Source organism: Scyliorhinus torazame, chromosome 20 (genome assembly GCF_047496885.1).
Source record: "Scyliorhinus torazame isolate Kashiwa2021f chromosome 20, sScyTor2.1, whole genome shotgun sequence".
NCBI lineage: Eukaryota > Metazoa > Chordata > Chondrichthyes > Carcharhiniformes > Scyliorhinidae > Scyliorhinus > Scyliorhinus torazame.
This window is the reverse complement of record NC_092726.1, coordinates 28,325,366-28,613,723: the sequence shown is the minus strand read 5'-3', so window position 1 is coordinate 28,613,723 and position 288,358 is coordinate 28,325,366. Positions and strand designations below refer to the sequence as shown.

At 49.8% G+C, this 288,358-nt stretch overlaps 1 protein-coding gene across 1 annotated transcript; it reads left to right on the top strand.

Moving 5' to 3' along the window:
• Positions 1–113,427: 113,427 nt before the first annotated feature.
• Positions 113,428–249,335, top strand: LOC140397023 (uncharacterized). Its single transcript, XM_072486066.1, has 16 exons — positions 113,428–113,729; positions 121,471–122,579; positions 153,337–153,445; positions 153,601–154,024; positions 169,245–169,436; positions 175,411–175,491; positions 175,587–175,699; positions 178,751–178,809; positions 179,630–179,719; positions 180,747–180,790; positions 207,431–207,606; positions 211,447–211,517; positions 228,715–228,860; positions 229,495–229,639; positions 235,908–236,051; positions 242,663–249,335. The coding sequence occupies exons 2-16, from the start codon at positions 121,572–121,574 to the stop codon at positions 242,906–242,908; spliced, it is 3,048 nt and encodes a 1,015-aa protein (XP_072342167.1). The 5' UTR covers positions 113,428–113,729; positions 121,471–121,571; the 3' UTR covers positions 242,909–249,335.
• Positions 249,336–288,358: the final 39,023 nt, after the last annotated feature.

Sequence of the window (288,358 nt, the reverse complement as noted above, 5' to 3'; positions counted from 1 at the left end):
GACGATACGGAGAGCTCTGACTATACTGAGAGCTCTGACTATACAGAGAGCTCTGACTATACAGAGAGCTCTGACTATACAGAGAGCTCTGACTATATAGAGAGCTCTGACTATACAGAGAGCTCTGACGATACAGAGAGCTCTGACTATACAGAGAGCTCTGACGATACAGAGAGCTCTGACTATACAGAGAGCTCTGACTATACAGAGAGCTCTGACGATACAGGGAGCTCTGACTATACAGAGAGCGCTGACTATACAGAGAGCTCTGACTATACAGAGAGCTCTGACTATACAGAGAGTTCTGACGATACAGAGAGCTCTGACTATACAGAGAGCTCTGACTATACAGAGAGCGCTGACTATACAGAGAGCTCTGACTATACAGAGAGCTCTGACTATACAGAGAGCTCTGACTATACAGAGAGCGCTGACTATACAGAGAGCTCTGACTGTACAGAGAGCTCTGACTATACAGAGAGCTCTGACTATACAGAGAGCGCTGACTATACAGAGAGTTCTGACTATACAGAGAGCTCTGACTATACAGAGAGCTCTGAGAATACAGAGAGCTCTGACTATACAGAGAGCTCTGACGATACAGAGAGTTCTGACTATACAGAGAGCTCTGACTATACAGAGAGCTCTGACTATACAGAGAGCTCTGACTATACAGAGAGTTCTGACTATACAGAGAGCTCTGACGATACAGAGAGCTCTGACGATACAGAGAGCTCTGACTATACAGAGAGCTCTGACTATACAGAGAGTTCTGACTATACAGAGAGCTCTGACTATCTCGAGAGCTCTGACTATACAGAGAGCTCTGACGATACAGAGAGCTCTGACGATACAGAGAGCTCTGACGATACAGAGAGCTCTGACTATACAGAGAGCTATGACAATACAGACAGCTCTGACTATACAGAGAGCTCTGACTACACAGAGAGCTCTGACGATACAGAGAGCTCTGACTATACAGAGAGCTCTGACGATACAGAGAGCTCTGACTATACAGAGAGCTCTGACTATACAGAGAGCTCTGACTATACAGAGAGCTCTGATTATACAGAGAGCTCTGACTATACAGAGAGCTCTGACTATACAGAGAGCTCTGACTATACAGAGAGCTCTGACTATACAGAGAGCTCTGACTATACAGAGAGCTATGACGATACGGAGAGCTCTGACTATACAGAGAGCTCTGACTATACAGAGAGCTCTGACTATAAAGAGAGCTCTGACTATACAGAGAGCTCTGACTATATAGAGAGCTCTGACTATACAGAGAGCTCTGACGATACAGAGAGCTCTGACTATACAGAGAGCTCTGACTATACAGAGAGCTCTGACTATACAGAGAGCTCTGACAATACAGAGAGCTCTGACTATACAGAGAGTTCTGACTATACAGAGAGCTCTGACTATACAGAGAGCTCTGACTATACAGATAGCTCTGACTTTACAGAGAGTTCTGACTATACAGAGAGCTCTGACTATACAGAGAGCTCTGACTATACAGAGAGCTCTGACTATACAGAGAGTTCTGACTATACAGAGAGCTCTGACTATACAGAGAGCTCTGACAATACAGAGAGCTCTGACTATACAGAGAGTTCTGACTATACAGAGAGCTCTGACTATACAGAGAGCTCTGACTATACAGATAGCTCTGACTTTACAGAGAGTTCTGACGATACAGAGAGCTCTGACTATACAGAGAGTTCTGACTATACAGAGAGCTCTGACTATACAGAGAGTTCTGACTATACAGAGAGCTCTGACTATACAGAGAGCTCTGACGATACAGAGAGCTCTGACTATACAGAGAGCTCTGACTATACAGAGAGCTCTGACTATACAGAGAGCTCTGACTATACAGAGAGCTCTGACTATACAGAGAGTTCTGACTATACAGAGAGCTCTGACGATACAGAGAGCTCTGACTATACAGAGAGCTCTGACTATACAGAGAGCTCTGACTATACAGAGAGCTCTGACTATACAGAGAGTTCTGACTATACAGAGAGCTCTGACGATACAGAGAGCTCTGACTGTACAGAGAGCTCTGACTATACAGAGAGCTCTGACTATACAGAGAGCTCGGACTATACAGAGAGCTCTGACGATACAGAGAGCTCTGACTATACAGAGAGCTCTGACTATACAGAGAGCTCTGACTATACAGAGAGCTCTGACTATACAGAGAGCTCTGACTATACAGAGAGTTCTGTCTATACAGAGAGCTCTGACTATACAGAGAGCTCTGACGATACAGAGAGCTCTGACTATACAGAGAGCGCTGACTATACAGAGAGTTCTGACTATACAGAGAGCTCTGACTATACAGAGAGCGCTGACTATACAGAGAGCTCTGACTGTACAGAGAGCTCTGACTATACAGAGAGCTCTGACTATACAGAGAGCGCTGACTATACAGAGAGTTCTGACTATACAGAGAGCTCTGACTATACAGAGAGCTCTGAGAATACAGAGAGCTCTGACTATACAGAGAGCTCTGACGATACAGAGAGTTCTGACTATACAGAGAGCTCTGACTATACAGAGAGCTCTGACTATACAGAGAGCTCTGACTATACAGAGAGTTCTGACTATACAGAGAGCTCTGACGATACAGAGAGCTCTGACGATACAGAGAGCTCTGACTATACAGAGAGCTCTGACTATACAGAGAGTTCTGACTATACAGAGAGCTCTGACTATCTCGAGAGCTCTGACTATACAGAGAGCTCTGACGATACAGAGAGCTCTGACGATACAGAGAGCTCTGACGATACAGAGAGCTCTGACTATACAGAGAGCTATGACAATACAGACAGCTCTGACTATACAGAGAGCTCTGACTACACAGAGAGCTCTGACGATACAGAGAGCTCTGACTATACAGAGAGCTCTGACGATACAGAGAGCTCTGACTATACAGAGAGCTCTGACTATACAGAGAGCTCTGACTATACAGAGAGCTCTGATTATACAGAGAGCTCTGACTATACAGAGAGCTCTGACTATACAGAGAGCTCTGACTATACAGAGAGCTCTGACTATACAGAGAGCTCTGACTATACAGAGAGCTATGACGATACGGAGAGCTCTGACTATACAGAGAGCTCTGACTATACAGAGAGCTCTGACTATACAGAGAGCTCTGACTATACAGAGAGCTCTGACTATATAGAGAGCTCTGACTATACAGAGAGCTCTGACGATACAGAGAGCTCTGACTATACAGAGAGCTCTGACGATACAGAGAGCTCTGACTATACAGAGAGCTCTGACTATACAGAGAGCTCTGACGATACAGAGAGCTCTGACTATACAGAGAGTTCTGACTATACAGAGAGCTCTGACTATACAGAGAGCTCTGACTATACAGATAGCTCTGACTTTACAGAGAGTTCTGACTATACAGAGAGCTCTGACGATACAGAGAGCTCTGACTATACAGAGAGCTCTGACTATACAGAGAGCTCTGACTATACAGAGAGCTCTGACTATACAGAGAGCTCTGACTATACAGAGAGTTCTGACTATACAGAGAGCTCTGACGATACAGAGAGCTCTGACTATACAGAGAGCTCTGACTATACAGAGAGCTCTGACTATATAGAGAGCTCTGACTATACAGAGAGCTCTGACGATACAGAGAGCTCTGACTATACAGAGAGCTCTGACGATACATAGAGCTCTGACTATACAGAGAGCTCTGACTATACAGAGAGCTCTGACGATACAGAGAGCTCTGACTATACAGAGAGCGCTTACTATACAGAGAGCTCTGACTATACAGAGAGCTCTGACTATACAGAGAGTTCTGACGATACAGAGAGCTCTGACTATACAGAGAGCTCTGACTATACAGAGAGCGCTGACTATACAGAGAGCTCTGACTATACAGAGAGCTCTGACTATACAGAGAGCTCTGACTATACAGAGAGCGCTGACTATACAGAGAGCTCTGACTGTACAGAGAGCTCTGACTATACAGAGAGCTCTGACTATACAGAGAGCGCTGACTATACAGAGAGTTCTGACTATACAGAGAGCTCTGACTATACAGAGAGCTCTGAGAATACAGAGAGCTCTGACTATACAGAGAGCTCTGACGATACAGAGAGTTCTGACTATACAGAGAGCTCTGACTATACAGAGAGCTCTGACTATACAGAGAGCTCTGACTATACAGAGAGTTCTGACTATACAGAGAGCTCTGACGATACAGAGAGCTCTGACGATACAGAGAGCTCTGACTATACAGAGAGCTCTGACTATACAGAGAGTTCTGACTATACAGAGAGCTCTGACTATCTCGAGAGCTCTGACTATACAGAGAGCTCTGACGATAGAGAGAGCTCTGACTATACAGAGAGCTATGACAATACAGACAGCTCTGACTATACAGAGAGCTCTGACTACACAGAGAGCTCTGACGATACAGAGAGCTCTGACTATACAGAGAGCTCTGACGATACAGAGAGCTCTGACTATACAGAGAGCTCTGACTATACAGAGAGCTCTGACTATACAGAGAGCTCTGATTATACAGAGAGCTCTGACTATACAGAGAGTTCTGACTATACAGAGAGCTCTGACTATACAGAGAGCTATGACGATACGGAGAGCTCTGACTATACAGAGAGCTCTGACTATACAGAGAGCTCTGACTATACAGAGAGCTCTGACTATACAGAGAGCTCTGACTATATAGAGAGCTCTGACTATACAGAGAGCTCTGACGATACAGAGAGCTCTGACTATACAGAGAGCTCTGACGATACAGAGAGCTCTGACTATACAGAGAGCTCTGACTATACAGAGAGCTCTGACGATACAGAGAGCTCTGACTATACAGAGAGTTCTGACTATACAGAGAGCTCTGACTATACAGAGAGCTCTGACTATACAGATAGCTCTGACTTTACAGAGAGTTCTGACTATACAGAGAGCTCTGACGATACAGAGAGCTCTGACGATACAGAGAGCTCTGACTATACAGAGAGCTCTGACGATACAGAGAGCTCTGACTATACAGAGAGCTCTGACTATACAGAGAGCTCTGACTATACAGAGAGCTCTGACTATACAGAGAGTTCTGACGATACAGAGAGCTCTGACTATACAGAGAGCTCTGACTATACAGAGAGCTCTGACTATACAGAGAGCTCTGACTATACAGAGAGTTCTGACTATACAGAGAGCTCTGACGATACAGAGAGCTCTGACTGTACAGAGAGCTCTGACTATACAGAGAGCTCTGACTATACAGAGAGCTCGGACTATACAGAGAGCTCTGACGATACAGAGAGCTCTGACTATACAGAGAGCTCTGACTATACAGAGAGCTCTGACTATACAGAGAGCTCTGACTATACAGAGAGCTCTGACTATACAGAGAGCTCTGACTATACAGAGAGCTCTGACTATACAGAGAGCTCTGACTATACAGAGAGTTCTGACTATACAGAGAGCTCTGACTATACAGAGAGCTCTGACTATACAGAGAGCTCTGTCTATACAGAGAGCTCTGACTATACAGAGATCTCTGACTATACAGAGAGCTCTGACTATACAGAGAGCTCTGACTGTACAGAGAGTTCTGACTATACAGAGAGTTCTGACGATACAGAGAGCTCTGACTATACAGAGAGCTCTGACTATACAGAGAGCTCTGTCTATACAGAGAGATCTGACTATACAGAGAGCTCTGACGATACAGAGAGCTCTGACGATACAAAGAGTTCTGACTATACAGAGAGTTCTGACTATACAGAGAGTTCTGACTATACAGAGAGTTCTGACTATACAGAGAGTTCTGACTATACAGAGAGCTCTGACTGTACAGAGAGCTCTGACTATACAGAGAGCTCTGACTATACAGAGAGCTCGGACTATACAGAGAGCTCTGACTATACAGAGAGTTCTGACTATACAGAGAGCTCTGACTATACAGAGAGCTCTGACTATACAGAGAGCTCTGACTATACAGAGAGTTCTGACTATACAGAGAGCTCTGACTATACAGAGAGCTCTGACTATACAGAGAGCTCTGACTATACAGAGAGCTCGGACTATACAGAGAGCTCTGACGATACAGAGAGCTCTGACTATACAGAGAGCTCTGACTATACAGAGAGCTCTGACTATACAGAGAGCTCTGACTATACAGAGAGCTCTGACTATACAGAGAGCTCTGACTATACAGAGAGCTCTGACTGTACAGAGAGCTCTGACTATACAGAGAGCTCTGACTATACAGAGAGCTCGGACTATACAGAGAGCTCTGACGATACAGAGAGCTCTGACTATACAGAGAGCTCTGACTATACAGAGAGCTCTGACTATACAGAGAGCTCTGACTATACAGAGAGCTCTGACTATACAGAGAGCTCTGACTATACAGAGAGCTCTGACTATACAGAGAGCTCTGACTATACAGAGAGTTCTGACTATACAGAGAGCTCTGACTATACAGAGAGCTCTGACTATACAGAGAGCTCTGTCTATACAGAGAGCTCTGACTATACAGAGATCTCTGACTATACAGAGAGCTCTGACTATACAGAGAGCTCTGACTGTACAGAGAGTTCTGACTATACAGAGAGTTCTGACGATACAGAGAGCTCTGACTATACAGAGAGCTCTGACTATACAGAGAGCTCTGTCTATACAGAGAGATCTGACTATACAGAGAGCTCTGACGATACAGAGAGCTCTGACGATACAAAGAGTTCTGACTATACAGAGAGTTCTGACTATACAGAGAGTTCTGACTATACAGAGAGTTCTGACTATACAGAGAGTTCTGACTATACAGAGAGCTCTGACTGTACAGAGAGCTCTGACTATACAGAGAGCTCTGACTATACAGAGAGCTCTGACTATACAGAGAGCTCTGACTATACAGAGAGTTCTGACTATACAGAGAGCTCTGACTATACAGAGAGCTCTGACTATACAGAGAGCTCTGACTATACAGAGAGTTCTGACTATACAGAGAGCTCTGACTATACAGAGAGCTCTGACTATACAGAGAGCTCGGACTATACAGAGAGCTCTGACGATACAGAGAGCTCTGACTATACAGAGAGCTCTGACTATACAGAGAGCTCTGACTATACAGAGAGCTCTGACTATACAGAGAGCTCTGACTATACAGAGAGCGCTGACTATACAGAGAGCTCGGACTATACAGAGAGCTCTGACTATACAGAGAGCTCTGACTATACAGAGAGCTCTGACTATACAGAGAGCTCTGACGATACAGAGAGCTCTGACTATACAGAGAGCTCTGACTATACAGAGAGCTCTGACTATACAGAGAGCTCTGACTATACAGAGAGCTCGGACTATACAGAGAGCTCTGACGATACAGAGAGCTCTGACTATACAGAGAGCTCTGACTATACAGAGAGCTCTGACTATACAGAGAGCTCTGACTATACAGAGAGCTCTGACTATACAGAGAGCTCTGACTATACAGAGAGCTCTGACTATACAGAGAGCTCTGACGATACAGAGAGCTCTGACTATACAGAGAGCTCTGACGATACAGAGAGCTCGGACTATACAGACAGCTCTGACTATACAGGGAGCTCTGACTATACAGAGAGCTCTGACTATACAGAGAGTTCTGACTATACAGAGAGTTCTGACTATACAGAGAGCTCGGACTATACAGAGAGCTCTGACTATACAGAGAGCTCTGACTATACAGAGAGTTCTGACTATACAGAGAGCTCTGACTATACAGAGAGCTCTGACTATACAGAGATCTCTGACTATACAGAGAGCTCTGACGATACAGAGAGCTCGGACTATACAGACAGCTCTGACTATACAGAGAGCTCTGACTATACAGAGAGCTCTGAATATACAGAGAGTTCTGACTAGACAGAGAGTTCTGACTATACAGAGAGTTCTGACTATACAGAGAGCTCTGACTATACAGAGAGCGCTGACTATACAGAGAGCTCTGACTATACAGAGAGCTCTGACTATACAGAGAGCGCTGACTGTATAGAGAGCGCTGACTAGACAGAGAGTTCTGACTATACAGAGAGTTCTGACTATACAGAGAGCTCTGACTATACAGAGAGCGCTGACTATACAGAGAGTTCTGACTATACAGAGAGCTCTGATTATACAGAGAGCTCTGACTATACAGAGAGCTCTGACTATACAGAGAGCGCTGACTATACAGAGGGTTCTGACTATACAGAGAGCTCTGACTATACAGAGAGCGCTGACTATATAGAGAGTTCTGACTATACAGAGAGCGCTGACTGTACAGAGAGCGCTGACTAGACAGAGAGTTCTGACTATACAGAGAGTTCTGACTATACAGAGAGCTCTGACTATACAGAGAGCGCTGACTATACAGAGAGTTCTGACTATACAGAGAGCTCTGACTATACAGAGAGCGCTGACTATACAGAGGGTTCTGACTATACAGAGAGCTCTGACTATACAGAGAGCGCTGACTATATAGAGAGTTCTGACTATACAGAGAGCGCTGACTGTACAGAGAGCGCTGACTATACAGAGAGTTCTGACTATACAGAGAGCTCTGACTATACAGAGAGTTCTGACTATACAGAGAGCTCTGACTATACAGAGAGCGCTGACTAGACAGAGAGCGCTGACTATACAGAGAGTTCTGACTATACAGAGAGCTCTGACTATACAGAGAGCGCTGACGATACAGAGAGCTCTGTCTATACAGAGAGCTCTGACTATACAGAGAGCTCTGACTATACAGAGAGCGCTGACTATACAGAGAGCTCTGACTATACAGAGAGCTCTGACTATACAGACAGCTCTGACTATACAGAGAGCTCTGACTACAGAGAGCTCTGACTATACAGAGAGCTCTGACTATACAGAGAGCTCTGACTATACAGAGAGCGCTGACTATACAGAGAGCTCTGACTGTACAGAGAGCTCTGACTATACAGAGAGCTCTGACTATACAGAGAGCGCTGACTATACAGAGATTTCTGACTATACAGAGAGCTCTGACTGTACAGAGAGCTCTGACTATACAGAGAGCTCTGACTATACAGAGAGCTCTGACTGTACAGAGAGCTCTGACTATACAGAGAGCTCTGACTATACAGAGAGCTCTGACTATACAGAGAGCTCGGACTATACAGACAGCTCTGACTATACAGAGAGCTATGACGATACGGAGAGCTCTGACTATACAGAGAGCTCTGACTATACAGAGAGCTCTGACTATACAGAGAGCTCTGACTATACAGAGAGTTCTGACTATACAGAGAGATCTGACTATACAGAGAGCTCTGACGATACAGAGAGCTCTGACTATACAGAGAGCGCTGACTATACAGAGAGCTCTGAATATACAGAGAGCTCTGAATATACAGAGAGTTCTGACTATACAGAGAGCTCTGACTATACAGAGAGCTCTGACGATACAGAGAGCTCTGACTATACAGAGAGCGCTGACTATACAGAGAGCTCTGAATATACAGAGAGCTCTGAATATACAGAGAGTTCTGACTATACAGAGAGCTCTGACTATACAGAGAGCTCTGACTATACAGAGAGCTCTGACTATACAGAGAGCTCTGACTATACAGAGAGTTCTGACTATACAGAGAGCTCTGACTATACAGAGAGCTCTGACTATACAGAGAGCTCTGACTGTACAGAGAGCTCTGACTATACAGAGAGCTCTGACTATACAGAGAGTTCTGACTATACAGAGAGCTCTGACTATACAGAGAGCTCTGACTATACAGAGATCTCTGACTATACAGAGAGCTCTGACGATACAGAGAGCTCGGACTATACAGACAGCTCTGACTATACAGAGAGCTCTGACTATACAGAGAGCTCTGAATATACAGAGAGTTCTGACTAGACAGAGAGTTCTGACTATACAGAGAGTTCTGACTATACAGAGAGCTCTGACTATACAGAGAGCGCTGACTATACAGAGAGCTCTGACTATACAGAGAGCTCTGACTATACAGAGAGCGCTGACTGTATAGAGAGCGCTGACTAGACAGAGAGTTCTGACTATACAGAGAGTTCTGACTATACAGAGAGCTCTGACTATACAGAGAGCGCTGACTATACAGAGAGTTCTGACTATACAGAGAGCTCTGATTATACAGAGAGCTCTGACTATACAGAGAGCTCTGACTATACAGAGAGCGCTGACTATACAGAGGGTTCTGACTATACAGAGAGCTCTGACTATACAGAGAGCGCTGACTATATAGAGAGTTCTGACTATACAGAGAGCGCTGACTGTACAGAGAGCGCTGACTAGACAGAGAGTTCTGACTATACAGAGAGTTCTGACTATACAGAGAGCTCTGACTATACAGAGAGCGCTGACTATACAGAGAGTTCTGACTATACAGAGAGCTCTGACTATACAGAGAGCGCTGACTATACAGAGGGTTCTGACTATACAGAGAGCTCTGACTATACAGAGAGCGCTGACTATATAGAGAGTTCTGACTATACAGAGAGCGCTGACTGTACAGAGAGCGCTGACTATACAGAGAGTTCTGACTATACAGAGAGCTCTGACTATACAGAGAGTTCTGACTATACAGAGAGCTCTGACTATACAGAGAGCGCTGACTAGACAGAGAGCGCTGACTATACAGAGAGTTCTGACTATACAGAGAGCTCTGACTATACAGAGAGCGCTGACGATACAGAGAGCTCTGTCTATACAGAGAGCTCTGACTATACAGAGAGCTCTGACTATACAGAGAGCGCTGACTATACAGAGAGCTCTGACTATACAGAGAGCTCTGACTATACAGACAGCTCTGACTATACAGAGAGCTCTGACTACAGAGAGCTCTGACTATACAGAGAGCTCTGACTATACAGAGAGCTCTGACTATACAGAGAGCGCTGACTATACAGAGAGCTCTGACTGTACAGAGAGCTCTGACTATACAGAGAGCTCTGACTATACAGAGAGCGCTGACTATACAGAGATTTCTGACTATACAGAGAGCTCTGACTGTACAGAGAGCTCTGACTATACAGAGAGCTCTGACTATACAGAGAGCTCTGACTGTACAGAGAGCTCTGACTATACAGAGAGCTCTGACTATACAGAGAGCTCTGACTATACAGAGAGCTCGGACTATACAGACAGCTCTGACTATACAGAGAGCTATGACGATACGGAGAGCTCTGACTATACAGAGAGCTCTGACTATACAGAGAGCTCTGACTATACAGAGAGCTCTGACTATACAGAGAGTTCTGACTATACAGAGAGATCTGACTATACAGAGAGCTCTGACGATACAGAGAGCTCTGACTATACAGAGAGCGCTGACTATACAGAGAGCTCTGAATATACAGAGAGCTCTGAATATACAGAGAGTTCTGACTATACAGAGAGCTCTGACTATACAGAGAGCTCTGACGATACAGAGAGCTCTGACTATACAGAGAGCGCTGACTATACAGAGAGCTCTGAATATACAGAGAGCTCTGAATATACAGAGAGTTCTGACTATACAGAGAGCTCTGACTATACAGAGAGCTCTGACTATACAGAGAGCTCTGACTATACAGAGAGCTCTGACTATACAGAGAGTTCTGACTATACAGAGAGCTCTGACTATACAGAGAGCTCTGACTATACAGAGAGCTCTGACTGTACAGAGAGCTCTGACTATACAGAGAGCTCTGACTATACAGAGAGTGCTGACTATACAGAGAGTTCTGACTATACAGAGAGCTCTGACGATACAGAGAGCGCTGACTATACAGAGAGTTCTGACTATACAGAGAGCGCTGACTATACAGAGAATTCTGACTATACAGAGAGTTCTGACTATACAGAGAGCTCTGACTATACAGAGAGCGCTGACTATACAGAGAGCTCTGACTATACAGAGAGCTCTGACTATACAGAGAGCGCTGACTGTATAGAGAGCGCTGACTAGACAGAGAGTTCTGACTATACAGAGAGTTCTGACTATACAGAGAGCTCTGACTATACAGAGAGCGCTGACTATACAGAGAGTTCTGACTATACAGAGAGCTCTGATTATACAGAGAGCTCTGACTATACAGAGAGCTCTGACTATACAGAGAGCGCTGACTATACAGAGGGTTCTGACTATACAGAGAGCTCTGACTATACAGAGAGCGCTGACTATATAGAGAGTTCTGACTATACAGAGAGCGCTGACTGTACAGAGAGCGCTGACTAGACAGAGAGTTCTGACTATACAGAGAGTTCTGACTATACAGAGAGCTCTGACTATACAGAGAGCGCTGACTATACAGAGAGTTCTGACTATACAGAGAGCTCTGACTATACAGAGAGCGCTGACTATACAGAGGGTTCTGACTATACAGAGAGCTCTGACTATACAGAGAGCGCTGACTATATAGAGAGTTCTGACTATACAGAGAGCGCTGACTGTACAGAGAGCGCTGACTATACAGAGAGTTCTGACTATACAGAGAGCTCTGACTATACAGAGAGTTCTGACTATACAGAGAGCTCTGACTATACAGAGAGCGCTGACTAGACAGAGAGCGCTGACTATACAGAGAGTTCTGACTATACAGAGAGCTCTGACTATACAGAGAGCGCTGACGATACAGAGAGCTCTGTCTATACAGAGAGCTCTGACTATACAGAGAGCTCTGACTATACAGAGAGCGCTGACTATACAGAGAGCTCTGACTATACAGAGAGCTCTGACTATACAGACAGCTCTGACTATACAGAGAGCTCTGACTACAGAGAGCTCTGACTATACAGAGAGCTCTGACTATACAGAGAGCTCTGACTATACAGAGAGCGCTGACTATACAGAGAGCTCTGACTGTACAGAGAGCTCTGACTATACAGAGAGCTCTGACTATACAGAGAGCGCTGACTATACAGAGATTTCTGACTATACAGAGAGCTCTGACTGTACAGAGAGCTCTGACTATACAGAGAGCTCTGACTATACAGAGAGCTCTGACTGTACAGAGAGCTCTGACTATACAGAGAGCTCTGACTATACAGAGAGCTCTGACTATACAGAGAGCTCGGACTATACAGACAGCTCTGACTATACAGAGAGCTATGACGATACGGAGAGCTCTGACTATACAGAGAGCTCTGACTATACAGAGAGCTCTGACTATACAGAGAGCTCTGACTATACAGAGAGTTCTGACTATACAGAGAGATCTGACTATACAGAGAGCTCTGACGATACAGAGAGCTCTGACTATACAGAGAGCGCTGACTATACAGAGAGCTCTGAATATACAGAGAGCTCTGAATATACAGAGAGCTCTGACTATACAGAGAGCTCTGACGATACAGAGAGCTCTGACTATACAGAGAGCGCTGACTATACAGAGAGCTCTGAATATACAGAGAGCTCTGAATATACAGAGAGTTCTGACTATACAGAGAGCTCTGACTATACAGAGAGCTCTGACTATACAGAGAGCTCTGACTATACAGAGAGCTCTGACTATACAGAGAGTTCTGACTATACAGAGAGCTCTGACTATACAGAGAGCTCTGACTATACAGAGAGCTCTGACTGTACAGAGAGCTCTGACTATACAGAGAGCTCTGACTATACAGAGAGTGCTGACTATACAGAGAGTTCTGACTATACAGAGAGCTCTGACGATACAGAGAGCGCTGACTATACAGAGAGTTCTGACTATACAGAGAGCGCTGACTATACAGAGAATTCTGACTATACAGAGAGCTCTGACTATACAGAGAGCTCTGACTATACAGAGATCTCTGACTATACAGAGAGCTCTGACGATACAGAGAGCTCGGACTATACAGACAGCTCTGACTATACAGAGAGCTCTGACTATACAGAGAGCTCTGAATATACAGAGAGTTCTGACTAGACAGAGAGTTCTGACTATACAGAGAGTTCTGACTATACAGAGAGCTCTGACTATACAGAGAGCGCTGACTATACAGAGAGCTCTGACTATACAGAGAGCTCTGACTATACAGAGAGCGCTGACTGTACAGAGAGCGCTGACTAGACAGAGAGTTCTGACTATACAGAGAGTTCTGACTATACAGAGAGCTCTGACTATACAGAGAGCGCTGACTATACAGAGAGTTCTGACTATACAGAGAGCTCTGATTATACAGAGAGCTCTGACTATACAGAGAGCTCTGACTATACAGAGAGCGCTGACTATACAGAGGGTTCTGACTATACAGAGAGCTCTGACTATACAGAGAGCGCTGACTATATAGAGAGTTCTGACTATACAGAGAGCGCTGACTATACAGAGAGTTCTGACTATACAGAGAGCTCTGACGATACAGAGAGCGCTGACTATACAGAGAGTTCTGACTATACAGAGAGCTCTGACTATACAGAGAGTTCTGACTATACAGAGAGCTCTGACTATACAGAGAGCTCTGACTATACAGAGATCTCTGACTATACAGAGAGCTCTGACGATACAGAGAGCTCGGACTATACAGACAGCTCTGACTATACAGAGAGCTCTGACTATACAGAGAGCTCTGAATATACAGAGAGTTCTGACTAGACAGAGAGTTCTGACTATACAGAGAGTTCTGACTATACAGAGAGCTCTGACTATACAGAGAGCGCTGACTATACAGAGAGCTCTGACTATACAGAGAGCTCTGACTATACAGAGAGCGCTGACTGTACAGAGAGCGCTGACTAGACAGAGAGTTCTGACTATACAGAGAGTTCTGACTATACAGAGAGCTCTGACTATACAGAGAGCGCTGACTATACAGAGAGTTCTGACTATACAGAGAGCTCTGATTATACAGAGAGCTCTGACTATACAGAGAGCTCTGACTATACAGAGAGCGCTGACTATACAGAGGGTTCTGACTATACAGAGAGCTCTGACTATACAGAGAGCGCTGACTATATAGAGAGTTCTAACTATACAGAGAGCGCTGACTGTACAGAGAGCGCTGACTAGACAGAGAGTTCTGACTATACAGAGAGTTCTGACTATACAGAGAGCTCTGAATATACAGAGAGCGCTGACTATACAGAGAGTTCTGACTATACAGAGAGCTCTGACTATACAGAGAGCGCTGACTATACAGAGGGTTCTGACTATACAGAGAGCTCTGACTATACAGAGAGCGCTGACTATATAGAGAGTTCTGACTATACAGAGAGCGCTGACTGTACAGAGAGCGCTGACTATACAGAGAGTTCTGACTATACAGAGAGCTCTGACTATACAGAGAGTTCTGACTATACAGAGAGCTCTGACTATACAGAGAGCGCTGACTAGACAGAGAGCGCTGACTATACAGAGAGTTCTGACTATACAGAGAGCTCTGACTATACAGAGAGCGCTGACGATACAGAGAGCTCTGTCTATACAGAGAGCTCTGACTATACAGAGAGCTCTGACTATACAGAGAGCGCTGACTATACAGAGAGCTCTGACTATACAGAGAGCTCTGACTATACAGACAGCTCTGACTATACAGAGAGCTCTGACTACAGAGAGCTCTGACTATACAGAGAGCTCTGACTATACAGAGAGCTCTGACTATACAGAGAGCGCTGACTATACAGAGAGCTCTGACTGTACAGAGAGCTCTGACTATACAGAGAGCTCTGACTATACAGAGAGCGCTGACTATACAGAGATTTCTGACTATACAGAGAGCTCTGACTGTACAGAGAGCTCTGACGATACAGAGAGCTCTGACTGTACAGAGAGCTCTGACTATACAGAGAGCTCTGACTATACAGAGAGCTCTGACTGTACAGAGAGCTCTGACTATACAGAGAGCTCTGACTATACAGAGAGCTCTGACTATACAGAGAGCTCGGACTATACAGACAGCTCTGACTATACAGAGAGCTATGACGATACGGAGAGCTCTGACTATACAGAGAGCTCTGACTATACAGAGAGCTCTGACTATACAGAGAGCTCTGACTATACAGAGAGTTCTGACTATACAGAGAGATCTGACTATACAGAGAGCTCTGACGATACAGAGAGCTCTGACTATACAGAGAGCGCTGACTATACAGAGAGCTCTGAATATACAGAGAGCTCTGAATATACAGAGAGTTCTGACTATACAGAGAGCTCTGACTATACAGAGAGCTCTGACGATACAGAGAGCTCTGACTATACAGAGAGCGCTGACTATACAGAGAGCTCTGAATATACAGAGAGCTCTGAATATACAGAGAGTTCTGACTATACAGAGAGCTCTGACTATACAGAGAGCTCTGACTATACAGAGAGCTCTGACTATACAGAGAGCTCTGACTATACAGAGAGTTCTGACTATACAGAGAGCTCTGACTATACAGAGAGCTCTGACTATACAGAGAGCTCTGACTGTACAGAGAGCTCTGACTATACAGAGAGCTCTGACTATACAGAGAGTGCTGACTATACAGAGAGTTCTGACTATACAGAGAGCTCTGACGATACAGAGAGCGCTGACTATACAGAGAGTTCTGACTATACAGAGAGCGCTGACTATACAGAGAATTCTGACTATACAGAGAGTTCTGACTATACAGAGAGTTCTGACTATACAGAGAGCTCTGACTATACAGAGAGCTCTGACTATACAGAGAGCTCTGACTATACAGAGAGCTCTGACTATACAGAGAGCTCTGACGATACAGAGACCTCTGACGATACAGAGACCTCTGACTATACAGAGAGCTCTGACTATACAGAGAGCTCGGACTATACAGACAGCTCTGACTATACAGAGAGCTCTGAGTATACAGAGAGCTCTGACTATACAGAGAGGTCGGACTATACAGAGAGCTCTGACTACACAGAGAGCTCTGACTATACAGAGAGCTCTGACTATACAGAGAGCTCTGACTTTACAGAGAGTTCTGACGATACAGAGAGCTCTGACAATACAGAGAGCTCTGACTATACAGAGAGCTCTGACTATATAGAGAGCTCGGACTATACAGGGAGCTCTGACTATACAGAGAGCTCTGATTATACAGAGAGCTCTGACTATACAGAGAGCTCGGACTATACAGAGAGCTCTGACTATACAGAGAGCTCTGACTATACAGAGAGCTCTGACTATACAGAGAGCTCGGACTATACAGAGAGCTCTGACTATACAGAGAGCTCTGACTATACAGAGAGCTCTGACTATACAGAGAGCTCGGACTATACAGAGAGCTTGGACTATACAGAGAGCTCGGACTATACAGAGAGCTCTGACTATACAGAGAGCTCTGATTATACAGAGAGCTCTGACTATACAGAGAGCTCTGACTATACAGAGAGCTCGGACTATACAGAGAGCGCTGACTATACAGAGAGCTCTGACTATACAGAGAGCTCGGACTATACAGAGAGCTCGGACTATACAGAGAGCTCTGACTATACAGAGAGCTCTGACTATACAGAGAGCTCTGACTATACAGAGAGCTCGGACTATACAGAGAGCTCTGACTATACAGAGAGCTCTGACTATACAGAGAGCTCTGACTTTACAGAGAGTTCTGACTATACAGAGAGCTCTGACGATACAGAGAGCTCTGACGATACAGAGAGCTCTGACGATACAGAGAGCTCTGACTATACAGAGAGCTCTGACTATACAGAGAGCTCTGACTATACAGAGAGCTCTGACTATACAGAGAGTTCTGACTATACAGAGAGCTCTGACGATACAGAGAGCTCTGACTATACAGAGAGCTCTGACTATACAGAGAGCTCTGACTATACAGAGAGCTCTGACTATACAGAGAGCTCTGACTATACAGAGAGTTCTGACTATACAGAGAGCTCTGACGATACAGAGAGCTCTGACTGTACAGAGAGCTCTGACTATACAGAGAGCTCGGACTATACAGAGAGCTCGGACTATACAGAGAGCTCTGACGATACAGAGAGTTCTGACTATACAGAGAGCTCTGACTATACAGAGAGCTCTGACTATACAGAGAGCTCTGACTGTACAGAGAGCTCTGACTATACAGAGAACTCTGAATATACAGAGAGTGCTGACTATACAGAGAGTTCTGACTATACAGAGAGCTCTGACGATACAGAGAGCGCTGACTATACAGAGAGTTCTGACTATACAGAGAGCGCTGACTATACAGAGAATTCTGACTATACAGAGAGTTCTGACTATACAGAGAGTTCTGACTATACAGAGAGCTCTGACTATACAGAGAGCTCTGACTATACAGAGAGCTCTGACTATACAGAGAGCTCTGACGATACAGAGAGCTCTGACTATACAGAGACCTCTGAATATACAGAGAGCTCTGACTATACAGAGAGCTCGGACTATACAGACAGCTCTGACTATACAGAGAGCTCTGACTATACAGAGAGCTCTGACTATACAGAGAGCTCGGACTATACAGAGAGCTCTGACTACACAGAGAGCTCTGACTATACAGAGAGCTCTGACTATACAGAGAGCTCTGACTTTACAGAGAGTTCTGACGATACAGAGAGCTCTGACAATACAGAGAGCTCTGACTATACAGAGAGCTCTGACTATATAGAGAGCTCGGACTATACAGGGAGCTCTGACTATACAGAGAGCTCTGATTATACAGAGAGCTCTGACTATACAGAGAGCTCGGACTATACAGAGAGCTCTGACTATACAGAGAGCTCTGACTATACAGAGAGCTCTGACTATACAGAGAGCTCGGACTATACAGAGAGCTCTGACTATACAGAGAGCTCTGACTATACAGAGAGCTCTGACTATACAGAGAGCTCGGACTATACAGAGAGCTCGGACTATACAGAGAGCTCTGACTATACAGAGAGCTCTGATTATACAGAGAGCTCTGACTATACAGAGAGCTCTGACTATACAGAGAGCTCGGACTATACAGAGAGCGCTGACTATACAGAGAGCTCTGACTATACAGAGAGCTCGGACTATACAGAGAGCTCTGACTATACAGAGAGCTCTGACTATACAGAGAGCTCTGACTATACAGAGAGCTCGGACTATACAGAGAGCTCTGACTATACAGAGAGCTCTGACTATACAGAGAGCTCTGACTATACAGAGAGCTCTGACTATACAGAGAGCTCTGACTATACAGAGAGCTCTGACGATACAGAGACCTCTGACTATACAGAGACCTCTGACTATACAGAGAGCTCTGACTATACAGAGAGCTCGGACTATACAGACAGCTCTGACTATACAGAGAGCTCTGAGTATACAGAGAGCTCTGACTATACAGAGAGCTCGGACTATACAGAGAGCTCTGACTACACAGAGAGCTCTGACTATACAGAGAGCTCTGACTATACAGAGAGCTCTGACTTTACAGAGAGTTCTGACGATACAGAGAGCTCTGACAATACAGAGAGCTCTGACTATACAGAGAGCTCTGACTATATAGAGAGCTCGGACTATACAGGGAGCTCTGACTATACAGAGAGCTCTGATTATACAGAGAGCTCTGACTATACAGAGAGCTCGGACTATACAGAGAGCTCTGACTATACAGAGAGCTCTGACTATACAGAGAGCTCTGACTATACAGAGAGCTCGGACTATACAGAGAGCTCTGACTATACAGAGAGCTCTGACTATACAGAGAGCTCTGACTATACAGAGAGCTCGGACTATACAGAGAGCTCGGACTATACAGAGAGCTCGGACTAAACAGAGAGCTCTGCCTATACAGAGAGCTCTGATTATACAGAGAGCTCTGACTATACAGAGAGCTCTGACTATACAGAGAGCTCGGACTATACAGAGAGCGCTGACTATACAGAGAGCTCTGACTATACAGAGAGCTCGGACTATACAGAGAGCTCGGACTATACAGAGAGCTCTGACTATACAGAGAGCTCTGACTATACAGAGAGCTCTGACTATACAGAGAGCTCGGACTATACAGAGAGCTCTGACTATACAGAGAGCTCTGACTATACAGAGAGCTCTGACTATACAGATAGCTCTGACTTTACAGAGAGTTCTGACTATACAGAGAGCTCTGACGATACAGAGAGCTCTGACGATACAGAGAGCTCTGAATATACAGAGAGCTCTGACGATACAGAGAGCTCTGACTATACAGAGAGCTCTGACTATACAGAGAGCTCTGACTATACAGAGAGCTCTGACTATACAGAGAGTTCTGACTATACAGAGAGCTCTGACGATACAGAGAGCTCTGACTATACAGAGAGCTCTGACTATACAGAGAGCTCTGACTATACAGAGAGCTCTGACTATACAGAGAGCTCTGACTATACAGAGAGTTCTGACTATACAGAGAGCTCTGACGATACAGAGAGCTCTGACTGTACAGAGAGCTCTGACTATACAGAGAGCTCGGACTATACAGAGAGCTCGGACTATACAGAGAGCTCTGACGATACAGAGAGTTCTGACTATACAGAGAGCTCTGACTATACAGAGAGCTCTGACTATACAGAGAGCTCTGACTGTACAGAGAGCTCTGACTATACAGAGAGCTCTGACTATACAGAGAGCTCGGACTATACAGACAGCTCTGACTATACAGAGAGCTCTGACTATACAGAGAGCTCTGACTATACAGAGAGCTCGGACTATACAGAGAGCTCTGACTACACAGAGAGCTCTGACTATACAGAGAGCTCTGACTATACAGAGAGCTCTGACTTTACAGAGAGTTCTGACGATACAGAGAGCTCTGACAATACAGAGAGCTCTGATTATACAGAGAGCTCTGACTATATAGAGAGCTCGGACTATACAGGGAGCTCTGACTATACAGAGAGCTCTGATTATACAGAGAGCTCTGACTATACAGAGAGCTCGGACTATACAGAGAGCTCTGACTATACAGAGAGCTCTGACTATACAGAGAGCTCTGACTATACAGAGAGCTCTGACTATACAGAGAGCTCTGACTATACAGAGAGCTCTGACTATACAGAGAGCTCTGACTATACAGAGAGCTCGGACTATACAGAGAGCTCGGACTATACAGAGAGCTCGGACTATACAGAGAGCTCTGACTATACAGAGAGCTCTGATTATACAGAGAGCTCTGACTATACAGAGAGCTCTGACTATACAGAGAGCTCGGACTATACAGAGAGCGCTGACTATACAGAGAGCTCTGACTATACAGAGAGCTCGGACTATACAGAGAGCTCGGACTATACAGAGAGCTCTGACTATACAGAGAGCTCTGACTATACAGAGAGCTCTGACTATACAGAGAGCTCGGACTATACAGAGAGCTCTGACTATACAGAGAGCTCTGACTATACAGAGAGCTCTGACTATACAGAGAGCTCTGACTATACAGAGAGCTCTGACGATACAGAGACCTCTGACTATACAGAGACCTCTGACTATACAGAGAGCTCTGACTATACAGAGAGCTCGGACTATACAGACAGCTCTGACTATACAGAGAGCTCTGAGTATACAGAGAGCTCTGACTATACAGAGAGCTCGGACTATACAGAGAGCTCTGACTACACAGAGAGCTCTGACTATACAGAGAGCTCTGACTATACAGAGAGCTCTGACTTTACAGAGAGTTCTGACGATACAGAGAGCTCTGACAATACAGAGAGCTCTGACTATACAGAGAGCTCTGACTATATAGAGAGCTCGGACTATACAGGGAGATCTGACTATACAGAGAGCTCTGATTATACAGAGAGCTCTGACTAAACAGAGAGCTCGGACTATACAGAGAGCTCTGACTATACAGAGAGCTCTGACTATACAGAGAGCTCTGACTATACAGAGAGCTCGGACTATACAGAGAGCTCTGACTATACAGAGAGCTCTGACTATACAGAGAGCTCTGACTATACAGAGAGCTCGGACTATACAGAGAGCTCGGACTATACAGAGAGCTCGGACTATACAGAGAGCTCTGACTATACAGAGAGCTCTGATTATACAGAGAGCTCTGACTATACAGAGAGCTCTGACTATACAGAGAGCTCGGACTATACAGAGAGCGCTGACTATACAGAGAGCTCTGACTATACAGAGAGCTCGGACTATACAGAGAGCTCGGACTATACAGAGAGCTCTGACTATACAGAGAGCTCTGACTATACAGAGAGCTCGGACTATACAGAGAGCTCTGACTATACAGAGAGCTCTGACTATACAGAGAGCTCTGACTATACAGATAGCTCTGACTTTACAGAGAGTTCTGACTATACAGAGAGCTCTGACGATACAGAGAGCTCTGACGATACAGAGAGCTCTGACTATACAGAGAGCTCTGACGATACAGAGAGCTCTGACTATACAGAGAGCTCTGACTATACAGAGAGCTCTGACTATACAGAGAGCTCTGACTATACAGAGAGTTCTGACTATACAGAGAGCTCTGACGATACAGAGAGCTCTGACTATACAGAGAGCTCTGACTATACAGAGAGCTCTGACTATACAGAGAGTTCTGACTATACAGAGAGCTCTGACGATACAGAGAGCTCTGACTGTACAGAGAGCTCTGACTATACAGAGAGCTCGGACTATACAGAGAGCTCGGACTATACAGAGAGCTCTGACGATACAGAGAGTTCTGACTATACAGAGAGCTCTGACTATACAGAGAGCTCTGACTGTACAGAGAGCTCTGACTATACAGAGAGCTCTGACTATACAGAGAGTGCTGACTATACAGAGAGTTCTGACTATACAGAGAGCTCTGACGATACAGAGAGCGCTGACTATACAGAGAGTTCTGACTATACAGAGAGCGCTGACTATACAGAGAATTCTGACTATACAGAGAGTTCTGACTATACAGAGAGTTCTGACTATACAGAGAGCTCTGACTATACAGAGAGCTCTGACTATACAGAGAGCTCTGACTATACAGAGAGCTCTGACTATACAGAGAGCTCTGACGATACAGAGAGCTCTGACTATACAGAGACCTCTGACTATACAGAGAGCTCTGACTATACAGAGAGCTCGGACTATACAGACAGCTCTGACTTTCCAGAGAGCTCTGACTATACAGAGAGCTCTGACTATACAGAGAGCTCGGACTATACAGAGAGCTCTGACTACACAGAGAGCTCTGACTATACAGAGAGCTCTGACTATACAGAGAGCTCTGACTTTACAGAGAGTTCTGACGATACAGAGAGCTCTGACAATACAGAGAGCTCTGACTATACAGAGAGCTCTGACTATATAGAGAGCTCGGACTATACAGGGAGCTCTGACTATACAGAGAGCTCTGATTATACAGAGAGCTCTGACTATACAGAGAGCTCTGACTATACAGAGAGCTCTGACTATACAGAGAGCTCTGACTATACAGAGAGCTCTGACTATACAGAGAGCTCTGACTATACAGAGAGCTCGGACTATACAGAGAGCTCGGACTATACAGAGAGCTCGGACTATACAGAGAGCTCTGACTATACAGAGAGCTCTGATTATACAGAGAGCTCTGACTATACAGAGAGCTCTGACTATACAGAGAGCTCGGACTATACAGAGAGCGCTGACTATACAGAGAGCTCTGACTATACAGAGAGCTCGGACTATACAGAGAGCTCGGACTATACAGAGAGCTCTGACTATACAGAGAGCTCTGACTATACAGAGAGCTCGGACTATACAGAGAGCTCGGACTATACAGAGAGCTCTGACTATGCAGAGAGCTCTGACTATACAGAGAGCTCTGACTATACAGAGAGCTCTGACTATACAGAGAGCTCTGACTATACAGAGAGCTCTGACTATACAGAGAGCTCTGACTATACAGAGAGCTCTGACGATACAGAGAGCTCTGACTATACAGAGAGTTCTGACTATACAGAGAGCTCTGACTATACAGAGAGCTCTGACTATACAGATAGCTCTGACTTTACAGAGAGTTCTGACTATACAGAGAGCTCTGACGATACAGAGAGCTCTGACGATACAGAGAGCTCTGACTATACAGAGAGCTCTGACGATACAGAGAGCTCTGACTATACAGAGAGCTCTGACTATACAGAGAGCTCTGACTATACAGAGAGTTCTGACTATACAGAGAGCTCTGACGATACAGAGAGCTCTGACTATACAGAGAGCTCTGACTATACAGAGAGCTCTGACTATACAGAGAGCTCTGACTATACAGAGAGCTCTGACTATACAGAGAGTTCTGACTATACAGAGAGCTCTGACGATACAGAGAGCTCTGACTGTACAGAGAGCTCTGACTATACAGAGAGCTCGGACTATACAGAGAGCTCGGACTATACAGAGAGCTCTGACGATACAGAGAGCTCTGACTATACAGAGAGCTCTGACTATACAGAGAGCTCTGACTATACAGAGAGCTCTGACTATACAGAGAGCTCTGACTATACAGAGAGTTCTGACTATACAGAGAGCTCTGACTATACAGAGAGCTCTGACTATACAGAGAGCTCTGTCTATACAGAGAGCTCTGACTATACAGAGAGCTCTGACTATACAGAGAGCTCTGACTGTACAGAGAGTTCTGACTATACAGAGAGTTCTGACGATACAGAGAGCTCTGACTATACAGAGAGCTCTGACTATACAGAGAGCTCTGTCCATACAGAGAGCTCTGACTATACAGAGAGCTCTGACGATACAGAGAGCTCTGACGATACAGAGAGTTCTGACTATACAGAGAGTTCTGACTATACAGAGAGCTCTGACTATACAGAGAGCTCTGACGATACAGAGAGCTCTGACTATACAGAGAGCTCTGACTATACAGAGAGCGCTGACTATACAGAGAGCTCTGACTATACAGAGAGCTCTGACTATACAGAGAGATCTGACTATACAGAGAGCTCTGACTATACAGAGAGCTCGGACTATACAGAGAGCTCTGACGATACAGAGAGCTCTGACTATACAGAGAGCTCTGACTATACAGAGAGCTCTGACTATACAGAGAGTTCTGACTATACAGAGAGCTCTGACGATACAGAGAGCTCTGACTATACAGAGAGCTCGGACTATACAGAGAGTTCTGACTATACAGAGAGCTCTGACTATACAGAGAGCTCTGACTATACAGAGAGTTCTGACTATACAGAGAGCTCTGACGATACAGAGAGCTCTGACTATACAGAGAGCTCGGACTATACAGAGAGTTCTGACTATACAGAGAGCTCTGACTATACAGAGAGCTCTGACTATACAGAGAGCTCTGACTATACAGAGAGTTCTGACTATACAGAGAGCTCTGACGATACAGAGAGCTCTGACTATACAGAGAGCTCTGACTATACAGAGAGTTCTGACTATACAGAGAGCTCTGACTATACAGAGAGCTCTGACTATACAGAGAGCTCGGACTATACAGAGAGCTCTGACGATACAGAGAGCTCTGACTATACAGAGAGCTCTGACTATACAGAGAGCTCTGACTATACAGAGAGTTCTGACTATACAGAGAGCTCTGACTATACAGAGAGCTCTGACTATACAGAGAGCTCTGACGATACAGAGAGCTCGGACTATACAGACAGCTCTGACTATACAGAGAGCTCTGACTATACAGAGAGCTCTGACTATACAGAGAGTTCTGACTATACAGAGAGTTCTGACTATACAGAGAGCTCGGACTATACAGAGAGCTCTGACTATACAGAGAGCTCTGACTATACAGAGAGTTCTGACTATACAGAGAGCTCTGACTATACAGAGAGCTCTGACTATACAGAGAGCTCTGACTATACAGAGAGCTCTGACGATACAGAGAGCTCGGACTATACAGACAGCTCTGACTATACAGAGAGCTCTGACTATACAGAGAGCTCTGAATATACAGAGAGTTCTGACTAGACAGAGAGTTCTGACTATACAGAGAGTTCTGACTATACAGAGAGCTCTGACTATACAGAGAGCGCTGACTATACAGAAAGCTCTGACTATGCAGAGAGCTCTGACTATACAGAGAGCGCTGACTGTACAGAGAGCGCTGACTAGACAGCGAGTTCTGACTATACAGAGAGTTCTGACTATACAGAGAGCTCTGACTATACAGAGAGCGCTGACTATACAGAGAGTTCTGACTATACAGAGAGCTCTGACTATACAGAGAGCTCTGACTATACAGAGAGCTCTGACTATACAGAGAGCGCTGACTATACAGAGAGTTCTGACTATACAGAGAGCTCTGACTATACAGAGAGCGCTGACTATACAGAGAGTTCTGACTATACAGAGAGCTCTGACTATACAGAGAGCGCTGACTGTACAGAGAGCGCTGACTAGACAGAGAGTTCTGACTATACAGAGAGTTCTGACTATACAGAGAGCTCTGACTATACAGAGAGCGCTGACTATACAGAGAGTTCTGACTATACAGAGAGCTCTGACTATACAGAGAGCGCTGACTATACAGAGAGTTCTGACTATACAGAGAGCTCTGACTATACAGAGAGTTCTGACTATACAGAGAGCTCTGACTATACAGAGAGCGCTGACTAGACAGAGAGCGCTGACTATACAGAGAGTTCTGACTATACAGAGAGCTCTGACTATACAGAGAGCGCTGACGATACAGAGAGCTCTGACTATACAGAGAGCTCTGTCTATACAGAGAGCTCTGACTATACAGAGAGCTCTGACTATACAGAGAGCGCTGACTATACAGAGAGCTCTGACTATACAGAGAGCTCTGACTATACAGAGAGCTCGGACTATACAGACAGCTCTGACTATACAGAGAGCTCTGACTACAGAGAGCTCTGACTATACAGAGAGCTCTGACTATACAGAGAGCTCTGATTATACAGAGAGCGCTGACTATACAGAGAGCTCTGACTGTACAGAGAGCTCTGACTATACAGAGAGCTCTGACTATACAGAGAGCGCTGACTATACAGAGAGTTCTGACTATACAGAGAGCTCTGACTATACAGAGAGTGCTGACTATACAGAGAGCTCTGACTATACAGAGAGCTCTGATTATACAGAGAGCGCTGACTATACAGAGAGCTCTGACGATACAGAGAGCTCTGACTATACAGAGAGCTCTGACTATACAGAGAGCTCTGACTGTACAGAGAGCTCTGACTATACAGAGAGCTCTGACTATACAGAGAGCTCGGACTATACAGACAGCTCTGACTATACAGAGAGCTATGACGATACGGAGAGCTCTGACTATACAGAGAGCTCTGACTATACAGAGAGCTCTGACTATACAGAGAGCTCTGACTATACAGAGAGTTCTGACTATACAGAGAGCTCTGACTATACAGAGAGCTCTGACGATACAGAGAGCTCTGACTATACAGAGAGCGCTGACTATACAGAGAGCTCTGACTATACAGAGAGCTCTGACTATACAGACAGCTCTGACTATACAGAGAGCTATGACGATACGGAGAGCTCTGACTATACAGAGAGCTCTGACTATACAGAGAGCTCTGACTATACAGAGAGCTCTGACTATACAGAGAGTTCTGACTATACAGAGAGCTCTGACTATACAGAGAGCTCTGACGATACAGAGAGCTCTGACTATACAGAGAGCTCTGATTATACAGAGAGCTCTGACTATACAGAGAGCTCGGACTATACAGAGAGCTCTGACTATACAGAGAGCTCTGACTATACAGTGAGCTCTGACTATACAGAGAGCTCGGACTATACAGAGAGCTCTGACTATACAGAGAGCTCTGACTATACAGAGAGCTCTGACTATACAGAGAGCTCGGACTATACAGAGAGCTCGGACTATACAGAGAGCTCGGACTATACAGAGAGCTCTGACTATACAGAGAGCTCTGATTATACAGAGAGCTCTGACTATACAGAGAGCTCTGACTATACAGAGAGCTCGGACTATACAGAGAGCGCTGACTATACAGAGAGCTCTGACTATACAGAGAGCTCGGACTATACAGAGAGCTCGGACTATACAGAGAGCTCTGACTATACAGAGAGCTCTGACTATACAGAGAGCTCTGACTATACAGAGAGCTCTGACTATACAGAGAGCTCTGACTATACAGAGAGCTCTGACTATACAGAGAGCTCTGACTATACAGAGAGCTCTGACTATACAGAGAGCTCTGACGATACAGAGAGCTCTGACTATACAGAGAGCTCTGACTATACAGAGAGCTCTGACTATACAGAGAGCTCTGACTATACAGAGAGCTCTGACTATACAGAGAGCTCGGACTATACAGAGAGCGCTGACTATACAGAGAGCTCTGACTATACAGAGAGCTCGGACTATACAGAGAGCTCGGACTATACAGAGAGCTCTGACTATACAGAGAGCTCTGACTATACAGAGAGCTCTGACTATACAGAGAGCTCTGACTATACAGAGAGCTCTGACTATACAGAGAGCTCTGACTATACAGAGAGCTCTGACTATACAGAGAGCTCTGACTATACAGAGAGCTCTGACTATACAGAGAGTTCTGACTATACAGAGAGTTCTGACTATACAGAGAGCGCTGACTATACAGAGAGCTCTGACTATACAGAGAGCTCTGACTATACAGAGAGTTCTGACTATACAGAGAGCGCTGACTATACAGAGAGTTCTGACTATACAGAGAGTTCTGACTATACAGAGAGCTCTGACTATACAGAGAGTTCTGACTATACAGAGAGTTCTGACTATACAGAGAGCTCTGACTATACAGAGAGCTCTGACTATACAGAGAGTTCTGACTATACAGAGAGCTCTGACTATACAGAGAGCTCTGACTATACAGAGAGCTCTGACTATACAGAGAGTTCTGACTATACAGAGAGTTCTGACTATACAGAGAGCTCTGACTATACAGAGAGCTCTGACTATACAGAGAGTTCTGACTATACAGAGAGCTCTGACTATACAGAGAGCTCTGACTATACAGAGAGTTCTGACGATACAGAGAGCTCTGACGATACAGAGAGCTCTGACTATACAGAGAGCTCTGACTATACAGAGAGTTCTGACTATACAGAGAGTTCTGACTATACAGAGAGCTCTGACTATACAGAGAGCTCTGACTGTACAGAGAGTTCTGACTATACAGAGAGCTCTGACTATACAGAGAGTTCTGACTATACAGAGAGTTCTGACTATACAGAGAGTTCTGACTATACAGAGAGCTCTGACTATACAGAGAGCTCTGACTATACAGAGAGCGCTGACTATACAGAGAGCTCTGACTATACAGAGAGCTCTGACTATACAGAGAGCTCTGACTATACAGAGAGCTCTGACTATACAGTGAGCTCTGACTATACAGAGAGCTCTGACTATACAGAGAGCTCTGACTATACAGAGAGCTCTGACTATACAGAGAGCTCTGATTATACAGAGAGCTCTTACTATACAGAGAGCTCTGACTATACAGAGAGCGCTGACTATACAGAGAGCTCTGACTATACAGAGAGCTCTGACGATACAGAGAGCTCTGACGATACAGAGAGTTCTGACTATACAGAGAGCTCTGACTATACAGAGAGCGCTGACTATACAGAGAGTTCTGACTATACAGAGAGTTCTGACTATACAGAGAGCTCTGACTATACAGAGAGCTCTGACTATACAGAGAGCGCTGACTATACAGAGAGCTCTGACTATACAGAGAGCTCTGACTATACAGAGAGTTCTGACTATACAGAGAGCTCTGACTATACAGAGAGTTCTGACTATACAGAGAGTTCTGACGATACAGAGAGCTCTGACTATACAGAGAGCTCTGACTATACAGAGAGTTCTGACTATACAGAGAGTTCTGACTATACAGAGAGCTCTGACTATACAGAGAGCTCTGACTGTACAGAGAGTTCTGACTATACAGAGAGCTCTGACTGTACAGAGAGTTCTGACTATACAGAGAGTTCTGACTATACAGAGAGTTCTGACTATACAGAGAGCTCTGACTATACAGAGAGCTCTGACTATACAGAGAGCTCTGTCTATACAGAGAGCTCTGTCTATACAGAGAGCTCTGACTATACAGAGAGCTCTGACTATACAGAGAGCTCTGACTATACAGAGAGCTCTGACTATACAGTGAGCTCTGACTATACAGAGAGCTCTGACTATACAGAGAGCTCTGACTATACAGAGAGCTCTGACTATACAGAGAGCTCTGACTATACAGAGAGCTCTGATTATACAGAGAGCTCTGACTATACAGAGAGCTCTGACTATACAGAGAGCGCTGACTATACAGAGAGCTCTGACTATACAGAGAGCTCTGACGATACAGAGAGCTCTGACGATACAGAGAGTTCTGACTATACAGAGAGCTCTGACTATACAGAGAGCGCTGACTATACAGAGAGTTCTGACTATACAGAGAGTTCTCACTATACAGAGAGCTCTGACTATACAGAGAGCGCTGACTATACAGAGAGCGCTGACTATACAGAGAGCTCTGACTATACAGAGAGTTCTGACTATACAGAGAGTTCTGACTATACAGAGAGTTCTGACTATACAGAGAGCTCTGACGATACAGAGAGCTCTGACTATACAGAGAGCTCTGACTATACAGAGAGCTCTGACTATACAGAGAGCGCTGACTATACAGAGAGCTCTGACTATACAGAGAGCTCTGACTATACAGAGAGCTCCGACTATACAGAGAGCTCTGACTATACAGAGAGTTCTGACTATACAGACAGCTCTGACTGTACAGAGAGCTCTGACTATACAGAGAGTTCTGACTATACAGAGAGCTCTGACTATACAGAGAGCTCTGACTATACAGAGAGCTCTGACTATACAGAGAGCTCTGACTATACAGAGAGCGCTGACTATACAGAGAGCTCTGACTATACAGAGAGCTCTGACTATACAGAGAGCTCTGACTATACAGAGAGCGCTGACTATACAGAGAGCTCTGACTATACAGAGAGCTCTGACTATACAGAGAGCTCTGACTGCACTGAGAGCTCTGACTATACAGAGAGTTCTGACTATACAGAGAGCTCTGACTATACAGAGAGCTCTGACTATACAGAGAGCTCTGACTATACAGAGAGCGCTGACTATACAGAGAGCTCTGACTATACAGAGAGCTCTGACTATACAGAGAGCTCTGACTATACAGAGAGCTCTGACTATACAGAGAGCTCTGACTATACAGAGAGCTCTGACTATACAGAGAGCGCTGACTATACAGAGAGCTCTGACTATACAGAGAGCTCTGACTATACAGAGAGCTCTGACGATACAGAGAGCTCTGACTATACAGAGAGCTCTGACTATACAGAGAGCTCTGACTATACAGAGAGCTCTGACTATACAGAGAGCCCTGACTATACAGAGAGCTCTGACTATACAGAGAGCTCTGACTGCACTGAGAGCTCCGACTATACAGAGAGTTCTGACTATACAGAGAGCTCTGACTATACAGAGAGCTCTGACTATACAGAGAGCTCTGACTATACAGAGAGCGCTGACTATACAGAGAGCTCTGACTATACAGAGAGCTCGGACTATACAGAGAGCTCGGACTATACAGAGAGCTCGGACTATACAGAGAGCTCTGACTATACAGAGAGCTCTGACTATACAGAGAGCTCTGACTATACAGAGAGCTCTGACTATACAGAGAGCTCTGACTATACAGAGAGCTCGGACTATACAGTGAGCTCTGACTATACAGAGAGCTCTGACTATACAGAGAGCTCGGACTACAGAGAGCTCGGACTATACAGAGAGCTCGGACTATACAGAGAGCTCTGACTATACAAAGAGCTCTGACTATACAGAGAGCTCTGACTATACAGAGAGCTCTGACTATATTGCCTCTGAACATTCCTTGATTTTTTTTCTTGGAATTCAGATGTTTCATTAACGATTGGCGAAGCGGAGAATTCTATTTCTTCCCAGATCAGGGGGTATAGAATAGGTTGGGCAAAGGGAGGTGAGTAGGGTTGAAAACCACTGGGCTAGAGTCTCCACATAACCAGAATACTGAGAAGCAGAAAGTGAATTTTCAGTTTCAATTCCAGTAACTCACAGGAAGTGGTTTCTTGTAGACGATTTGGAGTTGGGGACCAAGTGCAATGTGTCAAAATTTGCAGACGACACTAAGATGAGTGGTAAAGCAAAACGTGCAGAGGGTACCGGAAGTCTGCAGAAGGATTTGGATAGGTTCGATGAATGGGCTAGGGTCTGGCAGATGGAATTCAATGTTGCCCAGTGTGAGGCTGTCCATTTTGGGAGGAATAACAGCAGAATGGATTATTATTTAAACGGTAAGATGTTAAAACATGCTGCTGTGCAGAGAGACCTGGGTGTGCTAGTGCACGAGTCGCAAAAAGTTGGTGTGCAGGTGCAACAGGTGATTAAGAAGGCTAATCGAATTTTGTCTTTCATTGCCAGAGGGATGGAGTTCAAGACTAGGGAGGTTATGCTGCAATTGTATAAGGAGTTAGTGAGGCCACACCTGGAGTATTGTGTTCAGTTTTGGTCTCCTTACCTGAGAAAGGACATTTTGGCACTGGAGGGAGTGCAGAGGAGATTCACTTGGTTGATCCCAGAGTTGAGGGGATTAGATTATGACGAGAGGTTGAGTAGACAGGGACTGTACTCATTGGAGTTTAGAAGGATGCGGGGGGATCTTATTGAGACATATAAAATTACGAAGGGAATAGATAGGATAGATGCGGGCAGGTTGTTTCCACTGGTCGGGGAAAGCAGAACTAGGGGGCATAGCCTCAAAATAAGGGGAGGTAGATTTAGGACGGAGTGTAGGAGGAACTTCTTCACCCAAAGGGTTGTGAATCTCTGGAATTCCTTGCCCAGTGAAGCAGTTGAGGCTCCTTCTTTAAACGTTTTTAAGAAAAAGATAGATGCCTTTCTAAAGAATGAAGGGATTAAGGGTTATGGTGTTCGGGCCGGAAAGTGGCGCTGAGTCCACAAAGATCAGCCATGATCTCATTGAATGGCGGAGCAGGCTCGTGGGGCCAGATGGCCGACTCCTATTCCTAGTTCTTATGTTCTTATGTTCTTATGTAACAGCCGCACAGATTTCTCTGTCTTTCAACGGTTGTTCCACATTTCTACCTTGTTTCCATTCATTGTTAACTCTTTTGTTTAAGCCCCTATTGAGGTGTCTAAATCTGAAGGCCTCTTAAGATTTGGGACACCCCCCCCACCCCGCCCTCACCCTTCAGGGATCTTGGAGCTCTGACCCTGCCCCTCTTCTCCCCTCTCCCAGCTTACCCCCTCCCAACCACGAGGTTGTCCCGCTTCCCGACCCCCCCTCTAAGCCATCCCCTACCCCCCCCCCCCTGCCCCCTGGGACCCTGGATGTAGCTGAAGTGTGGACCCGGGACTTAGCGTCACAGTACCTCAAGTAGATTGGCCAACAGCTCTCCAAGGCGGGACTTCCCACCCATGGGCGGCCGGGAGTCTCGCCCGCTGCCAATCATCGCTCAGTTGAGTTGACGGGGGCGCGTTCCTTGCCCACCCTCAGGATGGTGGGCGCCGGGCGCTGGCGATCCTGAAAACCCAGGCCCTGGTCTCTACAATTGGTGTAGCAGCGTTCGAAGCACCTGAACCCCTACTGCAATGCCACTCCACCCAAAGGACTCAAAGCCGGAAGGTGCTATGTAAACTATCGTGGCTTCCTTTCGGAGCCAAGAGGGATGTTCGAAAATCTACCCCTGCACCTGAATCCTGCACGTTGGGGATAAAGTTGGGATGAGAGTCGAGACTGAGAGTTGTAGTCTGACAGTATTTGTATCCTCGGTTTGAACAATATTAAGCAGGGCCTTCTCAGTTAGGCCTTTACCCAAGACTGCTGAAGGCCAGTGTGGTCGCAACTGACCTTCTATGCAACCTTGGAGCACATCATTACTGAAATAGAATCAAGAGTTTTCTCCTCTTTGTTCTTTTATAGAGGGATACCGCACAAGGAAGTGCTGAGGGTTTTGGCCAAGGTTGGTATCATGCCCGGTACAGGCTTGGAGGGCCGAAGGGCCTGTTCCTGCGCTGTATTGCTCTTTGTCCTGTGTTCTGATGAGCGAACTTGGAATAGATTTGAGATGGGAAGCATGGTAGCACAGTGGTTAGCACCGTTGCTTCACAGCGGCAGGGTCCCAGGTTCGATTCCCGGCTTGGGTCACTGTCTGTGCGGAGTCTGCACGTTCTCCCCGTGTCTGCGTGGGTTTCCTCTGGGTGCTCCGGTTTCCTCCCACAAGTCCCGAAAGACGTGCTTGTTAGGTGAATTGGACATTCTGAATTCTCCCCGTGTACCCGAACAGGCGCCGGAATGTGGCGACGAGGGGATTTTCACAGTAACTTCATTGCAGTGTTAATGTAAGCCTACTTGTGACAATAATAATAATAAAGCTCTGGAAAAGGTGCAAAGGAGATTTACCAGGATGTTGCCTGGAATGGAGAGTAGGTCTTACGAGGAAAGGTTGAGGGTGCTAGGCCTTTTCTCATTAGAGCGGAGAAGGATGAGGGGTGACTTGATAGAGGTTTATAAGATGATCAGGGGAATAGATAGAGTAGACAGTCAGAGACTTTTTCCCCAGGTGGAACACACCATTACAAGGGGACATAAATTTAAGGTGAAAGGTGGAAGATATAGGAGGGATATCAGAGGTAGGTTCTTTACCCAGAGAGTAGTGGGGGCATGGAATGCACTGCCTGTGGAAGTAGTTGAGTCGGAAACATTAGGGACCTTCAAGCAGCTGTTGGTTAGGTACATGGATTACGGGAAAATGATATAGTGTAGATTTATTTGTTCTTAAGGGCAGCACGGTAGCATTGTGGATAGCACAATTGCTTCACAGCTCCATGGTCCCAGGTTCGATTCCGGCTTGGGTCATTGTCTGTGCGGAGTCTGCACGTCCTCCCCGTGTCTGCGTGGGTTTCCTCCGGGTGCTCCGGTTTCCTCCCACAGTCCAAAGATGTGCGGGTTAGGTGAATTGGCCAATGATAAATTGCCCTTAATGTCCAAATTGCCCTTGGTGTTGGGTGGAGGTGTTGAGTTTGGGTAGGGTGCTCTTTCCAAGAGCTGGTGCAGACTCGGGGGGCCGAATGGCCTCCTTCTGCACTGTAAATTCAATGATAATCTATGATTAATCTAGGACAAAGGTTCGGCACAACATCGTGGGCCGAAGGGCCTGTTCTGTGCTGTATTTTCTATGTTCTATGTTCTATTATTATATATTATTATAGTAAAGAAGGCAAATGGTACGTTGGCCTTCATTGCGAGAGGTTTCGAGTATAGAAGCAGGGATGTGTTGCTGCAATTGTACAGGGCCTTGGTGAGGCCACACCTGGAGTATTGTGTGCAGTTTTGGTCTCCTTCTCTGAGGAAGGATGTTCTTGCTCTCGAGGGAGTGCAGCGAAGGTTTACCAGACTGATTCCAGGATGGCGGGACTGTCATATGAGGAGAGATTGACTAGGTTGGGATTGTTCTCGCTGGAGTTCAGAAGAATGAGGGGGGAATCTCATAGAGACGTATAAAATTCTAACAGGAATAGACAGGGTAGATGCAGGGAAGATGTTACCAAGAACCAGGGGTCACAGCCTGAGGATTCAGGGTAAACCATTTCGGACAGAGATAAGGAGACATTTCTTCACACAAAGAGTGGTGAGCCTGTGGAATTCATTCCCACAGGAAGTAGTTGATGCTAAAACATTGAATGTATTCAAGAGGCGGCTGGATATAGCACTTAGGGAGACTGGGATCAAAGGCTATGGGGGGGGGGGAGCAGGATTAGGCTCTTGAGTTGGATGATCAGCCATGATGGTGATGAATGGCGGAGCAGGCTCGAAGGGCCCAAAGGCCTCCTCCTGCTCCTATCTTCTATGTATCTATGAATCTGAAGCCTGCACATTTGCTCAGCCTGATTAGTTGGGTCACATTCAACCGAATCAGCATTTAAACTCAAGAGGACTGCGGTTCATGGGCTCATGTTGAAAAACAATATCTGTTCTTGTGGTGAGCACGACGGTGTTGAGATAAACCTCATCTCTGGCTGGGCTGAGAGCATTGTGGGAATGGAACTCTTTAGCCATTTGCAACCGGAATAACCCAGAATAACCCCTCAAGCCCCGCCCCCCCCCCCCGCACCCCCCCCCCCCCCCCCCGCCCTCCCTCCCCCCACACACTCTCATTTTATGATTTAAATATCACCGTTCTGAATAACCCATTCTGTAACCACAGCCCTCTTGTGCAATGGCTGGGATTTCCATCATCAGTGTGCAGTGTTAATCCCTGCCTTTTTTCATATCCTCTGGAAAGTACAGGACACCACCCAGCTGCCTCTGGATGCCTGCCAGAGGACGCTCCCGTCGGCAACTTCTTCCATTTGTGTTTAAGCGTGCGGAGGAGAGAGAGAGAGAGAGGGAGAGAGAGAGACAGAGACAGGTAGCAGGTTATCTGTGTTGATGGGTGAAGAGGTCATTGTGGTATTCACCACTGTTGTATTATATTGTATATACTGCACTGCATACGAAGGTATTACGGTAAGGCCGCTGTACTACAGGTACGGGGGTAGATCCCTGCCTGCTGGCCCCGCCCAGTATGCGGAGTATAAATGTGTGTGCTCTCCGAACTGCAGCCATTTCGGCAGCAGCTGTAGGAGGCCACACATCGCTGTGTAATAAAGCCTCGATTACTCTCTCGTCTCGTCTCGTCGTAATTGATAGTGCCTCAGTCATTCTGTGCAATGGATGGATGGATGGGGACCCCTGGGCTTCTTGCCCCGCTGTAGCCTCCCTATGCAGACTGTCTAATGTGCAGGAGCAGCATTGAAATCGAGCTGGATCTTCCAAGGTTGAAAGTTTCATTTCTGACGAGCTGACGATGGGGTGGTGGAGGGGGGGGGGGGGGGTGCGGGTACAAAGACAGGTCTGGGGATCTTTAAGAGGGGCACCAAAGGCCGTTACCCTCTTCAGAGGTGGCCGTCAATCTCTGCCCTCTACCGGCATGTTCCCAGTCACGTCCCCATCAACCATCAAGTCAGTCAACCCTCAAGCACTCGAGGACCATCAACCCGCTGGTCTCCCCCGGCAGGGAGCTGTCGATGAATGAGTGCAGCAGGCTGGCACATTCCAAGATCCTGGACAATGTGCTGAGGGATTGCGTGAAAGCTTGAAGCCGTCAACGTCAAAGTTCACTCATAGATCCTGGAGGTTTACAGCATGGCCCAACTTGTCCATGCCGCTAAGCTAGTCCCACTTGCCCACATTTGGCCCATATCCCTCTATACCCGCCCTGCCCATGTATCTGTCTAACTGCTTTATAAAGGACAAAATTGTACCCGCCTCTGCCACTGCCTCTGGCTGCTCGTTCCAGATGCCCACCACCCTCTGTGTGAAGAGGGCGGCCGTTGACGCCGGAGTCGTTGGCGTCGGTTTTCCCGCTGGCTTGGGGACAGAGCCCCATTTTCAGAGAATCCCGCCCACTATGTCGGCAAAATGAGGCCTGCACAGGATTCAGTGTCTTGAGATCTCGTGGGAAGGAAGTTGTCAAGAGAGATACTTGAGCCACGATTACAGTGTGACATGGAAGCAGAGAGTTTAAGAAGGGCAGAATTATTGCAATACCGTGGGCGCGATTCTCCGCTCCCGCGGCGGTTTGGAGAATCGCCTGGGTCGCCAAATTTTCCCGCGACGCCGGTCCGAACCCCTCCCGCGATTCACGGAAGCGGCCAGATCGGCGCAATCGCATTTTGCGCGGTCCAGTGAATCGCCCGGGACAGCCAAAATGCCGATTCGCGGGAACGCTGGGGGGGTGGGGGGGGGGGGGGGGGGTGGGGATCCTGCACCGGGGGGGGGGCCTCAAATGGGGTCTGGCCCGCGATCGGTGCCCACCGATCGTCGGGCTGGCCTCTCTGAAGGAGGACCTCCTTTCTCCCGCAAGCCCTTCTTGCGGGGCGGCCTCGGAGAGGACGGCATCCACGCATGCGCGGGTGACGCCAGTTATGCGGCGTCGGCCGCGTCATGTATGCGGCGCCGCCTTTACGCGGCGCCAAGGCCTGGCGCGCGTAAATGGCGCGGCGCCGCTCCTAGCCCATTATCGGGCCCTGAGTCGGGCGGGATAGGGGCCGTTTCGCGCCATCGTGAACCTCGACGGCGTTGACGACGGCGCGAAGACCCTGCCTCCATTTCGGCGAATCCCGCCCCATAAGTTCGATCTGTTATGTTGGGAAACATAAGTAGGAAGAGTAAGATATTGAAACCATGTGGTTCGTTGAACCTAGTTTAGTGCAGAGGCAGTGCTGAATCCGAGGACATTCCTCTGTAGCTAGGCTAGAACACTCCCAGTTTGTGAAATCCTACGTTGAATAAAATGCAGTAGCAGAACAGTACACATCTTCATCACAATGTCTCATTCGTTCTTTCAGGAACAGCTTCCTGAGATTCGAACACCCCACGTCACAGAAGCACAGAATAATACGGCCCAGGAGAAGCTCTTCGCCCCATCGATTCTGTACCGACCCATGGAGTTGTTGCTGGGGTTCGGAACATGGATTAATTTAGAGGCCTACGGAGATAGGGCTGGGGAATGGGGCGAGCTAGGTTGCTCTTTTGGAAGCCAGCCAGATGGGCCGAACGGCCTCCACTTGTGCTGTAAATAACAAACAAACAAAGAAGGCACTTTTGAAAGGATGTGAGCATAAACGACAGATTCTAAATGCTAAACGTTCAACTGCGTTGTAAGTGGCTTTCGCACTTACCCCTCTGATAATCCATTTTCTGTCATGAGCGAATGCATTTCTGTATCAACAGAATTCAACTGGACCTGTCTAAACAAGGCAAGGAGTTTCGTAGCATGAGGGAAATATTACGTATCGTTTCAGCACAGCCGACTTGCATGTTGACTAATATTATATAGCAGCCAACACAGGATGGAGAACACAGACCACGAACACAGAACTCAAATACAGAATGCAGAGTTCAAACACAGATCATTAAATTCGTCGATCAATGTTACCATTGAATCCCTACAAAGAACAAAGAAAAGTACAGCACAGGAACAGGCCCTTCGGCCCTCCAAGCCCGTGCCGACCATGCTGCCCGACTGAACTACAATATTCTACACTTCCTGGGTCCGTATCCCTCTATTCCTATCCTATTCATGTATTTGTCAAGATGCCCCTTAAACGTCACGATCGTCCCTGCTTCCACCACCTCCTCCGGCAGCGAGTTCCAGGCACCCACTACCTTCTGTGTAAAAAACTTGCCTCGTACATCTCTAAACCTTGCCCCTCTCACCTTAAACCTATACCCCCAAGTAATTGACCCCTCTACGCTGGGAAAAAGTCTCTGACTATTCACTCTGTCTATGCCCCTCATAATTTTGTAGTCCTTTATCGGGTCACCCCTCAACCTCCTTCGTTCCAGTGAGAACAAACCGAGTTTATCCAACCTCTCCTCACAGCTAATGCCCTCCATACCAGGCAACATTCTGGTAAACCTCCTCGTCACCCTCTCTAAAGCCTCCACATCCTTCTGGTAGTGTGGCGACCAGAATTGAACACTATACTCCAAGTGTGGCCTAACTAAGGTTCTATACAGCTGCAACATGACTTGCCAATTCTTGTACTCAATGCCCTGGCCAATGAAGGCAAGCATGCCGTATGCCTTCTTGACTACCTTCTCCACCTGTGTCGCCCCTTTCAGTGACCTATGGACCTGTACTCCTAGATCTCTCTGACTGTCAATACTCTTGAGGGTTCTACCATTCACTGTATATTCCCTACCTGCATTAGACCTTCCAAAATGCATTGCCTCACTACACTGCCACTACACTGGCTTTACACTGCTGAAGGAGACCATTTGGCCCATCGAGTCTGCACCGACATTCCGAAAGCAGTGCTAACCACTGTGCCAGCGAGCCACCCCAGTTTGTATGCCTGGGTGGTAAATTAGACATCTAAGAGATTGTGGCATTTGGGATACAGGACTGTTAAATGTTTGTGACATTAATTCTGCCATATTAACAAGGCTGAGACCCAGAGGGAGTGTTTAGATAGGTGCCCAGATTTTGAGAGTCAGTGAACAGCACTCCTGGAAGTAGTCGGTCAGTGCCTGGAGAGCCAGGTGCATGGGGAAGAACATGCAGCCAAAGTGTGGTTGTTAGCTCTGAGGAGATGAGTAACAGGTTCAAGGAAACGCTCAGCGGGGTGCCCTGGTCATTGAAGAGGGCTCAGAGGAAGCCCTGGGAGCTTTTTATAACTGGATACAGCCTGGAGGTGTTCAAAGAAACACTGGTGCAATGACAGCTCAGTGGAGTTATTGTAAGGACCCTTCCTGACGATCCCCTTATTTCCCATTTCTTTTACCTTGTGGTTCTAATTTTTGATCCATGGATGTTTAATGGACATGAACCTTTAAGTCGAGCAGAGGAAGTAAGGGACCCAAAAGTTGCCATACCGTACATTGTGCTACGGAGATTTAGATTTGTAACAAAAAACTCAGACTTTCTGGCACCTGAGAGATCTGAGGGATTCAGTTCGATTGGTTGGCTGGTGGTCAATGGGTTAGCTAAAGACCGTATTCTGCCCGGCAACAGACAGTAGTTGGCTTCAGCCAGGTGGGAGGTTTTCAGAGGATCCGGGAAAGAACAAGGGGCGGGATTCTCTAATCCCGCGGCAGAGTGTCCATGCCGTTGTAAACGCCGTCGCGTTTAACGACGGCGTGAACGGGCCGCTGCCTGGACTAATTCTGTCCCCTACAGGGGGCCAGCACGGCGCTGGAGCGGTTCACGCCGCTCCCGGCGCAGACAGTGCGCCGCGGGATCCGCGCAATGCGCAGTGGCGCCGACACCAACGTGCGCACTCGCAGTGGCCTCCTTCAACGCACCGGCCCCGGCGCAACATGGCGCAGGACTACGACGGGTAGGAAAGGAGGCCCCCAGCTAGAGAGGTCGGTCCACCGATCGGTGGGCCCCGATCGCGGGCCAGGCCATATCGGAGCCCCCCCTTCCCCCCCACGGTCGGGCCCATCTCCCCACCCCCCCCCACAGGCCGCCACCCGACCCTTCAACACCGAGAGAAACTGTGTGTTACTCTCTCTATCTCTCGCCAAAAATGCTTTCTGCCTGCTGGTTTCTGAAACTGATGAATCTACAGGGCAAACCATTACAGACAGAAAGTGAAAAAGCCCGACCCCCAACTGAAGGCCTCGACACAAAATAATCAAACTGGGAAAACATACAACTGATACAAAGAATTTTACTCTTTGTATTATTTTTTTCCACCCCTCTATACCCTCTGTGTTTGTCTGTCCTGTGTGTGTGTGTGTGTGTGTGTGTGTGTGTGCGTGTGTGCGTGTGTGTGTGTGTGTTGAGGGTGGGGCGAGTTAAAGAGGGGATTAGGATTTAGGCAAAAAATACAATTGGTTAACTATTATCTATTTAATTATAGTTATCGTTATTAATAAAATTAGTTGTGTTTAAATTGACAAACCTGGTGACTGTACTTATTGGGCAGGGAAAGACAAAATACTTCAGCTATTTTCTCAGAATTAATTGTTAATTTCACTTGTGTTGTGACTCTGGGTCAAGTGGGGCTGGACTTGACTGCACCCTAGCCCAGGGTGTCATAACACTATTTAGGGTTAGGGTTAGGGTTAGGGTTAGGGTTAGGAATCCAGGAAGACAGCAAGATCAGAACCTCGTGAGGTGGGCAATTGGTAAAGCCTTCCTAGTGGGAGTGACCTTTGAAAGGATTCCGTGGAGAGATCTTCAAAGGTGGAGGTTGGAAGCCCACGTGAAAAAGGCAAAGTTTCAGTCTGATCGGTTTGCTCACAGTGGGACTAATGTCTTTTGAGAAATCCATGGAATCAGTTTTGGTTGCATTTGTCATTTTGTCTGAAGTGTGGTATGTCTGACCATAGTTTGTCTCTTAATTCAAAAATACCTCACACATACCCTTATTGTTAGAGTGTAAGACAGATTTGTAAATTGCTTTCTCTTTCTGAACTTGTATAGTCAAGTTAGTTTTTGTTTGATCGAAACCGGAGGTTTCATCTGGCTTAAATCTCAACCATTCCCTACTTTAAACAAGATGCTATTGATCCCTAGCCGGAGCCCCGGGTCAGGCAAGAGACCGTAACATAACATAAAGTAAACAGCAAACACAAAGACAAACAGTAAACTTACCACAGAAAACATAGAACAAAGAACACAACTAATACAGGTTTTCAAACACAAACAGAAAACCCCGAGGAGGCAGCAGATAGCGAAGGCAGAATCCAGAACAGTAAACACACATCACAAACAATAAACAGAGCAGCAAATACGTGCGGTAGGACAGAAACACAAAATGTAAACAGAGGATGGGACTTTCCGGCTATGAAGGCCGCTGGGATGGACAGGTCAGAAAAAACAAAACGCAGAACAGAAAATACAAAGTCAAACACGCTGAGGTCGACACATGCACTACAGAATCGCAAACACACAATGTAGGACAACCAGTACAGAGCTGCAAACAGAGAGCTGCAAACAGAGAGCAGCAAATACAGAGCAAAAAACACAGAGCAACAAACACAGAGCAACAAACACAGAGCAAAAAATACAGAGCAACAAAATACAGCAACAAACACAGAGCAAAAAACACAGAGCAACAAATACAGAGCAACAAACACAGAGCAACACATACAGAGCAAAAAATATAGAGCAACAAACACAGAGCAACAAATAGAGAGCAACAATTACAGAGCAACAAACACACAGCAACAAATACAGAGCAACAAATAGAGAGCAACAAATACTGAGCAACAAACACAGAGCAACACAGAGCAACAAACACAGAGTAACACATACAGTTCAACAAATAGAGTCACAAATGCAGAGCAACAAATACACAGCAACACATACAGAGCAACAAATACAGAGCAACAAACACAGAGCAACAAACACAGAGTAACACATACAGTTCAACAAATAGAGTCACAAATGCAGAGCAACAATTACAGAGCAACACATACAGATTAACAAATACAGAGCAACAAATACAGTGCAACAAATACAGAGCAACACAGAGCAACAAACACAGATCAACAAAAAGAGGCATTAATACAGAGCAACAAATCAGAGCAACAAATACAGAGCAACACATACAGATCAACAAAAAGAGACATAAATACAGAGCAACAAATACAGAGCAATAATTACAGAGCAACAAATACAGAGCAACAGGTACAGAGCAGCAAATACAGAGCAACAAACACAGAGCAATAAATACAGCAACAAATACAGACCAACAAATACAGAGCAGCAAATACAGAGCCACAAATACAGAGCAACAAATAAAGAGCAACAAACACAGAGCATCCAATATAGAGGAACAAACACAGAGCAACAAATATAGAGCAACAAATACAGAGCAACAAATGCAGGGCAGCAAATACAGAGCAACATACACAGAGCAACAGGTACAGAGCAGCAAATACAGAGCAACAAACACAGAGCAATAAATACAGCAACAAATACAGACCAACAAATACAGAGCAGCAAATACAGAGCCACAAATACAGAGCAACAAATAAAGAGCAACAAACACAGAGCATCCAATATAGAGGAACAAACACAGAACAACAAATATAGAGCAACAAATACAGAGCAACAAATGCAGGGCAGCAAATACAGAGCAACATACACAGAGCAACAAACACAGAGCAACAAACACAGAGCAACAAATATAGAGCAACAAATACAGAGCAACAACACAGAGCAATAAATACAGAGCAACAAATAGAGAGCAACAAATACAGAGCAACAAACACAGAGCAACACAGAGCAACAAACACAGAGTAACACATACAGTTCAACAAATAGAGTCACAAATGCAGAGCAACAAATACACAGCAACACATACAGAGCAACAAATACAGAGCAACAAACACAGAGCAACAAACACAGAGTAACACTAACAGTTCAACAAATAGAGTCACAAATGCAGAGCAACAAATACAGAGCAACACATACAGATTAACAAATACAGAGCAACAAATACAGTGCAACAAATACAGAGCAACACAGAGCAACAAACACAGAGTAACACATACAGATCAACAAAAAGAGGCATTAATACAGGGCAACAAATCAGAGCAACAAATACAGAGCAACACATACAGATCAACAAAAAGAGACATAAATACAGAGCAACAAATACAGAGCAATAATTACAGAGCAACAAATACAGAGCAACAGGTACAGAGCAGCAAATACAGAGCAACAAACACAGAGCAATAAATACAGCAACAAATACAGACCAACAAATACAGAGCAGCAAATACAGAGCCACAAATACAGAGCAACAAATAAAGAGCAACAAACACAGAGCATCCAATATAGAGGAACAAACACAGAGCAACAAATATAGAGCAACAAATACAGAGCAACAAATGCAGGGCAGCAAATACAGAGCAACATACACAGAGCAACAAACACAGAGCAACAAACACAGAGCAACAAATATAGAGCAACAAATACAGAGCAACAACACAGAGCAATAAATACAGAGCAACAAATACAGAGCAACATATACAGAGCAACAAATACAGAGCAACAACACAGAGCAACAAATACAGAGCAACAAATACAGAGCAACATATACAGAGCAACAAACACAGAGCAACAAACACAGAGCAGTAAATACAGAGCAAGAAACACAGAGCAACAAGTACAGAGCAACAAACGTAGAGCAACAAACACAGAGCAACAAACGTAGAGCAACAAATACAGAGCAAAAACACAAAGCAACAAACACAGAGCAGTAAATACAGAGCAACAAACACAGATCAACCAATACAGAGCAACAAATATAGAGCAACAAATACAGAGCAACAAATACAGAGCAAGAAACACAGAGCAACACACACAGAACAATAAACACAGAGCAACAAACACAGAGCAACAAATACAGAGCAACAAAGATAGAGCAACAATTACAGAGCAACAAACGTAGAGCAACAAATACAGAGCAAAAACACAAAGCAACAAACACAGAGCAGTAAATACAGAGCAACAAACACAGATCAACCAATACAGAGCAACAAATATAGAGCAACAAATACAGAGCAACAAATACAGAGCAAGAAACACAGAGCAACACACACAGAACAATAAACACAGAGCAACAAACACAGAGCAACAAATACAGAGCAACAAAGATAGAGCAACAATTACAGAGCAACAAATACAGAGCAACATATACAGAGCAACAAATACTGAGCAACAACACAGAGCAACATATACAGAGCAAGAAACACAGAGCAAGAAACACAGAGCAGTAAATACAGAGCAAGAAACACAGAGCAACAAGTACAGAGCAACAAACGTAGAGCAACAAACACAGAGCAACAAACGTAGAGCAACAAATACAGAGCAAAAACACAAAGCAACAAACACAGAGCAGTAAATACAGAGCAACAAACACAGAGCAACCAATACAGAGCAACAAATATAGAGCAACAAATACAGAGCAACAAATACAGAGCAAGAAACACAGAGCAACACACACAGAACAATAAATACAGAGCAACAACACAGAGCAACAAATACAGAGCAACAAAGATAGAGCAACAATGACAGAGCAACAAAGATAGAGCAACAAATATAGAGCAACAAACACAGATCAACAAATACAGAGCAACAAACACAGATCAACAAATACAGAGCAACAAACACAGATCAACAAATACAGAGCAACAAACACAGAGCAACAAAGAGAGAGCAACAAATACAGAGCAAGAAACACAGAGCAACACACACAGAACAATAAATACAGAGCAACAAACACAGAGCAACAAATACAGAGCAACACAGATAGAGCAACAATTACAGAGCAACAAAGATAGAGCAACAAATATAGAGCAACAAACACAGATCAACAAATACAGAGCAACATATACAGAGCAACAAATACTGAGCAACAACACAGAGCAACATATACAGAGCAACAAACACAGAGCAACAAACACAGAGCAGTAAATACAGAGCAAGAAACACAGAGCAACAAGTACAGAGCAACAAACGTAGAGCAACAAACACAGAGCAACAAACGTAGAGCAACAAATACAGAGCAAAAACACAAAGCAACAAACACAGAGCAGTAAATACAGAGCAACAAACACAGAGCAACCAATACAGAGCAACAAATATAGAGCAACAAATACAGAGCAACAAATACAGAGCAAGAAACACAGAGCAACACACACAGAACAATAAATACAGAGCAACAAACACAGAGCAACAAATACAGAGCAACAAAGATAGACCAACAATTACAGAGCAACAAAGATAGAGCAACAAATGTAGAGCAACAAACACAGATCAACAAATACAGAGCAACAAACACAGATCAACAAATACAGAGCAACAAACACAGATCAACAAACACAGAGCAACAAACACAGAGCAACAAAGAGAGAGCAACTAATGCAGAGCAAGAAACACAGAGCAACACACACAGAACAATAAATACAGAGCAACAAACACAGAGCAACAAATACAGAGCAACAAAGATAGAGCAACAATTACAGAGCAACAAAGATAGAGCAACAAATATAGAGCAACAAACACAGATCAACAAATACAGAGCAACAAACACAGATCAACAAATACAGAGCAACAAACACAGATCAACAAATACTGAGCAACAAATACAGAGCAACAAATTCTGAGCAACAAATACAGAGCAAGAAACACAGAGCAACAAACACAGAGCAGTAAATACAGAGCAACAAACATAGAACAACAAATACAGAGCAACAAATCCAGAGCTACCGTTGCTAACTTTTGGTTTGTTCAATTGGCTCTGTTTTATTACCTTTGCTCTCGAGTCGCCAGGTATCTTTATGATACCGCCACGAGGTTCAAGTCCAAGTAATGATCAATAACTCAATGCACCGATTAGTAAGATTCAAATCAAAGCACATTTATTGTACACAATAAATCACCACTCATGCACACATTCTACGTCTAAGCTACTTCTACGACTAACAGGCCTATACTTAGCTTCGGACTGGCCCACCAGGTCAGGGAAACAAATGGCCTTTCGTTCGGGTTCTGAGCCTGCGGGATTCGAAGTTGGTACGGATTGGTAACTAGGAGCGCCTATCTCGTAGCGAGACTTAAGACTTACTGAATCTCGGCAGCAGCTGAACCGGTCACTGTCAAGGGATGATTCGCGTTGCTGAGTGACCAGGTCAAGAAGGACGATTTGAACTTGGGGGCATAAGTTTATAGTCCCCAGGGGCTTCTCGCCTTTCGGGGCGGACCCTGTACCTGGTTCTAGGTGATTGGACTTTGTTCCAATCGCTTGGTTTGATTTCTCCAATACTGGAGCTGTTCCCTGATCGATAGGCGGTCTTGAGGTGTCCGTTAATTTCTTTTATGTTGGCTCCTGCTGGCGCCAGGGAGTCTGGCTTAGCTTTGTTTATCTCAAATGTTGCGATTGTTCCCGGGGATTACTCATTAGTATGTAGATGGCTGCTACATTATTATGCCGATGGCCGCTGGTATCGATGCTGTCTGGGCTTTTGCAGAGTTTAATGCACAGTAACTTGCACCTGCTAGTTTCTGCCTGTGTTGGCTGAATTTCCCTTCAGCCTTTGCTGTTCTCCATTTTAAATCGGGACTTGACCAACCCAGGTGGCTACACTACAAAGAGAGAGCAACAAATACAGAGCAACAAACACAGAGCAACAAATACAGAGCAACAAATATAGAGCAACAAACACAGAGCAACAAATACAGAGCAACAAATACAGAGCAATAATTACAGAGCAACAAATACAGAGCAACAAACACAGATTAACAAACACAGGGGAAAAATACAGAGCAACAAATACAAAGCAACAAATCATAGCAACATATACAGAGCAACATATACAGAGCAACAAACACAGAGCAACACATACAGATCAACAAATAGAGCCACAAATACAGAGCAACACATACAGATGAACAAAACAGAGTCACAAATACAGAGCAACAAATACAGAGCAACACATACAGATCAACAAATAGAGCCACAAATACAGAGCAACACATACAGATGAACAAAACAGAGTCACAAATACAGAGCAACAAATACAGAGCAACAAATACAGAGCAACAAATACAGATCAAGAAATAGAGTCACAAATACAGAGCAACAAATACAGAGCAACAAATCAGAGCAACAAATACAGAGCAACACATACAGATCAACAAAAAGAGGCATAAATACAGAGCAAAAAAACAGAGCAATAATTACAGAGCAACAAATACAGAGCAACAGGTACAGAGCAGCAAATGCAGAGCAACAAACACAGAGCAACAAATACAGCAACAAATTCTCCACCAATGGGCAGCACGGTAGCACAGTGGTTAGCACGATTGCTTCACAGCTCCAGGGTCCCAGGTTCGATTCCAGTTTGGGTCACTGTCTGTGTGGAGTCTGCACATCCTCCCCGTGTGTGCGTGGGTTTCCTCCGGGTGTTCCGGTTTCCTCCCACAGTCCAAAGATGCGCAGGTTAGGTGGATTGGCCGTGATAAATTGCCCTCAGTGTCCAAAATTGCCCTTAGTGTTGGGTGGGGTTACTGGGTTATGGGGATAGGGTGGCGGTGTTGACCTTGGGTAGGGTGCTCTTTCCAAGAGCCGGTGCAGACTCGATGGGCCGAATGGCCTCCTTCTGCACTGTAAATTCTATGATAATCTATGAAATACAGACCAACAAACACAGAGCAACAAATACAGAGCAACAAATACTGTGCCACAAATACAGAGCAATAAATATACAGCAACAAACACAGAGCATCCAATATAGAGCAACAAACACAGAGCAACAAATGTAGAGCAACAAATACAGAGCAACAAATGCAGGGCAACAAACACAGAGCAACAAATACAGAGCAACAAACACAGAGCAACAAATACAGAGCAACAAACACAGAGCAACAAATACAGAGCAACAACACAGAGCAACAAATACAGAGCAACAAACACAGAGCAACAAACACAGAGCAACAAATACAGAGCAACATATACAGAGCAACAAACACAGAGCAACAAATACAGAGCAACAAACACAGAGCAACAAATACAGAGCAACAAATACAGAGCAACAAATACAGAGCAGTAAATACAGAGCAACAAATACAGAGCAAGAAACACAGAGCAACAAATACAGAGCAAAAAACACAAAGCAACAAACACAGAGCAGTAAATACAGAGCAACAAACACAGAGCAACCAATACAGAGCAACAAATATAGAGCAACAAATACAGAGCAAAAATATAGAGCAACAAATACAGAGCAACAAATACAGAGCAAGAAACACAGAGCAACACACACAGAACAATAAATACAGAGCAACAAATACAGAGCAACAAACACAGAGCAACAAATACAGAGCAACAAACACAGAGCAACAAACACAGAACAATAAATACAGAGCAACAAACACAGAGCAACAAAGACAGAGCAACAAACACAAAGCAACAAACACAGAGCAACAAATACAGAGCAACAAATATAGAGAAACAAACACAGAGCAACAATCAGAGCAACAAATACAGAGCAACAAATACAGAGCGTCAAATACTGAGCAACAAAGAGAGAGCCACAAATATAGAGCAACAAATCCAGAGCTACCGTTGCTAACTTTTGGTTTGTTCAATTGGCTCTGTTTTATAACCTTTGCTCTCGAGTCGCCAGGTATCTTTATGATACCGCCACGAGGTTCAAGTTCAAGTAATGATCAATAATTCAATACACCAATTAGTAAGATTTAAATCAAAGCACATTTATTGTACACAATAAATCACCACTCATGCATAAATTCTACGTCTAAGCTACTTCTACGACTAACAGGCCAATACTTAGCTTCGGACTGGCCCACCAGGTCAGGGGAACAAATGGCCTTTCGTTCGGGTTCTGAGCCTGCGGGATTCGAAGTTGGTACGGATTGGTAGCTAGGAGCGCCTATCTCGTAGCGAGACTTAAGACTTACTGAATCTCGGCAGCAGCTGAACCGGTCACTGTCAAGGGATGATTCGCGTTGCTGAGTGACCAGGTCAAGAAGGACGATTTGAACTTGGGGGCTTAACTTTATAGTCCCCAGGGGCTTCCTGCCTTTCGGGGCGGACCCTGTACCTGGTTCTAGGTGATTGGACTTTGTTCCAATCGCTTGGTTTGATTTCTCCAATACTGGAGCGGTTCCCTGATCGATGGGCGGTCTTGAGGTGTCCGTTAACCTCTTTTGTGTTGGCTCCTGCTGGCGCCGGGGAGTCTGGCTTAGCTTTGTTTGTCCCAAATGTTGCGATTGTTCCCGGGGATCGCTCATCAGTATGTAGATGGCTGCTACATTATTATGCCGATGGTCGCTGGTATCGATGCTGTCTGGGCTTTTGCAGAGTTTAATGCACAGTAACTTGCACCTGCTAGTTTCTGCCTGTGTTGGCTGAATTTCCCTTCAGCCTTTGCTGTTCTCCATTTTAAATCGGGACTTGACCAACCCAGGTGGCTACACTACAAAGAGAGAGCAACAAACACAGAGCAACAAACACAGAGCAACAAATACAGAACGACAAATACAGAGCAGTAAATACAGAACCACAAATACAGAGCAACAAATAAAGAACATGCGCGCAGGGAACATTCCCATTCATCCCGACTGGCTGCTCATTTCAGTGATTTTAACATCCAGCTGGATGTATCTGCAAAGAGTCAATATTGTGAGGGATTAGCACCAGACAACTGTTTCGACCCTCTGGGCTAGAGCATGATTACTTCCAGCCTCAAGTGACGGAGCCACAACACAGTTAAAATGAACTCTTATCGTTTAAACATTCCCAACGTCTTTGGTCTTTACCTGCCCAATAAGTACAGTCACCAGGTTGGTAAATTTAAATTTAACACAAATAACTTTTATTAATAACAATAACTACAATGAAATAGGCAGCAAATACGACTGGTTATTATCTAATTTCGAACTCCCCCCCCTCCTTAATTTGCCCACCCTCTAAACGCACGCAAGACAGACAAACACAGACGGGGAAAGAGGGGTGCGAAAATAATACTGAAAGTAAAAGGAGAAAAGTCTATGTTTCAGATGGGCGTCATCCAGTTCGATTCTTTTTGTCTAGGCCTCTAGTTGGATGTCTTTGATTTAAGTTTGTGAATTTACTGTAAATTCGTCAGGTTCTCGATACTTCTCTGGCACCTGTTATGGGAGAGGTATTTTCAGAACCCCAAAAGGTATCATGGAGTTCAACCAACCTCCCCCTTTAATGTATTTGTTGCTTTTCCGAGCACACGGCTTGTTCTCCAGGTGTGGGATTATATGTATGGACACGTGGGTTTTTAAACACAAAACAATGTTTATTCCATGAACTCAACTTAACCTCTTAAATAAACATTGGATCTCTTAACACCCCTTACTTCAAAGATAACCCCGAAAATATTACAACACTAAATAATCCTTCAGTTATTCCTTTCAACATCTAAGAGAGACTTAACACCTTTAAACAGAAACACATCAGGTTAAAGGCTTTACTTCTATGAGTTTAAATCACCCAAATGATCTGTCTTTCATGGCAGAGATCACAGCAGATCCAGCTCACTGCAAATACAGACACACACCCAAGCTCTTTTCCTCAAAACTGAAACTAAAAAACTGCAAAATGGCTGATCTAAAACCAAGCTCCACCCGCACTCTGACATCACTGCATTTTTTAAAGGTACATTGCTTAAACATCCATTTCTTAAAGGTACTCTCACATGCCACACCTCAGAATCAACAGGCAGGAAACATTTGAAAGAGAGAGAAAGCTTCTCCCCTCGCCTCCAGGAGCTTTCTGCTGGAGTCTCTGAAAAGGTCCCACCTGGCAAGACCCAATCACCGCCTGTTGCCGGGTAGAACATGGTCCCCGGCCACTCTAGCTCACCAGCTAACCAATGAAATCAAATTCTTCCAATCTCTCGGGTGCCATAAAGTCTGAGCGTTTCTGTTCATAATCTAAATCTTCAGAGCACAGAGTACTAATTTGCAACTTTTGAGTTCCTCACTCTCCCTACTCGACATAATGGTCTGTCTCCATCGAAGGTCCAGAGATCAAAAACAATAACAACAAAGTAAATAAAATAGAAAAATAAGGGAAGCAACAGGAAGGGTCCTCACTCAAAGCTAATCTGAGCCTTTCAGAGGTGTGTTGCATTATGGGTAGAGCAGGTGCTGGTCGTCATCCATTGATTCTGACCTGGGAAACATTGACCAGATGCTGATCTGGAAGTCTTGGCGGAGGAGTGGAATGGACAAGAGATGTCCGGACACATCCGCAGAAAGCACTGGGAGCAGATAGCTGTGGAGATCCTCAGGAACTGTGCGTCAAAACGTTCAAAGACCTCGCAAGAGTGGTCAAGGTCACTGAATGCATCACCAAATGGCATATCCAACTAACAGCACCACCAGCCTCGGGGAGAAGGTGCAAACTCTACACAGACAAGGCCAGAATTGAACCCGGGTCCCTGGCGCTGTGAGGCAGCAGTGCTAACCGCTGTGCCTTAGCACCGCCCCATCGGGTCCAATCGAGCAGGACTCAAAACCGATGGTCAGCTGCTCCATCCCATCCTCACATACTTAGCGCTGCTGCAAACCTTTGGGCAGCACGGTAGCATTGTGGTTAGCACAAATGCTTCACAGCTCCAGGGTCCCAGGTTCGATTCCGGCTTGGGTCACTGTCTGTGCGGAGTCTGCACATCCTCCCCGTGTGTGCGTGGGTTTCCTCCGGGTGCTCCGGTTTCCTCCCACAGTCCAAAGATGTGCGGGTTAGGTGGATAGGCCACGCTAAATTGCCCATAGTGTCCAAAATTGCCCTTAGTGTTGGGTGGGGTTGCTGGGTTATGGGGATAGGGTGGAGGTGTGAACCTTGGGTAGGTGCTCTTTCCAAGAGCCGGTGCAGACTCGATGGGCCGAATGGCACTGTAAATTCTATGACTATAAACCTCTAAGCCGCGCCTCAGAGCTCCCACACACTGCCAGCTATTCAACCATGACAGCCACATCACCCAACCCGTTCCTGACCAGGATAGCATGGAGACACGATGGGCATATCGTGGGCCACAGGGCAAAAGAGGCTGCAGCCAGGGCAGGGAGCAAGGATGGTGCAGGTGCCAGCTCAACACAGGCCAAGCATACGCAACGTTTGATGCATTGGAAAGCCTGCCAGAAAGGAGGGGGGGTGAAACTCAAGACGCATGGAGGAAGCTGGCACCAAAATGGCATTGGGCTTTGGGCAGGGCTCAGGGGCCGTCCTTTCCCTCCTTCCTCTTCCAGCCACGTGCCCTGCTCGACTTGCCCTTCATTAATACTCCACCTCATGCTGTATCCTAAAGGGAACAGCAACCCGTGTCTGAAAGCAATGGGGCTGTGCAGAGGTCAACACTGATGGAGGTGGCCATGATTGTGAGGGGCGTGGTCAGGGTGGGTAGGGAGCAGCTGGGCCCCTGAGTTGAAGGGTCAGTTACGAGGGGTCACAAGTTCAAGGTCAGGGGTGGGAGGTTTAGAGGGGATTTGAGGAAAATGTTTTTTCCCCAGAGGGTGGTGAGGGTCTGGAACGCACGGCCTGGGAGGGTGGTACAGGCGGGTTGCCTCATATCCTTTCAAAAGTTCCTGGATGAGCACTTGGCAGGTCATAACATAATAATAATCTAATATTGTCACAAGTAGGCTTACATTAACACTGCAATGAAGTTACTGTGAAAATCCCCTCGTCGCCACATTCCGCCGCCTGTTCGGGTGCACAGAGGGAGAATTCAGAATGTCCGATTCACCCAACAAGCACGTCTTTCGGGACTTGTGGGAGGAAACCGGAGCACCCGGAGGAAACCCACGCAGACACGGGGAGGACGTGCAGACTCCACACAGGCAGTGACCCAAGCCGGGAATCGAACCCGGGGCCCTGGGGCTGTGAAGCGACAGTGATAACCACTGTGCTACCGTGCCACCCATTCAAGGCTACGGGTCCATCGCTGGCAAATGGGATTTGGGAGGTGTGGTAGTATGTATTGGGGGTCATGTGGGACTGGAAGCCCTAATGTCATTGGCTGACAGATCTCGGGTCCTGGTTGGCCGTTGACCTCAAGCTCCGCCCTGAAGGCGGAGTATAAGAAGCCGGAGTCTTCCCCCACAGGCCAGTTTACTATCGAGCTGCTGGGGAACAGACACGCTTAATAAAGCCTCATCGACTTCACTCTATTCGTCTCATGGAGTCTTCGTGCGCTACAATTTATTAAGCGTGTCTGTTCCCCAGCAGCTCGTCTCATGGAGTCTTTGTGCGCTACTGGAGGCAGGTCAGGTGTTTTTCATGCGTTGGTGAGGATTTGATGGCTTCCGATTCTGTGGACCCTAGGGGCTGGGGGCTATACCACTTCCTGCGAACATCCACAATGTCAGACAGCTGTGGAAAGCACCAAACGCTTGGAGAAGCGAAGGAACACCCAGAGGAAATCAGCCAACAATGAATCTGTCAGTGGCTGGCAGAGGAACCGCTCTCGCTCAGCACGTGTCCAGTACTGCACGGTTAAGCTGGGCTGACCTGGGACCTGGAGCTCTGTAATGAATGCTGGCATCAAATCAGCATCACACACTAATTGTGGGATGTGACTGCTACACTTCCAATGGTCAGTCATTGCAAGGTAACACCCTCAGCAATACAGTGTGCCACAACCTGCCCCAGAATTATGCGCACACACTGAGGATGCCTTTTAGGTGCTCAAGGGTATTCAACGTTCCCAAACACAGGTTTGATTGATCCTAATTTCTGTCCAGTCTTTAAATGGGCACAGCCTGCCCAGCCCAGATGGAGATTCGGTCAACTCAAGATGAAGGGTCATCATTAGCAGGCATCCAAGGGCTCCTGTATGCTTCAGAGGCAACGCCTCGAAACGTCCCACCAGAGCTGCCGTCGCAAGATCCTTCACACGGCGTCCTCTGCGCTACTCAAATTCAGCCTGGCAGGAAAATCGAGAACGGGAGGGGGAGCACTTTGGGGACGTGAAAGAGTTCTGCATCCATACCCGACTCACGGGAGCCCCTGGCTTGAGATGAGCCAAAATGGAGAAGGGTCCTTCTGGGAAGGCTACGAGCACATCGCACGATTTTGTCAGGAATGTGCAGAGGCATTGGAGAGAGCTCACAAAGCTGCAAACAACCCATCGACCTGACATTCCAAGCACCAACTGCCCAACCTGCGACAGGATCACGGCACAGTGGTTAGCACTGCTGCCTCATCGCGCCAGAGACCCGGGTTCAATTCTGGCCTTGGGGTCACTGTCTGTGCGGAGTCTGCACGTTCTCCCCCGGGTCTGCGTGGGTTTCCTCCGGGTGCTCCGGTTTCCTCCCACAGTCCAAGGATGTGCAGGTGAGGTGGGGCTACGGGGATAGGGCGGGAGAGTGGGCCGAGGTAGGGGGCTCTTTCGGAGTGTTGGTTACGACGCTAAAATCGCAATTCCCCGTCGCCTCGACAGCGGACAGTCAACGGCGGTTGTACATGATCAGGGGCCCTGACCCGGTACTCCCAGGGGCCTCCGCGATGCGCCGCGTCCGATGGCCCGGGTTCCTGACGGCGAGGTTCACGTGCGTGACACTGTCGACGTGGCTGCTAAGGGAGAGGGGGGTCAGAAAGTAATGGCACCTGGGCCGGGGGGGGGGGGGGGTCTCCCAGGCCATCGGAGGCCCCAGGTGGTCAGGCTCCGGGCAGGCTCGTACCCTGGCATTCCCACTGCCACCCAGGCACCTTGGCACTATCGGCCTGGCACCTTGGCACTTCCACTGGGCACCTTGGCAGAGCCACCAGGGTGCTCAGATGACACTGCCAGGTTGGCACAGGCACTGCCAGGGTGCCCGGGTGACACTGCCAGGGTGCCCAGGTGACACTGCCAGGTTGCCCAGGTGACACTGCCAGGGTGCCCAGGTGACACTACCAGGTTGGTAAGGGCACTGCCAGGGTACCAGGCTGGCAGTGACAAGGTGCCCGGGCCAGGGATCGGGCCCAGGGGAGGCCTGCCCTTATGAGGTGGGGCTCGGGGACACCCAAAGAAGTGAGTTGGGGCATCGGGGACGTCTGGAGTCCTTGGTGGGGGTGGGGGGTGGGGGGTGGGGGGTGGGGGGGGGGGGGGTGAGAGATCGGGCTGGCATTTAAAAATGGCGCCCCAATATCTTCCTGTTCTAATGAGCTGAGGAACTGAAGGCCCTAAAAAAAAACACAGGCAGGGAGAAATATCTCGCCCAACGCAGCCAAACCGGGGTCCTCATTACGTCGGACAGTTAGTGTCCGAAGCAGAGCTCAAATTGAGCCAAATAGCGAGATACAAGAGCGATTTTGATTCTCGGTCTCCTCCTAGCAGTGCCTGTCGGAGTGAGTGTAATTCTCAGAGTCCTGGCTCTGCCCAGGGAGAAATGGCAGCGTTTAGGCTCTGCATGAGGCCTTCTGCTCGGTGATAGGACCGATTCTGGAGCGGGTCTAGAACAAAGAACAAAGAAATGTACAGCACAGGAACAGGCCCTTCGGCCCTCCAAGCCCGTGCCGACCATGCTGCCCGTCTAAACTAAAATCTTCTACACTTCCTGGGTCCGTATCCCTCTATTCCCATCCTATTCATGTATTGGTCAAGATGCCCCTTAAACGACACTATCGTCTAACTTTTCTAACATACGCTAATTGATGGCATCAACAGGAGTAATCATGTCACCCAGGGCTGGCAGTCTTACATCACAAGTCGTGAGTTCCAAACTCACTCGGGAGATTTCAGTGCAGGCAATTTTGTTTTTCAAGACCCCTCTTCCAGTGCAGTGCGGTGGGAGTGACGCATTGCCGGGGGTGTCCTATCTCGAACGAAACATCAAACTGCATCTCGTATTGAACGCAATGCATCCTGTGGAATAGCAGGGCAATCGACCCCTGTGTCCTGGACCAATGTAAATCCCTCAACCAACTTCACTGGCAGCACGGTAGCACAGTGGTTGGCACTATTGCTTCACAGCGCCATGGTCCCCGGTTCGATTCCCGCTTGGGTCACTGTCTGTGCGGAGTCTGCACGCTCTCCCCGTGTCTGCGTGGGTTTCCTCCGGGTGCTCCGGTTTCCTGCCACAAGTCCCGAAAGACGTGTTAGACAAATTGGACATTTTGAATTCTCCCTCTGTGACCCGAACAGGCGCCGGAGTGTGGCGACGAGGGGCTTTTCACAGTAACTTCATTGCAGTGTTAATGTCAGCCTACTTGTGACAATAATATTATGGTCCACTGTGACAGTGGTGTTTGTAAGAGTTTCCTCGGCATTAAGCTGTTCCTGTGTCTCACTCCGTTACAAGAGTAACTCAAATTCCAAAGTACTTCTTTGGCTGTGAAGCAGTTTGGGATTTTGTGAGGTTGCGGTGGACTGTGTCAAGGGAAGGTAAATTTTAACCATGTCCCTTCATGTCTACCTGCAGCCAACAAGAGAGTGTTGGCATGTAGCAATGGAGACACCTGTAGGCTGGGCCAGGTAAGTGTAAGGACGTGAGTGAACCTGTTGGATAGAATTCTGTTCTATTCCTCTATGTCGGAGCAAACACAGATGTAGGGCTGCTGGCGGATGAGAATTTTTCTGTAAAGATTGGGAAGGTTGATGACTATGTGAGCTTTACCAGTGTAAAGTAAAATGGGAAAGATGCCATTTGAAACGTGAAAGTCTGACAAAACCTGAAGGAATATGAGAAAAAGCAAGCAAAAGTCCCACCAACGGTTAACAGCATTCAGACAAGAGGGTTTGAAAATAGCCTTTATCAGCTTGAAAACCAGCTCGAGGTAGCTAATCCTGTAATCTTTTTTTAAATATAAATTTAGAGTACTCAATTCATTTTTTTCCAAATAAGGGGCAATTTAGCGCGGCCAATCCACCTACCTTGCACATCTTTGGGTTGTGGGGGCGAAACCCACGCAAACACGGGGAGAATGTGCAAACTCCACACGGACAGTGACCCAGAGCCGGGATCGAACCTGGGACCTCGGCGCCGTGAGGCTGCAGTGGCTAATCCTGTAACCTGATGTCCTTTCAAGTTAACGAAATACTAGCGAATTAAGTTTTCAGTTCCATAGAGGAAACAATAGTTCACACTTTCAGAACAGTTAATTATTTTAGCAAGCAGTTGAATAAGAATTGCCAGAATCTTAAGTGAATTCGGTGAAATAATGTGCATTTGTGAATAATAGAAATTTCACGACATTAGTTAGAAGTGGAAGTCGGGAGATAACGGTTGAGTAACTAAGACATAAATTAACACCAAGCAGGAATCAGTTTAAACATGACAAGAACCGAATGTATCACTCTTCTCAGATTTGACAAGCATCAAAGCATTTTTAGTAATGCTTATCGTTAAAACATCCTCTTGTTAGACATAGAACATAGAACATAGAACATAGAACGATACGGCGCAGTACAGGCCCTTCGGCCCACGATGTTGCACCGACATGGGAAGTCAAAAAACAAAAGCCATCTAACCTACACTATGCCGTTATCATCCATATGCTTATCCAATAAACTTTTAAATGCCCTCAATGTTGGCGAGTTCACTACTGTTGCAGGTAGGGCATTCCACGGCCTCACTACTCTTTGCGTAAAGAACCTACCTCTGACCTCTGTCCTATATCTATTACCCCTCAGTTTAAAGTTATGTCCCCTCGTGCCAGCCATTTCCATCCGCGGGAGAAGGCTCTCACTGTCCACCCTATCCAACCCCCTGATCATTTTGTATGCCTCTATTAAGTCTCCTCTTAACCTTCTTCTCTCCAACGAAAACAACCTCAAGTCCATCAGCCTTTCCTCATAAGATTTTCCCTCCATACCAGGCAACACCCTGGTAAATCTCCTCTGCACCTGCTCCAAAGCCTCCACGTCCTTCCTATAATGCGGTGACCAGAACTGTACGCAATACTCCAAATGCGGCCGTACCAGAGTTCTGTACAGCTGCAACATGACCTCTTGACTCCGGAACTCAATCCCTCTACCAATAAAGGCCAACACTCCATAGGCCTTCTTCACAACCCTATCAACCTGGGTGGCAACTTTCAGGGATCTATGTACATGGACACCTAGATCCCTCTGCTCATCCACACTTCCAAGAACTTTACCATTAGCCAAATATTCCGCGTTCCTGTTATTCCTTCCAAAGTGAATCACCTCACACTTCTCTACATTAAACTCCATTTGCCACCTCTCAGCCCAGCTCTGCAGCTTATCTATATCCCTCTGTAACCTGCTACATCCTTCCACACTATCGACAACACCACCGACTTTAGCATCGTCTGCAAATTTACTTACCCACCCTTCTGCGCCTTCCTCTAAGTCATTGATAAAAATGACAAACAGCAACGGCCCCAGAACAGATCCTTGTGGTACTCCACTTGTGACTGTACTCCATTCTGAACATTCCCCATCAACCACCACCCTCTGTCTTCTTTCAGCTAGCCAATTTCTGATCCACATCTCTAAATCACCCTCAATCCCCAGCCTCCGTATTTTCTGCAATAGCCTACCGAGGGGAACCTTATCAAACGCTTTGCTAAAATCCATATACACCACATCAACTGCTCTACCCTCGTCTACCTGTTCAGTCACCTTCTCAAAGAACTCAATAAGGGTTGTGAGGCATGACCTACCATTCACAAAGCCATGCTGACTATCCCTGATCATATTATTCCTATCTAGATGATTATAAATCTTGTCTCTTATAATCCCCTCCAAGACTTTACCCACTACAGACGTGAGGCTCACCGGTTTATAGTTGCCGGGGTTGTCTCTGCTCCCCTTTTTGAACAAAGGCACCACATTTGCTGTCCTCCAGTCCTCTGGCACTATTCCTGTAGCCAATGATGACATAAAAATCAAAGCCAAAGGTCCAGCAATCTCTTCCCTCTCAGAGAATCCTAGGATAAATCCCATCAGGTCCCGGGGACTTATCTATTTTCAGCCTGTCCAGAATTGCCAACACCTCTTCCCTACGTACCTCAATGCCATCTATTCTATTAGCCTGGGGCTCAGCATTCTCCTCCACAACATTATCTTTTTCCTGAGTGAATACTGACGAAAAATATTCATTTAGTATCTCACATATCTCTTCAGACTCCACACACAACTTCCCATCCCTGTCCTTGACTGGTCCTACTCTTTCCCTAGTCATTCGTTTATTCCTGACATACCTATAGAAAGCTTTTGGGTTTTCCTTGATCCTTCCTGCCAAATACTTCTCATGTCCCCTCCTTGCTCGTCTTAGCTCTCTCTTTAGATCTTTCCTCGCTACCTTGTAACTTTCCATCGCCCCAACTGAAACTTCACACCTCATCTTCACATAGGCCTCCTTCTTCCTCTTAACAAGAGATTCCACTTCCTTGGTAAACCACGGTTCCCTCGCTCGACGCCTTCCTCCCTGCCTGACCGGTACATACTTATCAAGAACACGCAGTAGCTGATCCTTGAACAAGCCCCACTTATCCAGTGTGCCCAACACTTGCAGCCTACTTCTCCACCTTATCCCCCCCAAGTCACGTCTAATGGCATCATAATTGCCCTTCCCCCAGCTATAACTCTTGCCCTGCGGTGTATACTTATCCCTTTCCATCATTAACGTAAACGTCACCGAATTGTGGTCACTGTCCCCAAAGTGACAATTTTTGGGAGGGAAGGGGGGAGAGGAGCAGAGCATTAGTAATTGGGGACTCTTTAGTCAGGGGCACAGATAGGAGATTTTGTGGGAGCGTGAGAAATCCAACACCTGGCCTGGTTCATTACCCAAAACCAAATCCAACGTGGCCTCGCCTCTTGTTGGCCTGTCAACATATTGTTTCAGGAAACCCTCCTGCACACACTGTACAAAAAACGACCCATCTATTGTACTCGAACTATATCTTTTCCAGTCAATATTTGGAAAGTTAAAGTCTCCCATAATAACTACCCTGTTACTTTCGCTCATATCCAGAATCATCTTCGCCATCCTTTCCTCTACGTCCCTAGAACTATTAGGAGGCCTATAAAAAACTCCCAACAGGGTGACCTCTCCTTTCCTGTTTCTAACCTCAGCCCATACTACCTCGGAAGAAGAGTTCCCATCTAGCATCCTCTCCGCCACCGTAATACTGCTCTTGACTAGCAGCGCCACATCTCCCCCTCTTTTGCCTCCTTCTCTGAGCTTACTAAAACACCTAAACCCCGGAACCTGCAACATCCATTCCTGTCCCTGCTCTATCCATGTCTCCGAAATGGCCACAACATCGAAGTCCCAGGTACCAACCCATGCTGCCAGTTCCCCTACCTTGTTTCGTATACTCCTGGCATTGAAGTAGACACACTTCAAACCACCTACCTGAACACTGGCCCCCTCCTGCGAAGTCAAATCTGTGCTCCTGACCTCTATACTCTCATTCTCCCTTACCCTAAAACTACAATCCAGGTTCCCATGCCCCTGCTGCATTAGTTTAAACCCCCCCAAAGAGCACTAACAAATCACCCCCCCAGGATATTTGTGCCCCTCAGGTTCAGATGTAGACCATCCTGTCTGTAGAGGTCCCACCTTCCCCAGAAAGAGCCCCAGTTATCCAGAAATCTGAATCCCTCCCGCCTGCACCATCCCTGTAGCCATGTGTTTAAATGCTCTCTCTCCCTATTCCTCATCTCACTATCACGTGGCACGGGAAACAACCCAGAGATAACAACTGTTTGTTCTAGTTCTGAGCTTCCATCCTAGCTCCCTGAAAGCCTGCCTGACATCCTTGTCCCCTTTCCTACCTATGTCGTTAGTGCCAATGTGGACCACGACTTGGGGCTGCTCCCCCTCCCCCTAAGGACCCGGAAAACACGATCCAAGACATCACGTACCCTTGCACCTGGGAGGCAACATACCAAACGTGAGTCTCTCACGCTCCCACAAAATCTCCTATCTGTGCCCCTGACTATAGAGTCCCCAATTACTAATGCTCTGCTCCTCTCCCCCCTTCCCTTCTGAGCAACAGGGACAGACTCCGTGCCAGAGGCCCGTACCCCATGGCTTACCCCTGGTAAGTCGGCCCCCCCCCAAGCATCCAAAGCGGTATACTTGTTTCTCAGGGGAACGACCGCAGGGGATCCCTGCACTGACTGCTTTTTCCCAGTCCCTCTTACAGTTACCCACCTATCTCCAATCTTTGGTGTAACTAATTCCCTGAAGCTGCTATCTATGACCCCCTCTGCCTCCCGAATGATCCGAAGTTCTTCCAACTCCAGCTCCAGTTCCCTAACTCGGTCTTGGAGGAGCTGGAGACGGCAGCACTTCCTGCAGGTAAAATCAGCAGGGACACTAACTGCATCCCTCACCTCAAACATCCTGCAGGAGGAACATTGCACTCCCTTCCCTGCCATTCCTCTAACTTTCTACCAAGATCTGGCTAACAACTAAATTAAATTTTTTATAAAAAATAATAATATAATAAAATATGGTACTTACCTCAGGCCAATGGGTTTTATTATTAGGTTAGAGGAGGAGGGCGGGTGGGAGACACTACACGTGTAGTGTCTCGGGTTTCCTCTCCACCAGAATACTTCTCTACATTAAACTCTATTTGCCACCTCTCAGCCCAGCTCTGCAGCTTATCTATGTCCCTCTGTAACCTGCAACATCCTTCCGCACTGTCGACAACACCACCGACTTTAGTGTCGTCTGCAAATTTACTCACCCACCCTTCTACGCCCTCCTCTAGGTCATTTATAAAAATGACAAACAGCAACGGCCCCAGAACAGATCCTTGTGGTAGGCCACTTGTAACTGAGCTCCATTCTGAACATTTCCCATCAACCACCACCCTCTGTCTTCTTTCAGCAAGCCAATTTCTGATCCACATCTCTAAATCACCCTCAATCCCCAGCCTCCGTATTTTCTGCAATAGCCTACCGTGGGGAACCTTATCAAACGCTTTACTGAAATCCATATACACCACATCGACTGCTCTACCCTCGTCTACCTGTTCCGCCACCTTCTCAAAGAACTCGATAAGGTTTGTGAGGCATGACCTACCCTTCACAAAGCCATGCTGACTATCCCTAATCATATTATTCCTATCTAGATGATTATAAATCTTGCCTCTTATAATCCCCTCCAAGACTTTACCCACAACAGACGTGAGGCTCACCGGTCTATAGTTGCCGGGGTTGTCTCTACTCCCCTTCTTGAACAAAGGGACCACATTTGCTATCCTCCAGTCCTCTGGCACTATTCCTGTAGCCAATGATGACATAAAAATCAAAGCCAAAAGCTCAGCAATCTCTTCCCTGGCTTCCCAGAGAATCCTTGGATAAATCCCATCAGGCCCCGGGGACTTATCTATTTTCAACCTGTCCAGAATTGCCAACACCTCTTCCCTACGTACCTCAATGCCATCTATTCTAATAGCCTGGGTCTCAGCATTCTCCTCCACAACATTCTCTTTTTCCTGAGTGAATGCTGATGAAAAATATTCATTTAGTATCTCGCCTATCTCTTCAGACTCCACACACAATTTCCCATCCCTGTCCTTGACTGGTCCTACTCTTTCCCTAGTCATTCGCTTATTCCTGACATACCTATAGAAAGCTTTTGGGTTTTCCTTGATCCTTCCTGCCAAATACTTCTCATGTCCCCTCCTTGCTCGTCTTAGCTCTCTCTTTAGATCCTTCCTCGCTACCTTGTAACTATCAAGCGCCCTAACTGAAACTTCACACCTCATCTTCACATAGGCCTCCTTCTTCCTCTTAACAAGAGATTCCACTTCTTTGGTAAACCACGGTTCCCTCGCTCGACGCCTTCCTCCCTGCCTGACCGGTACGTACTTATCAAGAACACGCAGTAGCTGTTCCTTGAACAAGCTCCACATATCCAGTGTGCCCAACACTTGCAGCCTACTTCTCCAACCTACCCCTCCCAAGTCATGTCTAATGGCATCATAATTGCCCTTCCCCAAGCTATAACTCTTGCCCTGCGGGGTATACTTATCCCTTTCCATCACTAACGTAAACGTCACCGAATTGTGGTCACTGTCCCCAAAGTGCTCTCCTACCTCCAAATCTAACACCTGGCCTGGTTCATTACCCAAAACCAAATCCAATGTGGCCTCGCCTCTTGTTGGCCTGTCAACATATTGTGTCAGGAAACCCTCCTGCACACATTGTACAAAAAACGACCCATCTAATGTACTCGAACTATATCTTTTCCAGTCAATATTTGGAAAGTTAAAGTCTCCCATAATAACTACCCTGTTACTTTCGCTCTTATCCAGAATCATCTTCGCCATCCTTTCCTCTACATCCCTAGAACTATTAGGAGGCCTATAGAAAACTCCCAACAGGGTGACCTCTCCTTTCCTGTTTCTAACCTCAGCCCATACTACCTCGGAAGAAGAGTCCCCATCTAGCATCCTCTCCGCCACCGTAATACTGTTCTTGACTAGCAGCGCCACACCTCCCCCTCTTTTGCCTCCTTCTCTGAGCTTACTAAAACATGATGGAAACTAGATGAATACAATGGACAAATGAAATTAAATAAATAAGCAGAAGATATTACTTGAAGATATTAAAATGTAACCAGCACGGCTGTGAGAAGGGTAATAAATGTTTTGAATCGCTAACTGTCATCACCATTCCCAGCTCTCCGAGCTGTTCCGGTAGATGGGAAGAGCTGAATGCAGGAGCTGAACAGGGCATCGAAGTTGCTGAGAACACCCACAGATAAGAAGAGAGATTGTCAAGGGGGCCACAATGGTCCGGACAACCGGAACGGAAAATCCCGAAGCAAGATCTTTTTTACTTGTTGTAAAGACAGTGATGTTATCTTTTGAAGCAAAATAAAGTCATTTAAAAATGAACCGTAACCTGAAACAGGGGTTATTACAAAAATATCGATAATTTGTTATGGGCCAGGGTTTAGAGAACCCCAAAGTGTATCATGGAGTTCACCTGACCCACAACTTTTACTAGATTGTGGTGTGGGGAGCACACGGCCCACTCTACAGGTGTGGGACAGCAGAAATGGAAAAGTATTTTTTAAAGCAAAACAATGTTTATTCTATGAACTCAAGTTAACCTTTTCAAAACAAACAGTGAACATCTTAGCAATCATCAATTCAAATACAACCCCCAAAGAATACAACACGAAGTAATCCTTAATAACTTCCCAAACAACATCCAGAAGACAAAAGAAACACCTTTCAACAGAAGCACATCAGGTTAAAGTCACTACTGAGAACATTTATAATTCTGAATTCACCAAATGGTCAAGAGATAGTCTTTTCATGGCAGGGAGATCAACAGTACAGCTGCTCTGTCTGGCCTCAGCTCCAACATTGAAAACTGAACTAAAACACGCCCTGCAGCAAACAGCCTAAAACAAAAGTAAAAAGCTGACAGACAGCCCAGCTCCACCCACTCTCTGACATCACTGCAGTATTTCTGAAAGGTACTCTCACTACAGATATTTATATACACACCCATTTATAAACGCCCATTTCTTAAAGGTACTCTCACTACAGATATTTATATACACACCCATTTATAAACGCCCATTTCTTAAAGGTACTCTCACTGCAGATATTTATATACACACCCATTTATAAACACCCATTTCTTAAAGGTGCTCTCACTACAGATATTTATATACACACCCATTTATAAACACCCATTTCTTAAAGGTACTCTCACTGCAGATATTTATATACACACCCATTTATAAACACCCATTTCTTAAAGGTACTCTCACTGCAGATATTTATATACACACCCATTTCTTAAAGGTACTCTCAATACAGATATTTATATACACACCCATTTATAAACACCCATTTCTTAAAGGTACTCTCACTGCAGATATTTATATACACACCCATTTCTTAAAGGTACTCTCACTACAGATATTTATATACACACCCATTTATAAACACCCATTTCTTAAAGGTACTCTCACTGCAGATATTTATATGCACACCCATTTATAAACACCCATTTCTTAAAGGTACTCTCACTACAGATATTTATATACACACCCATTTATAAACACCCATTTATTACAGGTACTCTCACTGCCGATATTTAGATACACACCCATTTATAAACGCCCATTTCTTAAACGTACACTCACTACAGATATTTATATACACCCCCATTTATAAACACCCATTTCTTAAAGGTACTCTCACTACAGATATTTATATACACATCCATTTATAAACACCCATTTCTTAAAGGTACTCTCACTGCAGATATTTATATACACACCCATTTATAAACGCCCATTTCTTAAAGGTACACTCACTACAGATATTTATATACACACCCATTTATAAACACCCATTTCTTAAAGGTACTCTCACTGCAGATATTTATATACACACCCATTTATAAACACCCATTTCTTAAAGGTACACTCACTACAGATATTTATATACACACCCATTTATAAACGCCCATTTCTTAAAGGTACACTCACTACAGATATTTATATACACACCCATTTATAATCACCCATTTCTTAAAGGTACACTCACTACAGATATTTATATACACACCCATTTATAAACACACATTTCTTCAAGGTACTCTCACTGCAGATATTTATATACACACCCATTTCTTAAAGGTACTCTCACTACAGATATTTATATACACACCCATTTATAAACACCCATTTCTTAAAGGTACTCTCACATGGCAAAATCTACTATACTTTCTCAGCAAGGCGGGACCCAGGATCGAAGCTACTGAGTGGCCAGTAGATAAAACCTTCTTTGTAGATATAGTTATACCGGGAATAATTTGAAATATTAGTTTGACCCGAATCGCACCTACTTAAGTCTGCAAAGGAGTCAAGGAGTGAAAAGCCTTGTGCACCATTTAGAACATCATATTTGACCCTTTTTGGTTTAGCGGGAGATTTCTAAGAATAGTGGTGGTTTAACTTCAACGGGGAGATCTCGCAGTCAGTGGTCCGGGAGGCACGGGAGGCGGTGGCGAGGGGCTAGATCATCCCGATTAAGGCTCAGGTGGACAAGGAGGCAAGAGTGGAGAAGCAGCGACGGGTGGAGGAAATTGTGGAAGTGGATGGGAACAATGTGGAGGATCCCACGCCAGAACTCCTGGTGGGGAGGAGGAGGAATCCAGGTGATTATATGGAAAGCCATCCAAAGAACAAAGAACAAAGAAATGTACAGCACAGGAACAGGCCCTTCGGCCCTCCAAGCCCGTGCCGACCATACTGCCCGACTAAACTACAATCTTCTACACTTCCTGGGTCCGTATCCTTCTATTCCCATCCTATTCATATATTTGTCAAGATGCCCCTTAAATGTCCCTATCGTCCCTGCTTCCACTACCTCCTCCGGTAGCGAGTTCCAGGCACCCACTACCCTCTGCGTAAAAAACTTGCCTCGTACATCTACTCTAAACCTTGCCCCTCTCACCTTAAACCTATGCTCCCTAGTAATTGACCCCTCTACCCTGGGGAAAAGCCTCTGACTATCCACTCTGTCTATGCCCCTCATAATTTTGTATACCTCTATCAGGTCGCCCCTCAACCTCCTTCGTTCCAATGAGAACAAACCGAGTTTATTCAATCGCTCCTCATAGCTTATGCCCTCCATACCAGGCAACATTCTGGTAAATCTCTTCTGCACCCTCTCTAAAGCCTCCACATCCTTCTGGTAGTGTGGCGACCAGAATTGAACACTATACTCCAAGTGTGGCCTAACTAAGGTTCTATACAGCTGCAACATGACTTGCCAATTCTTATACTCAATGCCCCGGCCAACGAAGGCAAGCATGCCGTATGCCTTCTTGACTACCTTCTCCACCTGTGTTGCCCCTTTCAATGACCTGTGGACCTGTACACCTAGATCTCTTTGACTTTCAATACTCTTGAGGGTTCTACCATTCACTGTATATTCCCTACCTGCATTAGCCCTTCCAAAATTCATTACCTCACATTTGTCCGGATTAAACTCCATCTGCCATCTCTCCGCCCAAGTCTCCAGACAATCTAAATCCTGCTGTATCCTCAGACAGTCCTCATCGCTATCCGCAATTCCACCAACCTTTGTGTCGTCTGCAAACTTACTAATCAGACCAGTTACATTTTCCTCCAAATCATTTATATATACTACAAACAGCAAAGGTCCCAACACTGATCCCTGTGGAACACCACTGGTCACAGCCCTCCAATTAGAAAAGCATCCCTCCATTGCTACCCTCTGCCTTCTATGGCCTAGCCAGTTCTGTATCCACCTTGCCAGTTCACCCCTGATCCCGTGTGACTTCACCTTTTGTACTAGTCTACCATGAGGGACCTTGTCAAAGGCCTTACTGAAGTCCATATAGACAACATCTACTGCCCTACCTGCATCAATCATCTTAGTGACCTCCTCGAAAAACTCTATCAAGTTAGTGAGACACGACCTCCCCTTCACAAAACCGTGCTGCCTCTCACTAATACGTCCATTTGCTTCCAAATGGGAGTAGATCCTGTCTCGAAGAATTCTCTCCAGTAATTTCCCTACCACTGAAGTAAGGCTCACCAGCCTGTAGTTCCCGGGATTATCCTTGCTACCCTTCTTAAACAGAGGAACAACATTGGCTATTCTCCAGTCCTCCGGGACATCCCCTGAAGACAGCGAGGATCCAAAGATTTCTGTCAAGGCCTCAGCAATTTCCTCTCCAGCCTCCTTCAGTATTCTGGGGTAGATCCCATCAGGCCCTGGGGACTTATCTACCTTAATATTTTTTAAGACACCCAACACCTCGTCTTTTTGGATCACAATGTGACCCAGGCTATCTACACCCCCTTCTCCAGACTCAACATCTACCAATTCCTTCTCTTTGGTGAATACTGATGCAAAGTATTCATTTAGTACCTCGCCCATTTCCTCTGGCTCCGCACATAGATTCCCTTGCCTATCCTTCAGTGGGCCAACCCTTTCCCTGGCTACCCTCTTGCTTTTTATGTACGTGTAAAAAGCCTTGGGATTTTCCTTAACCCTATTTGCCAATGACTTTTCATGACCCCTTCTAGCCCTCCTGACTCCTTTCTTAAGTTCCTTCCTACTTTCCTTATATGCCACACAGGCTTCGTCTGTTCCCAGCCTTTTAGCCCTGACAAATGCCTCCTTTTTCTTTTTGACGAGGCCTACAATATCACTCGTCATCCAAGGTTCCCGAAAATTGCCGTATTTATCTTTCTTCCTCACAGGAACATGGCTGTCCTGTATTCCTTTCAACTGACACTTGAAAGCCTCCCACATGTCAGATGTTGATTTGCCCTCAAACATCCGCCCCCAATCTATGTTCTTCAGTTCTCGCCTAATATTGTTATAATTAGCCTTCCCCCAATTTAGCACATTCATCCTCGGACCACTCTTATCCTTGTCCACCAGTACTTTAAAACTTACTGAATTGTGGTCACTGTTACCAAAATGCTCCCCTACTGAAACATCTACCACCTGGCCGGGCTCATTCCCCAATACCAGGTCCAGTACCGCCCCTTCCCTAGTTGGACTGTTTACATATTGTTTTAAGAAGCCCTCCTGGATGTTCCTTACAAACTCCGCCCCGTCTAAGCCCCTGGCACTAAGTGAGTCCCAGTCAATATTGGGGAAGTTGAAGTCTCCCATCACCACAACCCTGTTGTTTTTACTCTTTTCCAAAATCTGTCTACCTATCTGCTCCTCTATCTCCCGCTGGCTGTTGGGAGGCCTGTAGTATACCCCCAACATTGTGACTGCACCCTTCTTATTCCTGATCTCTACCCATATAGCCTCACTGCCCTCTGAGGTGTCCTCTCGCAGTATAGCTGTGATATTCTCCCGAACAAGTAGCGCAACTCCGCCTCCCCTTTTACATCCCCCTCTATCCCGCCTGAAACATCTAAATCCTGGAACGTTTAGCTGCCAATCCTGCCCTTCCCTCAACCAGGTCTCTGTAATGGCAACAACATCATAGTTCCAAGTAGTAATCCAAGCTCTAAGTTCATCTGCCTTACCCGTAATGCTCCTTGCATTAAAACATATGCACTTCAGGCCACCAGACCCGCTGTGTTCAGCAACTTCTCCCCGTCTGCTCTGCCTCAGAGCCACACTGTCCCTATTCCCTAGTTCTCCCTCAATGCTCTCACCTTCTGACCTATTGCTCCCGTGCCCACCCCCCTGCCATACTAGTTTAAACCCTCCCGTGTGACACTAGCAAACCTCGCGGCCAGGATATTTATGCCTCTCCGGTTTAGATGCAACCCGTCCATCTTATATAGGTCACACCTGCCCCGGAAGAGCTCCCAGTGGTCCAGATAACGGAAACCCTCCCTCCTACACCAGCTGTTTAGCCACGTGTTTGTCTGCTCTATCTTCCTATTTCTAGCTTCACTGGCACGTGGCACAGGGAGTAATCCCGAGATTACAACCCTCGAGGTCCTGTCTTTTAACTTTCTGCCTAGCTCCCTGAACTCCTGCTGCAGGACCTCATGCCCCTTCCTGCCTATGTCGTTAGTACCAATATGTACAACGACCTCTGCCTGTTTGCCCTCCCCCTTCAGGATTCCCTCTACCCGTTCGGAGACATCCTGGACCCTGGCACCAGGGAGGCAACATACCATCCTGGAGTCTCTTTCACGTCCACAGAAGCGCCTATCTGTGCCCCTGACTATAGAGTCCCCTATCACTATTACTCTTCTGCGCTTTGACCCTCCCTTCTGAACATCAGAGCCAGCCGTGGTGCCACTGCTCTGGCTGCTGCTGTTTTCCCCTGATAAGCTATCCCCCCCGACAGTATCCAAAGGGGTATATCTGTTCGAGAGGGGGACAACCACAGGGGATTCCTGCACTGACTGCCTGCCCTTTCTGGTGGTCACCCATTTCTCTGCCTGCACCTTGGGTGTGACCACATTTACATAACTGCGATCTATGACGCTTTCCGCCACCTGCATGCTCCTAAGTGCATCCAATTGCTGCTCCAACCGAACCATGCGGTCTGTGAGGAGCTGCAGTTGGGTACACTTTCTGCAGATGAATCCATCCGGGACGCTGGAAGCCTCCCGGACCTGCCACATCTCACAGTCAGAGCACAGCACCCCTCTAACTGACATTGCGTCAATTAATTAAAATTAAAATTTGTCTTTTTTTTTTAAATACTTTTTTTTAAAATTGCAAAGTTACTGTCAACTATCTGTTTCCTAGCACTAGATTTCTAATAGAAATGCGATAGCTAACTATAATACTCTCCGATCTCTGGCTTAGATATCCTCTAAATTATAATTAAGTTACTATGTTTAATTAGTTCCCAAATACTCAAATTTTTTTAAAATTTAGGTTAGAATCCCAACCAGCCACTCAGGTCACAGCTTTTCTGTGATGTCACTTCAGTTTCCCCCCGACACACAATTTGAAAAAAGGTATAAAAGTAAAAATCACTTACTTACCTTCTTACCTTCTGAGTGTCTGAGATGTTCTCAGGTTCTCTCGCTGACAGAGACTGCTCCTCCACCTCCGATCCTTGACCTGCACAATGCTAATAATATAATAATATAATATGGCACTTACCTTACACCAATGGGTCCGGGATGCAAAAAAGAGAATACCGCATCAAACTAGAGTCCCAGTCCAACAACACTAACCCACGACGACTATGGCAGGGCCTACACAAGATCACGGGGCAGCACGGTAGCATTGCGGATAGCACAATTGCTTCACAGCTCCAGGGTCCCAGGTTCGATTCCGGCTTGGGTCACTGTCTGTGCGGAGTCTGCACATCCTCCCAGTGTGTGCGTGGGTTTCCTCCGGGTGCTCCGGTTTCCACCCACAGTCTAAAGATGTGCAGGTTAGGTGGATTGGCCGAGATAAATTGCCCTCAGTGTCCAAAATTGCCCTTAGTGTTGGGTGGGGTAACTGGGTTACGGGGATAGGGTGGAGGTGTGGACCTTGGGTGGGGTGCTCTCTCCAAGAGCCGGTGCAGACTTGATGGGCCGAATGGCCTCCTTCTGCACTGTAAATTCTACGATAATCTATGAAATCACAGACTAGAAAGCAAGGTCAGGCAGAATATCTGGGGCTGGAGCATCCTGACCCGATGATCTGAACAAGTTCTATGCCCGTTTTGAGCAGTCAGCCAACGTATCAGTGCCACTCACCCCAACAACGCTGGACACACCCATACCCACTATTACAGCCTCAGAGGTAAGAGCTGCCTTCTTATAATAATAATAATAATTGCTTATTGTCATAAGTAGGCTTCGATGAAGTTACTGTAAAAAGCCTCTAGTCGCCACATTCCGGTGCCTGCTCGGGGAGGCCGGTACGGGAATTGGACCCGGGTCTTGTTCTGCATTACAGGCCAGCTATTTAGCCCACTGTGCTAAACCAGCCCCTTGAAATTGAATCGGCGGAAAGCGACGGGCCCCGACGGAGTCCCTGGGCGAGCACTCAGAGCCTGCGCTGACCAGCTGGCGAGTGTATTCGCAGATGTCTTCACCGCCTCACTCCTCCGCTCTGAGGTCCCCACCTCCTTCAAGAAGACCACCACAATACCAGCCCCAAAGAAGACAAGGTAGCCTGTCTCAACGACTACCGACCGGTAGCCCTGACGCCTGTTATCATGAAATGTTTCGAGCGGCTAGTCATGAGACGGATCAACGCCAGCCTCCCAGACGGTCTCGATCCACCGCAGCTCGCTTATCACCGCAACCGGTCCACAGTAGATGCTATCTCCCTGGCCCTACAATCAACACTCGAACACCTCGACAACAAGGACACCTATGTAAGACTGCTGTTCATAGAGTACAGCTCCGCCTTCAACACCATTATCCCGACAAGACTAATAAACAAATTCCGCAATCTTGGACTTGTCCCTTCCCTGTGCAGCTGGATCCTCGACTTCCTCACCAACAGACCGCAATCTGTCAGGATAGGTAACAGCACCTCCTCCACAATAGTCCTCAACACCGGGGCTCCGTAAGGATGTGTGCTCAGTCCTCTACCGCACTCCCTATACACACATGACTGTGTGGCAAGATTTAACTCCAACTCAATCTATCAGTTTGCGGATGATACAACTGTGGTGGGCCGCATCTCAAACAACGACGAATCAGACTACAGGAGGGAGATAAATCACTTGGTTGCATGATGCACCAAAAACAACCTCTCTCTAAATGTCGGAAAGACCAAAGAACTGATCATCGACTCCAGGAAGCGTAGCACGACACACACTCCCGTCTGCATCAATGGCACCGAAGTGGAGATGGTCGATAGCTTTAAGTTCCTGGGGGTCACCATCACCAACAGTCTGTCCTCGTCCACTCACGTTGATGCAACAGTCAAGAAAGCCCCACAACGTCTCTACTTCCTACCGAAGCTAAAATAAATTTGGCATGTCTGCATCGACTCTCACAAGTCGACGTGCGATAGAGCATCCTATCCGGCTGCATCACAGCTTGGTATGGCAACTGCTCGGCCCAAGATCGCAAGAAGCTGCAGAGTGTGGTGAACCCAGCCCAACGCATCACACAAGTTTGCCACCCTCACATTGATTCTGTCTGCACCTCCCGCTGCCTCAGGAAGGCAGACAGCGTTATCAGAGACCCCTCCCACCCAGGCACTGCCTTCTTCCAGACCCTTCCATCAGGCAGAAGGTACAGAAGTCTGAAGACCCGCACATCCAGACATAGGAACAGCTTCTTCCCCACAGCTACTAGACTCCTCAACGGCTCCCCCTCGGCTGATCAGTTCCCTGTAAGAACACTATTCACGGCGCCCTATGCTGCTCTTGCTCCTGTATTTGCTTTGTTTGGCCCCTTGTTCTGCACTGTAACCAATCACTGTTTGTCGATGTACTCTGTTGATTATTCTCCTTGTCTACTATGTACGTACTGTGTACGTTACCCCGGCCGCAGAAAAATACTTTTCACTGTACTTCGGTACATGTGACAATAAACCAAATCAAATCAAATTGCAGGCACAGTTTGACCTTGGGTCCACGGGGAAGGCGTTTGGTAGTTAAGGCGGGCGAAGGGGCATCCGAATGTTTATTGGATAAACATATGGATGATAATGGCATAGTGTAGGTTAGATGGCTTTTGTTTCGGTGCAACATCGTGGGCCGAAGGGCCTGTACTGCTCTATGTTCTATGAAGGGGTATATGTGAGATGGGGAGAAGGTCTGTTGCTTGTTGATAGGCCAGTTCCGCCAGCACTTGGCCGTGCAACAGATTGTTCGGGTCCTGAATGGTCAGGGGAGTCGGTGGTGATGCCAGAGCAGGCGAACAAGGCATTCGAGGAGTTTTATTTATTTTTTAATTTTAGAGTACCCAATTATTTCTTTTGTCAATTAAGGGGCAATTTAGCGTGGCCAATCCACCTACCCCGCACATCTTTGGGTTGTGGGGGTGAGACCCACGCAGACACGGGGAGAATGTGCAAACTCCACACGGACAGCGACCCAGGGCCGGGATTCGAACCCGGGTCCTCAGCGCCGCAGTCCCAGTGCTATCCACTGCGCCACAAGCCGCCCTTTTCGAGGAGTTTAACAAAAGGCTGTATAGGTCGGAGCCTTCAGGGCACGAGTCGGATATGAGGGATTTTTTTGGTGGGGGGGCAGGGGTCTTACGGTAGGAGAGGAGGAGAAGGCAGGGCTGGAGGAGCCGGTGGGGTGTGAGGGGGTTTGGCCGGAGATTGGGAAGATGCAAACGGGTCAGGAATCAGGGCCGGATGGGTTCCCAGTGGAGTTTTAGAAAAGGTTTCTGGTCAAGCTGGCGCCGCTGTTGTGGAGATGCTTGAAGGTGGGGTGGCTAAAGGGCTACTCCATCTCGCTTTTGTCGAAAAGAGGATAAGGACCGGAGTGTGGGCCGTTGAGGCCAAATGTGGATGGCAAGATCCCGGCCAAGGTGCCTCCCGCAGGCGATTGGGGAAGATCAGGGGGGGTTCATAAAGGGTACGCAGCTGTCTTGAAACGTGAGGCGTTTGTTAAATGTGGCGCTCTCCCTATCAGAGAGGAGGGGGCCGGAGGTGGTGGTGTCAAGCGGCACGGAGAAGGCATTTGACCGCGTGGAGGGGAGCCATCTGTTTGCGGTATTGGAGAGGTTTGGGATTGGGCCTAGGTTTGTGGGACAGATCAAATCGTTATCCAAGGAACCAAAGGCCAGCATGCGCACAAACTAGGTGAATTCGGGATATTGTCGGTTCCATTGGAGAACGTGGTGTCCCATGTCCCCCCCCCCCTTCTGTTTACGCTGGTGATAGAACCCTTGGCCATTGCGCTGAGGTGACTGGATAAGTGGGAGGGGATAGTGTATACATTGAATCTAGAAAAGAGTGAATGTTTTCTGGTGTCTTCTTCGGGAGCAGGAGCCAGTTTTGGGGGGGGCGGGTTGTTGTTTCGGGTGGCGACTGCCCACTTTAGGTATCTGGGAGTGGAGGTGGCTCAAGACTGGGCCTGGTTCCGTAAGTTGAATACACGAGCCTGGTGGGTAGGGTCAAGACGGATTTAATCAGGTGGGACAGCCTTCCCCTACCATTGGCAGGCCGGGTGCAGGCAGTAAAGATGAATATTTTACCACGAGTTTTATTCTTTTTTCAGTGCTTGCCGATCTTTTTGACAAAAGGGCTCTTCGTGGGGTGGAACGATTGACTTTGGTGTTTATTTGTGCAGGTACGGTGGTAAAGATTAGGAAGACAGTGCTTCAGAGGGGTCAGTCATGGGGTCAGGCCTTCCCAAACCGGTTGTATTATTATTGGGCGGCCAACGCCGAGACGTTGCGGGTTTGGGGTAAGGAACCGGAGGCTTTGTGGGTGAAGGTGGAGGCAGGCGCTTGTAGGGGTTGCGGGCGCCAGCAGTGGCGCCACTTCCGTTCGCCCCAGGGAAATATTCAGGAGTCCGGTGGTGGTGGTGGCCATGTTGAAGACGTGGAGGCAATTTCGGCAGGGCCGCGGGTGAGAAGCGGGGTCGATGTTGACGGCAATCCGAGGGAATCATGGGTTGGAGATAGCGAGGAGGGATGCTAGGTTTCGGGGCTGGGAGGCGCGGGGCATGGCTGAAATGGAGGACTTATTTGGCGTGGGTTTGGAGGAGTTGACGTGGAAGTTTAGGATTCCGCGGGGTGGGGGAGGAGGACGCCTTTAGGAAATGCCGGTGCGGGACTTTGCGGAGATGGTTTCCCCGACTCTTCCCATGACGCCCCCCTTCCTCGCTGTTGGAGGAGATGTCGTCAGTGGTGGGGCTGGATGGGGGTGGTTTATGGCAGGATGATGGAGGCGGAAAGGGTGTCGTTGGAGGGACCAAGGTCAAGTGAGGGGAGGAGTTGGGGATGCCACTGGAGGAGGGGCTGAGGTGTGAGGTGCTGCCGAGGGCGAATACCTCAACCTCGTGCGTGAGGCTGGGGCTGATACAGGTAAAGGTGGTACACGTGGTGATATGCATCACTGTAAATACACAAGGGGTTAATGTAAATACACTACGACTAAGTAAACACTAGAGGGAGCACCAGAGACGTCATGACATGCAGACATACAGCTAATGAACACATAGAATAGGATACGACCAATGGGCAGTCAAGACACCCAGAAGTGACACTACCACAAGGGGGCAGTACACAACCCATATATAAGGACAGGGCAACACATGCTCTGTCTCTTTCCACAGGCGACACTTAGAGAGTAGGACAGGGGCAGATCAAAAGCATCACACCCACCACGTGGCTTAGAGCATACTGGTTAGTTAGACTGAGTTACTACAGCAAGATTAGCAGGAGAGTCGAACTCATAGAGAACTGTGCTAATGGTTCAATAAATCACATCGAACTTACTTCAAAGTCTGGAGTATCTTTTGGTCAAAGCTGCATCGGGTTGCAGCCTGTGTTATCCCAGAGTACATAACACATCACTTGGGAGCCTGCGTTCCCAAGGATTCTTTAATCAACCCCAATTGTGTAGCCAATCTATAATTAGGGAACCTTATCATCGGGGAAGTGCGTAACACAGCAAAAGGTTAAACTTCTGCCTGAATAGCTGGCTTGTTTAATACGTTCCAGAATCAGGAATCTTTAAAGAGCAAGGTGGCATGGGTTAAACTCTGAGCTTGCTGCCTTACCCTCGCTATTTATACATTTGAAGAAATGGGTGGCTTACCGTATTAGTGTTGGGAAATATTTAAAATAGATGCATTGTCCACTGCACTAAAAATAGCGTGCAGAGAAATCACAGCCCCAAGGCCTTCCAGTTAATGAATATATTTATTAAAGAGCTTGGGAAATAAAATTTACACCGTTTTCCACTTGACGAGCCCTTTACATCAAAGGGCTTAAGGCAAAGTACTTCATGAGGGGGTGAAGGGTGGGTATTCAAAGTGCTCCCTTTCTGTCACTTCCCGCATTCGGAATCGTGCAGAGAAACTCGATATTAAGCCACTGTTTAGAAAGACAAACGCACCTGTTTTTCTCTGCCGCCTGCTGAAATTTGATACGTTTTGACATTGAGAGAGTTCACCTTTGCCAGTCCAGTCAAGCGGCTGTGTTGAGATTCCTGTGAGTTGGGCCTGGAAACAGTAGGCCGCGTGGAAGGCCCAACAGGAGACAGGAGCGACCTGTCAGTGTGTCTCCCAAGGTCAAGGTAACTCGATCCTCCTCTTTAGGGAGTCTGTTGGAACGATCACGTAAATATCAGGGGCTGGATTCTCCGTATTTGGGACTATGCCCGCACACCGTCGGGAAAACTGCGGTCTTTTCCGCCAGGAAAACTGGCGTCCAAAGGCCACAGATTCACCGCCTTGCTGAGGGTTAGCGGGCAGCTATCGTCCGCAGCTGACACGTGACGTTCCCGTACGGCAGGACCATGTTAGACCCACGCCGTCGGGAATTCGGACGGTCGGGGACGGTGAATAGCGGGGTGGGCCGCAGGCCTGAGGCGGTAGTACTCCCCGAGTACGTTGCTTTTTGGTGAGGCAGAGAATAGCAGAACCGGCGCCCATCCCGATTTTCGTGCGGGAAAACAGATTCCCCGCCCCGTCGCCGAACCCAATTCCGCCATCTCGGTGCGCAGATTCCAGCCCCAGTTATCCCATTGTAACCCCCTTCAAGGGTACAAAAATGCAAATGGAGGATGGCGAATTTCGGAAAGAGAGGGATGTCTCTGAGCTATGAGAGGGTAAACGTCTTTGCTCTGCGATTAAACTCATTCTTTCAATTTGGCCTAGTGACACAGGAGGCCTCCAAGCAAAGGCAGGTCTTCCCCAGCACAGGCGGACAGAGTCCAACTCTTTGTACGCCCACCATCTTCAGTTATCTTGCATATTTTTTCTTGTGTGGAAAAGGTCAAATCAGCTTAGATTCAGTTTGAATGGGAAGTCCTGGAATAAGATCCTCATGCAGCACATGTACCTTCTCCCCTCCCGTCTCCATCTTACTCTATCAATGTGACCCTCCCTTCTCCCTCTTCCATTTATCTAACTTCCCTTTGCAAGCTTCTCATTCTTGGATCGTTTGGTGACTATTTTATAATTGTGTCCTTCGATTCAGAAGTGGAAACGTCTTCGCTGTGCCTCAGCAAAACCTTTTCAGAATTGATGCCTCCAACTTTCGGCCGATTGTAGAAGGTCGCATGAGGTAGCGCCCCCCCACCCCCGCCAGGGAGCCTTCTTTTTTTGCCCGGCTCCCAGGGGGATTTAGTGGACAAACCCCGACCCATCCAATCGTGTAAGGCACTGGTGAACGAAAGGGTGTTGAACGATACAAAAAAGCTGCTGGAAAGGAGGGTGCGAGTGGTCGTACTTCGGCCGAGGCTGAGAGAGTGCGCAGGTCATTGGGGGAAAAGGTAGGGGAGGCGACGTCGGCGGGTGTGGAAACACTGACTGGGGGAATGGCGCACAAATTCGGAAAACAATTCGATAAACATTTTGAAAGGCAAGGAAGGGAGGTGGTGGAGCGTCTCTGCGACAAAACCCCAAGGAGGTGACGGGCTGAGGACCAACCGGTTCCCCGTGACCTCCACGGGATACAAACGTTCCCGGTAACAGAGCGGGTTCCCCCTTTAATCGTTGGAAGCCGAGATGGTGGCCGGTGGAGGAGAGCAACGTAAGCCTGAGGGCGAAGGCCCGCGGGCCTGGAGAACAGGCTCAGGGGACAGAACTTCAGGATCGTGGGGCTGCCCGAGGAAGGTGGAGGGCCTGAAGCCGACTGCGTATTTTTCACAGATGTTTGCGAAGCTGGGGGGAGGGGGGGGGCTGCGTATTTTTCACAGATGTTTGCGAAGCTGGGGGGGGGGGGGGGTGGGGCGGGTAGGGATGAACAGATATCTCCTCTGTCGTGTTGGGTGTTCCGATACACAAACGAACCAACACGGTTGTAGATGGTACAACTCTGTTTTATTATTCTGTACAATAATAACTGTTAACTTCTGGCTGTGGTTCGTATTTCCCCAGCTAACCTGTGGACCCAGCCCTAGCACTATCTTAGTGAGGTACTCAGCACATGGTCTATGTCTGAGTGGCGCGCTGTGAGCTCCGTGCTCTGAGCTAGCTCCTGGTAGAATGAGCAGGAACTGTGGTGTTCCCCGTTTTATAGTGCGTGTGCTCTCACTGGTGATTGGCTGTGATGTTGTGTGTGTGTTGATTGGTCCGTTGACCTGTCCATCAGTGCGTGTGTGTGATTGCACCATGATATGTTAATATGGCTATCATGACATCCTCCTGAGCTGGATAGGGCCCACCAAACACTTCAGCAGAGGCCTCGGGTGAATGAGACATCGCTGATGGTTCGTTTTCATAGCTTTCAGAAGAAATGAGCAGGTCCTGAAACAGGCCAAAGAGAACGAGGACGTGGGGCGGGAAGGAAGCAATGTACAGATTTACCAGGACGTCGGGGCAGAGCTGGCCAAGTGGAGTGCAGCCCTTAACAAGTTGAAGTCAGCGCTATATGAGAGCGAAGTGCGTTTTGGAGTGGTGTACCTGGTGAGGTACTTGAAAGATAATTTTTTTCGATACATCGGAGGAGGCCGAGGCTTTTAAAGTTCACAAGACATAGGAGCAGAATTAGGCCACTCGGCCCATCGAGTCTGCTCCGCCATTCAATCAAGGCTGATATTTTCTCATCCCCATTCTCCTGCCTTCTCCCCATAACCTCTGATCCCCTTATTAATCAAGAACCTATCTATCTCGGTCTTAAAGACACTCAGTGATTTGGCCTCCACAGCCTTCTGCGGCAAAGAGTTCCACAGATTCACCACCCTCTGGCTGAAGAAATTCCTCCTCCTCTCTGTTTTAAAGGATCGTCCCTTCAGTCTGAGGCTGTGTCCTCTGGTTCTAGTTTTTCCTACAAGTGGAAACATCCTCTCCACGTCCACTCTATCCAGGCCTCGCAGTATCCTGTCAATCAACAAGGACTTGGGCTGAACTGAAAGGGTTTGGACGGGACTTTCGTGGGTGTGGATGGGAAGGGTTTGCTTCGGAACGTTTCAGGGTTCTGTATTTCTGGTTGTTTGGGGTTTCTTGTTCTGTGTGGGAAGGGACGGGAAGTGTCCAGTGTATAGGGTGTTTTGTGGGGGGGGGGGGGGGGGGGGGCAATTTTAATTATCAAGGGTGCCTGTTTTCCAGCAGGAAGGGTTGTGGTGGATCAGGGAGGCAGCTATGTGATAGTCACTGGACGGTCAGTTGGTGGAGCTGGTGAACGTATAGGCCCCGAATAGGTTACGATGTAACATTTATGAGGCGATTGTTGGCCGCAATATCGGATTTGGACATGCATCAGTTGTTTCTGAGGGAGATTTAAGTTGTGCTTTGAACCCGAAACTTGAGCGGCCTAGGCTGAAGGCGTTGGCCACTTTGGGGGTAGCGAAGGCGTTAATGCTGATTTAGTGGGTTCGGTATCAGAGGTAGGCCCGGCTTGGCGCCCGGCATGGAGGCTGGATGTGGGGGTTATCAGCGAACGAAGTTCTGTGGACGGATATTGAAGACTAGAGATGAGTATGTGGGGCTTAATGGGAAGGGGTCGGACTCACCCTTCGTTCTGTGGGAGATCTTGAAAGCAGTGATTAGAGGGGAGTTCATCTCTTACAAAGCACATGTGGGGGAGGAGTGGCAGACATTCGTGAATGACATCCCTACAGATGCTGCCAGACCCGCTGAGATTTTCCAGCATTTTCCCTTTGGCTTCAGATTCCAGCATCCGCAGTAATTTGCGGATAAGGTGTTGGGTTGCTGCACTGATCCAGGAGTTACGTGGAGGATCAGAGCGATCTTGGGGTTCATGTCCACAGATCTCTGAAGGTTGCCACTCAAGTGGATGGAGCCATGAAGAAGGCTTATAGTGTGTTAGCGTTAATTAACGGGGGGCTTGAGTTAAGAGCCGCGGGGTTATGCTGCAACTGTACATGACCCTGGTGAGACCACATTTGGAGTATTGTGTGCAGTTCTGGTCACCTCATTATAGGAAGGATGTGGAAACATTGGAAAGGGTGCAAAGGAGATTTACCAGGATGCTGCCTGGTTTGCAGGATAGGTCTTATGAGGAAAGGCTGAGGGAGCTAGGGCTTTTCTCTTTGGAGCGGAGGAGGATGAGAGGCGACTTAATAGAGGTTTATAAGATAATGAGGGGGGTAGATAGAGTGGACGTTCAGAGACTATTTCCTCGGGTGGATGTAGCTGTTACAAGGGGGCATAACTATAAGATTCAGGGTGGGAGATATAGGAGGGATGTCCGAGGTAGGTTCTTTACTCAGAGAGTGGTTAGGGTGTGGAATGGACTGCCTGCTGTGATAGTGGAGTCGGACACTTTAGGAACTTTCAAACGGTTATTGGATAGGCACATGGAGCACACCAGAATGACAGGGAGCGGGATAGCTTGGTCTTGGTTTCGGACAATGCTCGGCACAACATCGAGGGCCGAAGGGCCTGTTCTGTGCTGTACTGTTCTCTGTTCTATGTTCCATAACTTGATTGAAATGTCTGTCCATCAAATTTTGATATGGTGTGACTGAGATAGTGCTTTGCCACCAAGCTTTCTCTGTTGCCATGAAAACTGGAGTAGGAACGCTGCCCAGATTTTCTTTTTAAAAAAAAATATATTTTTATTAAGGTATTTGAACATTTTTATAATAATATCATTAACAATGACATCAACATGGTATAATAAACATTTCCCCCCCCATCCCAATCTTCACACACCCCAACCAGAAACCACCAATCCGCACCCCCCCGCCTCCCCCCGCCCCCCCCCCCCCCCCCCCGGAATACTGCATCTGCCGACATTTTAATTTTCCCCGCGAAAGTCGACGAACGGCTGCCACCTCCGGGTGAACCCGACCATTGACCCTCTTAAGGCGAACTTTATCTTCTCGAGACTGGGAAACCCAGCCATGTCACTAATCCAGGTCGCTACACTCGGGGGGGCCTCGAGCCCCTCCCCATCAACAAGATCCGTCTCCGGGGCTACCAGGGAGGCAAAGGCCAAGACGTCGGCCTCTTTCGCCCCCTGAACTCTTCCGACACTCCAAAGATCGCCACCTCCGACTCGGCACCACCCGCGTTTTGAGCACCGTCGACATTGCCTTCGCGAAACCCTGCCAAAACCCTCTAAGCTCCTGGCATGCCCAAAACAGGTGGACATGATTTGCTGGGCTTCCCGCACACCTGTCCTCTACCCGGAAAAACTTACTCACCCTAGCTACCATCATGTGTGCCCGGTGGACCACCTTAAATTGTATCAGGCTAAGCCTGGCGCATGATGAGGAGATATGAACCCTGCTTAGGGCATCCGACCACAGACCCGCCTCTATCTCTCCTCCTAGCTCGTCCTCCCATTTGCTCTTAAGCTCCTCCACCGGAGTTTCCTCTGCCTCCGAAAGTTCCTGGTAAATATCTGAAACCTTCCCCTCTCCCACCCAGGTACTGGAAACTACTCTATCCTGTATCCCGCGTGGCGGCAGCAGCGGAAAGGCCGGCACCTGTTATCTCAGGAAGTCGCGCACCTGCAAATACCTAAAACCATTCCCTGCTGGCAATTCAAATTTATCCTCCAATGCTTTCAAGCTGGGAAAGCTCCCGTCTATAAATAGATCCCCCATCCTTCTAATTCCTGCCCTCTGCCATCTCCGGAACCCACCATCCAGCCTACTCGGTACAAACCTGTGGTTGTTATAAATCGGGGTCCAAATCGATGCTCCCTCCACTCTCTTATATCTCCTCCATTGCCCCCAGATCCTCAGAGCCGCCACCACCACCGGACTTGTGGAGTATCGGGCCGGCAAGAACGGCAGAGGTGCCATTACCAGCGCTCCCAGACTGGTGTCTTTACATGTCGCCGCCTCCATCCGCCCCCATGCCGACTCCTCCCCCACTACCCACTTCTTAATCATGGCTATATTAGCCGCCCAGTAGTAATTGCAGAAGTTTGGCAGCGCCAACCCACCCTCCCCCCGACTGCGCTCCAGCAACACCTTCTTCACTCGCGGGGTTTTACCCGCCCACACAAAGCCCGAAATAACCTTATTCACCCGCTTGAAAAAGGCCTTCGGGATGAAGATGGGGAGGCACTGAAAGACAAACAGAAATTTGGGGAGGACCGTCATTTTCACGGTCTGTACCCTCCCCGCCAGTGATAGCGGGAGCATGTCCCATCTCTTAAAGTCCTCTTCCATTTGATCTACCAACCGGGATAGGTTTAACTTGAGTAGTACCTCCCATTCCCGGGTCACCTGGATTCCCAGATACCGAAAGCTCTTTCCTACAATTCTAAGCGGCAGCTCTCCCAGTCTCTTCTCCTGTCCTCCTGCCCGGATCGCGACCATTTCGCTTTTCCCCATGTTCAATTTATACCCCGAAAAATTGCCAAATTCCCCCAGGATTCGCTTTTCTTTCCCCCATCCCCTCCAATGGGTCCGAAATGTACAAGAGCAGGTCATCTGTGTAAAGCGAGACCTGATGCTCCACCCCCCCACCCCGAACCAGCCCTGTCCAGTTCCTAGATGCTCTTAACACCATGGCCGATGGCTCTATGGCCAGAGCAAACAGTAACGGGGAGAGGGGGCACCCTTGCCTCGTCCCTCGGTGCAGTTTAAAATACCCCCACCTCAGCCGGTTCGGGGACACACCCACTCCTGGTGCCTCATAGAGCAATCGCACCCAGTCAATGAAGCCCTCACCAAACCCAAACTTTCCCAGTGCCTCGCACAGGTAATCCCACTCCACCCAATTAAAAGCCTTCTCCGCATCCATCGCTACCACCACCTCCACCTCCTCTCCTTCTGAGGTCATCATAATAACATTCAAAAGCCTTCGAACGTTGGCCTTGAGTTGCCTGCCCTTTACAAATCCCGTCTGGTCGTCCCCTATCACCCCCGGGACACAGTCCTCTATCCTTGTGGCCAGTATCTTAGCCAGCAGTTTGGCGTCTACATTCAGTCGAGAAATCGGCCTATATGACCCGCATTGCTCCGGATCCTTCTCCCGTTTCAGGATCAATGAAATCGAGGCCTGCGACATTGTTGGGGGGAGGACTCCCTTCTCTCTTGCTTCATTAAATGTCCTCACCAGCAGAGACTTCCGGTGACGGCGGGCGGGAGGCAGCCGCACACTCGAGGGCCCCCGCTCGGGAATAGGAATTTAGGAGTTTTAACGCCCGGTCCCGGGGGGCAACGGAGGCTGGAACGGCTGTAAGAAGGCACGGGGAGGTGAAATGTCCAAGTTTGGGAGAAAAACGGCTGTGAGAAAGGGGGTTAATGAAAGTCCGCCAGGGACTGGCAAGGTCAGCGCGGGGACTGCAAGGAAAGCGGAGGCTGGGGCACCAGGGAAGGCCGCATCGCTCACAGCAGAAGAAATGACCAAGGTGTTGGCCGTGGAACTTGAAAAACAGTTCACAAAGCACATGGAAGCGATGAAGAAGGCGATGGGGGCGGTATTGAGAGTGCTGGTGGAGGAGGCGATTGCCCCGGTGAGGGCGGCGGTATCGACGCAGCGGCGGAGGTGCGGGAGCAAGGTGAGACACTGAAGGAAGTGGAAGAGGCATTATCGCAGCACAGGTGACCAACTCACCTCAATGGGGAAGGAGTTGCGGAGGGTGATAGAGACCAACAAGGGTCTGCGAGCAAAAATGGAAGACCCGGAAAACAGATTCAGGCGACGGAATCTGAGGATTGTGGGTCTGCCCGAAGGGGTGGAAGGCCCGAGGCCGACGGAGTATTTTGCCACGATGTTGGCGGAGCTACTGGGGGAGGGGGACGATCCCTCCCGATATGAACTGGATCGGGCTCATCGGTCGTGGAGGCCTGTACCAAAGGCGAGTGAGCCGCCAAGAGCAGTGACTCTGTGTTTGCGTAGGTACAGCGTGAAGGAGAAAGTCCTGTGTTGGGCTAAGCAGAAGCGGGTGGTGCAGTGGGCTGGAGCTGGTATACGTGTATACCAGGACTTTACGGTGGAGCTGGCGAGGAGGCGGGGGGCCTTCAGCTGGGTGAAGAGGGCACTGTACATCAACAAGGTGCGGTGCGGCATTGTATATCCAGCTAGGTTGCGGGTGATCTACAAATCCAAGGACTTTTATTTTGGGACAGCGGAAGCAGCGGAGGAGTTTGTGAAGGCAGGACTCTGGCAGAATTGAGAATTGTTCGTGTAGCGATGTAGCCTCATGTAACTTTATTTTCTCACTGTGTGTTGGTGTATGTACTAAATGAGTCGACGCTGTCTATTTGGACAAGGGAAGAGTTGGGACTTTCACTTGCAATGATGGTTCTTTGGGGCTTGGGTGTGTATGCTGGGGTTGTGTGCTAAAGGGGATTTCTTGGTTTTCCTGGGACCGGGCAAGGGGGAAGGACACCCGGGCGGGGGCCTCCACGCTGGCCGGTTTAAGCCGGCCAGTGAACGGGAGTGAGGTCGGAGGGGGGGGCCTGCGGCCATCGGAGCCTGGTAGAACAGGTTTCGGTGAGTCTAGCCGGGGTGAAAAGTTGGGGGAAGGAGCTGAGGTTGGGGGGAGGAGTTTACAAGAGGAAGTGGAGGGGAGGAGTCTGGGGGGGGGCGGTGTCTACAATTCATGGGTGTCATTCACGGTACTCTTTCGGGGATTGGGTGGAGTTGAATATTAGGTGGGGGGTGGGGGGAGTTGGGGGGTGGACTCTAATATGTCAACGGTGACCATAGGCGATTCCGGATTCCTTTTTCTTTTTTCCATTTTTTTTCCCACCTTGGGAGGGTTGGTTGTATTTGATGCTTATATTGTCAGGTGGGCCGTTGTTTGGGGTGGTGGGAGGATGGGATCGTTGCTGTTGATAAGGGGATTGACATTGTATTCGTTACCGTTTACTGTTTGTTGGTGGGGGTTAAACTCTGAAGAAAATGTGAAAATGAAGAATAAAAATATTAAAAAAAAAAAAAATGTCCTCAATATCTCTGAAAACGTCTTGTAGAATTCGACTTGGAGTATCTCCTCCACTAACCAATCCCTCTCAGCCCGTTCCGCCTTTCCTCTGTCGGCCCGTATCGAGATTAATTCCCCTCTGACCAAACAAAACAAAGAACAAAGAAATGTACAGCACAGGAACAGGCCCTTTGGCCCTCCAAGCCCGTGCCGACCACTGCCTTCAAAGCTTCCCACTGCCCAGATTTTCAAGCGAACAAAACGTGTCCTTGTCTCTGTCTGGCCTCTTTCAATCTGATCATTCCCATGCTAGTCAGCAATTTTCACTGTCATGTTTGAAAGGTGTGACTTCAATAAACCATTTTAATAAACCGTTTTGCTTCTAAACAATTTCTTCCTTTGAACTCATTACATGTTCGATTTCTATCAGATGGGTGTGAAATGAAAAGGGCTTCTTGTCACAAGTCGGCTTCAAATGAAGTTACTGTGAAGAGCCCCTAGTCGCCACATTCCGGCGCCTGTTCGGGGAGGCCGGTACGGGAATTGAACCGTGCTGCTGGTCTGCCTTGGTCTGCTTTCAAAGCCAGCGATTTAGCCCAGTGCTAAACAGCCCCGAGTCAGGAGGAAGTGATGAGGGTTTTGGCAAAGGTTGGTATCATCACCGGCAGAGGCTTGGAAGGCCGAAGGGCCTGTTCCTGTGCTGTATTGAGCACCAGGGATGCTCAATGTGCAATATTATTTACAATATAATACTCAATATGATAATAAAACAAAACGAGAAGATCACAGTGTGCCTCTGGCCGTTAGGGCTGCCATTGCCAGAAAGTGGCACGATCGCCAAGAAAAACGCGGCTGAGGTGCCAGAAAATCTCGCCCCAAATGTTTAAAATAGATTCCTAAATACGTGCTCAGATTCACGTGCGGAATCGCAAACTGTTTCAAAAAAGCTGGACGGTGCTTTTTGATAAATCTGGATCGAACCCAACGAGGAATTCACTTTATTACATTATCCTGGGCTCCGTTCTGATTTCTGAAACTCCCTCTGGTTGACTCATGCGGTTATTTTCGACGGAAGGCCGTTTCCCCGCCTGACGTGTCCAGTCAGTTCAGAGAGTGACAGGACGTGGAGATGAATCTGTCAACGGCGACAGCTCACATGATCTCAGCGATTTCGTCACTCCACAGGCACCCAGCTACACACAGTCACTGTTCAAACACGGCAGAAGGCTGCGACAGATATATCTGACTGTACAAATGTACGAATGAGGATAATAATTAAAAAAAAATTTTTTTCCAATTAAGGGGCAATTTAGCGCGGCCAATCCACCTACCCTGCACATCTATGGGTTGTGGGGGCAAACATGAGGAGAATATGCAAACTCCACACGGACAGTGACCCGGGGCCGGGATCGAACCCGGGTCCTCGGCGCCGTGAGGCAGCAGTGCTAACCACTGCGCCACCGTGCTGCTCTATGAAGATAATAATCTTGATTATTGTCACAAGTAGGCGTACATTGACGCTGCAATTAAGTTAATGTGAAAAGCCCCTAGTCGCCACACTCCGGCGCCTGTTCGGGTACGCAGAGGGAGAATTCAGAATGTCCAATTCACCCTAACAAGCACGTCTTTCGGGACTTGTGGGAGGAAACCGGAGCACCCGGAGGAAACCCACGTAGACACAGGGAGAACGTGCAGACTCCGCACAGGCAGTGACCCAAGCCGGGAATCGAACCTGGGACCCTGGCGCTGTGAGGCAGCAGTGCTCACCACTGTGCTACCGGGCCACCCCCACTGTACTCTGTGCTGCTCTGAGCAGGAGTAGGAGCCTTGGGCCTGCTCTGCAGTTCAATACGGTCGTGCCTGGCCTGAATGTAAAACTTCAACCCCACATTCCTGTTGACCCCCGATTACCTTTCACCCCGGATAACCTTTCACCCCCCACCATGTTCGCCAAAGAAACATTCTCAAGGAGAATGTGCAAACTCCACACGGACCGTGACCCGGGGCTGGGATCAAACCGGGGTCCTTGGCGCCGTGAGGCGGCAGTGCTAACCACTGCGCCACCGTGCTGCTTAGCGGGGTTGATGTTTGGATGTGGGGGTGATGTTTGAAAGGGGGGGGCGCGTGTTTCTCCAATTGAGCTGCCATTTCTCGAGAGCATGGAGGCCGTGGCTGCCATTGTACGAACACCTTTCTCCATTAAACAATCCCAATTGCACCGAATGTTCAGACTGAACATTGCATCACCTTCCTCAGTAATGTAACAACCCAACACTTCCTGTTACAATCCAATTGAGTGGAGCTCTCATTACGTAGAAACAGGCATAGAAAATAGAACCAGGAGGAGGCCATTCGGCCCTTCGAGCCTGCTCCACCATTCATTATGATCGTGGCTGACCATCAAGTTCAATACCCTGATCCCACCTTCCCCCCCATATCCCTCGATTCCTTTAGCCCCAAGAGCTAAATCTAATTCCTTCTTGAAATCACACAATGTTTTGGCCTCAACTATTTCCTGTGGTAGCGAATTCCACAGAGTCACCGCTCTCTGGGTGAAGAAATTTCTCCTCACCTCAGTCCTAAAAGGTTTACCCCTTATCCTCAAACTCTGACCCCTAGTTCTGGACTCCCCCACCATCCGCTTGGGCCGCTGTCTGTGAGGAGTCTGCACGTTCTCCCCGTGTCTGCGTGGGTTTCCTCCGGGTGCTCCGGTTTCCTCCCACAAGTCCCTGAAAGACGTGCTTGTTGGGTGAATTGGACATTCTGAATTCTCCCTCGGTGTACCCGAACAGGTGCCGGAGTGTGGCGACGAGGGGATTTTCACCGTAACTTCATTGCGGTGTTAATGTAAGCCTACTTGTGACAATAATAAATATTATTATTATTAGATAATCGGGAACATTCTTTCTGAATCTACCCTGTCCAATCCTGTTAGAATTTTATCAGTTTCCATGAGATCCCCTCTCACTCTCTGAACTCCAATGAATATAATCCTATAAGACTTAGGGCAGCACGGTAGCATTGTGGATAGCACAATTGCTTCATAGCTCCAGGGTCCCAGGTTCGATTCCGGCTTGGGTCACTGTCTGTGCGGAGTCTGCACATCCTCCCCGTGTGTGCGTGAGTTTCCTCCGGGTGCTCCGGTTTTCTCCCACAGTCCAAAGATGCGCAGGTTAGGTGGATTGACCGCGATAAATTGCCCTTAGTGTCCAAAATTGCCCTTTGTGTTGAGTGGGGTTACTGGGTTATGGGGATAGGGTGGAGGTGTTGACCTTGGGTAGGGTGCTCTTTCCAAGAGCTGGTGCAGACTCGATGGGCCGAATGGCCTCCTTCTGCACTGTAAATTCTATGATAATCTATGACTTAGTCTCTCCTCATATGACAGTCCCACCATCCCAGGGATCAGTCTGGTAAACCTTTGCTGCACTCCCTCGAGAGCAAGAACATCCTTCCTCAGATAAGGACCCCAAAACTGCACACAATACTCCAGGTGTGGCCTCACCAATGCCCGATACAATTGCAGTAAAACATCTCTTTTCCGATACTCAAATCCTCTCGCTGTGAAGGCCAACATACCGATGCATTCTTTACTGCCTGCTGTACCTGCGCGCTTACTTTCAGCGACTGATGCACGAGGACACCAAGGTCTCGCAGAGTATCCACCTCTCTCAATTTACACCCCTTCAAATGGGCGTAAATCGCTCACAAAATGTGACTGGAATGCATTGAGCTACAGTACAAACACTGACCACCAGAGGGCTCTGTTGTACGGGGCCCCACGAAGAGGAGGGTTGATTGATGGTCCTCGGTTGGTTTCCTGTCAAGAGCTTCTAAACGTTGTTTCGCTGGTGTGCACCTTCCCACATGGTCATTTGTCCGTGGAGGATTCTGGGTAAGCATTTCACATCGTGTCCGGACGCGCATCAGCAATATCTCCCTCAACTCCAGCAACTCCAGAGACATCGATGTTACACTGTAACCCTCTCCCCTCGGATAACAGACCCATCTGTACCCCTGCAGGAGCCAATCACAGATTCTACAACCCCGTCGTAACAAAAATGGGACAAATTAAAGAAAATGCTCAAGAACCTATAAGACCATAAAACATAGGAGCAGAATTAGGCCATTCGGCCCATCGAGTCTGCTCCATTCGATCATGGCTGATATTTTCTCATCCCCATTCTCCTGCCTTCTCCCCATAACCCCGGGCCCCCTTATTAATCAAGAACCTATCTATCTCTGTCTTAAAGACACTCAGTGATTTGGCCTCCACAGCCTTCTGCGGCAAAGAGTTCCGCAGATTCACCACCCTCTGGCTGAAGAGATTCCTCCTCCTCTCTGTTTTAAAGGATCGTCCCTTCAGTCTGAGGCTGTCCCCTCTGGTTCTAGTTTTTCCTACAAGTGGAAACATCCTCTCCATGTCCACTCTATCCAGGCCTCGCAGTGTCCTGTAAGTTTCAATCTGATCCCCCCTCATCCTTCTAAACTCCAACGAGTACAGACCCAGAGTCCTCAACCACGGGCGGCACGGTAGCACAGTGGTTAGCACAGTTGCTTCACAGCTCCAGGGTCCCAGATTCGATCCCCGGCTTGGGTCACTGTCTGTACAGAGTTTGCACGTTCTCCCCGTGTGTGCGAGGGTTTCCTCCGGGTGCTCCGGTTTCCTCCCACAGTCCAAAGATGTGCAGGTTAGGTGGATTGGCCGTGCTAAATTACCCTTAATGTCCAAAAAAGGTTGGTGGGGTTGCTGGGTTACGGGGGTGGGTGGAGGTGTGGGCTTGGGTAGGGTGCTCTTTCCAAGGGCCGGTGCAGACTCGATGGGCCGAATGGCCTCCTTCTGCACTGTAAGTTCAATGATTCTATGACTCCTCATACGACAAGCTCTTCATTCCGGGGATCATTCTTGTGAACCTCCTCTGGACCCTTTCCAAGGCCAACACATCCTTCCTTAGATACGGGGCCCCAAACTGCTCACAATATTCCAAATGGGGCCTGACCAGAGCTTTATACAGCCTCAGAAGTACATCCCTGGTCTTGTATTCTAGACCTCTCGACATGAATGCTAACATTTGCCTTCCTAACTGCCGACTGAACCTGCACGTTAACCTTAAGAGAATCGTGAACAAGGACTCCCAAGTCCCTTTGTGCTTCTGATTTCCCAAGCCAATAAATGAAAATCACTTATTGTCACAAGTGGGCTTCAAATGAAGTTACTGTGAAAAGCCCCGAGTCACCACATTCCGGCGCCTGTTCGGGGAGGCCGGTACGGGAATTGAACCATGCTGCTGGCCTGCCTTGCTCTGCTTTCAAAGCCAGCGATTTAGCCCTGTGCTAAACAGGGTGCTAAACACCCACACCCCAGGCGATGAGCGAGGTTGAGAAGGCCGGGCCTTCATGGATAACCTCAGCCGGGACGGGGATTGAACCCCTCTGACTATCCACTCTGTCTATGTCCCTCATAATTTTGTAGACCTCTATCAGGTCGCCCCTCAACCTCCTTCGTTCCAGTGAGAACAAACCGAGTTTATTCAACCGCCCCTCATAGCTAATGCCCTCCATACCAGGCAACATTCTGGTAAATCTTTTCTGCACCCTCTCTAAAGCCTCCACATCCTTCTGGTAGTGTGGCGACCAGAATTGAACACTATACTCCAAGTGTGGCCTAACGAAGGTTCTATACAGCTGCAACGTGACTTGCCAATTCTTATACTCAATGCCCCGGTCAATGAAGGCAAGCATGCCGTATGCCTTCTTGACTACCTTCTCCACCTGTGTTGCCCCTTTCAGTGACCTGTGGACCTGTACACCTAGATCTCTTTGACTTTCAATACTCTTGAGGGTTCTACCATTCACTGTATATTCCCTACCTGCATTAGACCTTCCAAAATGCATTACCTCACATTTGTCCGGATTAAACTCCATCTGCCATCTCTCCGCCCAAGTCTCCAGACAATCTAAATCCTGCTGTATCCTCTGACAGTCCTCATCGCTATCCGCAATTCCACCAACCTTTGTGTCGTCCGCCAACTTACTAATCAGAACACGGGGAAAGGCCCCCCGTTCCGCCAGCACGCACCCCCATCAGCTACTGATGAAGAAGAGATAAAGCTGCTCGTTCAGACAAGGGAGTGTCCCAACCAGAAGTGGAGGGGGAGGGAAAGTGGGGGGCAAAAGGACATCAACAGGACCCCCCACCCCCTCTTCCCCAGGCCCTCGAGCGCACAGGAGTCAGAGAACCAAGGGTTTGCCAGCACATCGGAAACCTTGGCCCGAGTTTTTAAGCCCCTTCCACCGCGAGGCGAGGGTGGTTGGCAGAGAGAGTTGGCAGCAAAACAGCCGGGGCATTGCTGGGGCCATCGCCCCGTTGGCATCTCAACCGTAAGAGGAGTGGGGCGGGAGGTGGGGGGGGGGGGGAAGGCTGCCAGTCCTCTCCTCTCCCGAGTCAAGAGGTACCCCTCCCTTACCCATGAGACTTGTGGCTGGTGAATATTACTCCTGGCGATGGGCGAGGGGTTCAACGAGAGAGTGCATTAGACCGGGGAAGGCTCAAAATGTTGAGGCAACGCAGAGTGTCGTGACATGATCATTTTTAATCGGTGGGAGGGAGCCCCAGGCTTGCAGAGGCTCAAGGGGGCAATGCAAGCTGTCACCAGGAGGGGCACAATTGAGCTGTGTGGCTGAGTGGGAGCTGCACTGCAGAGATTGGTGAACGGTGTAAAACAGTCGGTGAGGTGGGGAGGAGAGGCCACTGAGCTCTGCAAGGAATGGGACAGAACCACTTTACAAAACGAGAAGGGAATGATCATTCTTGTCAGGAGAGTGTGGGTCATCAGACCAGCTGTGGCATTTGTACCCACCCTGCTCACCAATGCTGGCGTCGCCTAGACAGCACCTGACGTTGCTGGTACAGTCTTGGTTTGCTGCCTGACAGTGCCCTTGCCAGCCTTGTAGTTCCACCCGGGCACTGTGCCATTGCCAGGTGCCAGCGGGCATGCCAGGGTACCCACCCTGTCAGAGCCCGACCGCCTAGGGGGTCTCTAATGGCCGAGGAGACCCCCCCCCCCACGAGGAGAATCCCCGCCTGGCCCACGATTGGCGAGGTCTCCCGGGCGAGGTCGTCAGTTCGCAGCGAGGGCGAGATCGAGATCGTGGCGTCTCGCTGCGATCCCGGTAAATCTTGCGAGGCGTTTCAAGCCTGGTGTGACGCCTCGCGTGAGGTTCAGCAGTCTCGTCGTGACATCGGGCAGCGCGGTCGCTGAATCGTCGTGACATCGGGCAGCAAGGTCACTGAATCGTCGTGACATCGGGCAACACGGTCACTGAATCGTCGTGACATCGGGCAACAAGGTCACTGAATCGTCGTGACATCGGGCAACAAGGTCACTGAATCGTCGTGACATCGGGCAACACGGTCACTGAATCGTCGTGACATCGGGCAACAGGGTCGCTGAATCGTCGTGACATCGGGCAACACGGTCACTGAATTGTCGTGACATCGGGCAACACGGTCGCTGAATCGTCGTGACATCGGGCAACAGGGTCGCTGAATCGTCGTGACATCGGGCAACACGGTCACTGAATTGTCGTGACATCGGGCAACAAGGTCACTGAATCGTCGTGACACCGGGCAACAAGGTCACTGAATCGTCGTGACATCGGGCAGCAAGGTCACTGAATCGTCGTGACATCGAGTAACAAGGTCACTGAATCGTCGTGACATCGGGGAACAAGGTCACTGAATCGTCGTGACATCGGGTAACAAGGTCACTGAATCGTCGTGACATCGGGGAACAAGGTCACTGAATCGTCGTGACATCGGGCAACAAGGTCACTGAATCGTCGTGACATCGCGCAACAAGGTCGCTGAATCGTTGTGACATCGGGCAACACGGTCACTGAATCGCCGTGACATCGGGCAACAAGGTCGCTGAATCGTCGTGACATCGGGCAACAAGGTCACTGAATCGTCGTGACATCGGGCAACAAGGTCACTGAATCGTCGTGACATCGGGCAACAAGGTCACTGAATCGTCGTGACATCGGGCAACACGGTCACTGAATCGTCGTGACATCGGGCAACAAGGTCACTGAATCGTCGTGACATCGGGCAACAAGGTCACTGAATCGTCGTGACATCGGGCAACAAGGTCACTGAATCGTCGTGACATCGGGCAACAAGGTCACTGAATCGTTGTGACATCGGGCAACAAGGTCACTGAATCGTCGTGACATCGGGCAACACGGTCACTGAATCGTCGTGACATCGGGCAACACGGTCACTGAATCGTCGTGACATCGGGCAACAAGGTCACTGAATCGTCGTGACATCGGGCAACAAGGTCACTGAATCGTCGTGACATCGGGCAACAAGGTCACTGAATCGTCGTGACATCGGACAGCCAGGTCACTGAATCGTCGTGACATCGGGCAACACGGTCACTGAATCGTCGTGACATCGGGCAACAAGGTCTCTGAATCGTCGTGACATCGGGCAACAAGGTCACTGAATCGTCGTGACATCGGGCAACAAGGTCACTGAATCGTCGTGACATCGGGCAACAAGGTCACTGAATCGTCGTGACATCGAGCAACAAGGTCACTGAATCGTCGTGACATCGGGCAACAAGGTCACTGAATCATCGTGACATCGGGCAACAAGGTCACTGAATCGTCGTGACATCGGGTAACAAGGTCACTGAATCGTCGTGACATCGGGCAGCAAGGTCACTGAATCGTCGTGACATCGGGCAACAAGGTCACTGAATCGTCGTGACATCGGGCAACAAGGTCACTGAATCGTCGTGACATCGGGCAACAAGGTCACTGAATCGTCGTGACATCGGGCAACACGGTCACTGAATCGTCGTGACATCGGGTAACAAGGTCACTGAATCGTCGTGACATCGGGCAACAAGGTCACTGAATCGTCGTGACATCGTGCAACACGGTCACTGAATCGTCGTGACATCGGGCAACAAGGTCACTGAATCGTCGTGACATCGGGCAACAAGGTCACTGAATCGTCGTGACATCGGACAGCCAGGTCACTGAATCGTCGTGACATCGGGCAACACGGTCACTGAATCGTCGTGACATCGGGCAACAAGGTCTCTGAATCGTCGTGACATCGGGCAACAAGGTCACTGAATCGTCGTGACATCGGGCAACAAGGTCACTGAATCGTCGTGACATCGGGCAACAAGGTCACTGAATTGTCGTGACATCGGGCAGCAAGGTCACTGAATCGTCGTGACATCGGGCAACAAGGTCTCTGAATCGTCGTGACATCGGGCAACAAGGTCACTGAATCGTCGTGACATCGGGCAACAAGGCCGCTGAATCGTCGTGACATCGGGCAACAAGGTCACTGAATCGTCGTGACATCGGGCAACAAGGTCACTGAATCGTCGTGACATCGGGCAACAAGGTCACTGAATCGTCGTGACATCGGGCAACAAGGTCACTGAATCGTTGTCACATCGGACAGCAAGGTCACTGAATCGTCGTGACATCGTGCAACACGGTCACTGAATCGTCGTGACATCGGGCAACAAGGTCACTGAATCGTCGTGACATCGTGCAACACGGTCACTGAATCGTCGTGACATCGGGCAACAAGGTCACTGAATCGTCGTGACATCGGGCAACACGGTCACTGAATCGTCGTGACATCGGGTAACAAGGTCGCTGAATCGTCGTGACATCGGGTAACAAGGTCACTGAATCGTCGTGACATCAGGCAACAAGGTCACTGAATCGTCGTGACATCGGGCAGCAAGGTCACTGAATCGTCGTGACATCGGGCAACAAGGTCACTGAATCGTCGTGACATCGGGCAACAAGGTCACTGAATCGTCGTGACATCGGGCAACAAGGTCACTGAATCGTCGTGACATCGGACAACAAGGACACTGAATCGTCGTGACATCGGGCAACAAGGTCACTGAATCGTCGTGACATCGGGCAGCAAGGTCACTGAATCGTCGTGACATCGGGCAACAAGGTCACTGAATCGTCGTGACATCGGGCAACAAGGTCACTGAATCGTCGTGACATCGGGCAACACGGTCACTGAATCGTCGTGACATCGGACAACAAGGTCACTGAATCGTCGTGACATCGGTCAACAAGGTCGCTGAATCGTCGTGACATCGGGCAACAAGGTCACTGAATCGTCGTGACATCGGGCAACAAGGTCACTGAATCGTCGTGACATCGGGCAACAAGGTCACTGAATCGTCGTGACATCGGGCAACACGGTCACTGAATCGCCGTGACATCGGGCAACAAGGTCACTGAATCGTCGTGACATCGGGCAACAAGGTCACTGAATCGTCGTGACATCGGGCAACAAGGTCACTGAATCGTCGTGACATCGGGGAACAAGGTCACTGAATCGTCGTGACATCGGGCAACAAGGCCACTGAATCGTCGTGACATCGGGCAACAAGGTCGCTGAATCGTCGTGACATCGGGCAACAAGGTCACTGAATCGTCGTGACATCGGGCAGCAAGGTCACTGAATCGTCGTGACATCGGGCAACACGGTCACTGAATCGCCGTGACATCGGGCAACAAGGTCACTGAATCGTCGTGACATCGGGCAACACGGTCACTGAATCGCCGTGACATCGGGCAACAAGGTCACTGAATCGTCGTGACATCGGGCAACAAGGTCGCTGAATCGTCGTGACATCGGGCAACAAGGTCGCTGAATCGTCGTGACATCGGGCAACAAGGTCACTGAATCGTCGTGACATCGGGCTACACGGTCACTGAATCGTCGTGACATCGGGCAACAAGGTCACTGAATCGTCGTGACTGAGACAGCGATGTGACTGAGACAGCGATGTGACTGAGACAGGGATGTGTCTGAGACAGCGATGTGACTGAGACAGCGATGTGACTGAGACAGGGATGCCACTGAGATAGGGATGTGACTGAGACAGGGATGTGACTGAGACAGCGATGTGACTGAGACAGGGATGTCACTGAGACAGCGATGTGACTGAGACAGGGATGTGACTGAGACAGGGATGTGACTGAGACAGGGATGTGACTGAGACAGCGATGTCACTGAGACAGCGATGTGACTGAGACAGCGATGTCACTGAGACAGGGATGTGACTGAGACAGGGATGTGACTGAGGCAGGGATGTGAATGAGACAGCGATGTGACTGAGACAGGGATGTGACTGAGACAGGGATGTCACTGAGACAGCGATGTCACTGAGACAGTGATGTGACTGAGACAGGGATTTGGCTGAAACAGCGATGTGACTGAGACAGCGATGTCACTGAGACAGCGATGTGACTGAGACAGCGATGTCACTGAGACAGGGATGTGACTGAGACAGGGATGTGACTGAGACAGGGATGTGACTGAGACAGCGATGTGACTGAGTCAGGGATGTCACTGAGATAGGGATGTGACTGAGACCGGGATGTGACTGAGACCGGGATGTCACTGAGATAGGGATGTGACTGAGACAGCGATGTGACTGAGACAGCGATGTGACTGAGACAGGGATGTGACTGAGACAGGGATGTGACTGAGACAGCGATGTGACTGAGACAGCGATGTGACTGAGACAGGGATGCCACTGAGATAGGGATGTGACTGAGACAGGGATGTGACTGAGACAGTGATGACACTGAGATAGGGATGTGACTGAGACAGCGATGTCACTGAGACAGCGATGTGACTGAGACAGGGATGTGACTGAGACAGGGATGTGACTGAGACAGGGATGTGACTAAGACAGCGATGTCACTGAGACAGCGATGTGACTGAGACAGCGATGTCACTGAGACAGGGATGTGACTGAGACAGGGATGTGACTGAGACAGGGATGTGACTGAGACAGCGATGTGACTGAGACAGTGATGTGACTGAGACAGGGATTTGGCTGAAACAGCGATGTGACTGAGACAGCGATGTCACTGAGACAGCGATGTGACTGAGACAGCGATATCACTGAGACAGGGATGTGACTGAGACAGGGATGTGACTGAGACAGGGATGTGACTGAGACAGCGATGTGACTGAGTCAGGGATGTCACTGAGATAGGGATGTGACTGAGACCGGGATGTGACTGAGACCGGGATGTCACTGAGATAGGGATGTGACTGAGACAGCGATGTGACTGAGACAGCGATGTGACTGAGACAGGGATGTGACTGAGACAGGGATGTGACTGAGACAGCGATGTGACTGAGACAGGGATGTGACTGAGACAGCGATGTGACTGAGACAGCGATGTGACTGAGACAGGGATGTGACTGAGACAGGGATGTGACTGAGACAGGGATGTGACTGAGACAGCGATGTGACTGAGACAGGGATGTGACTGAGACAGCGATGTGACTGAGACAGGGATGTGACTGAGACAGCGATGTGACTGAGACAGCGATGTGACTGAGACAGGGTTGTGACTGAGACAGGGATGTGACTGAGACAGCAATGTGACTGAGACAGGGATGTGACAGAGACAGCGGTGTGACTGAGATAGGGATGTGACTGAGACAGGGATGTGACTGAGACAGGGATGTGACTGAGACAGGGATGTGACTGAGACAGGGATGTGACTGAGACAGCGATGTGACTGAGGCAGGGATGTGACTGAGACAGCGATGTGACTGAGACAGGGATGTGACTGAGACAGGGTTGTGACTGAGACAGGGATGTGACTGAGACAGCGATGTGACTGAGACAGCGATGTCACTGAGACAGGGATGTGACTGAGACAGGGATGTGACTGAGACAGGGATGTGACTGAGACAGCGATGTGACTGAGACAGGGATTTGGCTGAAACAGCGATGTGACTGAGACAGCGATGTCACTGAGACAGCGATGTCTCTGAGACAGCGATGTGACTGAGACAGTGATGTGACTGAGACAGGGATTTGGCTGAAACAGCGATGTGACTGAGACAGCGATGTCACGGAGACAGCGATGTGACTGAGACAGCGATGTCACTGAGACAGGGATGTGACTGAGACAGGGATGTGACTGAGACAGGGATGTGACTGAGACAGCGATGTGACTGAGACAGGGATTTGGCTGAAACAGCGATGTGACTGAGACAGCGATGTCACTGAGACAGCGATGTGACTGAGACAGCGATGTGACTGAGACAGGGATGTGACTGAGACAGGGATGTGACTGAGACAGGGATGTCACTGAGACAGCGATGTGACTGAGACAGTCATGTGACTGAGACAGGGATTTGGCTTAAACAGCGATGTGACTGAGACAGCGATGTGACTGAGACAGCGATGTGACTGAGACAGCGATGTCACTGAGACAGGGATGTGACTGAGACAGGGATGTGACTGAGACAGGGATGTCACTGAGACAGCGATCTGACTGAGACAGTGATGTGACTGAGACAGGGATTTGGCTGAAACAGCGATGTGACTGAGACAGCGATGTCACTGAGACAGCGATGTGACTGAGACAGCGATGTCACTGAGACAGGGATGTGACTGAGACAGGGATGTGACTGAGACAGGGATGTGACTGAGACAGCGATGTGACTGAGTCAGGGATGTCACTGAGATAGGGATGTGACTGAGACCGGGATGTGACTGAGACCGGGATGTCACTGAGATAGGGATGTGACTGAGACAGCGATGTGACTGAGACAGCGATGTGACTGAGACAGGGATGTGACTGAGACAGGGATGTGACTGAGACAGGGATGTGACTGAGACAGCGATGTGACTGAGACAGGGATGTGACTGAGACAGCGATGTGACTGAGACAGCGATGTGACTGAGACAGGGATGTGACTGAGACAGGGATGTGACTGAGACAGGGATGTGACTGAGACAGGGATGTGACTGAGACAGGGATGTGACTGAGACAGCGATGTGACTGAGTCAGGGATGTCACTGAGATAGGGATGTGACTGAGACCGGGATGTGACTGAGACCGGGATGTCACTGAGATAGGGATGTGACTGAGACAGCGATGTGACTGAGACAGCGATGTGACTGAGACAGGGATGTGACTGAGACAGGGATGTGACTGAGACAGGGATGTGACTGAGACAGCGATGTGACTGAGACAGGGATGTGACTGAGACAGCGATGTGACTGAGACAGCGATGTGACTGAGACAGGGATGTGACTGAGACAGGGATGTGACTGAGACAGGGATGTGACTGAGACAGCGATGTGACTGAGACAGGGATGTGACTGAGACAGCGATGTGACTGAGACAGGGATGTGACTGAGACAGCGATGTGACTGAGACAGGGATGTGACTGAGACAGGGTTGTGACTGAGACAGGGATGTGACTGAGACAGCGATGTGACTGAGACAGGGATGTGACTGAGACAGGGATGTCACTGAGATAGGGATGTGACTGAGACAGCGATGTGACTGAGATAGGGATGTGACTGAGACAGCGGTGTGACTGAGATAGGGATGTGACTGAGACAGGGATGTGACTGAGACAGGGATGTGACTGAGACAGGGATGTGACTGAGACAGGGATGTGACTGAGACAGGGATGTGACTGAGACAGCGATGTGACTGAGGCAGGGATGTGACTGAGACAGCGATGTGACTGAGACAGGGATGTGACTGAGACAGGGTTGTGACTGAGACAGGAATGTGACTGAGACAGCGATGTGACTGAGACAGGGATGTGACTGAGACAGCGGTGTGACTGAGATAGGGATGTGACTGAGACAGGGATGTGACTGAGACAGGGATGTGACTGAGACAGGGATGTGACTGAGACAGGGATGTGACTGAGACAGGGATGTGACTGAGACAGGGATGTGACTGAGACAGGGATGTAACTGAGACAGGGATCTGACTGAGACAGGGATGTGACTGAGATAGGGAAGTGACTGTGACTGTGATGTGACTGAGACAGGGATGTGACTGAGCCAGGGATGTGACTGAGACAGGGATGTGACTGAGACAGGGATGTGACTGAGACAGGGATGTGACTGAGACATGGATGTGACTGAGACAGGCATGTGACTGAACCAGGGATGTGACTGAGACAGGGATGTGACTGAGACAGGGATGTGACTGAGACAGGGATGTCACTGAGACAGGGATGTGACTGAGACAGCGATGTGACTGAGACAGGGATGTGACTGAGACAGGGATGTGACTGAGACAGGGATGTGACTGAGACAGCGATGTGACTGAGACAGGGATGTGACTGAGACAGCGATGTGACTGAGATAGGGATGTGACTGAGACAGGGATGTGACTGAGACAGGGATGTGACTGAGACAGCGATGTGACTGAGACAGTGATGTGACTGAGACAGGGATGTGACTGAGACAGCGATGTGACTGAGACAGCGATGTGACTGAGACAGGGATGTGACTGAGACAGGGATGTGACTGAGACAGCGATGTGACTGAGACAGGGATGTGACTGAGACAGCGATGTGACTGAGACAGGGATGTGACTGAGACAGCGATGTGACTGAGACAGGGATGTGACTGAGACAGGGATGTGACTGAGACAGGGTTGTGACTGAGACAGCGATGTCACTGAGACAGCGATGTGACTGAGACAGCGATGTGACTGAGACAGGGATGTGACTGAGACAGGGATGTGACTGAGACAGGGATGTGACTGAGACAGCGATGTGACTGAGACAGCGATGTGACTGAGACAGGGATGTGACTGAGACAGGGATGTGACTGAGACAGCGATGTCACTGAGAAAGCGATGTGACTGAGACAGGGATGTGACTGAGACAGGGATGTGACTGAGACAGCGATGTGACTGAGACAGTGATGTGACTGAGACAGGGATGTGACTGAGACAGGGATGTGACTGAGACAGCGATGTGACTGAGACAGGGATGTGACTGAGACAGCGATGTGACTGAGACAGGGATGTGACTGAGACAGCGATGTGACTGAGACAGGGATGTGACTGAGACAGGGATGTGACTGAGACAGGGTTGTGACTGAGACAGCGATGTCACTGAGACAGCGATGTGACTGAGACAGCGATGTCACTGAGAAAGCGATGTGACCGAGACAGGGATGTGACTGAGACAGGGATGTGACCGAGACAGCGATGTGACTGAGACAGCGATGTGACTGAGACAGCGATGTGACTGAGACAGCGATGTGACTGAGACAGGGATGTCACTGAGAGAGCGATGTGACTGAGACAGGGATGTGACTAAGACAGCGATGTGACTGAAACAGGGATGTGACTGAGCCAGCGATGTCACTGAGACAGGGATTTGGCTGAAACAGCGATGTGACTGAGACAGGGATGTGACTGAGACAGGGATGTGACTGAGACAGGGATGTGACTGAGACAGCGATGTGACTGAGACAGGGAAGTGACTGAGACAGCGATGTGACTGAGACAGGGATGTGACTGAGACAGGGTTGTGACTGAGACAGGGATGTGACTGAGACAGCGATGTGACTGAGACAGGGATGTGACTGAGACAGCGGTGTGACTGAGATAGGGATGTGACTGAGACAGGGATGTGACTGAGACAGGGATGTGACTGAGACAGGGATGTCACTGAGACAGGGATGTCACTGAGACAGGGATCTGACTGAGACAGGGATGTGACTGAGACAGGGATGTGACTGTGACAGCGATGTGACTGAGACAGGGATGTGACTGAGCCAGGGATGTGACTGAGACAGGGATGTGACTGAGACAGGGATGTGACTGAGACAGGGATGTGACTGAGACATGGATGTGACTGAGACAGGGATGTGACTGCACCAGGGATGTGACTGAGACAGGGATGTGACTGAGACAGGGATGTGACTGAGACAGGGATGTCACTGAGACAGGGATGTGACTGAGACAGGGATGTGACTGAGACAGGGATGTGACTGCACCAGGGATGTGACTGAGACAGGGATGTGACTGAGACAGGGATGTGACTGAGACAGGGATGTCACTGAGACAGGGATGTGACTGAGACAGGGATGTGACTGAGACAGCGATGTGACTGAGACAGGGATGTGACTGAGACAGGGATGTGACTGAGACAGGGATGTGACTGAGACAGGGATGTGACTGAGACAGCGATGTGACTGAGACAGGGATGTGACTGAGACAGCGATGTGACTGAGATAGGGATGTGACTGAGACAGGAATGTGACTGAGACAGCGATGTGACTGAGACAGGGATGTGACTGAGACAGGGATGTGACTGAGACAGGGATGTGACTGAGACAGTGATGTGACTGAGACAGGGATGTGACTGAGACAGGGATGTGACTGAGACAGCGATGTGACTGAGACAGGGATGTGACTGAGACGGCGATGTGACTGAGACAGGGATGTGACTGAGACAGCGATGTGACTGAGACAGGGATGTGACTGAGACAGGGATGTGACTGAGACAGGGTTGTGACTGAGACAGCGATGTCACTGAGACAGCGATGTGACTGAGACAGCGATGTCACTGAGAAAGCGATGTGACCGAGACAGGGTTGTGACTGAGACAGGGATGTGACCGAGACAGCGATGTGACTGAGACAGCGATGTGACTGAGACAGCGATGTGACTGAGACAGGGATGTCACTGAGAGAGCGATGTGACTGGGACAGGGATGTGACTAAGACAGGGATGTGACTGAAACAGGGATGTGACTGAGACAGCGATGTGACTGAGACAGGGATGTGACTGAGACAGGGATGTGACTGAGACAGGGATGTGACTGAGACAGCGATGTGACTGAGACAGCGATGTGACTGAGACAGGCATGTGACTGAACCAGGGATGTGACTGAGACAGGGATGTGACTGAGACAGGGATGTGACTGAGACAGCGGTGTGACTGAGATAGGGATGTGACTGAGACAGGGATGTGACTGAGACAGCGCTGTGACTGAGACAGGGATGTGACTGAGACAGCGGTGTGACTGAGATAGGGATGTGACTGAGACAGCGATGTGACTGAGACAGGGATGTGACTGAGACAGCGGTGTGACTGAGATAGGGATGTGACTGAGACAGGGATGTGACTGAGACAGGGCTGTGACTGAGACAGGGATGTGACTGAGACAGGGATGTGACTGAGACAGGGATGTAACTGAGACAGGGATCTGACTGAGACAGGGATGTGACTGAGACAGTGATGTGACTGTGACTGTGATGTGACTGAGACAGGGATGTGACTGAGACAGGGATGTGACTGAGACAGGGATGTGACTGAGACAGGGATGTGACTGAGACATGGATGTGACTGAGACAGGCATGTGACTGAACCAGGGATGTGACTGAGACAGGGATGTGACTGAGACAGGGATGTGACTGAGACAGGGATGTGACTGAGACAGGGATGTGACTGAGACAGGGATGTGACTGAGACAGCGATGTGACTGAGACAGGGATGTGACTGAGACAGGGATGTGACTGAGACAGGGATGTGACTGAGACAGCGATGTGACTGAGACAGGGATGTGACTGAGACAGCGATGTGACTGAGATAGGGATGTGACTGAGACAGGGATGTGACTGAGACAGGGATGTGACTGAGACAGCGATGTGACTGAGACAGTGATGTGACTGAGACAGGGATGTGACTGAGACAGCGATGTGACTGAGACAGGGATGTGACTGAGACAGGGATGTGACTGAGACAGGGATGTGACTGAGACAGGGATGTGACTGAGACAGCGATGTGACTGAGACAGGGATGTGACTGAGACAGCGATGTGACTGAGACAGGGATGTGACTGAGACAGGGATGTGACTGAGACAGGGTTGTGACTGAGACAGGGATGTGACTGAGACAGCGATGTGACTGAGACAGCGATGTGACTGAGACAGGGATGTGACTGAGACAGGGATGTGACTGAGACAGGGATGTGACTGAGACAGCGATGTGACTGAGACAGCGATGTGACTGAGACAGGGATGTGACTGAGACAGGGATGTGACTGAGACAGCGATGTCACTGAGAAAGCGATGTGACTGAGACAGGGATGTGACTGAGACAGGGATGTGACTGAGACAGCGATGTGACTGAGACAGTGATGTGACTGAGACAGGGATGTGACTGAGACAGGGTTGTGACTGAGACAGGAATGTGACTGAGACAGCGATGTGACTGAGACAGGGATGTGACTGAGACAGCGGTGTGACTGAGATAGGGATGTGACTGAGACAGCGATGTCACCGAGACAGGGATGTGACTGAGACAGGGGTGTGACTGAGACAGGGATGTGACTGAGACAGGGATGTGACTGAGACAGGGATGTAACTGAGACAGGGATCTGACTGAGACAGGGATGTGACTGAGACAGGGAAGTGACTGTGACAGTGATGTGACTGAGACAGGGATGTGACTGAGCCAGGGATGTGACTGAGACAGGGATGTGACTGAGACAGGGATGTGACTGAGACAGGGATGTGACTGAGACATGGATGTGACTGAGACAGGCATGTGACTGAACCAGGGATGTGACTGAGACAGGGATGTGACTGAGACAGGGATGTGACTGAGACAGGGATGTGACTGAGACAGGGATGTCACTGAGACAGGGATGTGACTGAGACAGCGATGTGACTGAACAGGGGTGTGACTGAGACAGGGATGTGACTGAGACAGGGATGTGACTGAGACAGCGATGTGACTGAGACAGGGATGTGACTGAGACAGCGATGTGACTGAGATAGGGATGTGACTGAGACAGGGATGTGACTGAGACAGGGATGTGACTGAGACAGCGATGTGACTGAGACAGTGATGTGACTGAGACAGGGATGTGACTGAGACAGCGATGTGACTGAGACAGGGATGTGACTGAGACAGGGATGTGACTGAGACAGGGATGTGACTGAGACAGCGATGTGACTGAGACAGGGATGTGACTGAGACAGCGATGTGACTGAGACAGGGATGTGACTGAGACAGCGATGTGACTGAGACAGGGATGTGACTGAGACAGGGATGTGACTGAGACAGGGTTGTGACTGAGACAGCGATGTCACTGAGACAGCGATGTGACTGAGACAGCGATGTGACTGAGACAGCGATGTGACTGAGACAGGGATGTGACTGAGACAGGGATGTGACTGAGACAGCGATGTGACTGAGACAGCGATGTGACTGAGACAGGGATGTGACTGAGACAGGGATGTGACTGAGACAGCGATGTCACTGAGAAAGCGATGTGACTGAGACAGGGATGTGACTGAGACAGGGATGTGACTGAGACAGCGATGTGACTGAGACAGTGATGTGACTGAGACAGGGATGTGACTGAGACAGGGATGTGACTGAGACAGCGATGTGACTGAGACAGGGATGTGACTGAGACAGCGATGTGACTGAGACAGGGATGTGACTGAGACAGCGATGTGACTGAGACAGGGATGTGACTGAGACAGGGATGTGACTGTGACAGGGTTGTGACTGAGACAGCGATGTCACTGAGACAGCGATGTGACTGAGACAGCGATGTCACTGAGAAAGCGATGTGACCGAGACAGGGATGTGACTGAGACAGGGATGTGACCGAGACAGCGATGTGACTGAGACAGCGATGTGACTGAGACAGGGATGTGACTGAGACAGGGATGTGACTGAGACAGGGATGTGACTGAGACAGCGATGTGACTGAGACAGGGATGTCACTGAGACAGGGATGTGACTGAGACAGGGTTGTGACTGAGACAGCGATGTGACTGAGACAGGGATGTGACTGAGACAGCGATGTGACTGAGACAGCGATGTGACTGAGACAGGGATGTCACTGAGAGAGCGATGTGACTGAGACAGGGATGTGACTGAGACAGCGATGTGACTGAGACAGCGATGTGACTGAGACAGGGATGTCACTGAGAGAGCGATGTGACTGAGACAGGGATGTGACTAAGACAGCGATGTGACTGAAACAGGGATGTGACTGAGACAGCGATGTCACTGAGACAGGGATTTGGCTGAAACAGCGATGTGACTGAGACAGGGATGTGACTGAGACAGGGATGTGACTGAGACAGGTATTTGACTGAGACAGCGATGTGACTGAGACAGGGAAGTGACTGAGACAGCGATGTGACTGAGACAGGGATGTGACTGAGACAGGGTTGTGACTGAGACAGGGATGTGACTGAGACAGCGATGTGACTGAGACAGGGATGTGACTGAGACAGCGGTGTGACTGAGATAGGGATGTGACTGAGACAGGGATGTGACTGAGACAGGGATGTGACTGAGACAGGGATGTGACTGAGACAGGGATGTCACTGAGACAGGGATCTGACTGAGACAGGGATGTGACTGAGACAGGGATGTGACTGTGACAGCGATGTGACTGAGACAGGGATGTGACTGAGCCAGGGATGTGACTGAGACAGGGATGTGACTGAGACAGGGATGTGACTGAGACAGGGATGTGACTGAGACATGGATGTGACTGAGACAGGGATGTGACTGCACCAGGGATGTGACTGAGACAGGGATGTGACTGAGACAGGGATGTGACTGAGACAGGGATGTCACTGAGACAGGGATGTGACTGAGACAGGGATGTGACTGAGACAGCGATGTGACTGAGACAGGGATGTGACTGAGACAGGGATGTGACTGAGACAGGGATGTGACTGAGACAGCGATGTGACTGAGACAGGGATGTGACTGAGACAGCGATGTGACTGAGATAGGGATGTGACTGAGACAGGAATGTGACTGAGACAGCGATGTGACTGAGACAGGGATGTGACTGAGACAGTGATGTGACTGAGACAGGGATGTGACTGAGACAGGGATGTGACTGAGACAGCGATGTGACTGAGACAGGGATGTGACTGAGACGGCGATGTGACTGAGACAGGGATGTGACTGAGACAGCGATGTGACTGAGACAGGGATGTGACTGAGACAGGGATGTGACTGAGACAGGGTTGTGACTGAGACAGCGATGTCACTGAGACAGCGATGTGACTGAGACAGCGATGTCACTGAGAAAGCGATGTGACCGAGACAGGGTTGTGACTGAGACAGGGATGTGACCGAGACAGCGATGTGACTGAGACAGCGATGTGACTGAGACAGCGATGTGACTGAGACAGGGATGTCACTGAGAGAGCGATGTGACTGGGACAGGGATGTGACTAAGACAGGGATGTGACTGAAACAGGGATGTGACTGAGACAGCGATGTGACTGAGACAGGGATGTGACTGAGACAGGGATGTGACTGAGACAGGGATGTGACTGAGACAGCGATGTGACTGAGACAGCGATGTGACTGAGACAGCGATGTCACTGAGACAGCGATGTGACTGAGACAGCGATGTCACTGAGACAGGGATGTGACTGAGACAGGGATGTGACTGAGACAGCGATGTGACTGAGACAGGGATGTGACTGAGACAGGGATGTAACTGAGACAGGGATGTCACTGAGATAGGGATGTGACTGAGACAGGGATGTGACTGAGACAGCGATGTGACTGAGACAGGGATGTGACTGAGACAGCGATGTGACTGAGACAGCGATGTGACTGAGACAGCGATGTCACTGAGACAGGGATGTGACTGAGACAGGGATGTGACTGAGACAGGGATGTGACTGAGACAGCGATGTGACTGAGACAGCGATGTGACTGAGACAGCGATGGTACTGAGACAGCGATGTGACTGAGACAGCGATGTCACTGAGACAGCGATGTGACTGAGACAGCGATGTCACTGAGACAGGGATGTGACTGAGACAGCGATGTGACTGAGACAGGGATGTCACTGAGATAGGGATGTGACTGAGACAGGGATGTGACTGAGACAGGGATGTCACTGAGACAGGGATGTGACTGAGACAGGGATGTCACTGAGACAGTGATGTGACTGAGACAGCGATGTGACTGAGACAGGGATTTGGCTGAAACAGCGATGTGACTGAGACAGCGATGTCACTGAGACAGCGATGTGACTGAGACAGCGATGTGACTGAGACAGGGATGTGACTGAGACAGGGATGTGACTGAGACAGGGATGTGACTGAGACAGCGATGTGACTGAGACAGCGATGTCACTGAGACAGCGATGTCACTGAGACAGGGATGTGACTGAGACAGCGATGTGACTGAGACAGGGATGTCACTGAGATAGGGATGTGACTGAGACAGGGATGTGACTGAGACAGGGATGTCACTGAGACAGGGATGTGACTGAGACAGGGATGTCACTGAGACAGCGATGTGACTGAGACAGCGATGTGACTGAGACAGGGATTTGGCTGAAACAGCGATGTGACTGAGACAGCGATTTGACTGAGACAGCGATGTGACTGAGACAGCGATGTGACTGAGACAGGGATGTGACTGAGACAGGGATGTGACTGAGACAGGGATGTCACTGAGATAGGGATGTGACTGAGACAGGGATGAAACTGAGACAGGGATGTCACTGAGATAGGGATGTGACTGAGACAGCGATGTGACTGAGACAGCGATGTGACTGAGACAGGGATGTGACTGAGACAGCGATGTGACTGAGACAGCGATGTGACTGAGACAGAGATGTGACTGAGACAGGGATGTGACTGAGACAGGGATGTGACTGAGACAGGGATGTGACTGAGACAGCGATGTGACTGAGACAGCGATGTGACTGAGACAGGGATGTGACTGAGACAGCGATGTGACTGAGACAGGGATGTGACTGAGACAGCGATGTGACTGAGACAGGGATGTCACTGAGACAGGGATGTGACTGAGACAGGGATGTGACTGAGCCAGGGATGTGACTGAGACAGGGATGTGACTGAGACAGGGATGTGACTGAGACAGGGATGTCACTGAGACAGGGATGTGACTGAGACAGGGATGTGACTGAGACAGGGATGTCACTGAGACAGGGATGTCACTGAGACAGGGATGTGACTGAGACAGGGATGTGACTGAGACAGGGATGTGACTGAGACAGGGATGTGACTGAGACAGGGATGTCACTGAGATAGGGATGTGTCTGAGTCAGGGATGTGACTGAGACAGGGATGTGACTGAGACAGCGATGTGACTGAGACAGCGATGTGCCTGAGACAGGGATTTGGCTGAAACAGCGATGTGACTGAGACAGCGATGTCACTGAGACAGCGATGTGACTGAGACAGCGATGTCACTGAGACAGCGATGTCACTGAGACAGGGATGTGACTGAGACTGGGATGTGACTGAGACTGGGATGTGACTGCGACAGGGATGTGACTGAGACAGCGATGTGACTGAGACAGGGATGTCACTGAGATAGGGATGTGACTGAGACAGGGATGAAACTGAGACAGGGATGTCACTGAGATAGGGATGTGACTGAGACAGCGATGTGACTGAGACAGCGATGTGACTGAGACAGGGATGTGACTGAGACAGCGATGTGACTGAGACAGGGATGTGACTGAGACAGGGATGTGACTGAGACAGCGATGTGACTGAGACAGGGATGTGACTGAGACAGCGATGTGACTGAGATAGGGATGTGACTGAGACAGGGATGTGACTGAGACAGGGATGTCACTGAGACAGCGATGTGACTGAGACAGCGATGTGACTGAGACAGCGATGTCACTGAGACAGCGATGTGACTGAGACAGCGATGTGACTGAGACAGGGATGCTAACTTGGGCAGGTTATTGGACGTGTTGCCCTGTTCCCCCGAGTGTTTCGGGGGGATCAGCTAGTTGCGCCTGGGAGGAAGTGGTAGCGTTTGCCAGCTCGGGGAGCGTGCCCAGTGCCGTAAGAGGGTCAACGACCCCCACTGGGCCGCACGGGTGGGTTGGCACCATTGCCCTGACCACCGCCCCCAATGGGAATGCGCTTGGCACAGCCTCCCCCGCCCAGCTCCGTTCTGTGCCCTGACCCGCACATGTCCAGTGGTGCCCAGCCCACTGCACCTCCCGTAATCCTCATCTCCCCCACACCGAAGCCCCCCCCCACCCTCGCGGTGAAGCACGTGTGCGGCGAACGATGCCCCCTCTGCCCTCCCGCAGGGGTCCGATGCGCCCAGCTGGCCACATGGGCCTCGTCGCATCGGGTCTCATTGGCCAGATCCTCAGCGGGTACCCCCCCAGGAGCCAACCTGGGGCCTTCGAAGAGGCCGGGGTTGCCCGACTGCCCCAGGATACAGCTGTCATGGACACTCCGTGGGAAGCATCCGCACGCATGCATGATCTTCATGTGGTGGTCACTGCGGAGCGGAATGTTCAGGGACGCCTGTACATGTGGGGCCGTTGTGGGCCTCCCCCTCTGGGCCCCTCCCTGGCCTGTTGGGTGGCCGGGTCCTCAGGGTGTGGGGCGGTGCCCTGCGCAGGGGCCGCCACCTCGCGCTCTCTCGACGCTGCCGCAGCCGCCTGGCGGCCTGGCCTGCCAGCAGCGCCTCCCAGGGCGGCTGCGGCAGGGTCTGAGAGACCGTCCGTCCCATTCAACCGCTGTAAGGAACTGGGGGAGGGTGCGAGACTCACCACCAGCCCCGGGACCCTCCAGTCTCCCCATCGCACCCCTCGCACCCAACCCCCTGCCACCAGGGGGCGCCCCCTGCTCACCGGACCCCAGACCCTGTCCCCCGGACGCCCGAACGCAACCAGTCGCTTGTCCCGTCCCTGGTGTTCACACCCCCTCTGGTCGCGGGTGCCGGGGCCCACCTTTGGGGGTTTGAATGTTGGCCGCTGCATCCCAGGTGAGGCCTCCCGCAGAGTCCAGGTACCAGGTAGGGGCTGGTTTAGCACAGGGGCTAAATCGCTGGCTTTGAAAGCAGACCAAGGCAGGCCAGCAGCACGGTTCGATTCCCGTAACAGCCTCCCCGAACAGGCGCCGGAATGTGGCGACTAGGGGCTTTTCACAGTAACTTCATTTGAAGCCTACTTGTGACAAGAAGCGATTTTCATTTTCATTTCATGGCTCGATTGAGACGCCCGATTTCCCCCTGGAACGCGGTGCTGGGGTTGGCATGGACGATCCTCGGGTTCTTTTGCCTGGGAGTGAAGATGGCCCCTCACCTCGTCAGCAGCCGTTCCGCCAGCTGCGTGTTTTTAAAAAGGGGTGCCGTTAGAACCCGGGGGGACCATTAGATGGGGTGCCGCTCCCGTTAATTGGGCCTAAGTGGCGATTATTGATTTCACGCCACACTTCACGCCTGATCTTGCCAGCGGGAGCCTGGCGCCGTTCCCCATTTTGGCCTCTCCTGGGATCTAACAGCCCCACCGTGCTCCGGCTTAAGCGGCCATTAAATCAGAAACGCAGAACCCCGCCCATTAACTTTCTCTCCTCAGATTCCGATGGACAATCCCAGCGGCACCGGAAGCACAGTGGTTAGCACAGTTGCCTTGCAGCCCCAGGGCCCCGGGTTCGATTCCCGGCTCGGGTCACTGTCTGTGCGGAGTCTGCACGTTGGCTGCGTGGGTTTCGTCCGGGTGCTCCGGTTTCCCCCCACAGTCCCAAAGATGAGCAGGTGAGGTGGATTGGCCGTGATAAATTGCCCTTAGCGACCAAAAAGGTTAGGTGCGGGTTACAGGGATAGGGTGGAGGTTTGGACCTTCGGTAGGGTGCTCTTTCCAAGAGCCGGTGCAGACTCGATGGGCCGAATGGCCTCCTTCTGCACTGTAAATTCTATGATTTCCAGCGAGCTAATTTAAACACCAAAATCTCATTGGGAATGATGCTCAGGCAGCATTGCGAAATAACTCGTTCTTTACAGAGGGAACGGTTTTGAAATCATTGACCTGGCCTGGATTAGATGTGCACTGTGTTTGACAGCAGCTTTGAAAGAGTTAAAAAGCCCAGCAAACATTCCGGGTTTGTGCACCGACACGGACGCAGATTTATTTCAGTGAATTGCCCCTCATTACGCTTCGAGGTGCTGCGGTTCTCTGCTGGTGTCGGTGATCAGGAGCTCATTATTCCCCCCCTCTGTCTCGCATGCAGGGTTTGATCATGTCAAAGACAACGGAAGTCCTTGACTTATCAGCCGTGGCAACAACCACTGCAAAATAGGGGAGCAGCAGGACGATTCCCGAGACTGTGCGCGCCCCCCCGGGTGGGGGCGGGGGGGGGGGGGGGGGGCAGGGGAATGCGCAGCGCATCAACCCATCCGGGAGCCGAGCGCCGATCGCTGCCGATCTCCCCTTTGCCGCTCCTCGCCCAGTGACACAAAGCGGTTGCTTTAACTCTCCTGCAGCCCTGCCTCTCTCTGTGGACCCTCCCATTTCAGTGCGGTGCTGTCAAACGTTGGGCTCTGCGGAAGGAAGTGAGCATGTGTCAACTTGAAGTGGCAGTCACCCAACTTTTGCAAACTTAGAGCTGCTGCTTTCGAAAATTAGGAGAGATAAGAGGTTAGCTTCACTGCTTGGGCCCCCTCACCCCCAGCAAGTGGACAGCGGCAGTGGCCAACGTCTCAAGGAGCTGCTTTCATTCAGAGGTGTGCTGACACATTGACAGCCTGATGGGTAAGTTTACCGACTTTACTTCAAACACAAAACTTAATTAAGCAGCAACACACACACACACACACAAAAAAACCCCAAGGCCTGCTCTGTATCAGATCGTTAATTAGTCGCTGAAACGTTTCAGCAAAGTCTGAGCAATGCGGAGTCTTTATTAGCGATAAACCTAAACAAATTTCATCCCGTGGCTCCTGGATTGAGCACAGGGGAAGTTTGAGGTATTAAAAAAAAGGTGTTCGATTGGGTTAAGGTTGGCTGGTTAACACTCTCGCATCCTGTACCTCTCGTGTCATGTAACACTTGCTCCCCATGTCCTTTTTTAAGCTGTGGGTCTGATCTGAGTTAGGTGTATAGATGCCGTGTCGAATATATCCTGCAGCCTGTATTAACTCCCAGTGTAACACTATCCCTATTGAAGGTGAGTCCTTCAACGATATAAGATATCTTCACCGATATAAGACAATCATTGTCAGTTTTGCCCACTGACAACAAGGTTACTTCCGCACAGGCGAGTTTACTTGTTGGTGGTGTGCTCCTGAAATTCCAGTCCCGGCCTCCCCGAACAGGCGCCGGAATGTGGCGACTAGGGGCTTTTCACAGTAACTTCATTCGAAGCCTACTTGTGACAATAAGCGATTTTCGTTTTTCATTTCATTTCCAAGTGTGCAGGCTCTTGTTCGACTTAACGAAACATATGTTCCTTGGACCTGAAAGAGGCTGACGCATCAGTAGCACATGTAGCTGGGTCCTAAAGAAGTGGCTCCTAATAATTTTACACCTCAGCCGAATGGGGGAAAATGTAAAGCTCGCAAGTTGACAAGGAGAACGACCCCGTAAATTGCCGCTGGGCTGAATTAAGCTGGAAGTCCCCCACGCCCAATGTCAACTTGTTCCACCGTTAGCGAGGCGGAATGGAGGTCACGCAGCAGGAAGTGGAGTAGCAGATTGTCCATGCCACTGACTGTGTGCACAATTGTCGGGTGAAGTTAGGTCAGGCCACAGATCCTCCCGATCGCGCCAAACCCTCAAGCTGCACAGTCATCCATGTTTTTACAACATGTCCTGCTTCAGTTTGGCCCTCAGGGGCGTGGTTTCGGAAACTCTCTTGTTTTTAAGTGTCTGGGAAAATGATTTTGTTGATTATGCCAGTGTTTTCACAACCTCCCATCAGCGGCGAAGGAGGCCATTCGGCCCATCGAGTCTATACTTACCCTCGGAAAGAGCAGCCTGTCTAGGCCCACACCCATCCCCACCTAACTTTTGGACACTAAGGGGCAATTTAGCGCGGCCAATCCAGCTAACCTGCTCGTCTTTGGACTGTGGGAGGAAACCGGAGCACCCGGAGGAAACCCACGCACACACGGGGAGGACGTGCAGACTCCCACACAGATAGTCGCCCGAGGCCAGAATTGAACCCGGGTCTCTTTGTTTCTATGTAGTGGAAGTCACATTACCTGGACAACATAAACTGTTATCAGGTCCTGCTGCTAAAACAACCAAAGCCTCAAAACCAAACATGTGAAGTGAATAGGCCTTTGAAAAAAAATTCCAATTAAGTGGCAATTTAGCGCGGCCAATCCACCTACCCTGCACATCTTTTTGAGTTGTGGGGGTGAGACCCACGCAGACACGGGGAGAATGGGCAAACTCCACGCGGACAGTGACCCGGGGCCGGGATCGAACCCGGGTCCGCGGCGCCGTGAGGCAGCAGTGCTAACCACTGCGCCGCCGTGCCGCCCGTGAACAGGCCTTATCACATTTACAGCCAGACTGAAGAGAGGCTGCAAAAACCGTATCATTTTACAGAAACGTCACAACAGTGCGTCCAATATTAAAATTTTGAACATTGTAATTTGCGACCTATTTTCATAAACGATTTGGAGGAAAATGTACCCGGTCTGGTTAGTAAGTTCGTGGATGACACCAAGGCTGGTGGAGTGGCAGATCGTGCTGAGGATTGTCAGAGGATACAGCGGGACATCGATAGGTTGGAGACTTGGGCAGAGAAATGGCAAATGCAGTTTAATCCAGATAAATGTGAGGTAATGCATTTTGGTAGGTCTAACATAGAGGGGAAATATACCGTAAATGGTAAAGATCTCAGGAATATTGAATATTTGGGCAGCACGGTAGCACAGTGGTTAGCACAATTGTTTCACAGCTCAGAGTCCCAATTTCGATTCCCGGCTTGGGTCACTGTCTGTGCGGAGTCTGCACGTTCTCCCCGTGTGTGCGTGGGTTTCCTCCGGGTGCTCCGGTTTCCTCCCACAGTCCAAAGATGTGCAGGTTAGGTGGATTGGCCATGATCAATTGCCCTTAGTGTCCAAAATTGCCCTTAGTGTTGGGTGGGGTTACTGGGTTTTGGGAATAGGGTGGAGGTGTGCGGTTGGGAAGGGTGCTCTTTCTAAGAGCAGGTGCAGACTCGATGGGCCGAATGGCTTCCTTCTGCACTGTAAATTCTATGAATTCTATGAAAGTCAGAGAGATCTGGGCCTGCAGGTCCACAGATCTTTGAAGGTGGCAACACAAGTGGACAAGGTTGTCAAGAAAGCACACGGAATGCTTGTCTTCATTGGACGGGGCAGCGAGTATAAAAACTGGCAAGTCATGCTGCAGTTGTGTAGAACCTTGGTAAGGCCGCACTTGGAATATTGCGCACAATTCTGGTCGCCACACTACCAGAAGGATGTGGAGGCTTTGGAGAGGGTGCAGAGGAGGTTTACCAGGATGTTGCCTGGTCTGGAGGGTGTTCGCTATGTGGAGAGGCTGAATAGACTCGGACTGTTTTCATTAGAAAGACGGAGGTTGAGGGGTGATCTGAGAGGTCTACAAGATTATGAGGGGCATGGATAGAGTGGATGGGCAGGCACTCTTTCCCAGGGTGGAGGGGTCAGACACCAGGGGGCATAGGTTTAAGGTCCGTGGGCAAAGTTTAGAGGAGATGTGCGAGGCAGGTTTTTTACGCAGAGGGTGGTGAGTGCCTGGAACGCGTTGCCAGGGGAGGTTGTGGAAGCAGATACATTAACGGAGATCAAAAGGCATCTCGACGAACACATGGATAGGACGGGTATAGAGGGATACGGCACAAGGAAGTGCTGAGGGTTTTGGCCAAGGGTGGTATCATGACCGGTACAGGCTTGGAGGGCCGAAGGGCCTGTCCTGTGCTGTATTGTTCTTTGTTCTCAAATTTGCAATTTCCAGTGTGTCAAAGCCCAGTGGAGTCAGTTAAGATTAAACTGCAAACTGTTGTTACAATAAAATACATTAGGAATACAAGTACATCTGGGGCGAAATTCTCCGGAAACGGCGCGATGTCCGCCGACTGGCGCCCAAAACAGTGCAAATCAGACGGGCATCGCGCCGCCCCAAAGGTGCGGAATGCTCCGCATCTTTGGGGGCCGAGCCCCAACCTTGAGGGGCTAGGTCGGCGCCGGACGAATTTCCGCCCTGCCAGCTGGCGGAAACGGCCTTTGTTGCCCCGCCAGCTGGCGCGGAAATGACATCCCCGGGCGGCGCATGCGCGGGAGCGTCAGCGGCCGCCGACAGTTTCCCGCGCATGCGCAGTGGAGGGAGTCTCTTCCGCCTCCGCCATGGTGGAGACCGTGGTGGAGGCGGAAGGGAAAGAGTGCCCCCATGGCACAGGCCCGCCCGCGGATCGGTGGGCCCCGATCGCGGGCCAGGCCACCGTGGGGGCACCCCCGGGGTCAGATCGCCCCGCCCCCCCCAGGACCCCGGAGACCGCCCGCGCCGCCTTGTCCCGCCAGTAAGGTAGGTGATTTAATTTACGCCGGCGGGACAGGCATTTTAGCAGCGGGACTTCGGCCCATCCGGGCCGGAGAATCGAGCGGGGGGGCCCGCCAACCGGCGCGGCGCGATCCCCACCCCCGCCGAATATCCGGTGCCGGAGACTTCGGCAACCGGCGGGGGCGGGATTCACGCCAGCCCCCAGCGATTCTCCGACCCGGCGGGGGGTCGGAGAATCTCGCCCCAGATGTCAATATGAAATTGAGACAAAAGGCAGAAAAAAATTGGACTGTTTACACCCTAATGGAGAAGATTAAGGGGGGGACTTAATAGAGGTTTTGAAAATTACAACAACATATTTGTTACAGCACCTTTAATGTAACAAAACATCCTGCTCCATCAATAAAAATGACAAGGTAGTTACAAAAGAGATATTTGGTCGAATGAACATACTTTTGGCGAGATGGTCAGTTTTAAGGAGTGTCTTGAAGGTGGACAGCAAAATCACAGGATCATAGAAGCCCTACAGTGCAGAAGGAGGCCATTCGGCCCATCGAGTCTGCACCGACATTCGAAAGAGCCCACTACCCAAAATCACTCCGCCCTCTCCCCATGAACCCCTAGCCTAACCTGCACAGTCTCATAGATCTCATAGAATTTACAGTGCAGAAGGAGGCCATTTGGCCCATCGAGTCTGCACCGGCTCTTGGAAAGAGCACCCTACCCAAGGTCAACACCTCCACCCTATCCCCATAACCCAGTAACCCCACCCAATATTAAGGGCAATTGTGGTTACTAAGGGCAATTTAGCGTGGCCAATCCACCTAACCTGCACATCTATGGAATGTGGGAGGAAACCGGAGCACCCGGGGGAAACCCACGCAGACACGGGGAGAACGTGCAGACTCCGCACGGACAGTGACCCAAGACCGGAATTGAACCCGGGTCCCTGGCGCTGTGAGGCAGCAGTGCTAACCACTGTGCTGAAATGGAGAGGCGGTAGGGAGGGAATTCTGGAATTGGGGCCCAGGCAACCAACGCGATGTTCCTCGACCGGTTGCCAGTGTAGGTCAGCGAGCACAGAGGCTGGGGCGATAGGGGCAATGCGGACCTGGTGGGACTTAAGACACAGGCGACAGGAGTTTTGGATAGGTTCACGTTTACCGAGAATGATGAAAGACTGAGAGGATCCACATCGAAAAGGATGTTTCCGAGTGTGGATGAATAAATCACAAGATGGCTCGGAATTACCCGCGGATAAACGGAAGGAGGATAGTTTAGGGAATTCCTTCCAGAAGAACACAACGTTTCATTGCCAGGGGCTATTGAAGCAGAGACTGTAACAACCTGTAAAGAAATATTGAATAAATATTCAATAGAGAAGAATATAAAAGATAATGGGCGTCATTCTCCAACCCCCCGCCGGGTCGGAGAATGGCCGTTGGCCGCCGTGAATCCCGCCCCCGCCCCCGCCGAAGTCTCCGGTACCGGAGATTGGGCGGGGGCGGGAATCGGGCCGCGCCGGTTGGCGGGACCCCCCGCTCAATTCTCCGGCCCGGATGGGCCGAAGTCCCGCCCAGAAATTGCCTGTCCCGCCGGCGTAAATCAAAGCTGGTATTTACCGGCAGGACCAGGCGGCGTGGGCGGGCTCCGGGGTCCTGGGGGGGGGGGGGGCGCCGGGCGATCTGACCCCGGGGGGTGCCCCCACGGTGGCCTGGCCCGCGATCGGGGCCCACCGATCTGCGGGCGGGCCTGTGCCGTGGGGGCACTCTTTCCCTTCCGCCTCCGCCACGGCCTCCACCATGGCGGAGGCGGAAGAGACTCTCCCCACTGCGCATGCGCGGGAAACTGTCGGCGGCCGCTGACGCTCCCGCGCATGCGCCGCATTTCCGCGCCAGCTGGCGGGGCAACAAACGCCATTTCCGCCAGCTGGCGGGGCGGAAATCCCTCCTGCGTCGCCCTAGCCCCTCAATGTTGGGGCTCGGCCCCCAAAGATGCGGAGCATTCCGCACCTTTGGGCCGGCGCGATGCCCGTCTGATTGGCGCCGTTTTTGGCGCCAGTCGGCGGACATCGTGCCGTTGGGGGAGTATTTTGCCCAATGAGAGGGGGCTAAGATTAGAGAATTACAACATAGAACAGTATAGCACAGTACAAGCCCTTCGGCCCGGGATGTTGTGCCGACCATTTATCCCAATCTAAGATCAACCTAGCCTACACCCCTTCAATTAACTGCTGTCATTGTGTCTGTCTAAGAGTCGCTTAAATGTCCCTAATGACTCAGACTCCACCGCCTCTGCTGGCAGTGCATTCCACACACCCACCACTCTGTGTAAAGAACCGTCCTCTGACATCTCCCCTATACCTTCCTCCAATCACCTTAAAATTATGTCCCCTCGTGACAGCCATTTCCGCCCTGGGGAAAAGTCTCTGGCTATCCACTCTATCCATGCCTCTCATCACCTTGTACACCTCTATCAAGTCACCTCTCTGCCTTCTTCGCTCCAGTGAGAAAAGCCCTAGAAAAGATCAGGCTATTGTGCATTTTCTTGAATGCAGTCATTTCGAAGCTGTAGAAAGTTGAGGATGATTTTCACTTTCCTCGGCAGTTGTTCTAGTTACAGATATTCAAGCACAGTCAAGCGCCGAGCGGTTCCCTTTTAACATTTACTGAAGTGTTGCTCAACAGAACATGAACCAGCTCAACTGGGTCTCATAATCGCCCAGCCAACTCAGAGTTGGAATAATTAGACCCTGCCTCCTCCGGTCTGTGGTGCGAGTTGGTATTTCCTCACCGAGCATTTAAAGATGCCATTCATTTCTGTCCGGCCACACAAACCCATCATTCAGTTACTAAATATAAACAGCTAAATCCTGCATTCCGCAAATGCCAGATTGTTTTTTTTTTTTACCATCGCAACACTTTGGGCCTACTTCCTTGGCTCAAGCTCACACTTCGGGAGGGCCCGAGGACGTGCGAGGCGCTACGCAAATGCAAGTGTCCCTTTTCAAGGAATGGCTTGCCGCCGCTCGGCACCCTTGGGTGGCAGGTTATTTGTGACACCTTTTCAGGACAGGGAGCTGTCACATCCTGGTGCTCTCATACCGTGTATCTGTGGTTCGTGGTGATTTACTACGAATGGACAGCCCTTTATTTCATCAGCCTGCGCTTTTCATAGATTATCATAGAATTTACAGTGCAGAAGGAGGCCATTCGGCCCATCGAGTCTGCACCGGCTCTTGGAAAGAGCACCCTACCCAAGGTCAACACCTCCACCCTATCCCCACAACCCAGTAACCCCACCCAACACCAAGGGCAATTTTGGACACTAAGGGCAATTTAGCGTGGCCAATCCCCCTCCCCTGCACATCTTTTAGGGTTATGGGGGCGAGACCCACGCAGACACGGGGAGAATGTGCAAACTCCACACGGACAGTGACCCGTGGCCGGGATCGAACCCGGGTCCTCAGCGCAGTGAGGCAGCAGCGCTAACCGCTGCATCGCCGTGCTGCCCTGGAAGTCTTAATCCTGGAAGTTCTAGGGCGGCACGGTGGCGCAGTGGTTAGCACTGCTGCCTCACGGCGCCGAGGTCCCGGGTTCGATCCCGGCCCCGGGTCACTGTCCGTGTGGAGTTTGCACATTCTCCCCGTGTCTGCGTGGGTCTCACCGCCACAACCCAAAGAGGGGCTGGTTTAGCTCACTGGGCTAAATCGCTGGCTTTTATCAGATTCCCGTAACAGCCTCCCCGAGCAGGTGCCGGAATGTGGCGACTAGGGGCGTTTCACAGTAACTTCATTGAAGCCTACTTGTGACAATAAGCGATTTTCATTTCATTGCATTTCATGTGCAGGGTAGGTGGATTGGACACGCTAAATTGCCCCTTAACTGGAAAAAATACATTTAAATTCTGGAAGTTTTGCAAAACCACATTTTAAAAATCTGAATTTTCTGACACGTTTGCACAGACAAAGATTTCAGTCACTCTGATTGTATTTTGACAGATCCCCATGGCACGACGCCCACCGACACCTTCCAGAATCGTCTGAAATCCTCCGACACCCGGCCATTCCTGACTCGGTGGTATTCCCTTTGAGGTTCGGAGATGGAGTATTTTGACTTCCTGGGAAGCATGGATGAGGGACCGTCGGGCAGTACAGAAGGAGATGGCAACGGCGAAGAAGGCACTAGCGGCAGTGCACAAGGGGTGACCCCTTTCACTATTGACCTCGCGGAGTTGTTAGAATTTGCTGAGGTGGGAAAACAAGATGGCCGCTCCCTCTTTGAACTGAACCTGTTAGGCGATCCCTGTGTTAACCAGACAGGCGACTCCTCGTACACGGAGGACCCCACTGGGGATAAGAGCGATTGTGGCGTCACGGCGGAGAATCCAGTCTTGACTTTTGGTTCAGAAAACACGAGCGAATCCTGTCGGAGGGAGAGATGTGACGCAGGCCCAGCTGAAACATGTGCCGGCGCGCTCACGAACAGTCAGCTTCTTGAGGAAGCCGTAGTCAAATTGGAAGCGTCAACTCACTCAGGAAGCTCAAGCTCATTGGAAAGTGATGGGGCCACTCCGTGGGTACAAGCTGTGCTGTTGCCAAAGAGGAACAAGGAGACGAAAACCTCCGAGGCGGAAAGTACTGACAAGCCACTTAGTAATTCAGACTGGCTGTTAACTGCGAGTCCGAGCAGCTCCGAACCCTTAACACCCTCCTTCGGGGAAGAGCCCGCGGAGGAAAAAGCTGCAGATTTAGCCCAGCTTTCCAACGCGGCCACCAGCCCCGACGAAGTCATCATGGACCCCTCGGATGTCGCTTTCTTGCAAAATGATGTGTGGCACCAGAACCAGGCATTTGTCCCGATCCCCACCGCCGCCGTTCCCGAAACGGAGCACCAGGGGTCGGGCGATGAGAAGTGCCCGGAAGCTGTGGGGCTGCCCATGGACTGCGACCCACCGAGCAAGGAAAGGGGAGATCAGGGGGTTGGAGGGACTGTCGCCGAAACTTGCGATGGCCGGAGCGCACCCGATGCAGCATCGACACTGCCGTCATACGTTGCTTCAGCGCATAAAGAGCTGGTGGGATGGAACAACGAACCAACCGACCCGGAGGTAATGGGATCTTTATCGTACAGAGTGAGAGCTTTGCAATTGTCGAGCTGCATTCGTTCAGCTCCTGAGGTGCGAAGCTTCAATTCCGCTTTGCACCTCTGTTGAAATGTGGCCGCTGAAACATCTGGATGCAAAGTCTTCCAGGGGCTCTGAGTCACAAAGAGCAAGCATGAACGACCTAGCTTGGTGCTTTTGCATTCTTCCGACACTGCATGTCAGACGCATGACACAAATTCTCAAAGGCTTGCTATAAAATACAGCTGATGGCATATGGGCAGACAGTGGCTTTGGGGTATTGTCAGTGAATTAGTAATCTAGAGGTCCAGGGGAGTGCTCTGGGGGCCCTGGTTCGAATCCCACCAGGGCCGATGGTGGAATTTGAATTCAATACAAATCTGGAATTAGAATGGTGTCCATGAAACCAAGGGTGGCGCAGTGGTTAGCACTGCTGCCTCACGGCGCCGAGGTCCCGGGTTCGAATCTGGGTCACCGTCCGTGTGGAGTTTGCACATTCTCCCCGTCTATGCGTGGGTCTCTCCCCCACAACCCAAAGATGTGCAGGGTAGGAAGTTTGGCCGCGCTAAGTTGCCCCTTAATTGGAAAAAATAAATTGGGCACGCTAAATTTAAAAAAAAAAACATCAGGGGCGCGATTCTCCGACCCCCCCCCCCCCCCCCCGCCGGGTCGGAGAATCGCCGGGGGCTGGCGTGAATCCCGCCCCCGCCGGTTGCCGAAGTCCCCGGCACCAGATATTCGGCGGGGGCGGGAATCGCGCCGCGCCGGTTGGCGGGCCCCCCCCCCCCTCCCCGCGATTCGCCGGCCCTAATGGGCCGAAGTCCCGCCGCTAAAATGCCTGTCCCGCCGGCGTAAATTAAACCACCTCTCTTACCGGCGGGACAAGGCGGCGCGGGCGGGCTCCGGGGTCCTTGGGGGGGGCGTGGGGCGATCTGGCCCCGGGGGGTGCCCCCACGGTGGCCTGGCCCGCGATCGGGGCCCACCGATCCGCGGGCGGGCCTGTGCCGTGGGGGCGCTCTTTCCCTTCCGCCTCCGCCACGGTCTCCACCATGGCGGAGGCGGAAGAGACTCCCTCCACTGCGCATGCGTGGGAATGCCGTCAGCGGCCGCTGACGCTCCCAATCATGCGCCGCCCGGAGATGTCATTTCCGCGCCAGCTGGCGGGGCGGAAATTCGTCCGGCGCCGACCTAGCCCCTCAAGGTTGGGGCTCGGCCCCCAAAGGTGCGGAGCATTCCGCACCTTCGGGGCGGCGCGATGCCCGTCTGATTGGCGCCGTTTTGGGCGCCAGTCGGCGGACATCGCGCCGTTTCCGGAGAATTTCGCCCCGGGTTCCCGAATGTCCTTTAGGGAGGAGATCTGTTCGCCGTACCTAGTCTGGCCTACAAGTGACTCCAGACCCACAGAAATGCGTTTGACTCTTCCGGGATGGACAACGGCTGCCGGTCCAGCAGGAATAACGGGAAAAAGATTAAATGAAGTAAAGCTGACCTTGGCTGTCACCAGTTTTTGGGAAGTGGTATTTTGGAACCCCACATGAGCTTTGAGGTGCGCGTTCTCTGACTCTGATAACTGGAAATGAGCTGATCAGCTTTATTCTAACTTCCTTTAACCTATATTTTGAACGATCATTTCCTGCCCCTGTTTTGTCAAGCGGAGAATACATATTGAGACAGGAAGAGAGTCAAATTGGAGAAAGGGGCCTGAAATTTAGCAATCGAGCTGAGTGGCAAGGCTTGCCTGAGATGGGCCCAGATCAAGGTTGTGTCAGAGCTGCAGGGATGGTTCAGCTTGGCACTCGTGTGGTGAGGACGCTGGGGTTTGGCAGCGCGAGAATGATGGTGCGGGGCTTTGGCAGAGCGATGGTCATAGTGCCCGGGTTTGATAGAGCCATAGTAATTGTGTTGGAGCTTGCCGGGTGCTATGGTGATGGTGCTGGGATTTGGCAGTATTATAGTGAGGGAATTCGGCAACAATATTGTGATTGTCTGTGCCACGGCAATGATGCTGTAGTTTGGAAGCATCCTGGGCGCGATTCTCCGCTCCCGCGACGGTTGGGAGAATCGCCTGGGTCGCCAGATTTTCCGGGGACGCCGGTTCGACGCCCTCCCGCGATTCTCCCAAGCGGCGGGAACGGCCCGGTCGGGTTCCGCGCGGCGCGGGCCGGAGAATCGCCCGAGACACCCAAAATGGCGATTCTCCGGCACCCCCGCTATTCTCAGGCCCGGATGGGCCGAGCGGCCTGCCCAAAGCGGCGGGTTCCCCCCGGCGCCGTCCACACCTGGGGCGTCATTCTCCGACCCCCCGCCGGGTCGGAGAATGGCCGTTGGCCGCCGTGGATCCCGCCCCCGCATAAGTCTCCGGTACCGGAGATTGGGCGGGGGCGGGAATCGGGCCGCGCCAGTTGGCGGGACCCCCCCGCTCAATTCTCCGGCCCGGATGGGCCGAAGTCCCACCCAGAAATTGCCTGTCCCGCCGGCGTAAATCAAAGCTGGTATTTACCGGCGGGACCAGGCGGCGTGGGCGGGCTCCGGGGTCCTGGGGGGACGCGGGCCGATCTGACCCCGGGGGGTGCCCCCACGGTGGCCTGGCCCGCGATCGGGGCCCACCGATCCGCGGGCGGGCCTGTGCCGTGGGGGCACTCTTTCCCTTCCGCCTCCGCCACGGCCTCTACCATGGCGGAGGCGGAAGAGACTCCCTCCACTGCGCATGCGCGGGAAACTGTCGGCGGCCGCTGACGCTCCCGCGCATGCGCCGCATTTCCGCGCCAGCTGGCGGGGCAACAAACGCCATTTCCGCCAGCTGGCGGGGCGGAAATCCCTCCGCCGCCGGCCTAGCCCCTCAATGTTGGGGCTCGGCCCCCAAAGATGCGGAGCATTCCGCACCTTTGAGGCGGCGCGATGCCCGTCTGATTGGCGCCGTTTTTGGCGCCAGTCTGCAGACATCGCGCCGTTGGGGGAGAATTTCACCCCTGGTCGCTGCCGGCAGGAACAGTGCGAGAATGCTGGGGGGGGGGGGGGGCGGCCTGCGGGGGGGGGGGGGCTGAAATGGGGTGTGGACCGCGATCGGTGCCCACCGATCGTCGGGCCGTCCTCTCTGACGGAGGAGCTCCTTTCTTCCGCAGCCCTGCGAGATCCGTCAGACATCTTCTTGCGGGGCGGACTCGGAGAGGACGGCAACCACGCATGCGCGGGTGACGCCAGTTATGTGGCGTCGGCTGCGTCATGTACGCGGCGCCAAGGCCTGGCGCGCGTAAATGACGCGGCGCCGCTCCTAGCCCATTATCGGGCACTGAATCGGTCGGGAGAGGGGCTGTTTCGCGCCGGCGTGAACCTCGACGGCGTTGACGACGGCGCGAACACTCTGCCTCCATTTTGGAGAACCCCGCCCCCTGCCTTTGTGGCACGCAGAATGTTTGGTCAATTTTAGCAGCGCTGTGTTCAGTTAATATATTTGCGAAGATTATAAATTTCCTTAAATCCATAGCGCATATTGAACTCTACTCCAGACCTATTTGTAACCAGTTTTTAGGAAAGTTTCAAGAATTTGTGTTATTCATTTACAGATGTGGGCAACACTGATTCGGCCATCTTTGATCATCCACGAACGGATTGCCCTCAGCGAGCTGCCCTGAGCCATCGCAGCCCATGTGGTGTGGGTACACCCACATAACCACTGGGGAGGATGTCCCATGTTTCTGACCCAGTGACAGCAAAGTCAGGATGGTGTGCTGTTTGATGGAGCTGGCATGCGATGGTGGGGAAGGCTCAGGTGGCCGATCTAGTGGGCTGCTTTATTCTGGATGATGTGGAGATTCTTTCGTGTTGTTGGAGCTCTACTTGTCCAGGCAAGTGGAGAGTATTCCATCGCCCTCCTGACTTGTGCCTTGTAGATGGTGAACGGGTGTCAGGGAACTGGTTAACTGGCAAGTCGTGCTGGAGTTGTATAGAACCTTGGTAAGGCCACACTTGGAATATTGCGCACAATTCTGGTCGCCACACTACCAGAAGGATGTGGAGGCTTTGGAGAGGGTGCAGAGGAGGTTTACCAGGATGTTGCCTGGTCTGGAGGGTGTTAGCTATGTGGAGAGGCTGAATAGACTCGGACTGTTTTCATTAGAAAGACGGAGGTTGAGGGGCGACCTGATAGAGGTCTACAAGATTATGAGGGGCATGGACAGAGTGGATGGGTAGGCACTCTTTCCCAGGGTGGAGGGGTCACTCACCAGGGGGCATAGGTTTAAGGTCCGTGGGGCAAAGTTTAGAGGAGATGTGCGAGGCAGGTTTTTTACGCAGAGGGTGGGGAGTGCCTGGAACGCGTTGCCAGGGGAGGTTGTGGAAGCAGATACATTAACGGTGATCAAAAGGCATCTTGACAAACACATGGATAGGACGGGTATAGAGGGACACGGCACGAGGAGGTGCTGAGGGTTTTGGCCAAGGGTGGTATCATGACCGGTACAGGCTTGGAGGGCCGAAGGGCCTGTTCCTGTGCTGTATCGTTCTTTGAGTTATCCACTGGAGAATTCCCAGTGTCTGACCTGCTCTTGCAGCCACAGTATGTATATGCAGGTCCAGTTAAATTCCTGACCAATGGTGACCTCCAGCACACTGGTGGTGTTCTGTGGCAAGGATAATGCCACCTAATGCCAATCGAGTGGCATTTTTGGGGTGTGAACGTTGCCTGTCACTTCGCAAACTAATTAACACTTTTTCGACAACTGAGCCTAATTGACATCAGGGGCGGGAGAATCACCGGGGGGCGGCGTGAATCCCGCCCCCGCCGGCTGCCGATTCCTCCGGCGCTGGGGTTTTGGCGGGGGTGGGAATCGTGCTGCGCCCGGCGGCGGCCACTAGCAACCCCCCCCCCCCGCCGCGATGGGCCGAACGGCCGCCCGCCTTAGGCCGGTCCCGCCAGCGTAAATTAGACCAGGTACGTACCGGCGGGACCTGGCTCTGCGGGCGGCCTCCGGGGTCCTCGGGAGGGGGGATCTAGCCCCGGGGGGGGGTGCCCCCACGGTGGCCTGGCCCGCGATCGGGGCCTACAGATCCGCGGGCGGGCCTGTGCCGTGGGGGCACTCGTTGCCTCCTCACCGGCTGCTGTGGACCTCCGCCATGGCCGACGCGGAGATGAACCCCCCCCCTTGCAGCACACGCTGGCGCTCCCGCGCATGCGGCAACTCGCGCCGGCTGGCTGAGGCCCTTCGCCGCCTGTTGGCACGGCGCCAACTCCTTTGACACCGGCTGGCACGGTGCCAACCCCGCTGGCGCCGGCCGAGCCACTGAAGGTGCGGAGGAATCCGCTCCTTCCAGGCGGCCCGACGGCCGAGTGGTTCACGCCATCCTCGGCGCCGGGACCGCCCGCCCCGCCGGGCAGGGGAGAATCCCGCCTCAGGTTTCATGAGCAGATCTTAAAGTGGCACGGTGGTTAGCACTGCTGCCTCACAGCGCCAGGGACCCGGGTTTGATTCCCGACTTGGGTCACTGTCTGTGCGGAGTCTGCACATCCTCCCTGTGTGTGCGTGGGTTTCCTCCGGGTGCTCCGGTTTCCTCCCACAGTCCAAAGATGTGCAGGTTAGGTGGATTGGCCGTGATAAATTGCCCTTAGTGTCCAAAATTGCCCTTCGTTTTGGGTGGGGTTACTGGGTTATGGGGATAGGGTGGCGGTGTTGACCTTGAGTAGGGTGCTCTTTCCAAGAGCCGGTGCAGACTCAATGGGCCGAATGGCCTCCTTCTGCACTGTCAATTCTATGTTCTATATATTCATATACTTATAGGCTCGCTCGAATCAGGTTAGTTGTTTCCATAAATGTTCATAAATTCTTAGGGATTTCAGTTTTGCAAAATGCTCTCCATTTTCGTAATTTTTCACCTCTTACATCTTCAGCTCTTATTTGCTGCTGTTTCACTGTGACTCACTCAGAGGTAAATGGGGTACAGGAAATGAAGTGATCGAAAATTAAGATATAGTGGTGATCTGCATCAAAGCAAAACCACAGCACTGTGCACATTTCTGTTCTGCACTACATCGGAAGGATGTTGTGGTGATACCAAGGCATCACAGTACAGATGCACTGCTACCTGGTATATGGTAGGATAAATTCAAAATGAGACCTCAAAAATAGGTTTTCCATTCGAACAGAGCTAATAGAGTAATTTGGAAAGACATTCGAATAATAATCTTTATTGCCACAAGTAGGCTTACATTAACACTGCAATGAAGTTACTGTGAAAATCCCCCAGTCGCCTGTTCGGGTACACAGAGGGAGAATTCAGAATGTCCGATTCACCTAACAAGCACGTCTTTCGGGACTTGTGGGAGGAAACTGGAGGAAACCCACGCAGACACGGGGGAGAACGTGCAGACTCCGCGCAGTCAGTGAAGGGAGATGAGAGGGTAGACGGACTCAGATTGTTTCCGGAATCTGGGGAAGTGTGGGGGGGGTGGATAGAGTTCGGAAATGTAGATCTGAAAAATAGATGCAGGGCCGAGAGCGTTCGAAATCTTTCGCAGAGGATTGTGAGGCTGGGGAATGTAGTAGAGCTTGTGTTTGAAGATGAGGGACTGCGTGACATCTTCTGCAGGAAGGCTGGAGGCAGGATAGGGAGGAAAATCAGCAGTGAGTCTGTCAGATTGACTGCTCGCCTGCCTTTGAACATTTCACCAGAGGTGGAAGCTACCTCCTCATGTCTTCTTCGCAACATACTTTCCTATCTATCTTTGCGTCATTACAGAATTTACAATGCAGAAGGAGGCCATTCAGCCCATCGAGTCTGCACCAGCTCTTGGAAAGAGCACCCTACCCAAGGTCAACACCTCCACCCTATCCCCATAACCCAGTAACCCCACCCAACACTATGGGCAATTTTGGACACAAAGGGCAATTTATCATGGCCAATCCACCTAACCTGCACATCTTTGGGTTGTGGGAGGAAACCGGAGCACCCAGAGGAAACCCACGCACACACGGGGAGGATGTGCAGACTCCGCACAGACAGTGACCCAAGCCGGAATCGAACCTGGGACCCTGGAGCTGTGAAGCAATTGTGCTATCCACAATGCTACGGTGCTGCCCTCTGAAAGTTTATCTACCCTGCCTTCGCTCCCCTCATATAATCATAGAACATAGAACAGTACAGCACAGAACAGGCCCTTCGGCCCTCGATGTTGTGCCGAGCATTGTCCGAAACCAAGACCAAGCTATCCCACTCCCTGTCATTCTGGTGTGGCCCATGTGCCTATCCAATAACCGCTTGAAAGTTCCGAAAGTGTCCGACTCCACTATCACAGCAGGCAGTCCATTCCACACCCTAACCACTCTCTGAGTAAAGAACCTACCTCGGACATCCCTCCTATATCTCCCACCCTGAATCTTATAGTTATGCCCCCTTGTAACACCACCATCCACCCGAGGAAATAGTCTCTGAACGTCCACTCTATCTATCCCCCTCATTATCTTATAAACCTCTATTAAGTCGCCTCTCATCCTCCTCCGCTCCAAAGAGAAAAGCCCTAGCTCCCTCAGCCTTTCCTCATAAGACCTACCCTCCAAACCAGGCAGCATCCTGGTAAATCTCCTTTGCACCCTTTCCAATGCTTCCACGTCCTTCCTATAATGAGGTGACCAGAACTGCACGCAATACTCCAAATGTGGTCTCACCAGGGACACGTATAGTTGCAGCATAACCCCGCGGCTCTTAAACTCAAGCCCCCTGAATCATTGCTGTACATTGTAAAGAGTCGAGGCCCCAGCCCACAGGCCCCTGGGACTCCAACCGTCACATCCTGCCAAACAGACACAGATCTACCAGAAGCCTTTCATGAGGCACCTTATCAAATGCCTTCTGCAAATTCAAGTACAATACATCAACAGACTCCCCTTTATCTACAGCACATGTTACTCCTTCAAAGACGTCTAATGAATAGGTTAAATGTGATTTCCCTTTCACAAAACTATGTTGACTGTTCCTAATTGCGTTGAGTGCGGAGCGCTAAGTTTTTAATGATTGATTATAGTGTCGTCCTCACGATAGAAGCCAAGGTAACTGACCGACGTTTTTCTATTTTCTGCCTCCCTCCCGTCTTGAAGAGTGGGGTCATATTTGCTACTTTCCAATCTGATGGAACCTTTCCGAAATCTAGGGAATTTGGGAAAATCACTACCCATGCAACTCCTTAGCCAGCTCTTTCAAGACCGCAGGCTGAAGTCCCCAGGGACCCAGAAACCTGTCAGCCCACATTGCAGCTCCATTGGTTTGCTCAGTACTGCTTCCCCAGTGATCATAATTTCACCAATCCTCTTTCCCATCCACCTCCTGATTTACAGCTATTACTGGAATGATCTGCAGCGAGGACAGGAGCAAAGGATTTGCTCTTTCCAACCGCCACTTCCTTATCATCTACTGACACCTCCTCATTCTCACTCTCCAGGGATCAATGCTCCCTTTACTTACTCTCTTCCTTTACAAATACCTGTGGAGACGCTTGCTCTCCATTTTTACATTCCTAGCTAGGTTCCTCTCATACTCTAATTTCATTCTCCTGATTAACCTTCTCTGTCATTATTTAAACTCTGACCAATCATCTGATCGACAATTTATCTTGACGCAGTTCTTGACTCGCTCGCTAAAGTCTACAGCTGACCATGGATGGTAGTCCTCCCTTGAGAATCTTTCTTTATAGGGGGAGTCTATTTTTTGGATGGGATGTTCCGTGCAACCTGCCGCGGAAGCTATTGTCCGGCGGTTGGACCAGCTGTCAATGGAATTTCCCATTGAAGTCAACGCTAGCCGCCAGTAAAGCCAAGGCCGTCGGCGGAACTGGAAGATCCCGCCTATGCCAATGACTGGAAAACCCCGGCGATTCGGGCTATTCTGAAATAACCCCTGATATGTTTGCCCTTGCTTCTCTATTGATCTATTCCCTAGCCGAGTCTCCCAGTTCAGCCTTCATGCCTGCATGGTTGCCCTTATTTAAGTTTAAAATACTAGCCTCAGACCCACTCTTCTCCCTTTCAATCTGGACGCAAAATTCAATCATGTTGTGGTTACTGCTATCGAGAAGTGCCTTTGCTCTGAGGCCATTAATCATTCCTGTTACATTATGCAAATACAACCTGTTCTCTGGTTGGTTCCAGATTATCTCTCTCTGAGAAACTAGTTGTCCCTTCACCACAAGCCCCCAATATTTCTTCTTGCACACTTTGTCCTATGTTGTGGTCACTGTTTGCGGACGTGTAGACCACTTCTATGTTTTTAATAAAAAATTTAGAGTACCCAATTCTTTTTTTCCCAATGAAGGGGCAATTTAGCGTGGCCAATCCGCCTACCCTGCACATCTTTGGGTTGTGGGGGTGAGACCCACGCAGACACGGGGAGAATGTGCAAACTCCACACAACAGTGACCCAGAGCCAGGATCGAACCCGGGTCCTCGGCGCCCCAAGGCAGCAGTGCTAACCACTGGGCCACCCTGCTGCCCGACCGCTCCTATGTTTGACGTCTTTCCCCTACTGTTCGTCACCTCCACCCAAACCGATTCGACATCCTGATCTCCTGGACCAAGATCATCTCTAACTATTGAAAATGCCATCCTTGATTAACCCTTCGCCTTTACCTAGCTTCCTATCCTGCCTGAATGTCACACACACCTTAATAGTCAGGACCCAATCATTATCATCTTGCAGGGGGCGGGATTCTCCGCAAACCGGCGGGGCGGGGCACTCTGGCGCTGAGGCGTGGCGTGAACCACTCCGGCATTGGGCCGCCCCGAGGGGGCGGAATTGTCCAGGGGCTAGGCCGGCGCTGGAGTGGTTTGCGCCACACCGGCTGGCGCGGAAGAATAGAGCGCCCCCACGGCGCAGGCCCGCCCGCGGACCGGTGGGCTCCGATCGCGGGCCAGGCCACCGTGGGGGCACCCCCCCCCCGGGGCCAGATCCCCCCCCCCCCTCCCACGAGGCCGGAGCCAGGTCCCGCCGGTAAGTACCTGTCATAACATACGCCGACAGGACAGCCGTAATCGGGCGGCCACTCAGCCCATCGCGGGCCGGAGAATCGCCGACCGGCAGGGCGGGATTCACGCCGCCCCCCCCGGCTACTCTAGGCCCCTTGTCTCTAGAATGGCCATCAGATCATGTTCGGAGTCCTATCTGAAGCCAAACTTTCTGATTCTGTGTCCTCCCCATTACAATGAACACCTACTTCCACCGTCATTATAACCCAGTCTCTGTATCCCACAACACCCCCCAACCTTGGCAGCTCTCCCGATCTGCTACTGAGACTCACCTCCTTGCCCCTGTCACTGTCAGAACCAATTATTCCAACACTTCTCCTGATTGGCTCCCCATTTGCTCCACCCACAACTGACACTCAATCCCAAAGTCTGCATCTGAATATACGGCAAGTTCTGGTGACTTATGCATACAGACCTCCACAGACATCTCAGTTTTACAAATTGTTATAAAATTTAGAGTACCCAATTGTTTTTTCCAATTCAGGGGCAATTTAGCGCGGCCAATCCACCTACCCTGCACATCTTTTGGTTGTGGGGGCGAAACGCACGCCCACACGGGGAGAATGTGCAAACTCCACACGGACAGTGTAGTTTGTACAGTTTCATCATTTCCACCCTCATGCTTAAATCCCTCCATGACCTCACCTTCGCCGAGTTCCGTAATCTTTGTTTATTCATTCCCGGGATGCGGGTGTTGTCCCTCGGGCCCCGCATTTATTGCCCATCCCTAATTGCCCCTTGAGAAGGTGGTGGGAAGCCGCCTTCTTGAGCTGCTGCGGTCCGTGTGGTGGAGGTACACCCACAGGGCTGTTGGAACAAAGAATAAAGAAAATTACAGCACAGGAACAGGCCCTTCGGCCCTCCCAGCCTGCGCCGATCCAGAGATCCTTTATCTAAACCTGTCGCCTATTTTCCAAGGATCTACTTCCCTCTGTTCCCTGCCCGAGATATCTGTCTAGATGCATCTTAAATGATGCTATCGTGCCCGCCTCTACCACCTCCGCTGGCAAAGCGTTCCAGGCACCCACCACCCTCTGCGTAAAAAACTTTCCACGCACATCTCCCTTAAACTTTCCCCCTCTCACCTTGAAATCGTGACCCCTTGTAATTGACACCCCCACTCTTGGAAAAAGCTTGTTGCTATCCACCCTGTCCATACCTCTCATAATCTTGTAGACCTCAATCAGGTCCCCCCCTCGACCTCCGTCTTTCCAACGAAAACAATCCTAATCTACTCAACCTTTCTTCATAGCTAGCACCCTCCATACCAGGCAACATCCTGGTGAACCTCCTCTGCACCCTCTCTAAAGCATCCACATCCGTCTGGTAATGTGGCGACCAGAACTGCCCGCAGTATTCCAAAGGTGGCCTCACCAAAGTCCGATACAACTGTAACATGACCTGCCGACTCTTGTACTCAATACCCCGTCCGATGAAGGCAAGCATGCTGTATGCCTTCTTGACCACTCATCGACCTGCGTTGCCACCTTCAGGGTACAATGGACCTGAACTCCCAGATCTCTCTGTACATCAATTTTCCCAGGACTCTTCCATTGACCGTATAGTCCGCTCTTGAATTAGATCTTCCAAAATGCATCACCTCGCATTTGCCTGGATTGAACTCCATCTGCCATTTCTCTGCCCAACTCTCCAATCTATCTATATTTTGCTGTATCCTCTGACAGTCCTCCTCGCTATCTGCAACTCCACCAATCTTAGTATCATCTGCCAACTTGCTAATCAGGCCACCTATACCTTCGTTAGCGAGGCAGCTCCAGGTTTTTGACCCAGCGACAGAGAAGGAACGCCCAATATACTTCCAAGACGGGGCGGTTATTTTTTTATTCGTTCACGGAACATGGGCGTCACAGCCTGTGCCAACATTTATTGCCTATGAACGGGCAGTTAAGAGGCAACCACATTGCTGTGGTTCTGGAGTCACATGTAGGCCAGGCCGGGTAAGGATGATCGATTTCCTTCCCTCAAGGGCATTAGTGAACCAGATGGGTGTTTAACGACAATCGACAATGGTTTCATGATCATCATTAGACTTTTAATTCCAGACATTACATTGAGTTTAAATTCCCTCACCTGCCGTGGTGGGATTGCAACCCGGATCCCCAGATCATTATCCTGGGGTCTCTGGATTACTAGTCTGGTGACAGCACAATGGCACAGTGGTTAGCACTGTTGCTTCACAGCTCAGGGGTCCCTGGTTCGATCCCCGGCATGGGTCATTTGTCATGGGAGAGTACCTTTAAGAAATGGGTGTTTATAAATGGGTGTGTTTATAAATATCTGTAGTGAGAGTATCTTTAAGTGTATTACTGCAGTGATGTCAGTGAGTGGGTGGGGCTGGGCTGTCTGTCAGCTTTTTACTTTCGTTTTAGGCTGTTTGCTGCAGGGTGTGTTTTGGTTTCGTTTTCAGAGCTGGATAGCTGCAGTCACAGCCAGAAGGTGTATGAATCTCTCTCTGTAATCTAAAGACTGTAAATCGATCCTGGTGATTTAAAACTAATACCAGTAGTGACTTTAACCTGATGTGCTTCTGGTAAAAAGGTGTTTTAAGTCTTATGGATGTTAAAAGGTAAGCTTAAAGGATTACTTAGTGTTGTATTCTTTGGGGGTTGTAGTTGAATTGATGGTTGCTAAGATATTTTAAAAAGGTTAACTTGAGTTCCTAGAATAAACATTGTTTTGCTTTAAAAAATACTTTTCCATTTCTGCTGTCCCACACCTGTAGAGTGGGCCGTGTGCTCCCCCTACCACAATCTAGTAAAGGTTGTGGGTCAGGGGAACTCGATGATACACTTTGGGGTTCTCTAAACCCTGGCCCATAACACACTGTCTGTGCGGAGTCTGCACATCCTCTGCAGGGAACCTGACTTGGAGGGGAACCTCCAGGTGGTGGGGTTCCCAGGTATCTGCTGCCCTTGTCCTTCTAGATGGCAAAGGTCGCTGGTGGGATTCTCCTTTGCGGGGACCAAGTCCCCACGCCGGCGGGAAAACCGGCGCGAACCACTCCGGCGTCACCGGCCCACGAAAGTGCAGAATTCTCCCCACTTCCAGGGGCTAGTTGGACGCTGGAGCGGTTGGCGCCGCTTTTCCCGCCGGCGCCGAAGGGCCAGCTTGATCTCGCGCATGCGCAGATCGGCAGGCGTATTCTGGCGCACGCGCAGGGGGTTGTCTTCTCCGCGCCGGCCATGGCGCAGCCCTATGGGGGGGGGGCGGCGCGGAAGGAAGGAATGCCCCCCCACGGCACAGGCCCGCCCGCAGATCGGTGGGCCCCGATCGCGGGCCAGGCCACTGTGGGCATTTTGGGCATTCACGATTTTCCTTTGGAGACTGCGCCTTCAGCAGGCTGGGCCCTAATCTCTGGAATTCCCTCCCTCTCCCCTCTTCCCAATGCTCCTTCGAACCTGTCCCTTTAACCGTACGCTTTCAGTCATTTGCATTTTTTCTTGGAGGGGGTCGGGGGTCAATGTTTCTTGAAGAACATCCCCTGTGGGGCTTCTTATGGAGGGCTTAGCTTGTTGAGGGTGCAATGTTAATACAAGTTGTACCTGTAGTCAATGGTTGAGTGAAAATATAAACCTTTTTCTGAAAGGGACACGTGATCATGTTGCACAGTTTGAACCCGGGGAGTAGGCAGTTGTCAAAAACAAAGCATTCTTTGTGCAGGGCATTGGGATTGGTCAGCACATGAGAATAGTCGCAGCATTTAAGTGCGAGATTGTCAAAAGATTTATGCACCAAATGTTACCACAGTCAGAGGCACGAGTGAATGGGTCACAGTTCGTGAGGGAGTCAACAATTTAAGAGGAGCTTTGGCCAAGATTCCTGTTAATCAGGTTTCGCAACTGTGAGGTTCAACAAACAAGGACTCGTAGACAGGTTGGAGTGAATTTTCAGCTTCGTTTTGGTCCTTGGCCCCACTTTCAGCTGTCTGAAACAATCAAAAGTTTTGTGCTTCAGTTGAATCACTAATATATATAAAGTAAGAAAATCTGATGCTTAAAGGTAAAGGATGTTCTATGTCCATGTCTTAACTCTCAACTAATTCCCACCGTGCTCACTGGCCTCTCGAACATCTGGGCGACTTTTCTCACACTTGCTTTTAAATCCCCCCATGGCTTTGTCCGCTCCCCCCCCCCCCCCCCGTCTCTGTAATCTCCTCCAGTCTCACAGCCGCCCCCAGATATCGGCGATCCTCTAATATTATCAGAGTCGCTCCGACAGAGCGACTCGCCTTCAATTATCCGCAAATCCCTATCCCTACTCCTCCATGTCTCGAAACCTCATTTTTGCCTCCTTTAAGAGACTTTGTAAAGATCTAGAGCGGGATTCTCCCCACCCCCCCCCCCCCCCCCGGCCTGGTCGGAGAATCGCCAGGGGGGGGCGTGAATCCCGCCCCGCCGCACCAGCGCCGGCTGCCGTATTCTCCGGCGCCGGTTTTCGGGCGGGGGGGCCGGGGGATCACGCCGCGCCGGTAGGGGGCCGTTGGCCGGCAATTCCCCGGGCCTCGATGGGCCGAGCGGCCGTCAGTTCCTGGCCAGTGCCGCCGGCGTGACATGGACATGGTCCCACACGGCGGGACCTGGCTGGTAGGCCGGCTGGTGCGGTCCTCGGTGGGGGAGAGGCGAGGGGGGGAATCCGGCCCAGGGAGGGGGACCCCCACGGTGGCCTGGCCCGCGATCGGGGCCCACCGATCATCGGGCGGGCCTGTGCCGTGGGGGCACTCCTTCCTGCCGCGCCGGCCTCTGTAAGGTTCCGCCATGGCCGGCGCGGAGAAGAAACCTCCCTGCGCAGGCACTAACTCGCGCCGGCCCTTCGGCGCCGGTTGGCACGACGCCAACCCCTCCCCCCGCCAGCCTAGCCCCCGGAAGTGCGGAGAATTCCACAGTGGCACAGTGGTTAGCTGCCCCACGGTTCCCAGGGACCCGGGTTCGATTCCGACCGTCTGTGCGGAGTTTGCACGTTCTCCCCGTGTGTGCGTGGGTTTCCTCCGGGTGCTCCGGTCTCCTCCCACAGTCCAAGTGTGCAGGTTAGGTGGATTGGCCGTGATAAATTGACCTTAGTGTCCAAAGATGTGCAGGTTAGGTGCATTGAGCATTATCAGTGTGCGGGGTTAGGGGAATAGGCCGGGTGAGTGGGCCTAGATAGTGGGCGGGATCCTCCGTCAGCCAAAACCGGAATCGAGAAAGGCGATTGGTCGGAGAGTTCCGATGCCAAAATCATGGCGGGCGCCGATTTCACGGCGAATCGCAATCCTCCATCGCCTTGACTACAGCGTGGCTGCTGAGGGAGAGAGGGGGGGGGATGGAAAGTGTCCAACATCGCCATGGTTTTCTGACAGCCGTGACGCTGGCTGGGGGGCTTCTGCCAGAGTCGGGGTGGACGGGCACGGAACAGCCATGCAGCTGCCCACGCCGCTGACGGTCCACTGTGAGCTTAGGGCCACAGGTCGTAGGGGAGCCCCCTCCCAGGCCACCCCCTAGGTGCCCTCTGACCCCAGCCGGCCTATCAGCGGGATGGGCGCGCCCCAGCACAACCTGTGCCTCCTTGCTGGCTGGGACGAGTGTGTGTGTGGGGAGTGTAATGTGTATGCTGTTAAAGTATGGGGGCGGCATGTGGCGCAGTGGTTAGCACTGGGACTGCGGCGCTGAGGATCTGGGTTCGATCCCGGCCCCGGGTCACTGTCCGTGTGGAGTTTGCACATTCTCCCCGTGTCTGCGTGGGTCTCACCCCCACAACCCAAAGATGTGCAGGTTAGGTGGATTGGCCGCGCTAAATTGCCCTTAGTGTCCAAAATTGCCCTTAGTGTTGGGTGGGGTTACTGGGTCATGGGGATAGGGTGGGGGTGTTGACCTTGGGTCGGGTGCTCTTTCCAAGAGCCGGTGCAGACTCGATGGGCCGAATGGCCTCCTTCAGCACTGTAAATTCTATGATCTATGTGCGGCTGCAGCTTGTCAGCCTCCCAAGTGTCAATCACGGTCCCGGTGAATCCCACACCGTTTCCCATTGGAATCGAGTGTGTTCCACGTGGACCCGGTGCTAGCCCATCCACAGCCGCTGAATCGGCCCAGGTTCAGCGCCAGCTTTGCTGTTGTAGAAATCCACAAATCCTGTCCCGGCGTCAATAGTCTCAGAGAATCCAGCCGAGTATCTCAATGTAAGCCAATGTTGCTTGTCTAGTTGAAACAGCACGCTGTTAAAGTCCAACATGCACAATGGCTGATTCAGAGCTGTGAGTAAGGACTGGACTCAGCATGGATCAAGCCTATTACATGTTAATAGGCTTTGCAATGAGCATTAGTTCAAACACACGGTTTTCACATTCTTACAAAATAATCTTTGAAAGTCCAGATGGAAGATAGGTGGCTAAGCTATAGGTGGACAAGGGCAGCACGGTAGCACAGTGGTTAGCACAGTTGCTTCCCAGCTCCAGGATCCCAGGTTCGATTCCCCACTGGGTCACTGTCTGTGCGGAGTCTTCACGTTCTCCCCGTGCCTGCATGGGTTTCCTCCGGGTGCTCCGGTTTCCTCTCACAGTCTAAAGATGTGCACGGCCTCTACCATCTAGGTCAAGAGCAGCAGATACCCCACCACCTGGAGGTTCCCCTCCAAGTCACTCACTGCCCCGACTTGGAAATATATCATAAGACATAAGACATAGGAGCGGAATTAGGTCACTAGGCCATGGTGGATTGGCCATGATAAATTGCCCTTAGTGTCCAAAAAGGTGAGGTGGGGTTACGGGGATCGGGTGGAGGTGTGGGCTTAAGTAGGGCGCTCTTTACAAGGATCGGTGCTGACTCGATGGGCCGAATGGCCTCCTTCTGCACTGTAAATTCTATGAAAAGCTTGGACAACGTCTGCCCAGGTCCGATTTAGGAATCAACGGACAATATTTCAACTAAAACTGGTACTAAAATTCCAATCACAGACAGTTCCGAGGGTGGCTGTTTTGGGGCAATAGGGGCTGGGGGAATAGGTCCCTGCAATTCTGATGCTGAAACACATTGTTGGGAATAGAGTAGGTACTGCTGGACCTTTGGTAGAATTTACAACACTGAAACTGGCCCTTCGGCCCATTGCCAGTGCTTCTGTTCCACGAGTCTACTCCCACCTCACTCATTCAATTCTGTCAGGAAAACCTTCCGTTTTTCTCCCTCATGTACTATCTTTCAACTCACCCGTGGGATGGGAGCGTCACTGGGAAGGTCAGCATTTATTGTCCATCCCTAATTGCCCCTCGAGAAGGCGGTGGGTGAGCCGCCTTCTTGAGCCGCTGCAACCCGTGTGGTGTAGGTACACCCACAGTGCTGTTAGGGAGGGAGTTCCAGGATGTTGCCGCAGCAACAGTGAAGGAACGGCCGATATATTTCCAAGTCGGGATGGTGAGTGACTTGGAGGGGAACCTCCAGGTGGTGGGGTTCCCAGGTATCTGCTGCCCTTGTCCTTCTAGATGGTAGAGGTGGTGGGTTTGGAAGGTGCTGCCTAAGGAGCCTTGGTGAGCTGCTGCAGTGCATCTTGTCGACGGTACACACGGGAGGGGAGGTGCAGGCTGGGACTTGGGGGCGGGCCTTGCGGTGGGTGAACGCATCCTCGTCGTGTTCGAGGTTGGGCCTCCAGTTTAAGGTGTTGCTTAGGGCCCACATGGCGGTGGTGAAAATGAGCAGGTCCTTTGCGGGGATAGAAAGCAGGTGTGGGTGGGAGATAAGGGAGTAAAAATTGGGCGGGATGTGTGGGGTGTTGGTGTCAGGGGACATTGGGAATTTGTGGCCGTTTGTTCAGGTTGATGTTTCGGCCTTCTGATATTTTTGTACACAAAAAGCCTTGATTACAAATATTAGAAAAAAGAAACACGCGCACATTAATAACTGCAGGGGCACTTAGATCTAGTCGGCAGTTGGAGTAAGGGTGACCTTTGTCGCGAATGAGTAATACAAGGAGGCGTGGCAATGGGCCTCTGAAATGCTACCTCATATCGAATGCCCAGCATGACTGGAAAGAACTGTGGTGATATGCACACACAAGGGGTTAATGTAAATACACTACGACTAAGTCAACACTAGAGGGAGCACCAGAGACGTCATGACATGCAGACATACAGCTAAGGAACAGATAGAATAGGGCACGACAAATGGGCAGTCAAGACACCCAGAGGTGATACTACCACAAGGGGGCAGTACACAACCCATATATAAGGACAGGGCACACATGCTCTGTCTCTTTCCACAGGCGACACTTAGAGAGTAGGACAGGGGCAGATCAGAAGCATCACACCCACCACGTGGCTTAGTGCAGACTGGTTAGTTAGACTGAGTTACTACAGCAAGATTAGCAGGAGAGTCGAACTCATGGAGAACTGTGCTAATGGTTCAATAAATCACATCGAACTTACTTCAACGTCTTTTGCATCGAGTTGCAGTCTGTGTTGTACCAGAGTACACAACACAATAAGAACCACTGGCTAAATGGGACACTGCGAGGCGCGATCCTCCGCTCCCGCGACGAAGTGCCCACGCTGTCGTGAACGCCGTCGAGGTTCAGGACGGCGCGAAACGGCCCCAATCTCGACCGATTCAGGGCCCGAAAATGGGCTAGGGTCGGGGCCGCGAGAAACTCGGGGGGGGGCGTGTCGCGAAAGCAGCGTCGTCAGCGCGCGCCGGGCATTGGCGCCGTGTAAAGGCGGCGCCGCGTCATCCGCCGCGTAACTGGCATCACCCGCGCATGCGCGGTTGCCGTCCTCCCCGAGGCAAGAAGATGTCAGATGGATCTTGCGGGGCGCAGAGGAAAGGAGGTCCTCCTTCAGAGAGGCCAGCCCGCCGATCGGTGGGCACCGATTCGCGGGCCAGACCCCTTTTCAGTCCTACCCCGGTGAAAGAACCCCCCTCGCCCCCCCCCCACAGGCCGCCCCGCCCAGCGTTCCCGCGCTGTTCCCGTCACCAGCGACCAGGTGTGGATGGCGCGGCGGGAAGCCGTCGTTTTGGGCAGGCCGCTCGGCCCATCCGGGCCGGAGAATAGCGGGGTGTAGCGGAGAATCGCCATTTTGGGTGTCCCGGGCGGTTCTCCGGCCTGCGCCGCGCAGAACTCGACGGGGCCGTTCCCGCCGCTTGGGTGAATCGCGGGAGGGCGTCGCGGGGAAAAATGGGGCACCAGGCGATTCTCCCAACCGGCGCGGGAGCGGAGAATCGCGTCCTTCTTTCCTATTTCTTTATCGGGGGCTAGTTTGAACTTCTGCATCGATTTATTAACCAAGCATTAACTGCCCTCCCTACCGCCATCTTTTAGCTTTGTCCCCTTGCTAAAGTCTCCCAAACACACCTGACTCACAACTCCCAGCTTCCACAGTGGTTTTGACTAGGCCCTTGACGTGGTAGGAAGTGAAGGCCTCGGTCGATCATTTTCTTTCACATCACAGGGGGACCCGAATGCCTTGCAGCAGCTGCCGTGGTTTTAAAAATCTAAATTACAAGACCAAAGTTCACCGCGCAGCCGTCAGCAAAGCTGAAAATTTGGGCAGGAGTTAACGAAGGGTGACTTGGGTGTGAGGAGCCTGGAAGGAGGCCGGGACAAAGGGAATGTGAAATGAAAAAACCCCAAATGAAGTTACTGTGAAAAGCCGCCACATTCCGGCGCCTGTTCGGGGAGGCCGGTGCGGGAATTGAACCGTGCTGCTGGCCTGCCTTGGTCTGCTTTCAAAGCCAGCCATTTAGCCCTGTGCTAAACCAGCCCCGGATCTGTCGTTTTCTGCAGCAGCTCCAGCCAACAGACACTTTGGCAGCATTGAGCAATCCATCAGTGGGTGTTGCCGGAGCTGATGCAAGGGTGAATGAGGAGAAGGGAGTGTGCAGCGGGACCTGGGTGTCCTTGTACACCAGACGCTGAAGGTAAGCATGCAGGTGCAGCAGGCGGGAAAGAAGGCAAATGGTACGTTGGCCTTCATTGCGAGAGGTTTCGAGTATAGAAGCAGGGATGTGTTGCTGCAATTGTATCGGGCATTGGTGAGGCCACACCTGGAGTATTGTGTGCAGTTTTGGGGTCCTTCTCTGAGGAAGGATGTTCTTGCTCTCGAGGGAGTGCAGCGAAGGTTTACCAGACTGATTCCAGGGATGGCGGGACTGTCATATGAGGAGAGATTGAATCGATTTGGATTGTATTCACTAGAGTTCAGAAGAATGAGGGGGGATCTCATAGAAACCTAGCAAATTCTAACAGGACTGGAGAGGGTAGATGCAGGAAGGATGTTCCCAATGGTGGGTGTATCCAGAACCAGGGGCGAGATTCTCCGACCCCCCGCCGGGTCGGGAAATCGCCGGGGGCTGGCGTGAATCCGGCCCCCGCCGGTTGCCGAAGTCTCCGGCACCGGAGATTCGGCGGGGGCGGGAATCGCGCCGCGCCGATTGGCGGGCCCCCCCACGCGATTCTCCGGCCCAGATGGGCCGAAGTCCCGCCGCTAAAATGCCTGTCCCGCCGGCGTAAATTAAACCACCTACCTTACCGGCGGGACAAGGCGGCGCAGGTGGGCTCTGGGGTCCTGGGGGGGGGGGGGGCGCGGGGCGATCTGACCCCGGGGGGTGCCCCCACGGTGGCCTGGCCCGCGATCGGGGCCCACCGATCCGCGGGCGGGCCTGTGCCGTGGGGGCACTCTTTCCCTTCCGCCTCCGCCACGGTCTCCACCATGGCGGAGGCAGAAGAGACTCCCTCCACTGTGCATGCGCGGGAAACTGTCAGCGGCCGCTGACGCTCCCGCGCATGCGCCGCTCGGAGATGTCATTTCCGCGCCAGCTGGCGGGGCACCAAAGGCCGTTTCCGCCAGCTGGTGGGGCGGAAATTCATCCGACGCCGACCTAGCCCCTCAATGTTGGGGCTCGGGCCCCAAAGATGCGGAGCATTCCGCACCTTTGGGGCGGCGCGATGCCCAACTGATTGGCGCCGTTTTGGGCACCAGTCGGCGGACATCGCGCCGTTTCCGGAGAATTTTGCCCCAGGTGTGGACAGCGCCGGGGGGAACCCATCGTTTTGGCCTGGCCGCTCGGCCCATCCGGGCCTCAGAATAGCGGGGGTGCCGGAGAATCGCCATTTTGGGTGTCTCTGGCGATTCTCCGGCCTGCGGCCCGCGAAACTCGACGGGGCCGTTCCCGCCGCTTGGGAGAATCGCGGGAGGGCGTCGGACCGGCGTCCCCGGAAATTTTGGCGGCCCAGGCGATTCTCCCAACCGGCGCGGGAGTGGAGAATCTCGCCCACAGTGTCATTCGGCCCATCGAGCGTGCACCGACCCACTCAAGCCCTCACTTCCACCCTATCCCCATAACCCCTCCTAACCTTTTTTGGTCACTAAGGGCAATTTATCATGGCCAATCCACCTAACCTGCACATCTTTGGACTGTGGGAGGAAACCGGAGCACCCGGAGGAAACCCACGCAGACACGGGGAGGACGTGCAGACTCCGCACAGACAGTGACCCAAGCCGGGAATCGAACCTGGGGCCCTGGAGCTGGGAAGCCACTTGTGCTACTTGATGCTCATAAATGTGTGAATGGGCCTGTTTGCAGGGATATGGAGAAAGAGCAGGGGACTGGATTGAATTGGAATATGATACCGAGTCTCGGAGGTGAAAAACCACCGGCCTAATTAGCGGCTTATGCCGAACAAGGAAGTAGGTGAACGAAACCAAATAAATAACAGAAATAATCAGTGGATGACAGCAGGAAGCGAACTTGAGTCCAGCCTTTGTTTTGTACTGACACACAAGTAGCGTTGCGACAGCTTACATCAGAACACACTCTGTCTTGGGGTTTCAGACAGAAGGTTGAAGACAGAGTCTCTGCTTTCCCGTTTCCACCTCAGCTCTCCCACTAGTCCAATCATGCCGGCCTCGCGCATTGTGGCTTGCTGCTTCCTCCATTTGTGAACACAAGTCAACAGCCGGTTCAAAGGTTGGCAGGGCGGTGGGGGAGGGGAGGGGGGTGGGGGGGAGGTGTAGCAGGAGCGAACCCGAAATGGGTGGAACTCCCCACATCGTTACTAATCAGCTGGCACCATTGTCCTCTGTCTTCGCTTGAACCTAGAACACTACAGCACAGAACAGGCCCTTCGGCCCTCGATGTTGTGCCGAGCATTGTCCGAAGCCAAGATCAAGCTATCCCACTCCCTGTCATCCTGGTGAGCCCCATGTGCCTATCCAATAACCGCTTGAAAGTTCCTAAAGTGTCCAACTCCACTATCACAGCAGGCAGTCCATTCCACACCCTAACCACTCTCTGAGTAAAGAACCTACCTCGGACATCCCTCCTATATCTCCCACCCTGAATCTTATAGTTATGCCCCCTTGTAACAGCTACATCCACCCGAGGAAATAGTCTCTGAACGTCCACTCTGTCTATCCCCCTCATTATCTTATAAACCTCTATTAAGTCACCTCTCATCCTCCTCCACTCCAAAGAGCAAAGCCCTAGCTCCCTCAACCTTTCCTCATAAGACCTATCCTCCAATCCAGGCAGCATCCTGGTAAATCTCCTTTGCACCCTTTCCAATGCTTCCACGTCCTTCCTATAATGAGGTGACCAGAACTGCACGCAATACTCCAAATGTGGTCTCACCAGGATCTAGATGGGTTGGAGTACCCGAGGTTAGGGGAGGGGGACAGGGCTACATTAGAAGGAGCGATAGTGGAGCAGGATGCGATTGGGAGGTGCCAGATGGGTTTCCGGTGGAATATTATAAATATTTTAAGGATAGGTTGGCACCCCTGATGGTGGGGATGTTTGAAGAGGCGATAGGGAAGGGGGGTTGTCACAAACTTTGGGGCAGGCATCGATTTCACTGTTGCTTAAAAAAGATAAGGACCCGATGGAGTGGTGATTGGGATGAAATGATTGGAAACACCAAATAATTATTTCTGCCAGTGCGTGTAACTTCTGTTGTCCTTGCCGTGGGCTGCACGGGGGCACAGTGGTTAGCACTGCTGCCTCACAGTGCTAGGGCCCCGGGTCTGCCTCCGCCCTCGGGCGACTGTCTGCGGAGTCCGCACGTTGTCTCCCTGGATTTCCTCCGGGTGCTCTGGTTTCCTCCCACAGTCCAAAGATGTACGGGTTAGGTGACTAAATTGCTCCGATAAGGGATTACAAGATGGGGGAGTGGGCCTAGGTTAGGGCGCTCTTTCCGAGGGCCGGTGCAGACTCGATGGGCCGAATGGCCTCCTTCTGCAGTGTAGGGGGATTCTGTGATTCTAACAGGTGAATTCTCCGCTGGCGGGGTTCTCCGTTCCGCCAACAGCGCACCCCAGGCCGGGATTCTCCCGCACTTGGCACGATGGCCCAACGCGGGCGCCAAGAACGGCGCGAACCACTCCGGGTGGGCACGGGAGCAATAGGTCAGAAGGTGAGAGCGTTGAGGGAGAACTAGGGAATATGGACAGTGTGGCTCTGAGGCAGAGCAGACGGGGAGAAGTTGCTGAACACAGCGGGTCTGGTGGCCTGAAGTGCATATGTTTTAATGCAAGGAGCATTACGGGTAAGGCAGATGAACTTAGAGCTTGGATTGCTACTTGGAACTATGATGTTGTTGCCATTACAGAGACCTGGTTGAGGGAAGGGCAGGATTGGCAGCTAAACGTTCCAGGATTTAGATGTTTCAGGCGGGATAGAGGGGGAGGTAAAAGGGGAGGCGGAGTTGCGCTACTTGTTCGGGAGAATATCACAGCTATACTGCGAGAGGACACCTCCGAGGGCAGTGAGGCTATATGGGTAGAGATCAGGAATAAGAAGGGTGCAGTCACAATGTTGGGGGTATACTACAGGCCTCCCAACAGCCAGCGGGAGATAGAGGAGCAGATAGGTAGACAGATTTTGGAAAAGAGTAAAAACAACAGGGTTGTGGTGATGGGAGACTTCAACTTCCCCAATATTGACTGGGACTCACTTAGTGCCAGGGGCTTAGACGGGGCAGAGTTTGTAAGGAGCATCCAGGAGGGCTTCTTAAAACAATATGTAAACAGTCCAACTAGGGAAGAGGCGGTACTGGACCTGGTATTGGGGAATGAGCCCGGCCAGGTGGTAGATGTTTCAGTAGGGGAGCATTTCGGTAACAGTGACCACAATTCAGTAAGTTTTAAAGTACTGGTGGACAAGGATAAGAGTGGTCCGAGGATGAATGTGCTAAATTGGGGGAAGGCTAATTATAACAATATTAGGCGGGAACTGAAGAGCATAGATTGGGGGCGGATGTTTGAGGGCAAATCAACATCTGACATGTGGGAGGCTTTCAAGTGTCAGTTGATAGGAATACAGGACAGGCATGTTCCTGTGAGGAAGAAAGACAAATACGGCAATTTTCGGGAACCTTGGATGACGAATGATATTGTAGGCCTCGTCAAAAAGAAAAAGGAGGCATTTGTCAGGGCTAAAAGGCTGGGAACAGACGAAGCCTGTGTGGCATATAAGGAAAGTAGGAAGGAACTTAAGCAGGGAGTCAGGAGGGCTAGAAGGGGTCATGAAAAGTCATTGGCAAATAGGGTTAAGGAAAATCCCAAGGCTTTTTACACTTACATAAAAAGCAAGAGGGTAGCCAGGGAAAGGGTTGGCCCACTGAAGGATAGGCAAGGGAATCTATGTGTGGAGCCAGAGGAAATGGGCGAGGTACTAAATGAATACTTTGCATCAGTATTCACTAAAGAGAAGGAATTGGTAGATGTTGAGTCTGGAGAAGGGGGTGTAGATAGCCTGGGTCACATTGTGATCCAAAAAGACGAGGTGTTGGGTGTCTTAAAAAATATTAAGGTAGATAAGTCCCCAGGGCCGGATGGGATCTACCCCAGAATACTGAAGGAGGCTGGAGAGGAAATTGCTGAGGCCTTGACAGAAATCTTTGGATCCTCGCTGTCTTCAGGGGATGTCCCGGAGGACTGGAGAATAGCCAATGTTGTTCCTCTGTTTAAGAAGGGTGGCAGGGATAATCCCGGGAACTACAGGCCGGTGAGCCTTACTTCAGTGGTAGGGAAATTACTGGAGAGAATTCTTCGAGACAGGATCTACTCCCATTTGGAAGCAAATGGACGTATTAGTGAGAGGCAGCACGGTTTTGTGAAGGGGAGGTCGTGTCTCACTAACTTGATAGAGTTTTTCGAGGAGGTCACTAAGATGATTGATGCAGGTAGGGCAGTAGATGTTGTCTATATGGACTTCAGTAAGGCCTTTGACAAGGTCCCTCATGGTAGACTAGTACAAAAGGTGAAGTCACACGGGATCAGGGGTGAACTGGCAAGGTGGATACAGAACTGGCTAGGCCATAGAAGGCAGAGGGTAGCAATGGAGGGATGCTTTTCTAATTGGAGGGCTGTGACCAGTGGTGTTCCACAGGGATCAGTGCTGGGACCTTTGCTCTTTGTAGTATATATAAATGATTTGGAGGAAAATGTAACTGGTCTGATTAGTAAGTTTGCAGACGACACAAAGGTTGGTGGAATTGCGGATAGCGATGAGGACTGTCTGAGGATACAGCAGGATTTAGATTGTCTGGAGACTTGGGCGGAGAGATGGCAGATGGAGTTTAACCTGGACAAATGTGAGGTAATGCATTTTGGAAGGGCTAATGCAGGTAGGGAATATACAGTGAATGGTAGAACCCTCAAGAGTATTGAAAGTCAAAGAGATCTAGGAGTACAGGTCCACAGATCACTGAAAGGGGCTACACAGGTGGAGAAGGTAGTCAAGAAGGCATACGGCATGCTTGCCTTCATTGGCCGGGGCATTGAGTATAAGAATTGGCAAGTCATGTTGCAGCTGTATAGAACCTTAGTTAGGCCACACTTGGAGTATAGTGTTCAATTCTGGTCGCCACACTACCAGAAGGATGTGGAGGCTTTAGAGAGGGTGCAGAAGAGATTTACCAGAATGTTGCCTGGTATGGAGGGCATAAGCTATGAGGAGCGATTGAATAAACTCGGTTTGTTCTCACTGGAACGAAGGAGGTTGAGGGGCGACCTGATAGAGGTATACAAAATTATGAGGGGCATAGACAGAGTGGATAGTCAGAGGCTTTTCCCCAGGGTAGAGGGGTCAATTACTAGGGGGCATAGGTTTAAGGTGAGAGGGGCAAAGTTTAGAGTAGATGTACGAGGCAAGTTTTTTACGCAGAGGGTAGTGGGTGCCTGGAACTCACTACCGGAGGAGGTAGTGGAGGCAGGGACGATAGGGACATTTAAGGGGCATCTTGACAAATATATGAATAGGATGGGAATAGAAGGATACGGACCCAGGAAGTGTAGAAGATTGTAGTTTAGTCGGGCAGTATGGTCGGCACGGGCTTGGAGGGCCGAAGGGCCTGTTCCTGTGCTGTACATTTCTTTGTTCTTTGTTCTTTGTTCTTTGGGTGTGTGGCGGAATCCGCCGCACTTTCGGAGGCTAGGCCGGTGCCGCAGGGGTTGGCGCCGCGCCAACCGGTGCCAAAGGGCCTCTGAGGGCAGGCGCGAGTTGGCGCATGCGCAGAACCGCCGCCGTGTTTCCTGCGCATGGGCAGGGGGTTTCTTCCCCGCGCCGGCCGTGGCGGAGCCTGACAGAGGCCGCACGCGGAGGGAAAGAGCGCCCCCGCGGCACAGGCCGGCCCGCAGATCGGTGGGCCCCGATCGCAGGCCAGGCCACCGTGGGGTCTCGTCCCGTGCCCCCCCCCCCCCCCCCTCCCCCCCCCCCCCCCCCCGAGGTCTCCGCTAGCCGCCCTCCAAGCCAGGTCCCGCCGGGATGGACAATGTCCATTTTAGGCCGGCGGGACTGGCCAAAAACTAGGCCCATCGGGGCCCGGAGAATTGCGGGGGGGGGGATGTCAACGGCCCCCGACCGGCGCGGCATGAATCCCGCCCCCGCCCAAACACCGGCGCCGGAGAATTTACTTCCCATCATGCTTTAATGGGAACGGCGAACGCAAGAAAGCTGATTGATTTTGAAACTGCCGTCTCCTCGCTTTCAAATCCCTCGCCCCCTCACTATCCCTGTATCCTCCAACCCTACGACCCTCAGAGGTATCCGCCCTTCTCTGTTTTTCACCCCTTGTGCGTTCCCAATCACGGCTACTCCACCATTGGTGGGCGCCCCTCCAGCTGCCTGGGGCCCTGTGCTTTAGGATTCCATACGGCTATAAAACACAGGAGCAGAATTAGGCCACTCGGCCCATCGCGTCTGCTCCGCCATTCTATCATGGCTGATATTTGCTCATCCCCATTCTGAAAATGAAATGAAAATGGCTTATTGTCACAAGTCGGCTTCAAATGAAGTTACCGTGAAAAGCCCCTAGTCGCCACATCCCGGCGCCTGTTCGGGGAGGCTGGTACGGGAATTGAACCGTGCTGCTGGCCTGCCTTGGTCTGCTTTCAAAGCCAGCGATTTAGCCCTGTGGTAAACAGCCCCTGCCTTCTCCTGCCTTCTCCCCATAACCCCTGATCCCCTTATTAATCAAGAACCTATCTGTCTCTGTCTTAAAGACACTCAGTGATTTGGCCTCCACAGCCTTCTGCGGCAAAGAGTTCCACAGATTCCCCACCCTCTGGCTGAAGAAATTCCTCCTCCTCTCTGTTTTAAAGGATCGTCCCTTCAGTCTGAGGCTGTGCCCTCTGCTTCTAGTTTTTCCTGCAAGTGGGAACTTCCTCTCCACGTCCACTCTATCCAGGCCCCGCAGTATCCTGTAAGTTTCAATAAGATCCCCCCTCATCCTTCTAAACTCCAACGAGTACAGACCCAGAGTCCTCAACCCTTCCTCATACGACAAGCTCTTCAATCCAGGGATCATTCCTGTGAACCTCCTCTGGACCCTTTCCAAGGCCAGCACATCCTTCCTTAGATACGGGGCCTAAAACTGCTCTCAATATTCCAAATGGGGTCTAGTTACCTCCCTACACCTTCCCCTGTGTTACAGTCAAATAAAGGTAACTACAGGGGCATGAGTGAGGAACTGACGAAAATCGACTGGGAGCAGAGCCTAGTGGGAAAGACAGTAGAACAGCAATGGCAGGAGTTTCTGGGAGTAATTGAGGACACAGTGCAGAGGTTCATCCCAAAGAAAAGAAAGGTTATCAGAGGGGGGATTAGGCAGCCATGGCTGACAAAGAAAGTTAGGGAATGCATCAAAGCAAAAGAGAAAGCCTATAATGTGGCAAAGAGAAGTGGGAAGTCAGAAGATTGGGAAGGCTACAAAACAAACAGAGGATAACAAAGAGAGAAATAAGGAAAGAGTGGATCAAATATGAAGGTAGGCTAGCCAGTAACATTAGGAATGATAGTAAAAGTTTCTTCAAATACATTAAAAACAAACGGGAGGCAAAAGTTGACATTGGGCCGCTCCAAAACGACGCTGGTAATTTTGTGATGGGAGACAAGGAAATAGCCGAGGAACTGAATCAGTACTTTGCGTCAGTCTTCACAGTAGAAGACATGAGTGATATCCCAACAATTCCGGAGAGTCAGGGGACAGAGTTGAATATGGTAGCCATCACAAAGGAGAAAGTGCTGGAGAAACTAAGAGGTCTAAAAATTGACAAATCTCCGGGCCCAGATGGGCTACATCCTAGAGTTCTAAAGGAGATAGTTGAAGAAATAGTGGAGGCGTTGGTGATGATGTTTCAACAGTCACTGGAGTCAGGGAAAGTACCAGAGGATTGGAAAATCGCTGTTGTAAACCCCCTGTTCAAGAAGGGAACAAGGAAAAAGATGGAAAATTATAGGCCAATTAGCCTAACCTCGGTTGTTGGCAAGATTCTAGAATCCATTGTTAAGGATGAGATTTCTAAATTCTTGGAAGTGCAGGGTTGGATTAGGGCAAGTCAGCATGGATTTAGTAAGGGGAGGTCGTGCCTGACAAACCTGTTAGAGTTCTTTGAAGAGATAACAAATAGGTTAGACCAAGGAGAGCCAATGGATGTTATCTATCTTGACTTCCAAAAGGCCTTTGATAAGGTGCCTCACGGGAGACTGCTGAGTAAAATAAGGGCCCATGATATTCGAGGCAAGGTACTTACATGGATTGACGATTGGCTGTCAGGCAGAATGCAGAGAGTTGGGATAAAAGGTTCTTTTTCGGAATGGCAACCGGTGACGAGTGGTGTCCCGCAGGGTTCAGTGTTGGGGCCACAGCTGTTCTCTTTATATATTAACGATCTAGATGACGGGACTGGGGGCATTCTGGCTAAGTTTGCCGATGATACAAAGATAGGTGGAGGGGCAGGTAGTATGGAGGAGGTGGGGAGGCTTCAGAAAGATTTAGACAGTTTAGGAGAGTGGTCCAAGAAATGGCTGATGAAATTCAACGTGGGCAAGTGCGAGGTCTTGCACTTTGGAAAAAAGAATAGAGGCGTGGACTATTTTCTAAACGGTGACAAAATTCATAATGCTGAAGTGCAAAGGGACTTGGGAGTCCTAGTCCAGGATTCTCTAAAGGTAAACTTGCAGGTTGAGTCCGTAATTAAGAAAGCAAATGCAATGTTGTCATTCATCTCAAGAGGCTTGGAATATAAAAGCAGGGATGTACTTTTCATAAAGCATTAGTTAGGCCCCATTTAGAATACTGTGAGCAATTTTGGGCCCCACACCTCAGGAAGGACATACTGGCACTGGAGCGGGTCCAGCGGAGATTCACACGGATGATCCCAGGAATGGTAGGCCTAACATACGATGAACGTCTGAGGATCCTGGGATTATATTCATTGGAGTTTAGGAGGTTGAGGGGAGATCTAATAGAAACTTACAAGATAATGAATGGCTTAGATAGGGTGGATGGAGGAAGTTGTTTCCATTAGCAGGGGAGACTAGGACCCGGGGGGCACAGCCTTAGAATAAAAGGGAGTCACTTTAGAACAGAGATGAGGAGAAATTTCTTCAGCCAGAGAGTGGTGGGTCTGTGGAATTCATTGCCACAGAGGGCGGTGGAGGCCGGGACGTTGAGTGTCTTTAAGACAGAAGTTGATAAATTCTTGATTTCTCGAGGAATTAAGGGCGATGGAGAGAGAGCGGGTAAATGGAGTTGAAATCAGCCATGATTGAATGGTGGAGTGGACTCGATGGGCCGAATGGCCTTACTTCCACTCCTATGTCTTATGGTCTTATGGTCTTACTTTGCCCCTTTAAGACACAGCTTAAAAGCTGCCATGGGACCTGAGCTCGTGGCCCAGCATTCCGCTGCTGCCCGCAATGGGAATCATGGCGAGCGGACGGGTAAGGAGATTTAGTAGGAAAACCATGGGCGGGATTCTCTGATCCTGGGGCTAAGTGTCGATGGCGTCTTGAACGGCGGAGCGTTTTACGGCAGCGTCACCCGGCCCCGAGGATCAGCGATCCTGCGTCGCCAGCGCGGCCCTGGAGTGGCCTCACGGAGCTCCAACTGCCGATACAGGCGCCCGTACGCCACGGCCGGCTCGGGTCCGCGCATGCGCGTGGGTTTGCCGTCTCCGCGCCGGTCCCCCGACGCAACATGGCGGAGACCCACAGGGCTCCCGGCGCGGAGGAACATGGACCCCATGGCCCATCGCGCGGGAGATTCTCCGGTCGCCGGAGCTGCGGAGCAACTGTGCTAACCACTGTGCCGCCGACACATTTCCGGGACCATACTTGTACATCCTCTCTGTAGGAAGCGACCAGAAATAGTACTTTCAGTCGAAAACTAGAGGATCGAGGGGGATCTCAAGCTCCAGTAAAGTCACAAATGAAAGCTGTTTACATGTGACTGACGACTCTCTTCCGCTCCCACAGGACGGTCCTTGTTTTTACTTTGCAACTCAGCCTTCCAGTGAACCGGAAGTGTTGAGCAACGAGGAATCCTCCTCCAGGTTTTGCAGTCCGAGTCGTGCATTTGCAGCAGGTAAGTGTCTATCTCTCTCTCAGGTCCTTACTTTTCAATCCGATCACCTTTAGTGGCCCGTTATCTACGGCACCCCCCCCCCCCCCTGCACCCCCCCGCCCCCCCCCCCCCACCACGACACACTGCCTCATTTCCTCTTTCCTCTCCGCACACAGAAGCCACCGACCAGAGCGCACTCAACGCAGCAACATCTGGAACCATTCTGGCCTCCGGCAATCAGGACCCATTGGTAAGGGAGATTCTCAGGGATTGTGTCGGAGGTGCTTGCCAGGTCCAAGGCGGCTCTGTGGAGACCCAGCAGGCCGGCCAGGTATGGAACTCCGAACATTCAGGGGGATCTTCGCGATGCGACCCCCAGACATACCACACTTCTATTGCACCCAACAGAGAAATGTGGAGCAAAGAAACGGCTCCCCAGCCGGCTGAGGAACACGATTCAACAGAATGCATTCTGACAGGAAACAAAATGGCCGTTGACTATACCTGGGGCAATGACGTCAAAATCATAGAACAGGAAGTGAGCGAATCATCTCAGGAAGAGGCAGGAAATGAAGAAGCGACAGAATTACTTGATGAAAAGTAAGGAAACTTTGAACATAGTTGATGTGTTTGCAGGTATTGATTTAAGCTTTATTGGACTGGTCTGCCCATTATGCCACTGAGCAATACTGGATAGGAGCGTCACAACATGGAAGGAATTTGCTCCCCATTTAGCATATATCCCATCAGCCTCAGCTATTAGGTTGGCCATGTTTGTTCAACAAACAGTAGAGACTCACAGGAGAACATTGGATGACTGGAGTCTGTTGCAATTTTAAAACCCACTGCAAATTTGTGACCAAATGTGTAGAATATCTGTTCTTTTTATTCTTCACAATTCTAATAACACTGCTCTCAACTCTTTTTAAAATAAATTTGGAGTACCCAATTCTTTTTTTTCTCCAATTAAGGGGCAATTTGGCGCGGCCAATCCACCTACCCCGCGCATTTTTGGGTTGTGGGGGGTGAAACCCTCGCAAACACGGGGGAGAATGTGCAAACTCCACACGGACCGTGACCCGGGGCCGGGATCGAACCCGGGTCCTCGGCGCCGTGAGGCAGCAGTGCTAACCACTGCGCCATCATGCCGCACCTGCTCTAGACTCTTAATAGGATGTTAAAACCTTTGGCAAGATAACAATATCTGTACCCTTCGGTAGCTAGTCATCCTGGCCATTTTTCTTTTAAGAATTAATTGATTTTCACACCCTCCCTCCCCGTCTCCCCCGCGCACTCCCCACCATCCACCCCATGGCTGATTACGTTGAGCTCGCAAGTTGCTGAGCCAGAAAACGGAACACACAGCGTGAGGTGATCTTGGGTGGTGTGGAGTCGCTAGAATGCCTCCCGACATACTCCACACCCACCACCTCTGACGGCGCTAGGTAGCTCTCCTATGGGTCCCCCCAGGCTCAGTGGCCCACCTGACGGTGAGCCGCCTTCTGCAGTCCATCTGGTTTAGCTTTTCTGTAGCAGTCCTGTACAACCGAGCGACTTGCAAGACCATTTGAGGGAGCTGGCTACAGGGCCAACAAGGGTCTTGGGTCACACATGTCAGCAGACACTGTAAGCATGGCCAATTTCATAGGCCCATAGAATCCATACAGTGCAGAAAAAGGCCATTCGGCCCATCGAGTCCACACCGACTCTCCAAAAGAGCACCTTACCTAGGCCCATTCATCCACCATAACCCCACCAAACCTTGTGTCACTAACGGCAATTTAGCACGACCAATCCACCCAACCTGCAAGTCTTTGGACTGAGGGAGGAAACCGGAGCACCCGGAGGAAACCCACGCAGACACGGGGAGAACGTGCAAACTCCACACAGTCGCTCAAGGCCGGAATTGAACCCGGGTCCCTGGCGCTGTGAGGCAGCAGTGCTAACTAGCGTGCCACCCAAAGATTTCCTTCCCTAAAGGGCAGTCAGTCATGGTCATTTACAGCATGAGGCCATTCGGTCCACTGATTCCTAGCCAGCTCCCTGCAGAGGAGTCCAGCCGAGTCCCACTCCTTCCTATATCCCCTGCAAGTTCATTTTCCTCGAGTGCGCGCCTCATTTTCTGTTGATTGTTTCCCCTTCCACCAGCCTCATTTGCAGCGAGTTCCAGCTCTTCACCACTCGCTGTTCGGTGGCACAGCGGTGAGCACTGATGCCTCACAGCTCCAGGGTCCCAGGTTCGATTCCGGCTTGGGTCACTGTCTGTGCGGAGTCTGCACGTTCTCCCCCCGTGTGTGCGTGGGTTTCCTCCGGGTGCTCCGGTTTCCTCCCACAGTGCAAAGATGTGCAGGTTAGGTGGATTGGCCGTGCTAAATTGCCCCTCGTGTCCAAAGATGTGCAGGTTAGGTGGATTGGCCAGGATAAATTGACCCTTAGTGTCCAAAGATGTGCAGGTTAGGTGGATTGGCCGTGCTAAATTGACCCTTAGTGCGCAAAAAAGTTCGGGGGTTACGGGGATAGGGTGAAGGTGTGGGCTTGGGTAGGGTGCTTTTTCCAAGGGCCGGTGCAGACTCGATGGGCCGAATGGCCTCCTCCTGCACTGTAAATTCTATGATTCGATGATTACCACTAAACCACCATCTCCCCTCGGTAAAAACGTATGTGCGTGTCTATTTGTTTGTCAGTGAGCCTGCTTGTGAGTGAGAAAGTGTGTGTGTGTCAGTGATTGTGCATGTGTGTGTCAGTGCACGCCTACCATGTCACTGACACACACACACCCTTGTGTCAATGTGATCCTGTCAATGTGCGTCAGTGTGTGAATGTGTCAGCGAATGTGTGTATCAATGAGCCAGTCATGTGTGAGGGTCAGTAAGCATGTGGGTGTTATCGAGTGTTAGCGAGTGTGTGTGCCGTATGTGACTGCAAGAGGAGCGCAGCGGTTAGCACTGCTGCCTCACAGCGCCAAGGACCCTGGTTCGATCCCGGCCTTGGGGGACTGTCTGTGCGGAGACTGCACGTTCTCCCCCGTGGGTGCGTGGGTTTCCTCCGGGTGCTCCGGTTTCCCCCCACAGTCCTACGATGTGCAGGTTAGGGGGATTGGCCGTGATAAATTGCCCCTTAATGTCGAGGGATGTGCAGGTTAGGTCCTGGGTTGCAGGAGTAGGGGAAGTGTGGACAGGAGAGTGTAAATGGGTGGAGTGCTCATTCGAAGGATCGGTACAGACTCGATAGGCCAAAAAGCCTCCTTCTGCACTTTAGTGATTCTCCAATTCTAGACATTCGACGATGTCGTAGAGTGTCCATAAAACGTAGCTTACCCAATGGCAACATCTGTGAGAATGGCTGAGGGGTGAAGCAGAAAGATAGAAGAGGTTGATTAATTTTCAACTGTGCCCTTCCCAGTGAGTCAGGCCCCATAAAGCTTCGGAGCCCCGCAGCTATGGAAACGGAACAGTTCAGCAGCGGTAAGCAGCTGGATAATTAGTAAAGACGTTATTACTCGGTCTCCTTTACGTCTCTCCTATATTATTCGCCTCTGAAATCCAGAATCGCTTGACAATTCTGCCAAAGGTATCTTGGATAAGAATCTGCCCATATTCGTTGATCTGAGAACTCACTCCATTTATCACAAGCCACTTTAACTCAGGTAGTGGACTGGGGAACTGGTCTGGTGCAGTGGCAGTGTCTACGCTGGGCCAGAAGACATGGGTTCAAGGCAGCTACTAAAGGGTTGTCCATAATGTGGGAAAACTGGTTGATTATCAACATAGAACATAGAACATTACAGCGCAGTACAGGCCCTTCGGCCCTCGATGTTGCGCCGACCTGTGAAACCACTCTAAAGCCCATCTACACTATTCCCTTATCGTCCATATGTCTATCCAATGACCATTTAAATGCCCTTAGTGTTGGCGAGTCCACTACTGTTGCAGGCAGGGCATTCCACGCCCTTACTACTCTCTGAGTAAAGAACCTACCTCTGACATCTGTCCTATATCTATCTCCCCTCAATTTAAAGCTATGTCCCCTCGTGCTAGACATCACCATCCGAGGAAAAAGGCTCTCACTGTCCACCCTATCCAATCCTCTGATCATCTTGTAAATCCTTCCGATAGGCCTAATGGTAGGTGGTAAGAGTGGGAGGCTTTTCATGGACACCATTCTGCAGCAAGACCTGGACAATATCCAGTCTTGGGGCTGACAAGTGGCAAGTTACATTCACGCCACACAAGTACCAGGCATTAACCATCTCCTACAAGAGAGGATCTAACCATCGCCCCTTGACATTCAATGGCATTACCATCGCTGAATCCCCCACATCCTGGGGGTTACCATTGACCAGAAACTGAACTGGACCCAGCCACATAAATACTGTGGCTACCAGAGCAGGTCTGAGGCTGGGAATCCTGCGGAGAGTAACTCACCTCCTGACTCCCCAAAGCCTGTCCACCATCTACAAGGCACAAGTCAGGAGTGTGATGGCATACTCTCCACTTGCCTGGATGAGTGCAGCTCCCAACAACACTCTAGAAACTCAACACCATCCAGGACAAAGCAGCCCCGCTTGATCGGCACCCCACCCACAAACATTCACGCCCTCCACCACCGACGCACAGTGGCAGCCGTGTGTACCATCTACAAGATGCACTGCAGCAACTCACCAAGGCTCCTTAGGCAACACCTTCCAAACCCACAACCTCTACCATCTAGAAGGACAAGGGCAGCGGAAACCCGGGAACCCCACCACCTGGAGACAGCCATGCCCACATCCTGTAAAAAATGAATGGAGAAAAAAGATAATGGCAAACCACTGTGAGGTTATCCATTTTGGTAGGAATAACATCAAAAGGGATTATTATTTAAATGATAAAATATTAAAACGTGCTCCTTTGCAGAGAGACCTGGGTGTGCTAGTGCATGAGTCGCAAAAAGTTGGTTTACAGGTGCAGCAGGTGATGAAGAAGGCAAATGGAATTTTGTCCTTCATTGCTAGAGGGATGGAGTTTAAGACTAGGGAGGTTATGCTGCAATTGTATAAGGTGTTAGTGAGGCCACACCTGGAGTATTGTGTTCAGTTTTGGTCTCCTTACCTGAGAAAGGAAGTACTGGCACTGGAGGGTGTGCAGAAGAGATTCACTAGGTTAATCCCAGAGCTGAAGGGGTTGGATTACGAGAAGTTGAGTAGACTGGGACTGTACTCGTTGGAATTTAGAAGGATGAGGGGGGATCTTATAGAAACATATAAGATTATGAAGGGAATAGATAGGATAGATGCGGGCAGGCTGTTTCCACTGGTGGGTGAAAGCAGAACTAGGGGGCACAGCCTCAAAATAAGGGGAAGTAGATTTAGGACTGAGTTTAGGAGGAACTTCTTCACCCAAAGGGTTGTGAATCTATGGAATTCCTTGCCCAGTGAAGCAGTTGAGGCTCCTTCATTAAATGTTTTTAAGATAAAGATAGATAGTTTTTTGAAGAATGAAGGGATTAAGGGTTATGGTGTTCGGGCCGGAAAGTGGAGCTGAGTCCACAAAAGATCAGCCATGATCTCATTGAATGGTGGAGCAGGCTCGAGGGACCAGATGGCCTACTCCTGCTCCTAGTTCTTATGTTCTTATGTTTCCAAGCATAAACATGTACCAATCCAATGGAAGTCAATGGTTTCCAATACCATCTTCGGGCATTGTACCTGAAGGAGGAGGAGTATAAGAATTGGCAAGTCATGCTGCAGCTGTATAGAACTTTAGTTAGGCCACACTTGGAGTATAGTGTTCAATTCTGGTCGCCACACTACCAGAAGGATGTGGAGGCTTTAGAGAGCGTGCAGAAGAGATTTACCAGAATGTTGCCTGGTATGGAGGGCATTATCTATGAGGAGCGGTTGAATAAACTCGGTTTGTTCTCACTGGAACGACGGAGGTTGAGGGGCGGCCTGATAGAGGCCTACAAAATTATGAGGGGCATAGACAGAGTGGATAGTCAGAGGCTTTTTCCCAAGGTAGAGGGGTCAATTACTAGGAGGCATAGGTTTAAGGTGCGAGAGGCAAGGTTTAGAGGAGATGTACGGAGTTTTTTATACAGAGGGTAGTGGGTGCCTGGAACTCGCTGCCGGAGGAGGTGGTGGAAGCAGGGACATAGTGACATTTAAGGGGCATCTTGACAAATACATGAATAGGATGGGAATAGAGGGATACGGACCACGGAAGTGTAGCAGATTGTAGTTTAGACGGGCAGCATGATCGGCACGGGCTTGGAGGGCCGAAGGGCCTGTTCCTGTGCTGTACTTTTCTTTGTTCTTTGTTCTTTGAGGAGAATGAATGAATCACATTCTTCCCTAGATCCCAGTATTATCCAATCCTTGTCACGGTATCACAATGAGGTACGATTGTAATTGTTCTGATTCCCATTTCAATTGATACCAATCAAAGACAGACCAAGACGTCCTCAAAAATTATACTGCACCAGATACTGAAGGGGGAATGAATGGGACCCTAACCCTAACCCTAACCCTAACCCTAAGCCCTAGATTCTTGCCACATGGTACTATTTCATTTTGAAATATATTTTTTATTAGAACTCGATCATTTTTACAGATAACGCAAACTTTCAAAACACAAACCGGCACAGAACACAACAATTATTTTTGCAAATATAAGAACGGAGAAAGGCAGGTTAATTTGCGGGAATGTCCGTTGGCGGAATTCTCCGCCCTGCCAGACGCGCAACATTTCCCAACGGCGTGTGGGTGGCCCGCAGGAAGAAACCCCAGGCGGGATTCTCCAGTCGGCGACGCTGGAATCGCGTTCGGCGATGGGCCGGAAAATCGCCGCTCACGACCGTTGCGGGGGCGGCGCTACGTTGCCGATGCTTCGCCCCCTCCAAAGCGGCGTACGCCGAGAGTACACTGTGCGACGTACCGGTGGCCTCAGGACGTTGTCTGAGGCTCGCCCTCCCCCCCCTTCGATGCTCCGCCCCTGACCTGCCGAGTTCGCGGCGGCGTGGGTCCCTCGTGGTCTCATCCGTCGGGAACTCAACGCGGCGGCTGCGGACTCAGTCCAGCGCCGGCAGAGTCGGGATCGGCAGGGCCGATTCGTGGGCAGTGGGGTACTGTTGGGGGTGGTCCGGGGCTGGCGAGCCGGCCAAAGGAGGGGCACTATATTCGCAGGCTGGGTCGGTTAGCGGCCGGCGTCGTGTTATGCGGTGCGGCCGCCGCTGTGCGTATGCGCGACCACGGACCCGCCAATTCTCCGGAACGTATCGGCAGCGAGAGCCGGGCGCTCTATGCTGCCGGCATGCTAGCCCCCAACAAAACGGATGATCGGTGGCCGTTTTGTGCCGCATGTTCGGGCGTAAAACGTCACCGTTTCCACACCGGACATAGCCTCACGATCGGAGAATACAGCCCCCGATTGGCCGGCTGCGGGCACAGAGATTCATGCTGCCGGCAAGGGCATGCCGCTCAGGAAAGCGGGGCTCGTGGGACAGAGAATGCCGCTTATGGTCCTTAGTGCCTAATTACACAACAGACCAATCAGAGAGTGGAGGGGGGGAGAGAATAACGCATACGAACATGGTAGAATGACATACCAAGATGCACACCTTTGTGTCGTGCGAAATTAAGACTTGCAACATGACTCACGGCGAACCTTGCAGGAATAGGTTAACAGAGGGGAGCTTACAAGTTTGGGATTGGGGTCCCACACCTTTCGGAATGAATCTGTCTCAGAACGGAGTATAGAAGCCGGAAAATCCAGAGGGAGACAATCCGTAAATATCTTGCGTCAATTTTGAATGGAAGGAGACTTGTCCCTAAGCTGAGCTGCAAAAGCCAGGAAGTCGTACATACCTTTCTTCATGAGCGTTAATATTCCTCCACCCGGAAGTAGGAATAAAGGATCAAATTCCAAAGCTGTGCCAAATATCCTCTCAAGCTCCTTAATTACACCAGACCAATAGGATTGAATCTTTTTAAAAAAAATTCCAATTAAGGGGCAATTTAGCGGGGCCAATCCACCTACCCTGCACATCTTTGGGTTGTGGGGGTGAGATCCACGCAGACACGGGGTGAATATGCACACTCCACACGGACAGTGACCCAGGGCCGGGATTCGAACCCGGGTCCTCAGCGCCGTGAGGCAGCAGTGCTAACCACTGACTTGGGCGGAGAGATGGCAGATGGAGTTTAACCTGGACAAATGTGAGGTAATGCATTTTGGAAGGGCTAATGCAGGTAGGGAATATACGGTGAATGGTAGAACCCTCAAGAGTATTGAAAGTCAAAGAGATCTAGGAGTACAGGTCCACAGATCACTGAAAGGGGCTACACAGGTGGAGAAGGTAGTCAAGAAGGCATACGGCATGCTTGCCTTCATTGGCCGGGGCATTGAGTATAAGAATTGGCAAGTCATGTTGCAGCTGTATAGAACCTTAGTTAGGCCACACTTGGAGTATAGTGTTCAATTCTGGTCGCCACACTACCAGAAGGATGTGGAGGCTTTAGAGAGGGTGCAGAAGAGATTTACCAGAATGTTGCCTGGTATGGAGGGCATAAGCTATGAGGAGCGATTGAATAAACTCGGTTTGTTCTCACTGGAACGAAGGAGGTTGAGGGGCGACCTGATAGAGGTATACAAAATTATGAGGGGCATAGACAGAGTGGATAGTCAGAGGCTTTTCCCCAGGGTAGAGGGGTCAATTACTAGGGGGCATAGGTTTAAGGTGAGAGGGGCAAAGTTTAGAGTAGATGTACGAGGCAAGTTTTTTACGCAGAGGGTAGTGGGTGCCTGGAACTCACTACCGGAGGAGGTAGTGGAAGCAGGGACGATAGGGACATTTAAGGGGCATCTTGACAAATATATGAATAGGATGGGAATAGAAGGATACGGACCCAGGAAGTGTAGAAGATTGTAGTTTAGTCGGGCAGTATGGTCGGCACGGGCTTGGAGGGCCGAAGGGCCTGTTCCTGTGCTGTACATTTCTTTGTTCTTTGTTCTTTGTTTGCACCACCACATCGCCCCATAAGATTGAATCTTGACACGGGCCCAAATGCAATGTATGTAATCACCCTCAACTACCAGGCACTTCAGGCACATCGGGGAATCAAACCGGTGTCTCAAACTCGACGTAATATGAAAATGTTGCCGCACCTTGAACAGTCTCCTTCATTTTGTTACATGCCAAAGTTATTTTGGCATAATCCCATATACTGCCCCATGTCTCCTCATCAATATTGGCTGCAAAGTCTCTTTCCCAAGACTGCAAGGTACCCAATATACTCACATAGAATATTGAACACAAGGTACCATAAAACTTGCCAATTAACTGTTTAGACTCTGCAGAATTCAGGATTCTTCCACAGGGGACATAGAGGTGTCACGATGCATAGTTGTCTTCAAAGATAAAGTCCGTTACTTAAAAGAAGGAGTGTCTCGGAATGCCAAATTGCTGGTAGAGCTGCTCAAAGGACAACACTGAACATACCTCCCAACCTCCAAATGCCTCTATCTCTCTAAATAGAAAATCCATGGCCCTTCGGACCTGGTGAGAGTTCCGGGTTACCCTGAATGGCAGAGAGAGCGGAAGTCAGATTAGATCTCCCGTCTAATTGACCGACCATCTGCCACGCTCGAAGAGTGTTAATAATTATTTGATTCTCACACCGAGCAGAGTCCGATCGAATGTCCCCATAAAACAACGGGACCTGTAAAAGATCCACTGACTGGACTTCTTTAACATCGAGCCAATTGGAGGTGGGGGCCCTCTCTAACCCAGTCCCTTGTGAACTTAAGGTGAGAAGCCATGATGTGGAGATGCCGGCGTTGGACTGGGGTGAGCTCAGTAAGAAGTCTTACAACACCAGGTTAAAGTCCATGCAGACGCTGTGACAACGAATGAATGGACATCGCGCGACAATCACCAGGCAGGAATGTTCCCTTCCAGTTGGGGAACACTTCAGCAGTCAAGGGCATTCAGCCTCTGATCTCCGGGTAAGCGTTCTCCAAGGCGGCCTTCAGGACGCGCGGCAACGCAGAATCGCCGAGCAGAAAATTATAGCCAAGTTCCGCACACACGAGTGCGGCCTCAACCAGGACCTGGGATTCATGTCGCATTACATTCACCCCCCACCATCTGGCCTGCAAAATCCTACCAACTGTCCTGGCTTGACACAATTCACACCTCTTTAACCTGGGGTTACCCCATCTCTGGATCTGTAAAGATTTAATCACCTGCGAATGCTCGCATTCTAAGCATTGTCGGGCATCTTTGAATCTGTCTATATATATGTTTCTGGAACATACCTCTTCATTCACCTGAGGAAGGAGCAGCGCTCCGAAAGCTAGTGATTCGAAACAAACCTGTTGGACTTTAACCTGGTGTTGTAAGACTTCTTAAGGTGAGACGCTAATTGGTTTATTCCGTTACAACCTGAGATCTCCAACTTGGCTAACTTAAAACAAGGTGCGTTTTTTCCATTAGATCGAGCTGATCGCTCCTTTAAGACTTCAGCAGACAATAAGATTTGCAACATCTGTGAAGGATGAGTAATCTAGGTAACACGTGCATCTTAATCAATGCAATCCTACCCAACTATCGGTAGGAAAGACCAATGATCGAGTTCCACCTGATTGACGCACTCAACTAAGGAGAATTGGCTCCTTACAGTTGCTTAAAGAAAGGGGCAATTACAACCTGAGATGGATAAACCCTAAAGGGGACCACCTGAATGGTAAGTTAGCCAGAGTGGGGAGCAGGGTGGTCTAACTCTCAGTCCACCCACCCCCAGAATTGGGTAAATTAATCTTGCCGCCGGAAAAAAAGCAGAATCTATCTACCAGATCGGTAATAGCGGGAGCCGCCAGTTATCCCTGGGTCTAGAGCCAGCATTGTTAAAAGAAGCCCAATCCGGTCCCCGTCACATCGCTGTTTACTGGAGGTGGCTGTGGACACATTGGCTGCTGCGTTTCCGACTTTGCAACGAACCGGGTGAATTCGCCGCCGGCGTGATTCTGCGTCCTGCCAGCGGCGGTTCCCTCGCCCACGGATTTCCTGGCGGTGTTGGGGTGACTGCATTGACCAGCGAGGGGAACAGAGGACCTCGCTGCCTGCGACGGTGCGCCATGGAGAAACAGGCAGATGGGGAGGACGAGAAGTCACCCCAATGAAGCTGCCGCAGGGGACAGTCCAACCAGTCAGATCTTCCCAGTGAAGCAGCAATGATTTATTTTTGGCTAGTGTAGAGAATGCAGGGAATTTAGGTCGATGAGAACCTGTTAAACTAATGGTTGAGGTGTAAATATTTTATGGGATGGCTGTTCTCCACATGAGAACCTAAGAGCAATCTGACACAAGCCTGTACATTAACCCATCCCTCCTGTTTATGGATCTGATGGAGTCCCTGGGTATTTCTCACACGTTTTGTTCCGTTCTATCTCCCAAAAGTGCTTCCCGAGACTTACGCACAGGTCAGGCTTTTCGGAAAGCTACATGCTTAATTTTAAAAGGAAATCCTTTGTCAGGGATTTGAACGTCACGGCGACGGCCACCATTTTGTTCCCTAATTGGCCAAGAGAAGGTGGGGGTGAGCTGCCATCTTGAACTGCTGCTGGACAATGAGTTGAGGGAACGGAGGCTTTTGACGGTAGATTTAGGGGGAGAGAAAAGGTGGGAGACCGGTTAGGCCTAGTGGCTTGTTCCTTTGTTGTATATCCTGTACATTATCCACAAGCAGTATATATTTTTTTCTTATTCATTCATGGACGTGGGCGACGCTGGGCTGGGCCAGCACTGATTGCCCACTCCGAATTGCCCTCGAACGGAGGCCATTTCAGAGAGCAGTTTAATAGTCAATCACATGGCTGCGAGGTCAGGAGTCACGTGTAGGCCGGACAGGGTAAGGACGGCAGATTTCCTTCCCTGGAGGACATTGGTGAACCAGATGGGCTTTTGCAACGATGGACAATGGTTGCATGACCATAATTAGATTTTTAATTCCAGAATTTAAAAAAAGAACTCAAATTTCACCATCTGCCATGGCTAGATTCGAACCAGGAACCGGGGAGCATGACTCTGAGTCTCTTATTGCTAAGAAAATACCACTGCACCACTACCTTCCCTAAATCTGGAGCGATATTTTTCTCATCCCCATTCTCCTGCCCTTTGCCCACAACCCCTGATCCTCTTATTAATCAAGAACCTATCTATCTCTGTCTTAAAGACACTCAGTGATTTGGCCTCCACAGCCTTCTGCGGCAAAGAGTTCCACAGATTCACCACCCTCTGGCTGAAGAAATTCCTCCTCCTCTCTGTTTTAAAGGATCGTCCCTTCAGTCTGAGGCTGTCCCCTCTGGTTCTAGTTTTTCCTACGAGTGGAAACATCCTCTCCACGTCCACTCTATCCAGGCCTCGCAGTATCCTGTAAGTTTCAATAAGATCCCCCCCTCATCCTTCTAAACTCCACCGAGCACAGACCCAGAGTCCTCAACCGTTCCTCATACGACAAGCTCTTCATTCCAGGGATCATTCTTGGGAACCTCCTCTGGACCCTTTCCAAGGCCAGCACATCCTTCCTTAGATACGGGGCCCAAAACTGCTCACAATACTCCAAATGGGGTCTGACCAGAGCGCGACACAGCCTCAGAAGTACATCCCTGCTCTTGTATTCTAGCCCTTTCGACATGAATGCTAACATTGCATTTGCCTTCCTAACTGCCGACTGAACCTGCACGTTAACCTTAAAGAGAATCGTGAACAAGGACTCCCAAGTCCCTTTGTGCTTCTGATTTCCCAAGCCTTTTCCTTTTTAACCTCAGTTCCATTTGCCTTGCTGTCATTTTAGATTATCATAGAATTTACAGTGCAGAAGGAGGCCATTCGGCCCATCGAGTCTGCACCGGCTCTTGGAAAGAGCACCCTACCCAAGGTCAACACCTCCACCCTATCCCCATAACCCAGTAACCCCACCCAACACTAAGGGCAATTTTGGACACTAAGGGCAATTTATCATGGCCAATCCACCTAACCTGCACATCTTTGGACTGTGGGAGGAAACCGGAGCACCCGGAGGAAACCCACGCGCACACGGGGAGGATGTGCAGACTCCGCACAGACAGTGACCCAAGCCGGAATCGAACCTGGGACCCTGGAGCTGTGAAGCAATTGTGCTATCCACAATGCTACCGTGCTATCAATGGCTTGGATGCTGAGTCTGTGAGCACAGGCCAACAATGAGGGTCCCTGGGTGTTCGACTTGACAGCTTCTGTCATCGACAGGCCACTAAAAATGAAACCACGGCACTCAGGCAGCTCCACCTTTCACAATTGCAGCTTGTTCATTCAGCGCCCTGGATAGACCGGGTGTGAATAACCTCTGCTAAAACAGAACCACTTCCTCTTGAAACAATTTTCGAGTATAAACTCCCCCGGTAAAAGCTGCTGATGTGGAACAGCAGGGCACAAACAAAACATACGTCCTCCGTAAAGATCAGCTCAGCGTCATTGCTTCAGCCTAGAATCTAAGTAGCGGTATTTGCATTGTTGCTCTTTCTAGCTTTAGTCTATTTGCTCTGTTTAGGTCACCTTTGCTCATGAGTCGCCAGGTATCTTTACGATACCGCCACGTGGTTCAAGTTTAGGTTATGATTAATAACACAGCACGCCGCTTAGTAAGGATTAAAACAACGGTCATTTATTATATACAACAAGCAATATTAATCCCCTAATACTACTTTCTATATAACAAACCTACCCCTACTGGCCAATACTTAACTTAGGAAGAGCCCACCAGGTCAGGGAAACGAATGGCTTGTCCAATCAAATCTGGCCCGCGGGATTCAAAAGGCTGCTACAAGTCGGTGGCTAGGTGTCTCTACCGGATAGCGATCGTTGGATTCAAACTTACGATACACGGTGGCTGGTCTTGCGAAGGTCTCGAGCAGGCGAAGATGAGAGAGAGAGATCTGAACTTGGACCTTCACTTTTATGGGGCCCAGGGGCTTCCCGCCTCCCGGGGCGGCCCTTGACCCTGAGTCCCAAGTGATTGGATTCGGTCCCCAGTCTCTGGGGTCGATGTGTCCAATGGTGAGGCGATTCCTCGATCGGGGGGTGGTCGCTCACCTGTCTTTGTTTCGGCCACTGCAGGCGCCGACAGGTCTGGCCCGGTATTCAATTGCTAATATGTTGCAATTGTTCCCGGGGATAGCCGATTTAACTGTGGATGTCTGGGTTGATTAGATGTAAACAGTCCTGAATGCAACTGCGGATACCTGGGTTGATGGGCTGTTGATAGCCCTGAGTATCGATCTGGGCTACGTTCCCAGAGCTGAATATGCAAACCTGTCTGCAGCTGCCTGCCTGTGTCTTCTTGGCTGTTTTTCCCAGCAGTCTTTCGGGTTAGCCATTTTAAACTGGGTTTTGGCCAGATGAATCGGAACGCAGCCATTTTACATGGCTACAGCATGGGACAGTGCAATGCAGGCAATGACTATCGCGTGTTAAGTTGGTGCTCTGGGTGATTTGTCTGTGGAAGGGTACTGTTACAACCCCCCTGGTGGTCACGGAGTATGGACTATCCGGTTCCCCGTAACTTCAGCAAAAGATGAACGTCCCCGTTAATGGAACAGGATTTTCCCTTAACATGGAGAGCCTATCTAGTATAAAAACCCCATCCGAAGCGAAGGTTGGGGCGGGAGTACCGCTCGTGGAGTGGTTACTCTGCTCGAATGCAACAGGGGCACTGCCCTTAAAATGTTTAATGCTGGGCAGCACGGTGACGCAGTGGTTGGCATCGCTGCCTCACGGCGCCGAGGTCCCGGGTTCAATCCCGGCTCTGTCCGTGTGGAGTTTGCACATTCTCCCCGTGTCTGCGTGGGTCTAGCCCCCACAACCCATAGATGTGCAGCGTAGGTGGATTGGCCACGCTAAATTGCCCCTTAATTGAAAAAAAACGGAATTGGGTACTCTAAATTTATTTTAAGGCTGAATTATAAAGAAAGTAAGTGATGGGCTTTCTGTCCGTAAGTTAAATGAACTGAGTCATTTTCGTGAATCAAAGAATTAAGAAGGAAGCAGAGTCCCTCGAGGTCTGTGAGCGCATTAGTTAAGGTCACCGTGTTCCACTGGGGGAATGGAATGGGAATATCAATGCCTGACATTTTAGCTCTCTTCGCCAAGTCGAGTTTCACTTTCAGTGGAATTGCCACCCCCAGTGACGAAAGAAAGTCAAGCCAGTGGGCGGGAGAGATCGGAAACCAGTGAGGGGCGTCACAGTGGCAGAGTGGTTAGCACTGCTGACTCACAGCGCCAGGGTCCCAGGTTCGATTCCCAGCTTGGGTCACTGTCTGTGCGGAGTCTGCACATCCTCCCCGTGTGTGCGTGGGTTTCCTCCGGGTGCTCCGGTTTCCTCCCACAGTCCAAAGATGTGCAGGTTAGGTGGATTGGCCACGATAAATTGCCCCTTAGGGTAGGGTTGTAGGAAAAGGGCGGGGGATTGGGCCTAGGTAGGGTGGTCTTTCGAATGGCCTCCTTCTGCACTGCAGGGATTCAATGATCTAATTAAAGGGTGAAACAATATACAAATGAGAACACATGTTAAGCAGCCAGTGTACATAGATCCAAGGCACAATTAGATGTGTTACTGGGGAGAAAAGGGACAAAGGCTGGAGAAATGGCGGTCAACTGGGGCTGGAATATTCCCAAGCCTCCGGAATTCCTTTGGGATCCTCTCAGTCCCCCTGCTAGAATTAGGTGCTGACACTGGGAAGCGATCCCACTTTGCTCTATGAAGAACTGTCCTTAACCATGTCCTGTTCCGTTTGCCTACATATAGAGTCGATATTCGGATGGGAGGCCAACCTGGAAGTTGTGAAGAAACAGGCATTGCTGAGGAGATGGCCGACCTTAAAGTCATTCTCGCTAATGGCAACAAACCTGATCGAGACGTCGCCAAGGGTTTAGCTTCCAAACTTTTCGATCTGGATGGGTTTAAGAGGACAGATGTTGCGCCTTATCTGGAGAAGAAGTATGCCTATTGGATAGTAATATTCCTATCTGTATTTTGTTACTTATAAAGTTAGAGAAAAAGAGGACGCACAAGATCAGAAACACACAGAAGCAAATACCCTAACACGTAGCATTAATCTCTATGCAATTGAGTCTCATTAATAAAACAATGCATGGTCAGTTTACAGGAACAATTAAACGATGAGATCATGGTCAGGAGATTGATTACCCATTCTACGCTATTATTCTGATCGATCAAACTCAGTGTCCCAAACCTTGAAGCATTCTCCTCTCACTCGAAGGTCTGTGGTGATCTGTGAAATGGGATTTGGCGTTTGCTTACAGTCGATAGCTGAATGTTTCCAGCCCCCGTTGGTGATGGCTTGACTGGTCCTCACCCAGATGGCCACTAGAGATGCTACAATTGTCCCCAGAGTCATGAGAATTTCTATTTTTGTCTTATGGACCATACTTTTGGGAGTGGGGGTTAGCTAACTGTGATGCACTGTGTAGTTGAACAGTCTGTTGGCGCTCACTGTAGGGGTGTTATGGGAGAGGTGTTTTCAGAAACCCAAAATGTTTCATGGAGTTCAACCGACCTCCCCCTTTAATGGATTGTTGCTTTTGAAGCACACGGCTTGTTCCCCAGGTGTGGAATTACATTTATGGACACGTGGTTTTTAAAACAAAACAATGTTTATTCCATGAACTCAAATTAACCTTTTAAATAAACATTGGATCTCTTAACACCCCTTACTTCAAAGATAACCCCGAAAATAATACAACACTAAATAATCCCTCAAAATGTTCCTTTAAACATCCAAAAGACTTCAACTTTAACAACAGACATGAGGTTACAATCAATATATTTATAGTCTTTGGATTTGCAGACATCAACAGACCAGCTCTGTGTTTTCTTCTTGCAGCTCTTTGCAAAACTCCCAGACACTCCCAGCTGCCTCCTCAAACTGAAATCAAAAGCAGAAGTGAGCTCAGCCCAACCTCTGACATCACTTCAGTAATATGATCAGCTCCATTTCTTAAAGGTACTCTCATATGACAGTGGCGATGGCTGACTGACGCAGGATCCGATGTGGCATCAATTCTGATGAAGACCTGTTCGTTCTTCATTTGATTTATGTCCCTTAGACTTTGAGAATATTGAAGTTGTTGTCCCCAATCCAAACTCTGTTCCCTAGCGACCAACTCCATCTCTCTCTCCCCTGGGATCACTGTGAGGTGAATCACAGAAATTACAGAATCTCAGAAAAATACAGTGCATTAGAGCCTCTTCGGGCTATCGAGTCTGCACCGACACATGAGTCAAAATGTAACATCTCAAAGTTTGCAGATGATACCAAGTTGGGTGGGAGGGTGAATTGTGACGAGGATGCAGGGATCCTACAGCAAGATCTGGACAGGTTGGACGAGTGGGCAAACCAGTGGCAGATGCAGTATAATTTGGGTAAGTGTGAGGTTATTCATTTTGGAAGCAAAAACAGGAAGGCAGATTACTACCTGAATGGTTGTAAATTGGGAGAGGGGAGTGTGCAGCGGGACCTGGGTGTCCTTGTGCACCAGACGCTGAAGGTAAGCATGCAGGTGCAGCAGGCGGTAAAGAAGGCAAATGGTACGTTGGCCTTCATTGCGAGAGGTTTCGAGTATAGAAGCAGGGATGTGTTGCTGCAATTGTACAGGGCCTTGGTGAGGCCACATCTGGAGTATTGTGGGCAGTTTTGGTCTCCTTCTCTGAGGAAGGATGTTCTTGCTCTCGAGGGAGTGCAGCGAAGGTTTACCAGACTGATTCCTGGGATGGCGGGACTGTCAGATGAGGAGAGATTGACTCGGTTGGGATTGTTCTCGCTGGAGTTCAGAAGAATGAGGGGGGATCTCATAGAGACGTATAAAATTCTAACAGGACTAGACAGGGTAGATGCAGGGAAGATGTTACCAATGATGAGTGTGTCCAGAACCAGGGGTCACAGCCTGAGGATTCAGGATAAACCATTTCAGACAGAGATAAGGAGACATTTCTTCACCCAAAGAGTGGTGAGCCTGTGGAATTCATTCCCACAGGAAGTAGTTGATGCTAAATCATTGAATGTATTCAAGAGGCGGCTGGAAATAGCACTTGGGGAAAATGGGATCAAAGGCTATGGGGGGGGGAGCAGGATTAGGCTATTGAGTTGGATGATCAGCCATGATGGTGATGAATGGCGGAGCAGGCTCGAAGGGCCAAAAGGCCTCCTCCTGCTCCTATCTACTATGTATCTATGAGTTAAGACAGTCTGTTCACGACCTGGGTGTCACATTTGACCCTAAAAGGAGCTTCCAAACTGCACATTCGCATCTCGGCCTCTTTCGACCGCTCCAACATTGCGGACTTTCCGTTCCCCCAGCTCACTGGCACCTGAAACCTACATTCATGCTCTTGTTCCCGCGAAGCTTGATTATTCCAAACCACTGGCTGCTCCCCCAGCCGTAACCTTGAACTCATCCAGAGGTCTACTGCCTGTGTTTCAACTCACTGCATGTCCTGTTCACCGTCACCCACCATGCTCGCTGACCTACGTGATGCACAATCAATTACTCTCGAGACAAGGTGAGGCATAACTAATAGGCCTCAATCTGCTCTAACTGTACCCAGCAGCTTCGGTACAGAAAGTGAAGGCTGCTGGGACGGCATCGGTTCTTATACTCCGCCTCGCAGGGCGGAGCTATGTACATCAGCCAATGGTAGACTCCTGGGTCTAGCCAATGGCCATTCACCTCTCAGGTACCGCAATACCTGGTATTACCACACTACGTTTGCTCCGAGCCCTGATATTCTCATCCATGGTTACAAATCCCCTCCAGCCTCACAACCCTGAGTTTTCAACCCTAATCTAATTCTGGCCAATTGAGAATCTCCAATTTTTATTGCTGTCCTGTTGAAAATGAAAAATGAAAACCGCTTGTCGTCACAAGTAGGCTTCAAATGGAGTTGCTGTGAAAAGCCCCCAGTCGCTACATTCCGCCGCCTGTTTGGGGAGTCATCCTCGCGCACGCGCAGGGGGGAGTTCACCTACGCGTCGGCCATGGCGGAGGCTGATGGTCGGCGCGTAGGAAAAGAGTGCCCCCACGGCACAGGCCCGCCCGCGGATCGGTGGGCCCCGATTGCGGGCCAGGCCACCGTGGGGGTACCCTCCGGGGCCAGATCGCCCCGCGCCCCCCCTCCCCCCCCCCCAGGCCCCCCCGCGCCACCAGGACCCGCCGGTAAGGGAGGTGGTTTAATTTACGCCGGCGGGACAGGCATTACAGCGGCGGGACTTCGGCCCATCGCAGGCCGGAGAATCGCCCGTGGGGGGGGGGCGGGGGAGCGCGCTGAATCTCCGGTGCCGGAGAATTCGGCGGCCGGAGGGAGCGGGATTCACGCCGCCCCCCACCCACCCCCCCCCGGCGATTCCCCGACCCGGCGGGGGGTCGGAGAATCCCGCCCCAAGGCCTTGGGCCCCGTATCTACGAACATAGCATTTCTTCAGCCAGAGGGCGGTGAATCTGTGGAGCCGCAGAAGGCTGTGGGAGGCCAAATCGCCGAGTGTGTTTAAGACAGAGATAGATAGGTTCTTGATTAATAAGGGGGTCAGGGGTTATGGGGAGAAGGCAGGAGAATGGGGATGAGAAACATGTCAGCCATGATTGAATGGCGGACCAGACCTGATGGGCCGAATGGCTTAATTCTGCTCCTACGTCTTATCTGATAGTGACCTCAAATCAGCATCCCCCTCACCCCCGATAACCTGTCACTCCCAAACTCACCAAGAATCTATCAACCTCTGCCAACACCAACGTTTCAGTCTGAGAGAAATGAAACATCAATCACCCCAAGGGCCCGATTCAGCAGCCTAGTCGTGCCCGACTTGGTGTCGGGTCGAGGCCGTTGGAACTTGCGAGATTTGCGACGCTGGGAACATCTTGCGAGATTCAATATGCGCTTGCCCAATTCACCCGGGGCCTGGCAACCACCGGCCTCCCCAGCGAGGCTTCAACCGGGTGCCATTTGTTACTGGTTCATAAAGCTGTGAGGGTGGGGGGAGGGGACTCGCCGGGGGGGTTGAGGATCCTGGATGGTCGGGCACTGGGCAGGGTGGCCCCCTGGCCTGTGTCGCCTGCATTAAACCCATTTTATCTAAGCCTTTATTTTTTTTGAATTGATTGCCGATCACAAACAGCTCGGGCCATTTCAGAGGGCGTTTTAACCGCCAACCACATTGCGGTTCGGGAACCATGTGCAGGCCGGATTTCCTTCCCCTCAAGTGAACCCAATGGCTTTGTGATCCATCTTTCGACTTTTAATTACACATTTGGGTTTTATCTGTCATGGTGGGATTCGAACCCGCACCTCGGAGATCCATCAGTGGTTAGCACTGCTGCCTCACAGCACCAGGGACCCGGGTTAAATTCCGGCCTCGGTGGGACTGTCTATGTGGAGTTTGCACGTTCGCCCCGTGTCTGCGTGGGTTTCCTCCGGGTGCTCCGGTTTCCTCCCACAGCCCAAAGATGTGCAGGTTAGGTGGATTGGCCGTGCTAAATTCCCCCTTAGCGTCCAAAAAGGTTAGGTAGGGTTACTGGGTTACAGGAATAGGGTCAGGGCATGGGCCAAACTAGGGTGATCTTTCCAAGGGCCAAATAGCCTTCTCCTGCACTAATTTATGTTCTATTCTTCTCTCTGCCAGTTTATGAATTTGTCGTAAAATGCAAAATATAAATGCTTTTTTGAAATTTGTTCATGGTGTGTGGTTGCCAGTAGCATTTATTGCTGAGCCTTAGTTACCTTTCGAGGGTGGTGATGAGCCTACTCAAGTTGTTGCAGTCCACGGCGTATAGGCCCACCCCCAGTGCTGTTAGGGGGGAGGTTACACTATCTTGATCCAGAGGAAGGAGCGGTGACACAGTTCACATTAGGATGGTGTCAGCAGCTGAAAGAATAACTTGCAGATGGTGGCGTTCCCATGCATTTGCTGTCCTTAGGCTGAGTGGTAGTTGTCGTGGGTTTGGAATGTTGCCGAAGGAGCCTTCTCGAGTTGCTGCAGTGCATCTTGTCGATGGTACACACGGCTGCCACTGTGCGTCGGTGGCGGAGGGAGTGAGTGTTTGTGGATGGGGTGCCGATCAAGCTGCTTTGTCCTGGATGGTGTCGAGCTTCTCGAGTGTTGTTGGGAGCCGCACTCATCCAGGCAAGTGGAGAGTGTTCCATCACACTCCTGACTTGTGCCTTCCTGAGGAAGGAGCAGCGCTCCGAAAGCTCACTAGCTCAAAACAAACCTGTTGGACTTTAACCTGGTGTTGTAAGGCTTCTTACAGTGCTCACCCCAGTACAACGCCACATCTTGTGCCTTGTAGATGGTGGACAGGCTTTGGGGAGTCAGGAGGTGAGTTACTCTCCGCAGGATTCCCAGCCTCTGACCTGCTCTGGTAGCCACAGTATTTATATGGCTGGGTCCAGTTCAGTTTCTGGTTAATGGTAACCCCCAGGATGTTGATTGTGGAGGATTCAGTGATAGTAATCGCATTCCATAGAATCCCTACAGTGCAGAAGGAGGCCCAACGAGCCTCAATCGACCCCCCGAAAGAGTACTCTACCCGGGTCCACTCCTCATCCACCCCGCCCTTTCCCCGTAACCCTATCTGCACATCCCTGGACACTAAGGGGCAATTTAGCGCGGCCAATTCACCTACCCTGCACATCTTTGGGTTGTGGGGGTGAGACCCACACAGGCACGGGGAGAATCCCCACGGACGGTGACCCGGGGCCGGGATCGCACCCGGATCCTCGGTGCCGTGAGGCAGCAGTGCTAACCACTGCGCCACCGTGCCGCCCTTCATTAACATATCAGGCGGAGGAATTGACAAGTCCGTTCATCATGTTGCACCAATAGCACAAGACGGCCATGTTGCCTGAAAGAAGCTGGATAAATCTTCTGACTTTTATTTCTTCGCTGTTTCTATTTCAGTAACGAATTCAGTCAGATGGTGGCTGAGGAGTATCTCCAATTATTTGACTTCAGCGAGATAGCATTGGACCAAGCTCTCAGGTAGGGAGGGTCTGATTCCGAGCTTTTGATTGTTCAAGCAGCTCTTTGGGGAGATGCTGATGCTGGACTTCTGACCCTGACTTTTGTGACCACAGGAAGTTCCTAAACGCATTTGTGCTGACTGGAGAGACTCAGGAAAGGGAACGAGTGCTGTTCCAATTCTCCACTCGATATCAACAGTGTAACCCCGATACCCTTCACAGCAGAGGTATGACGGATAAGCGGGAACCTCACTCTGAGCCACTCCATGGGGAGTGGACCCGGGTAGAGTACTCTTTCGGGGGGTCGATTGAGGCTCGTTGGGCCTCCTTCTGCACTGTAGGGATTCTATGGAATGCGATTACTATCACCTTCAGTGAAAGTTGACACGTTGTTTTCCTTTTAGCATCATCCGCAAGTGGAAACTAGAAATCTGTCCAATAAACTTCCTTTAATATTTGCAATAGGTTGCCAGTCAGCGAACGGATTTCATGTTTAGCTACATTCATGAACAGTAGACTCGGGTCTGCTATCTTGTAGCTGGCAAAAAGCACAGCCTCCTTTTTGAACCTTGGGGGCCTGTGGCCAGCACGGCTGCCTCACAGCGCCAGGGTCACCAGTTCAATTCCAGCCTCGGGTGTGGAGTTTGCACATTCCCCCTGTTTCCTCTGGGAGCACCGGTTTCCTCCCGCTGTCCAAAGATGTACACGTTAGTTGGATTGGGCGCACTAAATTGCCCCTTAGTGTCCAAAGGTGTGCAGGTTAGGTGGATTGGCCATGATAAGATTGCCTCTTAGTGTCTCAGTGCAAAGATGTGCGGCTTAGGTGGGGTTACGGGGCTAGGATGAGGGAGTGAGCCCAGGTAGGGTGCTTTCTCAGAGGGTCAGGGCAGACTCATGGGCTGAAAGTCACTGAAAGGGGCAACACAGGTGGAGAAGGTAGTCAAGAAGGCCTACGGCATGCTTGCCTTCATTGGCCGGGGCATTGAGTATAAGAATCGGCAAGTCATGTTGCAGCTGTACAGATCCTTAGTTAGGCCACACTTGGAGTATAGTGTTCAATTCTGGTCGCCACACCACCAGAAGGATGTGGAGGCTTTAGAGAGGGTGCAGAAGAGATTTACCAGAATGTTGCCTGGTATGGAGGGCATTAGCTATGAGGAGCGGTCGAATAAACTCGGTTCGTTCTCACTGGAACGACGGAGGTTGAGGGGCGACCTGATAGAGGTCTACAAAATTATGAGGGGCATAGACAGAGTGGATGGTCAGAGGCTTTTCCCCAGAGTAGAGGGGTCAATTACTGAGGGGCATCGGTTTAAGGTGCGAGGGGCAAGGTTTAGAGGAGATGTACGAGGCAAGTTTTTTACACAGAGGGTAGTGGGTGCCTGGAACACGCTGCCGGAGGAGGTGGTGGAAGCAGGGACGATAGTGACATTTAAGGGGCATCTTGACAAATACATGAATAGGATGGGAATAGAGGGATACGGACCCCGGAAGTGGAGAAGATTTTAGTTTAGTCGGGCAGCATGGTCGGCACAGGCTTGGAGGGCCGAAGGGCCTGTTCCTGTGCTGCACTTTTCTTTGTTCTTTGTTCTTTGAATGGTCGCCTTCGGGATTCTATGAATTCCACAAAATTGAGGGCAGGCTGACGGGGGGGCGGGTGCAAAATTTGCAACTTATGTCTCCATGGGAAGGCTGTGGGCCTCTGCTCGCTCGTACCAGATCGACTTGCCCCGAGAAAATCTTTTGCTTTTGGCTTTTCAGCTCAACATTCATCCTCACCTTGCTGTGCTGTCTGAGTCAAGGTGGAGGCGGGAATGATGTGTCCACTTAGGGGAGGCAGTGGCGCAGCGGTATTGTCACTGGACTAGTAACCCAGAGACCCAGGTTCAAATCCCATCACTGCACATGGTGAAATTTGAATTCAGTAAATAAAATCTGGATTTAAAAGTCGAATGATGACCATTGTTGATTGTTGTAAAAGCCCATCTGACTCACGAATGTCCTTCAGAGAAGGAAACGTAGTTACCTAGAATCTACAGTGCAGAAGGAGGCCATTCGGCCCATCGAGTCTGCACCGGCTCTTGGAAAGAGCACCCTACCCAAGGTCCACACCTCCACCCTATCCCCATAACCGAGTAACCCCACCCAACACTAAGGGCAATTATGGACACTAAGGGCAATTTAGCGCGGCCAATCCACCTAACCTGCACATCTTTGGACTGTGGGAGGAAACCGGAGCACCCGGAGGAAACCCACGCACACACGGGGAGGATATGTAGACTCCGCACAGACAGTGACCCAAGCCGGGAATCGAACCTGGGACCCTGGAGCTGTGAAGCAATTGTGCTATCCACATGCTACCGTGCTGCCGTCCTTACCTGGTCGGGTCTACATGTGACTCCAGACCCACAGCAAAGTGGTTGACTCTTAACTGCCCCTCGATATAGGGCAATAAATGCGGGCACAGCCTCTTATGCCCACATCCCATGAACGAATTTTTAAAAAAACCAGACCCGAGGGGACTGTTTGAAAATTAGAATCGCCTTTAAAGGGCAGAGATAAATATAACATTTTTTCTCAGAGCAGTGTGCTATTTTGGATCTCTCTGCCTCAGAAGGCGGTGGAAGCGAGGTCACTGAATATTTTTAAGGTGGAGGTCGATCAATTTTTGTTCAGCAAGGGAATCATCGGGTGGGGGTAGGTGGGGAATGTGGTATTCGAAACATAAACAGCTCATCCAAGATCTTATTGAGTGACAGAGCAAGCTTGAGGGGTCGAAAGATCTACTTTTGCTTCCGTTTTGTACATTTCTACGAGGCTGCAGATCACCAGCCTTATTACTGGAAGGCTTGAGATCTCGAAGCAATCAGGCCTCGCGTTTATCGCTTCCAGCGGAGGGATTGTTCCGCGCTCCTAGCCCTCACTGGTCTTGGTGCTGGAAACCAATTTCCACACCTCAAATTATTCCAGTCGGGAAAGGTCAGCGTCCAAACATATTCGGCAGGATTCTCCGTGGGCGGGATCCTCCACTTCGGGTTTCCCGAATCCCCGGCTGCCGGATTGGAGGATCCCGCAGCCGGCGGGGGCGTTCCACGCTGGAAAACGGGCCTGGCAGGACGGAGAATCTCGCCCATTGTCCCATCCTACTCGATGCCCATATCCCAGAGGCAGTGCCAGCAGGTTAAACAATCGATTGGCTGATTGGCAGGGCGCCCGACTTGCCATGGATAATAATGACAGGATAACATCTGACCTCACCTATCCCTTATCTTTTGTAGATGCTGTCCACACCATAATTTGTGCACTTATGCTGCTAAATACGGATCTTCATGGACAGGTAAGCTTTCTAGAGTCCGGGTTAAGCTTGTACATAATTCTATGAGGGCCATTCTTTGAACACGATGCATAAAATACCACAGCATCACACAAACTCTGAATGTAACTGAGTCCATGGAAATGGTACAAACATTAGAGAACATTGCAGAGTCTTGCTCCTATTCCCCATTGATAAAGAACATGACCATGGACAGACTCTTCCTGTTCCTTGTGGGAAGTGCTGAGGGACTGAGGCTGTGGTCAGTCCTACTTACTGCTTGTGGGCAATGGTCGCCAGGCCACCCGCACATTTTAACAGATGGGTGTTGGTACTGTTCCAGCCCATTGGGCTGTAAAATGTGGCCATAACATCCCGTGACGAATCTCCACTCAACAATCAGCCGTCTTAAACAAACTTTGTAATGTCCAGTCATCTTTGTTTGGGTAACAATGGAATATAATCCTCCCCTAGATGAGGCAGCTCCTTGTTTATGGAAACGGGATCGATGGTCATGAAACAGACTCTACGATAATACTCTTTTCACTGTGTAAGTGTTGACCACTCACCCCACATGAATACAACATCCTCCTCACAGTCCTTCTCACTCACCCAGATAGCGGGTGGCCAAAACCTATGCACCTATGTTTCGGGATGCCTTCTCCTTGAAATGGCTGCTCCCATTGCCTCAGGCTTCCAGACTCAGCTCGTTCCAAGCCCCCCCCCCCTCCCCCCCCCCCCCCCCCATTGCGTGGTTCAGCCTGAGCCCAAGAGAGAGAAAATTCTCTCTGGGAATATCGTCACTTATTCTTCTACTTTTTCCTGTTTTCCATCGCTGTTTTAGAATCTCGGGAAAAGCATGTCGAGCCAGGACTTCGTCACTAACTTGGAAGGCATGAATGATGGGAAGGACTTTCCAAAAGAAATGTTGAAGGTAACAATTTAGATTCTCTCTCATATAATTAGCTCCACTCTCACGTCATGACCGCGATTCTTCAGGAATACCGGTTACCTTCTGGCGTCAAGTGGCCCTTCATGTGTGAACTCAAAGGAGCAGAGATTTCGCTGTATCGGATTATATAGGAAATGTAATGCAGAAACAGGCCATTAGACCATTCTGATGTTCCACTTGAGTCTCTTCCCCTCTTTCCTCATTTAAATCTCCCATCGTAACCCTCCCTTCTCCCTCATAGAAACAGGCATAACAAATAGAAGCAGGCGGGGGCCATTCGGCCCTTCGAGCCTGATCCCCCATCCATTATGATCATGGCTGACCATCAAGTTCATTACCCCGTACCGCCTTCCCCACATACCCCTCGATCCCTTTAGCCCCAAGAGCTAAATCTAATTCCTTCTTGAAATGACTCAACGTTTGGCCCCAACTGCTTTCTGTGGTAGCAAATTCCACAGAGTCACCGCTCTCTGGGTGAAGAAATTTCTCCTCACCTCAGTCCTAAAAGTTTTACCCCTTATCCACAAACTCTGACCCCTAGTTCTGGACTCCCCCACCATCGGGAACATTCTTTCTGAATCTGCGCTGTCCAATCCTGTTAGAATTTTATAAGTTTCTATGAGATCCCCTCTCACTCTTCCAAACTCCAATGAATATAATCCTAACCGACTTAGTCTATCCTCATATGACAGTCCCGCCATCCCAGGAATCAGTCTGGTAAACCTTCGCGGGACTGGAAATAGGGTCAGATTTAGACTGTTGTGGGGGGACAGGGTCGGAGAGAGGGCAGGTGATATTCCCAGTACTCCCTAGCTGACAAAGGTACATCCAGTCTCGAACGTGAGCTCCCTTCCCTCTTCTCAGGTGCTGAGATTCTGCAGTATTTTTCGTTTTAGTTTCAGATTCCACAATCCGCAGTCATTTGTTGATATTTGACAATTATATGTTTGTTCTAAAATGAATTTCTTGTTCAGCATTTGTCTAACACTTTCTCTGCTTCGGGTTTTAGGCACTATACCACGCAATCAAAAGCAAAAAGATGGAGTGGGCAATGTAAGTAGATTTTTATATATTTCCCAGATATATACAGAGCCCAGTGACATCCCAGATATACACAGAGCCCAGTGAGAGACACCCCAGATACAGAGCCCAGTGAGAGACACCCCAGATATACACAGAGCCCAGTGAGAGACATCCCAGATATATACAGAGCCCAGTGAGTGCCATCCCAGATATATACAGAGCCCAGTGAGTGACATCCCAGATATACACAGAGCCCAGTGAGAGACATCCCAGATATATACAGAGCATAGTGACATCCCAGATATATACAGAGCCCAGTGAGTGACATCCCAGATATATACAGAGCCCAGTGAGAGACACCCCAGATACAGAGCCCAGTGACATCCCAGATATATACAGAGCCCAGTGAGTGACATCCCAGATATATACAGAGCCCAGTGACATCCCAGATATACACAGAGCCCAGTGAGAGACACCCCAGATACAGAGCCCAGTGAGAGACACCCCAGATACAGAGCCCAGTGATATCCCAGATATATACAGAGCCCAGTGAGTGACATCCCAGATATATACAGAGCCCAGCGACATCCCAGATATATACAGAGCCCAGTGAGAGACATCCCAGATATATACAGAGCCAGTGAGAGACATCCCAGATATATACATAACCCAGTGAGAGACATCCCTGACATATACAGAGCCCAGTGAGAGACACCCCAGATATATACAGAGCCCAGTGAGGGACATCCCAGATATATACAGAGCCCAGTGACATCCCAGATACATACAGAGCCCAGCGACATCCCAGATATATACAGAGCCCAGCGACGTCCCAGATATATACAGAGCCCTGTGAGTGACATCCCAGATATATACAGAGCCCAGTGAGTGACATCCCAGATATATACAGAGACAAGTGAGGGACATCCCAGATTTACACAGAGCCCAGTGAGAGACATCCCAGTTAAATACAGAGTCCAGTGACATCCCAGATATACACAGAGCCCAGTGAGAGTCATCCCAGATATATACAGAGCCCAGTGAGAGACATCCCAGATATATACAGAGCCCAGTGAGGGACATCCCAGATATATACAGTGCCCAGTGAGGGACATCCCAGATATATGCAGAGCCCAGTGAGTGACATCCCAGATACAGAGCCCAGTGACATCCCAGATATATACAGAGCAAGTGAGTGACATCCCAGATACAGAGCCCAGTGACATCCCAGATATATACAGAGCCCAGTGAGAGACATCCCAGATACAGAGCCCAGTGACATCCCAGATATACATACAGAGCCCAGTGAGTGACATCCCAGATACAGAGCCCAGTGAGATCCCAGATATATACAGAGCCCAGTGATATCCCAGATATATACAGAGCCCAGTGAGTGACATCCCAGATATATACAGAGCCCAGTGAGAGACATCCCAGATATATACAGAGCCCAGTGAGAGACATCCCAGATATATACAGAGCCCAGTGAGAGACATCCCAGATATATACAGAGCCCAGTGAGGGACATCCCAGATATATACAGAGCCCAGCGACATCCCAGATATATACAGAGCCCAGTGACATCCCAGATATATACAGAGCCCAGTGAGGGACATCCCAGATATATACAGAGCCCAGCGACATCCCAGATATATACAGAGCCCAGTGACATCCCAGATATATACAGAGCCCAGTGAGGGACATCCCAGATATATACAGAGCCCAGCGACATCCCAGATATATACAGAGCCCAGTGACATCCCAGATATATACAGAGTCCAGTAAGGGACATCCCAGATATATACAGAGCCCAGTGAGGGACATCCCAGATATATACAGAGCCCAGTGAGAGACATCCCAGATATATACAGAGCCCAGTGAGGGACATCCCAGATATATACAGAGCCCAGTGAGGGACATCCCAGATATATACAGAGCCCAGTGAGGGACATCCCAGATATATACAGAGCCCAGCGACATCCCAGATATATACAGAGCCCAGTGAGTGACATCCCAGATATATACAGAGCCCAGTGAGGGACATCCCAGATATATACAGAGCCCAGTGAGAGACATCCCAGATATATACAGAGCCCAGTAAGAGACATCCCAGATATATACAGAGCCCAGTGAGGGACATCCCAGATATATACAGAGCCCAGTGAGAGACATCCCAGATATATACAGAGCCCAGTGAGGGACATCCCAGATATATACAGAGCCCAGCGACATCCCAGATATATACAGAGCCCAGTGAGGGACATCCCAGATATATACAGAGCCCAGTGAGAGACATCCCAGATATATACAGAGCCCAGTGAGAGACATCCCAGATATATACAGAGCCCAGTGAGTGACATCCCAGATATATACAGAGTCCAGTGAGAGACATCCCAGATATATACAGAGCCCAGTGACATCCCAGATATATACAGAGCCCAGTGAGTGACATCCCAGATATATATAGAGCCCAGTAAGAGACATCCCAGATATATACAGAGCCCAGTGACATCCCAGATATATACAGAGCCCAGTGAGGGACATCCCAGATATATACAGAGCCCAGTGAGTGACATCCCAGATACAGAGCCCAGTGACATCCCAGATATATACAGAGCAAGTGAGTGACATCCCAGATACAGAGCCCAGTGACATCCCAGATATATACAGAGCACAGTGAGGGACATCCCAGATATATACAGAGCCCAGTGAGAGACATCCCAGATACCGAGCCCAGTGACATCCCAGATATATACAGAGCAAGTGAGTGACATCCCAGATACAGAGCCCAGTGACATCCCAGATATATACAGAGCACAGTGAGAGACATCCCAGATATATACAGAGCACAGTGAGGGACATCCCAGATATATACAGAGCCCAGTGAGGTATATCCCAGATATATACAGAGCCCAGTGAGAGATATCCCAGATATATACAGAGCCCAGTGACATCCCAGATATATACAGAGCCCAGTGAGAGATATCCCAGATATATACAGAGCCCAGTGACATCCCAGATATATACAGAGCCCAGTGAGAGACATCCCAGATATATACAGAGCCCAGTGACTTCCCAAATATATACAGAGCCCAGTGAGAGACATCCCAGATATATACAGAGCCCAGTGAGGGACATCCCAGATATATACAGAGCCCAGCGACATCCCAGATATATACAGAGCCTAGTGAGGGACATCCCAGATAAATACAGAGTCCAGTGACATCCCAGATATATACAGAGACAAGTGAGAGACATCCCAGATATATACAGAGACAAGTGAGGGACATCCCAGATATACACAGAGCCCAGTGAGAGACATCCCAGATACAGAGCCCAGTGAGAGACATCCCAGATATATACAGAGCCCAGCGACATCCCAGATATATACAGAGCCCAGTGAGGGACATCCCAGATAAATACAGAGTCCAGTGACATCCCAGATATATACAGAGACAAGTGAGAGACATCCCAGATATACACAGAGCCCAGTGAGGGACATCCCAGATATATACAGAGCCCAGTGACATCCCAGATATATACAGAGCCCAGTGAGGGACATCCCAGATATATACAGAGCCCAATGACATCCCAGATATATACAGAGCCCAGTGAGAGACATCCCAGATACAGAGCCCAGTGACATCCCAGATATATACAGAGCCCAGTGACATCCCAGATATACACAGAGCCCAGTGAGAGACATCCCAGATATATACAGAGCCCAGTGAGAGACATCCCAGATATATACAGAGCCCAGTGAGGGACATCCCAGATATATACAGAGACAAGTGAGGGACATCCCAGATATATACAGAGCCAGTGAGAGACATCCCAGATACATACAGAGCCCAGTGAGAGACAACCCAGATACAGAGCCCAGTGACATCCCAGATATATACAGAGCCCAGTGATATCCCAGATATATACAGGGCCCAGTTAGTGACATCCCAGATATATACAGAGCCCAGTGAGAGACATCCCAGATATATACAGAGCCCAGTGAGAGACATCCCAGATATATACAGAGCGGGGCATCCCAGATATATACAGAGCCCAGCGACATCCCAGATATATACAGAGCCCAGTGAGTGACATCCCAGATATATACAGAGACAAGTGAGGGACATCCCAGATATACACAGAGCCCAGTGAGAGACATCCCAGATAAATACAGAGCCCAGTGACATCCCAGATATACACAGAGCCCAGTGAGAGACACCCCAGATACAGAGCCCAGTGAGAGAAACCCCAGATATACACAGAGCCCAGTGAGAGACATCCCAGATATATACAGAGCCCAGTAAGAGACATCCCAGATATATACAGAGCCCAGTGAGTGACACCCAGATATACACAGAGCCCAGTGAGAGACATCCCAGATATATACAGAGCCCAGTGACATCCCAGATATATACAGAGCCCAGTGAGTGACATCCCAGATATATACAGAGCCCAGTGAGAGACACCCCAGATACAGAGCCCAGTGACATCCCAGATAGATACAGAGCCCAGTGAGTGACATCCCAGGTATATACAGAGCCCAGTGACATCCCAGATATACACAGAGCCCAGTGAGAGACATCCCAGATATATACAGAGCCCAGTGAGAGACATCCCAGATATATACAGAGCCAGTGAGAGACATCCCAGATATATACATAACCCAGTGAGAGACATCCCTGACATATACAGAGCCCAGTGAGAGACATCCCAGATATATACAGAGCCCACTGAGGGACATCCCAGATATATAAAGAGCCCAGCGACATCCCAGATATATACAGAGCCCAGTGAGTGACATCCCAGATATATAGAGAGACAAGTGAGGGACATCCCAGATATACACAGAGCCCAGTGAGAGACATCCCAGATAAATACAGAGTCCAGTGACATCCCAGATATATACAGAGACAAGTGAGGGACATCCCAGATATATACAGAGCCCAGTGACATCCCAGATATATACAGAGCCCAGTGAGGGACATCCCAGATATATACAGAGCCCACTGAGTGACATCCCAGATACAGAGCCCAGTGACATCCCAGATATATACAGAGCAAGGGAGTGACATCCCAGATACAGAGACCAGTGACATCCCAGATATATACAGAGCCCAGTGAGAGACATCCCAGATACAGAGCCCAGTGACATCCCAGATATATATACAGACACTAGTGAGTGACATCCCAGATACAGAGCCCAGTGAGATCCCAGATATATACAGAGCCCAGTGATATCCCAGATATATACAGAGCCCAGTGAGTGACATCCCAGATATATACAGAGCCCAGTGAGAGACATCCCAGATATATACAGAGCCCAGTGAGAGACATCCCAGATATATACAGAGCCCAGTGAGGGACATCCCAGATATATACAGAGCCCAGCGACATCCCAGATATATACAGAGACAAGTGAGTGATATCCCAGATACAGAGCCCAGTGACATCCCAGATATATACAGAGCCCAGTGAGTGACATCCCAGATATATACAGAGCCCAGCGACATCCCAGATATATACAGAGACAAGTGAGTGATATCCCAGATACAGAGCCCAGTGACATCCCAGATATATACAGAGCCCAGTGAGAGACATCCCAGATACAGAGCCCAGTGACATCCCAGATATATATACAGAGCCCAGTGAGTGACATCCCAGAAACAGAGCCCAGTGACATCCCAGATATATACAGAGCCCAGTGATATCCCAGATATATACAGAGCCCAGTGAGTGACATCCCAGATATATACAGAGCCCACTGAGAGACATCCCAGATATATACAGAGCCCAGTGAGGGGCATCCCAGATATATACAGAGCCCAGTGAGTGACATCCCAGATACAGAGCCCAGCGACATCCCAGATATATACAGAGCCCAGTGAGTGACATCCCAGATATATACACAGAGCCCAGTGATAGACATCCCAGATAATTACAGAGTCCAGTGACATCCCAGATATATACAGAGACTAGTGAGGGACATCCCAGATATATACAGAGCCCAGTGACATCCCAGATATATACAGAGCCCAGTGAGGGACATCCCAGATATATACAGAGCCCAGTGAGTGACATCCCAGATACAGAGCCCAGTGACATCCCAGATATATACAGAGCCCAGTGAGTGACATCCCAGATACAGAGCCCAGTGACATCCCAGATATATAAAGAGCCCAGTGAGAGACATCCCAGATACAGAGCCCAGTGACATCCCAGATATATATACAGAGCCCAGTGAGTGACATCCCAGATACAGAGCCCAGTGACATCCCAGATATATACAGAGCCCAGTGATATCCCAGATATATACAGAGCCCAGTGAGTGACATCCCAGATATATACAGAGCCCAATGAGAGACATCCCAGATATATACAGAGCCCAGTGACAGACATCCCAGATATATACAGAGCCCAGTGAGAGACATCCCAGATATATACAGAGCCCAGTGAGGGACATCCCAGATATATACAGAGCCCAGCGACATCCCAGATATATACAGAGCCCAGTGAGTGACATCCCAGATATATACAGAGACAAGTGAGGGACATCCCAGATATACACAGAGCCCAGTGAGAGACATTCCAGATAAATACAGAGTCCAGTGACATCCCAGATATATACAGAGACAAGTGAGGGACATCCCAGAGAAATACAGAGCCCAGTGACATCCCAGATATATACAGAGCCCAGTGATGGACATCCCAGATATATACAGACCCCAGTGACATCCCAGATATATACAGAGCCCAGTGACATCCCAGATATATTGAGAGCCCAGTGAGAGACATCTCAGATATATACAGAGCCCAGTGAGAGACATCTCAGATATATACAGAGTCCAGTGAGAGACATCCCAAATATATACAGAGCCCAGTGAGGGACATCCCAGATACATACAGAGCACAGTGAGGGACATCCCAGATATATACAGAGCCCAGTGAGAGACATCCCAGATATATACAGAGCCCAGTGAGAGACATCCCAGATATATACAGAGACCAGTGAGAGACATCCCAGATATATACAGAGCCCAGTGAGGGACATCCCAGATATATACAGAGCCCAGTGAGGGACATCCCAGATATATACAGAGCCCAGTGAGGGACATCCCAGATATATACAGAGCCCAGTGAGGGACATCCCAGATATATACAGAGACCAGTGACATCCCAGATATATACAGAGCCCAGTGAGAGACATCCCAGATATATACAGAGCCCAGTGAGGGACATCCCAGATATATACAGAGCCCAGTGACATCCCAGATATATACAGAGCCCAGTGAGAGACATCCCAGATATATACAGAGCCAAGTGAGGGACATCCCAGATATATACAGAGCACAGTGAGAGACATCCCAGATATATACAGAGCCCAGTGAAAGACATCCCAGATATATACAGAGCCCAGTGAGAGACACCCCAGATATATACATAGCCCAGTGAGGGACATCCCAGATACAGAGCCCAGTGAGGGACATCCCAGATATATACAGAGCCCAGTGAGAGACATCCCAGATATATACAGAGCCCAGTGAGAGACATCCCAGATATATAGAGAGCCCAGTGACATCCCAGATATATACAGAGACCAGTGAGAGACATCCCAGATATATACAGAGCCCAGTGACTTCCCAGATATATACAGAGCCCAGTGAGAGACATCCCAGATATATACAGAGCCCAGTGAGTGACATCCCAGATATATACAGAGCCCAGTGAGAGACATCCCAGATATATACAGAGCACAGTGAGAGACATCCCAGATATATACAGAGACCAGTGACTTCCCAGATATATACAGAGCCCAGTGAGGGACATCCCAGATATATACAGAGCCCAGTGAGAGACATCCCAGATATATACAGAGCCCAGTGAGAGACATCCCAGATATATACAGAGCCCAGTGAGGGACATCCCAGATATATACAGAGCCCAGTGACATCCCAGATATATACAGAGCCCAGTGAGAGACATCCCAGATATATACAGAGCCAAGTGAGGGACATCCCAGATATATACAGAGCACAGTGAGAGACATCCCAGATATATACAGAGCCCAGCGACATCCCAGATATATACAGAGCCCAGTGAGAGACACCCCAGATATATACATAGCCCAGTGAGGGACATCCCAGATACAGAGCCCAGTGAGGGACATCCCAGATATATACAGAGCCCAGTGAGAGACATCCCAGATATATACAGAGCCCAGTGAGAGACATCCCAGATATATAGAGAGCCCAGTGACATCCCAGATATATACAGAGACCAGTGAGAGACATCCCAGATATATACAGAACCCAGTGACTTCCCAGATATATACAGAGCCGAGTGAGAGACATCCCAGATATATACAGAGCCCAGTGAGAGACATCCCAGATATATACAGAGACCAGTGAGAGACATCCCAGATATATACAGAGACCAGTGACTTCCCAGATATATACAGAGCCCAGTGAGGGACATCCCAGATATATACAGAGCCCAGTGAGAGACATCCCAGATATATAGAGAGCCCAGTGACATACCAGATATATACAGAGACCAGTGAGAGACATCCCAGATATATACAGAGCCCAGTGACTTCCCAGATATATACAGAGCCCAGTGAGAGACATCCCAGATATATACTGAGCCCAGTGAGAGACATCCCAGATATTTCCAGAGCCCAGTGAGAGATATCCCATATATATACAGAGCCCAGTGAGAGACATCCCAGATATATACAGAGCCCAGTGAGAGACATCCCAGATATATACAGAGCCCAGTGAGAGACATCCCAGATATATACAGAGCCCAGTGAGGGACATCCCAGATATATACAGAGCCCAGTGAGGGACATCCCAGATATATACAGAGCCCAGTGAGGGACATCCCAGATATATACAGAGCCCAGTGAGGGACATCCCAGATATATACAGAGACCAGTGACATCCCAGATATATACAGAGCCCAGTGAGAGACATCCCAGATATATACAGAGCCCAGTGAGGGACATCCCAGATATATACAGAGCCCAGTGAGAGACATCCCAGATATATACAGAGCCCAGTGAGAGACATCCCAGATATATACAGAGCCCAGTGAGGGACATCCCAGATATATACAGAGCCCAGTGAGGGACATCCCAGATATATACAGAGCCCAGTGAGGGACATCCCAGATATATACAGAGCCCAGTGAGGGACATCCCAGATATATACAGAGACCAGTGACATCCCAGATATATACAGAGCCCAGTGAGAGACATCCCAGATATATACAGAGCCCAGTGAGAGATATCCCAGATATATACAGAGCCCAGTGACATCCCAGATATATACAGAGCCCAGTGAGAGACATCCCAGATATATACAGAGCCCAGTGACATCCCAAATATATACAGAGCCCAGTGAGAGACATCCCAGATATATACAGAGCCCAGTGAGGGACATCCCAGATATATACAGAGCCCAGCGACATCCCAGATATATACAGAGCCTAGTGAGGGACATCCCAGATAAATACAGAGTCCAGTGACATCCCAGATATATACAGAGACAAGTGAGAGACATCCCAGATATATACAGAGACAAGTGAGGGACATCCCAGATATACACAGAGCCCAGTGAGAGACATCCCAGATACAGAGCCCAGTGAGAGACATCCCAGATATATACAGAGCCCAGCGACATCCCAGATATATACAGAGCCCAGTGAGGGACATCCCAGATAAATACAGAGTCCAGTGACATCCCAGATATATACAGAGACAAGTGAGAGACATCCCAGATATACACAGAGCCCAGTGAGGGACATCCCAGATATATACAGAGCCCAGTGACATCCCAGATATATACAGAGCCCAGTGAGGGACATCCCAGATATATACAGAGCCCAATGACATCCCAGATATATACAGAGCCCAGTGAGAGACATCCCAGATACAGAGCCCAGTGACATCCCAGATATATACAGAGCCCAGTGACATCCCAGATATACACAGAGCCCAGTGAGAGACATCCCAGATATATACAGAGCCCAGTGAGAGACATCCCAGATATATACAGAGCCCAGTGAGGGACATCCCAGATATATACAGAGACAAGTGAGGGACATCCCAGATATATACAGAGCCAGTGAGAGACATCCCAGATACATACAGAGCCCAGTGAGAGACAACCCAGATACAGAGCCCAGTGACATCCCAGATATATACAGAGCCCAGTGATATCCCAGATATATACAGGGCCCAGTTAGTGACATCCCAGATATATACAGAGCCCAGTGAGAGACATCCCAGATATATACAGAGCCCAGTGAGAGACATCCCAGATATATACAGAGCGGGGCATCCCAGATATATACAGAGCCCAGCGACATCCCAGATATATACAGAGCCCAGTGAGTGACATCCCAGATATATACAGAGACAAGTGAGGGACATCCCAGATATACACAGAGCCCAGTGAGAGACATCCCAGATAAATACAGAGCCCAGTGACATCCCAGATATACACAGAGCCCAGTGAGAGACACCCCAGATACAGAGCCCAGTGAGAGAAACCCCAGATATACACAGAGCCCAGTGAGAGACATCCCAGATATATACAGAGCCCAGTAAGAGACATCCCAGATATATACAGAGCCCAGTGAGTGACACCCAGATATACACAGAGCCCAGTGAGAGACATCCCAGATATATACAGAGCCCAGTGACATCCCAGATATATACAGAGCCCAGTGAGTGACATCCCAGATATATACAGAGCCCAGTGAGAGACACCCCAGATACAGAGCCCAGTGACATCCCAGATAGATACAGAGCCCAGTGAGTGACATCCCAGGTATATACAGAGCCCAGTGACATCCCAGATATACACAGAGCCCAGTGAGAGACATCCCAGATATATACAGAGCCCAGTGAGAGACATCCCAGATATATACAGAGCCAGTGAGAGACATCCCAGATATATACATAACCCAGTGAGAGACATCCCTGACATATACAGAGCCCAGTGAGAGACATCCCAGATATATACAGAGCCCACTGAGGGACATCCCAGATATATAAAGAGCCCAGCGACATCCCAGATATATACAGAGCCCAGTGAGTGACATCCCAGATATATAGAGAGACAAGTGAGGGACATCCCAGATATACACAGAGCCCAGTGAGAGACATCCCAGATAAATACAGAGTCCAGTGACATCCCAGATATATACAGAGACAAGTGAGGGACATCCCAGATATATACAGAGCCCAGTGACATCCCAGATATATACAGAGCCCAGTGAGGGACATCCCAGATATATACAGAGCCCACTGAGTGACATCCCAGATACAGAGCCCAGTGACATCCCAGATATATACAGAGCAAGGGAGTGACATCCCAGATACAGAGACCAGTGACATCCCAGATATATACAGAGCCCAGTGAGAGACATCCCAGATACAGAGCCCAGTGACATCCCAGATATATATACAGACCCTAGTGAGTGACATCCCAGATACAGAGCCCAGTGAGATCCCAGATATATACACAGCCCAGTGATATCCCAGATATATACAGAGCCCAGTGAGTGACATCCCAGATATATACAGAGCCCAGTGAGAGACATCCCAGATATATACAGAGCCCAGTGAGAGACATCCCAGATATATACAGAGCCCAGTGAGGGACATCCCAGATATATACAGAGCCCAGCGACATCCCAGATATATACAGAGACAAGTGAGTGATATCCCAGATACAGAGCCCAGTGACATCCCAGATATATACAGAACCCAGTGAGTGACATCCCAGATATATACAGAGCCCAGCGACATCCCAGATATATACAGAGACAAGTGAGTGATATCCCAGATACAGAGCCCAGTGACATCCCAGATATATACAGAGCCCAGTGAGAGACATCCCAGATACAGAGCCCAGTGACATCCCAGATATATATACAGAGCCCAGTGAGTGACATCCCAGAAACAGAGCCCAGTGACATCCCAGATATATACAGAGCCCAGTGATATCCCAGATATATACAGAGCCCAGTGAGTGACATCCCAGATATATACAGAGCCCACTGAGAGACATCCCAGATATATACAGAGCCCAGTGAGGGGCATCCCAGATATATACAGAGCCCAGTGAGTGACATCCCAGATACAGAGCCCAGCGACATCCCAGATATATACAGAGCCCAGTGAGTGACATCCCAGATATATACACAGAGCCCAGTGATAGACATCCCAGATAATTACAGAGTCCAGTGACATCCCAGATATATACAGAGACTAGTGAGGGACATCCCAGATATATACAGAGCCCAGTGACATCCCAGATATATACAGAGCCCAGTGAGGGACATCCCAGATATATACAGAGCCCAGTGAGTGACATCCCAGATACAGAGCCCAGTGACATCCCAGATATATACAGAGCCCAGTGAGTGACATCCCAGATACAGAGCCCAGTGACATCCCAGATATATAAAGAGCCCAGTGAGAGACATCCCAGATACAGAGCCCAGTGACATCCCAGATATATATACAGAGCCCAGTGAGTGACATCCCAGATACAGAGCCCAGTGACATCCCAGATATATACAGAGCCCAGTGATATCCCAGATATATACAGAGCCCAGTGAGTGACATCCCAGATATATACAGAGCCCAATGAGAGACATCCCAGATATATACAGAGCCCAGTGACAGACATCCCAGATATATACAGAGCCCAGTGAGAGACATCCCAGATATATACAGAGCCCAGTGAGGGACATCCCAGATATATACAGAGCCCAGCGACATCCCAGATATATACAGAGCCCAGTGAGTGACATCCCAGATATATACAGAGACAAGTGAGGGACATCCCAGATATACACAGAGCCCAGTGAGAGACATTCCAGATAAATACAGAGTCCAGTGACATCCCAGATATATACAGAGACAAGTGAGGGACATCCCAGAGAAATACAGAGCCCAGTGACATCCCAGATATATACAGAGCCCAGTGATGGACATCCCAGATATATACAGACCCCAGTGACATCCCAGATATATACAGAGCCCAGTGACATCCCAGATATATTGAGAGCCCAGTGAGAGACATCTCAGATATATACAGAGCCCAGTGAGAGACATCTCAGATATATACAGAGTCCAGTGAGAGACATCCCAAATATATACAGAGCCCAGTGAGGGACATCCCAGATATATACAGAGCACAGTGAGGGACATCCCAGATATATACAGAGCCCAGTGAGAGACATCCCAGATATATACAGAGCCCAGTGAGAGACATCCCAGATATATACAGAGACCAGTGAGAGACATCCCAGATATATACAGAGCCCAGTGAGGGACATCCCAGATATATACAGAGCCCAGTGAGGGACATCCCAGATATATACAGAGCCCAGTGAGGGACATCCCAGATATATACAGAGCCCAGTGAGGGACATCCCAGATATATACAGAGACCAGTGACATCCCAGATATATACAGAGCCCAGTGAGAGACATCCCAGATATATACAGAGCCCAGTGAGGGACATCCCAGATATATACAGAGCCCAGTGACATCCCAGATATATACAGAGCCCAGTGAGAGACATCCCAGATATATACAGAGCCAAGTGAGGGACATCCCAGATATATACAGAGCACAGTGAGAGACATCCCAGATATATACAGAGCCCAGTGAAAGACATCCCAGATATATACAGAGCCCAGTGAGAGACACCCCAGATATATACATAGCCCAGTGAGGGACATCCCAGATACAGAGCCCAGTGAGGGACATCCCAGATATATACAGAGCCCAGTGAGAGACATCCCAGATATATACAGAGCCCAGTGAGAGACATCCCAGATATATAGAGAGCCCAGTGACATCCCAGATATATACAGAGACCAGTGAGAGACATCCCAGATATATACAGAGCCCAGTGACTTCCCAGATATATACAGAGCCCAGTGAGAGACATCCCAGATATATACAGAGCCCAGTGAGTGACATCCCAGATATATACAGAGCCCAGTGAGAGACATCCCAGATATATACAGAGACCAGTGAGAGACATCCCAGATATATACAGAGACCAGTGACTTCCCAGATATATACAGAGCCCAGTGAGGGACATCCCAGATATATACAGAGCCCAGTGAGAGACATCCCAGATATATACAGAGCCCAGTGAGAGACATCCCAGATATATACAGAGCCCAGTGAGGGACATCCCAGATATATACAGAGCCCAGTGACATCCCAGATATATACAGAGCCCAGTGAGAGACATCCCAGATATATACAGAGCCAAGTGAGGGACATCCCAGATATATACAGAGCACAGTGAGAGACATCCCAGATATATACAGAGCCCAGCGACATCCCAGATATATACAGAGCCCAGTGAGAGACACCCCAGATATATACATAGCCCAGTGAGGGACATCCCAGATAAAGAGCCCAGTGAGGGACATCCCAGATATATACAGAGCCCAGTGAGAGACATCCCAGATATATACAGAGCCCAGTGAGAGACATCCCAGATATATAGAGAGCCCAGTGACATCCCAGATATATACAGAGACCAGTGAGAGACATCCCAGATATATACAGAACCCAGTGACTTCCCAGATATATACAGAGCCGAGTGAGAGACATCCCAGATATATACAGAGCCCAGTGAGAGACATCCCAGATATATACAGAGACCAGTGAGAGACATCCCAGATATATACAGAGACCAGTGACTTCCCAGATATATACAGAGCCCAGTGAGGGACATCCCAGATATATACAGAGCCCAGTGAGAGACATCCCAGATATATAGAGAGCCCAGTGACATACCAGATATATACAGAGACCAGTGAGAGACATCCCAGATATATACAGAGCCCAGTGACTTCCCAGATATATACAGAGCCCAGTGAGAGACATCCCAGATATATACTGAGCCCAGTGAGAGACATCCCAGATATTTCCAGAGCCCAGTGAGAGATATCCCATATATATACAGAGCCCAGTGAGAGACATCCCAGATATATACAGAGCCCAGTGAGAGACATCCCAGATATATACAGAGCCCAGTGAGAGACATCCCAGATATATACAGAGCCCAGTGAGGGACATCCCAGATATATACAGAGCCCAGTGAGGGACATCCCAGATATATACAGAGCCCAGTGAGGGACATCCCAGATATATACAGAGCCCAGTGAGGGACATCCCAGATATATACAGAGACCAGTGACATCCCAGATATATACAGAGCCCAGTGAGAGACATCCCAGATATATACAGAGCCCAGTGAGGGACATCCCAGATATATACAGAGCCCAGTGAGAGACATCCCAGATATATACAGAGCCCAGTGAGAGACATCCCAGATATATACAGAGCCCAGTGAGGGACATCCCAGATATATACAGAGCCCAGTGAGGGACATCCCAGATATATACAGAGCCCAGTGAGGGACATCCCAGATATATACAGAGCCCAGTGAGGGACATCCCAGATATATACAGAGACCAGTGACATCCCAGATATATACAGAGCCCAGTGAGAGACATCCCAGATATATACAGAGCCCAGTGAGGGACATCCCAGATATATACAGAGCCCAGTGACATCCCAGATATATACAGAGCCCAGTGAGAGACATCCCAGATATATACAGAGCCAAGTGAGGGACATCCCAGATATATACAGAGCCCAGTGAGAGACACCCCAGATATATACATAGCCCAGTGAGGGACATCCCAGATACAGAGCCCAGTGAGGGACATCCCAGATATATACAGAGCCCAGTGAGGGACATCCCAGATATATACAGAGCCCAGTGACATCCAAGATATATACAGAGCCCAGTGACATCCCAAATATATACAGAGCCCAGTGAGGGTCTTCCCCGATATATACAGAGACCAGTGAGATACATCCCAGATATATACAGAGCCCAGTGAGAGACATCCCAGATATATACAAAGCCCAGTGAGAGACATCCCAGGTATATACAGAGCCCAGTGAGAGACATCCCAGATATATACAGAGCCCAGTGAGGGTCTTCCCAGATATATACAGAGCCCAGTGAGGGACATCCCAGATATATACAGAGCCCAGTGAGGGTCTTCCCAGATATATACAGAGCCCAGTGAGGGACATCCAGATATATACAGAGCCCAGTGAGGGTCTCCCCAGATATATACAGAGACCAGTGAGGGACATCCCAGTTATATACAGAACCCAGTGAGTGACATCCCAGATATATACAGAGCCCAGTGACATCCCAGATATATACAGAGCCCAGTGAGAGACATCCCAGATACAGAGCCCAGTGACATCCCAGATATATACAGAGCCCAGTGAGGGACATCCAGATATATACAGAGACCAGTGAGTGACATCCCAGATATACACAGAGCCCAGTGAGGGACATCCCAGATATATACAGAGCCCAGTGACATCCCAGATATATACAGAGCCCAGTGAGGGACATCCCAGATATATACAGAGCCCAGTGACATCCCAGATCTATACAGAGCCCAGTGAGGGTCTTCCCAGATATATACAGAGCCCAGTGACATCCCAGATATATACAGAGCCCAGTGAGGGTCTTCCCCGATATATACAGAGACCAGTGAGAGACATCCCAGATACATACAGAGCCCAGTGAGAGACATCCCAGATATATACAGAGCCCAGTGAGAGACATCCCAGATATATACAGAGCCCAGTGAGGGTCTTCCCAGATATATACAGAGCCCAGTGAGAGACATCCCAGATATATACAGAGACCAGTGAGGGACATCCAGATATATACAGAGACCAGTGACATCCCAGATATATACAGAGCCCAGTGAGAGACATCCCAGATATATACAGAGACCAGTGAGTGACATCCTAGATATACACAGAGCCCAGTGAGGGACATCCCAGATATATACAGAGCCCAGTGACATCCCAGATATATACAGAGCCCAGTGAGGGACATCCCAGATATATACATAGCCCAGCGACATCCCAGATATATACAGAGACCAGTGAGTGACATCCCAGATATATACAGAGCCCAGTGAGAGACACCCCAGATATATACAGAGCCCAGTGTGGGACATCCCACATACAGAGCCCAGTGAGGGACATCCCAGATATATACAGAGCCCAGTGAGAGACATCCCAGATATATACAGAGCCCAGTGAGGGACATCCCAGATACAGAGCCCAGTGAGGGACATCCCAGATATATACAGAGCCCAGTGAGAGACATCCCAGATATATACAGAGCCCAGTGAGAGACATCCCAGATATATACAGAGCCCAGTGAGGGACATCCCAGATATATACAGAGCCCAGTGAGGGACATCCCAGATACAGAGCCCAGTGAGGGACATCCCAGATATATACAGAGCCCAGTGAGGGACATCCCAGATATATACAGAGCCCAGTGAGAGACATCCCAGATATATACAGAGCCCAGTGACATCCCAGATATATACAGAGCCCAGTGAGAGACATCCCAGATATATACAGAGCCCAGTGAGGGACATCCCAGATATACACAGAGCCCAGTGAGGGACATCCCAGATATATACAGAGCCCAGTGAGGGACATCCCAGATATATACAGAGCCCAGTGAGAGACATCCCAGATATATACAGAGCCCAGTGAGGGACATCCCAGATATATACAGAGCCCAGTGAGAGACATCCCAGATATATACAGAGCCCAGCGACATCCCAGATATATACAGAGCCCAGTGAGGGACATCCCAGATATATACAGAGCCCAGTGAGAGACATCCCAGATATATACAGAGCCCAGTGAGGGACATCCCAGATATATACAGAGCCCAGTGAGAGACATCCCAGATATATACAGAGCCCAGTGAGAGACATCCCAGATATATACAGAGCCCAGTGAGGGACATCCCAGATATATACAGAGCCCAGTGAGAGACATCCCAGATATATAGAGAGCCCAGTGACATCCCAGATGTATACAGAGACCAGTGAGAGACATCCCAGATATATACAGAGCCCAGTGACTTCCCAGATATATACAGAGCCCAGTGAGGGACATCCCAGATATATACTGAGCCCAGTGAGAGACATCCCAGATATTTCCAGAGCCCAGTGAGAGACATCCCATATACAGAGCCCAGTGAGAGACATCCCAGATATATACAGAGCCCAGTGAGGGACATCCCAGATATATACAGAGCCCAGTGAGGGACATCCCAGATATATAGAGAGACAAGTGAGGGACATCCCAGATATACACAGAGCCCAGTGAGAGACATCCCAGATAAATACAGAGCCCAGTGAGTGACATCCCAGATATATAGAGAGACAAGTGAGGGACAACCCAGATATATACAGAGCCCAGTGAGGGACATCCCAGATATATACAGAGCCCAGCGACATCCCAGATATATACAGAGCCCAGTGAGTGACATCCCAGATATATAGAGAGACAAGTGAGGGACATCCCAGATATATACAGAGCCCAGTGAGGGACATCCCAGATATATACAGAGCCCAGTGACATCCCAGATATATACAGAGCCCAGTGACATCCAAGATATATACAGAGCCCAGTGACATCCCAGATATATACAGAGCCCAGTGAGGGTCTTCCCCGATATATACAGAGACCAGTGAGAGACATCCCAGGTATATACAGAGCCCAGTGAGAGACATCCCAGATATATACAGCGCCCAGTGAGAGACATCCCAGGTATATACAGAGCCCAGTGAGAGACATCCCAGATATATACAGAGCCCAGTGACATCCCAGATATATACAGAGCCCAGTGAGGGTCTTCCCAGATATATACAGAGCCCAGTGAGGGACATCCAGATATATACAGAGCCCAGTGACATCCCAGATATATACAGAGCCCAGTGAGAGACATCCCAGATATATACAGAGCCAGTGAGAGACATCCCAGATATATACATAACCCAGTGAGAGACATCCCTAACATATACAGAGCCCAGTGAGAGACACCCCAGATATATACAGAGCCCAGTGAGGGACATCCCAGATATATACAGAGCCCAGTGACATCCCAGATACATACAGAGCCCAGCGACATCCCAGATATATACAGAGCCCAGCGACGTCCCAGATATATACAGAGCCCTGTGAGTGACATCCCAGATATATACAGAGCCCAGTGAGTGACATCCCAGATATATACAGAGACAAGTGAGGGACATCCCAGATTTACACAGAGCCCAGTGAGAGACATCCCAGTTAAATACAGAGTCCAGTGACATCCCAGATATACACAGAGCCCAGTGAGAGTCATCCCAGATATATACAGAGCCCAGTGAGAGACATCCCAGATATATACAGAGCCCAATGAGGGACATCCCAGATATATACAGTGCCCAGTGAGGGACATCCCAGATATATGCAGAGCCCAGTGAGTGACATCCCAGATACAGAGCCCAGTGACATCCCAGATATATACAGAGCCCAGTGAGAGACATCCCAGATACAGAGCCCAGTGACATCCCAGATATACATACAGAGCCCAGTGAGTGACATCCCAGATACAGAGCCCAGTGAGATCCCAGATATATACAGAGCCCAGTGATATCCCAGATATATACAGAGCCCAGTGAGTGACATCCCAGATATATACAGAGCCCAGTGAGAGACATCCCAGATATATACAGAGCCCAGTGAGAGACATCCCAGATATATACAGAGCCCAGTGAGAGACATCCCAGATATATACAGAGCCCAGTGAGGGACATCCCAGATATATACAGAGCCCAGTGAGGGACATCCCAGATATATACAGAGCCCAGCGACATCCCAGATATATACAGAGCCCAGTGACATCCCAGATATATACAGAGCCCAGTGAGGGACATCCCAGATATATACAGAGCCCAGCGACATCCCAGATATATACAGAGCCCAGTGACATCCCAGATATATACAGAGCCCAGTGAGGGACATCCCAGATATATACAGAGCCCAGCGACATCCCAGATATATACAGAGCCCAGTGACATCCCAGATATATACAGAGTCCAGTAAGGGACATCCCAGATATATACAGAGCCCAGTGAGGGACATCCCAGATATATACAGAGCCCAGTGAGAGACATCCCAGATATATACAGAGCCCAGTGAGGGACATCCCAGATATATACAGAGCCCAGTGAGGGACATCCCAGATATATACAGAGCCCAGTGAGGGACATCCCAGATATATACAGAGCCCAGCGACATCCCAGATATATGCAGAGCCCAGTGAGTGACATCCCAGATATATACAGAGCCCAGTGAGGGACATCCCAGATATATACAGAGCCCAGTGAGAGACATCCCAGATATATACAGAGCCCAGTGAGAGACATCCCAGATATATACAGAGCCCAGTGAGGGACATCCCAGATATATACAGAGCCCAGTGAGAGACATCCCAGATATATACAGAGCCCAGTGAGGGACATCCCAGATATATACAGAGCCCAGTGACATCCCAGATATATACAGAGCCCAGTGAGGGACATCCCAGATATATACAGAGCCCAGTGACATCCCAGATCTATACAGAGCCCAGTGAGGGTCTTCCCAGATATATACAGAGCCCAGTGACATCCCAGATATATACAGAGCCCAGTGAGGGTCTTCCCCGATATATACAGAGACCAGTGAGAGACATCCCAGATACATACAGAGCCCAGTGAGAGACATCCCAGATATATACAGAGCCCAGTGAGAGACATCCCAGATATATACAGAGCCCAGTGAGGGTCTTCCCAGATATATACAGAGCCCAGTGAGAGACATCCCAGATATATACAGAGACCAGTGAGGGACATCCAGATATATACAGAGACCAGTGACATCCCAGATATATACAGAGCCCAGTGAGAGACATCCCAGATATATACAGAGACCAGTGAGTGACATCCTAGATATACACAGAGCCCAGTGAGGGACATCCCAGATATATACAGAGCCCAGTGACATCCCAGATATATACAGAGCCCAGTGAGGGACATCCCAGATATATACATAGCCCAGCGACATCCCAGATATATACAGAGACCAGTGAGTGACATCCCAGATATATACAGAGCCCAGTGAGAGACACCCCAGATATATACAGAGCCCAGTGTGGGACATCCCACATACAGAGCCCAGTGAGGGACATCCCAGATATATACAGAGCCCAGTGAGAGACATCCCAGATATATACAGAGCCCAGTGAGGGACATCCCAGATACAGAGCCCAGTGAGGGACATCCCAGATATATACAGAGCCCAGTGAGAGACATCCCAGATATATACAGAGCCCAGTGAGAGACATCCCAGATATATACAGAGCCCAGTGAGGGACATCCCAGATATATACAGAGCCCAGTGAGGGACATCCCAGATACAGAGCCCAGTGAGGGACATCCCAGATATATACAGAGCCCAGTGAGGGACATCCCAGATATATACAGAGCCCAGTGAGAGACATCCCAGATATATACAGAGCCCAGTGACATCCCAGATATATACAGAGCCCAGTGAGAGACATCCCAGATATATACAGAGCCCAGTGAGGGACATCCCAGATATACACAGAGCCCAGTGAGGGACATCCCAGATATATACAGAGCCCAGTGAGGGACATCCCAGATATATACAGAGCCCAGTGAGAGACATCCCAGATATATACAGAGCCCAGTGAGGGACATCCCAGATATATACAGAGCCCAGTGAGAGACATCCCAGATATATACAGAGCCCAGCGACATCCCAGATATATACAGAGCCCAGTGAGGGACATCCCAGATATATACAGAGCCCAGTGAGAGACATCCCAGATATATACAGAGCCCAGTGAGGGACATCCCAGATATATACAGAGCCCAGTGAGAGACATCCCAGATATATACAGAGCCCAGTGAGAGACATCCCAGATATATACAGAGCCCAGTGAGGGACATCCCAGATATATACAGAGCCCAGTGAGAGACATCCCAGATATATAGAGAGCCCAGTGACATCCCAGATGTATACAGAGACCAGTGAGAGACATCCCAGATATATACAGAGCCCAGTGACTTCCCAGATATATACAGAGCCCAGTGAGGGACATCCCAGATATATACTGAGCCCAGTGAGAGACATCCCAGATATTTCCAGAGCCCAGTGAGAGACATCCCATATACAGAGCCCAGTGAGAGACATCCCAGATATATACAGAGCCCAGTGAGGGACATCCCAGATATATACAGAGCCCAGTGAGGGACATCCCAGATATATAGAGAGACAAGTGAGGGACATCCCAGATATACACAGAGCCCAGTGAGAGACATCCCAGATAAATACAGAGCCCAGTGAGTGACATCCCAGATATATAGAGAGACAAGTGAGGGACAACCCAGATATATACAGAGCCCAGTGAGGGACATCCCAGATATATACAGAGCCCAGCGACATCCCAGATATATACAGAGCCCAGTGAGTGACATCCCAGATATATAGAGAGACAAGTGAGGGACATCCCAGATATATACAGAGCCCAGTGAGGGACATCCCAGATATATACAGAGCCCAGTGACATCCCAGATATATACAGAGCCCAGTGACATCCAAGATATATACAGAGCCCAGTGACATCCCAGATATATACAGAGCCCAGTGAGGGTCTTCCCCGATATATACAGAGACCAGTGAGAGACATCCCAGGTATATACAGAGCCCAGTGAGAGACATCCCAGATATATACAGCGCCCAGTGAGAGACATCCCAGGTATATACAGAGCCCAGTGAGAGACATCCCAGATATATACAGAGCCCAGTGACATCCCAGATATATACAGAGCCCAGTGAGGGTCTTCCCAGATATATACAGAGCCCAGTGAGGGACATCCAGATATATACAGAGCCCAGTGACATCCCAGATATATACAGAGCCCAGTGAGAGACATCCCAGATATATACAGAGCCAGTGAGAGACATCCCAGATATATACATAACCCAGTGAGAGACATCCCTAACATATACAGAGCCCAGTGAGAGACACCCCAGATATATACAGAGCCCAGTGAGGGACATCCCAGATATATACAGAGCCCAGTGACATCCCAGATACATACAGAGCCCAGCGACATCCCAGATATATACAGAGCCCAGCGACGTCCCAGATATATACAGAGCCCTGTGAGTGACATCCCAGATATATACAGAGCCCAGTGAGTGACATCCCAGATATATACAGAGACAAGTGAGGGACATCCCAGATTTACACAGAGCCCAGTGAGAGACATCCCAGTTAAATACAGAGTCCAGTGACATCCCAGATATACACAGAGCCCAGTGAGAGTCATCCCAGATATATACAGAGCCCAGTGAGAGACATCCCAGATATATACAGAGCCCAGTGAGGGACATCCCAGATATATACAGTGCCCAGTGAGGGACATCCCAGATATATGCAGAGCCCAGTGAGTGACATCCCAGATACAGAGCCCAGTGACATCCCAGATATATACAGAGCCCAGTGAGAGACATCCCAGATACAGAGCCCAGTGACATCCCAGATATACATACAGAGCCCAGTGAGTGACATCCCAGATACAGAGCCCAGTGAGATCCCAGATATATACAGAGCCCAGTGATATCCCAGATATATACAGAGCCCAGTGAGTGACATCCCAGATATATACAGAGCCCAGTGAGAGACATCCCAGATATATACAGAGCCCAGTGAGAGACATCCCAGATATATACAGAGCCCAGTGAGAGACATCCCAGATATATACAGAGCCCAGTGAGGGACATCCCAGATATATACAGAGCCCAGTGAGGGACATCCCAGATATATACAGAGCCCAGCGACATCCCAGATATATACAGAGCCCAGTGACATCCCAGATATATACAGAGCCCAGTGAGGGACATCCCAGATATATACAGAGCCCAGCGACATCCCAGATATATACAGAGCCCAGTGACATCCCAGATATATACAGAGCCCAGTGAGGGACATCCCAGATATATACAGAGCCCAGCGACATCCCAGATATATACAGAGCCCAGTGACATCCCAGATATATACAGAGTCCAGTAAGGGACATCCCAGATATATACAGAGCCCAGTGAGGGACATCCCAGATATATACAGAGCCCAGTGAGAGACATCCCAGATATATACAGAGCCCAGTGAGGGACATCCCAGATATATACAGAGCCCAGTGAGGGACATCCCAGATATATACAGAGCCCAGTGAGGGACATCCCAGATATATACAGAGCCCAGCGACATCCCAGATATATGCAGAGCCCAGTGAGTGACATCCCAGATATATACAGAGCCCAGTGAGGGACATCCCAGATATATACAGAGCCCAGTGAGAGACATCCCAGATATATACAGAGCCCAGTGAGAGACATCCCAGATATATACAGAGCCCAGTGAGGGACATCCCAGATATATACAGAGCCCAGTGAGAGACATCCCAGATATATACAGAGCCCAGTGAGGGACATCCCAGATATATACAGAGCCCAGCGACATCCCAGATATATACAGAGCCCAGTGAGGGACATCCCAGATATATACAGAGCCCAGTGAGAGACATCCCAGATATATACAGAGCCCAGTGAGAGACATCCCAGATATATACAGAGCCCAGTGAGAGACATCCCAGATATATACAGAGCCCAGTGAGTGACATCCCAGATATATACAGAGTCCAGTGAGTGACATCCCAGATATATACAGAGCCCAGTGACATCCCAGATATATACAGAGCCCAGTGAGTGACATCCCAGATATATATAGAGCCCAGTAAGAGACATCCCAGATATATACAGAGCCCAGTGACATCCCAGATATATACAGAGCCCAGTGAGGGACATCCCAGATATATACAGAGCCCAGTGAGAGACATCCCAGTTATATACAGAGCCCAGTGAGAGACATCCCAGATATATACAGAGCCCAGTGACATCCCAGATATATACAGAGCCCAGTGAGAGACATCCCAGATACAGAGCCCAGTGAGGGACATCCAGATATATACAGAGACCAGTGAGAGACAGCCCAGATATATACAGAGCCCAGTGAGAGACATCCCAGATATATACAGAGCCAGTGAGAGACATCCCAGATATATACAGAGCCCAGCGACATCCCAGATATATACAGAGACCAGTGAGAGACATCCCAGATATATACAGAGCCCAGTGAGGGTCTCCCCAGATATATACAGAGACCAGTGAGGGACATCCCAGTTATATACAGAGCCCAGTGAGAGACATCCCAGATATATACAGAGCCCAGTGACATCCCAGATATATACAGAGCCCAGTGAGAGACATCCCAGATACAGAGCCCAGTGAGGGACATCCAGATATATACAGAGACCAGTGAGAGACAGCCCAGATATATACAGAGCCCAGTGAGAGACATCCCAGATATATACAGAGCCAGTGAGAGACATCCCAGATATATACAGAGCCCAGCGACATCCCAGATATATACAGAGACCAGTGAGAGACATCCCAGATATATACAGAGCCCAGTGAGAGACATCCCAGATATATACAGAGCCCAGTGAGAGACATCCCAGATATATACAGAGCCCAGTGAGAGACATCCCAGATATATACAGAGCCCAGTGAGAGACATCCCAGATATATACAGAGCCAGTGAGAGACATCCCAGATATATACAGAGCCCAGTGACATCCCAGATGTATACAGAGCCCAGTGATAGACATCCCAGATATATACAGAGCCAGTGAGAGACATCCCAGATATACACAGAGCCAGTGAGTGACATCCCAGATATATACAGAGCCAGTGAGAGACATCCCAAATATATACAGAGCCCAGTGAGAGACATCCCAGATATATACAGAGCCCAGTGAGAGACATCCCAGATATATACAGAGCCAGTGAGAGACATCCCAGATATACACAGAGCCAGTGAGTGACATCCCAGATATATACAGAGCCAGTGAGAGACATCCCAGATATATACAGAGCCCAGTGAGAGACATCCCAGATATATACAGAGCCAGTGAGGGACATCCCAGATATATACAGAGCCCAGTGACATCCCAGATATATACATAGCCCAGTGAGGGACATCCCAGATATATACAGAGCCCTGTGAGTGCTACCTTATTTCAAACAAACCCAAGGTTTTGTGATGCAGGTTGAAATTAAAATGAAAATCACTTATTGTCACAAATGGGCTTGAAATGAAGTTGCTGTGAAAAGCCCCTAGTCGCCACATTCCGGCGCCTGTTCGGGGAGGCCGGTACTGGTTACATTTCAGAAACTTCCAGATGCACCTATTCAATGGTCCTGAACCCGTTAAGTTTTGCAAATGGATATGGTTGCACCTGTTACATTGCCATGGCAACATAGTTGGACAATTTTAAGCCTGGAAACATCGACATCTTCATTAATAGGCAAAGCGTGCAGCTGGCATTACACGTCTGGCAAGTTTCTGCACTTGTGTGTGATTAAAAACGATAATTTTGCATAACAAATCCCTGAAGCGATAAATTGCTGGGATGTAGGGGGGGGGGGGAATCAAAGTGGGAAGAAATCCTTTTCAGTCGATGGTAAAGAATTCTGCTAATTCCCACAGAAGCGGATACGTTTCCATTCACCCTTATTTATTTTCGCTCTTCCAGAGACGACGAAGAACTGCAGAAATCGATCATGCCAAAGGGGGAAGAGTCGGCCAACATGACACGCGTGACAGATAAAGGAAGCCCCTTCCTGGAGGTCCCACAAGATAACAAAGCCCCCACCTACAAGCAAGGCTTCCTGAGTCGTAAAGTCCACGCAGACATTGATGGCAAAAAAAGTTGGTGCTTTTTTCCCCCCCCCTTTATATTTCCAGTGGAACAGGATCCCAGAACAGTATAGCTTTCCCTTCGCTCCTTCAGGGGGATCTCAGTCCATCCCAAAGCACTTCATAGTCAATGCAGTACTTTTGAAGTGTTATCTAATCAAGGAAACAAATTGGCTCCTAGCAAGATTCCCAAAATAGCAGTGAGGTAATCTTATTTCTCGCACCATTGGCTGTGAGATGAAAATTAGCCAGCACACCGGTGGAAACTCTCCGGGGCGGCACGGTAGCACAGTGGTTAGCACTGTTGCTTCACAGCTCCAGGGTTCCAGGTTCGATTCCCGGCTTCGGTCACTGTCTGTGCGGAGTCTGCACGTTCTCCCCGTGTCTGCGTGGGTTTCCTCCGGGTGCTCCGGTTTCCTCCCCCAGTCCAAAGATGTGCCGGTGAGGTGGATTGGCCGTGATAAATTGCCCTTTTGTGTCCAATAGAAAAGGTTAATTGGGGTTACTGGGTTAAGGGGATACAGGTGGAGGTGGTGTGTGCTCTTTCCAAGGGCCGGTGCAGACTCGATGGGCCGAATGGCCTCCTTCTGCACTGTAGATTCTATGATTCCTCTTCGAATAGCACCACGGTACTTTGTACATTCAGCTGAGAAGGCCTTGGTGTCATGCCCCAACCGAAAGATGTCACCGCCACGACACCTACTGCCCTGAAGCATTCGGCTGGCTATGTCTCTGAATCGGCACTCGAAACCACGGCCTTCTGACTCAGAGGCTTAGGGTGACGCAGCTGACACCTGGCGGGGGAGGCGGGGGAAGCGAGAGCGATTTCAAAGGAAGAAGTGGGAGAGTGGGACAAGTGTCTCCACTGGCAAGACATGTGCGAGAGCGGTTCATTGGGAACGTAGTGTGCGTGCATGGAGGCAGGGAAGGTTTTCGAAAGCCAACAGCGCCCAAAGGGGGACAATGGATGGGGACATAAGGACAATAGGTGCTTTCCCATAACCGACACCGAATTACAGTCTTGGTTCTCATTCTGTAGGTTAGTTGTGATAGAACCTGATGTGTTTTGTCACTCGCCACGACCAAACCCTATAGAGACAAATCCATGTTTTATCGGCCACTTCCTCAATAATTCTTTCATCCCCACTTTCCACAGCAAATCGCCAATGAAGATTAGCACCAATTTGAAATCTATATATCGCAGACGGCCAAGCTAATTTACCTCAGAATTCTCCTTGTTGAGGGTTGTTGTGGCAATCGGCACGTATCGATGTGCTACACCTTGCGTTGGAAGGATGTGGGTTCACACGGGCCGCTGCACACGGCGAGACTGTTTTACATCAGCTGGGTCTCGTTAGTGAGCGAGCTGTTCGAGAAAGATTCCCCTTCTACAGTGTCAGCGGGAAACTGAGCCCCACACAGCTCGGTGAGGGGGCCAGGAGAACAATGTGGAGGGAAGGCTTCAAAAACAACTTGCTGCCTATATGCCTTCGAGGGTTCTTTGCAGCTCTCAAGAGAAGCGGGAGGAACCTTCAAACGCAATTGAATCTTGTCGCTGGAGTGGGGTGGGGTGTGCAGATTTTCGGAGTACAATGGGGTTGCCAACTCTGGTCGGACAGATTCCTGGGGTTGTTGTCACATGACCTCTGACCCTGCCTGCCCAGTCAACCAACTGTTTTTTTCCACCACTAACAAATTTACAAACATAAGTGGTCAAATATAGTGAAAATAGCGCCGAGGACCCGGGTTCGATCCCGGGTCACTGTCCGTGTGGAGTTTGCGCATTCTCCCCATGTCTGCGTGGGTTTTGTGGTGATATGCATCACTATAAATACACAAGGGGTTAATGTAAATACACTACAACTAAGTAAACACTAGAGGGAGCACCGGAGATGTCATGACACACAGACATACAGCTAAGGAACAGATAGAATAGGACATGACCAACAGGCAGTCAAGACACCCAGAGGTGACACTACCACAAGGGGGCATTACACAACCCATATATAAGGACAGGGCACACATGCTCCGTCTCTTTCCACAGGCGACACTTAGAGAGTAGGACAGGGGCAGATCAGAAGCATCACACCCACCACGTGGCTTAGTGCAGACTGGTTAGTTAGACTGAGTTACTACAGCAAGATTAGCAGGAGAGTCGAACTCATAGAGAACTGTGCTAATGGTTCAATAAATCACATCGAACTTACTTCAAAGTCTGGAGTATCTTTTGGTCAAAGCTGCATCGAGTTGCAGCGTGTGTTATCCCAGAGGACATAACACATCAGGTTTCACCCCACAACCCAAAGATGTGCAGGTTAGGTGGATTGGCCAGGCTAAATTGCCCCTTGGTGTCCAAAGATGTGCAGGTTAGGTGGATTGGCCAGGCTAAATTGCCCCTTGGTGTCCAAAGATGTGCAGGTTAGGTGGATTGCCATATCTTTTTATTAAAACAGTAAAATATATATACAAGGCCAAACATTAATTTTGTGTTGGAGAAACAGGGTACCAACGTACGGGGGGTGGGGGGGGTGGGGGGGTGCATACTCTGATTATTAAAACTGTTCACAACCCAGTTGTACAGATACCAGATACCCTCGCTACTGTACCAACAGAAGGGAAAGGAAGCGGGGGGGAGGAGCGAGGGGAAAGGAGGGTTATGGGAAGGGAGGGGAGGGTGGTGGGGAGAGGGGGGGCCCAATCGGACACTGCCTCAACTATCTACGGAGGCAGAAAAACAAAAGAACCTTCAATTATGAAGTGCCAGATTCCGGGAGCCCGGGGTGAGGGGCGACACAGTGTCAGGCACGAGTGAGGCCTGTACCCCACTGCAGAGAGCCTCATGTGCACCCTCCGCTCCCGACACCGGGCGGACAGCCTTCGGACAGTCGCCCTCCGGGCCCGAATCCACCACACTGAGTGCGGCGGGTGTCACGGGCCTACCAAGCAACCCGGGGCCTGCCTTGATCCCCTCACCGGGATCACCGACAGGGGGGGATATCCTCCTGCAGTCCCGGGCCAGCAGGAGGCAGGGGTGCAGATGCCTGCTCCGCCCCCACGCCGCCTAGTGAATAACTCCGGAAACAGCTCCGGGATGTTGGAAGAGGTGCCCGAAGGCAGCGGTTGGGACAGAGGGTCTTGCAAATTATAACCCGCGAAGAAGCAGGGGCTGATCGCTGTCTCCCTCCCCTGAGAAATTGAACTGGTCCGGGGTGCTAAATAGTACTGGGTGGAGGGTACCATCAGACCCCGAAGCACCCTGCTCGGGGGGCAGCGGCTGCTGCTGGCATTTCCTCACTATTCCCCTGCCTCTTTTCCTTCAGGGACTGGGCGTGACATAAGGGCTAGGAGCAGGAGTAGGCCATCTGACCCCTCGAGCCTGCTCCGCCATTCAATGAGATCATGGCTGATCTTTTGTGGACTCAGCTCCACTTTCCGGCCCGAACACCATAACCCTTAATCCCTTTATTCTTCAAAAAACTATCTATCTTTATCTTAAAAACATTTAATGAAGGAGCCTCCACTGCTTCACTGGGCAAGGAAATATGGGAATGAACCGGGATTGACACCGTTTGCGGGGGAGAGGGTCACACACCGGGAGGGGAACTCTCTAAATTGCCCCTTAATTGGAAAAAAAGATTGGGTACTCTAAATTTTTTTTTTTAATTAGTGAGAATAAAATGTACGCTCAAATGTATCCACATGTGCTGCTATCTCCAGATTAATCTTTGATCCTTGAAGACTCCAGTGCAATCATGGGGAGCTAGCAACCCTTCAGAGATTGCTGGAGAAACGGTCCAATGTGGACGGGCGAAGTGAGCAATTCTCATTCTTGTTTTCTTTCGCTTCACACAGCTCCATGGGGAAAGAGAAGCTGGAAAACCTTCTATGCCGTGTTAAAGGGGACAGTCATCTATCTTTTGAAGGTAACACCTCTTCAGCCAGCCTAACCCCCGTTTTATTGATTTTCAGTACTATGAACTGTGAGGAGGCAATTGCTAAACGGCTGAAGGACATGGACAGGTTGGCGGAACGGAGCGGACAAACGGGGGATGTTGCCTCACAACGCCGGGATTGCGGGATCGAATCCCGGCTTGGGTCACTGATTGTGCGTGGAGTCTGCATGCTCGCCCCGTGTCTGCGTGGGTTTCCTCCGAGTGCTCCGGTTTCATAGTTTCATAGAATTTACAGTGCAGAAGGAGGCCATTTGGCCCATCGGGTCTGCACCGGCTCTTGGAAAGAGCACCCTACCCAAGGTCAACACCTCCACCCTATCCCCCTAACCCAGTAACCCCACCCAACACTAAGGGCAATTTTGGACACTAAGGGCAATTTATCATGGCCAATCCACCTAACCTGCACATCTTTGGACTGTGGGAGGAAACCGGAGCACCCGGAGGAAACCCACGCACACACGGGGAGGATGTGCAGACTCCGCACAGACAGTGACCCAAGCCGGAATCGAACCTGGGACCCTGGAGCTGTGAAGCAATTGTGCTATCCACAATGCTACCGTGCTGCCCCTGTGGCAACAATTACATCCACCGTTTCCTCCCACAAGACGTGCTTGTTAGGTGAATTGGACATTCTGAATTCTCCCTGTGTACCCGAACAAGCGCCGGAATGTGGCGACGAGGGGATTTTCATAGTAACTTCATTGCAGCGTTAATGTAAGCCTACTTGTGACAATAATAAAGATTATTAAAGATTACAAAAGTGGTTACCAAACCTTGTGGGATCCTGGGCTTCAGATGTAGTGGATAGTACAGAGTACAAAAGCAAAGACCGTCTGTGAACCCCATATAAAACACTGGTTTAGCAGCAACCAGGGTATTGTGTCAAGTTCTGGACCGCCACACTTTCGGAAGGACATGAAAGCTTTAGAGAGAGAGAGTGCAGTTGTGAGGACGGATTGGAGAAGCTGGGACTCTTCTCCTCAGAGAGGCGAAGATTAAGAATTCACAATTATGAGGTGGTCTGAGCAGGGTAGATACAGGAAACCTGTTTCCAATGGCGGGAGGATTGAGAACCAGACAAGACGGGTGTAGAAAGAGGCCTTTGGGCCCATCGAGTCTGCACTGCCCCTGTGAAAGAGTACCCACGTCCCCAACCTATCCCAGTTGCCCTACCTAACCTTTTGGAAACGTGGGGACAATTTAACACGGCCAATCCACCTAGCCTGCACATACATAGTGATTACATAGAACATACAGTGCAGAAGGAGGCCATTCGGCCCATCGAGCCTGCACCGACCCACTTAAGCCCTCACTTCCACCCTATCCCCGTAACCCAACAACCCCTCCTAACCTTTTTTGGACACTAAGGGCAATTGATCACGGCCAATCCACGTAACCTGCACGTTTGGACTGTAGGAGGAAACCGGAGCGCCCGGAGGAAACCCACGCAGACACGGGGAGGACGTGCAGACTCCGCGCAGACAGTGACCCAGCGGGGAATCGAACCGGGGACCCTGGCGCTGTGAAGCCACAGTGCTAGCCACTTGTGCTACCGTGCCGTCCCGGTCTTTGGACTTTATTGTGATTTATGGTGATTGAGGAAAGAGGCAATGAGGAACATCTTTTTGTTCAGTGGTTAGGATCCGGAACGCGAGCGTGATGGAGGCATTCAGGGGCGAATTGGATAATTATTTGAAGAGGGGAAATCTACAGGGCTCGCGGGAAATGGAAGGGGAATGGGATTTGATGAGTTGCTCTTCCAGGGAGCCGGCAGGAACACAATAGGTGTCTTTCTGATCGATGGCTATTCTACAATTCGCCCCTTGCTGCATTTTGGCTGGTTTTGCGTCAAGCTCATCACCCTCTCTCCTGCTCTAACTCATTCTATCGCAGAAACGTCACCTTTCCCAACCCTTCCTGCCTCCCACAATCTTAAAATGGCCGACCTCTGCAACAGGAAAACAAAAACCGGCTCCAAACATGGACTTGATGGGCCGAACGGCCACCTTCTGCGCGTTGCTAAAGCCCCCAGCTCTAGTCTGGCATAAACTAGACACATTAGAGTTCATCGCCACGGTAAGCTACACAGCCGCTGGGGGTGCGTCTTTCTGGGCCCTGAGACCGGAGTGGTAGCTGCAGCATTTCAGTGACAAGCTCCCGATTACGACGCAGAGCTCCCAAAGATCAGTAACTCCTGAGATTCAGCCCCAGGAACTGCTCTTTGAACACCCTGGGTGGGTATGGACTCTGAGAATCCTCCTCCTCCCTCTTCCAACAGCTTGTCCTGCTCTACGAGGCCTTTGTTCATTCTCCAAGCCAAGTCCAAGAGGAAGGCTTTCTAGACCATCCACATCTGGGGGCAGCTGGCTCACGTAAAATTCTTGTAAATAAGCAAAAAAGGTGTTAGTCCTTGCCATGTGCCAAACCTTGAAAAATCTATATGCTCCCTTCTGCTGCTTAATGTGTGTTGAGCTGAATGAGGTTAAGACTGCGTGTTGACTGGTCCGTTGCACATTTATTGACACCAAGATCTTGCAGTCTGCACACATCTGCATAAGGATGTGGAGGCTTTAGAGAGGGTGCAGAAGAGATTAACCAGAATGTTGCCTGGTATGGAGGGCATTAGCTATGAGGAGCGGTTGAATAAACTCGGTTTGTTCTCACTGGAACGACGGAGGTTGAGGGGCGACCTGATAGAGGTCTACAAAATTATGAGGGGCATGATGCACTATCAATTACTACGAGACGAGAGTAGAGAATAATCACGGCTTTATTAAGCAGAGATGTGTGGCCTCCTGCAGCTGCTACCAGAATGGGAGCAGCTCGGGTGTGCACACACATTTATACTCCGCCTACTGGGCGGAGCCAACAGGCAGAGATTTACCCATGTACCTCTAGTACAGGAAGGCGCCTTACCGTATTACCTATAATAATCATCTTTACAACTACTATACAATCAGTGGTGGCTACCACAGGGCATAGACAGAGTGGATAGTCAGAGGCTTTTCCCCAGTGTAGAGGGGTCAATTACTAGGGGGCATAGGTTTAAGGTGCGAGGGGCAAGGTTGAGAGGAGATGTACGAGGCAAGTTTTTTACGCAGAGGGTAGTGGGTGCCTGGAACTCACTGCCGGAGGAGGTGGTGGAAGCAGGGACGATAGTGACGTTTAAGGGACATCTTTTGAAAAATAAATTTAGTATACCCAATTCATTTTTCTCCAATTAAGGGGCAATTTAGCGTGTTCAATCCACCTACCCCGCACATCTTTGGGTTGTGGGGGCGAAATGCACACAAACACGGGGGAGAATGTGCAAACTCCACATGGACAGTGACCCAGAGCCGGGATCGAACCTGGGACCTCGGCACGAGAGGCAGCAGTGCTAACCCACTGCGCCACCGTGCCGCCCTTTAAGGGGCATCTTGACAAATACATGAATAGGATGGGAATCGAGGGATATGGACCCCGGAAGTGTAGAAGATTTTAGTTTAGACAGGCAGCATGGTCGGCACAGGCTTGGAAGGCCGAAGGGCCTGTCCCTGTGCTGTACATTTCTTTGTTCTTTGTCATAGAAACCCAACAATGCAGAAGGAGGCCACTCGGCCCATCGAGTCTGCACTATCCCTCTTAAAGATCACCGTATCTAGGCACTTAGGCCCACTCCCCTGCCCTACCTTTGTAACCTCATCTAACCATTAGACATGAAGGGGCAATTGATCACGGCCAATCAACCCAATCGGCACATCTTTGGACTGTGGGAGGAAACCGGATGACCCGGAGGAAACCCACGCACACACGGGGAGAACGTGCAGACTCTGCACAGACAGTCACCCGAGGCCGAAATCGAACTCGGGTGTTATGGGCCAGGGTTTAGAGAACCCCAAAGTGTACCATGGAGTTCCCCTGACCCACAACTTTTACTAGATTGTGGTATGGGGAGCAAACGGCCCACTCTACAGGTGTGGGACAGCAGAAATGGGAAAGTATTTTTCAAAGCAAAACAATGTTTATTCTATGAACTCAAGTTAACCTTTTTAAAACAGACAGTGAACATCTTAGCAACCATCAATTCAAATACAACCCCCAAAGAATACAACACGAAGTAATCCTTTAAGCTTTCCTTTTAACATCCATACGACTTAAAACACCTTTTACCAGAAGCACATCAGGTTAAAGTCACTACTGTTATTAGTTTTAAATCACCAGGATCGATTTACAGTCTTTAGATTACAGAGAGAGATTCATACACCTTCTGGCTGTGACTGCAGCTATCCAGCTCTGAAAACGAAGCTAAAACACACCCTGCAGCAAACAGCCTAAAACAAAAGTAAAAAGCTGACAGACAGACCAGCTCCACCCACTCGCTGACACCACTGTAGTAGTAAACACCCATTTCTGAAAGGTACTCTCACTACAGATATTTATATACACCCCCATTTATAAACACCCATTTCTTAAAGGTACTCTCACTGCAGATATTTATATACACCCCCATTTATAAACACCCATTTCTTAAAGGTACTCTCACTGCAGATATTTATATACACCCCCATTTATAAACACCCATTTCTTAAAGGTACTCTCACTACAGATATTTATATACACCCCCATTTATAAACACCCATTTCTTAAAGGTACTCTCACTGCAGATATTTATATACACACCCATTTATAAACACCCATTTCTAAAAGGTACTCTCACTGCAGATATTTATATACACCCCCATTTATAAACACCCATTTCTTAAAGGTACTCTCACTACAGATATTTAAATACACACCCATTAATAAACACCCATTTCTTAAAGGTACTCTCACTACAAATATTTATATACACCCCCATTTATAAGCACCCATTTCTTAAAGGTACTCTCACTACAGATATTTATATACACCCCCATTTATAAACACCCATTTCTTAAAGGTACTCTCACTACAGATATTTATATACACCCCCATTTATAAACACCCATTTCTTAAAGGTACTTTCACTGCAGATATTTATATACACCCCCATTTATAAACACCCATTTCTTAAAGGTACACTCACATGACACGGGTCCCTAGCGCTGTGAGACAGCTGTGCTAACCACTAGTGCCACCATCCTGCCCTCAGTCCAGTAGTATTAAGTACAGGTCTATTAACAAAGCCAGCACAAATCAGTTCGGCTGAGGAGCCTTTATCCGTGCTGGGAACTCTTAAATAATTCCACGGAATTGAAAACAAAATGCAGGTTGATATATAACAGTCCCAGCATTGCCAGGCCACCACTTAACTCAACAGGATTGACTTTAGCCCTACCCAACCAGGGAGACGGGCTATTAAAGGTCAGAGTCAGCGTTTGACCTCTGTCATAGAGACATTGACCGCACAACAGGCCATTCGGTCCGTCATATCCATGCCAGCGTCCCGCTCTATGCCCCACTCTATCTCTGTAACTCTGCAGATTCAATTTCCAGCTGCTATCATTGATTGCTTGTGGTTCCATCGCCATCAGTTTAAAACTTTCCTTTAAGGGTCCAGGAGTAGAGTGATGGAAGAAACGGGGCAGGACGGCGGCGCAGTGGTTAGCACGGCTGCCTCGCAGCACCAGGGACCCGGTTTCAAATCCGGACTCGGGTCACTGGCTGTGCGGGGTCTGCACGTTCTCCCCCCCGTATCTGCGTGGGTTTCCTCCGGGTGCTCCGGTTTCCCCCCGCAGTCCAAAGATGTGCAGGTTGGGTGCAGGATTGGCCGTGACCAATTGTTCCTTAGTGTCCAAAAAGGTTAGGTGGGGTTGCGATGATAGGGCTTGGGTAGCGTTTTACTTTGGAGGGTCGGTGCAGACTCGATGGGCCGAATGGCCTCCTTCTGCACTGAAGGGATTCTATGAGTCTCTGACCATCCACCTAACCCATTTCTGTTTAGTGAGATAAACCTCCGGTATCCGCTCCCCTCCCAGACCTCCAGGACGCAGGAGTCTCTTAATCTTCACCAAAGCGGCTCACCGCCCTTTTTGCGAATGTTCTGGGCCGAAGATAGACCACTTCCTGGAAGACCGGCTGCACCCCACACCCAGGCCAGCCTGAAACCTGCTCCAGGTCAAAAATCAGCCCACAAATCTCTGATTAGGAGTTCAACACTTAAAACATTGAAGTACCAATGGTGTGTGTCATAATATCCACTCATGTACATAATGAGATGCAGACAGGCAGTGATTGACACATAGGATGACCAGTAAGCACACAGCACAGCACAGCCAATCACCAGACAGGACACTACCACTATAAAGCCAGAGGGCACTGGGTTTCCCGCTCTCTCGGGCCCCAGCTACTGCGACAGAGTCCACGAGCTAGCAAGTACAAACACCATGCGGTAGCTAGTAAGTCTGGTCAGGCTACTACAAGGTCACTAGTCAGATCAGTATAGTGTCGACCCACAGCTGAATATGTGCAGCAGTTCATCGAGTTGAATAAAACAGTGTTGGATCTTCTCCTGTGTTAGACGTCTGTTTCTAACTTCCCTGCACCGAGTGCAGTCCACATCGAACCAACCTGCCTAACACATCATGGTACCAGAGTGGTATTGATCTTGACGGACCTACCTCGAGTGAATCAGCATCGACCAGCAAGCAGCCATCCAGCAAAATGGAAAACATCCAGCCTCCTCCGCAATTCCGCATCTCCGGCAATCTCAACGCCAACTGGAAAATCTTCAGGCAAAAGTTCCTCTTGTACATCGAGGCCTCCGACCTCGAAGCAGCATCGGATGCCAGGAAGATCGCGCTATTTCTCTCCACTGCGGGGGACCACGCCATCCATATCTACAATTCGCTTACGTTCGTCGACGGCGAAGACAAAACTAAATTCAAAACAGTCCTGCTGAAGTTCGACAGCCACTGCGACATTGAGGTGAATGAGAGCCTTGAACGGTACATCTTCCAGCAGAGGCTTCAGGGTAAGGATGAACCTTTTCAGTCCTTCTTGACCCATCTCCGCATCCTAGGGCAGTCATGTAGCTATGACTCGACGGCTGATTCCATGATCCGGGATCAGATCGTTTTCGGGGTCCAGTCCGACTCCCTGCGGGAGCAGCTCCTCAAAATCAAACAGTTGACCCTCTCCGTCGCTATCGAGACGTGCGTTGTCCATGAGCATGCCAAGAACCGTAACTCCCACATCAGGGTGGCAGAAACTGCAAAGCTGGCCTCCCACGAGGCAGAAAGGGTGCAGGCCATTGCACAGATGCAGGGCCTGAGCATCGAGGAGAGTGGCCATCTCGCACGCTTCTCTCGGATCCTTGCGAATGCGCGCCACGACCGAGTGAACGACGAGACCGACAACCCGACTGCGCAGGTGCGTACGTCGGCCGACCGCACTGCGCATGCGCGATGGCGCACGGATCGCGCTGACGTCAGTGTGATGACGTGTCCGAATTGTGGCTCCGCCCACTTAAAGCGGCAATGTCCAGCAACAGGACGCCGATGTCGACAGTGTGGCAAGCTTGGTCACTACGCAGCCTTCTGCAGATCCGCTGCACCGCTCAGCAGCCAGCGATCCCAGCCGCGGCACAGAAATATCCATTCAATACAACAAGGCATGCCAGATTCCGATCCCGACAGCCCAACGGACCCTGATGCTGACAGTCTCCATATCGGGTGGGCATCATAACCACACATGAGCTGGCCTCCACCACACCTGCGCAATGCCTCTCGATCCTCAGTGTGGATCCCGACGATGGGTGGTGTGCTGTCCTCACAGTTAACCGGGCTCGCATCCAACTTAAACTGGACACCGGCGCGTCTGCGAACCTCATCTCACAATCCGACCTCGACACCATCCAGGCCCGACCAAGCATTCTTCCACCGGCCTGCCAGCTCCTCAACTACAATGGCATTGCCATAGCTGCCAGTGGCTCGTGTCAACTTGGGGTATCCAACAAAGTGATCAAGGCAACGTTACGATTTGAAATCGTCAGGCCTGACAGGGTGTCCCTGCTCGGCGCTCGCGCCTGCAAGCTCCTGAACCTGGTTCAGCGAGTCCACACCATGTCATCGTCACCGGCGACGGCCTCGCCCGATGGAAATTTGCAAGCCGACGTAGACGACATTATGGCGCAGTACCACAGTGTATTCGATGGAATGGGCACGCTCCCGTACCGATACAAAATACTGCTCAAGCCGAACGCCACCCCTGTAATCCATGCACCACGCCGGGCGCCCCTCAAGAATGGTCTGAAAAAGCAACTACAGGACCTCCAGGACCAGGGCATCATCTCGAAGGTCACGGAGCCAACAGACTGGGTCAGCTCCATGGTCTGCGTAAAGAAGCCATCAGGGGAGCTCCGCATTTGCATTGATCCCAAAGATCTAAACCGCAACTTCATGGGGGAGCACTCCCCGATCCCAGAGCGTGAAGAGTTAACCAGTGAGATGGCTCATGCCAAGTTTTTCACTGAGCTGGACGCCTCCCGGGGTTTTGGGCAAATACAGCTGGACGCGTCCAGTCGCAAGCTGTGCACGTTCAACACCCCGTTCGGCCGCTACTGTTACAACCGCGTGCCTTTTGGTATCATATCTGCCTCCGAAGTGTTTCATCGCATCATGGAGCAGATGATGGGGGGCATCGAGGGGGTACGAGTATACGTGGACGACATGATCATCTGGTCCACAACGCCCCAGGAACACATCGCTCGCCTCAAGCAGGTCTTCCAGCAAATTCATGAACATGGTCTCCAGCTCAACAGGGCCAAGTGCACATTCGGTCAATCTGATATTAAGTTTCTCGGCGACCACAGACCTTGTGCGGCCAGACGCTGACAAGGTCTTGGCGATCAACGCCATGAAGTCCCCGGAGGACAAGAAGGCGGTCCTCCCCTTGCTCGGGATGGTCAACTTTCTCGGGAAATTCATTCCCAATATGGCATCCCACACCACGGCCCTCAGCCATCTCGTCAAGAAGTCAACGGGATTCCAGTGGCTGCCCACACATGAAGCGGAATGGCGTGAACTGCTCACCACAACCCCAGTTCTAGTGTTCTTCGACCCAACCAAGGAAACCAAGATATCAACTGATGGGACGGCAATGGGGCGGTGCTCCTCCAGCGAGATGACTCCTCGTCCAGGGCTCCAGTGGCTTATGCCTCCAGGGCCATGACGCCCACTGAGCAACGGTAGGCCCAGATCGAAAAGGAGTGTCTGGGTCTCCTGACAGGAATAGTCAAGTTTCCCGACTACGTTTACGGCCTGCCGAAATTCACGGTGGAAACGGACCATAGGCCTCTAGTCCACATAATCCAGAAGGATTTAAATGACATGACACCTCGGTTACAACAAATTCTTCTTCGACTCCGCCGCTATGACTTCGAACTTGTCTACACGCCAGGCAAAGAGCTGATCATTGCAGATGCCCTGTCCCGGTCCACCACCACACCGTGTGAACAAGGTGACTTCATCTGCCACATAGAAGCGCAAGTGCAGTTGTGTGCCACCAACCTCCCAGCCCCTGACGAACGGGTGGTCCAAATTCGTAAGGAAACGGCCAAGGATCCTCTGCTGCAGCGAGTGATGCAGCACCCTACCCATGGCTGGCAGAAGGGCAATGTCCCCAATTCTTTAATGTTAAAGGCGACCTGACGGTGGTGGAGGGAATCCTTTTGAAACTCGACAGGATCGTTATCCCTCAAAGCATGCGGGCTATGGTGCAGGGCCAACTCCATGAGGGTCACCTTGGAGTCGAGAAATGCCGACGCAGAGCTCGGGCGGCGGTTTACTGGCCGGGCATTAACCAGGATATTGCCAACACGGTCCTCAACTGCCCCACCTGTCAGAAGTTTCAACCGGCTCAACCCAAGGAAACGCTGCCACAGCACGAGATCGTGACCTCTCCGTGGTCCAAAGTCGGTGTAGTCCTTTTTCACGCCAAGGGGCGTGACTACGTACTCATGGTCGGCTACTTCTCCAGTTACCCAGAGGTGGTGAAACTGTCCGACCTCACGTCGAAGGCGGTCATCAAAGCCTGCAAAGAAACGTTCGCCAGGCACGGGATACCGCTCACGGTAATGAGCGACAACGGTCCATGCTTTTACAGCCAAGAATGGTCTGATTTTTCACAGTCCTACAACTTCTGTCACGTTACCTCCAGTCCCCACTACCCGCAGTCAAACGGGAAGGCCGAGAAAGGGGTCCATATTGTCAAGCGGTTGCTGTGCAAAGCTGCAGACTCAGGCTCCGACTTCAACCTGGCAATGCTGGCATACAGGGCAACCCCACTGTCCACTGGGTTGTCTCCAGCGCAGATGCTCATGACTCGCACTCTGAGGACCACAGTTCCAGCCATCCATGTTCCAGACCTTGACCACCTCACGGGACTACAAAAAGTGCAGCAGTCCCGGGCCCAACAGAAGGCCACATATGATGCTCATGACACGGATTTACCTGAGCTGGCTCCAGTCGATCATGTTCGCGTCCAGTTGCCTGAGGGCGGTTGGTCAGCCACAGCTGTTGTCGTCAAACAAGTTGCCCCGAGGTCTTTCCTTGTCCGCATGGCTGATGGCTCCCTGCTACGGCGCAACAGACGGGCATTGCGAAGAGTTCCACGCCCACCACCTGACCGCAGTGCTCCGCCGGCTATCATGCTTCCTCCGGACGTACCCTGCCACGAGGCCACCGATCTGCCAGCGATCCTGCCAGCCCACACGACCACCGCAATGGCAGCCTTCCCACCTCTCCACGTGCAGGCGGCTCCTGATCCACCTCTGCGGCGATCGACAAGAATTCGTCGCCCGCCACAAAGACTGAAGACTTAACTTTTGTGACTGAATCCATCGACTTAACTCTTGTAAATATTGCTTAGTTTGCCATGTATCTGCACTATCGACACCTTCCCATGTATATACGTTTATTCAATCACCGTTTGTATATAGTCAGGCATATATATATATATACATACCTCAGTATTTATTCAGCTCAAAAACAAAAGGGGGAGATGTCATAATATCCACTCATGTGTATAATGAGATGCAGACAGGCAGTGATTGACACACAGGATGACCAGTTAGCACAGTGCAGCCAATCACCAGACAGGACACCACCACTATAAAGCCAGAGGGCACTGGGTTTCCCGCTCTCTCGGGACCCAGCCACTGAGACAGTCAGAGTCCACGAGCTAGCAAGTGCAAATACCATGCGGTAGCCAGTAAGTCTGGTCAGGCTACTACAAGGTCACTAGTCAGATCAGTATAGTGTCGACCCACAGCTGAATATGTACAGCAGTTCATCCAGTTGAATAAAACAATGTTGGATCTTCTCCTGTGTTAGACGTCTGTTTCTAACTTCCCTGCACCGAGCGCAGTCCACATCGAACCAACCTGCCTAACACATCAGTGTGAACGAATCCAGACTGAGTGCTTCCAGTGGTGAAGCAGGGCGTGTTGAGTGCTATTGCAAACTGTCAGCACCCTCTAGTGTTTACAATGGGGCCTGGATCTAATGGAGAGCAAAATACAGCCACAAACAAGATCCAATCCTATTTCACATAAAACGTTGAACAAAACAAATCATATTCTAATTTTGAAGCTTTTTAACAAGTTTGAAGCCACCAAAGTTCCTCATGTAGTGTCGGACCATGGACGAGACCTGTCTTTACTCAACAATGTGACATGGTAAAGTTGCCCCATGTGTAGGTTCACATGATCAAAGCTTCACTCGTCGGGCCTTGTGAACATCTGTCCTAAGTTATAAGCAGAACACCATTCACACTTTATCAAGGATCGTCAGAAAAGTTTGAACTGGGGCCGTTAAAGATAGAGGGCGGGATTCTCCGACCCCCCCCTGCCGGGGGGGGGGGGAATCGCCGGGGGTCGGCGTGAATCCCGCCCCCGCCGTCCTCCCAATTCTCCCGCCCCCCCCCCCAAAAACCGGCCCGGCGTGAGTCGCGCCGCCCGCCTCGGAGAATGGCGGGGTCCGGCGCGACTCAATGGGCGCCGGGGCCGCCTGGATTCTCCGGCCCGCGATGGGCCGAAGTCCCGCCCGTCTGTAGCCGGTCCCGCCGGCGTAAATCAGAGTAGGTCCCTTACCCACGGGAGCTGGCGGTGCGGGCGGGCTCCGGGGTGATTGGGGGGTCGCGGGGGGATCTGGCCCCGGGAGGTGCCCCACAGTGGCCTGGCCCGCGATCGGGGCCCACAGGCACTCTATTTCTCCGCCACGGCCGATGCGGAGACGAAGCCGCCCGGGCATGCACGGGGATGACGCCTGCACGTGCTGGTGCTCCCGCGCATGCGCCGACTCGCGTTGGTTGGCGTGGCGCCAAGCCCCTATCCTGCCGGCCTGTGGGGCGCCAACCACTCCGGGGCAGGCCTAGCCCCTGGAGGTGCGGAGAATTCCGCACCTTTGGGGCGGCCCGACGCTGGAATGGTTCACGCCACTCCGTCCCGCCGGGACACCCCCGCCACGCCGGGTACGGGAGAATCCCGCCCAGAGACATCAAACATCATTCTGTGGGCGGCACGGTGGCACAGTGGTTAGCACTGCTGCCTCACAGTTCCGGGGACCCGGGTTCGATCCCGGCCTTGGGTCACTCTGTGCGGAGTCTGCACGTTCTCCCCCGTGTGTGCGTGGGTTTCCTCCGGGTGCCCCGGCTTCCTCCCACAGTCCAAAGATGTGCAGGTTAGGTGGATTGGCCGTGATCAATTGCCCCTTAGTGTCGACAGATGTGCAGGTTAGGTGGGGTTATGGGGTTCGAACCATCTCTACAGTGCGGAAAGAGGCTAGTGGGCCCATCAAATCTGTACTGACCCTCTGAATGAACACCCTACCCCACTGCCCCACCCTATCCCTGTAATCCCTCCTCACCGATGGTTAAGTTAGGCAATCTTGGACACTAAAAGACAATTTAGCACGGCCAATCCACCTAACCTGCACATCTTTGGACACTAAGGGACAATTTAGCACGGCCAATCCACCTAACCTGCACATCTTTGGACACTAAGGGACAATTTAGCATGGCCAATCCACCTAACCTGCACATCTCTGGACACTAAGGGGCAATTTAGCACGGCCAATCCACCTAACCTGCACATCTTTGAACACTAAGGGGCAATTTAGCACGGCCAATCCACCTAACCTGCACATCTTTGGACACTAAGGGGTAATTTAGCACGGCCAATCCACCTAAACTGCACATCTTTGGACACTAAGGGCAATTTAGCACGGCCAATCCACCTAACCTGCACATCTTTGGATACTAGGGGGTAATTTAGCACGGCCAATCCACCTAACCTGCACATCTTTGAACACTAAGGGGCAATTTAGCGTGGCCAATCCACCTAACCTGCACATCTTTGGACACTAAGGGGCAATTTAGCACGGCCAATCCACCTAACCTGCACATCTTTGGACACTGAGGGGCAATTTAGCATGGCCAATCCACCTAACCTGCACATCTTTGGACACTAAGGGACAATTTAGCACAGCCAATCCACCTAACCTGCACATCTTTGGACACTAAGGGACAATTTAGCACAGCCAATCCACCTAACCTGCATATCTTTGGACACTAAGGGACAATTTAACACGGCCAATCCACCTAACCTGCACATCTTTGGACACTAAGGGGCAATTTAGCATGGCCAATCCACCTAACCTGCGCATCTTTGGACACTAAGGGGCAATTTAGCGTGGCCAGTTCACCTAACCTGCACATCTTTGGACACTAAGGGGCAATTTAGCGTGGCCAATCCACCTAACCTGCACATCTTTGGACACTAAGGGGCAATTTAGCACGGCCAATCCACCTAACCTGCACACATCTTTGGACAGTAAGGGGCAATTTAGCATGGCCAGTCCACCTAACCTGCACATCTTTGGACACTAAGGGGCAATTTAGCGTGGCCAATCCACCTAACCTGCACATCTTTGGACACTAAGGGACAATTTAGCATGGCCAATCCACCTAACCTGCACATCTTTGGACACTAAGGGGCAATTTAGCACGGCCAATCCACCTAACCTGCACATCTTTGGACACTAAGGGGCAATTTAGCGTGGCCAATCCACCTAACTGCCACATCTTTGGACACTAAGGGGCAATTTAGCACGGCCAATCCACCTAACCTGCACATCTTTGGACACTAAGGGGCAATTTAGCGTGGCCAATCCACCTAACTGCCACATCTTTGGACACTAAGGGGCAATTTAGCACGGCCAATCCACCTAACCTGCACATCTTTGGACACTAAGGGGCAATTTAGCACGGCCAATCCACCTAACCTAAACATCTTTGGACACTAAGGGACAATTTAGCATGGCCAATCCACCTAACCTGCACACGTTTGGACACTAAGGGGCAATTTAGCACGGCCAATCCACCTAACCTAAACATCTTTGGACACTAATGGACAATTTCGCACGGCCAATCCACCTAACCTGCACATCTTCGGACACTAAGGGGCAATTTAGCACGGCCAATCCACCTAACCTGCACATGTTTGGACACTAAGGGGCAATTTAGCACGGCCAATCCACCTAACCTGCACATCTTTGGACACTAAGGAGCAATTTAGCGTGGCCAATCCACCTAACCTGCACATCTTTGGACACTAAGGGGCAATTTAGCACGGCCAATCCACCTAACCTAAACATCTTTGGACACTAAGGGACAATTTAGCATGGCCAATCCACCTAACCTGCACACGTTTGGACACTAAGGGGCAATTTAGCACGGCCAATCCACCTAACCTGCACACGTTTGGACACTAAGGGGCAATTTAGCACGGCCAATCCACCTAACCTAAACATCTTTGGACACTAAGGGACAATTTAGCATGGCCAATCCACCTAACCTGCACATCTTCGGACACTAAGGGGCAATTTAGCACGGCCAATCCACCTAACCTGCACATGTTTGGACACTAAGGGGCAATTTAGCACAGCCAATCCACCTAACCTGCACATCTTTGGACACTAAGGGACAATTTAGCGTGGCCAATCCACCTAACCTGCACATCTTTGGACACTAAGGGGCAATTTAGCACGGCCAATCCACCTAACCTGCACATCTTTGGACACTAAGGGACAATTTAGCATGGCCAATCCACCTAACCTGCACATCTTTGGTTACGGGGATATGATGGGGGAGTGGACCAAGATAGGCTGTTCCGTGAGAGGGTCGGTGCAGACTCGATGGGCCGAATGGCCTCCTTCTGCACTGTAGGAATTCAATGTTGCCATGAAATACATTCTCGCCTCAGTGCAATATTCCAGAGATGGAGCTGTGTCAACTGGTTTCATCTCAATGATCCACCGAGGGTGGTAAAGGTTTAGCAGTCTCTCTTAAAGTGTTCGCCCAGGAGTCTGGCTTTAAGACTCAGCTGAGAAGCAGCATCCTGAGACCGAACCTGGAGATGCAATCTGGTTGTGGTCCTGTAGTCAGAGTGCTCCTTCCCAGCTCTCTTCCCGCTGGATGCCTTTATCAGCCGTCGCACAGAATAGAAGAGCCAGGAGAATGTGGAGGCTTTAGAGAGGGCGCAGAAGAGATTTACCAGAATGTTGCCTGGTATGGAGGGCATTAGCTATGAGGAGCGGTTGAATAAACTCGGTTTGTTCTCACTGGAACGAAGGAGGTTGAGGGGCGACCTGATAGAGGTCTACAAAATTATGAGGGGCATAGACAGAGTGGATGGTCAGAGGCTTTTCCCCAGGGTAGAGGGGTCAATTACTAGGGGGCATATGTTTAAGGTGCGAGGGGCAAGGTTTAGAGGAGATGTATGAGGCAAGTTTTTTGTACAGAGGGTAGTGGGTGCCTGGAACTCGCTGCCGGAGGAGGTGGTGGAAGCAGGGACGATAGGGACATTTAAGGGGCATCTTGACAAATATATGAATAGGATGGGAATAGAGGGATACGGACCCAGGAAGTGTAGAAGATTGTAGTTTAGTCGGGCAGCAAGGTCGGCACGGGCTTGGAGGGCCGAAGGGCCTGTTCCTGTGCTGTACATTTCTTTGTTCTTTGTTCTTTGATGTTGTCTTGGAGCTGGTCAGAATGTTGGTTAGGCCATAGCTGGAGCAGTGTGTGCAGTTCTGGTCGCCTCACGATTGGGAAGGAGGTGATTACGCTGGAGGGGGCGCAGAGGGGGCCGGTTTAGCTCAGTTGGCTGGACGGCTGGTTCATGGTGCAGAGCGAGGCCAGCAGTGTGGTTTCAATTCCCGAACCGGCTGAGGTTATTCATGAAGGCCTCAACCTTGTCCCTCGCCTGAGGTGTGGTGACCCTCGGGTTAAAGCATCAGCAGTCAGCTCTCCCCTCAATGGGGAAAGCAGCCCATGGTCATCTGAGACAAAGAAAAGTACAGCACAGGAACAGGCCCTTCGGCCCTCCAAGCCCGTGCCGACCATGCTGCCCGAGACTATGGCGACTTTCCCTTACCTTAACCTTGCAGAGAAGATTCACCACGATGTTGCCTGGGATAGACATAGAATTTACAGTGCAGAACGAGGCCATTCGGCTCATCGAGTCTGCACTGACCCATGGAAGGATCACCCTCCCACAGCCCACACCTCCATCTTATCGCCGTAACCCAGTAACCCCACTTCACCTTTTTGGACACTAAGGGCAAATTTAGCGTGGCCAATCCCCGTCTTTGGACTGTGGGAGGAAACCGGAGCACCCGGAGGAAACCCACGCAGACACGGGGAGAACGTGCCGACTCCACCACAGACAGTGACCCAGCGGGGAATCGAACCCTGGAGCTGTGAAGCAACAGTGCTGACCACTGCACTACCGTGCTGGAGCATCAGAGCTATAATGGTTTCCCTTAGCGCAGAGAAGGTTGAGGGGGGGGGGGGGGGGGGATATGACTGAGGTGCATAAGATTATGAGGGGTTTGGACAGGCTAAATAGGAAATAGCTGTTCCCCTTGGTCGAGGAGTCAATGGGTGAGGGGCAGGAGATTCCGAGGGGATTTCTTTTTCCTCAGAGAGTTGTGAGAATCTGGAGTGCACAGCCTGGGAAGGTAGTGGAGGCTGGAAACGCACTTGGATAAGTGCTTGAATCACCGTCACATTCAAGGGTAGGGGACACGTACTGGTAAATGGGATTAGCATGAGATTAGGAGTAGGAGTTGGTGCAGACTCGATAGGCCGAAGAGCCTTTTCTGCGCGGTGCGACTCTCCGACTCTAATGAAATGTTTTTTTCTGCAGGATGAGTATAGGCCAAACAAGCAGTCATCGGAGGAGGCAATCAGTATTCACCACTCGCTGGCCACCAAGGCTGCTGAGTACAACAAACGGCCGCATGTCTTTCGCCTGAAGACTGCTGACTGGCGGATCTTCCTGTTCCAGGCTCAGTAAGTATGACAGGCATCCCGGTCAAAAGCCCACCCTCAGGTTAGATAGCCCACACCACCACTGTAGACATGAACTCCAATATGGCTCGGCTCACAAGGAGGGAGCTGATGATCTCAAATCCCCGAGGAACCGGGTGAGCAGCTCATTTTCCTTTTGGGTCCCGGGGGGCGGTGGCCTGGCCCGCGATCGGAGCCCCCCCGATCCGCGGGCGGGTCAGTGCCGTGGGGGGGCACTCTATTCCTCCGCGCCGGCTGGCGTACTGACCCGCGATGGCCGACGCGGAGATGAACCCCCCCCCCCCTGTGCGTGCGCTGGGATGACCCCAGCACACGCTGGCGCTCCCGCGCTTGCGCCAACTCGCGGAGGCCCTGCGTCGCCAGTTGGCCTGGCGCCAAGCCCCTTCCGCGCAGGCCGGCGCGGCGCAAACCGCTCTGGCGCCGGCCTAGCCCCTGAAGGTGCGGGGGATTCCGCCCCCTCGGGGCGGCCCGACGCCGGAGTGGTCCACGCCACTCCTCGGCGCCGGAGTTTCCCGCCCCGCCGGTTCCCGAAGAATCCCGCCCAATGTTAAAAAAAGGATCAGCCTTCAACAGTACAAAGTTCTTCAATAATTCTTCTTTCCTGACATTTCTTCAGGAGCGCTGATCAGATGAACTCCTGGATCGCGCGGATCAATCTCGTGACCGCCATGTTTTCGTCACCACCCTTCCCGGCAGCTGTTGGGTCGAAGAGGAAGTTTAGCCGCCCCATCCTGCCTTCTGCCACCTCGAAGCAGTCACAGGTAACAGCACTGGGCAGACGGAATTGTTTGATAGAAGTTTATATGGCTGAAATTATTACTGTCCATCTTTCTCCAACCACAACAGGAGCTTCACATCGGCAGCTTGACCAATCCAAAATGGCCAAAGTCAAACAACCCCGCCAGAGATTCTGTGACCAAGGTGGCACAGTGGTTAGCACTGCTGCCTCACAGCATCAGGGATCTGTGTCTGTTCCCGGCCTTGGGTGTCTGTGCGGGGTCTGCACGTTCTCCCCCCCGTGTCTGCGTGGGTTTCCTCCGGGTGCTCCGGTTACCTCCAAGAGTCCAAAGGTGTGCATGTTAGGTGGATTGGCAAGTTAGTGTCCAAAAGGGTTAGGTGGGAGCCTGGTTGGGATGCTCTTTCAGCGAGCCGGTGCAGACCTCGATGGGCCGAATGGCCTCCTTCTGCACAGGAGGCATTCTGTGCAAAAAACAACTGATTGAGCAGTAACACTGGCCAGAGACACAAAGAAGTGACACTCCCTGCCTATAACTGTCCCTCTCTTTATCAAGTCTCTCCTTCCCGTCGATATCTTTATCTCCCTCTATCGCTCTTCATGCTACCTATCTGTGAGGCTCACGGACTAGTTTTGCTGCTTTTGTGGGCTCGGGATCACATTAATCTTTCTTTAATAGTAATAATAAAAATAATGCTAATCCATTCAAGAAGGATGAATTTGGTGTCTGAGAGATTCAAGACACAAATGGGGGCAAGGGCGGGAAAACGCAGTTGTCGGCCATGATCAGCCATGCAGAGGGATTTGGATAGGCTAAGTGAATGGGCTAGGGTCTGGCAGATGGAATACAATGTTGACAAATGTGAGGTTATCCATTTTGGTAGGCATAACAGCAAAAGGGATTATTATTTAAATGCTGCTGTGCAGAGAGACCTGGGTGTGCTAGTGCATGAGTCGCAAGAAGTTGGTTTTCAGGTGCAACAGGTGATTAAGAAGGCAAATGGAATTTTGTCCTTCATTGCTAGAGGGATGGAGTTTAAGACTAGGGAGGTTATGCTGCAATTGTATAAGGTGTTAGTGAGGCCACACCTGGAGTATTGTGTTCAGTTTTGGTCTCCTTACTTGAGAAAGGACGTACTGGCACTGGAGGGTGTGCAGAGGAGATTCACTAGGTTAATCCCAGAGCTGAAGGGGTTGGATTACGAGGAGAGGTTGAGTAGACTGGGACTGTACTCGTTGGAATTTAGAAGGATGAGGGGGGATCTTATCGAAACATATAAAATTATGAAGGGGATAGATGCGGGCAGGTTGTTTCCACTGGCAGGTGAAAGCAGAACTAGGGGGCACAGCCTCAAAATCAGGGGAAGTAGATTTAGGACTGAGTTTAGGAGGAACTTCTTCACCCAAAGGGTTGTGAATCTATGGAATTCCTTGCCCAGTGAAGCAGTAGAGGCTCATTCATTAAATGTTTTTAAGATATAGATAGTTTTTTGAAGAATAAAGGGATTAAGGGTTATGGTGTTCGGGCCGGAAAGTGGAGCTGAGTCCACAAAAGATCAGCCATGATCTCATTGAATGGCGGAGCAGGCTCGAGGGGCCAGATGGCCTACTCCTGCTCCTAGTTCTTATGTTCTTATGTTCTTATACTTATATCGGCGCTGACTGGACAGGCCCTTTGGTCAACCCCTCCTCCAATTTCATGTGTTCTTGTGAATTGCAATGTGAAGTAGGTCAAAAGTATTGACAGTCAGAGAGATCTAGGAGTACAGGTCCACAGGTCACTGAAAGGGGCAACACAGGTGGAGAAGGTAGTCAAGAAGGCAGACGGCATGCTTGCCTTCATTGGCCGGGGCATTGAGTATAAGAATTGGCAAGTCATGTTGCAGCTGTATAGAACCTTAGTTAGGCCACACTTGGAGTATAGTGTTCAATTCTGGTCGCCACACTACCAGAAGGATGTGGAGGCTTTAGAGAGGGTGCAGAAGAGATTTACCAGGATGTTGCCTGGTATGGAGGGCATTAGCTATGAGGAGCGGTTGGATAAACTCGGTTTGTTCTCACTGGAACGACGGAGGTTGAAGGGCGACCTGATAGAGGCCTACAAGATTATGAGGGGCATGGACCGAGTGGATAGTCAGAGGCTTTTTCCCGGGGTAGAGGGGTCAATTACTAGGGGGCATAGGTTTAAGGTGCGAGGGGCAAGGTTTAGAGTAGATGTACGAGGCAAGTTTTTTACACAGAGGGTAGTGGGTGCCTGGAACTCGCTACCGGAGGAGGTGGTGGAAGCAGGGACGATAGTGACATTTAAGGGGCATCTTGACAAATACATGAATAGGATGGGAATAGAGGGATACTGACCCCGGAAGTGTAGAAGATTGTAGTTTAGTCGGGCAGCATGGTCGACACGGGCTTGGAGGGCCGAAGGGCCTGTTCCTGTGCTGTACCTTTCTTTGTTCTTTGTTCTTTGATGGGCGCGCTCTTCCCAAAAGGGAACACAGTCCCCGGGCGAGCGGGGACTGGAAACCGTGCTTCCGAGCTCTCCCAGTGCCGAAAAACATGTGACTATGCAAAGTGACTCGCGTTGAATAAGGGGCCTGAATAGGGAACACGCTTTACAAATGGCGCCCCAATCCCAAGTGGCCTCCAAAACGGTTCCCAACCTCCCCCCCCCCCCCCCCCCCCAGCCCGAATACAGTATGGGAGCACCCCCCCCCCCTGCACAACACCCAACACCAACACCGGACAACCCTGGGCCGATCATGCGTGTGCAAAAACTGCCAACTTGGCACCCTGGCAGTGCCCATGCCAGCTGGCAGTGTCAGCTGGGCACCCAAACTTAGCACAAATAATAAGTCTCTGTTTCCTCGCCCGTCTGTTTGCCTCCCCTACGTTGCGGACAAAATCCCATCAGAAGACTCTCGAACGTTGGCACCCCAGCGGTGCCCGAGTCTCTGCCCGCCTGCGTGATATCCCCGGAGGCGGCCTGCTAATTGGGAATGGTGGACGGGCTCCCTCGGCGCGTCGGAGGCCATTCAGAGAGGCGAGCACTGCCAGTGCAGGTGAGGAACTGCGAAGGTGCCTCAAGAGAAGGTCTGGTAAATTGTCACAGCTGCCAGGTCAGTGGAGTTGAGGAACTTCCCCTTCACAGAATGGGCTTACCCCCGGGCATCCACGCCTCAATGCGGGGCGTCCTCCAGCTCGCAATTTCAATTCCCATTGTTCCCCTTGGGTTTATCCAATTTGACAATATTTCATCAAATTTGATATTGTTACGACCCCCTGGGCTCGTGCGAGATCAATTCCGGCCCCACTTGAGTCGCATGCGCAGGGGAGGGGGTCCCTTCCACCTCCGCCATAATGAAGACCATGGCGAAGGCAGAAGAAAAGAGTGCCCCCACGGCACAGGCCCGCCCGCGGATCGGTGGGCCCCGATCGCAGGCCAGGCCACCGTGGGGGCACCCCCACGGGGCCAGATCGACCCACGCTCCCCCTCCCCCCACAGGACCCCTGAGCCCGCCCGCGCCGTCTGCCTCCGCCGGTAAGGTATGTGGTTTAATTCACGCCGGCGGGAGAAGGTTGACAGCGGTGGGATTCCCGCCCCCGTCGAATCTCTGGTGGCGGAGAATTTGGGACACGGCGGGGGCGGGATTCACGCCAGCCCCCGGCGATTCTCCGACCCGGTAGGGGGGTCAGATAATCGCGCTCCAGGTTCGTAAATTCACAATTAATTTTCAATAATCATGGAACAATAATTAATCATGCAGCAAATAATGCTGGTTAACTATTATCTAATTGCTAACCCCCCTCTTTAACTTTCCAACACTCTCTCCACACACACACACGCGACAGATATACAAACACAGAGGGGAAAAGAAGGGGTGTAAAAATAATGATGAAAGAAGAAGTGTAAGAGCCTTTGTTTCGATGGTTGTTTTCCAGTCCACCTTTCCTCAGTCGAGGCTTTCAGTTCGAGGTTTTTGCTTCCAGTCTGTTTTCACTGTAGATTCATCCAGGCCTCAAGGACGTCTCTGCAGGTTCAGAGGTCAGCAGTACATAGGAACATCGGACATTGGAATTAGGAGCAGAAGTCGGCCAATCAGCCCCTCGCGCCTGCCCCGCCGTTCAATCAGATCAGGGCCGATCTCTTCCTGGTCTCAAATCCACCTCCCTACCTCTTCCCCATGTCCCTTTAACCCGTTTTTTAATCAGAAATATATCTGTCTCCTTCTTGAAACCATTTAATAATTCGGACTCCACCGCACTGTGGGGCAGCGAGTTCCACAACTTCACCACCCTCTACGAGAAGTAGTTCCTCCTCATCTCAGTTCTCAATCTACCGCCTCTCAGCCTGTATCTGTGACCTATCGTTCTAGATTGCCCCACAAGGGGGAACATTTGGTCTCCGTTTACTTTATCAATCCCTCTTAGTATTTTATACACCTCGATCAGATCCCCTCTCATCCTTCTAAACTCCAGCGAGTGTGAGCTCAAACTGTTTAATCTCTCCTTAATCTCTTAGTTTCTCCGCCCCCCTCATTGGGGAAGCTCATACTCCCACAGGATTGTGGGATTGTCATTAGTCCCCAGCCAATGGTAAGTAGGCAGGTTATAACAGGAACATTTCTGGAGAAAGAGAGAGATAGACACTCACAGCTGCTCCTCTCAGATCCAGGAACCACTTCCTTCATCCGCTGAAATCCCCTGGCCCCCAGCCAACCAATCGAAACAAATCCCTCTGATCTCTTGGGTGCCAGAAAGTCTGAGTTCTGCTGTTCAACCTTTGGTTCAGCACAGTGGGCTAAATAGCTGGCTTGTAACGCAGAACAATGCCAGCAGCGCGGGTTCAATTCCCGTGCCGGCCTCCCCGAACAGGCGCCGGAATGTGGCGACTAGGGGCTTTGCATAGTAACTTCATTGAAGCCGACTCGTGACACCAAGCGATTATTATTATTGTTCTTCACTTCCGCTGCTCGACTTAAAGGTACATGTCCATTAATCATCCATGGATCAAAAATCATAACCACAAAGTAAATAAAATAGGAAAAGAGGGAATCAATAGGAAGGGTCCTTACAATATAATAATGAGCTACCCTTTGTTGCTGGTGTAGTCAACACTGGTCAGAGGCCACCTCATCTTGTACAGAGAGACAATTTGTCGTAGAGACACCTCAACATCAGGTGCCCTGCATTTGCTCCCAGTCCTTCCTCCAAATTTATCTCCGGGGTGATTCGACCTTATATTTCCATTTTATGCTGCTATTTTGAACTGTAGCAATGGAGTCACTACTTTGCAGAAGGATAGCACAGTTGTAAACTCGAAGAGGATTCTCCGATCGCGGGCCAGGCCACCGTGGGGGCACCCCCCCCCCGAGGGTCAGATCGCCCCCCCGCCACCCCCTCCAGGACCCCGCCCGCGCCGCCAGTCCCGCCGGGAAGAGAGGTGATTTGATTCACGCCGGCGGGGCTGGCATGACGGCAGCGGGACTTCGGCCCATCGCGGGCCGGAGAATTCGGCGGCCGGCCGGGGCGGGATTCACGCCGCCCCACGGTGGCCTGGCCCGCGATGGGGGCCCACCGATCCGCGGGCGGGCCTGTGCCGTGGGGGCGCTCTTTTCCTTCCGCCTTCGCCACGGTCTCCACCATGGCGGAGGCGGAAGAGACCCCCTCCACTGCGCATGCGCGGGGATGCCGTGACCGGCCGCTGACGCTCCCGCGCATGCGCCGCCCGGCAAAGTCAGTTTCGCGCCAGCTGGCGGGGCACCAAAGGCCTTTTTCGCCAGCCGGCGGGCCGGAAATCAGTCCGGCGTGGGCCTAGCCCCTCAAGGTTAGGGCTCGGCCCCTCAAGACGCGGAGAATTCCGCACCTTTGGGGCGGCGCGATGCCGGACTGATTGGCGCCGTTTTTGGCGCCGGTCGCGCGTATCCCGCCGATTGCGGAGAATTCCGCCCCATCTTCTGATCTCGGAGTGCTCCCAGAGCTCTAACTTCATTTTCAGCTGGTGCACCTTCTTTCCTCAAGTTCAAGTGCGAGGTTGTGCTCGATTATCACTGACCCGATGCAGGAAGTGACGTTTTATCCTGGAATTGCCTCAGATCCCAGCACACGCCCCATGGGCAGAATGGCCTCCTTTTTCAGTCATTCTACGTGACTGGGCGGGTTTGAACAAACCCAAGGCACCAATCTCCGGCTGCCCATTGCGATGGGCAATAAAACGCTGAGCGGTGCCCGTATTCCAAGGACTAATGACCAAAAGAAAAAGGCACCTTAAAGCTAAACCTTTTGTATTGTTTCAGGAGGATCAGCTTGAATCCCACGATTCAATGTTGCAAACCATACTGGACGACCTTGACGACCTTCAGATGAACTTTCCAGAAAAAAAAGGGAAAGCGAAAGAGTTTGAGGAGTACAAACTGAAGCAGGAGTACTTTGAATATGAGGTAAGGCCTCCAAATCTGGCTTTTCCCTTTTTTAAAAATTTGCTGAATTCTGCGGTTGTCAAGGTGACAGAAATCGAGCTAGGCCACAGGCTCCACTTTTGGCCACCTTCTGGACAGGCGACAAATGTCGGAATAGAGCTCACTTTATATTACCTGACATCAGTAAAGCCACATCCACTGCGCCATTTTCATTCCTGTGGCACGGTGACACAGTGGGTTAGCACTGCGGCCTCACGGCGCCGAGGTCCCGGGTTCGATCCCGGCTCTGGGTCACCGTCCGTGTGGAGTTTGCACATTCTCCCCGTGTCTGCGTGGGTCTCGCCCCCCCCCCCCCACAACCCAAAGATGTGCAGGGTAGGTGTATTAGCCGCGCTAAATTGCCCCTTAATTGGAAACAAATTATTGGGTACTCTTAAATTTAAAAAATAGGAAAAAAAAGTAAATCTTTTGCTGATTTAAAAAAAAAAAAATCATTCATGGGAGATGGACGTCTCTGACAAGGCTAGCGTTTATTTCACATACCCAATCACAACTTGGATATAACTGAGTGGCTTGCTTGACCATTTGTGTGGTGTGGTGTGTTATGGGCCAGGGTTTAGAGAACCCCAAAGTGTATCATGGAGGTGACCTGACCCACAACTTTTACCAGATTGTGGTATGGGGAGCACACGGCCCACTCTACAGGTGTGGGACAGCAGAAATGGAAAAGTATTTTTTAAAGCAAAACAATGTTTTTTCTATGAACTCAAGTTAACCTTTTTAAAACATGCAGTGAACATCTTAGCAACCATCAATTCAAATACAACCCCCAAAGTAATGCTTATGCTGTCCTTTTAACATCCAGAAGACTTACGAAAGAAACACCTTTTAACAGAAGCACATCAGGTTAAAGTCACTACTGAGAACATTTATAATTCTGAATTCACCAAATGGTCAAGAGATAGTCTTTTCATGGCAGAGAGATCAACAGTACACCTGCTCTGTCTGGCTTCAATACACAATCTCCCGCTACTGTCCTTGATCGGACCTACCCTCGCTCTAGTCATTCTCATATTTCTCACATATGTGTAAAAGGCCTTAGGATTTTCCTTGATCCTACCCGCCAAAGATTGTTCATGCCCTCTCTTAGCTCTCCTAATCCCTTTCTTCAGTTCCCTCCTGGCTATCTTGTATCCCTCCAGCGCCCTGTCTGAACCTTGTTTCCTCAGCCTTACATAAGTATCCTTCTTCCTCTTAACAAGACATTCAACCTCTCTTGTCAACCATGGTTCCCTCACTCGACCATCTCTTCCCTGCCTGACAGGGACATACATATCAATGACACGTAGTATCTGTTCCTTGAACAAGTTCCACATTTCACTTGTGTCCTTCCCTGACAGCTTATGTTCCCAACTTACGCACTTCAATTCTTGTCTGACAACATCGTATTTACCCTTCCCCCAATTGTAAACCTTGCCCTGTTGCACGCACCTATCCCTCTCCATTACTAAAGTGAAAGTCACAGAATTGTGGTCACTATCTCCAAAATACTCCCCCACTAACAAATCTATCACTTGCCCTGGTTCATTACCAAGTACCAAATCCAATATTGCCTCCCCACTGGTCGGACAATCTACATACTGTGTTAGAAAAGCTTCCTGGACACACTGCACACACACCACCCCATCCAAACTATTTGATCTAAAGAGTTTCCACTCAATATTTGGGAAATTAAAGTCACCCATGACTACTACCCTGTGACTTCTGCACCTTTCCAAAATCTGTTTCCCAATCTGTTCCTCCACATCTCTACTGCTACTGGGGGGCCTAGAGAAAACTCCTAACAAGGTGACTGCTCCTTTCCTATTTCTGACTTCAACCCATACTACCTCAGTAGGCAGATACTCCTCGAACTGCCTTTCGACAGCTGTTATACTATCTCTAATTAACAATGCCACCCCCACCTCTTTTACCACCCTCCCTAATCTTATTGAAACATCTATAACCAGGGACCTCCAACAACCATTTCTGCCCCTCTTCTAACCAAGTTTCCGTGATGGCCACCACATCGTAGTCCCAAGTACCGATCCATGCCTTAAGTTCACCCACCTTATTCCTGATGCTTCTTGCGTTGAAGTATACACACTTCAACCCATCTCCGTGCCTGCAAGTACTCTCCTTTGTCAGTGTTCCCTTCCCCACTGCCTCACTACACGCTTTGGCGTCCTGAATATCGGCTACCTTAGTTGCTGGACTACAAATCCGGTTCCCATTCCCCTGCCAAATTAGTTTAAACCCCCCCGAAGAGTACTAGAAAACCTCCCTCCCAGGATATTGGTGCCCCTCTGGTTCAGATGCAACCCGTCCTGCTTGTACGTGTCCCACCTTCCCCAGAATGCGCTCCAATTATCCAAATACCTGAAGCCCTCCCTCCTACACCATTCCTGCAGCCACGTGTTCAACATCACTCTCTCCCTATTCCTAGCCTCGCTATCACGTGGCACCGGCAACAAACCAGAGATGACAACTCTGTCTGTCCTGGCTTTTAACTTCCAGTCTAACTCCCTAAACTTGTCTATTACCGCCACACCCCTTTTCCTACCTACGTCGTTGGTACCAATGTGCACCACAACTTCTGGCTGCTCCCCCTCCCCCTTAAGGATCCTGAAGACACGATCCGAGACATCCCTATGAGACTTAACGAGTGTGAGTAACCGCTACCCCCGTGAGTCTCGCCGAATACGAGCTCCTCCGATAGGGGACGACATGCCGGGATTGATTCCATATAAAGTCGGCCAAGGATGGAACGGACAGGACAAACCTCTGAAGTATATTGTAAATACCTTTACGTTACAATAAACCAACATTTTGAGGACTACGTTGCAGAAATATGGGCGGGCAAATCCTTTATTTTCGTATTTTCAATGTGAACCTTTAAATCTGTTTTTATATCTTATAACCTTTGCTGAAGTCAACAAGGTGTTTTTTTTACAACAATTCAGCTTTTTCTCCCGGATTTATCGATTTAACTAAATTTAAACCCACTAGCTGCTGAGGCGGGATTTGTACACATGTTTTGAGGTCTGAGCATTAGTCGTCCTGTGACATAAACCATCCAATTCTATTCCATGTGTCACATTAAGGGGAGGCGGTGCGTAGTGGTTTTGTCACTAGGCTAGTAATCCAGCGGCCCAGAGTAATTCTCGGGTTCGAATCCTGCAATGGCAGATGGTGAAACTTGAATTCGATAAAAAATCTGGAATTAAAAGTCTAACGATGGCCATGAGACCAGTGTCGATTGTCGCAAAAACCCATCTGGTTCACTCATGTCCTTTAGGGAAGGAAATCTGTCCTTACACGTGACTCCAGTTCCACACAGTGATACAGTTGACTCTTTTATTTAATAAATTTAGAGTACCCAATTCATTTTTTCCAATTAAGGGGCAATTTAGCGCGGCCAATCCACCTACCCTGCACATCTTTGGGTTGTGGGGCGAAACCCACGCAGACGCGGGGAGAATGTGCAAACTCCACATGGACAGTGACCCAGAGCCGGGATCGAACCCGGGACCTCGGCGCCGTGAGGCCGCGGCGCTAACCCACTGCGCCACCGTGCCGCCCTGATACGGTTGACTCTTATCTGCCCCCTCGGATCCATCCGCCATTTTTGCGCGGGGCGGCCTGGGGGAGGACGGCCCCCGCGCATGCGCTAGTTGGCGCCGGCCCAACTGCGCATGCGCAGGGACCCAAGGCGCCGCGTCTTGTACGCCGCGCCGAGGCCCCGCCCCCGTAAATCGCGCGACGCCCCTGCTAGCCCCACGGAGGGGGGAGAATGGGGGTCTGGGAACGGGCGCCGACGCCGGGGTAAAACACTCCGGTTTTTACCCCAGACTGGAAGTCCCGCCCATTATCTCCAAATATGCAGATGATACAAAGATGGGTGGGAGGGTGAGCTGTGCGGAGGATGCAGAGATGGTTCAGCGGGATTTGGACAGGCTGAGGGAGTGGGCACGCGCATGGCAGATGCAGTAAAATGTGGACAAATGTGAGGTTATCCACTTTGGTAGTAAAAATAGGGATTATTAATTGAATGGGTGTAAATTGACAGAGGTGGATACTCAGCGAGAGCTCGCCGTCCTCATGCATCAGTCGCTGAAAGTAAGCGCGCAGGTACAGCAGGCAGTAAAGAAGGCAAATGGTATGTTGGCCTTCATAGCGAGAGGATTTGAGTTTAGGAATAGGGATGTTTCACTGCAATTGTATCGGGCATTGGTGAGGCCACACCTGGAGGAGTGTGTGTAGTTTTGGGGTCCTTATCTGAGGAAGGATGTTGCTATGGAGGGAGTGCAGTGAAGGTTTACCAGACTGATTCCTGGGATGGCGGGACTGTCATATGAGGAGAGACTAAGTCGGTTAGGATTGTATTCATTGGGGTTTAGAAGAGTGAGAGGGGATCTCATAGAAACTTATAAAATTCTGACAGGATTGGACAGGGTAGATTCAGAAAGAATGTTCCCGATGGTGGGGGAGTCCAGAACTAGGGGTCACAGTTTGAGGATAAGGGGTAAAACTTTTAGGACTGAGGTGAGGAGAAATTTCTTCACCCAGAGAGCGGTGAATCGGTGGAATTCGCTACCACAGAAAGTAGTTGAGGCCAAAACGTTGTGTGATTTCAAGAAGGAATTAGATTTAGCTCTTGGGGCTAAAGGAATCGGGAGGGAAGGCGGGATCGGGGTAATGAACTTGATGATCAGCTATGATCATAATGGATGGGGAAGCAGGCTCGAAGGACCGAATGGCCTCCTCCTGATCCTATTTTCTATTTTTCCATGTTTTCCTGGGAGGGAAGAAAGCAGACAGGAAATTTAATGGAGAAGTTTAAAATCATGAGGGGGCTGGATGGAGTAGACTGGGAGAAACCGTTCCTGCTCGGAAAGGGATGGAGATCGAGAGGGCGACAGATTTAAAGTGATTTGAAAAAGAAGTAAATGTGATGTGAGAGAAAACTCTTTCACCCAGCGAGTGGTTTGGGTCTGGAACTCACTGTCTGCAAGCGTGGTGGAGGCAGCTTCAATCGAGGCGTTCCAGAGGGTATTGGATGATTATTTGAATAGAAATGATGTGCGGGAGTGGCAATGGCGTTGTCATAATGCCCATTTGTAGGGCTAGTGTAGACACGATGGACTGAATGTCCTTCTTCTACACAGTAACAATTCTGCATGTCCATTTCCTCTATAACGTAGAGTCACATGTTCCACCACTGAGCTATTACTCCACGTTTCCTCAATAATCTAGAGGTTAAACCGATTAATAATAATAATCTTTATTAGTGTCACAAGTAGGCTTACATTAACACGGCAATGAAGTTACTGTGAAAATCCCCTCGTCGCCACATTCCTGCGCCTGTTCGGGTACACAAAGGGAGAATTCAGAATGTCCTATTCACCTAACAGCACGTCTTTCGGGACTTGTGGGAGGAAACCGGAGCAAACCCACGCAGACACTGGGGAGAACGTGCAGACTCCGCACAGACAGAGACCCAAGCCCGGAATCAAACCCAGGACCCTGGCGCTGTGAAGCAGCAGTGCTAACCACCGTGCGACCGTGCCGCCCAAGTTAGTTAATACGACGTCTTGATTTATCTCACCTGCCTTCTCTTGCCTTTTTTTACCTGCTGTAACTATGGCATTCAATAAGGTTGCCCTTCTTCCTTTGGCTATCAATATTCTAGTGCTCAGAGTCGCCAGGTATCAAATGATACCACCACAAGGTTCAACCGGCGATCGATCAAAGAGTCAAACACCAGTTAGTTAGTTCAAGGTCAAGGGGACTTTATTTACACACAATTAATCATGCAGCATAAACACTACGAGTTAAACTACACCTAACAACCATGACAACCTGTACTTAACTTCAGGCACCCGGCTTAGGTCAGAGGAACAGTGGCCGCTGTCCGATTCTGGGCCTATCGGGTCTGGAGAAGTAACTGCTGCTCAGCTGGGCTCATCCGTCTGGTTAGCGGGCGTTGAACTTGAACTTGCTTCTGGTGGGGCTGCGATTGGAGGTGGACGTTGCCGGAGCGCAAGGTCCAAGAGAGACCGAACGCACGGCGGTCTCTCTTTATCCTTGGGGCGCTCTTTTGGGCGGGCCTTCAGTTTGGACCCCACTAATTGGGTAATTCTCGATCACTGTATTCGATTTGAGCCAATAAAGGGGGCGGGTGCCTTGATGGCCGGGCGTGTCCTAAGCGGTCACTGACCCTGTTGTTGATGCTTCCTGAGTACAGGGAGTGACGCCAAAATGTCTGGGATTGTATCGGTTACTCGAGTATCAATCCTTTGTCTTACGGAGATGGGCCATCAAATGCTATTCGGTTGGGGATTTCCATACCGTCTAGATTCCTCACTCGCAAATATACATTCAGGCTCTGGGCCTGCCTGAACTTTGCATTGTCCATTTTTCCCACTATGCTTTGCGACCGTCCATGTTTCTTATTGTAAGTGGCCGTCCCAGATGGCTACACCTACTTTCTAACCAGCCTGGGCAATATACTGCACTGTGGGCCTCGGGCCTCTCCACCTGGGTGTCTCAGTCCAGCAACTTAGCTCTTTTTGTCTTTTTACCCTTTGCAGAAATGTCGAATTGAAACGTACGTCAACCTGTTGAAAGTTAAGCTGAACGAAGGCACAGACGACCTGGACATGCTGGAGGCCCACCTGTACGGTATCATCGAAGGGGAAGGCAGCAACTTGAAAAAATCTCACTCCAGCCCTTCCCTCAATCTGGAACAGGCACCGGTGGTGAAGGTGAAGCGGAATGTGTCGGAGCGGAGAACGTACCGGAAGATCATTCCAAGCAGACATCGAAAATTAGTCTGAAAAGAATTGGAAACCAATATTTAAAGGTCAAATATTTGCTGTTAAAGAAATTGCGTGGGGCTGTGAAAATGTGCCTCACAACTGAATATGAAGGAAGTCCTAAAAGAGAAATAGTCTGGAAAAGAAATTCGTCAAGATATCAGGGAACAACTTGGGAGGGCAAGACCTTTATTTTTGTATTTTCGACGTGAACTTTGAATTTATTTTTTTTGTATCTTATAGCGTTTATTGAAGCCCCCCCAGCTTTTTATGTGGTCTCCTAGCTCAGTCGCTAGTCAGTGTGAGATGCTCTTTCCTGTTGTACGACTGCTGAGGTTCCCAAGCGCACATCAACCAAAAAACAGATCTGCTGTAGGTGGAGAGCTTTGAGAGACTTCGGGTGAGACAAAGTAGGATGTGTGGAGGTTGGCGTGGAGCGTAAACATTGGCTGTCAGTTCTATGTTAATTGGACTTGGAGACATTGGCTCAGGTTTGATCGTGATGTTCTCCAAGTTAGATGCTCCAGGCTTATCCATAAGGAGGGCTAATGTGGGTGGCACGGTGGCGCAGTGGTTAGCACTGCTGCCTCACGGCGCCGAGGACCCGGGTTCGATCCTGGCCCCCGGGTCACCGTCCGTGTGGAGTTTGCACATTCTCCCCGTGTCTGCGTGGGTCTCACCCCCGAGCTGTGAGCATGTTATTAAGCAACGCATAGAGCCTGTTTACTTGGAGATTGTTGCAGCTTTCAGTAATTCAGCAGTTCCGCTTTGAGACACTTGTCTTTTAACAGCAGCTGGGCAATACAGATACCACAGCTCAGGCAATTGTCAATCCGCAGCCTGGTTTCCATTTTGTTGACTCCGATGGAAATAAGAAGAGGTGGAAAATGGCGTTCAAGTTGCACAAATTCAAAATGGCCCCCCCTCCCCCCCCCCCCCCCCCCTCCCCAGTAAATGGTGTACGTCTGGGACCACAACTTTCCACAATGACCGAGGAAGAGGAACTGAAGGCACTGTTGCTACGTTTGCAGATGATACAAAGATCTGCAGAGGGACAGGTAGTATTGAGGAAGCAGGGGGGCTGCAGAAGGACTTGGACAGGCTAGCAGAGCGGGCAAAGAAGTGGCAGGTGGAATACAAGGTGGAAAAGTGTGAGCTTGGGCACTTTGGAAGGAGGAATTTAGGCGTAGACTATTTTCGAAATGGGAAAATGCTTAGGAAATCAGAAGCTCAAAGGGAGGCCTTAGAACATGGAACATAGAAAAATACAGCTCAGAACAGGCCCTTCGGCCCACGATGTTGTGCCGAACCTTTGTCCTAGATTAAGAACAAATTAATCTACACGCCGATTTGTTCAAGATTCTCTTCAGGTTAATGTGCAGGTTCAGTCGGCAGTTAGGAAGGCAAATGCAATGTTAGCATTCATGTCAAAAGGGCTAGAATACAAGACCAGGGATGCACTTCTGAGGCTGTACAAGGCTCTGGTCAGACCCCATTTGGAGTACGGTGAGCAGTTTTGGGCCCCGTATCTAAGGAAGGATGTGCTGGCCTTGGAAAGGGTCCAGAGGAGGTTCACAAGGATGATTCCCTGGAATGAAGAGCTTGTCGTATGAGGAACGGTTGAGGACTCTGAGTCTGTATTCTTTGGAGTTTAGAAGGATGAGGGGGGGATCTTATTGAAACTTACAGGATACTGCGAGGCCTGGCTAGAGTGGACGTGGAGAGGGTGTTTCCACTTGTAGGAAAAACTAGAAGCAGAGGACACAAACTCAGATTGAAGAGACGATCCTTTGAAACAGAGATGAGGAGGGATTTCTTCAGCCAGAGGGTGGTGAATCTGTGGAACTCTTTGCCGCAGAAGGCTGTGGAGGCCAAATCACTGAGTGTCTTTAAGACAGAGATAGATAGGTTCTTGATTAATAAGGGGATCAGGGGTTATGGGGAGAAGACAGGAGAATGGGGATGAGAAAAATATCAGCCTTGATTGAATGGCGGAGCAGACTTGATGGGCCGAGTGGCTGAATTCTGATCCGATGTCTTATGGTCGTATGGTCTATATTTCTGTCCTCTCTGTTCTCCCCTCTTGAAGCATTGGTTTCCCGCTGGGGACCAGTAGCAGGGAGCATTGTGGTCCATATGATTCCATTACTCAATGAACCACCTGGGAATGAGTGTGTGTGTTTCTTTTTTAAAAAGGTAAAGAACACACAGACAACAAGGGATGGAGAGAATTAATCATTCACCTCCGCAGTGTTAGAGTTTCTGGGTATCAAAGAGAATTGGTCAGATTCTCAAGCCGTGATAGCGTTCGGATCAATGCTTAAATGTCTTCATGAGTCGACCCAGGGACCTTTGTGCTGCTGACTTCAATTCTGCTATGCTGATTGACAATGAATGAATGAAATGAATGAAAATGGCTTATTGTCACAAGTAGGCTTCAAATGAAGTTACTGTGAAAAGCCCCTCGTCGCCACATTCCGGCGCCTGTTCGGGGAGGCTGTTACGGGAATCGAACCGTGTTGCTGGCCTGCCTTGGTCTGCTTTCACAGCCAGCGATTCTCGCTCTCTCAGTAGAATGCAGCACCTTCCCCGTCAAAGCCAAAATCTGCTTTTGCCCTGAATGAAACGTCCAGCGTTAGCAAAGGCGACTTGTGTTCCAGATCCGTTCGAGCTGGGGTGCTGGTATCTCCCAACTAACTAGGATCTGTGAGGGTTAGTGCCTCATCCCCCCAGCTCTGCAAACCGAGCGAGAGGCGTGGACTTCAGCTGGTGCGTCTGCTATAGACGAGCTACTAGTGTCACCCACACAGTGAGGATACGAAAGGTTCCCTCCCTGAATTGTTGCCAATGGAGGAAGCTTGCTGAGTTCAGGCTGCTACGAGTCAAATGACTCATACTGCTGCTTTTATATAGATCCCAGACTGGCTGACAGATGGTCGGCATATGCTTATCCTCAGTTTATTTCTCCGTTTGCACTTTTTCCAGCTGTTTTTCTTCAGCCTTCAGGTTTGCGTTTTTTGTTGTTGTTGATGGAACGATTTGGATGAAATTCCAACGGGATTGAGTCTCGGGTCTGGACCCAATTTTCGTACAGGATAATAATCCTGGATCGAATTCGAAATCAGCGGCAAACACAATTCCAGGAGAGCCCAGAAACGGGATTTGCATTCCTACTGGGGATAGAGAAAAATCCCGGGAACGCCGAAGCCCCCGGCAGGTTTTTTGCAAGTGGAGACAGAAAGCAGACCAAAATTTCAGGTCAGTAAGAAGCCTTACACCACCAGCCAGGTTAAAGTCCAACAGGTTTGTTTCGAATCACTGGCTTGTGGAGCGCTGCTCCTTCCTCAGGTGAATGAAGAGGTGGGTTCCAGAAACATATATATAGACAAATTCAAAGATGCCAGACGATACTATGAATGCGAGCATTTGCAGGTGATTAAGACTTTACAGATCCAGAGAGATCTCTGGAACCTACCTCTTCATTCAGCTGAGGAAGGAGCAGCGCTCCGAAAGCTAGTGATTTGAAGCAAACCTGTTGGACTTTAACCTGGTGTTGTAAGACTTCTTACTGTGCTCACCCCAGTCCAATGCCTGCGTCTCCACATCAACATTTCAGGTGGCGGCAACTCCCGAGTAGAATGGCTCAATCCCGATGAAGGGTGTTACCCAAAAGAATGATGTACCTTTTATTCCCCGTCAGATATTCCCCAATCCTGCATCAGAATTTCCTGCTTCTAGTTCAACTGGTATACCACCTAGTGCCAGCTCCATTAAATTGCTCAATTTCACCTCCAGCCCCCACAACCCTCCGAGATCTCCGCAGTCCTCCAATTCTTGCCTGTTGAGCATCCTCCATTTTAAATGCTCCATCATTGGCAGCCGTGCCTTCAGCTTCCCCCACCCCCCCCCCCCCCCACACACAAGCTCTGGTATTCCCCACTACCCCTCTCCGCCTTCGATACCTCGCATTCCTCCTTTAAGACATAAGAACTAGGAGCAGGAGTCGGCCATCTGGCCCCTCGAGCCTGCTCCGCTATTTAATGAGATCATGGCTGATCTTTGTGGACTCAGCTCCACTCTCCGGCCTGTACACCATATCCCCGAATCCCTTTATTCTTTAGAAAGGCATCTATCTTTTTCTTAAAAACGTATAAAGAAGGAGGCTCAACTGCTTCACTGGGCAAGGAATTCCATAGATTCACAACCCTTTGGGTGAAGAGGTTCCTCCTAAACTCAGTCCTAAATCTGCTTCCCCTTATTTTGAGGCTGTGCCCCCCAGTTCTGCTTTCCCCGACCAGTGGAAACAACCTGCCCGCATCTATCCTATCTATTCCCTTCATAATTTTATATGTTTCTATAAGATCCTTCTAAACTCCAATGAGTACAGTCCCAGTCTACTCAACCTCTCGTCATAATCTAATCCCCTCAACTCTGGGATCAACCTAGTGAATCTCCTCTGCACTCCCTCCAGTGCCAATATGTCCTTTCTCAGGTAAGGAGACCAAAACTGAACACAATACTCCAGATGTGGCCTCACCAACACCTTATACAATTGCAGCATAACCTCACTAGTCTTGAACTCCATCCCTCTAGCAATGAAGGACAAAATTCCATTTGCCTTCTTAATCACCTGTTGCACCTGCACACCAACTTTTTGCGACTCGCGCACTAGCACACCCAGGTCTCTCTGCACAGCAGCATGTTTTAACATCTTACCGTTTAAATAATAATCCATTCTGCTGTTATTCCTCCCAAAATGGATAGCCTCACACGTGGCAACATTGAATTCCATCTGCCAGACCCTAGCCCATTCACTCCATTAGAAGCGCTGTAGAAATACAAGTGGTTGCCCGTGACGAAATTGCCAATGCTCAAAATGTAAGTGCAAGAGAGGTGAATATTACAGAAAAGTACTGTCGGTAAATAATAACTGTAAAGGCTCATAAACTGTACATGATCGAGGCTACTGTCACATTTTCAGAACAGAGGAACGATGAAGTCTTACTGTGATGGCGTGGTTGCTAATTTAGTGCGTGGTGTCAACATAATTCTGAAGAGGAGAATGGTACATTTAAACTGATATGCGTCTTGTGCGATTCTCTTCAAATTATGCCCCTGATTGACCCACCAGTGCCTCACCCCGGTTTTGAACCACTATTCTCATTGTTCACTCAATGAGAATGTTCAAGTGCGCAGGTGACATTTTCAGTTTTGAATCTAGTGCTATGTAGTGTGGGACCCTACACTGAACCTAGTCCCTGCACTGGGCATTAGTCACAGAATCTCCCCAGTGGCCACTGACCCAGACCCACTCCCTAACCTTATCCCCCTAAGTCTGGACATTAATGGGGCAATTTTAGCACGGCCAATCCACCTATCTTTGGACTGCGGAGGAAACCGGAGCACCCGGAGGAAACCCACGCAGACACGGGGAGAACGCGCAGACTCCGCACAGGCAGTGACCCGAGGCCGGAATCCACAGCGCTGTGAGGTAGCAGTGCTAAACACTGTGTCATCCAAGGCGGGAATTGAACCCGGGGCCCGGCACTGTGAGGCAGCAGTGCTAACCACTGTGCCGCTGGCCAAATGGTTCTTGGCTGGCTTCAGCAACTCTGCCAGCCTGCACGATATCTAGATTGGGATTGCCTATCGGACTCTCTTCATGCCACAGTTATCATCTGTCCAAATCATTGGGAAGCGAGGATTAATGGTTTCGGAGACTGTCGGTTTTTCTTTGCACCTCAGATTGCTCCATTCCTGCTGCTAACAGATTCCAAGACGGTTTCTTCTTATCGGTCCTCGGTGAGTTCAAGAAGGTTGTTTAATTTGAGCTTTGCTGCTGGCTGGCTTTCTGAATTCTACATGTTCTTTTCATAAGATGACACGATGCCAGCATTGTCTCTCCAACTGGACCACTGAGTGCCTTTCGCGAGCCAAGAGCCAACATTTCACACACCCAGCCGTACACTATGTTGAAAATCCATCGGCAATTCTGAGCACAACCCTGTAGCTTTCTCTGAAGCACAATGAAGCTGGAGCTCCGGGTAGCTGGATGCATTCGGCTTTACAATCCAGTATTGCATCTGGATAATTGTGGGCGGGGAAAAGAAGAAAACCGCAATTTTTACAGTGCCTGTTTGTTCATTTGGGATTCAGTTCCTTGAATTCCAGCAGGGGTTGTGCACGAGGAATATGCAGGTCATTTTCACCATTTCATGCCAAAGTGAGCATTTACCTGTGTGCTCCTGTTGCCTGCTCAGGGTAATGGAAGCAGAGTCCTGACCTATCCGGCAACCTATGAGGGGCAGCGCTGTAGCATAGTGGTCAGCACAATTGCTTCACAGCTCCAGGGTCCCAGGTTCGATTCCCGGCTTGGGTCACTGACTGTGCGGAGTCTGCACGTTCTCCCCCGTGTGTGCGTGGGTTTCCTCTGGGTGCTCCGGTTTCCTCCCACAGTCCAAAGACGTGCAGGTTAGGTGGATTGGCAGTGCAAAATTGCCGTTAGTGTTGGGTGGGGTTACTGGGTTATGGGGATAGGGTGGAAGTGTGGGCTTGGGTTGGGTGCTCTTTCCAAGAGCCGGTGCAGACTCGATGGGCCGAATGGCCTCCTTCTGCACTGTAAATTCTATGAAACCCTAACGACGGAGCGATAAAACAAGTGAGAATAAAGCGAGCAAAGGGTAGGAAAGGAATAGCTGCAGAAATGCAGCGCCATAAGCCATGATTACTTCCTCCCGCTTTGTATATTCCAAAATGGTAGCAAAATGCTCCCGGCTCCAGTCGGGAAATACAAACATATGCACATACGAATTGGGAACAAGTGTAGGCCACTCGGCCCTCGGGCTTCAATACGAATTTGGCTGTTCTGATTGTAACCTCAACTCCACATTCTTGCCGGCCCCCAATAACCTTTCACCTCCCTCGTTAGTCAAGAATCTTTCCAGCTCGCTCGGCCTTCAAAATAATCAGACTCTGCTTTCACTGAGAGAAAAATGGTCCTCACCTCTGTCCTAAATATGAGGCGCCTTCTTTGTAAACGGTGACCCCCTAGTTCTAGATTCTCCCACAAGAGGAACCATCCTCTCCACGCCCACCCTGCCAATACCGCCTCAGGATCGTCAATGTTTCGATCGTCGCCTCTTACTCTTCTAAACTCTAGTAGATACAAACCCAGCCTCTCTAACCTTTCCTCAGAAGGCAACCCACCCATTCCTGGTGTTAGTCGAGTAAACCTCCTCTGAACTGCTTCCGACACCTTTCCTTAAATTAGGAGACCGATACTGTACACAATACTCCAGATGTGGTCTCACAAATGTCCTGGACAACTGAAGCATAGCCTCCCTACTTTTGTAATCAATTCTCCTCACAGCGAACAATAACATTCGATTAGCTTTCCTCATGACTCGCTGTGCCTGCTAACTAACCTTCTGTGATTGATGCACTAGGACACCCAGATCCCTCTGCATCTCGGAGCTCTGCAAACTCTCCCCATCCAGATAATAAGCGTCTTTATCCTTCCTGACAATCATCTCATTTTTCACTGGCTGAATCAAAGTTTTCCAAATAATTGTGACAATTGACTCTTGTCCTTCAAGATGGTTGTCATTCTAACAGGCAGTATTTCGGATGTTAAATATACAGACACAAGGGGCAAAATTCTCCTACCCGCCCCGCCACATTTCCGCCCCGACCCGCCGGCGGGAGTCTCCGTAACACCGGCCGGTCAATGGGGTTTCCCATTGTGGGGCAGCCCCACGCCGTCGGGAAACCCCCGGGCGCCGGCAAAACGGAGACTCCCGCCGGCGGAGAATGACGCCCATGGTCTCAGGAGGGTGAGATTCATCCACAATGCAGAAAAGTGTGAGATGATTCATTTTGGAAGGAATAACAGAAAGACAGAGTACTGGGCTAATGGTAAGATTCTTGGCAGTGTGGATGAGCAGAGAGATCTCTGTGTCCATGTACATAGATCCCTGAAAGTTGCCACCCAGGTTGAGAGGGTTGTTAAGAAGGCGAACGGTGTGTTAGCTTTTATTGGTAGAGGGATTGAGTTTCGGAGCCATGAGGTCATGTTGCAGCTGTACAAAACTCTGGTGCGGCCGCATTTGGAATAATGCGTGCAATTCTGGTCGCCGCATTATAGGAAGGATGTGGAAGCATTGGAAAGGGTGCAGAGGAGATTTACCAGAATGTTGCCTGGTATGGAGGGAAGATCTTATGAGGAAAGGCTGAGGGACTTGAGGCTGTTTTCGTTAGAGAGAAGAAGGTTAAGCGGTGACTGAATGGAGGCATACAAGATGATCAGAGGATTGGATAGGGTGGACAGTGAGAGCCTTTTTCCTCGGATGGTGATGTCTAGCACGAGGGGACATAGCTTTAAATTGAGGGGAGATAGATATAAGACAGATGTCAGAGGTAGGTTCTTTACTCAGAGAGTAGTAAGGGCGTGGAATGCCCTGCCTGCAACAGTAGGGGACTCGCCAACACTAAGGACATTCAAATGGTCATTGGATAGACATATGGACGATAAGGGAATAATGTAGATAGGCTTTAGAGTGGTTTCACAGGTCGGCGCAGCATCGAGGGCCAAAGGGCCTGTACTGCGCTGTAATGTTCTATGTTCTATAACCCAATCAGCAACGCAAAGCTATACACTAGCTAAAGGAGACAGGAGAGAATTCTTCTCCCCTTCATTCAACTAGTCTATCAAGTTGGAACAATCAAGAATTTCTTTCAATATGATCACGGCATCTTTCTCACCTTCTGATTTTCCCGTTTTCTAATCCAAACACGTCCAAATTCAAATACGGGCAATTGAATCTGGGCACTCCCAAGCTTAGACATGTTTCATCGATGGTTTTTCTAGAATTTACAGTGCTGAAGGAGGCCATTCGGCCCATCGAGTCTGCACTGCCGCTTGGAAAGAGCACCCGATCGAAGCCCACACCCCCACCCCATCCCCGCAACCCCACCTAACTCTTTTGGCCACTAAGGACAATTTTAGCACGGCCAATCCACCTAACCTGCACATCTTCGGACTGTGGGAGGAAACCGGAGCACCCGGAGGAAACCCACCCACACACGGGGGAGACCGTGGAGACTCCGCACAGACAGTGACCCAAGCTGGGAATCGAACCCGGGACCCTGGAGCTGTGAAGCGACAGTGCTAACCACTGTGCTACCATGCCGTCCTATATTGAGTTTCACCCATGACCAAAACGCCCCCATATTTCCTCTACAAACCCAAGAAGTCAGCAATTACTGCTGGTAAAAGAGTGGACAGATGCTCAGCACTTATTATATTTCTGTGGGCCAGCCCCTGTCTATTTTTCACCTTTAAGACTTATCTGGATAGACATATGAACAGACGGGGTATAGAAGGGTACAGGCGATTGGCCTAGATAGGACACGTGATTGGCGCAGGCTTGGAGGGCCGAAGGGCCTGTTCCTGTGCTGTATTGTTCTTTATTCTTTGAACCGGCGATGGCACTGTTTTGGCTGCTTTCGGAGCTCTCAGTTGGCGGGCACATTTCTTTAAAAATTGCCGATTCTTGCAGATGTTTCCACAGACTGAGGAATTTTTTTTTAAACGACGGTCCTTACCGAATGGAGCCACCGGGGGGCAGCTTCTGCCTTCACATCCGATCAGGAAACGAGCAACCTTTAAAGAGGAAAACTGGAGATCCGAAATAGGAACAGGGAAGGCTGAAAATGGGCCTGAAAATAGGCCAGGCCCCTTCATCAGAATCTGAGGAAAAGTCCACCTTAAATGTTAACCTGCCAATTCTCTCGATACCTGGGCGCAGTGGCTAGCACTGCTGCCTCACGGCGCCGAGGACCCGGGTTCGATCCCGGCCCTGGGTCACTGTCCGTGTGGAGTTTGCACATTCTCCCCGTGTCTGCGTGGGTCTCACCCCCCACAACCCAAAGATGTGCAGGGTCGGTGGATTGGCCGCGTAAATTTCCCCTGAATTGGAAAAAAAAGAATTGGGTACTCTAAATTCTTTTTTAATTCTCTTACTACCTACTGTGTATTTTCAACATTTCCCTCTTTAATGGCACAGTGCAAACCCTCAGGTTTGGGGATTTTGAATATATAGTATTGTGTATGCAATTAAACAGACAATACTGTAGCCACAATGTTGAATGAGTCTAAAAAGATTTATTTTACTGTTAAATGAAGTCTGCGTGCTATTTTCGTAAAAATGGACTTGGTTGTAAAATTAGTGCCGTATGGTGTTACGTTACGGGAGCGGGAGTTCTCGAACAACATTTCCACGCAAGAATTTCTCCTGTTTGTAGAATACAGCTGTTGAATAAATTGACATGTTTTGTACATTCGGTCTGTACTTTTTCATAAGAGGCCGGGCGTACTTTTTGTCCTCCGCTGACACCCATTCCTCTTTCGATCAGCACAGACGTTCTCCACCCAGTGTTTGGAGGGGGGGGGGGGGGGGGGCACAGCTTTCTGTCGAGGGGGATAGGTTCAGTGGAGATGTGCGGGGGAGGTTTTTTACACAGAGGGTGGCCTGGAATGCGCTGCCAAGTGAGGCGGTTGAGGCAGATACATTAGCGACCTTTCAGACTTAGGCTACATAGACACATGAACAGACGGGTCTAGAAGGGTACAGGTGATTGCTCCAGATAGGACACGTGATCGACGCAGGCTTGGAGGGCCGAAGGGCCTGTTCCTGTGCTGTATTTTCCTTTGTTCCTTGAACCGGCAAAGACACTGTTTTGGCTGCTTTCAAAGCTCTCGGCAGGAACTTTTGCCTCTGCGTCAGAAGGTTCCTGGTTCAAATCCTGCTCCAGGGATTTTTATTTAGTTTTTTAAAAATTAGTTTAAAGTATCCAATTCATTTCTTTTTCCAGTTAAGGGGCATTTTAGCACAGCCAATCCACCTACCCTGCATAGCTTTGGGGTGTTGGGGTGAGACCTGTGGTGATATGCATCACTGTAAATACACAAGGGGTTAATGTAAATGCACTACGACTAAGTAAACACTAGAGGGAGCACCAGAGACGTCATGACATGCAGACATACAGCTAATGAACACATAGAATAGGGCACGACAAATGGTCAGTCAGGACACCCAGAGGTGACACTACCACAAGGGGGCAACCCATATATAAGGACAGGGCAACACATGCTCTGTCTCTTTCCACAGGAGACACTTAGAGAGTAGGACAGGGGCAGATCAGAATCATCACACCCACCACGTGGCTTAGAGCAGACTGGTTAGTTAGACTGAGCAAGATTAGCAGGGGTGTCAAACTCATAGAGAACTGTGCTAATGGTTCAATAAATCACATTTGATTTCAAACTCTGGAGTATCTTTTGGTCAAAGCTGCATCGGGTTGCAGCCTGTGTTATCCCAGAGTACATAACACAAGACCCACGCAGACACGGGGTGAGTGTGCAAACGCCACACGGACAGGGACCCGGGGCCGGGATCGAGCCCGGGTTCTCGGCGCCATGAGGCAGCAGTGCTAACCACTGCGTCGCCGTGCTGCTCCGCCCCCCCGCTCCAAAGTCTGAGCAGAAAAACAAGGCTGCTGCATCTGTGCAGTACTGAAGGAGAGGTGCACTGTCAGAGTTACGTCTATCAGATGGGACATTAACCAAGGCCTTATCTAGCGACTCAGGTTGATGAAAAAGGCCCTATTCTGAAGGAGGGCGGGGAGCTTTCCCTGGGCACGCTGACCAATATCAACACCATAAAAACAGGTTACCTGGTCATCGTTAACATGCTGAAGTTGGTGGAGGTTTACTGAGGGCAGATTGGCTGCTGTGTTTCCTACATTATAACTGAAATCTGACAGCAGGTAGATTAAAAACCTATTTGCGTTGATTTTGACATCCTGGGCGGGATTCTCCGGCCCCCCCCGCCGGGTCGGAGAATCGCCGGGGGGGGGGGGGGGGGGGGGGGCGGCGTGAAACCCGCCCCCGCCAGCCGCCGAATTCTCCGGCACCGAAAATTCGGTGGGGGCGGGAATCGAGCCGGTCGGTGCCTCGGTGCCCCCCCCCCCCCCCCCCCCCCCCTCGGCGATTCTCCGGCCCGCGATGGGCCGAAGTCCCGCTGCTGGAATGCCAGTCCCGCCGGCGTGAATCAAACCACCTCCCTTCCCGGCGGGACTGGCGGCGCGGGCGGGGTCCTGGGGGTGGGGGGGGGGCGCGGGGCGATCTGGCCCCGGGGGGGGGGGGGTGCGCCCCCACGGTGGCCTGGCCCGCGATCGGGGCCCACTGATCCGCAGGCGGGCCTGTGCCGTGGGGGCCGCTCTTTTCCTTCCGCCTCGGACACAGCCTCCGTGATGGCAGATGCGGAGGTGACACCCCGCCCCTGCGCCTGCGCGGGGTTGACGTCAGCAGCCGCTAACGCTCCCCCGCATGCGCGGACCTCCGCCGCCCCGCGCGGTCCCTTCGGCCCCGGTTGGCGTGGCGCCAAAGGCCTTTCCGGAGTGTGAACCACTCCGGCTCGGGCCTAGCCCCTCAAGGTGAAGGCTTGGCCCCTAAAGGTGCGGAGAAATCCGCACCTTTGGGGCGGCCCGACGCCGGAGTGGTTCCCGCCTCTCCCTCCCGCCGGGGCCCCCCCCGCCCCGCCGGGTGGGGGAGAATCCCGGCCCCTGTCTCTCAGTTAACAGAAGCCTGACTTTCTGCCCCAGCCCTCTGCAGTTTGGGCCAGTGTGGGCTACTTATTAATGTTCCATAGAAACATAGAAAACAGGAGCAGGACGAGGCCGTTCGGCCCTTCGAGCCTGGTTCCCCCATTCATTACGATCATGGCTGATCATCCAACTCAGTAAGCTGTTCCCACTTTCCCCCCACATCGTTCGGCTCAAGAGCGGAATCTGACTGTTTCTTGAAAACATGCACAGCGGGATTCTCTGCCGGCGGGATGCTCCGCTTCGCCGGGTCTCCCAACGGCGTGGCGTGGCCACAATGGGAAGTCCCATTGGCCGGCAATGGGAGCGGAGCGGAGAAAATGCAACGAGGTCAGTGATTGGTCGACGGGAGGCGAGGTGCAGAGTGACGTTATCAATGCCATTAATTTCAAGATTCGAATGGTCTGGGAATAGTTCTGCTTCGAATGAAGTTTATTGCAGCCTGGATAGGATTATCTCCATTTTAGAAATGAAACGTCCTTCTGCAGGGGGTGCAGGAGTCAAGGTATCGGAACCACGTCTTCAGCAGGCCAAGAACAGCGCTGGTGACAGCGTGGGCCTTATTACAATGGCCTCAGGCCTCGGGCCTCCGCACCGTAGCCATCAGCCATAACCTCAGCGGGTATCCGTTGTACCCCGCGAGTTCAACCTGGCATCTTGGGATCAGAGTGCCCCAGGACGGAGCTGTCGGGCACGCTCCCAGGGAAGCGGGCAGAGGCGGGCATGATTCGGAGTCGGTCGCAGGCGATCTGGACATTCAGGAAGTAGAATCTCTTCCTGTTAATTGAGGGCACTCTCTGATGCCTTGATGCATGCGCGTCATCCATCGCATCCCTAGCCCCAGCGATGGTAGCAAATCCTGCAGCCCGGGCGTCTTTGTGGGTCTGGTCAGCTGGATAAGGTCTGGTGCCCGGGCATATAGGGCATCTGGATCCTCCCGGATTCACCTGTGGGCAGAAGATTGTGATAAACCACACAGATCCCGCTGGAATGGCCAGGTGGCGTAAAGGTTCAGGGCTGCAGTGACCTTCACGACCACCGGGAGCGTATGTCGCCTCCTCCACAGGGCCCATGTCTGGGAGGACGTGGCACATGTTCACCATCTCCCTGCTCAGACGGGGTCTTATCATAGAATTTACAGTGCCGAAGGAGGCCATTCGGCCCATCGAGTCTGCACCGACTCTTGGAAAGAGCACCCTACTCAAGGTCAACACCTCCACCCTATCCCCATAACCCAGTAACCCCACCCAACACTAAGAGGGATTTTGGACACTAAGGGCAATTTAGCCTGGCCAATCCACATCTTTGGACAGTGGGAGGAACCCGGAGCACCCGGAGGAAACCCACGCACACATGGGGAGAATGTACAGACTCCACACAGACAGTGACCCAAGCCGGAATCGAACCTGGGACCCTGGAGCTGTGAAGCAATTGTGCTAACCACTATGCTACCGTGCTGCCCAACCTCTGCGGCACATGGTGCCCGACAGCTCATTGAATGAACAACGATGTACACCTTGGGCCATGGCTAGGCTCCCCTGCTGGATACCTGGCTGATGAGTAGCCAGGGACTTCAGGGCGTGCGGTGGCCCCAAGCGCATGTTTGTGCACAGGCCTCCAGCCTGGTTTGGCGTTGCTGGCGTCTCCGGCGTCTGCACTCCTTGGCTGCCACTGCCAAAGCGAGTGCAGCCTCCGCGGGACCATGCTCAGCTGCCCTCCGCTGAACCGCACACTTACCCTTTGGTCGTGAGAAGATCCAAACCACTAAAGCCCAGCTCTTTAGTGTCTGTTCGTTGGCAGCTGTCTCTGTGGTACTGCCGCTCCTGGAGTTCAGGCACGGTGTTCAGGCATCAACGTTTGCTGGACAGGCAATGCACTAACCACCTCTGGGACGTGGCACCTGTGCACTCGAGGAGGCACCTGAAAGTTGAGGAACGTAGACTGATATCACCTCATTTGAAATAGCCTTCAGCTGTGAAGCTAGAGGCTGCTCACAGTCAAAGGGAGTGGAACTGAATTTCAGGAGAGAAGCAGCTCTGTCCTGGGAGAGTTTGAGAGGACAAGGCCATGTTTGCCCCTGGTATGGGTCTCCACAATAGTTAAAGATGGCGTGAAGGCCCCCCACAGTCCAGGAGCAAACCCGACCTGGGACGCTTCACCCCCCCGAGCCCCCTGAGGTCCCCACCCTTCCCCCCAACCCCGCCTCGAGCACGGGGGCAGCAGCTCCGGCACCATTGAACTGCTGGACAATGGAAATGGCCACCCACCTCCTCAGGCCCCCTCAGTGGTCATTGCGCCAGCTTCACGTTGTTGAACAGTGCTTAATGCCGCCCACATGATTTCTCGCTGGGGAGTCCTGGGACAGCGCTGCATTCGACTTCAATATTGTTAATGAGATTGAAATGAATGCAAATTAGGGTTAATGATATCTCGCCCTTCTTGGGCAAGCTCAGAACCCACCACTGGGATGAATCCTGTATCCTGTAGCCATCTGGGATGGCCACTTCCACAATACAAAATGGCCGCTCGCAAAGACTGTAGGGAACTATGGACAATGCTAAGAAAGCAGGCAGGCACAGAGCCTGTATGTGTATTGGAACCACAGCTCCCAGACGAGACTGAAACTGTAGGTCCATTAGCATATTGATGGCCCATCTCCGGGAACAAAGGGAGATACTCAAGTAACCGATCTAGCTCCAGACCTCACGGCGCCAGTTCCCCAAACCGAAAGCACAAACAAAGCCAGGCCAATGGCCACCTAGGACACGCCCAGCCATCAGGGCACCCACCCCTTTATTGGTCAAGATCAATACGAGTGATCAAGATACAGCCCAATTGATCGGGGCCAAGTCCAAGGCCCGCCCAAAAGCGCGCGAAATCCCCTTCGGGTATAAGAAGAAGGCCCCGAGAGAGAATCGCTCTCTTGGAATCGGCTCTCAAAGCGGAGAGACCCGTCCACCAGCTACACCTGAAGCAAGCAGGTCCAAGGTCAACGCTCGCTACCAGACGGACGACCTTTGCTGTTCTCCTGTACCACTTCGACCCCAGCAGCCTCAGATCCGAACAACGGCCATTGTTCCTCTGACTGAGTGGGCGCCCGAAGCTAAGTATAGGCTTTAGCGTTAGAGATAGTTTAGTTTGTAGTACTGTTGTGCATGAGTAGATATTACTGTGTGTAAATAAATAGTATTGACTTTGAACTAACTAACTGGTGTACCGGCTCTTAGATCGGTATTCGGGTTTGAACCTTGTGGCGGTATCGAGAGATACCTGGCGACTCTAAAGCAAACGTAATTCGGATTAAGAAAGGCGACCATATTGACCGCCATATTTATAACCAGAGATACAGAGCAACAATCCCAAAATGACACGCGCCTGACGCGAATCTCAAATTTGCCCTCTCCGGTTTTCACCCCGATCTGCGCCGGTTTAGAACAGTGGGCTAAACAGCTGGCTTCTAATGCAGAACAAGGCCAGCAGCCGCGGGTTCAATTCCCGTACCGGCCTCCCCGAACAGGCGCCGGAATGTGGCGACTAGGGGCTTTTCACAGCAACTCCATTTGAAGCCTACTTGTGACAATAAGCGATTATTAGTTGCTGAATCACATTACGATGTCAAAATGAGTCCATGATTCTATTCTAAAACACTCGAACCTGAAAATGTGGGAAAGAGGACTCTGCTCGGAATCCAAAAGGGAGGTCAGATCTGACAGCACCTTATTGAATTCTGTTGAAATGACAGAACTGATCGATAAAGGTAATTCAATTGGTATGTTTGGAGTTCTGGAAAACCAGTGTTAATAATAATCTTTACATTAACACTGCAATGAAGTTACTGTGAAAATCCCCTCGTCGCCACATTCCGGCGCCTGTTCGGGTCACAGAGGGAGAATTCAGAATGTCCAATTCACCCAACAAGCACGTCTTTCGGGACTTGTGGGAGGAAACCGGAGCACCCGGAGGAAACCCGCGCAGACACGGGGAGGACGTGCAGACTCCGCACAGACAGTGACCCAAGCTGGAATCGAACCTGGGACCCTAGAGCTGTGAAGCAACAGTGCTAACCACTGTGCCGTGAGTACAGCATAGTCATACGAAAGTCAGAATGAAGCAGGATTTTCCCTGTGGGCTCTAGGACCCCACAGTGAGGCTCAAATGGGAGCTAGAGCCCCGTATTTTGTGGCAAAGAGTCACTCACTTCCTTGTGATTTTTCCTGAATTGGACAATTATTGCCCAGAGGGACAGCACTTGTGCTATCGAAACTGGAGGGCCAATGGGAGGCCTTTCAGCTTGAGGTATCAGCAGGATGCCATGGCAACAGGAGAGGCTGCTCCAGATCCCCACAACGTGCCCCAAACACACACACACACACACAAAATGGAGGTACCTGTTCCCCACCTGTTTGGAGTTTGAAGCGAGGAAACTGCTGCCAAGGGGCAGTGAACATCACAGAGCGGCCTAATGCTGGATTCCTCAGTCCTCCTCCATGAGGCTGCGATCATGCTGCTAAACCTGCTGGAAAATCCAAGTCAGGCTCAACTACCTCAATTGGCCACCCGTTGCCTGCGGCCCGGTAGCTCTGTCTGCCCTCATCCTGTCTCTGGGGAAATGATCAGGATGGGCAGGATGGACTTTCGGGAACGGGACTGCATGGCCAGTGGTGCAAGGTTCCATGCAATTGTAATCCCAAACCAGGAACATCAACAGCATTTTCCATTTATATAGCACCTTAAAATAATGAAAGGTCCCCAAGGCACATTCATAAACACATTACAAGACAAAGTATGGCACTGGGCCACAAAAGCGGATATTAAGTGCGATGAATAGAAGCATGGATAAAGAGAGTGTTTAAAGAAGTGTCTTAAAAGAAGGGAGCAAGGTGGAGTGGGGTCGGGAGGGAATTCTAGAGCTTGCGGCCCAGCAAACCAAACATATGATTACCAATCTACAAGTCAGGAGTGTGATGGAACACTCTCCACTTGCCTGGATGAGTGCAGCTCCCAACAACACTCAAGAAGCTCGACACCATCCAGGACAAAGCAGTCCCGCTTGTCGGCACCCCATCCACAAACATTCACTCCCTCCACCACCGCCGCACAGAGGCAGCAGTGTGTACCATCTACAAGATGCACTGCAGCAACTCACCAAGGCTCCTTAGGCAGCACCTTCCAAACCCACGGCCTCTACCATCTAGAAGGACAAGGGCAGCAGATACCTGGGAACCCCACCACCTGGAGGTTCCCCTCCGAGTCACTCACCACCCTGACTTATAGAATTTACAGTGCAGAAGGAGGCCATTCAGCCCATCGAGTCTGCACCGGCCCTTGGAAAGAGAACCCGACTGAAGCCCATGTCTCCACCCTAACCCAGTAACCTCACTTAATCTTTTTGGACACAAAGGGCAATTGATCACGGCCAATCCACCTAACCTGCACATCTTTGGACTGTGGGAGGAAACCGGAGCACCCGGAGGAAACCCACGCAGACACGGGGAGAACGTGCAGACTCCGCACAGACAGTGACCCAGCCGGGAATCGAACCGGGGACCCTGGCGCTGTGAGGCAACAGTGCTAACCACTGTGCTACCGTGGAAATATAGCGGCCGTTCCTTCACTGTCGCTGGGTCAAAATCCGGGAGCTCCCTCCCTGACAGCACTGTGGGAGTACCTACACTACACGGACAGCAGCGGCTCAAGAAGGTGGCTCACCCACCACCTTCTCGAGGGGCAATTAGGGCTGGGCAACAAATGCCGGGCCCGGCCAGGTGGGGGATGTTCGTGGCCGTGTTTGAGGAGCTGTCCGTTGCCGGGGAAGAGGGGGGGGGTGGGGAGGGGGAGGAAAATTCATACAAACTGCAGAGTTGTGTGTTGGAGAGTTTGTTCCCCGAATTGTTTATGTTTTATGTTAAAATACATTTTAAAAAAAAGGTCACGGAGCTTTTTAATGAAAACAGAGCGCAGGACACCACAGGGCCCAGAAGCAAAATCAAGCCAAGGTACGTCAGGTAGTAATGAGTTAGTGATGTCAATCTGCTGTTTTAAAAGTCCGCTCGAGTGCAACATCATTAAAGTCTCTTGTAGACAACACATTTTAATAGGAAGCGAGCAAATAGTTTAAAGATCATTTCACTGAAGATGCGAAAGCAAAACATCTTTTATAGTTAGTGATGTAAAACCATCAAGCAAAGGAATGCAAACTGCTCCCACTGCAGGGGGCCATCACTCCAGCACTGCATTCTAAAGGATGCTTCGTTGTAACTTTTGTTTCTCGGTTAGACGCATTAGGAAAACAAACAGTGGGGCCCGAACTTCATTAGCACTCTATTAACCCGGCAGGAGATCCGCTCCATGTTCCACTTCACTCTCTCTTATTCAAAGGTTAGCTTTAAAGACACTCAGAAGGAGATTGCAGGAAACCCTTAAGAAGAAGGGATTAAAAAGTTTCATCAGCACGTTCTTCATCAGTGCACAAAGTAATGATTAGGTGACTGCGGTGAACACTCACTTAAAAGCCATTGAGAATGCAGAGCAGTATTTACTGCAGGATTCCATGTCCGACTGACTGGCCGCACTGTGAAAACACTAGAGTGGACAAACTGGCGCTTATACAAGTACTTGGCTGACTCCAGCTCAGGCAAACTCTTGGTCCAAGGCTGGGAGATTAATCAGAGGTACATAAGAATTAGGGGAAGGATAGGCCATTCGGCCCCTTGAGCTTTCTCCGGTGTCCAAAAAGGCATGTCTGATCTGATTGCGGCTGCAATTCCACTTTCAAGACTGCTCCCATAAGCTGTGACTCCCTGGTCAATCAAAAATCTATATAACACAGCCTTGAATGTCTATCTAACGCAGCCTTGAAATCTCTCTAACACGGCCTTGAATGTTTATCTAACTCAGCCTTGAATGTCTATCTAACGCAGCCTTGAATATCTATCTAACTCAGCCTTGAATGTCTATCTAACGCAGCCTTGAATGTCTATCTAACTCAGCCTTGAATGTCTATCTAACACAACCTTGAATGTCTATCTAACTCAGCCTTGAAATCTCGCTAACACAGCCTTGAATGTTTATCTAACTCAGCTTAAATATCTATCTAACTCAGCCTTGAAATCTCTCTAACACAGCCTTGAATGTCTATCTAACTCAGCCTTGAATGTTTATCTAACTCAGCCTTGAATATCTATCTAACACAGCCTTGAAATCTCTCTAACACAACCTTGAATATCTATCTAACTCAGCCTTGAATGTCTATCTAACGCAGCCTTGAATATCTATCGAACTCAGCCTTGAATGTTTATCTAACTCAGCCTTGAATGTTTATCTAACTCAGCCTTGAATATCTATTGAACTCAGCCTTGAATGTTTATCTAACTCAACCTTGAATACCTACCAAACGCAGCCTTGACTATCCATCTAACTTAGCCTTGAATGTCTATCTAACTCAGCTTTGAATATCTATCTAACGCAGCCTTGAATGTCTATCTAACGCAGCCTTGAATATCTATCTAACTCAACCTTGAATGTCTATCTAACGCAGCCTTGAATATCTATCTTACACAGCCTTGAATGTCTATCTAACACAGCCTTGAATATCTATCTAACTCAACCTTGAATGTCTATCTAACTCAGCTTTGATTATCTATCTAACACTGCCTTGAATATCTATCTAACTTAGCCTTGAATGTCCATCGACACAGCCTTGAATATCGATCGAACACATCCTTGAATGTCCATCTAACACAGCCTTGAATTCTATCTAACTCAGCCTTGAATATCTATCTAACACAGCCTTGAATGTCTATCTAACTCAGCCTTGAATATCTAACTAACACAGCCTTGAATGTTTATCTAACACAACCTTGAATGTCTATCTAACTCAACCTTGAATATCTATCTAACACAGCCTTGAATGTCTATCCAACGCAGACTTGAATATCTATCTAACTTAGCCTTGAATGTCTATCTAACACAACCTTGAATATCTATCTAACATAGCCTTGAATGTCCATCGACACAGCCGTGAATATCGATCGAACACATCCTTGAATGTCCATCTAACACAGCCTTGAATTCTATCTAACTCAGCCTTGAATGTCTATCTAACTCAGCCTTGAATATCTACCTAACTTAGCCTTGAATGTCTATCTAACACAACCTTGAATATCTATCTATCACAGCCTTGAATGTCTATCTGACTCAACCTTGAATATCTATCTATCACAGCCTTGAATGTCTACCTAACGCAGCCTTGAATGTCTATCTAACGCAGCCTTGAATGTCTATCTAACTCAGCCTTGAAATCTCGCTAACACAGCCTTGAATGTTTATCTAACTCAGCTTAAATATCTATCTAACTCAGCCTTGAAATCTCTCTAACACAGCCTTGAATGTCTATCTAACTCAGCCTTGAATGTTTATCTAACTCAGCCTTGAATATCTATCTAACACAGCCTTAAAATCTCTCTAACACAACCTTGAATATCTATCTAACTCAGCCTTGAATGTCTATCTAACGCAGCCTTGAATATCTATCGAACTCAGCCTTGAATGTTTATCTAACTCAGCCTTGAATGTTTATCTAACTCAGCCTTGAATATCTATTGAACTCAGCCTTGAATGTTTATCTAACTCAGCCTTGAATACCTACCAAACGCAGCCTTGACTATCCATCTAACTTAGCCTTGAATGTCTATCTAACTCAGCCTTGAAATCTCGCTAACACAGCCTTGAATGTTTATCTAACTCAGCTTAAATATCTATCTAACTCAGCCTTGAAATCTCTCTAACACAGCCTTGAATGTCTATCTAACTCAGCCTTGAATGTTTATCTAACTCAGCCTTGAATATCTATCTAACACAGCCTTAAAATCTCTCTAACACAACCTTGAATATCTATCTAACTCAGCCTTGAATGTCTATCTAACGCAGCCTTGAATATCTATCGAACTCAGCCTTGAATGTTTATCTAACTCAGCCTTGAATGTTTATCTAACTCAGCCTTGAATATCTATTGAACTCAGCCTTGAATGTTTATCTAACTCAGCCTTGAATACCTACCAAACGCAGCCTTGACTATCCATCTAACTTAGCCTTGAATGTCTATCTAACTCAGCTTTGAATATCTATCTAACGCAGCCTTGAATGTCTATCTAACGCAGCCTTGAATATCTATCTAACTCAACCTTGAATGTCTATCTAACGCAGCCTTGAATATCTATCTTACACAGCCTTGAATGTCTATCTAACACAGCCTTGAATATCTATCTAACTCAACCTTGAATGTCTATCTAACTCAGCTTTGATTATCTATCTAACACTGCCTTGAATATCTATCTAACTTAGCCTTGAATGTCTATCTAACACAGCCTTGAATATCTATCTAACATAGCCTTGAATGTCCATCGACACAGCCTTGAATATCGATCGAACACATCCTTGAATGTCCATCTAACACAGCCTTGAATTCTATCTAACTCAGCCTTGAATATCTATCTAACACAGCCTTGAATGTCTATCTAACTCAGCCTTGAATATCTAACTAACACAGCCTTGAATGTTTATCTAACACAACCTTGAATGTCTATCTAACTCAACCTTGAATATCTATCTAACACAGCCTTGAATGTCTATCCAACGCAGACTTGAATATCTATCTAACTTAGCCTTGAATGTCTATCTAACACAACCTTGAATATCTATCTAACATAGCCTTGAATGTCCATCGACACAGCCGTGAATATCGATTGAACACATCCTTGAATGTCCATCTAACACAGCCTTGAATTCTATCTAACTCAGCCTTGAATATCTATCTAACACAGCCTTGAATGTCTATCTAACTCAGCCTTGAATATCTACCTAACTTAGCCTTGAATGTCTATCTAACACAACCTTGAATATCTATCTATCACAGCCTTGAATGTCTATCTGACTCAACCTTGAATATCTATCTATCACAGCCTTGAATGTCTACCTAACGCAGCCTTGAATATCTATCTAACGCAGCCTTGAATGTCTATCTACCACAGCCTTGAATATCTATCTAACTTAGCCTTGAATGTCTATCTAACACAGTCTTGAATATCTATCTAACGCAGCCTTGAATATCTATCTAACTTAGCCTTGAATGTTTATCTACACAGCCTTGAGTATCTATCTAACACAGCCTTGAATGTCTATCTACCACAGCCTTTGATATCTATCTAACTTAGCCTTGAATGTCTATCTAACACAGCCTTGAATATCTATCTAACGCAGCCTTGAATATCTATCTAACATAGCCTTGAATGTCTATCTAACACAGCCTTGAATATCTATCTAACACAGCCTTGAATGTCTATCTAACGCAGCCTTGAATATCTATCTAACCCAACCTTGAATGTCTATCTAACTCAGCTTTGAATATCTATCTAACGCAGCCTTGAATGTCTATCTAACGCAGCCTTGAATATCTATCTAACTCAACCTTGAATGGCTATCTAACTCAACCTTGAATATCTATCTAACACAGCCTTGAATGTCTATCCAACGCAGACTTGAATATCTATCTAACTTAGCCTTGAATGTCTATCTAACACAACCTTGAATATCTATCTAACATAGCCTTGAATGTCCATCGACACAGCCGTGAATATCGATTGAACACATCCTTGAATGTCCATCTAACACAGCCTTGAATTCTATCTAACTCAGCCTTGAATATCTATCTAACACAGCCTTGAATGTCTATCTAACTCAGCCTTGAATATCTACCTAACTTAGCCTTGAATGTCTATCTAACACAACCTTGAATATCTATCTATCACAGCCTTGAATGTCTATCTGACTCAACCTTGAATATCTATCTATCACAGCCTTGAATGTCTACCTAACGCAGCCTTGAATATCTATCTAACGCAGCCTTGAATGTCTATCTACCACAGCCTTGAATATCTATCTAACTTAGCCTTGAATGTCTATCTAACACAGTCTTGAATATCTATCTAACGCAGCCTTGAATATCTATCTAACTTAGCCTTGAATGTTTATCTACACAGCCTTGAGTATCTATCTAACACAGCCTTGAATGTCTATCTACCACAGCCTTTGATATCTATCTAACTTAGCCTTGAATGTCTATCTAACACAGCCTTGAATATCTATCTAACGCAGCCTTGAATATCTATCTAACATAGCCTTGAATGTCTATCTAACACAGCCTTGAATATCTATCTAACACAGCCTTGAATGTCTATCTAACGCAGCCTTGAATATCTATCTAACCCAACCTTGAATGTCTATCTAACTCAGCTTTGAATATCTATCTAACGCAGCCTTGAATGTCTATCTAACGCAGCCTTGAATATCTATCTAACTCAACCTTGAATGGCTATCTAACGCAGCCTTGAATATCTATCTTACACAGCCTTGAATGTCTATCTAACGCAGCCTTCAATATCTATCTAACTCAACCTTGAATGTCTATCTAACTCAGCTTTGAATATCTATCTAACACAGCCTTGAATATCTATCTAACTTAGCCTTGAATGTCTATCTAACACAGTCTTGAATATCTATCTAACATAGCCTTGAATATCCATCGACACAGCCTTGTATATCGATCGAACACATCCTTGAATGTCCATCTAACACAGCCTTGAATTCTATCTAACTCAGCCTTGAATATCTATCTAACACAGCCTTGAATGTCTATCTAACTCAGCCTTGAATATCTATCTAACACAGCCTTGAATGTCTATCTACCACAGCCTTGAATATCTATCTAACTTAGCCTTGAATGTCTATCTAACACAGTCTTGAATATCTATCTAACGCAGCCTTGAATATCTATCTAAGTTAGCCTTGAATGTTTATCGACACAGCCTTGAGTATCTATCTAACGCAGCCTTGAATGTCTATCTAACACAGCCTTTGATATCTATCTAACTTAGCCTTGAATGTCTATCTAACTCAGCCTTGAATATCTATCTAACACATCCTTGAATGTCCATCTAACACAGCCTTGAATGTCTATCTGACTCAACGTTGAATATCTATCTATCACAGCCTTGAATGTCTACCTAATGCAGCCTTGAATATCTATCTAACGCAGCCTTGAATGTCTATCTACCACAGCCTTGAATATCTATCTAACTTAGCCTTGAATGTCTATCTAACACAGTCTTGAATATCTATCTAACATAGCCTTGAATATCCATCGACACAGCCTTGAATATCGATCGAACACATCCTTGAATGTCCATCTAACACAGCCTTGAATGTCTATCTGACTCAACGTTGAATATCTATCTATCACAGCCTTGAATGTCTACCTAACGCAGCCTTGAATATCTATCTAACGCAGCCTTGAATGTCTATCTAACACAGTCTTGAATATCTATCTAACGCAGCCTTGAATATCTATCTAAGTTAGCCTTGAATGTTTATCGACACAGACTTGAGTATCTATCTAACGCAGCCTTGAATGTCTATCTAACACAGCCTTTGATATCTATCTAACTTAGCCTTGAATGTCTATCTAACTCAGCCTTGAATATCTATCTAACACAGCCTTGAATGTCTATCTAACACAGCCTTGAATACCTACCTAACGCAGCCTTGAATGTCTATCTAACTTAGCCTTGAATGTCTATCTAACGCAGCCTTGAATATCTATCTAACACAGCCTTGACTATCTATCTAACTCAGCCTTGAATATCTATCTAACACAGCCTTGAATATCTATCTAACTCAGCCTTGAATATCTATCTAACACAGCCTTGAATGTTTATCGACATAGCCTTGAATATCGATCTAACTTAGCCTTGAATGTCTATCTAACACAACCTTGAATATCTATTGAACACAGTCTTGAATGTCTATCTAACTCAGCCTTGAATACCTATCTAACACAGCCTTGAATGTCTATCTAACGCAGCCTTGAATATCTATCTAACACAGCCTTGAATATCTATCTAACTTAGCCTTGAATGTCTATCTAACTCAGCCTTGAATATCTATCTAACACAGCCTTGAATGTCTATCTAACTCAGCCTTGAAATCTCTCTAACACAGCCTTGAATGTCTATCTAACTCAGCCTTGAATGTCTATCTAACTCAGCCTTGAAATCTCTCTAACACTGCCTTGAATGTTTATCTAACTCAGCCTTGAATATCTATCTAACACAGCCTTGAATGTCTGTCTAACTCAGCCTTGAATGTCTATCTAACTCAGCTTTGAATACTGACATAACACAGCCTTGAATGTCTATCTAACTCAGCCTTGAATATCTATCTAACACAGCCTTGAATGTCTATCTAACTCCTTCTGGGGAAGAGAATTCCACATACTTACGGCCCTCTGAGAGGAAATAATTCTCCTTATCTCCATCCAAAATGGGAGACTCCTATTTTCAAACCGTGTCTAGTTCGAGACTCCTCCACAGGGGGTAACATCCTCTCAGCCTCCACGCTGTCAAGTCCCCCCCAGGATCTTGAATGTCTCAATAAAATCACCTTTCATTCTTATGTGAATTCCAACCTGCTCAATCTTTGCTCGGCAGACAACCCTTTCGTCCCTGGGATAGGTCCCTGGGCATTAGCTATGAGGAGCGGTTGAATAAACTCGGTTTGTTCTCACTGGTACGAAGGAGGTTGAGGGGCGACCTAATAGAGGTCTACAAAATTATGAGGGGCATAGACAGAGTGGATAGTCAGAGGCTTTTCCCCGGGGTAGAGGGGTCAATTACTAGGGGGCATAGGTTTAAGGTGAGAGGGGCAAGGTTTAGAGTAGATGTACGAGGCAATTTTTTTCCGCAGAGGGTAGTGTGTGCCTGGAACTCGCTGCCGGAGGAGGTGGTGGAAGCAGGGACGATAGTGACATTTAAGGGGCATCTTGACAAATACATGAATAGGATGGGAATAGAGGGATACGGACCCCGGAAGTGTAGAAGATTGTAGTTTAGTCGGGCAGCATGGTCGGCACGGGCTTGGAGGGCCGAAGGGCCTGTTCCTGTGCTGTACATTTCTTTGTTCTTTGTTCTTTGAGTGATAATATACGAAATGGGGCTGGATTATTTGATAAACAAAGGGAATGATCCGATGGCTACGCAGCGCCCGTCAAGCAGTCTGCAGCATGGCCGCTGAAAGCTGGGAGACCCCACCCCCGGGAGCCAGCCGGCTCGCAACACCTCACGGGATTGTGGGCGGGATCACTTTTTGGCAAGTCGGAATATTAAAGTGAGGCAGTTGTCTCACTCTAATGTGCAGATTGCCGAGGTTCCTGAGACTTTGGGATTCATCCTCTTCACTTCAGAGCCTTTGGGCGAGCGCGGTTTGGCACTAGTCCCGACTAGCCTGGCACTGCCAATCCTGCCTGGGCGACACTTCTAATGACTGCGACGCCTGAGATTGTGAAAGACGCATTTTAATGCCAGGCTTCCCTTCATTTGATCACATTTACCAGTTTAATCCCTGTAAATGTAACGTAAATGTAAATGGCTTATTGTCAAAAGTAGGCTTCAAATGAAGTTCATGTGAAAAGCCCTCGTCGCCACATTCCGGCGCCTGTTCGGGGAGGCCGGTACGGGAATTGAACCGTGCTGCTGGCCTGCCTTGGTCTGCTTTCAAAGCCAGCGATTTAGCCCTGTGCTAAACAGCCCCTCCCTTCCCTACCTACCTTCCCTTCCCTTCCCTCCCTTTCCCTGTCCACCTAATCTTGAATGTAGGGGCTGTTTAGCACAGGGCTAAATCGCTGGCTTTGGAAGCAGACCAAGGCAGGCCAGCAGCACGGTTCGATTCCCGTAACAGCCTCCCCGAACAGGCGCCGGAATGTGGCGACTAGGGGCTTTTCACAGGAACTTCATTTGAAGCCTACTTGTGACAGTAAGCGATTTTCATTTCATTCAATATCGGCATAGGTTTTGCCTCAATCCTTGATCGCTAAACCCGAATGTGAATTTCACAACCGGTTAAACCAACGCAAGCAATTTATTGCTATCTACCCTGCGTCTCCCTCTCCCTGTACTTTTAATTTTGATAATGGAGCCCTAATTTAAAGCTTAAAAGCTACTTGCAGAGACCAAAAATAGAGGCAGGCATCTACACCATCATAATGTGTTCCTTCAAAGCTTGCAGATAGACAGCATCGATCAAAGATAGATATCATCATTACTGCGAGCTGTGAAGTATGGCAGTCGTCGAACACCCAAGTTTTCAAGAACATATTCATTATATGAAGGTGGAATTTAGTCATTCGTGTCAACATTAGTGCCATTACTGGACACGATACCCATTTCAGTAACGATGTCAAAACACACAAGGGCTCAGATTACTGTAGAAATTACAAGGCCAAGTGTTGCATCTCTTCATAAGATCATGGTTCTCTAAAATGTCTCAAAGCATTGTGCAAATGATAATATAATCTTTATTGTCACAAGTAGGCTTACATTAACACTGCAATGAAGTTACTGTGAAAATCCCCTCGTCGCCACATTCCGCCGCCTGTTCGGGTACACAGGGAGAATTCAGAATGTCCGATTCACCCAACAAGCACGTCTTTCGGGACTTGTGGGAGGAAACCGGAGCGCCCGGAGGAAACCCGCGCAGACATAGAACATAGAACAATACAGCGCAGTACAGGCCCTTCGGCCCACGATGTTGCACCGAAACAGAAGCCATCTAACCTACACTATGCCATTATCATCCATATGTTTATCCAATAAACTTTTAAATGCCCTCAATGTTGGCGAGTTCACTACTGTTGCCGGTAGGGCATTCCACGGCCTCACTACTCTTTGCGTAAAGAACCTATCTCTGACCTCTGTCCTATATCTATTACCCCTCAGTTTAAAATTATGTCCCCTCGTGCCAGCCATTTCCATCCGCGGGAGAAGGCTCTCACTGTCCACCCTATCCAACCCCCTGATCATTTTGTATGCCTCTATTAAGTCTCCTCTTAACCTTCTTCTCTCCAACGAAAACAACCTCAAGTCCATCAGCCTTTCCTCATAAGATTTTCCCTCCATACCAGGCAACATCCTGGTAAATCTCCTCTGCACCCGCTCCAAAGCCTCCACGTCCTTCCTATAATGCGGTGACCAGAACTGTACGCAATACTCCAAATGCGGCCGTACCAGAGTTCTGTACAGCTGCAACATGACCTCCCGACTCCGGAACTCAATCCCTCTACCAATAAAGGCCAACACTCCATAGGCCTTCTTCACAACCCTATCAACCTGGGTGGCAACTTTCAGGGATCTATGTACATGGAAACCTAGATCCCTCTGCTCATCCACACTTTCAAGAACTTTACCATTAGCCAAATATTCCGCATTCCTGTTATTCCTTCCAAAGTGAATCACCTCACACTTCTCTACATTAAACTCCATTTGCCACCTCTCAGCCCAGCTCTGCAGCTTATCTATATCCCTCTGTAACCTGCTACATCCTTCCACACTATCGACAACACCACCGACTTTAGTATCGTCTGCAAATTTACTCACCCACCCTTCTGCGCCTTCCTCTAGGTCATTGATAAAAATGACAAACAGCAACGGCCCCAGAACAGATCCTTGTGGTACTCCACTTGTGACTGTACTCCATTCTGAACATTTCCCATCAACCACCACCCTCTGTCTTCTTTCAGCTAGCCAATTTCTGATCCACATCTCTAAATCACCCTCAATCCCCAGCCTCCGTATTTTTTGCAATAGCCTACCGTGGGGAACCTTATCAAACGCTTTGCTGAAATCCATATACACCACATCAACTGCTCTACCCTCGTCTACCTGTTCAGTCACCTTCTCAAAGAACTCAATAAGGTTTGTGAGGCATGACCTACCCTTCACAAAGCCATGCTGACTATCCCTGATCATATTATTCCTATCTAGATGATTATAAATCTTGTCTCTTATAATCCCCTCCAAGACTTTACCCACTACAGACACGGGGAGAACATGCAGACTCGGCGCGGACAGTGACCCAAGCCGGAATCGAACCCGGGTCCCTGGTGCTGTGAAGCAACAGTGCTAACCCCTGTGCTACCGTGCTGCCCAAGTGTTGGCTAATGAGGGATATGTTGGCCAAGACGGGTATTAAATTTTCTGTAAAGGTGAGGCCATGAGGAAAATGTTTGAGTCTTTGGCAAGCTGCCAAGGTGAAACTGAACGAGGAGCGATATGGCAGTGAAAAAAGGACCGTAACCCGTGTTCTGAGATCTGAAAACTCACCAGGAGTCTCTACATCAGAACATTTCCTAATTGCCATCAAACCTGGAACCACAGAAAAGTGATTTTCTTTTTAAAGCACCTTGTGCTTAAAATCGAGGCTGCCACGTCTGAAATAGTGGAGTGGTGTAACAACAACTATCTCGCCCTCAATGTCAGCAAAACTAAAGAGCTGGTCATCGACTTCAGGAAGCAAAGTACTGTACACACCCCTGTCTGCATCAACAGGGCCGAGGTGGAGATGGTTAGCAGTTTCAAATTCCTAGGTGTGCAAATCTCCAAACATCTGTCCTGGTCCACCCACGTCGACGCTACCACCAAGAAAGCACAACAGCGCCTATATGTCCTCAGGAAACTAAGGAAATTCGGCATGTCCACATTAACTCTTACCAACTTTTACAGATGCACCATAGAAAGCATCCTATCGGGCTGCATCACAGCCTGGTATGGCAACTGCTCGGCCCAGGACCGCAAGAAACTTCAGAGAGTCGTGAAAGCCCAGTTCATCACACGAACCCGCCTCCCATCCATTGACTCCATCTACACCTCCCGCTGCCTGGGGAAATCGGGCAGCATAATCAAAGACCCCTCCCACCCGGCTTACTCACTCTTCCAACTTCTTCCATCGGGCAGGAGATACAGAAGTCTGAGAACACGCACGAACAGACTCAAAAACAGCTTCTTCCCCACCGTCACCAGACTCCTGAATGACCCTCTTGTGGACTGACCTCATTAACACTACACCCCTGTATGCTTCATCCGATGCCAGTGTCTATGTAGTTACATTGTATATGTTGTGTTGCCCTATTATGTATTTTATTTTCTTCCCTTTTCTTCCCATGTACTTAATGATCTGTTGAGCTGCTCGCTGAAAAATACTTTTCACTGGACCTCGGTACACGTGACAATAAACAATTCCAATCCAAATAGGACGGGCGTAAATTTAAATCTGCCAATTTAGTTGAGGATTCTCGCATGCTTGTCACAACCTGTTCGGTGCTCAGCAGAAAGGGTTTGTATTCCCCATGATTTACAAAGTTACATCTATATTATGGATGTGGAGATGCCGGCGTTGGACTGGGGTGAGCACAGTACGAAGTCTTACAACACCAGGTTAAAGTCCAACAGGTTTGTTTCGATGTCACTAGCTTTCGGAGCGCTGCTCCTTCCTCAGGTGAATGAAGAGGTATGTTCCAGAAACAAATATATAGACAGATTCAAAGATGCCAGACAATGCTTGGAATGCGAGCATTAGCAGGTGATTAAATCTTTATAGATCCAGAGATGGGGTAACCCCAGGTTAAAGAGGTGTGAATTGTGTCAAGCCAGGTCAGTTGGTAGGATTTCGCAGGCCAGATGGTGGGGGATGAATGTAATGCGACATGAATCCCAGGTCCCGGTTGAGGCCGCACTCATGTGTACGGAACTTGGCTATAAGTTTCTGCTCGGCGATTCTGCGTTGTCGCGGGTCCTGAAGGCCGCCTTGGAGAACGCTTACCCGGAGATCAGAGGCTGAATGCCCTTGACTGCTGAAATGTTCCCCGACTGGAAGGGAACATTCCTGCCTGGTGATTGTCGCGCGATGTCCGTTCATTCGTTGTCGCAGCGTCTGCATGGTCTCGCCAATGTACCACGCTTCGGGACATCCTTTCCTGCAGCGTATGAGGTAGACAACGTTGGCCGAGTCGCACGAGTATGTACCGCGTACCTGGTGGGTGGTGTTCTCACGTGTAATAGTGGTATCCATGTCGATGATCTGGCACGTCTTGCAGAGATTACCATGACAGAGTTGTGTGGTGTCGTGGTCACTGTTCTGAAGGCTGGGTAGTTTGCTGCAAACAATGGTTTGTTTGAGGTTGCGCGGTTGTTTGAAGGCAAGTAGTGGGGGTGTGGGGATGACCTTGGCAAGATGTTCATCATCATCAATGACATGTTGAAGGCTGGGAAGAAGATGTTGTAGTTTCTCCGCTCCGGGGAAGTACTGGACGACGAAGGGTATTCTGTCAGTTGTGTCCCATGTTTGTCTTCTGAGGAGGTCGGTGCGGTTTTTCGCTGTGGCACTGTCGATCGATGAGTCGAGTGTCATATCCCGTTCGTACGAGGGCATCTTTCAACGTCTGTAGATGTCTGTTACGCTCCTCCTCGTCTGAGCAAATCCTGTGTATACGGAGCGCTTGTCCATAGGGGATGGCTTCTTTAATGTGTTTAGGGTGGAAGCTGGAGAAGTGGAGCATCGTGAGGTTATCCGTGGGTTTGCGGGAAAGCGAAGTGCTGAGGTGACCGTCCTTGATGGAGACGAGTGTGTCCAAGAATGCAACTGATTTTGGAGAGTAGTCCATGGTGAGTCTGATGGTTGGATGGAACTTATTGATGTCATCGTGTAGTCGTTTCAGTGATTCTTCGCCGTGGGTCCAAAGGAAAAAAATGTCATCGATGTATCTGGTGTATAACATCGGTTGAAGGTCCTGTGCGGTGAGTAGGTCCTGTTCAAACTTGTGCATGAAGATGTTGGCGTATTGGGGTGCGAATTTGGTCCCCATGGCTGTTCCGTGCGTCTGGATGAAGAACTTGTTGTCGAAGGTGAAGACGTTGTGATCCAGAATGAAGCGGATGAGTTGCAGAATTGCGTCTGGAGATTGGCAGTTGTTGGTGTTGAGTACTGAGGCTGTTGCAGCAATGCCGTCGTCATGGGGGATGTTGGTGTAGAGTGCCGAGACGTCCATTGTGACGAGGAATGTTCCTGGTTCAACTGGTCCATGGGTGCTGAGGTTCTGCAGGAAGTCCGTCGTGTCGCGACAGAAGCTGGGCGTACCTTGTACGATGGGTTTCAAGATGCCCTCGATGTAGCCAGAGAGGTTCTCACAGAGGGTCCCATTGCCTGAAACGATAGGGCGGCCTGGTGTGTTGGCCTTATGTATTTTCGGGAGGCAGTAGAGATCTCCGATGCGGGGAGTGCGTGGGATGAGAGCACGTAGGGTGCTCTGAAGATCTGGATCCAAGGTCTTGATCATTCTGTTTCAACAGTCAAGGGCATTCAGCCTCTGATCTCCGGGTAAGCGTTCTCCAAGGCGGCCTTCAGGATGCGCGACAACGCAGAATCGCCGAGCAGAAACTTATAGCCAAGTTCCGCACACATGAGTGCGGCCTCAACCGGGACCTGGGATTCATGTCGCATTACATTCATCCCCCACCATCTGGCCTGCGAAATCCTACCAACTGTCCTGGCTTGACACAATTCACACCTCTTTAACCTGGGGTTACCCCATCTCTGGATCTGTGAAGATTTAATCACCTGCTAATGGTCACATTCCTAGCATTGTTTGTCATCTTTGAATCTGTCTATATATGTGTTTCTGGAACATACCTCTTCATTCACCTGAGGGAGGAGCAGCGCTCCGAAAGCTAGTGACATCGAAACAAACCTGTTGGACTTTAACCTGGTGTTGTAAGACTTCGTATCTATATTATTGTTCAGCCGCATTCTGAGTTCACACACCGTACAGTTCGGAACCAAGCTGAAATGCTGCATTAACAGCAGTAGTTACACCAGCGGGCTACTGTCTAGTCACTTGGATGTTCAAGGCTGTTCGGAAGGAAAAAAAGACTCAAGCTGATACAGTGGGCGGGATTCGCCGTTCCGGCAGCCAGCCACTGGGGTTCCCATTGGGGGCTTCCCCACTCCGTCGGGAATTTCCCGGGAGTGAGCGCACTGCCAGCGAAGCAGAGGATCCCGCTGATGGAGAATCCAGCGCACCATCTATCATTTAAAAAGAAATTCCAATTCCCCGTAACAGCCTCCCCGAACAGGCGCCGGAATGTGGCGACTAGGGGCTTTTCCCAGTAACTTCATTTGAAGCCTACTTGTGACAAGAAGCGATTTTCATTTCATTTCAATTTAGCGCGGCCAATCCACCTACCCTGCACATCTTTGGGTTGTGGGGGTGAGACCCACGCAGTCACGGGGAGAATGTGCAAACTCCACACGGACAGTGACCCGGGGTGGGTTTGAACCCGGCTCCTCAGTGCTGTGAGGCAGCAGTGAACAAAGAACAAAGAAACGTACAGCACAGGAACAGGCCCTTCGGCCCTCCAAGCCCGTGCCGACCATGCTGCCCGTCTAAACTAAAATGTTCCACACTTCCTAGGTCCGTATCCCTCTATTCCCATCCTATTCATGTATTTGTCAAGATGTCCCTTAAACGTCACTATCACCCCTGCTTCCCTCCTCCGGCAGCGAGTCCCAGGCACCCACTACCCTCTTTGTAAAAAAACTGCCTCCTCTAAATCTTGCCCCTTGCACCTTAAACCTGTGGTGCTATACATCACTGTAAGTACACAAAGGGTTAATGTACATACACTACACCTAGCTAGACACTAGAGGGAGCACCAGAGACATGACGTACAGACAGTCAACCAATAGTTCAGTAAGATAGGACACGACCAATGGGCATTCACGATACACACAGAGGTGACACTGCCACAGGGGGGCATTACATCAACCCATATAAAAGGACACATCACACATGCTCAGTCTCTTTCCAGTGGAGACACTCAGTGAGTACAGACACAGGGTTGATTGAACATCACACCCACCACGTGGATTGTAGCAGACTGGTTCGTCAGTCTGAGTAGCTATAGAAGGATTAACAGTAGCGTCGAATCCAAGTAGGAGAATTGTTAATAGTTCAGTAAACGTGTTGAAGCTATCTCCAAGTCTGAACCTTCCTTTGTCAGAGTGCACCTCAAGGAAGCAGCTTATGCTACGTCAAGAGCGTAACAAAACAAAACCTATGCCCCCTAGTAACTGACCCCTCTACCCTGGGGAAAAGCCTCTGACTATCCACTCTGTCTATGCCCCTCATAATTTTGTAGACCTCTATCAGGTCTCCCCTCAACCTCCTTCGTTCCAGTGAGAACAAACCGAGTTTATTCAATCGCTCCTCATAGCTAATGCCCTCCATACCAGGCAACATTCTGGTAAATCTCTTCTGCACCCTCTCTAAAGCCTCCACATCCTTCTGGTAGTGTGGCGACCAGAATTGAACACTATGCTCCAAGTGTGGCCTAACTAAGGTTCTATACAGCTGCAACATGACTTGCCAATTCTTATACTCAATGCCCCGGCCAATGAAGGCAAGCAGTGCTAACCACTGGGCCATCGTGCCACCCTAGACAGCATCTGTCAGGACACCACAAAGCACTTTACAACCAAATGACTATTTTTGAAAATCAGTCAGTTTCATCAAATAGGAAAGGGGGCAATTTGAACAAAGCAAGGTCCGACAAAGGGAAATGTGACCATATTGGGATAATCTATTTCGGTGATGTTTATTGAGGGGTGAATGTTGACCAAGACGCCAATTAAAACCCTTCCCCGGAATGGTGCTACAGGATATTTTGCATCCACTCGGGAGGGCAGGTGAAACGTCAGATTAATGGCTCCCCCCGAAAGACAGCACGTGCAACAGTGCTGCACTCCCTCAGTTCTGCACTGGACTGATGGATGTGTCCCCGGGATCGCATTTCAGTTCTGAGAAAGCGAGGGGAATAACCTTGGCTCGTCGAATCATAGAATTTACAGGGCAGAAGGAGGCCGTTCGGCCCATCGAGTCTGCACCGGCCCTTGGAAAGAGCACCCTACCCAAGCCCACAGCTCCACCCCACCGGGGCTGGTTTAGCTCAGTGGGCTAGACAGCTGGTCTGTGATGCACAACGAGGCCAGCAGCGCGGGTTCAATTCCCGTAGCAGCTGGGAATTCTGAATTCTCCCTCGGTGCACGCGAACAGGTGCCGGAGTGTGGAGACTAGGGGCTTTTCACAGTCACGTCATACTTGTGACAAAAGAAGGTTGTCTTTATCGTTATTTTCATGCCTCCACCCTATCCCAGTAACCCCACCTAACCTTTTTGGTCACTACGGGCAATGGAGGACAGCCAAGCCCACTCGCCTTCACATCTTTGGGCTGTGGGAGGAAACCGGAGCACCCGGAGGAAACCCACGCACACACGGGGAGAACGTGCAGACGCCGCACAGACAGTGACCCAGCGGGGAATCGAACCTGGGACCCTGGAGCTGTGAGGCAAACGTGCTAACCACTGCGCTGCCGTGCCTGCCCATGGTACAGGGGAAGCTGAGATTTCAAAGGTGTCGGATCGACAATTATCGGGATGACAAGGGAGATAAGGGGCGGGATTCTCTGGCCGCCGGAGCCGAAACTGCTTTCGCCGACGCAGCCGGAGAATCCAAGTTTGCGACAGATTCGGGGGGGGCGGCGCTTTCGCGACTTTCCACCCCCTCCAAGGCGGAGTACCCCTGGAGTACGCCGCGTCACATAGCGATAGCCTGAGGACATTGTCTGAGGCCCGCCCCTCGAAGCTCCGCCCCCAACCAGCCGAGTTCCCGAAGGCGTGAGTCTCTCAAGGTCTCACCGCGGCGGCTGAACAAAGAAGTGTACAGCACAGGAACAGGCCCTTCGGCCCTCCAAGCCCGTGCCGACCATACTGCCCGACTAAACTACAATCTTCTACACTTCCTGGGTCCGTATCCTTCTATTCCCATCCTATTCATATATTTGTCAAGATGCCCCTTAAATGTCCCTATCGTCCCTGCTTCCACTACCTCCTCCGGTAGGGAGTTCCAGGCACACACTACCCTCTGCGTAAAAAACTTGCCTCGTACATCTACTCTAAACCTTGCCCCTCTCACCTTAAACCTATGCCCCCTAGTAATTGACCCCTCTACCCTGGGGAAAAGCCTCTGACTATCCACTCTGTCTATGCCCCTCATAATTTTGTAGACCTCTATCAGGTCGCCCCTCAACTTCCATCGTTCCAGTGAGAACAAACCGAGTTTATTCAATCGCAGTCCAGCGGCCCAACAGTCGGGGGAAGGCCGATCCGCGGGCGGGGGGGGGGGGTGGTCATTATTTGGGGCTTGGGCCACTGTGGAGGGGGTGATCTGGGGCGCGCGGGCCGGACGAATGGTGGGGGGGGGGGAGCTATTTCGTGGGCCACTGTGCGTACGCGCGTCTACGGACCCGGCAATTCTCCCGGGCGTTTCGGCGGCTCGAGCCGGGTGCTCTCTGCTGCCGCCATGCGCAACGTTTTGCCCCCAGCAAAACGGGGAATCAGTGGCGGTTTTCCGCCAGTTTTTACGGCATGGGGGCATAGACCCAGAATGGGAGAATCCAGAGTTCCACAGTATTGAGGTCTCGCTGGACAGCAGTTCCCCGCCACTTTGGTCTCAACGCAATGGGAACGCCACACGTGGGATGAAAATGTCATGCGCTGCCTTTGTGCAAGTGCGTGCTACTTCCCAGTGGGAGCCATTAGGCAGAACAGCTCACATATCACAGAATGAACCCAGACGTTATCTGGACGAGGCACTCAGCTGCACGATTCACCCAACCATTCCAAAACTGTGACTCGATCTTCAATGCTCAGCTTGCTAGTCAAGCAGAAATCTCCCTACATTAACATGACGCCTGCGACTTGCATTTTAACATGAAAATGCGGAGGATTAGTGCTCAGTTGCATTCGAGGTGCATTTCGCTGACGCGAGCGGGACTCCCCAGGGCAAAACGAGTGTGGGGTGTTTGTAGAACGAGGCCCCTTTAACAAGACTGTGCCTCCTCACAGCGAAAACAAATATTTCTCATCTGCATTCACTGCAGTCAGACGCTGAGCCCGGTTTGAAAAATGTAACACTTATTAGAAGTTCAATAACCCGATTTCTGTTCGTCTCTGGTCAATGAATATATGCTGAGGTTAATGTTCTATAAAGCTGATCTTTCACCCTGAATTGGCTGTCCTGTCAGTTCAGTGCCTGCTGGTGGAGGATATAGAAAGGCACCCAAATGAAACAGTCAGAACCACTGCTTAATGTCTTTAAACGCATGTCCTGTAATCAACCTCTCAAATTGAAGGGCTCGGGAGCCAAGACTTCAGTCAGGGGCTGCTGAGATTTTACCCACGAGGTGCATTCTGCATGTGAATTCTGTTTGCTGAAATAAAACATTGCCTGTCTCTCTCTCTCGCCCCCTACTCTGTTCAGACAGACAGCGAAGCCTGTCATGGTTCACAAGCTGGAAAGATAGGTAGCTAGAGAGAAGTTTTTAAAAATGACAAAAACCTCCCGTTACAAAATTTGCATCTCACATTGGGTCACTGTCTGTGCGGAGTCTGCACATCCTCCCCGTGTGTGCGTGGGTTTCCTCCGGGTGCTCCGGTTTCCTCCCACAGTCCAAAGATGTGCAGGTTAGGTGGATTGGCCATGATAAATTGCCCTTTGTGTCCAAAAGTGCCCTTAGTGTTGGGTGGGGTTACTGGGTTATGGGGATAGGGTGGAGGTGTTGACCTTGGGTAGGGTGCTCTTTCCAAGAGCCGGTGCAGACTCGATGGGCCGAATGGCCTCCTTCTGCATTGAAAATTCTATGAAATCTATGAAATCTATGTTGTAAAATGAATGTGTAGTTCCTCTGCAATGTGTGGTACATTCTTCACAATGGTTATTGAACCTATTCTGCGGTTATTTAATACAATTATAATCTTTATTAGTGTCACAAGTAGGCTTACATTAACACTGCAATGACGTTACTGTGAAAATCCCCTCGTCGCCACACTCCGGCGCCTGTCCGGGTCACAGAGGGAGAATTCAGAATGTCCAATTCACCTAACAAGCACGTCTTTCAGGACTTGTGGGAGGAAACCGGAGCGCCCGGAGGAGACCCACGCAGACACAGGGGAGAACGTGCAGACTCCGCACAGATAGTGACCCAAGGGGGCGGCACGGTAGCATTGTGGATAGCACAATTGCTTTTCAGCTCCAGGGTCCCAGGTTCGATTCCCGGCTTGGGTCACTGTCTGTGCGGAGTCTGCACGTTCTCCCCGTGTCTGCGTGGGTTTCCTCCGGGTGCTCCGGTTTCCTCGAACAGTCCAAAGATGTGCAGGTTCGGTGGATTGGCCACGATAAATTGCCCTTAGTGTCCAAAATTGCCCTTAATGTTGGGTGGGGTTACTGGATTATGGGAATAGGGTGGAGTTGTGGGCTTGGGTAGGGTGCTCTTTCCAAGAGCCGGTGCAGACTCGATGGGCCGAATGGCCTCCTTCTGCAGTGTAAACTCTATAAGCCGGGAATTGAACCTGGGTCCCTGGCGCTGTGAAGCAATTGTGCTAGCCACTGTGCTGCCAGTTACTGCACATGCTCCCATTTACTTGATTTAGACAGCACGACTATGATGTTGCAAAATATCCTCGGACTTAATAGGAGCATCATTAAAATTTGATACAGGGCCAGATAAGGAGGTTGCCAAAAGCTTGGTTTGAAGGTTAGATTTTTAAAAAGCATCCTGTGGGAGGAAATAGAGGTGGAGAGGGAAGAGTGTTTAGGGAGGGAATTTCCAGAGCTTTGGGGAACAGAGGCAGCTGATCGCACGGCTGCCTATTGAGGAGTGATTAAACCTGGCAATGCACAAGCGGCCAGATCTGGAGGAGATTACAGATTGAGGCTTGAGGCTTGGGGGTGTCGCCAGTTAAAATGGCTAACTCCCGATTTAGAATGGCTAACCCCGATTTAAAATGGCGAACGGAAAAGGCTGATGGGAAAATCAGCCAACAGGACTGATACCTGCAGCCATCAGCACAGCAACACACCAGCCATCTGAATATTAATTAGCAACCCCCGGGAACAATGTGCAACAAATTAGACACAAAGCCAGCCCAGACTTTCCGGCGCCAGCAGGAGCCTACACAAAGAGAGGTGAACAACCACCCCAAAACCGCCCATCGAACAAGGAATCGCTCCAGCATTGGAGAATATCGAACCAAGTGATTGGGACGAAGTCCAATCACTTGGGACCAGGTACAGGGTCCGCCCCGAAAGGCGGGAAGCCCCTGGGGACTATAAGAATAGAGCCCAAGTTCAAATCGACCCTTCCGCACCCTTCTGCCACCCTTCGACGCCCTTCTGCTGACCTTCTGCAACAACCGCTCAAATCGTAAGTCTTACTTCAACGCTCGTTACGAGATAGGCGCTCCTAGCTACCAATCTGCACCAGCTTCGAATCCCGCAGGCTCAGAACCCATTCGAAAGGCCATTCGTTTCCCTGACCTGGTGGGCCATTTCCAAAGTTAAGTATTGGCCTGTTAGTTGTAGGACGTAGCTTAGAAGTAGAATTTATGCATAAGTATTGATTACTGTATATAATAAATGTGCGTTGATTTAACTCTTACTAAGCGGTGTGTTGGAATATTGATCATTACTCGCACTTGAACCACGTGGCGGTATCATAAAGATACCTGGCGACTCAAGAGCAATTAAACTAAGGCTAAAGTTAAGGGCAACAGGGGGGGTTTGAAGACTCGGATGAAAGTTTTAAAACCGCGGTATTGCTTAGCCTGGAACCAATGTCGGTCAATGTAGGCGAGGGCAATGGGCGAATGGGACTTGGGTGAGTTCAGACGCAGGCAGCAGTGTTTTGGATGTGCTCAAGTTGAAGGGGGGTCGGACGTAGAGGCAAAGGGGTGAACGTTTTGCAGTAGCCATTCACCAGGTATATGACTGTGTCACACTGTTGCCCCTGTGGGCTCCACCTAGGGACCATTGTAAGGTATTACCTGTAACGTATCATGTTGCTCTTTGTGGGCTCCGCCCCTGGCTCCTCCCCTTGAGGGGAGGTATAAAGAGCAGTAGCCCTGTAGGCGGCCCTCACTAGCAGACCAGTCGCAGGCAGGCACTGTTCTAGTCGATTAAAGCCACAGTTTAATTCTACTCCTTGTTTCGTGTGAATTGATGGGCGCATCAGGCAAGGCATTGGAATAGTCATTGAAGTAGTGTGAACAAATGCGGAGATGAAGGTTTCACCAGCACCTGAGCTAAGGCTGTGGCCAATCAGACGATAGTACAACGGTGGAAGCGGGCAGTTTTGGTGAAGTGTAGTTCGGAGTTCATCTCGGGGTCAAAATATGGCCCCCAAGGTTGCAAAAGGTCTGATTCAGCCTTTAGCCGGGAAGGGGGAATGGAGTTGGCGGCTGGAGATCGGGTCCAAAGATAATGGACGGGATTTTCTTGGCCCACCCACCGTCAGGTATGCCCAGTCCCGCCAAAGGACAATTTGACAGCTGGTTCCACCATGGGGAAATCACAGCCGATGGCATTAGTCATCTCACTGTGCGGTTGGAGGAAATTATGTTCATTCAGTCCACGTCTGGTAGTCCTGGCGCCATCGCTCTCCCAGACAAATGTCGGAAGCTGAACCAAAGTGTTTTCGTACGTTTGACGTCATCGAAGAGTCTTCCGTCTGTGTCCGAACCTGCGCTTAATCACGTTCACCCAACACCCCTGTGCCCGCTAGTCGACACCGATTTCCAGTCAAGCAACGATTTAAAAATTCTAATCCTTTCAAATCTCTCCCACCCCACCCTCCCTATCTCTGTAGATAGGGCATCCGACGGCGTCAACACTTAGAACATAGAAAATACAGCACAGAACAGGCCCTTCGGCCCACGATGTTGTGCCGAACTTTTGTCCGAGATTAAGAACAAATTAACCCCATCATTCTACCGTAATCCATGTACCTATCCAATAGCCGCTTGGAGGTCCCTAATGTTTCCGGCTCAACTACTTCCACAGGCAGTGCATTCCATGCCCCCACTACTCTCTGGGTAAAGAACCTACCTCTGATATCCCTCCTATACCTTCCACCTTTCACCTTAAATTTATGTCCCCTTGTAATGGTTTGTTCCACCCGGGGAAAAAGTCTCTGACTGTCCACTCTATCTATTCCCCTGATCATCTTATAAACCTCCTTCAGCCCCCACAACCCTCTGAGATATCTGCTCTCCTCTGATTCTGACCTCCGGAACATCCCTGAATTTCATCGCTCCCCCATTGGTGACCCCAAGTTCTGGAATTATCACCCTGCACTTCGCCTCTCGACACTACTGTCTGGGTTTAAGACACACCTTAAAACCGACTCCTTTGACCAAATGTTTGATTCCCTGCTCGAATGTCACCTCCCCAGGTAGAGCCATAGAATCGTAGAACACCTACAGTGCAGAAGGAGGCCATTCGGCCCAGCGAGTCTGCGCCGGCCTTTACAAAGAGCACCCTACTCAAGCCCACACCTCCACCCTATCCCCGTAACCTAGCAACCCCCACTTATTGTTTATGTTTATGACATTAAATATGCAATTATGAATACAAGTTGTCCTAGTTATATAGTTCTGATCAGCGTGTTTCTCTGCTGGCAATAAATCTTGAAATACTTTAATACTTTGCGACTCCGTAACACAAGACAAAAAATATAGCAAGGAAAGACCTTTGAGGCTGGGTTTTTATTCTGGAATCAGGGGCGGGCCGGAGAATTGGCGCAACTGGCGCGAATCGCGCCATGCGGCGCGACGCCGGATGGGGGCCGCCCTCTGGGGCCCCCCCGGGCGATTCTCGGCCAGGGATGGGTCGAGGGGCGGCAACAAAAAGCCCGGGTCCCGCCGACACCGTCCTAACCTGTTCTCAGCCGGAAGGGTCCGGAGGCGGCCTGTGGGGGGAGAGGGGGAGGGGGGACCGACCTCGGGGGGGCCTCCAATGTGACCTGGCCCGCGATCGGGGCCTACTGATCGGTGGGCCGGACTCTCTGGCTGGGGGGCCACCTTTCTTCCGCGCCGGCCCCTGTAGCCTTACGCCATGTTGCGTCGGGGCCGGCGCGGAGAAGGGAGCCACTGCGTGCGTTACCGCCGGTGCCACTGCGCACGCGCGGACCCCGCGGCGCCCAGTTGACTCCGGGATCAGAATTGCTGATGCTGATGCGACGGCGTTTCCCACGGCGTCAACACTTAGCCTCAGGATCACAGAATCCCGCCCCAGGAACCTGACATCAGGAGAACCTGCTAAGGCCTGACCCACACCACGTCAAAGTAGGCCCAGATTATTCAGTGTCGGCCAATCAATGGGCAGAGATGCGCTCGGCATCTAAATAACTACAACAGACAAGCTCCCATGGCTGAAGGGCAAATAGGAGGCCCTCAAAGATTGAGATACTGGTCTCCCACCAAACGCTGGGGGAGCTGCTGTTTTATTTAGGAGGGAGAGACAGAGAAACACCGCCATCTTGAGGTGTCCCTTGAACATCTGAAATATACACATGGAATGAACTACCAGGCCATCCTCATGAAGGGTGCGCCTTTCCACGGGGTAGCCTGTGGCTGTAGCTGTGACCATTGGGGTGAGGCAACCACGGAGCAGCACTGGGCCCTGGTCTGGCTGCTGCGAAGCCTGCGGCCTCCTCTCAGCAGCCGTGTTTTTCGGCCAGCTCCACCTCCTGACTGGAAAATTCCAGTCAGCGCTTTGGGGGGCCTTCAGTCAGCTCTTCAATTAAATGACCTGTACTGCGACCTCCCTCTTGCAGGGGAGGTGCGGGATGGGGGAGGATGGGGGAGGTCCCGAGCTGGCCTTTATGGAGATGGCTCGGGATTGGAGCCCAGTCTGAAGTCTGTCTCCGGCTGCCTTCAGTCCTGCCCACTGTGCTTTGAAAATCGGGCCCTTTGCATCTGCGACTCAAACTATAGCCTGTTCTCTTCTAAATTGGATCGGTGACACATCCATCGTGGAAACGTCTTACTTTGGTGATATTGGGCGCCTTTTCACAGGAAAAGAAAGAGTCCCGTATTGAGCGCATTTAGCGGCCTGTGTCCCGCTGCTGGCAGCATCGAGAGCGCCTCCGCTATTAAAAGGGACCCTGTTCCTTTCTCGGTGCCCGCCGAGGCCACGCAATCCTTCATTCCCTGGACTGAGGAGCGCCGCTCGTCAGCAGCAGGAATAGATTGGGGTCGCCATTTTTAAAATGGCGACCGGCCTGGTAGTGCCTGGGTGGCGCCTGGGTGGCACTGTCAGGGTGGAAGGCTGTGCCCACATGGGGCCAGCAGTGTCAGGGTACCACCCTGCCCAGAGGACGACCAACTGGGGGCTTCCCATCGCCTGGGAGAGGCCCCCCCCCCATCCCGAGACCCCCCCCGCCCTCCCCCTGCCCGTGCTGTTCCACCAGGACTAAATGGAGTCGACTCGGGGTCAGGAGAGGGGATTCACTCCCAGGCACTGGGTAGTTTTGGTTTCGACATATTCAAGTGAGCCCAGGGGCTGGTTTAGCTAAATCGCTGGCTTTGAAAGCAGACCAAGGCAGGCCAGCAGCACGGTTCAATTCCCGTACCGGCCTCCCCGAACAGGCGGCGAAATGTGGCGACGAGGGTCTTTTCACAGGAACTTCATTTGAAGCCTACTTGTGACAATGAGCGATTTTCGTTTCATATGCACACTTAGGCCCCACCCATTATGGGCGAGATCCACACTGCGACGCCTGGCGAGATGCCGGGAGCTTTCCGCGCGATTTACCAGTGGCATCGCGCCCATGGCCTCTGTCGCTCATCTGGAATCCGGTTCGAAGCAGTATGTGAACTGTAACCTTCCCTTCACTTTGTGTAACAAGGAGGACGTTGTTACACTCACCCCTTCTTGGCTGATGGATCAATACACAGAGTAAAACATCCAAAGAAGGTTTTTTTTTCATGAGGCCTGAGTTTCCCTGACCACTAAAATCGACCCCTTTCATCTCAACCTGAGTTTATCCGTCAGTACTTTTGAAATGGCTGAATTGCCCCTCTTGGTCTTTTTAAGGGGGTGAAAGTGATGAAAATGAGGCACCAGTGCATTGGAGGTATCCATGGAATCCCTACAGTGCAGAAGGAGGCCATTCGGCCTATCGGGTCTGTACTGACCCTCTTGAAATAGTATTGCACCCAAGCCTACTCCCCTGCTCTATCCCATTATATTCTTAATCTAACCTGCACACCTTTGGACACTGAGGGGGACTTTAGCACGGCCAATCCACCTAACCTGCACATCTTTGGACACTGAGGGGGACTTTAGCACGGCCAATCCACCTAACCTGCACATCTTTGGACACTAAGGGGGACTTTAGCACGGCCAATCCACCTAACCTGCACATCTTTGGACACTAAGGGGGACTTTAGCACGGCCAATCCACCTAACCTGCCCATCTTCCCCACGGTAGGCTATTGCAGAAAATACGGAGGCTGGGGATTGAGGGTGATTTAGAGATGTGGATCAGAAATTGGCTAGCTGAAAGAAGACAGAGGGTGGTGGTTGATGGGAAATGTTCAGAATGGAGTTCAGTTACAAGTGGCGTAGCACAAGGATCTGTTCTGGGGCCGTTGCTGTTTGTCATTTTTATCAATGACCTAGAGGAGGGCGCAGAAGGGTGGGTGAGGAAATTGGCAGACGATACTAAAGTCGGTGGTGTTGTCGATAGTGTGGAAGGATGTAGCAGGTTACAGAGGGACATAGATAAACTGCAGAGCTGGGCTGAGAGGTGGCAAATGGAGTTTAATGTCGAGAAGTGTGAGGTGATTCACTTTGGAAGGAATAACAGGAATGCAGAATATTTGGCTAATGGTAAAGTTCTTGGAAGTGTGGATGAGCAGAGGGATCTAGGTGTCCATGTACATAGATCCCTGAAAGTTGCCACCCAGGTTGATAGGGTTGTGAAGAAGGCCTATGGAGTGTTGGCCTTTATTGGTAGAGGGATTGAGTTCCAG

Bases quoted from the DNA above. Each gene is read 5' to 3' on its own strand.
- LOC140397023 (XM_072486066.1), top strand. From the start codon at position 121,572: ATGGAGTATTTTGACTTCCTGGGAAGCATGGATGAGGGACCGTCGGGC. The intron at 122,580-153,336 runs GTAATGGGATCT...CCGCTCCCACAG, and splicing joins ACGAACCAACCGACCCGGAG to GACGGTCCTTGTTTTTACTT. The intron at 153,446-153,600 runs GTAAGTGTCTAT...CTCCGCACACAG, and splicing joins GAGTCGTGCATTTGCAGCAG to AAGCCACCGACCAGAGCGCA.